This window comes from Phyllobates terribilis, unplaced genomic scaffold (genome assembly GCF_046119375.1).
Source record: "Phyllobates terribilis strain yellow unplaced genomic scaffold, ASM4611937v1 Scaffold_3__8_contigs__length_932513732, whole genome shotgun sequence".
Taxonomy (NCBI): domain Eukaryota; kingdom Metazoa; phylum Chordata; class Amphibia; order Anura; family Dendrobatidae; genus Phyllobates; species Phyllobates terribilis.
In genome coordinates, this window is record NW_027362763.1 from 203,829,252 (window position 1) to 204,113,195 (window position 283,944).

At 43.8% G+C, this 283,944-nt stretch overlaps 2 protein-coding genes across 6 annotated transcripts; one reads left to right on the forward strand and one right to left on the reverse strand.

Annotated features, from left to right (window-relative positions):
• Positions 1-34,569: 34,569 nt before the first annotated feature.
• SNED1 (sushi, nidogen and EGF like domains 1) lies at positions 34,570-234,108 on the forward strand. 4 transcript variants are annotated; one of them, XM_073674536.1, is made up of 41 exons: positions 34,570-35,410; positions 86,891-87,178; positions 87,505-87,645; positions 88,812-88,974; positions 102,934-103,059; positions 103,208-103,321; positions 103,494-103,607; positions 104,746-104,859; positions 109,519-109,632; positions 109,726-109,839; positions 110,561-110,674; positions 122,464-122,577; positions 126,919-127,032; positions 127,166-127,279; positions 128,066-128,179; positions 133,200-133,313; positions 143,717-143,830; positions 145,328-145,441; positions 164,954-165,070; positions 177,991-178,092; positions 193,034-193,150; positions 196,851-196,967; positions 200,656-200,772; positions 201,425-201,541; positions 202,288-202,464; positions 202,558-202,671; positions 203,126-203,239; positions 208,356-208,469; positions 209,380-209,496; positions 215,148-215,435; positions 215,529-215,709; positions 216,857-216,969; positions 217,094-217,372; positions 217,456-217,594; positions 218,754-218,836; positions 218,932-219,030; positions 225,422-225,529; positions 227,176-227,263; positions 231,023-231,110; positions 232,131-232,168; positions 233,052-234,108. In XM_073674536.1, the coding sequence occupies exons 1-39, from the start codon at positions 35,213-35,215 to the stop codon at positions 231,105-231,107; spliced, it is 5,184 nt and encodes a 1,727-aa protein (XP_073530637.1). In that variant the 5' UTR covers positions 34,570-35,212; the 3' UTR covers positions 231,108-231,110; positions 232,131-232,168; positions 233,052-234,108. The 4 variants fall into 4 exon arrangements, with proteins under 4 accessions (XP_073530637.1, XP_073530636.1, XP_073530638.1 ...); XM_073674535.1 differs by having other exon boundaries at positions 34,571-35,410; positions 231,023-231,099; XM_073674537.1 differs by lacking the exon at positions 177,991-178,092 and having other exon boundaries at positions 34,571-35,410; positions 231,023-231,099.
• Positions 234,109-244,821: 10,713 nt separating this feature from the next.
• MTERF4 (mitochondrial transcription termination factor 4) lies at positions 244,822-263,625 on the reverse strand. Of its 2 annotated transcripts, XM_073674540.1 has the most exons (5): positions 263,500-263,625; positions 259,943-260,057; positions 258,911-259,698; positions 257,862-258,224; positions 256,478-256,655 (listed from the first exon to the last, which is right to left on the reverse strand). In XM_073674540.1, exons 3-5 carry the CDS (start codon positions 259,668-259,670, stop codon positions 256,651-256,653), a joined length of 1,128 nt encoding a protein of 375 aa, XP_073530641.1. In that variant the 5' UTR covers positions 259,671-259,698; positions 259,943-260,057; positions 263,500-263,625; the 3' UTR covers positions 256,478-256,650. The 2 variants fall into 2 exon arrangements, with proteins under 2 accessions (XP_073530642.1, XP_073530641.1); XM_073674541.1 differs by lacking the exons at positions 256,478-256,655; positions 257,862-258,224; positions 258,911-259,698; positions 259,943-260,057 and adding exons at positions 244,822-245,314; positions 246,198-246,382; positions 247,906-248,212 and having other exon boundaries at positions 263,500-263,614.
• Between the last annotated feature and the right edge of the window lie 20,319 nt (positions 263,626-283,944).

Genomic DNA, 283,944 nt, shown 5'->3' on the forward strand with positions numbered 1-283,944 from the left:
TCATGAGCCCCCTACATATAATAAACTAGCATCCTTTGTACCTTTCAGATGACACTAAAGAGTGTGTAGCCTTATTTAAAATATTAAATAAATAATTTAAAAAATGGAGTGGGATCCCCCTTATTTTTACTAACTAGCTGAAGGAAAGCAGACAGCTGTGAGTTGGTGTTATTATTGTGGGAAGGGGCCAATATCAATGAATCTTCCCAGCCCATTAATATCAGCTCACAGCTGTCTGCGTAGCCTTTACTGACTATTAAAAAGGGGGGACCCAAAATAAATGATATGAGGTCCGCCTATTACTAATAGGCTGGGAAGGGCCCAGACTAATAACACCAGCCCTCAGCCCCAGAAAATGGCGCATCAACCAGATGCGCCAATTATAGCACTTAGCCTCCGCTCTTCCTAATTGCCCTGGTGCGGTTGTAATGGTTTTGGGGTTGATGTCAGCTGTGTATTGTCCGCTGACATCAATCCCAGGGGTTAGTAATGGAGAGGTGTCTGTCAGACACCCACATTACTAACACCATAGTCAAAAGAAATAAATACACACACATACAAAAGTCCTTTAAAAAGCACTCCCCGACAATTACCCTCTTTTACCCATTTATTAGCAAAAAAAATAATCCACAGGGTCCTCCGTAATCCATAATATGGACATCCAACGACGATCCCCGACTGCTACATCCGGAGGCTTTGATGAGCGGTGACATCAGTAACGTAACCGCTCACCGGGGCCGCCGGAACACACTGAGAGTAGCGTGAGAACCAGCAACAGTGACGAACGGTGACATTATTAAGGTTACCACAGGTCACACCAGACAGCACGCGCATGGCCCGTGTGCCGTTCGATCTTTTCTTGCACCCATTGACTTGCATTGGTGAGTATAATCCGCTTCTCGCAGACAATCACAGCATGCTGCGATTTTTTTTCTCAGTCCGATTCAAGCTGATAAAAAAAGCACAGATGAGCAGGGACTCATTGACTAACATTGGTCAGAGTGCAATGCAATGTTTTCTTGCATCATACTCCTCCGTGTTATACACTAATGTGAGCGCGCTCTTAACAACAGAGAACACCTGTCACGAGTGTGTCAGAGGTGACAGACAGTCACCCTGCAGTTGGTTGCAGGAGATCTCTACGTTTGGCATTACAGACATCTTCCTAGAGGCTGGCTGTCTCTAGGACCCAGCGGCTACCTCCCTCTGGCTAATTAGCACCCTAACCTGGGTGTATAAATACCTGGTGTGTCTGAGAGGGAGGTGCCTGCGATATTTATTACTACTTGTGAGGCTTTAGCAAGAGCAGTACTTCATCCTCTCTGGAGCTTGAGGCCATGTGCGCATTTGTTTGGAGTCGTCTAAAGCTAAGCAGCTACCCCCTGTTTGCCCACCCTTGTTGTCTATAGAGTTTAGTAGAGATTGACTAGGGCTCATCTCCTTCCCTCCCTAGCCTTAGCCATACGCCAGGGAAAGTCAGGGCGAGGCACGTGTGCGGCGATAGGTGAAGAGCCAATATAGGAACGGTAGTTGAGATAGGGTGACACTAGACAAGACTAGGAGGTCTCCACTTCCCCCTTTCCCTAGTGTCTTGTCTCCCTTTCCCTCTTCCCTCTGTGTTGCACTAAGTCTTTCTGGCACCTTGCGTCACAACACCTAAGGAACAGGTGGAAAGTCCATAAACAAACATGAACTGTTGTCCAAGCTAACATGATCAGAATATTAGTTAGTTCACAGCTTATTTCACATTGTATTCAAGTAAAATAAAATTGTATTATCCCTTAGGGACAGCTGAACTCTCAGAGACCTTGTGCCTGGATTACAATGGTCCTTGAAGCTGACAGGTCACCTGCTCATGGTGGATAATAACATTTTATGTTGTTTCCAGTGTAAAAGAAGAGCTCCGTAAAATAAGTTACTGACATGATGCATGAAAACCAGGCCTGGGGAATACCAGCAGAAGAGCTAAAAAGATGAATTGAAAAGATTAATTGAAAACAGATGAACTGACTGGTCACCACAGGAAGAAGGACTTATGCTCACAGCAGATTGCATACAAAGCCTGTATGGTGATGTTCACACAGAACTTTCTGAGGTGGAAAAATATGCAGTGGTTTTAAAAAAATCCACAGTGGTTTTAAAAAAAATCCACATCAGAAATCTATGCATTTTACAACAAGATTTACAGGTGTGACATGGTGTTTGATTGGGATTTTGAAACATTTTTCTCCATGCAGTTTTACTGATTTTTTACTTCAATGTTAAATTTGGTGTGGATTCCAAGAGAAAACCGCATCAAGGAAACGACATGGCACTACTTTTTTTTCTGCAGCACAATTTTGAAAACCTTGCTATATTACCAACAATATGGATTTCCCATATAAATCAACAGGAAGTTTATTCAAAGAGTATTTGAAGTGTTTTTTTGATGTGAATTTATGGCGTATATACCTTAAATTGGCACTATTGGTACTAAATTGGTAAATTAGTGTATCTTGTTTGTCTTTATCATGGAACCACAGGTTCTATATGCACTACCATATGATGCCTCCTTAAGGTGCCATATTCTCCCCTAGCATTGATTCTAGTGGATCCCTGTATTATGGTCGTGTACATCCTGTTAAGTAGCAGTCGGCCAGCAGCTAATCTAGCGGCTCCAGATCGTTCCATGTGTTTTCAAATGAGAGAGCAGAATAAGCCTATGTCAGACAACACATTCCATTGGCTTATCTTCTGCAAGAGAAGGAAATAAAAACATTAAAGGGGTTGTCAACCACTCAGACAACCTCTTCTCAATCAATATGTTAAGAATCATATAATGTTAGAGTTCAAAGCAGGATTAACTAAACCGTCTCTCCAGCCTCTGTATGAAGACGTCCATTGAAGGAGAACTCACCACCTCTCGTGGCCGCCTGTTCCACTCATTGATCATCCTCACTGTCAAAAAGATTTTTCTAATATCTAATCTGTGTCATTCAATTTCTTCTCGTGTTTACACGTGCAAATGAGAATAAGGATGATCCCTCCACACTGTGACATTCCTTCAGATATTTGTAGACTGCTATTAAGTCTCCTCTTAGCCTTCTTTTTTGCAAACTAAACAGTCCCAGATCCTTTAACAGTTCCTCGTAGGACATAGTTTGCAGTCCACTCACCATCCTGGTAGTTCTTCTCTGAATTTGCATCAGTTTTTGATGTTAATGTTTCTCCAAAGCAAAATAATAACAGCTATACTCATCTCTGGTATCGGAGCCGTTCCAGTGGTGTGGGCACTGGCTCTCCCGGGGCTTGCGTGACATTACAATGTCCGATTTCTGTGGCCAATCAGCAGCCACTTTACTGTCCACTCCTCCTAACGTAACTGACATCCGGAGGAAGTGAATGGGCAGACACAGCTCTGATTTCCTCCAGATGCCTGATTTGTCCGAAGGAGGAGACAATGAAGCGGCCGCTGATTGGCCGCAGGGATCGTGTAACATAACACTCCAGAGCACTCCAAATTCATTCAAAATGTTTATTCCCAAGGAATGCCCAGTGAATAAACACTTTGAAAGAAGTTGAGATGCTGCAGTTCTTTTATCTTTTTCAATAATAGAGAACACTATACAAAAATGGACACTATGTAATAAAGGATGGTGCTATACATAAGGGAACACACTAAATAATAAGGGACAGGTCTATACATAATAACAGAATACACTATATAACAATGGAAACTATGTACGCTATTGAGCAAAAGGGTAACAATGCACCATTTCAGCATTTGTCATCCACTCCTGGTTTTGGCTTACAAATGCTGATGTAACATACTGACAAAATACTGAATGTGTGAACGTGGCAAAAATGTGTGAATTCGCAAAATACTACACCAATCTTCTTCAGTGCTGAAAGTGTACAACACATGCTGTGTGGTGTATTTGCCAAATGTTTTATGGTTTTCATTTCTTATCTCTAAAGCTGAGCTGTAAGCTCTGACGTCCTTTTTTAAGATGTATGTAAAAGGATTTTTAAGCTTTTTTTCCCCAAAATATTCTGTAGACTTTTGACTTGACAATGTCAAGCTTGGAGCATATTCCACTACTAAAATGCCTAAAAGAAGTTACACATCACTTCATTTTTCCCTTTGGTGACATTTTCAAAAGCTAATTAGAAAAAAAAAAATTGCAAAAATCTCACAATATGTGAAGCAGAGTGGATTTTACATTTAAAAAAATTGATTTTTATTTAAACGAAATGCTTTTTTAAAATGTTTATGCCCTTAAGTCAGATACCACCCAAAATAATTAATAAATAACATTTCCCAATTTTTACTTCTTAGGAAGTTAGAAGGGTTCAAAGTTGATCAGCAATTTCTAATTTTTCGAACAAAATTAACAAAACCATTTTTTTTAGGGACCACATCACATTTGAAGTGACTTTGGGGGGCCTATATGACAGAAAATACCCAAACGTAACACAATTCTAAAAACTGTACCCCTAAAAGTGCTCAAAACCACATTCAAGAAGTTCATTAACCCTTCAGGTGCTTCACAGGAATGATTGGACTGTGGAAGGAAAAAATTAACATTTAACTTATTTTCACAAAAATTTTACTTTAGCCCCAATTTTTTACTTTCAACAGTAAAGTAACAGAGTAACAGCAGAAAATGGCCCCCAAAATTTGTTGAGCAATTTTTCCTGAGTACGCCTATACCCCATATGTGGGGGAAAAACTGCTATTTGGACACAGAGCATGGCTCGGAAGTAAAGCAGCATCGTTTGACTTTTTAAACACAAAAATAGCTGGAATCGAGAGGGGACGCCATGTCGCATTTGGAGAGCCCCTGATGTGCCTAAACAGTGGAAACCCCCTACGAGTGACCCATTTTGGAGGATACACCCCTCAAGGATTTTATACAGGAGTATAGTGAGCATTTTGAACCCACAGGTACAACACAGAATTTGATAACATAAGGTCGTCATATTGAAAAAGTTTTTTTTTTTTACAAAAATCTTGCTTTAGCCCCAAATTTTTCACTTTTGCAAGAAGTAACACCAAAAAGGGTACCCCACAGTTTTTTTTTTTTTTTTCACTTTCTTATGAGCATGGCGATACCTCACATGTAATCAAAAAGTTCTGTTTGGACAAATGGCAGAGCTCAGAATTGAAGGAGCAAATATATAATTCAAATATTTGAATTTAAAACACAAATTGGCTGAAAAAGATTACGGATGACATGTCACATTTGCAGGGCCCCCTAAGGCACCCAAACAGCAGAAACACCCCACAATTTTGGAAATCACACCACTCAATAATTTTATCCAGGGGTATAGTGAGCATTTTAAACCCAAAGGTACTACACAGAATTTGATAACATTAGGCCGTCATATTGAATATGTTGTCATTAGTGTTGAGCGCAAGCACTCGCTACTCGAGTTTGCATTGGGTACTCAGGTATGCACCATGTATCGCAGGTGCTCTAGACATGCTCCAGTCTCTGCCCGCATATTTTGCGGCTGCTAGGCACCCAAAAAAAACAAGCAAGGATTGCCCATGTATGGCAGGCAATCCATCCATGTTTTTTTGGCTGTCTAACAGCCGCGGAACATGCGAGGCGATACAAGGTGTGTGTCACCCCAGGCCTGGATGCCACAAATATTAAAGGCTGTGTCTGAGAGCAGGAGGGAGGTTCCCTGGTCAGGGACCATTAGCATGCAGCACCTCCTGTCCCAGGCCAGTAGGGGGAGCAGGCTGCCCCTATAAAAGCTGGAACTGGGGCAGGGTTAGAGAGACCAGAACCCACTTCTGAAGTGACCAGAAGGGTTCCTTAGAGAAAGGGACAGGTCAGCAGCAGCTGAGGAGTCCGTGAGGCAGAGGAGAGACTGCAAGCCAGGGACAGAGGCGACGAGAACCGGTCCTGGCTGAGAGAAGTACACAACCGGACATTGGGGTCCGAGGCTGTCAGGGTTGCAAGCCCAGCAGCAGAGAACCAATCCGCGAGGGATTTTAGGTCCCTTGGCCTAAGAAGCCTGGAGGCTCCGCCACACAGAGGGACCAGTACAGCTAGGAGAAGCAAAAGGTACCCAAGGCCCGAGTCGCAAGCCATACAGGCAAAGTACACGGCCAGCTCAGGGACGTGGGCTATTACACCACGAAAAGGGGGATAGTCAGCAAGAGCATAGAGAGAGAACGGTAGCCCTACACACTCACCCTGACCAGTGGGGCTCGCCCAAATGCTCTCAGATACCCAGGCCCGCTCCTAACCGGTACTCCTGTTGGGTCAGTAATAACATCTGCAATAAATACCCTGGACTGTTTGAAGCGGACTCTGAACTCTTACTATTGTGGCCTGCACTATCACCCCCAGCATTCACCTACACTGCCCTGAGGCTACACTCTTCCCGTGGGGAGTTGTCCTACCCCTGTGCTGCACACCAACACCAGCCTCAGTGGTCTGCCTTGCAGCGGCGGTTATCTCTGACCGCAATCCACGGGTGGCGTAGTCGGACATTCCCAAATCTATAAATAGACTGCCACAGCATTCGGTCTGACCACCCTGATCGGGTTGCCACTACTACCCCCAGCATCGCACAGAAGCCCGGTCCCGGGTGCCCCACGGCCCAGGGGGGCGAGTCAGCTTTGGTGTAGTCGGCAGGATTGTGACCAACCCGCCACAAATGGGTATTGCGTGCCTGAAAAAGACTTTATACTTACCTGAGTGAAGTTTCCCGCCATTCGGGGCCATTTCCCGCCAATCGGAGCCGTTTCCCGCCATCGGGCGCCATCTTCGGGATGCCGCGCGGGAAGAAGAGGGGCGTGGACGTCAAAAACGCGCAAAACCTGAAGCCCCGCCCTACGCTGAGACGCTGCGCAAGGTCCTGGTAGGAGATCCAGCGGACGCCGACGTCATCACCGAGCGACGCAAGCTCCTCGTCCAGAGCATCGCGAGCGGAGCCGCGGCCTACAGAAGAGGATCATCGGAAGGTAGGCCACGGTTAACTAGGGGGGAGGAAGATGAAGGACGCGGAGGGACCCTCTACCACCAGCATAGCCGTTGCAGCTGTGATGCCGTTTTCCATGCCCTATATCCCCGGAGCGGCCTGGCTGCCACAGTATGCCGGCGAGTCGCATACCTTGGGCGACTTTAAAGAAAGGCTGTATAGCCTGTTCAAAGTTTACCCCCTGACAGAAGAACAGAAAGTAAGCATACTGATAGGGCAGTTAACTGATGCGGCCCAGGGGGGGGTAAAGTCTTGGACAGCTGAGGAGAAAAGGACTGTAAGGGGGGTTCTGATCCGTCTACAGGACACCTTTGATACCCGTACCTCAGCAGAAATCAAAATGCGGTTCTACGGATGTAAGCAGCGAGCTCAATATAGCATCAGAGACTATGCCCTAAATTTACAGGAAGCCTTGGGGGCAATTAAGCAAGCTGACCCTGGCAGCGTGCAGGATACAGATAAACTGTTGACTGACCAGTTCATAGAAGGTCTGCTGTCCAGCGCCCAGAAAACCCAGCTGCGCCTCATGGCCCTACAGAACCCCGATTTGACTTTTGCACAGTTCAAAGATAGGGCCATCCGGGTGCTCCGAGAACCCGCACCAGGTGGCGCTGTAGTTCCCGGCGCCCTGCCATCACTTACCACCAGGAGGCAGCGCCCTACCCTGCAGACCTTGTGGGGGCTGATGCGCAGGCCCTAAACCCATCCCCGCCTGCAAACCTGCACCATCAGGTCCAAGAATTAACAAAGAGTGTTGCTGCATTGACCAGGACCGTACAGTCGTTACAGATGGACCCATCAAGACCAATCAAGCTGGCTTCCAGTCCGGAGGATGTCCCGTGGCGTCGACGGAGGAGCATCCCGTCGTTCAGAGGGAGGCCCGCCGACCGTTACACTGAGGATGGACAGCCGATTTGCCGCCGTTGCAGCCACCCGGGACACGTAGCCAGGTACTGTACTTTAAATGGGTCCGACCTGGGGCAGAAGGCCAACCCCCAGGCATAAGGTCATCAGGCCTGTCTAATTGGCGTGATAAGTACGTAGGGGGACGCCCGGTTTTACACGTAGTGCTGGATGGTATCCCCATGAGTGCACTGCTGGACACCGGGTTCCAAGTGACTACCATCCCCTATGTACTTTTCCCCGCAGGTGGGGTTCAGAGAGATGACCATCAAGATTGGTAAGGTTGAACTGCCGGCACAGGGAGTGATCATTGTGGACACTGATCGTCGAGAAAGTCACCCTAAAATAACCTTGGGTACTAACGTGATTGAAAATTGTCTTTCAGAAGTGATTGTAATTTTGCAGCAGGTGGCGATGAACGCGAGTTCCAGCCCACAGAGAGTCCTCCAGAAAGAGATAAGAGCTCTGATGAGACGGCAACAGGTAGAACTGTCTGGTGGTGAGATCGGTAGTGTGAGGATGAGCGACCCGTTCCCCATTGCCATGCCTCCCAAAAGTGAAATGATGATCTGGTGTCGGACTGCAATCGGGTTAAGAGGGAGAGAATACCAAGCCATGGTAGAACCCGTGTACTCAGACAGCAGGCCCACCATTTTGACAGCCCAGGGGGTGGTTGATGTCCACCATGGAAGGGTGCCCGTCCGGATCTTAAACATTGGGGAAAGGGAAGTACACTTGCCCCGGTACGCTACACTAGCCAAATTGTTTGCTGTCGAACACAATGCTCTCAGGGTCGTGGAACCCTTGCCTCCATCTCCACCGATGGAGGGTAATGGCTCCCGGAAACACAAGGAGGACTGGTGCCAGAAACTCCATGTGGGTGCTGACTCCACTCCCCTGCACCAAAAACAAGGAGTCTACCGGGTGGTTCAGGAGTACGAGAGAATCTTTAGTAAGCACCCGCTGGACTTCGGCAGAGTGAAAGGGGTAGAACACCACATCCCCACGGGGAGCCACCCACCAATAAAAGAGAGACACAGACCTGTACCCCCTGCACATTATCAGAACGCAAAGGGCATGCTGAGAGAAATGAAAGAAGCTGGGGTCATTAGAGACAGCTGTAGCCCCTGGGCAGCTCCCTTAGTTTTGGTAAAAAAGAAGACGGTACCATGAGAATGTGCGTGGACTATAGACAAATCAATCGTATCACCCATAAAGACGCGTACCCGTTACCTAGGATAGAGGAGTCTTTAGCCGCACTAAAATCAGCTAACTTCTTCTCTACTTTGGATCTTACTAACGGGTACTGGCAGGTTCCTGTGGCAGAGGCTGACAAGGAGAAGACCGCCTTCACCACCCCGATGGGATTAAGTGAATTAAACTGTATGCCATTCGGGCTCTGCAACGCACCCGGGACCTTCCAGAGGCTGATGGAATGCTGTCTAGGGCACCAAAACTTTGGGACGGTCCTACTTTACCTGGACGATGTGATTGTCTATTCGAAGACTTACGAGGACCATCTAAAGCACCTGGCCGAGGTGTTCGAGGCCCTGGCAGGCTTTGGCATGAAAGTGAAACCCTCCAAGTGCCATCTGTTAAAGCCGAAGGTACAGTACCTGGGACACGTGGTGAGTGCAGAAGGAGTAGCCCCCGACCCTTACAAAATCACGGCAATAAAGAACTGCCCAAGCCCCTCTAACATAAAAGAAGTGAGGCAGTTCCTCGGGTTGGTAGGCTACTACCGAAGGTTCATCCCCGGGTTCACCAAGATGGCAGCCCCTATGCAGGACCTCCTTATAGGACAATCTAAGACCAGAAGCCAAAAGCCACCCTTCAAGTGGAACAAGCCGGAAGAGGAGTTCTTCCGCCAGCTGAAGATGGCCCTCACGGGGGATGAGATCCTGGCCTACCCCGATTATGGCCAGCCTTTTATCCTCCACACAGACGCCAGCAATGTGGGGCTGGGAGCCGTACTGTCACAGAACCAACAGGGCAGAGAAAGGGTGATCGCGTACGCCAGCCGGAAGCTGAGGCCCACTGAAAGGAACCCGGAGAATTACAGCTCCTTCAAGCTAGAATTCTTGGCAGTGGTGTGGGCCGTCACAGAACGGTTTAAACATTACCTGGCCTCCGCAAAGTTCACTGTGTACACGGACAACAACCCATTGACACACCTGGACAATGCAAGACTAGGTGCCCTAGAACAGCGGTGGATTGCCCGGCTATCAAATTATGACTTCACAATCAAATACCGGGCAGGCAGAACCAACGCCAACGCAGACGCCCTATCAAGAGTGCCCCACCTACCCGTAGGAGAAGAAGACTCGGAAGAGCTGGAGGAAGTAGAGCTCCCTGCGTTCCACCGGTATGGGGCCACTCAGTATTCTCACCGGGTAAGAGACAAAGACCTAACCACCGTCATGTTCAACCCCTTACTCCACCACGGCTGGGCTGAAACGCAAGATAGTGACCCTGCAGTTCGCCTGGTGAAAGACCTGTTAACCCAGGCAGATGCTAGCCCTGGCCCGGACGCTCCAGAGGAAGCCAAGCAGTTATGGAAGGAGAAAAGCAGGCTATTCCTCTACGAAGGTAAGCTGTGCAGAAGGATTGTCAACCACCGGACACACGAGTTGACCTGGCAGGTAGTGGTCCCGAAACGGGATGCAGCAATGGTCCTGGAGGCCTACCATGACAGAGAGGGACACTTCGGGTGGAAGAAACTGGAGTTCCTACTGAGAGAGCGGTTCTACTGGATCGGTATGAGAGGGGCCATAGAGAAGTGGTGCAGGGACTGCAGCCCATGTCACCTCAGAAGGAAGGACCGTACCAGCCAGAAGACACCCTTGAGGCCCATCGTCACCAGGCAGCCTCTTGAGCTGGTAGCTCTGGACCATGTGAAGTTGGCTCCAAGCCGGTCCGGCTACATCTATGCCCTCACGATTGTGGACCATTACTCCCGGTTCTTGGTGGTGGTCCCGGTTAAAGACTTGACGGCCCAAACGGCGGCCAGAGCCTTCCAACAACAATTCTGCCGTCCACACGGGTATCCGGAACAGGTCTTGACAGATCAAGGTCCAGCGTTTGAGGCGGAAGTCTTCCAGGAGTTCTGCAACCTCTACGGCTGTAGGAAGATTCGGACAACGCCTTACCACCCACAAACCAAGGGGCTGTGTGAGAAAATAAATAATATTGTCATTGATCTCCTCAAGACGTTGCCCCTGGAGGAACGCAGCCTGTGGCCGGAGAAGCTGCCAGACCTGATAGACTTATGCAACCATATCCCGGTGAATGCTACCAACTGCACCCTGGCTTACCTGATGCGAGCAAGACCAGGTAAGCTGCCTATGGACCTGGAGATGGGAGTCCTGACACCCGAGGACACCTCCCCAGATGCGGACTGGGATACGGAACGGCGGCTACAGTACAAGAAGGTACAGGAGAGGGTGGAGAGGAGCCTGGCTCAAGCAAGAGAAAAGCAAGAGAGGCTCTTCAACCAACACGCCCCTGCTGGTCCCCTGGAACCTGGTCCTGAAGCGGAAGAGAAGGCTTCACAAGCTAGATGACCAGTGGGAGAGCGACCCGTACACAGTACTGCAGTCCGACCACAACAACCCGAAGGTATGTGTAATTACCAAGGATGGAGGAGAAACCACTAGCACTGTCTCCAGAGACCACCTAAAAAGGTGCCCCGAGCAACTACAGAGTGCAGGAGAAGATCAAGATGACCTTGAGCCCGCAGTGGACAAGGAAGAAATGGTCAGCACCGTTCTCGGAGAGTTCCCCCGGTCCTGGACTCGGATAAACGACGCAATAGTGGTACCCGTCCTACACTTCCTTCAACCAACCCAGCAGGAGCCTACAGGAGAGCAGGAAGAACAAGAGGAACAAGCAGCCCCGGAGGCAGAAGAACCCATGCCAGCAGCCCAGGAGAGTCAACCCTCTGCTGACAGTGAGCCTGCCATGCCTGCGGTAAGCCAAAGGACCCGCAGACAGCTGCCTGAACTGCCTGTAGACCCAGCTAGTAGCTGTACCCTTAATGCTAGTGGGGAAAACCAGGTTAGACCACCACCAGACAGTGGGTTACGCAGATCAACCCGGAGCACTAGGGGTCAAATACCAGCTCGCTGGAAGATCTGAATACAAAGTATATATATTTACCTGTGTATTGCAAATGTTTTATGTTTATTACCTGGTTATTAATATTGTTTTCCCAGTTTTCCTAGATACAATGGACTGACAGGTCATGGACACTGAATGGCCGGAACTACCATGTAGATAGTTGTACTTGGTGCCCTCTTGTGAAGATGGCCACGGAAGAAAAACCTGTCCGGCGTGGCCCTCTTGTGGTCCAAAGTAGGTAGCTCAGCCTTGCCGCCACAGCCAAGGCCAGGAACTTGGGGTTTATAGGTACAGGTCCCCACACCGTGGAAAACTTCACCTTGTTGGGTGATATGGACACCCGGTCACGGAAGCGCCGTGACCTTAAGGACAAAATGTGCTTGTAAATATGTTATGTTATTGTTTATACCCTGTTTGTTGTTGGCCAAAAAGGCTTAGTCCCGGAGTACTAAATTTTACTAGGGGGGAATGTGTCACCCCAGGCCTGGATGCCACAAATATTAAAGGCTGTGTCTGAGAGCAGGAGGGAGGTTCACTGGTCAGGGACCATTAGCATGCAGCACCTCCTGTCCCAGGCCAGTAGGGGGAGCAGGCTGCCCCTATAAAAGCTGGAACTGGGGCAGGGTTAGAGAGACCAGAACCCACTTCTGAAGTGACCAGAAGGGTTCCTTAGAGAAAGGGACAGGTCAGCAGCAGCTGAGGAGTCCGTGAGGCAGAGGAGAGACTGCAAGCCAGGGACAGAGGCGACGAGAGCCGGTCCCGGCTGAGAGAAGTACACAACCGGACATTGGGGTCCGAGGCTGTCAGGGTTGCAAGCCCAGCAGCAGAGAACCAACCAGCGAGGGATTTAGGTCCCTTGGCCTAAGAAGTCTGGAGGCTCCGCCACACAGAGGGACCAGTACAGCAAGGAGAAGCAAAAGGTACCCAAGGCCCGAGTCGCAAGCCATACAGGCAAAGTACACGGCCAGCTCAGGGACGTGGGCTATTACACCACGAAAAGGGGGATAGTCAGAAAGAGCATAGAGAGAGAACGGTAGGCCTACACACTCACCCTGACCAGTGGGGCTCGCCCGAATGCTCTCAGATACCCAGGCCCGCTCCTAACCGGTACTCCTGTTGGGTCAGTAATAACATCTGCAATAAAGACCCTGGACTGTTTGAAGCGGACTCTGAACTCTTACTATTGCGGCCTGCACTATCACCCCCAGCATTCACCTACACTGCCCTGAGGCTACACTCTTCCCGTGGGGAGTTGTCCTACCCCTGTGCTGCACACCAACACCAGCCTCAGTGGTCTGCCTTGCAGCGGCGGTTATCTCTGACCGCAATCCACGGGTGGCGTAGTCGAACATTCCCAAATCTATAAATAGACTGCCACAGCATTCGGTCTGACCACCCTGAGCCACGGGATCGGGTTGCCACTACTACCCCCAGCATCGCACAGAAGCCCGGTCCCGGGTGCCCCACGGCCCAGGGGGCGAGTCAGGTGCATACCCAAGCATCCAATGCGAACTCGAGTAGCGAGCACTTGCAATCAACACTAGTCATCATATAGTCATAATTTTTTTTTTTAACATTTGAAAAAACCCTAACGCTAAGCCAAACCCTAAACCCAACCCTAATCCTAAGCCCAAACCTGACCCTAACCCTAAACCCAATCCTAACCTCAACCTTAACTGCAAAGAATGAAAGAAATAAAAATGATAAAATAAAAAAAAAATTATCTGAGTAAGGGGTTATCACAGGGGTGACACACTAATTTTTGGCTTTTGATCACTGTGATAGGGTCTATCATAGTGATCAAAATGAACCAATAAGAAAAATCCATGCTGTTGCCGGGTGCTGGCTGGCGGATCTTGGCGGGCGTACTGAGCATGCGCCCGCCATTTTTCATAGAGAGGAGGCAAAGGGCTTGGGGATGGAGTAGGAGGACCCGGGGGATGTCAGGGGTACTGGGGGTGGCTTGGAGGACATAATTTCTCTCTCCTCTGACATGTATATCATGTCAGAAGGGAGAGAAATGGTTTTTAATAGTGGGCACACTTTTTTTTTAAGTGATTGCCATTATTCATTGAATAACAGGAATAATGGCAATCACGTGATCGGGGACAGCAAAATCCAGCCCTGATTGTGTTCTCCAGTGTCTCAGCTACCCCGGTAGCTATAGGCTTAGCGGCCACCATTTTAATGCGTATCAGCGGCCATTAAAAGGTTAAGCAAGAGGCACCACTTACCAAATAACACCATGAAAACCAAGGAGATCTCCAAACAAGTCAGGGACAAAGTTGTTGAGAAGTACAAGTCAGGATTGGGTTGTCAAAAAATATCCCAATCTCTGAGGATCTCCCGAAACACCATCAAATCCATTATCATCAAATGGAAAGAACATGGTACCACAACAAACCGGCCAAGAGAGGGCCGCCCACCAAAACTCTCAGCCCAGGCAAGGAGAGCATTAGTCAGACTTTGGAAGCTCATAACAGAGACCAAAGGTAACCCTGAAGGAGCTGCAACGTTCCCATGCAGAGACTGGAGTATCTGTCCATACGACCACAATAATGTTACACTCACGCCCGGACTGACTGGCGTGAGCGTGGTTAGTGATCCCACTGGACCATGAACCGAGGAGTGCCTGGAGGGGCGTGACTAAGTATCGACTCGGTCTGACCAAGGTCGCACGGTGGCTCAGTCGACTCCATGAACCAGGGAGGAACCGAGCAGAGAGACCAGGTGCTACTCCAGGTCAGACCCCGGTCACAGCTGTTGACCCACACCAGGGAATGTAGGAACAGGCAAGTTAAGCTGGCATACTGACAGGTGGGTACTGGCAGGCAAGGCTGGTATTCAGACAGGTGGGTACTGGCAGGCACGGCTGCTATGCAGACAGGTGGGTACTGGCAGACACGGCTGCTATGCAGACAGGTGGGTACTGGCAGGCACGGCTGGTATACAGACAGGTGGGTACTGGCAGGTAGGAACGCAGGCAAGATAGGGACCAGTACAGACTGGGATACAGGAACAGAGCCGCAAGTGCGGTAGACAAGCAGAGCAGAGTAAAACACGCAGGTGCGGTAGACAAGCAGAGCAGAGCAAAACCCGCAGGAGCGGTAGACAAGCAGAGCAGAGCAAAACCCGCAGGTGCGGTAGACAAGCAGAGCAGAGCAAAACCTGCAAGTGCGGTAGACTAGCAGAGCAGAGCAAACCCGCAGGTGCGGTAGACAAGCAGAGCAGAGCAAAACCTGCAGGTGCGGTAGACAAGCAGAGCAGAGCAAAACCTGCAAGTGCAGTAGACAAGCAAAGCAGAGCAAAACCCGCAGGTGCGGTAGACAAGCAGAGCAGAGCAAAACCTGCAAGTGCGGTAGACAAGCAGAGCAGAGCAAAACCCGCAGGTGTGGTAGACAAGCAGAGCAGAGCAAATCCCGCAGGTGCGGTAGACAAGCAGAGCAGAGCAAAACCCGCAGGTGCGGTAGACAAGCAGAGCAGAGCAAAACCCACAGGTGCGGTAGACAAGCAGAGCAGAGAAAAACCCGCAGGTTCGGTAGACAAGCAGAACAGAGCAAAACCCGCAAGTGCGGTAGACAAGCAGAGCAGAGCAAAACCCGCAAGTGCGGTAGACAAGCAGAGCAGAGCAAAACCCGTAGGTGCGGTAGACAAGCAGAGCAGAGCAAAACCCGCAGGTGCGGTAGACAAGCAGAGCAGAGCAAAACCCGCAGGTGCGGTAGACAAGCAGAGCAGAGCAAAACCCGCAGGTGCGGTAGACAAGCAGAGCAGATACACACAAGGTACTTACAATGAAGTAGCCAGTGGACACTAAACTCACAAACAGAAGTACAGAGACAACGAGTTGGAGTTAGGTGCAGGTTCAGACACTGCAGGAAAACTAAAGATACGAACATAAAGACAAACAAATAACGGGCTAGGACACTGTTCAGACAGGAGCTGAACCAGGAACAAGATACAGGAACGAACCTGAGAACTCAGCCCCCAGGGTGGCGGAAACAGACTAGAAGTCACAGATACAGGCAACGGGCTTGGGTATACAGCCCCCATGGAGGCGGAGCAGACTAGAAGTCACAGATAACAGGCCTGGGTACTCAGCCCCCAGGGTGGCGGAAACAAACAAGATACAGGACAGGACCTGGCAACTCAGTTGCACAGAACATACTGAAAGAAAGTGTTGCTCAGGCACCTCCTACTGGGTGGAGGGGGTTTAAGTATCCAGTGACTCACAACAATAGGCTGGGGACGCATCAGGAGTGCGCACACAGTAACTATAAGAATCAGGCAGTAACCGTGCCGCCGCCCTAAGCAATCAAACAAGAGACATGCACACAGCAGGTACTGGAGCAAAGTGTGCAGCCTGGACTGATAGGTAAGATGGCGGTCTTGCATGGTGGGAGGTGGTAAACCATGCCAGCACGCCGCCATGGATGTTACAAATAAGCCGTACACTCCAAAGGGGTATGTGCACACGTTCAGGAATTGAAGCAGAAATTTCCTGAGCGTTTTTGCCTCTCCCTGGCAGAAAAAACGCACACGGATTTACATGCATTTTTTACACGTTTTTATGTGCGTTTTTTTAAGAGGTTTTTGAAGCGTTTTTGAGCATCAATGAATGATTTTTGGAGCTAAATAAAGTTATTTGGTGGGACATTGCTTAAGCCCTTGGATTACCATAAGAACTGGGGTGAGTATATTGGTTAATTCAAATGATTAAAGAATGGGTCGGTTGTATTTCAAATAAAGTGTTTACACTGTCTGTGTGTTTCCTTACTTTTTTTGGTCATGAAAAGGTCTGATTGACACCTTGACATCACCAAACAAAAGAGCTGGGTGTCAGCTAGTCCCATTCACACAATCTTCATTAGAATTTCTATTCATGTAATTTATGCGACTGCTGTGAGCTGTTTTTTTTTAGCCTGGGAAGGTGCCATTACGCAAACATTTCCCTGGCCATTAAATAACATCTCACAGCTGGTTTGTTAGCCGCTATGCCCCCCCAATCAGCACTCAGCAGCGCTTTGGACACAACGTATTTATGTTGCGTCCAAAATGCGGTGTTCTAATGCCGCATTTTTTTTGTCAGCGCATGTGAATCCACCGCATATAATGACACTTCAATAGGTCAAAATCTGCAGCGGATACTGGCGTGTCCGCTACAGAAATTGATACGCTGCGGGTGAGTTTGCGTACGTGGCCACGATCAGGAACAGCTGCAGGTTTGACGCTGCGTGTATATACAGCGTCAAACCCACAGCAGCCAGATGTTACAGCATAGTGGATGAGATCTCTAGAAATCCCATGTCCGATATGCGTGAATCAGAGGCTGCGAACCACGCGTGGACACTGACATACGGCACGTCTTTCAGGAAAGCAGCATGTCAATTTCTCTTGCAGAGTCGCTAGTCTCTGCAACAGAAATTTGACCACTAGAATGTATAGAATGCGGTAAATCCGCATGGTTCAGTGAACACATGTGGATTTACCTGCGTTCAATAGAATGCAACGTTTTGGATGCAGCAAAAAATTGCATCCAAAGTGCTGCTACGTTTGAATTATGGGAACTGAGCCTAAAATGTAAAAAAAAATGGCGTGGGCTCCCGTGTCATTTTTATAACCAGCAGAGAGAAAGGCGACCGCTCGGGGTTGATATTAGTAGCCGCGGAAGGGGCCATTAGCCAACAATGTTCCATGGCTATTAATATCAGCCCACAGCTGTTTGTTTAGACTTTACTGGCTAGATTACAGGGGGACCCCAGAAAAAAATTGACGTGGGGTCCCCCTATAAAATCTAACCAGCAAAGGCTAACCTAGACAGCTGCGGGGTGATACTAATAGCCACGGAAGGGGCCATGAATATTAGACCCCTCCACGGCTATTAATATCACCCCTCAGCAGTCCCAGAAATGGCGCATACATAAGATGCGCCAAATCTGGCGCTTAGCCTCGGCTCTTCCCACTGCCCTGTAGCAGTGGCGAGTGGGGTAATGGGGTTGGGGTTCACGTCAGCCTTGTATTGGCGGCTGATGTGAAGCCCAGGTTAGTAATGGAGGGCGTCTATAAGACGCCCCCATTACTAATCGCGTGGTAAAATGGTCTCCACTTCTTCAATAAAAGACACGGCCAGATTAAAGTATTTTAATGAAATAAAACACACAGTTCAACCATTTTTTTTATTAAATGCCTCCGCAAAGCCCTCGATCTCTTGAAAAAAACAACAATATTCCTCACCTGTCCGTCATCAACGACGTAGTCCACGTACTGCCAACGAGTGTCCCACAACGATCCGGGTCACTTCTACAGCAGTGACATCAGCCATCACTGACAGGAGTGTAAAATCACCCCGTCAGTACACATGCTGCAGGAGGTCACTGGGGTTCATCAGCTGAAGATCAGCTGATGAGCCCCGGTGAGCTAGAGACTGTGGGAACGCTCTTGTGAATGTCCCCAAGGTGAGCATCAGCTGATCGGTCGTGAGACCGATCAGATTATTACCGGTGTCAGGAATCAGCTGATGGTCACGTGACCATCAGCTGATTGCTGCCGGCACTGATCAGCTGATGGTCGCATGACCATCAGGTGATCGGTGACGTCACCGCAGGTCGTGGCAGTACACTGCAGGGCGCGAGCCCGCGCCCTGCAGTGTACCGCTGGCCGCCGATGAGAGAGAATCGCCGTTGGCGACCAGGAGGACACCACGGGGCGCCGGACAGGTGAGTATAAGACTGCGTGCCCACTATGCGTTTTTCAAGCGTTTTTGCGGCGGAATTTCCGCAGTGAAAACGCTTGGTAATACGTGCTCCATGGTCCCCAATGATTATCATTGCGGAAAAGTACGCAGCATGTCCATTATTTTTGCGGACATGCAGCGTAATTGCGGCCATTGACTTGCATAGAATCACTTAATATCCGCATGACTACATGTGCACATGCGGATATTAAGCGATTCAATGTGCGGATGGTACCCGGGTCTGGAGAAGAGGAGACTCTCCTCCAGACCCGGGTACCATAGTACCTGTTAAAAAAATAATTTAAAATAAAAAATAAACATTATACTCACCTTCTGATGGCCCCCGGTCTCCTGTACGATGCGTCCGGTCTCTTGTACGGCTCACGATGGTCTAAAAGGACCTTCCATTACGTCATTTAGTCATGTGACAGGTCACGCGACCGCTGACGTCGGCGATCGCGTGACCTGTCACATGACTAAATTACGTCATGAAAGGTCCTTTTAGACCATCGCGAGCCGTACAAGAGACCGGACGCATCGCTGAGGAGACCGGGGGCCATCGGAAGGTAAGTATAATGTTTACTTTTTACCATTTTTATTCTTTTTTTTAACTATTAACTTGGTCACACTATATAAATCCATGCCGGTTGCATGAATTTATATAGTGTGACCAAGTTGTCAAGCACTGATGCTAAAATCGCTTGGAAAAGCTCTTGATAACCCGCATGCAGAAATTCTTGCAAAAACGCTTGACAAAAGCTTCTACTTGGCAGGAAAAACACATGTAAAAATCCGCATGCGTTTTTCCTGCCAGGGAGATGCGGAAAAAATCTGCAGTATTTCTACATCGTGGGCACTTAGCCTAAAGGTTTTTTCTTTTCTTTTAACTTTTTAATTCTTTTTTAAACTACCGTGGGCACACAGGCTGGGCAGAGCAGACTGCTGCTCCTCCCATCCACGCTGCTCTCGCTGTTATCAGCCAGAGCAGCGGTCGGATGAAAGGAGTAGCAGTCTCCTCTCCCGACCTGGGTACCAGTAGCAGTGTGATTCCGGCGAGATTTTGCGCCTATTGATTTTCATTGAAACGCAGCAAATCCGCATGTATAGATATTATACATGCGGGTTTGCTGCGATTCAATGCAAGTCAATGGGAGCGAATTCACAGCAGAATCGCGCCTGAATTGGTTATGCTGCGGTTTTTGCAGCAATGATAATCCGAAGCGGAAATTTCCGTATTATGTGCACAGCACATCCGGATTATCATTGCTATACGTGGCAGACCTATTACAAAGCAGTTTTAATGCGTTTCCTCGGCGGACAAACAGCATGCGGAATTGCATTAAAAGCGCATCATGTGCACTCAGCCTTACTTACAAAAATTGTAAAGCTCCTTTTGAGTTTGATAAAAGACATGTGGAAGACTCCTCAAATGTATGGAAGAAGGTGCTGTGGTCAGATGAGACCAAAATTTAACTTTTTGGCCACCAAGGTAAAAGCTATGTCTGGTACTAAACCAACACAGGACTCCATCCCTACAGTGAAACATGGTGGCAGCATCATGCTGTGGGGATGATTTTCGGCAGCAGGGTCAGGGAATATGGTCCGAGTCAAGGGGATGGATGATGCGAAATACAGGGATATTATTGAGCAAAACTTGTTTCAGTCTGTCAGTGATTTGAGACTGGGATGGAGGGAGGTTCACCTTCCAACAAGACAATGACCCAAAGCATACTGGTAAAGCAACACTCAAGTGGTTTAAGGGGAAACATGTAAATGTTTAAGAGTGGCCTAGTCAAAGCCCAGATCTTAATCCAATTGCTTTGAGGAATGGGCAAAAATCCCAAGATTTGGAAAGCTCATAGAGACGTATCCAAAGCGACTTGCAGCTGTAATTGCCGAAAAAGGAGGTTCTACAAAGAATTGACTTTAGAGGGGTGAATAGTTATGCACACTGAAGTTTTCAGTTATTTTCTCTTTACTGTTGTTTGCTTCACAATAAAAAGAAAACCAAATATTCACAGTTGTAGGCATGTTCTTTACATGAACTGATGCAAAACCTCAAAAAAAAACAGTGAAATTCCAAGTTGTGAGGTAGCAAAATACAAAAAATGCCAAGGGAGCTGAATACTTTCGCAAGCCACTCTATACACAGCAATGTCAAAGACTTGCTGTTCATACAGTGGGGAAAATAAGTATTTGATATACTGACGATTTTGCAAGTTTTTCCACCTACAAAGAATGGTCTGTAATTTTTATTGTAGGTACACTTCACCTGTGAGAGACAGAATCTAAAAATAAAAAAAACAAAACAGAAAATCACATTGTAAGATTTTTAAATATTTAAATTGTATTCTATTGGATGAAATAAGTATTTGATAACCTACCAACCAGCAATAATTCTGGCTCTCACAGCCCTGTTAGTTTTTCTTTAAATAGCCCTGCTACCTGTATTAATTGCACCTGTTTGAACTCATTATCTGTATAAAAGACAACTGTCCACACACTCAATCACACGCCAACCTCTCCAGCATGGCCAAGACAAAAGAGCTGTCCAAGGCCGGACTGGGACTGAAAATCAGCCCTGGCACTCCAACCAAAGCAGCTCACATGCAAATCTCTGTTTTTAAATAGAAGTGTATCTTTTCTATGCAGCCTTTTCTGTACAGTATGTGGGTGAGAACGCTAAGGGAGTTCAATAGGTGAAAAATGCCCCATGATCCTGTTGAGAATTTTTGTTTTTGAAAGGGTGAACCAGAATTAGGACTTCTTCTGTGTATGCTCCTAGCTGCAGGAGATGCTAAGATCAGTGTCACGCGCCCCTGGGCCTGTGTCGCGCTGCGTTGCGCACGCGGGAGCTTACCCGGAGCCGGATCTCTTGAGGGTTGTAGTCTCGTGGCGGCGACCCGGTCCGTGCCCAGGGAGTCAAACTGAGCGGCGATGTACTAGCAGTAGATGGTTGGTGACTACGCCACCCGTTGAATGCAGCTATGGAGCTGCCGCTGCAGGGCAGACCGCTGAGGCCGGTGGAAGGATGGTGCAGCGTGGATGGTATAACCCCCAACGGGAGGGGTATGGCCTCAGGGCAGCCGACGTGGATGATGGGGGTAGCAGGAACCACTCAGAGACGGTGCGGTGTAGTTCAGGGTCTTTACTGGTGACAAAGATAGACCCTCCCGGAGTACTTGCTAGTGATAGGGGCCTGGTCAGTCCTTGAGCAGATGGGATTTCCCCTGGCCAGGCGGAGTTGTAGGCCTTCCCAACTAACTGTACTCTTCTGGCTACCTTGCTAGAGGCGGGAATAAGTAGCCCACGTCCCTGAGTGTACCGTGTGGTGCTCACCCGTATGGCCGGTGACTCGGGGCCTTCTAATGGCTTCCGCTCCACGATGGCGGTGCTGGTCCCACGCGTGTGACCGTGCCTTCGGGCTTCTGGGCCAGAGGACCTGAAATCCTCTGCCGGACGGTTTCTGCTGCTGGGTAGGAGTTAGTCCCCACAGCCTCGGACTCCGGGTCCGGTTAGAAATCTTCTCAGTCAGGGCGAGCTCTGCAGCTGCCAGCCCCTGACTCCTTGTAACACTGCTCCCCACAGAGCTCCTGATGTTTCTTGCTATGCTGCTTCTCTTCTCTACTCTTGTTCTGTCTTCTTTCTCACTCACTCTGCCTCAGCCCCGGGTTTATATAGGGGAAGTCCTTCCCCTCCCAAGACTGGGCAGGAGGTGTGGCATGCACAGGATTCCTGACCAAAGGACCTCCCACCTGCTCTCAGACGTAATATCTCTATCACTGTGGCAACCAGACCCCTGGGGTGTCACATTCCCCCCTAGTGAAATTTAGTACTCCGGGACTAAACATATTTTTTAGAAAAACATAACAAGGTATAGCAATAACAATACAATAAGAAAAACACATAAGATGGTTACGGCGTGTCCGCAACCGGGTGCAGTTTTGAAAAGCAAGGTGTCCATTTCACCAAAACAGGGAGACGTAACCAGGTAGGGGCCTGTCCTGCCCCGAGTCCTTAACAGTCTTTAGTCCATCCTGGGTTACGCTCCAACTATGTACAAGGATTCCCGGTAAATCCACCAAGGACTCCTAAAAAGAACTAGAAACACAAAATTATACACAAGCAACTATAAACAAGTAAACATTATAAGATAGCTTAAACATTTAGATCCTCCAACGTGCGGGTAGCTGGCCTCTAGTGGCCCTACGGAGCTGACTGTCTGGCCCTGAACTACAGGGTGTAGGAGCTGTCAAGGGTAAACTGGGCAGCTGTCTATGGGCCCTCTGGCTCACTAGGGGTATGGCAGGCTCACTATAAGCAGAGGGTTGACTTTCCGGGTCTGCTTGTGTAGAGTCTTCCGCCTCCTGGACCGGCTGTTCTTCCAGCTCTACCGGTTGCTCCGTAGATTCTTGGGATGATGGTTGGAGGAAGGTGAGTACGGGTACCACAACTGCACCATTGACTTGAGTCCAAGACCGAGGGAAGTCCCCGAACACGGTACTAACCATATCTTCCCTTTCCTCTACGGGTCGATGGTCTTCTTGTTCCTCTTCAGGGTTCCTCAGTTGTTCGGGACACTTCTTCAGGTGGTCCCGGGATACAATGGCTGTGGTTTCCCCTCCGTCTTTACTGATGGTACAGACCTTCGGGTTTTCGTGGCTTGAGGGCAGTACGGTGTACGGGTCCTTCTCCCACTGGTCGTCCAACTTGTGGAGCCGTCTCTTCCTCTTCAAGACCTGCTCTCCAGGTACCAGGGGAACAGCGGGAGCATACTGGTTATAAGTTTTCTCTTGTCTTTCCCTAGCCTGACAGAGACTTCGCTCCACGCTCTCCTGTACTCTCCGGTACTGCTGCTGCCTCTCTGTGTCCCAGTCTGTTTCTGGTGAAGTGTCCTCGGGTATCAGGACTCCCATTTCCAGGTCAACAGGTAACTTACCAGGTCTTGCCCTCATTAGGTAAGCCGGGGTACAGTTGGTGGAACCTACCGGGATGTGGTTGTATAGGTCCACCAGATCGGGCAACTTTTCAGGCCACAGACTGCGTTCTTCCAGGGGCAACGTTTTTAGAAGATCCATTACCACCTGGTTCATTTTTTCACAAAGTCCATTAGTCTGCGGATGGTAGGGTGTCGTCCTTATCTTCCGGCAGCCATACAGATTGCAGAATTCCTGGAAGACCTCCGCTTCAAAGGCAGGTCCCTGGTCCGTCAGCACTTGGTCCGGGTACCCGTGTGGACGGCAAAAGTGCTGCTGGGAGGCTCTAGCTGCTGTTTGAGCCGTTAAGTCCTTGACGGGGACGACAACCAGAAACCGGGAGTAATGATCCACGATGGTTAACGCGTAGACGTAGCCACTTCTGCTTGGGGTCAGTTTTACATGATCCAAGGCTACCAGTTCCAACGGTTGCCGGGTGACGATGGACTGCAGGGGAGTCTTCTGGCTGGCGCGGTCCTTCCTTCTCAGGTTGCACGGGCCACAGTCTCTGCACCACTTCTCAATGGTTCCCCTCATGCCTACCCAGTGGAATCGCTCGCGCAGCAGGAACTCCAGCTTCTTCCACCCGAAGTGTCCAGCTCCGTCGTGGTATGCCTCCATCACCATGGCTGCGTCTCTTCGTGGCACCACTACTTGCCAGAGTAATTCATGCGTCCGGGAGTTAACCATTCTGCGGCACAACTTCCCTTTGTAAAGGAACAGTCGACTCTTCTCTGCCCATAGTTGTTTGGCTTCCTCCGGAGCGTCTGGTTCAAGGCGAGCCTCCGGCCGAGTCAGCATCTCCTTTACCAGTCGGACGGCAGGGTCGCTGTCTTGCGTTTCCGCCCAGTTGTAGTGAGGTAAGGGGTTCAACGTAGCAGCCTGCTTACTCCTTACCCGGTGGGAATACTGGATAGTCCCATGACGGTGGAACGCAGGGAGTTCAATCTCTTCCAGTCCCTCCGGATCTTCTCCTTCGTCCGGCAGGTTGGGCATCCTGGACAGGGCGTCCGCGTTAGTATTGGAGCGCCCTGCCCGGTATTTGATTATGAACTCGTAGTTGGACAGACGGGCCATCCACCTCTGCTCCAGGGCACCGAGTCTTGCCGTGTCCAGGTGTGTCAACGGGTTGTTATCCGTGTACACGGTGAACCGGGAAGAAGCAAGGTAATGCTTAAAGCGCTCAGTGACTGCCCATACCACGGCCAGGAACTCTAGCTTGAATGAGCTATAATTCTCGGGGTTCCTTTCAGTGGGTCGCAGTTTTCGGCTGGCGTAGGCGATTACTCGTTCTTTCCCCTGCTGGATCTGGGACAGTACGGCTCCTAGCCCGATGTTACTGGCGTCGGTGTAGAGGATGAAGGGCTGGCTATAATCCGGGTACGCCAAGATTTCATCCCCCGTGAGGGCCATCTTCAGCTGGCGGAAGGACTCTTCTTCTAGCTCTTCCCATTTGAAGGGCGGCTTCTGGTTCTTGGCCTTCCGGGACTGGCCTATCAGGAGGTCCTGCATAGGCGCTGCCTTTTTGGTGAAACCGGGAATAAACCTTCGGTAGTAGCCTACCAACCCGAGGAACTGCCGCACTTCTTTTACGCTGGAGGGGCTTGGCCATCCCTTAATTGCGGTGATCTTATCGGGGTCGGGAGCCACTCCGTCAGCGCTCACCACGTGTCCCAGGTATTGCACCTTTGGTTTCAGGAGGTGACACTTGGAGGGTTTCACCTTTAGGCCGTAACTCGCCAGAGCTTCGAACACCTCCGCCAGGTGTTTCAGGTGGTCCTCATAAGTTTTGGAGTATACAATGACATCGTCCAGGTACAACAGGACCGTCTCGAAGTTTCTGTGGCCCAGACAGCACTCCATTAATCGTTGGAAGGTTCCTGGGGCGTTGCAGAGTCCGAACGGCATACAGGTGAACTCGCTAAGTCCCATCGGGGTGGTGAATGCGGTCTTCTCCCGGTCCGCCTCTGCTACAGGAACCTGCCAGTACCCGCTAGTGAGATCCAAGGTAGAGAAGAAGTTAGCAGACCTTAAAGCAGCCAATGACTCCTCTATCCTTGGTAAGGGGTACGCATCCTTGTGTGTGATACGGTTGATTTTCCGGTAATCTACACACATCCTCATGGTGTTGTCTTTCTTTTTGACTAAAACTAGCGGGGCTGCCCAGGGGCTACAGCTATCCCGGATTACCCCAGCCTCCTTCATGTCTCTAAGCATCCCCTTGGCGTGTTGGTAATGTGCAGGGGGTACGGGTCGATACCTCTCTTTTATGGGAGGATGATCTCCCGTGGGGATGCGGTGTTCTACCCCCTTGACTCGCCCGAAGTCTAACGGGTGTTTACTAAACACTCTCTCATACTCTTGAACCACCCGGTAGACTCCCTGTTTCTGGTGGGAGGGAGTGGAGTCAGTTCCCAAGTGTAGTTGCTGACACCAATCCTCCATTACTTTCTTAGAGCCGTTACCTTCCTCCGGGTGAGATGGAGGCAAGGGTTCCACAGACTGTATAGAGTTTTGGTTGATGGTATATAATTTTGCTAGCGTGGCATACCGGGGCAGGTACACTTCCCTCTCCCCGATATTGATTATGCGAACGGGCACCCTCCCATGGCGTACATTGACCACCCCCCGTGCTGTCAAAATGGTGGGCCTACTGTCTGAGTAAACTGGTTCTACCATTGCCTGGTAATCTCTACCTCTCAGACCAATAGCTGCCCGGCACCAAATCATCATTTCACTTTTTGGGGGCATGGCAATAGGGAAAGGGTCACACATTCTTACGCTACCAATCTCACCGCCGGAGAGTTCCACCTGTTGCCGTCGCATCAGTGCCCGGATCTCTTTCTGGAGCACTCGCTGCTCGCCGGAGCTGGCGTTCTTGGCAACCTGCTGTAGAAGGAAAATCACTTCTGCAAGACAATTCTCAATTACATTAGTTCCTAGAGTTATTTTTGGGTGGCTCTCATGTTTGTCAATGTCTACAATGATCAGTCCCTGTGCTGCCAGTTCGACTCTACCGATTTTGATGGTCACCTCTTTAAATCCGATTTGTGGCACGGGCTGGCCATTGCTGGCGATGATACTCAAGTCGTCGTCAGGGTAGCGGGTAATATCCGAGTCATTCCAGTACTGCTTAAAGAGCACGTACGGGATGGTGGTGACCTGTGACCCGGTGTCCAGTAGGGCACTCATGGGAATGCCATCCAGTACCACAGGCAAGACTGGACGTCCTCCCACATATCTGTCGCGCCAGTTCGATGGGCCTGGTGATCTTTTTCCTGGGGGTTGGCCCTCTACCCCAGGTTGTGCCCGTTTAAAGAACAGTACCTTTCCATATGTCCGGGTTGATTGCAGCGGCGGCAGATGGGTCGTCCGTCCTCGCTGTATCGGTCACTGGGTCTTCCTCTGGCCGGTGGGGTCCTCCTTGGTCGACGCCACGGGATGTCCTCCGGTCCGGATGCCAACTGGATCTTCCCTGGGGTGGAAACCTGTAAAGACTGCACAGTTCGGGTTAGCGCAGCAACGCTCTTAGCTAGCTCTTGGACCTGATGGCGTAGGTCTGGAGCCGGGTCATTGTCCAAAGCCTGCGCATCAGCTCCCACAGGCCCTGCCGACAAGGGCGCCGCCTCCTGGTGGTAAGTGATAGCTGGGCGCCTGTGGGTCACAACGCCACCCGGTGCCGGTTCTCGGAGCACCCGGATGGCTCTGTCCTTGAACTGTGCAAAGTCTAGATGGGGATCCTGTAAGGCCATTGCCCGCAACTGGGTTCGGTGGGCATTGCAATATAAACCCTCTATAAATTGTTCAGTCAACAGCCTGTCCTCGTTTCCCACCCCATCAGGGTCGGTCTGCTTTATGGCCCTCAGGGCCTCTTGTAGGTTTAGTGCATAGTCCCTTATACTCTCATGCGCTCGCTGCTTGCACCCGTAGAATCTAAGCTTAATCTCAGCTGAGGTGTGGGTATCAAAGGTGTCCTTCAGCCGGGTTAGTATCCCTGCGACAGTCTTCCTCCCAGGTGGCCAGGATTTTACTTCCCTTTTGGCTGCCCCAGTTAGTTGGGCCACCAGGATGCTCACTTTTTGCTCTTCTGTGAGGGGGTACACCTGGAAGAGGCTATCCAGCTTTTCTCTAAAGTCATGCAGGGTATGTGACTCCCCTGAGTACTGGGGTAGCCAAGCTGCTCCTGGGATATAGGGCATGGTGAAGGGCATAACTGCAGCAGCGGTGGCGCTGGCGGGGGTTGAGGCAGTGAAGCTCTCCTCCGTATCCGACATCTTCCTCCCCCCTAGTGGACAGTGGCCTACCTTGCGATGATCCTGTTCCGTAGGCCGCGGCTCCGCAGTGGATCGTCAGGGTTGAGGACCTTCCGTCGCGCTCCGGTGACGTCGGCGTCTGCTGGGCTCCTTCCAGGACCTTACGCAACGTCCGGACGTGAGGCGGGGCTTCAGTTCTCGCGCGCTTTCGGAGTCCACGCCCCTCTTCTTCCCGCACGGCGTCCTCAAGATGGCGTCCAATGGCGGGAAAACTCCACGGATGGCGGGAAGAAGGTCGAAGATGGCGCCGGATGGCGGGAAAACTTCGCGGATGGCGGGAAGCCTCACCACTGGTAAGTTTGAACAGTCTTTGCTTTTCAGGCACGCAGTACCCGGTGGTTGCGGGCACGAAATCCTGCCGACTACGCCAAAGTTCACGCGCCCCTGGGCCTGTGTCGCGCTGCGTTGCGCACGCGGGAGCTTACCCGGAGCCGGATCTCTTGAGGGTTGTAGTCTCGTGGCGGCGACCCGGTCCGTGCCCAGGGAGTCAAACTGAGCGGCGATGTACTAGCAGTAGATGGTTGGTGACTACGCCACCCGTTGAATGCAGCTATGGAGCTGCCGCTGCAGGGCAGACCGCTGAGGCCGGTGGAAGGATGGTGCAGCGTGGATGGTATAACCCCCAACGGGAGGGGTATGGCCTCAGGGCAGCCGACGTGGATGATGGGGGTAGCAGGAACCACTCAGAGACGGTGCGGTGTAGTTCAGGGTCTTTACTGGTGACAAAGATAGACCCTCCCGGAGTACTTGCTAGTGATAGGGGCCTGGTCAGTCCTTGAGCAGATGGGATTTCCCCTGGCCAGGCGGAGTTGTAGGCCTTCCCAACTAACTGTACTCTTCTGGCTACCTTGCTAGAGGCGGGAATAAGTAGCCCACGTCCCTGAGTGTACCGTGTGGTGCTCACCCGTATGGCCGGTGACTCGGGGCCTTCTAATGGCTTCCGCTCCACGATGGCGGTGCTGGTCCCACGCGTGTGACCGTGCCTTCGGGCTTCTGGGCCAGAGGACCTGAAATCCTCTGCCGGACGGTTTCTGCTGCTGGGTAGGAGTTAGTCCCCACAGCCTCGGACTCCGGGTCCGGTTAGAAATCTTCTCAGTCAGGGCGAGCTCTGCAGCTGCCAGCCCCTGACTCCTTGTAACACTGCTCCCCACAGAGCTCCTGATGTTTCTTGCTATGCTGCTTTTCTTCTCTACTCTTGTTCTGTCTTCTTTCTCACTCACTCTGCCTCAGCCCCGGGTTTATATAGGGGAAGTCCTTCCCCTCCCAAGACTGGGCAGGAGGTGTGGCATGCACAGGATTCCTGACCAAAGGACCTCCCACCTGCTCTCAGACGTAATATCTCTATCACTGTGGCAACCAGACCCCTGGGGTGTCACAAGTGCATATTCTAAGAATTATACATTTATACACTCAGTCCACCCTACCTCCTAGTTATAGGGATTTTTCACCCAGTGCACATTTTTTGTCACCAGTGGAGCTCGCTGACTACTAACAGAGTGTAATGTTGGGATTCGGCTTTATCAGGCGGTTCAGGCAGTTGTCACGTGACCATAAGTAGGTGATCTGCCAAACACATTCTCATCACTTCTCATCCAATTCTCTTACGGGAAGCAGATGAGAATGTGTTTGGCACAGTTCGGATTCGTGTGATTCGAATTCGGATCACAAGTTCAAGTCTATGGGTCGGTGTGAAACATCGGACTGCGCTCAGACGTCATTCAAGTACAGTCTGATGTAAGCAGACACAGACAATGGAGGACATGGAGAAATTCAGCTCTCCGTCTTCTCCGCACCTGAGATTCGATGCTGTTGTGCAAGAATCAGATCACAGTAAACTGACACTGATGAAACTGTGATCGGAGTGTGATCAATGTCATTACCATAATCGATCTGATTATCTGGCAATCATCGATCGTGTAAACGAGCCCTTAATGTTATCACCACATAAAGAAAAAATGAAAGGGGTTGTCCCTCTACTAAAAACAGCCAGTCCTCCAGACAGTTTTGCACCAGGAGCTTATTTGACCAAGAAGATATGATTTATATAGGGACTGATTGTCCAGCACTAATAGAAATCATATGTTCTTGGACAAATAAGTTCCTAGTGCAAAACTGGCTAGAGGACTGGCTGTATTTAGTAGGGAGAAAATGTAACCATCATCAGCCCCAAAAGTCAGCAAGCAACCAGTTCTGGACCAGAGGAGGGAAACATGAATATTTAAAGGGATTGTGCACTACGTTAACACTGATGACCTATCCTTAGGAGAGGTCATCAATGTCTGATCGGTGTTGGTGTAAAACCTGGCCCCACTGGCAGGAACTGCTCGGTTACAGAACTGAACAGCTCTGCCTACTGTAGAGTGGCCACAAGCGGGTACTGCACATCCACCCCTTATTGATTTGATGACGAATGTGCAGTACCCGGCAGCCGCCACTATACAGTAGGCGGAGCTGTGCTGTGCTATACCTGAGCTGTGAGAAAAGCTGATCTGCGGGGGAGCCAGGTGTCACAGCCACACAGATCAGACATTGATGCCCTATCCTAAGGATAAGTCATTAATGTTAAGAGTGGACAACCCCTTTAAATTTACTAAATGTGTCTCTGGGCTGGGAAAGAACACGAACTCCCCAAGTGACCCAGACTGCTGCACATTGGGGCAGGAACGACAACACACTGCGGCTGACTGCTAATCTGGAGCGGATTAGGCGGCCGCCAGGGGCGTACATAGAAATCATGGGGTCCCATAGCAAAAGTCCTAATAGTCCTGCACATAGTATGATGGCCCCACATATAGTCCTGCACATAGTATGATGGTCCCACATACAGTGCTGCACATAGTATGATGGCCCCGCATACAGTCCTGCACATAGTATGATGACCCTGCATACAGTACTGCACATAGTATGATGGCCCCACATACAGTCCTGCACATAGTATGATGGCCTCACATACAGTCCTGCACATAGTATGATGACCCTGCATACAGTACTGCACATAGTATGATGGCCTCACATACAGTTCTGCACATAGTATGATGGCCCTACATACAGTCCTGCACATATTATGATGGCCCCGCATACAGTCCTGCACATAGTATGATGGCCTCGCATATAGTCCTTCACATAGTGTGATGGCCCCGCATACAGTCCTGCACATAGTGTGATGGCCCCGCATACAGTCCTGCGCATAATAAGATGGCCCCACAAACAGTTCTGTACTTAATAAGATGGCCCCACATACAGTTCTGCACGTAATAAGATGGCCCAACAAACAGTTCTGCACGTAATAAGATGGCCCCACATACAGTTCTGCACGTAATAAGATGGCCCCACATACAGTTCTGCACGTAATAAGATGGCCCAACAAACAGTTCTGCACGTAATAAGATGGCCCCACATACAGTTCTGCACGTAATAAGATGGCCCCACATATAGTCCTGCACATAGTATGATGGCCCCACAAACAGTTCTGCACGTAATATGATGGCTCCACGTATAACGGCCCACATAGTATTGCTGGCCCCCACATAGTATGATGGCACCCACATATGATGGCCCCCACAGTATGATGACCCCTATAGTATGATCATGGCCCCCACAGTATGATCATGGCCCCCTCATATGATGGCCCCCCCACAGTATGATGGCCCCACAAAGTACTGATAAAAAAAAAATGCTCATCTACCTTGTTCCCTGCTGATCAGGCTGGGCTGCAGGCGGCTGCTGTGTTGACACATAGCAGCGTCAGCGCGTTCCTGAACTTCCCGGCTCCAGCGCATGTCACATGTGTGTCTCGCAGCGTGTACGCGCCCTGACCCCGGTGATGCCGAGCCACCAGGGCAGGCACCCAGAAAATGAAAGGGACCGGCAGCCGTAAAAACGGGTTGGCCCACCGGGAAGGTGCCTGGAAGGACAGATTAGCAATCCGGGCCTGGAGCTGTCTAAGGACACCAGGGACAAAATTGAGGACCTGCACAAGGCTGGGATGGGCTACAGGACAATAGGCAAGCAGCTTGTTGAGAAGGCAACTATAACCCCTGGCAAAAATTATGGAATCACCGGGCTCGGAGGGTGTTCATTCAGTTGTTTAAAGTTGTTGAAAAAAATCAGATCACAGACATGACACAAAACTAAAGTCATTTCAAATGGCAACTTTAGGGCTTTAAGAAACACTAAAAGAAATCAAGATAAAAAATGTGGTACTCAGTAAGGGTATTTTTTTTCAGACCAAGCAGAGGGAAAAAAATATAGAATCACTCAATTCTGGAGGAAAAAATTATGGAATCATGAAAAACAAACACACAAAAGAACACTCCAATACACCACTAGTATTTTGTTGCACCACCTCTGGCTTTAATAACAGCTTGCAGTCTCTGAGGCATGGACTTAATGAGTGACAAACAGTACTCTTCATCAATCTGGCTCCAACTTTCTCTGATTGCTGTTGCCAGATCAGCTTTGCAGGTTGGGGCCTTGTCATGGACCATTTTCTTCAACTTCCACCAAAGATTTTCAATTGGATTGAGATCCGGACTATTTGCAGGCCATGACATTGACCTTATGTGTCTTCTTTCAAGGAATGTTTTCACAGTTTTTGCTCTATGGCAGGATGCATTATCATCTTGAAAAATGATGTCATCATCCCCAATCATCCTTTCAATTGATGGGATAAGAAAACTGTCCAAAATATCAATGTAAACTTTGGCATTTATTGAAGATGTACTAACAGCCATCTCCCCAGTGCCTTTACCTGACATGCAACCCCATATTATCAATGACTGTGGAAATTTGCATGTTCTCTTCATGCAGTCATCTTTATAAATCTCATTGGAACGGCACCAAACAAAAGTTCCAGCATCATCACCTTGCCCAATGCAGATTTAGGATTCATCACTGAATATGGCTTTCATCCAGTCATCCACAGTCCACGATTGCTTTTCCTTAGCCCATTGTAACCTTGTTTTTTTCTGTTTAGGTGTTAATGATGGCTTATGTTTTTCTTTTCTGTATGTAAATCCCATTTCCTTTAGGCGGTTTCTTACAGTTCGGTCACAGACATTGACTCCAGTTTCCTCCCATTCGTTCCTCATTTGTTTTGTTGTGCATTTCCTGTTTTGGAGACATATTGCTTTAAGCTTCCGGTCTTGACGCTTTCATGTCTTCCTTGGTCTACCAGTATGTTTGCCTTTAACAACCTTCCCATGTTGTTTGTATTTGGTCCAGATTTAGACACAGCTGACTGTGAACAACCAACATCTTTTGCAACATTTCGTGATGATTTACCTTCTTTTAAGTTTGATAATCCTCTCGTTTCAATTGACATCTCTTGTGTTAGAGCCATGATTCATGTCAGTCCACTTGGTGCAACAGCTCTCCAAGGTGTGATCACTCCTTTTTAGATGCAGACTAATGAGCAGATCTAATTTGATGCAGGTGTTAGTTTTGGAAATGAAAATTTACAGGGGGATTCTATAATTTTTTCCTCAGAATTGAGTGATTCCATAATTTTTTCCCTCTGCTTGGTCTGAAAAAAATTACCCTTACTGAGTACCATATTTTTAATCTTGATTTCTTTTAGTGTTTCTTAAAGCCCTAAAGTTGCCATTTTAAATGACTTTAGTTTTGTGCCATGTCTGTGATCTGCTTTTTTTCAACAACATTAAACAACTGAATGAACATCCTCCGAGCCCGGTGATTCCATAACTTTTGCCAGGGGTTGTATTGGCACAATTATTAGAAAATGGAAGAAACAAGATGACTGTCAATCTTCCTCAGTTTGGAGCTCCATGCAAGATCTCTATGTTGCTCAGCAACAGCCCCGAAACCTGAAAGATCTGGAGAAGATCTGTATGGAGGAGTGGGCCAAAATCCCTGCTGCAGTGTGTGCAAACCTGGTCAAGAACTACAGGAAATGTCTGTCCCAATGTGTCAGGCGCAATGTCTTTTTTTCCGGGCATAATCTGCCTGAAAAAGTGCCACAAAACCGCCCCATAAAATGAACGTTTTCTCTTATGTCCCTTCTGTTATGATTTCAGAGTTCGGTTACAAGGTTCATTCCTCCGGCGACTTCTGCTCGGAAGCCGTCTGTTCTCTTTCCCTCACAGACATCGGCGGTAACAGCACTTCAGGTAAAAGAAGCGGCGTGCACCTGCCCTAAAAGGGGATTCCTGAAGTGATTTCTGCTTGAAAACCTTGCTTTTTTTCAGCGCCAGTGTTGGCGGGCAACATTTTACACAGGGGTTGCCCACCAGCTACTGTGGTGCAGAGTGCAGCATGGCAGGTGTGGGCAGTTGTGCAGCCAGCTTTGCAGGTACAGAGCATGTGGCCCCTCCGGAGGCAGACATAGCCCTCTGGGCTTCTGTGGTGACTGATGCGCGGTGTGCACTGCTCAGCCTCTCTAGCTGCAGGGCATGCTGGGACCTGTAGTCCCACACTGCTGATGAAACGGTCTTCGATAAAGTGACCACCATTGTCGTGCACGTATGTAATAACACAGCCCCGGACTACGCGTCCCAGGATGCTTTGCGGAAGGACCGACACATTCCAGAACTCCTGTCCAAAAACTTCTGTCTTTACTTCCCGGGCTCTTTAAGAGACGGCGTCATGACGAGCAGGGCGCCTCCTGATTGGTAGGGGCCCCCACCTCTCATTCCGGGGGGGTGGGGGTTAGTTAGATATTGGGGGAGGGGACAGAACCCCCCAGTCAGTTGTGAACAGAGGGAGAATTCAGTGTCAGTGAGCTGCAGCCTGCACGGGAGAAGCGCGGAGACCGGGAGCCACAGTGCAGGGGCTGCAGCATGGGCTGGCATGCATGGGCATCTCAGCAGTAGGGCAGGCTGGCATACATGGGCATCACTGGCATAGGGAAGTAGTGCAGCAGAGGAGACTTGTAGTGACTGACTGCTGCAGGGCTACTGCCAGGGTAATGCAAAGATGGAGGGGACCTGTACATAGTACAGCTACCACTTATCACCTCCATTCAGCCCTGAGCGCAGGAGCCTGCCACTGACAATAAGCCCCTACCTGCAGAGCACTGGCACAGGCAGTAAGATGAGAAGCCTGTACCCCTAAGACCTCCAGGTCCCAGCTGGTGGGCATCAGGCGAGCTGAGACTGACACCAGGTCACCCATAGTCTTCAGGGCACTGTATAGTGCCACTCTGGGCAGTGCCATATTCACCACATTTGGGGATGGGGTCATTGCTCCAGTTTTTGTTCCTGTGGCATGTGGTTTCTGGTGCCCGTGGTTTGGTACCTTTGTCAGATTTTTACCCATTTGGGCCACAACAAGGAGACTCTGTGACCCGCAGGCAGGACGATGGTGGATCTGGACTACTACCCATCTCCAGAGCCTTCACTTTTTTTGGAGACAAGCACAGCGGGCTTTATGTGAGTATAGCATGGATATTGAGCGTTAAAGCTGATCTGTCTCCAGATTTCACGATACAAACTGCGTACTCTGTTAAATAGACCTGTTAGACCTAATGAGGCTGGTGTACTTACTTTGAAAATCTATGTGAGAATGGCTGTGTAATCCTTTTGTGAAATTTCTCATTTATTAAAATGGGCAACTCATAAAATACTCATTTTCATTTGAGGATTATACAGCCAGGCATTTTCACCATAAGTACACCAGTCTCACCAGGTGTAAGATCTATTTAAAAATGTATTCAGTTTGTATTGTGAAATTTGGCATCAGATCCGCTTTAATGTTATTGTCAAAATCAAAGTCATTGATCAGCAACTGGCGGCTCTCCGGCTTTTCTGAGACTACAACTCCCAGCTGCAGACTGTGAGAGTATTCTGGAAGTTGTAGTTTCCCAACAGCTTGAGAGCGGAGAGACACCAGTCATTGCTGACATGTTTGAAAATATATGAAAAATATGTAATCCACTATAGCGATCTGGTCTTTGTGTTCTTCTGTACTCTGAACTGTATTCACATGACGTAGATCAGATCTATAGAAAGTTTTTCCAATTGAAATGTGTGAACAGGAACCAAACAATTGGATAAAAACAAACCTGCGCATGGCATGTCATACTGAATTAAATGGTTCAAACTAATATATATGTAGCCAATAGTGTCTATCTCAGGCTTTGCCAAATTATCTTGAAAGGTGCAGTAAGATAATAAAGGGGTTCTCTGGGAATTAAGATCACTGGAATGAGAGAGCAATAAAGCATGCTCCAATGGTTTTACATAAGGTTTTATCATGTTTTTTTTTTTTTTTTGCAAAACTTTAGCCAATTATTAGTTGAAATATTAAACGTGCTACAAATAGTCTTTTTTTTGTTTGTACCGTTTGTCTTCATATTTTGGAGTGTTTTGGGGTCCATGGCTAGCATGTTCAGGCTATCTTCTATACGACTTGTAAATAATAATCTTTATAATAATAATCTTTATTTTTATATAGCGCAGCGCTTTACATACATTATCGTCGCTGTCCCCATCAGGGCTCACAATCTAGATTCCCTATCAGGATGTCTTTGGAGTGTGGGAGGAAACCGGAGAACCTGGAGGAAACCCACACAAACACGGGGAGAACATACAAACTCCTTGCAGATGTTGTCCTTGGTTGGATTTGAACCCAGGACCCCAGTGGTGCAAGGCTGCAGTGCTAACCCTTTGCCACCGTGCTGCCCTGTAAATAAAAAAACACACTGCAGCAGTTTCAGACTTTAAAGTGCCACCCCAAAAAAACTTGCAAAAAGTTAATACAAAATTAAACTTTGTGTGAAGGAAACCTTAAAACAAGCATTGCCGCCTTTCCTCTGACAACTATGGCCACTGTTTATATACCAAATTCTACCAGAGGGGAGTCATGTAGACTCCTATAAGCTAGCGGCTACATTTATGAATTCAGAGATATTACAACCTTTTAAGAGGAAGATCAATATTTTCTTTATCCTCTATAAAACATACAGTTGCGCTCAAAAGTTTACATACCCCGGCAGAATTTTTCCTTTCTTGGCCTCGTTTCAGAGAATATGAATGATAACAAAAAAACTTTTTCTCCACTCATGGTTATGGGTGAAGCCATTTATTATCAAACTACTGTGCTTTCTCTTTTTAAATCTTAATGACAACCAAAAACATCCAAATGACCCTGATCAAAAGTTCACATACCCCAGTTCTTAATAATGTGTATTGCCCCCTCTAACATCAATGACAGCTTGAAGTCTTTTGTGGGGGTCGTGGATGAGGTTCTTTATTTTCTCAGATGATAAAGCTGCCCATTCTTCTTGGCAAAAAGCCTCCAGTTCCTGTAAATTCCTGGGTTGTCTATCACTACGCGCTTGAGATCTCCCCAGAGTGGCTCAATGATATTGATGTCAGGAGACTGAGATGGCCACTCCAGAACCTTCACTTTGTTCTGCTGTAGCCAATGACAGGTCGACTTGGCCTTGTGTTTTGGATCGTTGTCATGCTGGAACGTCCAAGTACGTCCCATGAGCAGCTTCCGGGATCATGAGTGCAAAATTGCTTCTAGTATTTGCTTATAACGTGCTGCATTCATCTTTCCTTAAACTTTTACCAAGTTTCCTGTGCCTTTGTAGCTCACACATCCCCAAAACATCAGCGATCCACCTCCGTGCTTTACTGTAGGAATGGTGTTCCTTTCATCATAGGCCTTGTTGACCTCTCTCCAAATGTAATGTTTATGGTTGTGGCCAAAAAGTTGAATTTAGATCTCATCACTCCAAATTACCTTGTACCAGAAGTTTTGAGGCTTGTCTCTGTGCTGTTTGGAGTGTTGTAGGTGAGATACTTTGTGGCATTTGCACAGTAATGGCTTTCTTCTGGCGACTCGAAAATTGCAGCCCATTTTTCTTCAAGTGCCTCCTTATTGTGCATCTTGAAACAGCCACACCGCTAGTTTTCAGAGAGTCCTGAATTTCAGCTGATGTTATTTGTGGGTTTTTCTTTGCATCACGAACAATTTTCCTGGCAGTTGTGGCTGAAATTTTTTTTGGTCTACCTGACCATGGTTTGTTTTTTATAGAGCCCCTGATTTTCCATTTGTTAATCACAGTTTGAACGCTGCTGACTGGCATTATTAATTCCTTGGATATCTTTTTGTATCTCTTTCCTGTGTCATACAGTTCAACTACCTTTTCCCGTAGATCCGTTGACAATTCTTTTGCTTTCCCCATGACTCACAATTCAGAAACGTCAGTGGCTGGATGAAGGATGCAAGAGTCTGTCTGAATCCCAGAAACTCACTCAGCTTTTATGCACACACACTGATTACAAGCAAACAGGTCACAGGTGCGGATGTTACCTTTAGTAGCTATTGAAACCCATTTGTGTCAAATTCTGAGCATGTTATCAGGTCAAAATCACCAGGGTATGTGAACTTTTGATCAGGGTCATTTGGATGTTTTTGGTTGTCATTAAGTTTTAAAAAGAGAAAACACAGTAGTTTGACAATAAATGGCTTCACCCAACCAATAACCATGAGTGGAGAAAAAGTTTTTTGTTATCATTCATTTTCTCTGAAACAAGGCCAAGAAAGGAAAAATTCTGCAGGGGTATGTAAACTTTTGAGCACAACTGTACACTGCATGATTGAATGGAAAGGAAAAAGAAAAATTATTTTACAGCGTAACCTTGAGATTTTGGCTAAGCGCTGTTAAAATGAGATAACCCTGAAAGTGGAGTCAGGTTTGAATTCAGCACTTCTGCCAACATAAAAGTAATATTCTACTTAGTTAGGGATCTACTCTTAGTTTTATTCATATTTCAGCCTACAGGTAATCTACTTCTTTCCCACAAATCACAGAGAATATTCTGACTCTTACATTGAGCTTTTGTCAAACTTGAAAAAGGCTCTAGATGTAAAAGCAAGAGACAGAATATGGACTTTCTATGATGGTATGGTGACCTCTACATTGATTTTTTTTGGTTGCTGAGGGAGGACCAATCTTGTTTTATGGACGTTGCAAAATTCAAGAAGATATTAGTTTAATATTATGGTGCCATTCCAATTGTATGTTTGTGCCATTTGTTGGGTTCTCACTTTGCACCTACAAATAGATAACTTGGCTTAAAGATATGAAGATGAATTAGTAAAGATCCTTGAGACCCTTCTCTTCAGTCTTTTTTACAGATTTCTATAAGTGAATTGTAGACTGAGATCTTCTTTAGAAGTATAGTTTGTGGAAGAAAGGCTGTCAGAAGGACCGATCAGCTGTAATCTCTAACTACTAAACACTTTAGTCCCACTGTTAATTGGTGGTCATACCTCGTGGACCTCAACTATGATACCTTCTGAAATATCTCAGTCATATAGCATCTAAAAGTGAAACCCTTTGTGAAGCATGTTACATAAAAAATGTTGGATGCCAAACATGTTCTTTAGTACCTCCACCCCCCCTCCCCCAAGTCCCATCCAGTAAGTGATACTATTTATTTTGAATACATGAATTCATAAAGTATTGTACAAACATTTTATTTAGGTATCTGAAACTCTAGAAGATGCTGGAATTAATATGAATCAATGGAAAAACAAAAGAGATTGTCTCATTATATATCTTCAGGAGCACACTGCTCCCCAGCTTTTCAGCTTCCTGCTGGCTGGGGCTTTGCGCTTGATGTAAAGCTGCCCACTGTCCCAAACTGAGTTCTGTCCAATGCTGCAACGTTGGAGGATGCAGCGATACTGAAGCTGGACAAATCTGACTAGCTTCAGAGCAATGATTGGCAAGATTTTGTAATCACTGCAGTCCTTATTTAGGAGACGGGCCAATGGATTGTACCGGAAAACATCTGCCTTTTCTAATAATGATTGCCTCTGAATCAAAAGTCACATAGCTGACTGCTTTGTCGACTACTGCAAGCTGTACATACAACCAAATGATCACTGTACTTATTGACGACTTACTCTCATTTGAGAATGTGATAAAAAATCGTCAAATCACTTTATTTAATAATTACAGGTGCATCTCACAAAATTAGAATGTCATCAAAAAGTTAATTTATTTCAGTTCTTCAATACAAAAAGTGAAACTCATATATAGAGTCATTACAAACAGAGTGATCTATTTCAAGTGTTTATTTCTGTTAATGTTGATGATTATGGCTTACAGCCAATGAAAACACAAAAGTCATTATCTCAGTAAATTAGAATACTTTATAACAACAGCTTGAAAAATTATTTTAAAATTCGAAATGTTGGCCTACTGAAATCTATGTTCATTAAATGCACTCAATACTATCCTATCGATAATCCGCCATCTGCTTGCCAGAATGAACTAATAGATCAGGTAGATGAAATAAAAGTTTAAAATGGCAGAATGCCCTTCTGCAAAGTGACGACTGAGTAGCCATTATTGGCTGATTTTGCCATAAATCTTCAGTCATAGAAGGCTAACAGATTTGTGTCACATCACTTTTTTGGTAGTCTACTCTCGGCAATTGTGAACGTTGTATCAATTGTTTTTAATGTAAACAAGGTTTGTTTGAGAATATAGAAAAATCTACACAGTATTATCCAGCGGTATATGTATAGGAGAACAGACATAATGTAACTATGTAGAAAATTGATAGCATGAACTATAGAGAACGATTCTTTCCTGGATGCTGTGGGCCAAGAGTCTGCATCGTACCTTCTCAGTAGCAAAGAAAAACTTTTTTTAGCACGCTTGTCTTCTCAGTCATCCTCATCTAATGTGCCCATATTTCTGTGTATTTTTTAAAGCAATGATCATGGACTCTCATCTTATTTGTTTGCAAAGTGTGATCCAGCCTCTGAATGAGCCAACTAGAAAGTTATGTATTTCTGTTAAATTGTGTTTAAAGGGAATGTTTCATCAGGAAATGACTAATTTTTTTTAAATAGTTTTTGTGTTAAATGTATTTTTTTGGCGATATGGTTTGTTTTCATATCATGATCTTTATTAAAAAGAAAACTTCTAAATATTGCAATTTTCACTATGGCCACTGGGGCATTTTTAGACTCTTACCTTCCTGTTGTTTCAGGAATTAACACATGTACATAGCCACAATGGTCAGGCCTACACCCTATCTTTTGGATCCAGGTATCAAATGAGCGTGTGCAAGAGTTGTTCTGAAGGGAGAGGGAGCACGGTCAGTTGTGACATCCCCTATTGTGAATGGTGGATCATGTGTTATCAGCTGTGTATAGAGGTATTACCTGTCATTGTAATCCTGCCTCTAATGATAAAGAGCCTGCTGAAAACTCTTTCTGAAAGAACATGAAGAATGAGTTTTAAAAAGCCCTAGTGGCCAGTATGAAAACTGCAAGATTACTACTGTTTATTTTTAATGAAAATCTTGTTATGAAAGAGAAAATATTGCCAAAAATTGTTAAATTATACATGTAACACAAAGGCCTGATTTAAACAATTGTGCAAATATTTTAGTTTAATCAGATTAGCGATAAAATGTTTTTCAATTTCACGGTATTATATGAACATTATATGAACATGAATATTATATGCATTTGGAATAATAACGAATATGTACCCGCTCCAACTGCTTCTGAACAGTTGCCTCGGAACACAATCAGCCAATCACTGAGAGTTACCCGTTTAGGACTTCAATTTCCACTTCTCCATGTTGTCGGTCTATTCCTTGAGCGAGTGAACAATTTATATTACACAATTTTTTAGAGATGAATGAGAATTTTTTTTTGTTCTCCTAAACATTTTCATGCATTAAGAACTAACGTTTTTGGACACCTCATTCAGTTGATCAGCATATTTACATTACATAATCATTGTGAAAGATGGATGGGACATCATTAACGTTAGACTCTGGCAGATATCGGCCAGTGTAAATGCACCTGAACTTTGCCTGTGGCATCCATACATATATTCTTTTTATACTTCTAAGGCTATGTGCCCACGTTGCGGAAATGAAGCATATTTTTTACGCTTCTCCCTGGCGGGAAAATCGCATGCGGATTTTACATGCGGTTTTCCCGCCAGGTAGAAGCGTTTGTGAGTAGTGTTGAGCATTCCGATACTGAAATATCGGGTATCGGCCGATATTCACTGTATCGGAATTCCGATACTTAATTCCGATACTTTTATAATATCGAATACCGGAATCGGAAGTTCCCATAATGCCTGCGCTCTGCAGTGTCTGTGAAGGATGACAAGCTGGATGGCAGCGCTCAGCTGCGATCCAGCTTGTCATCAGAATGCCATCCCAGCGTGGGAGAATTCTCCTGATTGTTTAAAAGCCGGCGGGCGGTAAAAAGCCGCCGGCTTTTAAACAATCACACAGCCCCATACTGCTTCCCCGCAGCCTCCCACCCCGATCCTCCGCTCCCCTCGCCACCTCCAATCCCAATCGTAAATTAGGACCGGGCGGGGAGCGCAGCACCAAGGAGCGAAGGACCCGGGCGGGGAAGCCGGCAGTGAAAAGACTTCACCGCCGGCTTTCCCGTTCTGTGCTGCGCTTTCCCGCCGGTTATTTCAAATGAACAGCTGAGGTATCAGGTGATGCCGATCAGCTGTTCATTTGAAGTAGCCGCGGTGCCCTCAGAGGGTTCATGTGAGTTCATGCTTGACTGCATGAACTCACATGAACTTTCCCACGGCCGCACAGGTCAGCCTCACCTCCCAGACCCGTCATGATTAGTGTGTGCGGGGTGTGTGTGTGTGCGGGGTGTGTGTGCGGGGTGTGTGTGTGCGGGGTGTGTGTGTGTGCGGGGTGTGTGTGCGGGGTGTCTGTGCGTGCAGGCAGACATAGGCCGATGTGACACTACTACTCCCATCGGCCTATGTCTGTCCCCCGTCCACTCGTGCCAGCAGGATCAGCTCGATGGGAGCAGTAGTTCCCATCAGCCTGATCCTGCTATATAAATTGCCCTACTGTGTCCCCAATAAATGTTAGATACATGTCATTGGTGGCCAGTGGTTACCTAAAAGAAATTAGTTTATACATTACCTGTCCCCGCCGATCGTCACCTAAAAAAAAAAGTAAAAAATAAAAAACTACACCTATACTCACCTAGACACCTAATTCCCCGAAGCCATCGATCTCCTGTAATAAAATATAAAATAATAAACCACAACCTTATCCTTACCCCTCCGTAGCAGTCCACGAGTGTCCCACGAAGATCTCCAGTTCAGAGCAGCCACATAGAATGTGACCGCTCTGAACCGCTGCCGCCGCTAGAATGACGGGGCCGTAAGGGTTCACCAGAGTTAAGGCAGCGCTGCTCCGGTTAGCTGCTTTACGGCACTGCTGTATCGTGAGAAATTCCCACGGTACAGCACTGCCGTAAAGGAGGTCTCCGGAGCTGCGCTGCCTGAATGCACTCCGGTAACCTCAGTCAGTGGCTCCCGCTGCCGGGAGCGGACGTGTTCCCGGCAGCGTGAGCTTACAGCAGCCATGCACAGCTGTCACCATCTCCAGATGTGACAGCTGTGCATGGGAGATCAGCGCAGGAACGTGGACAGGTAACTATTTTTTTTTAGTAAACTAAGAATTAAATAAAATGGTGTTTTATTTCAAATAAATTATTTTTTTCTGGGTGTAGTGTGTTTTTTCTTTTTAACACTTTGTAGGTTAGTAATGGGGGTGTCTTATAGACACCCATCATTACTAACCTGGGCTTCATGGCAGCTGGCGCTGACATGAACCCCACCACTATTACCCCCTGCCACCGCACCAGGGCAGCGTGGAAGAGCGAGGCTAAGTGCCAGAATTGGCGCATCCTATGGATGCGCCATTTCTGGGGCGGCTGACGGCTGGTGTTTCTAGCCTGGGAGGGGGCCAATATTCATGGCACCCTTCCTGAGCTATTAATATCAGCCCCCAGCTGTCTGCCTAGCCTTTGCTAGCTATTAAAATAGGGGGGACCCCACGTCATTTTTTTTGGGGGGGTCCCCCATTTTAATAGCTAGTAAAGGCTAGGTATTCAGCTGGGGGCTGATATTAGTAGCCTGGGAAGCTCCGTGGGTTTTACCCCCTTCCCAGGCTTCAAACATCTGCCCCAGCCGTCTGCTTAACCTCCGCTAGAGACTAAAATTATGGGGGATCCCACGCCATTTTTTTTTAAAATAAATCCTTTATTTTAACACTAAATGACATTTGAGGACTTAATAAAGATGCAGTCCCTAAATTATTATTTATTTTTTAATAAATTTTTCCCAAAACTTTTGACGTGGGCTTCGCCATATTTTTGTATGCCAGCCAGGTACAGCATCCAGCTTCTATGAACGCGCCATTTTCCGGGGCGGCCGCGGACTGCAATTTTCAGCGGGGGGCAGAAAGCTTGGGCCTCCCTGCGCTGCAGATTCCATCCCCCAGCTGCCTAGTTGTACCTGGCTGGACACAAAAATAGGGAGAAGCCCCACGTTTTTTTTTTTTTAATTATTTCATGAAATTCATGGAATAATTAAGAAAAAAAGGGCTTCCCTATATTGTTGTGTCTGGCCAGGTACAAATAGGCAGCTGGTGGTTGGGGGCAGCCCGTTCCTGCCTGCTGTACCTGGCTGGACACAAATATAGTGTGAAGCCCCACGTCAATTTTTTTTTAATTATTTCAGGAAATTCATGAAATAATTAAAAAAAAATTATGTGGGGCTTCGCCCTATATTTGTGTCCAGTCAGGTACAGCAGGCAGGAACGGGCTGCCCCCAACCACCAGCTGCCTATTTGTACCTGGCCGGACACAACAATATAGGGAAGCCCTTTTTTTCTTAATTATTCCATGAATTTCATGAAATAATTAAAAAAAAATTGACGTGGGGCTTCGCACTATATTTGTGTCCAGCCAGGTACAGCAGGCAGGAACGGGCTGCCCCCAACCACCAGCTGCCTATTTGTACCTGGTTGGACACAACAATATAGGGAAGCCCTTTTTTTCTTAATTATTTCATGAATTTCATGAAATAATTAAAAAAAAAAAATACGTGAAGCTTCTCCCTATTTTTGTGTCCAGCCAGGTACAACTAGGCAGCTGGGGGATGGAATCTGCAGCGCAGGGAGGCCCAAGCTTTCTCCCCCCCCCCCCCCCCCCGCTGAAAATTGCAGTCCGCAGCCACCCCGGAAAATGGCGCGTTCATAGAAGCTGGATGCTGTACCTGGCTGGCATACAAAAATATGGCGAAGCCCACGTCAAAAGTTTTGGGAAAAATTAATTAAAAAATAAATAATAATTTAGGGACTGCATCTTTATTAACTCCTCAAATGTCATTTAGTGTTAAAATAAAGGATTTATTTTAAAAAAAATTGACGTGGGGCTTCGCCCTATATTTGTGTCCAGCCAGGTACAGCAGGCAGGAATGGGCTGCCCCCAACCACCAGCTGCCTATTTGTACCTGGTTGGACACAACAATATAGGGAAGCCCTTTTTTTCTTAATTATTCCATGAATTTCATGAAATAATTAAAAAAAAAAATGCTTGGGGCTTCGCCCTATTTTTGTGTCCAGCCAGATACAACTATGCAGCTGGGGGCTGGAATCCGCAGCGCAGGGAGACCCAAGCTTTCTGGGCCACCCCGCTGCAAATTGCAGTCCGCAGCCGCCCCAGAAAATGGCGCGTTCATTGAAGCGCCATCTTCTGGCGCTGTACCCAACTCATCCAGGGCCCTGGTGCGGTGGCTCACTGGGTAATAAAGGGGTTAAGGCCAGCTTGGTATTATCAGCTGGCCCTAAGCCCAAAATTCATGGGGTCACGCCAATATTAGACATGACCACCATGAATTTCTAGTAAAGTATTTAAAAAAACACAACACCCAGAAAAAAGTCCTTTAATTGAAATAAACACACAATTCTTTATTGTTCTAAATTAAACCATACTTACCATCACGCCCATTCCAGCTGAAGCCAACGATCTCCTGCAATAAAAGTAAAATAATAAAGCAACCTCATCCTTACCTTTCCATGGCTCCCACGACAGCTTCAGCTCTGCTACATCGAGATGACAGGCTGGACCGCAGCAGAACGCTGCCATCCATCCTGTCATCCCGCAGACACTGAGAAGCACAGGCATGCTTGTGCTCCTCAATGTCTGGCTGTGACGGCATAAAGATGAGCCGAGGTCATGTCCAATGAACTCAGCTCACCTCATGTACGTCACTGACAGCGTGGGAAAATTCTCCTGCACTCAGCACTTCAGCGTGAGAATTTTCCCACACTGTCAGTGACGTGCATGAGGTGAGCTGAGTTCATTGGACATGACCTCACCTCATGCACGTCACTGACAGCGTGGGAGAATTCTCACGCTGAAGCGCTGAGTGCAGGAGAACTTTCCCACGCTGTCAGTGACGTGCATGAGGTGAGCTGAGTTCATTGGACATGAACTCGGCTCATCTGGATGACGTCACAGAGAGACACTGAGGAGCGCAAGCATGCCTGCGCTTCTCAGTGTCCGCGGGATGACAGGCTGGATGGCAGCTTTCTGCTGCGGTCCATCCTGTCATCTCGATGTAGCAGAGCTGGAGCTGTCCTGGGAACCATGGAAAGGTAAGGATGAGGTTGCTTTATTATTTTTCTTTTATTGCAGGAGATCGTTGGCTTCAGCTGGAATGGGCGTGATGGTAAGTATGGTTTAATTTAGAACAATAAAGAATTGTGTCTTTATTTCAATTAAAGGACTTTACTCTGGGTGTTTGTGTTTTCTTTTAACTTTGACTATGGGGTTAGTAATGGGGGTGTCTTATAGACGCCTCTCCATTACTAACCTGGGCTTGATGTCAGCTGGCATTATAAGCTGACATCAACCCCAACCCTATTACCCCCTGCCACCGCACCAGGGCAGCGTGGAAGAGCGAGGCTAAGTGCCAGAATTGGCGCATCCTATGGATGCGCCATTTCTGGGGCGGCTGACGGCTGGTGTTTCTAGCCTGGGAGGGGGCCAATATTCATGGCACCCTTCCTGGGCTATTAATATCAGCCCCCAGCTGTCTGCCTAGCCTGTGCTAGCTATTAAATTAGGGGGGACCCCACGTTATTTTTTTGGGGGGGTTCCCCCATTTTAATAGCTAGTAAAGGCTAGGTATTCAGCTGGGGGCTGATATTAGTAGCCTGGGAAGCTCCGTGGGTATTACCCCCTTCCCAGGCTTCAAACATTTGCCCCAGCTGTCTGCTTAACCTCCGCTAGAGCCTAAAATTAAGGGGAACCCCACGCCAATTTTTTTTTAAATAAATCCTTTATTTTAACACTAAATGACAAGTACAGTAATCAACACTGTCACTGTACTTCATATATATGTGACTGACATGTTTCTATCTATCTAATCTGTGTGATGCTCTATCTTTCTGTTCTAAATTGTCGGGTACAGATGCTGAATTGCCGGCCGGCTTTCTTAAAGAGACGGTGCATGAAAACACTATTATTTTTTTAAATAAATCCTTTACACTAAATGACAAGTACAGTAAGCAACACTGTCACTGTACTTCATATATATGTGACTGACATGTTTCTATCTATCTAATCTATGTGTGAAGCTCTATTCTTTCTGTTATAAATTGTCGGGTACCGCTGCTGAATTGCCGGCCGGCTTTCTTAAAGAGACGGTGCACGAAAACACTAATATTTTTTTTAATAAATCCTTTACACTAAATGACAAGTACAGTAAGCAACACTGTCACTGTACTTCATATATATGTGACTGACATGTTTCTATCTATCTAATCTATGTGTGATGCTCTATTCTTTCTGTTGTAAATTGTCGGGTACCGGTGTATGCCGCTGATGAATTGCCGGCTTTTCATGTCATTCTACATTATTCTTAGTTGTTTTACTTCATGTAGAATTAACCTACAAGGAAAGAAAGGGTTTATTTTCATTCCGATATTTGTGTCCCATTGACTTGCATTGGTTTCCGGTATCGGAATCGGCGATATCCGATACTTTTTGGGTATCGGCCCGATCCAATCCGATACGATATTTCCTGATATCGGAAGGTATCGCTCAACACTATTTGTGAGGCGTCTTTGCAGCGTCTTTGCATGCATTTCCGCATGTGGGTTATCAAGCACTTCTCCAAGTGATTTAAGCATCACTTGGAAAAGTGCTTGACAACTTGTTCACACTATATAAATCCATGCAACCGCATGGATTTATATAGTGTGACCAAGTAATAGTTAAAAAAAAAGAATCAGAATGGTAAAAAATAAAAAAATAAAGTTTATACTCACCTACCGATGCATTCTCTGCACCGTCCGGAGTCTTGAGCTGCTCACGCTGTTGTGTGCAGGACCTTCGGTGACGTCATTGAGTCATGTGATGGGTCACATGACTCAATGACGTGGCAGGTCCTTCACACACCTCGCGACGGCGGGAAAACACCGGGAAGACATCAGAAGATAAGTATAAACTTTATTTTTTCTTTTTTTTTACAGGTTCTTTGGTACCCAGGTCTGGATGAGAGTCTCCTCTCCTCCAGACTTGGGTACCATCCGCATGCGGAAACGCAAAATTAATGAACATGCTGCGGATTTTTGACCGCAGCATATACGCAGCATGGGCATTGACATTGCGGAATGCCATTGGGGACCATGGGGTGCGGATATACATGCTTTTTACACGCGTTTACGCTGCGGAAATTCCGCAGCATATACGCTTGTAATACGCAACATGGGCACGCAGCCTTACAGGGTTAAAATTCCTACTGTCCAAAATACAAATGTTTGGTGAACACATCTGAGGCAACTAGACAATCTGTCTATCATTTCCAGAGTTTCCACATTAATGTACTTCACATTGTTTTGCCAAGTTATGTGAGAAATGTAAAAAATAGGGGTATTGTTAGTCTAGAGCAGGGGTGTCCAACCTTTTGGAACCTGTGGGCCCTATTGGAAAAAGAAGAGTTGTCTTGGGCCGCACACTAAAGATATGGTCCACTACAATGTATATGGTGCACATCAATTTGAGCCTTTCAAATAAGTCTTTTAGCAAAAACCTTCTGTTGACATATTTGCCCCTGAGTGGCGCTATTGCTGCTCGCTCAGTCCCGATCACGTGACCCGCAGCTGCCGCTGTAGAAGCTTTCCCTCTCTCCTCTGCTTTCAATGGCAGAGCCCTGCAAGCGCGCGCTGGATACTGGAGTGTGACGTGCGGTGAAACACCGCCCATAGCCCTGTCAATCAGGGGAAGTGAGTGAGACTGGGTCACGCCTCGGTGATGCAAGGTCAACTTCCAGAGTCCGAAAGTTGACATGACATCAACAGATGACAGCGGCGGCTGCAGCCGGGGATCACGTGATCAGGACTGAGCGAGCAGCGATACCGCCTCTTAGAGGAAAATATGTCAACATAAGGTATTTGCAAAAATACTTATTTGAAAAGTTTAAATTGATGTGCACAATAAACATTGTAGTGGACCACCTCTTTAACGTGCGGCCCAAGACAACTCTTCTTGTTGAACAAAAAGCATGTTCAAGCGCGTTTAAAGTTTAGTCAACTATATTTAGACAAGTGTATGATATTGATGACCTATACACTCATCAATATAAGGTCATTGGGGGTCTAACACATGGTGCCCATCATATCCGCATATTTTCCACCAATTTTGGAACACCATTTTGTTTATTCTATTCTTATGTCATCAATTCTGCACATACTCTTTTTAGCAGTTAGAACTCAGTTTTTTGTTTAACATTGAAATAAAACTCCCAACTACTAGTGCATACCACGTATAAATTGAGCACAATGGTAAAACAGTGTGCAGTGAGCTTATCGGCTCCCTGTAGTGGAGGCTGCAATGAGGCAAGTGTTTTTAACTGCACTTGAGGTGTATAAAGTGGATTTGGAGCTCTGACCATTTACAGTGGCTTTCGAAAGTATTTACCACCTTGGCTTTTTACCTATTTTGTTACATTACAAACTGTGTTTAAATATTTTTGTAATAGAATTAGTGTGTGATGCATCAGCACTAAATAGTCTAAATTGGTGAAGTGAGAAAAATATAGGCATAAATTAAATTTATGGGATCAAATAACTAAAAATTGGCATGTGCATATGAATTCACCCATTTTGCTATGAAGCCCCTAAAAATTTCTGGTGCAAGCAATTACCTTCATAAGTCACATTCTTACTGAAAGGAAGTCCACCTGTGTGCAATCTAAGTGTCACATGGTCTGTCAGTATATACACTTTATCTTTTCTGAAAGGCCACAGAGGCTGCAACACCATTAAGTCAGAGGCACCACTAATCGAACAACACCATGAAGACCAATGAGATCTCCAAACAAGTCAGGGACAAAGCTGTTGAGAAGTACATGTCAAGGTTGGGTTATAAAAAAAAAAAATCCCAATCTCTAAAGATCGCCCAAATCCATTATCATCAAATGGAAAGAACATGATACCACAACAGACCTGCCAAGAGAGGACCGCCCACCAAAACTCTGTGGCCCGGCAAGGAGGGCATTAATCAAAGAGGCAGCACAGAGACCAAAGGTAACCTTGAAGGCGCTGCAGAGTTCCCAAACAGAGTTTGGAGTATCTGTCCATATGACCACAATGAGCTGTACACTCCATAGAGGTGGCCTTTATGGAAGAAGGGGCAGAAAAAAGCCTTTACTTACACACACAAATTGTAAGGCTCATTTTGTGGTTGTCAAAAGACATTTGGGAGGCTCCCCAAATGTATGGATGAAAGTGCTGTGGTTAGATGAGGCCAAAATTGAACTTTTTGCCTACCAAGGTAAATGGTGTGTCTGGCGCCAAACTAACACAGCTCATCATCCCAGAAACAACATTCCCACAGTGAAACATGGTGGTGGCAGCATCATGCTGTGGGGATTTTTTTGGCAGCAGGGACAAGGAAAATGTTCCAAGTCGAGGGGAAGATGGATGGTGCAAAATACAGGGATATTCTTGAGCAAAACCTATTTCAGTCTGTCAGTGATCTGAGACTGGGACGGAGGTTCACCTTTACAGCAAGACAATGACCCAAAGCATACTGCTAAAGCAACACTCGAGTGGTTTAAGGTGAAATGTGTAAATATTTTGGAGTGGCCTAGTCAAAGCCCAGACCTTAATCCTTTTGAGATTCTGTGGTCAGACTTGAAGATTGATGCTCTTCAGAGGAAAGCATCTAACTTGAAGGAGCAAGAGCAGTTTTGTCTTCAGGAATGGGCAAAAATCCCAGTGGCAAGATGTGGAAATCTCAAAGAGACTTATCCAAAGTCACTTGCAGCTGTAATTGCAGCAAAAGGAGGCTCTGCAAAGTTCTGACTTTAGTGAATAGTTATGCACACTGAAGTTTTCAGTTATTTTGTCTTATTTGTTTGCTTCACAATAAAAAGAAAACCAAATGTTCAAAGTTGTAGGCATGTTCTTTACATGAACTGATACCAACCCTCAAAACAGTGAAATTCCAGGTTGTGAGGTAGCAAAACACGAAAAATGCGTGGGGGTGAATACTTTTGCAAGCCATTGTATAAGATACATTAAGAAATCATTCAGCACAGGAGCTAAAAAAGCATGATAATACAGGGTGGAGAGACACTTTTAAGTATGTTAGTATCCATAGATACCAAGTATTCATAGACCCTGATCCAAGTGATGTATCACTTAGTTTACTAGGTCCACCAGCTGTGATACAAATACTGTTTTCTCTGCTGTAGATCTAGCAGAGCTCTGAATGCTGAGCTCTGTGTAACCCCGCCCACACCACTGATTGACAGAAAACTGCAAATCATTGGTGGGTCAGGGCCATACAGAACAAGTTGACCTAGAGGCACATGGGCAGCTAGTCCTGTAGTGATAATCTGCTGACAAAACACTGATTTTATTGCATGACCTATAAGTCTCCTTGCACTGGCATGTCAGGCATGTCCTGCTCCACAAGAAGAAATGTTTCTCCATAAACCCAAGTCAGAGGTTTCTCATAAAGCCAAATCAGATCTCATACTTTGCACTAAGGAGGGGCATCACCCCAAAATACATGTCTGCAAATTGAGATTTTGATTTGACTTTTATCCAAAGTCATGTGACAAGGCCTGTTAAAGGGTCGATATTAACTTTTAGGATTGCTGCTTCCTATAGGTGGCACTAGAATTCAAGTCCTCTTCCTCTCTGAAAATACAGTTTGTACACTGATTTTAATGAAACAGTAAAACACAGTCTAGTAAGTGACACATCACTGTAATCGGGGTCTCTGTCCCTACATTATGCTGCTCTCAGATTACATAGCATAAACCTGCTGACAGGTAACTTTTAGAGAGAAAAATTAAAATATATATAAATAAAACAGAAATATGTGAAGGAGTGTTTTTGGCTCACTATACTGGAGATAACTGGAACTTTGAGTATATTGTTCATTTCGTCCTTTCCTCAACAGACCTCCTGTGAACTATATAAAAAAATTTAAATGAAAGGTAATTTGATCATGAATGAATGAATGAATAAAGACGCTGATGAAGTGCCCGACTGTATTCTTATAGAATGTGACTTCAGGATGTGCAGTTGTCTCCCGGACTGTACTCTGGGGACTCTGGACAGAAGTGGTGTCACAATGTACAAGATGTGATTTGGAGGTATGATAACATTCAGGGAATCTTGGACATTATACTTGTACAACAGCTGCTGAGCTAAACATTGAGGATTAGCGGCGAGGAGTGACTTGTAAATTTTCAACAAATCCAAAATCAAGGAGTTTATAGTTTGTTGCAACATCCTGACATGTAGAATTTTTTTTCATTTTATTTCTTGTGTTATGTTCAAATCGTGACTCAAACAACCATGTTCATTTTGTGCACAATGGAGTAATACTCTAGGGAGCTGATGGGTTAAAGCCGCTGTGCCAGAAAAGAGAGGGAGATGGAGGATAGTGGGTGGAGGGGAGCAGGGTCTTCTCCATGTGACCTTGCTGTAAAACAATTTATAAGCTTATGCAACAATGTATAAAACAAACTGGTCTACTGAAAACAATTTGTACTGATTATGCAATTCAAGTCCCTACAGTTTTTCCTTTTACTATTTTTTTCTTTTGAATTTAATTTTTTTATTTTTTTTTTTACAAATTGACTAAGTCCTTGGAGTGGTGGAACTCGATCCAGATGTAAATGACTGGATGTAGAGGATCTTACCAATTCATAGATTAGAAACACATATACATTTTAATCTTCAAAGCCAAATGTTCTCTAGCTGTACACACAGAGAACTTTATGTATACAGAAGCTTTTGTATACATCCCAGAGACTAGGGTTAAATGAACTGTTAGTCTACATTTCTCTACCAATTGTGTATGTAAGATTTATGGAATGTTTTTCTGCAAAAACAATGTTGAAACATGAAGTTATCTGTGGAAATTATTTTTTGTACAGTACAGACCAAAAGTTTGGACATGAAGAGAATGCCAAGAGTGTGCAAAGCAGTCATCAAAGCTAAAGGTGGCTACTTTGAAGAACCTAGAATATAAGACATATTTTCAGATGTTTCACACTTTTTTGTTAAGTATATAATTCCACATGTGTTAATTCATAGTTTTGATGCCTTCAGTGTGAATGTACAATTTTCAAAGTCATGAAAATACAGGAAAATGTTTAAATGAGAAGGTGTGTCCAAACTTTTGGTCTGTACTGTATGTACCTCATACAGTGTAGAAGACATGGCAGTCTTGATGTTGCCATGCACATTATACAAATAACAGCCACTCGCACCGATATTTGTGTATGGGGTGTCCTGATTTCCCTCTGATGGTTGATTCTGTAGAGAAAAAAGGATTAGGCATGTTGATGTCAACCTGCACCCAACATGGTCATAGAAACTCATATCTTTATCCTTCTCTGTGCCAAGTTATGACCAGATGAAAGTTCAGCTGAACTTTTAGTTTAGAAGAAAAAAAAATCCCCAACACCTTTAAAGAGGTTGTCCACTACTTTTATATTGATGGCCTATCTTTAGGATAGGCCATCAATGTCTGATCGGTCGCGGTCCGGCACCCCCGCCGATCAGCTGTTATCGGTGGCGGCGGACGCTGGCCGGGAGTATGTACTTGCCAAGCTTGGCTGTCTACTTGTAGTGTGGGTGCTGGGTGTCGGACCCGGCCAATCAAACATTGATGGCCTATCCTAAGGGTAGAGTATCAATATAAAAGTAGTGGACAACTTCTTTAAGTTGTAATTTTCTGGGCAAGAGTCAAGGTCTTGGAACTTTATTCTGTTTGGCTATGATTCAGTGATTAGTTATACTCTTCCAGTTAGTAAACATTCACCTTTGAATTCCATTTTGTTAAAAACGTATAGCTCCAATATTTTGTTTTGATCAAACACTTAGTAAATTTGAGTAATTAGTTTTTTTTTTATCCAAAGCTTTTAAATTCGTTGCATAGACAAAGATTTATAGAGTTTTCCAGTTCTTTTGAATTGATGCATTCTTTATCATAAGCTATCAATATTAGATTGGCGGTCGTAGCAAGGGTTTTTTAAGTTTTTAAAATGAATGCCTATCCGGGAACTTGTTAGGCGATTCATTCTTCCCAAACCGCAGGCGGCATGAATCACAGCATGACTGCACAATTGCATCCAGCTATATTATGCTCTGAAACTACAGAGATCTGTCCAGGGACCATAGCTGGAGACCAGTCTAGTCCAGCCCCATCCTCAGCTGCTCTCCGATGCTGCTACATGTGATTGACAGGTCTCTTCTTTGTGTGTACATAGCAATAATATAATAATACATTAATATACCTGCCTGCAATTGTGCAGCCAGGCTGCGATTCATGCTGCCCACGGTTTAGGCAGCATGAATCACCTGAGAGGTTCCCTTTAGTACAAGCCTTCAGTATTCGATTGGCATTTCTTGCTTCATGGCAGCTCTGTCAACCAGATGCTTGAAGGGGCCGGATCTTCATGAAGTTTTGGTATTGCAATCAAGTTCTATCCACTAGAATATAACAAGCTGTAATGCCAGGCAGAGCTGCCACAAAATGGCATCATGCTTGATAAATATGGCCCTTTGAAACAGCTGAACATTGGGGTATGCTGAGAATTGGACCTTTGCCAATCTAGTATTGATGGCCTGTTATAACGATAGGCCATTATTTTTAAAAGGAAACTGTCAGGAGCTTGCTTTTCAGCGTTGCTTGATCATAAAAGACAAGTTCAATGCTGAATTCCGGCTAGTGAATCAATGCACTGCTTGGCATTGGTTCCCTGTGTTCATTGACATCTCTTCTATGCGTCTATTCTCCGCTGTCACATATTAAAACGCACAACTAGGCTACTTGATCATAGCTCAACCAGAGCTAGAAATCAAGTAACATACTATGGAGAAGTGCTGTATGTAATAAAAGTATTGCAGATGTCCCCTGACTTTTATGATCAGTTTGGCTGAATTTAGTACTTTGTATTATATGCTGATTCATTAAAGTTATGTGAGTCAATTCATCAAACCGTTTCCACCAGAATTCTGGCATAAAACTGTTTGAAATGTTCCAAAATTTTTGTGCGACTCATCGTTGTGCAAAAATGTTGTGACTTTTAGTGTTTTTACTCCATTCTCAGCCAGGTCTGCCAACGTTTTGAAAAGTGGGTGTAGTTTCACTGTAGGGGCATGGCCAAGCACTTCCAACGAATTCATCATAACTTATCCCACAAAGGTGGCGCGAATTAGGACGGAAATGTACGCCAGTCACTGACTTGTGTACAATTCTTGTGATTGCACACAACAGATGACAGATGCAAAAAATTCATTAAGAGGTGTGCACCGCAGAATGCCAGTTTTGATTAATTGTGGGCCAAAGTCTTACTAGTGAGTTGGTACTCTACTCTGTGCTCTTGCCAGGTAGAAGCTGTGCGCGCCCACCTCCCGAGCTGCACATTTCTTAGTGTTTTTTTGAGCAATCGATGGGGAGAGTCAAGGCCTACCTCCTCAAAGGTCTTCAGACAATTAAAGTGCCTGAAAATATAAAAAAAAATGTTAAAACTTTAGTTATCTGCAGTCTAATGGCACATTCACACAACAGTACTTCTCATCCATGTGCTCTTTGTTTTAAAAATGGACGGCACGCGGATCACAAACTATTCACGCAACCTTTTCTTTAACAGATTTTTATATGAGATAAAAGTCTGTTAAAACTGTATCTCACACGGAAACCATCCATTTTAAGCATATCATTTTTTCTCATGGACACAAAAAATATTAATTGTCACGTGACTGTCCCAAAAACTGGGCTACTGGCCAGAACTATGTGCTCTCCCAATGCTGCCTGCAGAGGCAGTGTGGCGGAGCCACAGGGGCAAAGAAGTTGGCCCGACCCAGTGATCCGCTCTGGTTCAAAGCGATGCTTTCAAGCTGCATACCTAGCAGTTTGCAAGCACTTTCTCATTGCCTAGGACACCAGTCACCTTATGAGGTGGACAGTAACCTTGATAACGAGATATACACAACAGAATTATAAATTTCTAAATTCTTGAGAACAGAGAGGATTTTTAACCAAAGGTAAATTGCAAGTTTACACATTTAATAAGATACAAAAAATCCTGACAATGAAATCACAATGCACAATGATTTTATATACAAATTATTTTTGCACATAAGACTGCGTTCACATGTTTAATATTTGGTCAGTATTTTACATCAGTATTTTTAATCCAAAACCAGGAGTGGGTGATAAATACAGAAGTGGTGACGGGTTTCTATTATACTTTTCCTCTGATTGTTCCACTCCTGGTTTTGGCTTATAAATACTGATGTAAAATGCTTGAACGCATGCACGTGGCCTTACAGCACTGGCAAAATGAATGTGATTTAAATGTCTCATGCACACTCTCTTGTTTTTTTCTTTTCTTTAGTTGCGGTTTTTGAAATATGCATCATGTCTTTTTTCAATGTTTTTACTGCATTTTTCAAGCCTTGTAAGGCCCCCTTCACATGTGCTGATATTTCCGGTACTGGAAAAAACAGTACCGGTGCTATCCAGAATAGAAATGACAGATGTTTATTTGTTAGATGTGCAAATATTGAGATAGATAGATAGATAGATAGATAGGGATAGATAGATATTTGTGAGAGATATAATTAATTAGTGTCGTGCATTATGCTAATAAACAAATGAATGATTGAAAAAATTGACGTGGGCTCCCCCTATTTTTGATAACCAGAAAAGGTAAAGCAGACAGCTGGGGGCTGATATTATGAGGCTTGGAAGGTCCACGGTTATTGGGCCCTTCCCAGCCTGAAAATGCAAGCCTGCAGCTGCCCCAGAATTGGAACATCCCATTAGATGCGCCATTGCACCACATGTACTGGAAACCCTGATATGTGAAAGGGACCTAAAGAATAGGAAAAAAATGCAAGTGAAAAAGCAGCAAAAACATGCTTGTTTTACACAGCATTTTTCCTGCCAACATTCTGGTTTTTGGTGCAGTAAAAACCGCTGCAAAAACACTGCTGGTGAACGTATCCTTACAGACTTAAGTGGAAATTTCTGTGAATTTGGGGTTCGCTTTTCACATTATTAATTTTTTTTTCTGAGTATAATTTACATTTTTACTCATTTAATGTTTGGAAAATGGGAGTATATATAAACGAGTTCTGTGTCAAGGATGGATGTGCATAATTGTACCTTATTGTGCAAGTTCACCTCCAATAACTGAAGTCTTTCTTTTTCAGCAGAAATATTTTCCTCACATAAGTCAGTGTTTTCTTATGTAAATGTATGAGGGCTCTGTTATTTAGCATCGTTGCTATTTCTGTATACTGATACCCCTGTACACAACCTATAAGTCAAACCCTATGATTTTGTTTACATGCAGATTCTTTCCAGGCTAGAATACGTTTTTTTTTCTCACATACCTTTAACATAAACATGTTTACTTAAAGGTGGTCTATCCAAAATCATAATTACGCCTTTCATGTTTAAGATATGGTGAGATACAGAACACATTCCTTGTTATAAAGTGTTTTCTGTTCATTATTTATATGTGAAACAGATTGCCAACACTGTAGAGCATTTTAGCTGCACGTAGTGAATGAGGTTTTAAAAGTTGTTGCAATGTAAGTGTAAAATGACCTTACATGAAAAAGGACTCTGTGTTTGTACACTTTTGTCGTAGAAGAAATATATTCTAAGATATATATCTGTGAAACTGGGGACATTGAAGTTGTTTGTTTAATGATTTCTGTATCACTTTTCATAATTATTTTCTCTTAGATAGCTGCTTGTGAAGCTGCAAGTTCAGAGCTCAGTGGGTGTTCCCTCTCACTTTCTTCTCTTCAGTTATATAGTCTAGTGGCGGACAACAAAGCACAATACCATGAAGAAGTGGTCATACATGGTCACTCTTCAGTATAATCTAGGGGAGAGGGGTAAGCTGCATACTCAGTTTTCTCAGCTACTCCCGTATCTCCTGTTCACTACAGGGAGAGGGCTGATCATGTGCAGCCAGTTCTCTCCTGCTTGTCCAAATGCAGACAAAATGCTTGAAATCTTTATAGTCGGGGAATATTTTTTAGCATTAATAATGCACATATAATAATTTCAGTGTAGAAAACTATAAGAACAATGACTTATGGTATACATTTTATCTGGACTTTGTTTCAACATGTTTCTGGTCTTGGCACACTACTTATGTATATTAGTACTTTATGCAAAAAAACACTAAACCTGAGCTGAAACTGCAATGGCAACCTTATTAGTAGTCCCCTATAAAAAGGTATAACCTGGAAAAGATAAACATCTTAAAGGGTTTGTCCGGGTCCAAATGAAACCCCCCAGAGCACGCCCTGTGTGCTGCGAGGATTCGCCGGTTTCTGAGCTGGGACCAGAGGATATGTATGAGTTATTGTGGCACCCCAAGGGTCTGGTTTCCACAGTAATAGCCATATTACGTCTGTGAGCAGGTGGGAGGTCTCCTGGTCAGGAATCCTAAGCATACCACACCTCCTGCCCAGTCCTGGGAGGGGAAGAACTTCCCCTATATAAAGCTGGGGCTGAGGCAGGGTTAGTGAGTAGAGTAGAGTGAGAGAACACAGACAGAGACACAGTCTGGTCTGTAGTGGAGCAGCTTTAGGGAAAGAAAGATCAGGAGCTCAGTGGGAGCTGTGCTAAAAGAGATCAGGGGCTGGAAGCTGTAGAGCTCGCCCTGATTGAAGAGTTCTGACCGGACCCGGAGTCCGAGGCTGTGGGGACGAATCCTTACCCAGCAGCAGAAACCGACCGGCAGGGGATTTCAGGTCCTCTGGCCAAGAAACCCGAAGGCACGGTCACACGCAAGGGACCAGCACCGCCGTCGTGGAGCGGAAGCTACCAGAAGGCCCCGAGTCACCGGCCATACGGGTGAGCACCACACGGTACACTCAGGGACGTGGGCTACTTTTACCCGCCTCTAGCAAGGTAGCCAGAAGAGTACGATTAGTTGGGGAGGCCTACAACTCCGCCTGGCCAGGGGAGATTCCATCTGCTCACGGACTGACCAGGCCCCGATCGCTAGCCAGTACTCCGGGAGGGTCTACCTTTGCCACCAGTAAAGACCCTGAACGACACCGCACCGTCTCTGAGTGTTTCATCATCCACGTCCGCTGCCCTGAGGCCATACCCCTCCCGTTGGGGGTTATACCATCCACGCTGCACAACCGTACCACCGGCCTCAGCGATCTGCCCTGCAGCGGCGGTCTCATAACCGCATTCAACGGGTGGCGTAGTCGAGCAATATAACATCTTCTGACAAGCACTGCCACTTAGTTTGACTCCCTGGGCACGGACCGGGTCACCGCCACGAAACTACTACCCCTATCAGATCCGGCTCCGGGTAGGCCCCCGCGTGCGCAACACTACTTGGCACAGGTCCAGGGGCGCGTCAACTTTTGGCGTAGTCGGCAGGATTTCGTGCCCGCAACCACCGGGTACTGCGTGCCTGAAAAAGAGACTTTTAAACTTACCTGTGGTGAAGATTCCCGCCATCCGACGCCATCTTCTACCTTCTTCCCGCCATCCGTGGAGTTTTCCCGCCATTGGACGCCATCTTCTGCCTTCTTCCCGCCATCCGTGGAGTTTTCCCGCCGTTGGACGCCATCTTGAAGACGCCGCGCGGGAAGAAGAGGGGCGTGGACTCCGAAAGCGTGCGAGAACTGGAGCTCCGCCTCACGTCCGGACGTTGCGTAAGGTCCTGGAAGGAGCCCAGCAGACGCCGACGTCACAGGAGCGCGACGGAAGGTCCTCGACCCTGACGATCCACTGCGGAGCCGCGGCCTACGGAAGAGGATCATCGCAAGGTAGGCCACGGTCCACTAGGGGGGAGGAGGATGTCGGATACGGAGGAGAGCTTCACTGCCACCGCCAGCGCCACGGCTGCAGCGGTCATGCCTTTCACGATGCCCTATATCCCGGGGGCAGCCTGGCTACCCCAGTACTCAGGGGAGTCACATACCCTGAATGACTTTAGAGAAAAGCTGGATAGCCTCTTCCAGGTGTACCCCCTCACAGAAGAGCAAAAAGTGAGCATCCTGGTGGCCCAACTAACCGGGGCAGCCCAAAGGGAGGTAAAGTCCTGGCCACCTGGGAGGAGGACTGTAGCAGGGATATTAGCCCGGCTGAAGGACACCTTTGATACCCGCACCTCAGCTGAGATTAAGCTTAGATTCTACGGGTGCAAACAGCGAGCACATGAGAATATAAGGGACTATGCACTAAACCTACAAGAGGCCCTGAGAGCCATTAAGCAGGCCGACCCTGACGGCGTGGGAAACGAGGACAGGCTGTTGACCGAACAATTTATAGAGGGACTATATTGCAATGCCCACCGAACCCAGTTGCGGGCAATGGCCTTACAGGATCCTCATCTGGACTTTGCACAGTTCAAGGACAGAGCCATTCGGGTGCTCCGAGAACCGGCACCGGGTGGCGTTGTGGCCCACAGGCGCCCTACTACCGCTTACCACCAGGAGGCGGCGCCCTTGTCGGCAGGGCCTGTGGGAGCTGATGTGCAGGCTTTGAACAATGACCCGGCTCCAGACCTGCACCATCAGGTCCAAGAGGTAGCTAAAAGCGTAGCTGCGCTAACCCGAACTATGCAGTCTTTACAGGTTGCTGCCCCAGGGAAGATCCAGCTGGCATCCGGACCGGAGGACATCCCGTGGCGTCGACCAAGGAGGACCCCACCGGCCAGAGGAAGACCCAGCGACCGATACAACGAGGACGGACAACTCATCTGCCGCCGCTGCAATCAACCCGGACATATGGCAAGGTACTGTCCTTTAAACTGGCACAACCTGGGGTAGAGGGCCAACCCCTAGGAATAAGATCACCAGGCCCATCGAACTGGCGTGACAAATACGTGGGAGGACGTCCAGTTTTGCCTGTAGTACTGGATGGCATTCCTATGAGTGCCCTACTTGACACCGGGTCACAGGTCACCACCATCCCGTACGTGCTCTTTAAGCAGTACTGGAATGACTCGGATATAACTCGCTACCCTGACGACGACTTGAGTATCATCGCCAGCAATGGTCAACCCGTGCCACAGATCGGATTCAAAGAGATGACCATTAAAGTCGGTAGAGTCGAACTGGCAGCACAGGGACTGATCATTGTAGACATTGACAAGCGCGAGAGTCACCCAAAGATAACTCTAGGAACTAATGTGATTGAAAATTGTCTTGCAGAGGTGATTTTCATTTTACAGCAGGTTGCCAAGAACGCCAGCTCCGGCCAACAGCGAGTGCTCCAAAAAGAGATCTGGGCACTGATGCGGCGGCAACAGGTGGAACTCTCTGGTGGTGAGATTGGAAGCGTGAGAATGTGTGACCCTTTCCCTATTGCCATGCCCCCAAAAAGTGAAATGATGATTTGGTGCCGGGCAGCTATTGGTCTGAGAGGTAGAGACTACCAAGCAATGGTAGAACCCGTCTACTCAGACAGTAGGCCCACCATTTTGACAGCACGGGGGGTGGTTGATGTACGCCATGGGAGGGTGCCCGTTCGCATAATAAACATCGGGAAAAGGGAAGTGTACCTGCCCCGGTATGCTACGCTAGCCAAATTGTATACCATCAATCAAAATTCTGTACAGTCCGTGGAACCCTTGCCTCCATCTCATCCAGAGGAAGGTAACGGCTCTAAGAAAACAATAGAGGACTGGTGTCAGCAACTACATTTGGTTACTGACTCCACTCCCTCACACCAGAAACAGGGAGTCTATCGGGTGGTTCAAGAGTACGAGAGAGTGTTTAGTAAACACCCGTTAGACTTCGGGCGAGTAAAGGGGGTAGAACATCATATCCCCACGGGAGACCATCCTCCCATAAAGGAGAGATACCGACCCGTACCCCCTGCACACTACCAACACGCCAAGGGAATGCTTAGAGACATGAAGGAGGCTGGGGTAATCAGGGATAGCTGTAGCCCCTGGGCAGCTCCACTGGTCTTGGTTAAAAAAAAAGACAACACCATGAGAATGTGTGTAGATTACCGGAAAATCAACCGTATCACACACAAAGATGCGTACCCCTTACCAAGGATAGAGGAGTCTTTGGCCGCTTTAAAATCTGCTAACTTCTTCTCTACTTTGGATCTCACTAGCGGGTACTGGCAGGTTCCTGTAGCAGAGGCGGACCGGGAGAAGACCGCATTCACCACCCCGATGGGACTTAGCGAGTTTACCTGCATGCCGTTCGGACTCTGCAACGCACCAGGAACCTTCCAACGGTTGATGGAATGCTGTCTGGGACACCGAAACTTCGAGACGGTCCTGTTATACCTGGACGATGTCATCGTCTACTCCAAGACCTACGAGGACCACCTGAAACACCTGGCAGAAGTGTTCGAAGCCCTGGCAAACTACGGCCTAAAGGTGAAACCCTCCAAGTGTCACCTCCTGAAACCAAGGGTGCAGTACCTGGGACACGTGGTGAGTGCTGACAGAGTGGCTCCCGACCCTGATAAGATCACCGCGATTAAGGAATGGCCAAGACCCTCCAGCGTAAAGGAAGTGCGGCAGTTCCTCGGGTTGGTAGGCTACTACCGAAGGTTCATTCCCGGTTTCACCAAAAAGGCAGCTCCTATGCAGGACCTCCTGATAGGCCAGTCCAGGAAGGCCAAGAACCAGAAGCCGCTCTTCAGATGGGAGAAGTTGGAAGAAGAGTCCTTCCGCCAGCTGAAGATGGCCCTCACGGGGGATGAAATCCTGGCGTACCCTGATTACAGCCAGCCCTTTATCCTCTACACCGACGCAAGTAACATCGGGCTAGGAGCCGTACTGTCCCAGATCCAGCAGGGGAAGGAACGGGTAATTGCTTACGCCAGCCGAAAACTGCGACCCACCGAAAGAAACCTTAAGAATTACAGCTCATTCAAGCTAGAATTCCTGGCAGTGGTGTGGGCAGTCACCGAACGCTTTAAGCACTACCTCGCCTCTTCCCGGTTCATCGTGTACACGGATAACAACCCGTTGACACACCTGGATACGGCAAGACTCGGTGCCCTGGAGCAGAGATGGATGGCCCGCCTGTCCAACTATGAGTTGACGATCAAATACCGGGCAGGACGCTCCAATACCAACGCGGATGCCCTGTCCAGAATCCCAAACCTACCGGACGTAGGGGAAGATCCAGAGGAATTGGAAGAAGTTGAACTCCCCGCGTTCCACCGTCATGGGACTATCCAGTATTCCCACCGTGTAAGGGGTAAGCAATCTGCTACGTTCAACCCCTTACCTCATTACAACTGGGCGGAAACGCAAGACAGTGACCCCGCCGTCCGACTGGTTAAGGAGATGCTGACTCAGCCAGATGCCCGCCTTGACCCAGACGCTCCGGAGGAGACCAAGCAACTGTGGGCTGAGAAGAGTCGACTGTTCCTTTACAAGGGGAAGTTGTGCCGCAGAATGGTTAACTCCCGGACGCATGAACTGATCTGGGAAGTAGTGGTGCCAAGAAGAGACGCGGCTATGGTACTGGAGGCATACCACGACGGAGCTGGGCACTTCGGATGGAAGAAGCTGGAGTTCCTGCTGCGCGGGCGGTTCCACTGGGTAGGCATGAGAGGAACCATCGAGAGGTGGTGCAGAGACTGTGGACCGTGCCACCTAAGAAGGAAGGACCGTGCCAGCCAGAAGACTCCCTTGCAGCCCATCATCACCCGACAGCCACTGGAACTGGTAGCCCTGGACCATGTGAAACTGGCTCCAAGCAGATCTGGGTATGTCTACGCCCTCACAATCGTAGATCATTACTCCCGGTTCCTGGTGGTGGTCCCGGTCAAGGACTTAACGGCTCAAACAGCAGCTAGAGCCTTCCAGCAGCACTTCTGCCGTCCACACGGATACCCAGAACAGGTGCTGACGGACCAAGGACCTGCCTTTGAAGCGGAAGTCTTCCAGGAGTTCTGCACTCTGTATGGCTGCCGGAAGATAAGAACAACACCCTATCATCCGCAAACCAATGGACTCTGTGAGAAAATGAACCAGGTGGTGATAGACCTTCTGAAAACATTGCCCCTGGAAGAACGCAGTCTGTGGCCTGAGAAACTGCCTGATCTGGTGGACCTATACAACCACATCCCGGTAGGTTCTACCAACTGTACCCCGGCTTACCTGATGAGAGCAAGATCTGGTAAGCTGCCTGTTGATCTGGATAAGGGAGTCCTGACACCCGAGGACACTTCACCAGAAGCAGACTGGGACACAGAGAGGCAGCAGCAGTACCGGAAAGTACAGGAGAGCGTTGAGCGAAGTCTCTGTCAAGCTAGAGAAAGACAGGAGAAGACTTACAACCAGTATGCTCCCGCTGTTCCCCTGGTACCTGGAGAGCAGGTCTTGAAGAGGAAGAGACGGCTCCACAAGTTGGACGACCAGTGGGAGAAGGACCCGTACACCGTACTGCCCTCAAGCCATGAGAACCCAAAAGTCTGCACAATCAGTAAGGACGGAGGAGACACAACAGCCATTGTCTCCCGAGATCACCTGAAAAAGTGTCCCGAGCAGCTACGAAACCCTGAAGAAGATCAAGAAAACCATCAACCCGTAGAGGAAAGGGAGGAGATGGTTAGTACTGTACTCGGAGACTTCCCTCGGTCTTGGACTCAAGTAAATGGCGCCGTTGTGGTACCCGTCCTCACCTTCTTCCAGCCAGCATCCCAAGTGCCTACGGAAAAACAGGTAGAGCTGGAAGAGCAGCCGGTCCAGGAGGCAGAAGACCCCACAAAAGCAGACCAGGAGAAGCGATCCTCTGCTTATAGTGAGCCTGCCTTACCCCTAGTGAGCCAAAGAGCCCGTAGACAGCTCCTACATCTTGTAGCTCAGGACCAGTCAGTAAGCTCCGTAGGTCCACTAGAGCCACTAGAGGCCAGTTGCCCGTACGTTGGAGGATCTAAAGTGTTCAAACTGTTTTATTTGTATTTACATGTTTATTGTTGCTTGTAAATAATTATGTATCTCTAGTTATTTCATAGGTGTCTTTAATGGATTATCCGGAATCCTTTGTATATATGTTTGGAGCGTAACCCAGGAAAGGACTAAGACTGTTAAAGACTCGGGGTAGGACAGACCCCTACCTGGTTACGGCTCCCTGTTCCTTGGTGAAATGGACACCCTTGTTTTCTTCAAAAAATGCACCCGGTTGCGGACACGCCGTGACCATCATAATGTGTTTTTCTTTGTTATGCTGTTTCTGTTTATAACTTGTTTTGTTTACAAAAATATGTTTAGTCCCGGAGTACTAAATTTCACTAGGGGGGAATGTGGCACCCCAGGGGTCTGGTTTCCACAGTAATAGCCATATTACGTCTGTGAGCAGGTGGGAGGTCTCCTGGTCAGGAATCCTAAGCATACCACACCTCCTGCTCAGTCCTGGGAGGGGAAGAACTTCCCCTATATAAAGCTGGGGCTGAGGCAGGGTTAGTGAGTAGAGTAGAGTGAGAGAACACAGACAGAGACACAGTCTGGTCTGTAGTGGAGCAGCTTTAGGGAAAGAAAGATCAGGAGCTCTGTGGGAGCTGTGCTAAAAGAGATCAGGGGCTGGAAGCTGTAGAGCTCGCCCTGATTGAAGAGTTCTGACCGGACCCGGAGTCCGAGGCTGTGGGGACGAATCCTTACCCAGCAGCAGAAACCGACCGGCAGGGGATTTCAGGTCCTCTGGCCAAGAAACCCGAAGGCACGGTCACACGCAAGGGACCAGCACCGCCGTCGTGGAGCGGAAGCTACCAGAAGGCCCCGAGTCACCGGCCATACGGGTGAGCACCACACGGTACACTCAGGGACGTGGGCTACTTTTACCCGCCTCTAGCAAGGTAGCCAGAAGAGTACGATTAGTTGGGGAGGCCTACAACTCCGCCTGGCCAGGGGAGATTCCATCTGCTCACGGACTGACCAGGCCCCGATCGCTAGCCAGTACTCCGGGAGGGTCTACCTTTGCCACCAGTAAAGACCCTGAACGACACCGCACCGTCTCTGAGTGTTTCATCATCCACGTCCGCTGCCCTGAGGCCATACCCCTCCCGTTGGGGGTTATACCATCCACGCTGCACAACCGTACCACCGGCCTCAGCGGTCTGCCCTGCAGCGGCGGTCTCATAACCGCATTCAACGGGTGGCGTAGTCGAGCAATATAACATCTTCTGACAAGCACTGCCACTTAGTTTGACTCCCTGGGCACGGACCGGGTCACCGCCACGAAACTACTACCCCTATCAGATCCGGCTCCGGCACAGGTCCAGGGGCGCGTCATTATACATACTCCCGGCCAGAGTCCATCCAGTGGGCTCAGCCTCGTTCCATACACTTGTACAAAGATGGCAGCCATGGGGTCCTACGGCAAGACCCCAACTGCCATAGCAACCCATTGGCATCCCTCACTCATGTAGTGAGGGAAAGGGTTGATGGGTGCATGACACATGGACTATTCCCTGGAATCACGCTCGTCTAATTCATCTAAGAGTTTAGCAGCTGCGATCGGAGGCTAGCTCTGATCGCTGCTGTTAGAGGCGAATGCCAGCTGTATAACAAGGCCAACATCTGCTGTGTGTGTAGTGGATACATATACCAGTCCCTGAAATAAAACATACCAGTAAATCCTGTGTCCGGGAGGGTCTTAAATAACTTTCTAAATAGTCTTCATTAAAAATGTTGTTTTTTTGTTGCAGAGGAGTGTATGTAGTCATTTATCTATCTGCTTGTCTTTGCAAAAATGTTACAGATCTGTCAGAGAACCTGCTTCTATTCTAATGGCTCTTTCTTCTCCACTTCCCTTCTCTCAGCTTTAGAGATAGCAGTAGGGGGAAGGAATGGATTGTGTTCAGATCTGTAGAGCAGAAAGAATAAGGTAAGTTAGGGAGGACAGAGAAAAGAAGCTACAGATAAGGAGGAAAGTTCATGGAGAGCAATATTCACTACTAGAGCTGTTCCAATACGTGAAAGCATGTGAACACAGCCGTACCCTGGATATACATAGAAATCACATCCAGCATGTATTACTGGGAGAGACGCTTCCACAAGAGAAAAATCTGAAATTTGGATTAGGCAGCAAAATGCATATCAGAGATCTGAATGAATGAAGATATAAATATTATAGACTGAAACCTGGTGAAACTAAAGCTGACTAGCATACAATTTTTCCATGTCAAAGGTGTCCATAGTCTTTAAATCGTGAATAGGCATCAGCCTATGAAGTCAGTAAATGGAAGTGAGCTTAAGGTATTTTCAGCCTATGGTGGTTCATCTGTTTAGCATATGTAATAACACCAAACTAGACTATAGTTTGCCAATGTGGCCATATGAAAAAGACAGTCATCGCCAGAAAGCAGGCCAAACAGAATCTAGTCTCAAATTTTGGACTCCATTTGAGTCATCGCAGTCAATAGCTCCATCGGTGGTACTTCTGAATCTCGTTTTTTGGGGATTTAGAAATAAGCCATCAACGAAGTCATGGAGAGGGAGTATAAGGCAATGTGAACCCAGCCTAACAGTAGTTTGTTTTTTAAATAAACAGGCAACACCTGCCCCTCCTAGAAAACTACTACTGCAGCATTTTCTCTCCCTTTTGACTTGGAGAGCTCCCAGCCTATCATCCTGTCATCCTGTCTCATATAACTGACACTGAGCTTTTTCCCAAATCTGTGACCCACCTGGGAAACGTGTGCCGGAAAGATCCAGGTGACAGCTGTCAGCTTGGCAAACCAACAAAATAAACCAAGAATCATATGTATGAACCCAAAACTTTGAAAATATATGAATGTGAAATTTGCACTTATTCTGTGACAAAATCATGGTAATCTAATTTCTATTTGGATACTGCAGAGTCTGATCTTTGAGGGAGATATTTGAAACTGTAGAAGTAAAACTGTCTTGTGTTGCTCTTAGAAAACAAAATCATTGATTTGACTGGTGTAAGGCGGCGGTGTTCACACTGTGCAGTAACTGAGGCAGTGACCCAAGCAAGTCCAACATAAACTGCTTTATTCAGGCACTCACGGGTAAACAGAAAAGTCCTCCGGTTCGCAGCCGGGTTAACCTGAGTCCTTAAACAACGGTTGCTGTGGGCAAGGACCGCGCCAGGCCGCTCAGAGCCTGACGGGTGCAGAGCCTACACAGTCCTGCCAAACTTTCCTACTATGCTTCTAGCAGGACCCAACACTGAACAACACTAATCCTTAATGCAGGGTTTTTAAAGGACCTGTGGCAAGAGCCACTGGAAAACCTGGGTTGGAGGGAGGAGGCCGCCCCACTGCCTTCCTGTAGCCTCCCCCAAGAAATGAAGGCCCTGCCGGGTTTTACTAATCTGCTTTAGCCTGATAGCCTGACCAGGTCAATGCTCACCTTCATTCCTGCATTGCAGCCGCAGGTGAGTTTGTGACTGCAATGCACTTCAATGGATTTAATAGGTCTCTGTACACATTCTGGGGGATATATAACATCCCTCGTATACGATCCCGGTCACTGCCTCACACTGGTTAATTTACACTGCAGATTTTTTCCTACAAAATGTGACCAGGATTGTATGAAAATGTATTTTATTACACAGCAGTTTTTTTTCTACTTCCAAGTACTAGGCAGAAAATCCCCTGCATATTGGCTTATGAGAAAGTACCCTAATGATAAGTTCCCACAAAAAGTTTTTGGTGAGTTTTTGACGTTGTATATTTTCGCTGTGCCACAAATGCAGCGTTTTACAGTTCCAGCAAAGTGGATTTATAGAAATCTTATGCCCACTGTGCTTTTCTTTACGCTGTGTAAACTGACCTGCAGTGCATTTTGAAATCTGCAACATGTCAATTTCTTTTGTGGGTACTCCATAAAATTGCATTCGTTGCTAAAAATCCACGAGCAAAATGTGTTTTTGTTGTATTTCCACTACGGAAACACGGAACAAGGATACATCATTTCCGGTCTGGCGATATCTTAGCTGGTGGATCAGCACAATAAGATCTGTATAATGGAACTGTTGAATGGTAAACTGACAGCTATGGTCTATTATAACACCCTTGAGGGGTTATAAGGATGCAGACGTCTTGTAGTTCTTATGGAGAGGAGTGTCTGATCCGCCCTACAGGAAGTAGGCAATGATGAAGGGGAGGATACTTGATTTGGTCTGCTACAGTGGGGGAAATAAGTATTTGATGCCTTGCTGTTTTTGTAAGTTTGCCCACTGACAAACACATGAACAGTCTATAATTTTAAGGGTAGGTTAATTTTAACATTGAGAGGTAGAATATCCAAAAAAATCAAGAAAATCACATTGTATAAATTATATAAATTTATTTGCATTTTGCAGTGAGAAATAAGTATTTGATCCCCTACAAACCATTATGAGTTCTGGCTCCTACAGACCAGTTAGACGCTCCTTATCAACTCATTACCTGCATTAAAGACAGCTGTCTTACATAGTCACCTGTAGAAAAGACTCCTGTCCACAGACTCAATCAGTCAGACTCTAACCTCTACAACATGGGAAGGACCAAAGAACTTTCTAAGGATGTCAGGGACAAGATCATAGACCTGCACAAAGCTGGAATGGGCTACAAAACCATAAGTAAGACGCTGGGTGAGAAGGGGACAACTGTTGGTGCAGTAGTAAGAAAATGGAAGATATACAAAATGACTGTCAATCGACATCGATCTGGAGCACCATGCAAAATCTCACCACGTGGGGTATCCTTGATCATGAGGAAGGTGAGAGATCAGGCTAAAACTACACGAGGGGAACTTTTTAATGATCTAAAGGCATCTGGGACCACAGTCACCAAGAAAACCATTGGTAACACATTACGCGTTAAAGGTTTAAAATCCTGCAGTGCCCGCAAGGTCCCCCTGCTCAAGAAGGCACATGTGCAGGCCCGTCTGAAGTTTGCCAATGAACACCTGGATGATTCTGTGAGTTATTGGGAGAAGGTGCTGTGGTCAGATGAGACAAATATTGAGCTCTTTGACATTAACTCAACTTGCCGTGTTTGGAAGAAGAAGAAGGATGAGTACAACCCTAAGAACATTGTCCCAAGCGTGAAGCATGGTGGGGGAAACTTTATACTTTGGGGGTGCTTTTCTGCAAAGGGGACCTGACGACTGCACCTTACTGAAGGGAAGATGGATGGGGTCATGTATCGCGAGATTTTGGCCAACAACCTCCTTCCCTCAGTAAGAGCATTGTAGATGGGTCGTGGCTGGATCTTCCAGCAAGACAATGACCCAAAACATACAGCCAAGGCAACAAAGGAGTGGCTCAAAAAGAAGCACAGTAAGGTCAAGGAGTGCCCTAGCCAGTCTCCATACCTTAATCCAATAGAAAACTTATGGAGGGAGTTGAAGCTCTGAGTTGCCAAGCGACAGCCTCAAAATCTTAATGATTTAGAGATGATCTGCAAAGAGGACGGGACCAAAATTCCTCCTGATGTGCGCAAACTTCATCATCAACTACAAATACTTCTAACTGCTGTGCTTGCCAACCAGGGTTTTGCCACCAAGTATTAAGTGTTGTTTGCCAGAGGGATCAAATACTTATTTCTCACTGCAAAATGCAAATAAATTGATCTAATTTATATAATGTGATTTTTTTGGGGGGATATTCTATCTCTCAATGTTAAAATTAACCTACCCTTAAAATTATATACTGTTCATGTCTTTTTCAGTGGGCAAACTTACAAAAGCTGCAAGGGATCAAATAAATAATTCCCCCACTGTATATATAAAGGCATGTGTGGAACATGCCAGACATGCATCCATCATCTATATCCACCTGCCATTTGGCCTTCTGAAGAGCTGGCAGGGCGAAACGCGTAGAGCGGCTATACTGGATCACCCTGACACCCTGATGAGTATAATTTTTATACTGTGCATTTATTTGGTTTATTGAATCATTTTACATGACCCTATACCTACTGGGGGATATAATACCTGCAATGCACATGTATTATCACTATTTTTTTTAATTAAAAGCACTGAGCACTTTAGGATCACATTCTGATATAAACCATGGTATACAGAGGGTGATTACAGGTGCATAGGGGTGAATAATCAGTTGATCCATTAATTAATCTTTTTGATGCTATATCATTGTTTATCATAATCTGTCTGTTAAGTGACCCTTAGTATCATAGGAGTGGTCTCTGTCTAGTTTTTAGGGCTCCCCAAATAGAAAGATAGTAGTATCAAAATAGGGACATCTAGGGCATCTCTAGGGTGAGCCGCCGTGGAGCAGGGGCACCAAAACGTATCCCCATAGGGTGCCAACCTCCGCTGTAAGGCAGGGACAGATTTAGTGATTATCTGAGGGATATCAAGAGAATAAGCAGACAGTGTTTTGATTTTTTATTGCTGTGAGGTGTATCACATTTTTGGAGCTTATGTATGTCTGAAGTCTATATTGGATTTTAAATGTGAGATTAAAGGTTATATTTTAACAATAGGTCCTTTAATATGATTTACTAATTGGTCTGAGACCTTTTTGTAGAGATTTTGTACAATTATTCACTACGGAAACACGCTTAAAATGCATCCACACATGACTGTGTATTAATAAAGCCAAATATCAAGAAGTATTAAAACAAAGCAGCTTTATTTAAAACATGACATATCAAAAAGAGACAAAAACCACAGCGTCAAAAACACATGTAAAAAAATGCACTCAAAAACAAAATGTAAAGAATGTACGGTAACCTAATTTAGCGAATAAGAGTAGAAAATCTAACAACAAAAACTCATCAAATGCTCATTGTGGGAACATGGGATAAGGGTATGTGCACACTACGTCTTAAAATTAAAAAAGTTATAGATCTTGGAAAATAGCGACAAAATTATTGTATATTTTTTTCAAAACCTGTGAATTCATTTTAAACCACTGAGAAACTTTATACGTTTTTATCGCTGTAATTGTACTGACCTGAAGAATCATATTTCCAGGTCATTTTTATTACACGTTGAACGTCGTAAAAAGCAAAACTCCAAAAACCTACCGTATTTTTCGGACTATAAGACGCACCGGACCATAAGACGCACCTAGGTTTTAGAGGAGGAAAATAGAAAAAGAAAATTTAAGCAAAAAATGTGGTCACGATGCACTGTTAAGGGGGAGGGAGTCTGCTGCTGACACTGGTATAGGAGTAATATCCCCCAATACTGATAATATCCCCCATCCAGGTATATATGCCCCCCACCCCCTTCCTATTATACGTGGCCCCCATCCCCATTCTGGTATGCATGGCACCCCTAATCCCTATCCTGGTATGCATGGCACCCCTCATCCCTTTCCTGGTATGCATGGCACCCTTAATCCCTATCCTGGTATGCATGGCACCCCTAATCCCTATCCTGGTATGAATGACATCCCTCATCCTTATCCTGGTATACATGGCCCCTTCATCCTTATCCTGGTTTGCATGCAACCCTCATTCTTATCCTGGTATACATGGTCCCCTCATCATTATCCTGGTGTGCATGGCCCCCTTAACCATATACTGGTATGTATAATCCCCCTCATCCTTATCCTGGTATGTATGGCCCCCTCATCCTTATCCTGGTATGTATGGCCCCCTCATCCCTATCCTGGTATGTATGGCCCCCTCATCCTTATCCTGGTATATATGGCCCCCTCATCCTTATCCTGGTATATATGCCCCCCTCAGCCTTATCCTGGTATGCATGGCACCCCTCATCCCCATCACGCTGCACATAAAAAAAAGAAACACTCCTACTCACCTTTCTTCTCTTTCCTCCAGTGCTGCGTCCTGTCTGCCCGCACTGGTCTATCCATATGAGCCGCGCATGGCGTCACTGCCATGCACGGCTCACAAGGAGAGATCAGCTGCCGAAAGTCACTGCTCCCCACGCCGGGACTGTGTGCGCGGCTCCTGCTGCCGGCCGATCACGTGTGCCCGCTATTAAAGGGCATGAATATTCGCCCATGGGTGTGGAGAGGGGGTGAATATTCATGCTCTTTAACAGAGGGCACACGCGATTGCCTGGCAGCAGGAGCCACGCTGCGAATACACTGTGTGCCGTTATTAAAGTGCATGAATATTCAGTGCTCCCCACGCAGTGAATATTCATTTTCTTTAGCAGCGGGGACAGTGTAAGCTGCAGCAGGCGGCTGCTGCCTCCTGTGCCCCGCTCCTCTGCCTCTACCGCTCCCCCCACACTGTGTATATATATATACCCCTCCCCCCCCCAACATTTGGACTATATGACGAACCCCCCATTTTCCTCCAAAATTTTGGACAAAAAAGTGCGTCTTATAGTCCGAAAAATATGGTAATTTACTTATGATTTCACCCCATTTGGATTTTTTTACCCATTTTTTAGCACATTATATGGTAAAATAAATGGTGTCTTTTAAAACTGTAAAAACGAAAACTATCGCAAAACAATAAACCCTCATACGGCTGTGTTGAAGGAAAAGTAAAAAGTTATGGCTCTTGGAAAAGGAGGAAAAAAATAAAAGTACAAAAACAATAAAAATCACCCGTTCATGAATGGGTTATGGCACTTGCTTTTTTTAAATACATTTTTAAGCAACTTTTGCTTTAAAACAAAAAAAGAACTGGAATAATGATAATAATAACAATAATAATAATAATAATAATAATAATAATAAAAAAGTTAAGCTAAAACTTTTTTTTTTTTTTTTAAAATTTTGGGTGATTATATCTATGCATGAAAGATTATGATTGCAATATGTTGTATCGCATTGGATCCTCTTTATCGTTTATATGAGTACAATTACTGGCTACCTTAATGTGGCTGATTTTGCCCTCCTGTTCACCAATCCCGCTGTGGTAGCGGTGAACTAGATGGGATCATGTCTACTTTCTACCTTCCTAACTATGGAGATATCCTTTCTACTGTTGTAAATCATACTTGTTTTTCCATGTGTGAGTGGGCACTGTGGTTTGCATACAAAGAATTCAGAATGCAGAATTTAAAAGTCTTTGTTCTACATGTAACTTTTTATGTGGGCTGCTAATAAAATTTCATTATCCCACAAAGAATTTAGCATCCCCTGGGGTTTATAATACTTCCAGGGTACCAGCTGTTCACAGACATATAGAAGTTAGAAAACAAAACACTATTCTGCCGTTACTCAACAAAGCAATTGTTTTTTATTAGTATACATACAGTACAGACCAAAAGTTTGGACACACCTTCTCATTTAAAGATTTTTCTGTATTTTCATGACTATGAAAATTGTACATTCACACTGAAGGCCTCAAAACTATGAATTAACACATGTGGAATTATATACTTAACAAACAAGTGTGAAACAACTGAAAATATGTCTTATATTCTAGGTTCTTCAAAGTAGCCTCCTTTTGCTTTGATGACTGCTTTGCACACTCTTGGCATTCTCTTGATGAGCTTCAAGAGGTAGTCACCGGAAATGGTTTTCACTTCACAGGTGTGCCCTGTCAGGTTTAATAAGTGGGATTTCTTGCCTTATAAATGGGGTTGGGACCATCAGTTGTGTTGTGCAGAAGTCTGGTGGATACACAGCTACTGAATAGACTGTTAGAATTTGTATTTTGGCAAGAAAAAAGCAGCTAAGTAAAGAAAAAACGAGTGGCCATCATTACTTTAAGAAATGAAGGTCAGTCAGTCTGAAAAATTGGGAAAACTTTGAAAGTGTCCCCAAGTGCAGTTGCAAAGACCATCAAGCGCTACAAAGAAACTGGCTCACATGAGGACCGCCCCAGGAAAGGAAGACCAAGAGTCACCTCTGCTTCTGAGGATAAGTTTATCCGAGTCACCAGCCTCAGAAATCGCAGGTTAACAGCAGCTCAGATTAGAGACCAGGTCAATGCCACACAGAGTTCTAGCAGCAGACACATCATTTCAACAACTGTTAAGAGGAGACTTTGTGCAGCATTCATGGTAAAATAGCTGCTAGGAAAGCACTGCTAAGGACAGGCAACAAGCAGAAGAGACTTGTTTGGGCTAAAGAACACAAGGAATGGACATTAGACCAGTGGACATCTGTGCTTTGGTCTGAGTTCAAATTTGAGATCTTTGGTTCCAACCACCATGTCTTTGTGCGACGCAGAAAAGGTGAATGGATGGACTCTACATGCCTGGTTCCCACCGTGAAGCATGGAGGAGGAGGTGTGATGGTGTGGGGGTGCTTTGCTGGTGACACTGTTGAGGATTTATTCAAAATTGAAGGCATACTGAACCAGCATGTCTACCACAGCATCTTGCAGCGGCATGCTATTCCATCCCGTTTGCGTTTAGTTGGACCATCATTTATTTTTCAACAGGACAATGACCCAAACACACCTCCAGGCTGTGTAAGGGCTATTTGACCAAGAAGGAGAGTGATGGGGTGCTACGCCAGATGACCTGGCCTCCACAGTCACCAGACCTGAACCCAATCGAGATGGTTTGGGGTGAGCTGGACCGCAGAGTGCTAAGCATCTCTGGGAACTCCTTCAAGATTGTTGGAAGACCATTTCCAGTGACTACCTCTTGAAGCTCATCAAGAGAATGCCAAGAGTGTGCAAAGCAGTCATCAGAGCAAAAGGTGGCTACTTTGAAAAACCTAGAATATAAGACATATTTTCAGTTGTTTCACACTTTTTTGTTAAGTATATAATTCCACATATGTTAATTCATAGTTTTGATGCCTTCAGTGTGAATGTACAATTTTCATAGTCAAGAAAATACAGAAAAATCTTTAAATGAGAAGGTGTGTCCAAACTTTTGGTCTGTACTGTATTTTGTGTGGATTCCACACCAAGAGTACTATAGTAAAATGAACGCGGCTTTTAAACCCTTAAACCCCATTCACATACTGAAGATTTTAGTGCAGGGATTTGTGTGCATGGATTAGAATGTGTCCGATGTGTTGTGGATTTTTTCTGGAAACTCCTCCGATTTTGTCGCACAGTTCAATTGAGGAAATCCACTGAAAACAAAACATAAGTAAATGCAGAATTTTTCAGGGACTCTCTGCGTTCTGCAAAGTCTTCACTTACAGCAAATACTTAGTTTGCGTACTAGACTCATATACTTTGTTGTCCATTGATGAAAAGATAATTCTCTTAGCATGCATTGTCTAGATGTCTCTTAGTATGCATTGTGTTGATGTTTGGACCCGGGGAACTGAGACCACTCCAGCCTTGGTACGAGGTGGGGCAATTACTTTGGTAACACCATTTCATAGCTGTTGGCTGAACAGCTATCTATTCCAATGCCCCCCATGCACATTCTTGCTCAGTTAATCAAGGGTTTGTGTGTTCACGGCAGGAATAGGGGGAGTAAGCTGCTGTTATACACCTTTTAGGAAAGACTTATCTGCCCAAAAAAAAAAGAATTTTGCAGTTAAAATGCAAGCGACCAATTTTTATCTTTTCTGACATTTGCTCCCAAGGGAGAGTTGGGAGATGGTAACGCGAGTGCAGGCCAGCGCTGGGGAGAGCTGAAGACGGCGGTTGGTAAGTATATTTCTAGGGTCAGGGACATGGAAAAGTTTGGCCACCCCTGGTCAAAGTTACTGTTATTGTGAACAGTAAAGCAAGGTGAAGCTGAAATGATTTCTAAAAGGTCTAAAGTTAAAGATTTAATCCATTTAATTAATTAAAAAGAAAATAAAAAAAAATGGGCCAGTTCAAAAGTTTTGACACCGTTTGAGATTTGTGTGCTCAGATAACTTTAACTAAGGTTTTAGACCTTAATTAGCCTGATAGGGGTATGAGTTGGTCACTATCATCATTAGGAAAGGCAAGGTGATGCAAATTCCCCAGCTTTATAAAAAAAACAGCCTCTAACCTTGTGTCAAAAAACAGCAGCCATGGGTTCTTCTAAGCTGCAGCCTAGCACTCTGAAAATGAAAATGATGTAGGCCCACAAAGCAGGAGAACGATTTAGCAGACTCTGGAGTTGTGGTACATTGTTCTACTGTTCAGAGACCCCTACACAAATATTTCCTTCATGGAAGAGACATCAGAAGAAAAGCTCTCCTGCATCCTGACCATAAAATTCAGCATCAGAAGTATGCAAAAGAATATCTAAACAAGCCTGATGCATTTTGGAAACAAGTCCTGTGGACCGATGAGGTTAAAATAGAACTCTGGCCACAATGATCAAAGGTATGTGTGGAAAAAAAAAAAAAAGGGCACAGAATTTCAGAAAAAGAACATCTCGCCAACCATTAAGCATGGGGGTGGATCAATCATGCTTTGGGGTTGTGTTGCAGCCAATGGCACGGGGAACATTTCACAGGTAGAGGGATGAATGGATTCAATGAAATTTCAACAAATTCTTGATGCAAACATAACACCATCTGTAAGAAAGCTGAAGTTGAAAAGAGGATGGCTTCTGCAAATGGATAACGATCCTAAACACACTTCAAAATCCACAATAGACTACCTCAAAAGGAAAGCTGAAGGTTTTACAATGGCCCTCACAGACCCCTCATCTGAACATCATTGAAAATCTGTGACTGGACCTCAAAATAGCAGTGTATGCAAGACGACCCAGGAATCTCACATAACTGTAATAATTTTTCAAGGAAGAATGGATAAAAATCCCTTAAACAAGAATTGAAAGACTCTTGGCGGCTATAAAAATTGTTTACAGGCTGTGATGCTTTCAAAAGGGGGTGCTACTAGGTACTAACCATGCAGAGTGCCCAAACTTTTGCATCCACCCATTTTCCTTTTTGTAAGTTTTAAAATGTGAAAGATGAAAATAAATATATTTTTGACTAAAATACAAAGGAAATGTGTCATCTTTACCTTTAGACCTTTTAGAGATCATTTATCTTCAACTTGCTTAACTGTTCATAATAACAGTAATTTTGACCAGGGGTGCCCAAACTTTTATATGCCACTGTATATCCTCCATCCTGGTTGTCCCTTATCCAGGGCCCCATCCTGGTATATATATAGCCCTCATCCTGGTATATGTCTCCCGTTCTGCCGCTGTTTTTTAATGTATAGAAAAAAACTCAAAACATTATACCCACCTTCCCTTTGCTCCCCTGCCGAGCAACGTTCTCTTCTAAAGCCGGCTGCTGACTTTAGCGTGCAAGTGACGGGAGCGCATGATGTCTCTGCCATTCGCCCCCAGACACGTGCACGCTGACGTCAGCTGCTTGCCTCTGATTGGAGGGCAGCATGTATTGCCACGCACGGACCCAACGGGTCTGTGCACCGCAATGCACTCCAACTGAATGTTCCTCCGGGGATGAACATCCAGCAGAAGTATTTGCTGGTGTCAGCAGGCCACTCACCAGCAGGACCTGGTGACGACCTTTGCGTCCGTGTTAGTTACTCCCATGTTCCATATATTATGTCTACTGTCGAGTAATCGCAGCAATGACAGGGAAGATATCTAATCCACAAAACATTTTTTAGGGGTCAATCTTCCCTATTACCTGAAATAATATCAGGATGCCCAGTTTATAGGACTCTTAGCTATTAGCTAAAGCCAAACTACTTTAGGTGAAAACAAATCGTTCCTTTAAATCAAAGGATACTATGATTCCATTTATTTTAATGGGGTTTTTTAATGCTGAAGTGAATTCAAGCTCTTCAAGTAGGAGAGCTCTCTACATAGCATTTTAGCAGTTTTGAGCAGCAAGACCACCAGCAAATAGTTTGTGTTAGGAGGTCAACCCCTTCAAATAAAGTGTTCATGAACCATCCTTTGTTCAGCCTGAAGATTTTGGGGAAAGTTTCCTAAAAGGAATATTTTATGTGAATCAGTGAGTCACTAGTAATTGGAATAAGCTTTAATCGAGGTGATTTATATTTATAGGTAAATTGTTATTATGATTTCTATTTCAATTTCCTCTTAGTAATACGACATATTAAAAAGAAGTGCAAACAGTGTTCCTTTCCTCATTCACTTACTCTGTAACCCATCTTTAGCCCACATCCTGGAAGCTTTAATAATGAGCCATATATCCCTGATTTTTACAAAATATGGGCTTAGGATCATCCATCATCCTGTAAAATAATAAGACTTCAATACTAAGTTGCTTAAGTTGCTTCCATATGGACATAGTGTAAAGGGCTACTCCTCTCAGCAAGAGAAACATGTCCTTGACATAACTCACGAGAATCCTTTGATGTTTACTAAGAACTGTACTATAGTATGATGACACCCACCGAGAGTAGTTCTTGGAAAACTGTACAGCTCCAGGATATACTGTGTTACATAAATGACCATTACATTTAAAGTGCAATGCCTACTAGCTAGCTATACTAGTGTATAGAAAGAGGCCTGGTAGAGGCTGATAGGCATTATATTTAGTCAGGTTACCCATCTCCATGACAGTGCCATCTACTGCGTGGCTACCTTAAACTAAAGACATATAAAATGAAGCACCACATGTAGATCCCATTGTTAAGGGGGCTGTTCATGGATTATGGCATTTCCACAGGCAGTCTTCGTGCTAACCACTCCATTTAGCAGATCTCAGAGGAACACTTTGATGTTCACTTTTTCACCCCTGTACACAGATTTGGTCTTTGCTACAAAGACCCTTTGATTGCATCCATGGAGTAGCTGCTGACTAGTGAAGTGAGATGGCAGCAGGGTTGTAGACAGGCTGGGTTCAAACCAGAATACCGGTACCAGACAGAACTGGCATGTAGGGATGAGGTCAGAAGGATAGGTGGGGTCAAAACCAGAGAGGTGTAATTAAAGGCAAAATCAGTAGACTAACGAGAGGTTAAGGCAGCTCAGACCTCATCAATGCAAGTCTATGGATGGGTCTGTGAAAAATATCAAGCAGCAACTGAATGCCATCCCTGTGCCTTCTGTCTGCTGTCCACTTTTCATTGGCTGATAGGAGAAGCTTGAGAAACCTCCATTAGTTTTGTTTTGCATTCGAGAACAATGCTGAAACTTTAATAGTAAAAAAAACTGACACACTGACCAAACACTGATGAAAATCAGATCCAAAACATTGACGAAAATCTGTAATTGTTTTGCATTAAATAAAAATCACTGACAGCAGATACCACATGGTGCTGTGTAGCTGGCCTTTTGCCTATTAAAGGTGGCCAATGGCTACATGGCCAAATAACAAAGCTGCATGGTCATTGGCCACAGCAGGTGAGTGAAGTTTTTGGCCATGTGGCCAGCTGTACTGTGTGGTCTCACCTTAACCAATCAGGAATTTTGCACCAGGAGCAAAATTAACATTTCTAACTGGCAAGGGACAGGATGTAAGGGGAAAAATATAAATAGGGTGCTGTGCTCTTCCATTAGTGAAACACTGCCCTGCTAACTGGTTCCAGCCATTGACCGATCAGCAACCTAATTTACATGAACTGAAATACTGAACAGAGTTTAGCAGTAAGGCTGCGTACCCACTATGCGTTTTTCAAGCGTTTTTGCCGCCAAACTTCAGCAGCGAAAACGCTTAAAAACGCTTGGTAATACATTCCCCATGGTCCCCAATGATATTCCACATGTGCTGTGCACATGCTGCAGAAATTTCCGCTGCGGATTATCATTGCATAAAAATCTGCAGCATGTCCATTAATTTTGCAGAAACACGGCGTAATCGCCGCCATTGACTTGCATTGAATCGCATAATATCTGCATGAGTACATGTACACATGCGGGTATTAAGAGATTCGATCCGCGGATGGTAACCGGGTCTGTAGAAGAGGAGACTCTCCTCCAGACCCGGGTACCATAGTACCTGTAGTTAAAAAAGAATTCAAATTAAAAAAAACATTATACTCACTCACCTTCTGATGGGCCCCGGTCTCCTGTACGGTGCGTCCGGTGTCTTGGGCGGCTCGCGGTGGTGTAAAAGGAAAAGGTGTGGAAGGTCCTTTTACACCACCGCGAGCCGCCCAAGACACCGGACGCATCGGAGAAGGAGACCGGGGGCCATTGAAAGGTGAGTATAATGTTTTTTTGTTTTTTTTTTACCATTTTTATTATTTTTTTTAACTATTAACTTGGTCACACTATATAAATCCATGCCGGTTGCATGGATTTATATAGTGTGACCAAGTTGTCAAGCACTTTTCCAAGTGATGCTAAAATCGCTTGGAAAAGCGCTTGATAACCAGCATGCAGAAATGCATGCAAAAACGCATGACAAACGCTTCTACCTGGCGGGAAAAACGCATGTAAAATCCGCATGCGTTTTTCCTGCCAGGGAGATGCAGAAAAAATCCGGAGCATTTCTGCTTCGTGGGCACTTAGCCTAATAACGCTGTCTAGTAGAACTGCAAGCATTGACATCAGCACTACTCAGAGTCAGACCAACTGTGCCTGACACTGTGGGCTGACAACACAGGAGTGGGAGAATCCAACAAAGTGGTGTAAATTATTATAGATACACCCATCTGATAGGGTTGTGAAAGTCACATCTCCTATAGACGCATGTAAAGGCTGCTGCAGGACCACCAATGAGAGATGATATACTGAATGAGGAATTCGGTGGTTCAAAATCCGCGCTGCCCGAGGTTCAAGTGTACGATTGCACACAGCATGAACGCGGTTTATTGTGTCAACGCGTTTCAAGGTTTTCAAACCTCTTCATCAGAACCAAATCATTTGATTTTGAACCACCGCATTCCTCATTCATTATACAAAATAGGCTAGGCATTTTCTTAGAACATCTTTGTCAAAGCCTCCAGCTTTGTCAAGGATGGTCTTCTTGAAAGAGTAGCCATTTAGCAAAGCATTTTTTTTCTTATTTGGTTGCCAAAGAAATAGAACTTCAGGTCTATCTGCATGTCTTGAAAATAATCTGCAATGGATTGGTGAGTTGACATAACAGTCGTTTTTACCTTATTCTGAATGTACACTTTGTGAAACCATGGCATGTCTAGGTTCAAAATTCTGTTTTGATTTGTTTCTTAAAGAGGCTGTAAAATACACTCCTCAACATTGAAATTGCAACACCAACAAGAAAAGTCATGGAATTATGGAAATCACAGGATGGATAAACATGTTAACAATATGGAAATGATGAAAAGCAAAATTTTCAAAACATCTAGATTTATTCAGTTTAGAGTTTGATCACCATACACAGAAATACATACACTTGTACATCTTGGTATTCTGTCACTGAAGTTATTAATGGATGTGTGATAAATGTTTGGGCATGCTGAATGCACTAGGGGCACTCAAATCATCAAGATTCTATTCTGGCAACTCACTTTGCAATTGCTGACCAATGACATCCCAGATATATGCTTGATGGGAGACAAGTCTGGAGACACTGCAGGCCATTGTAGCATGTTTAGCCATGTAGGCTGCTCAGTAGCATTAGCAATATGTGTTTAAAAATGTTGATGTGTTGAAAAACTTCCCCCTGGATACTTTGGAAAAATGGCCATACAACTGATTCCACCACCAAATAAATGTAATGTTGAGCTGTCATACAGTACATTTTGCCATGTAACACCATAATCCCAGAAGTAGGACAGGTGTGACAATCCCTCTTAATGGGCATGTGGTCTTAGTCCTTATCAGACTGTAAGCAAGCAAGTAGAGCAGGACACACTGGAAGCCACAGCGCCAAGAGTGTAGATAAACACTGGAGAGCAGATGAAGGGTTAAATGGAAGGTCTGAATCACAATGTATCATAAAGGTTGTAGAAACCACCGGCGTTTTGCAGAGATGATTACATAATACGAACAGTCGTTAGATTAAAGTTTATAATGCATACAGCAGTCGATGGGAAATGCAAGTTAAAGCAATCCAAACATAAAGCAACTGAAGACAACACCAACTAAATACTCAGACACACAAGTAAATGGCCCTTAAAAGGCCTTAGATTATGTTAGGAGGTATTCTATTCAAGTAGTGAAACTCGACATGGAGCACATCAATGTACGGCAGCCATAGAAGAAGGAAGTGGAGCCTAACCTTTGAGTCGAGATAGGTACTTAATACTGAAACATGTTTTCTTTTTGTTTCACTGCTGTTCTGTTCCAGAGTTATGCCCCAATAACAAAGCACCCAAAATGCAAAATTTCCCCTTAACCAACTGGACATATACCTAAGAACTTTGGTGTGAGCTTTTGCTTTTTCTCCTGTATGACGCTAGCCAATCAAAATATTGAGGCATCATAGAGGTGAAAAAGTAAATGTTCACAGGGAAGTTTACACCCGCAACCTGGCTCAACTTGTTCTCTTGAGATGAGACTTGCCCCACATGAACACTTTAAAAATCTGTAGATGCTGCTTTCTCTCTAACTTTGGAACAGAGCTACACAGTAAATAGAGAAAAACTTTTCCAGAATCAGCAGATCAGCAGCAATTGGAGGACATACTTTTATATTTAAAAAAAAAAATGTATATCCAGTGAAAGGTTTTTAAATGGTAAACACCTTTTCATCCTACAGCAACCACTAGATGTCACTGCATTCTATTTATACATTGATCTCAGGCTCCATCTAGTGATGGACAACCCCTTTAATAAATTTCCCCATTGAGTTGCATGCAGCTTAGTGCACTCCAGGTGTCACTTAGTTAAAATGATAAAAGCTTGCCACAAAATGTCTGTATTTGCCCCAGCTTAAGGGTGAGATCAGATGGTGTGGCCTAACGCATGCTACTCATCCACGGTTGCTAGTAGCCACACTCTTTGCAGTAAATCATATGACCATTGGCCATGATGAGTAGGCGTCGTTTAGCAGCACACGTTCAGGCATACAACCTGATTTTATCCCAGTGGTGTTTTCTCATCTTGACAACCCCTTTTTGAACTAAACCCCCATAATCAGCTGCTGAAGGCCATATGTTCCCCCTGCTGTGGTCAATGAATGAGAAAAGAAGCACTACACTGGCCATTTGCATGAATGGCTGACCATTATAATACATGGATGTAATGGTTTGTTGGAGACTCATAGTGACTTGGTGGTAGGTGGTGATAAATCATAGGAAGTTCTGTCATATCAAGGAGATAACATGGACCGGTTCCACTACAAGAACTTAGGAGACTTGCACTGAGGGTCTAACATTTTCTGCACTCGTGGAATTGCACTTTTCTATTTCTCTGTTTGCCCTTGGATAGAAAGAGCTTGCACTGCATTTAATTTTAGGTTTTATGCTGAGAAAATTGACTGCAGTTTTAATGGTGAGATTGCTCTCCAGTATGTCACTGATAATGTCCCAAAACGCTGACTTTTATTACTGTCAGATGAAAGATTCAGATCTCTCCTAAATACATGCAGCTGTATGGGGGAAGGGGAGCTAAAGGTACTTTTAAACATAAACATGAGCAAATCATCTTGCTGAGTCTGTACCTTTAAAGACCTCTTTCCCACCAATCTGAGTGTGAATAACCAGACTATGCCTAAGGGAAGCACAATGAGTGTACTGGGGCATCATGTAAATATTAATGTTAGCTGTCTGAGGCCGACCTCACGTAACCCCATGGTGTCAGAGCCATGGAAATCTGGGAATGGTTAATCAAGGTCAGAAGGAATGAGTAAAGATTAAATTGTTTACATGATAGAGACGGCATGGTATATAATATTTTGTTTATTCAAATAAAAGGAGGGGGGATCCTGCTGAGTATACAGATCTCTGTGACTTATTAGGCTCTTCCGTTACAAAAAAAAATCTCTGGTCATAAAATTTTTGCAAACAGTGATTGTGATGTGCAAACGAGCATCAAAGTAATGTGTGGTTCGTTATGTTCTAGGGGTACTGTACTCAGGGTAAGTTCTTGGGCTGCCCTGTTTTATAAAGAAGAGTTCCCATGAGTCTAGGGTATGGCTGGATTACATTATCCACGCAGAACTCTCCCAAGAAGGACAACATGTAACCTCACTTAACTGAATACAGAAAACAAGAATCTTTTCTATTTTTAATGATTATACAGTATGTTTCTTATGATTGGGTTATGATGTCCTCATCCCCCACAACAAGCTAAACCTGCTTCTATTGCACATAGACTGCAGACTTGTAGTTTTGGGTCGGACAACCCCTTTAAGGAGAACCGGTACTTCCACCACGTAGACTTAAATCAAATGGCACGGAGCAAGTGTTACTTGCTGTACCATTCTACTACTCCTTGCCATGGTCTTGTGATGTGCCAGGAACAGAAGTACCCTGCTTTACTGATTTGGGGATTCCCAGTGGGCCCACATCAATCTAAGGGTAGAGTCACACGACCATTTTCTACACATCCAAGAAAAATGGTCCGATTTATTCTGATCAGACTTGGATCAAAGTTTGATCAGAGTGGCATCAGTTTTTCTCAGACGTGGAGAGAGAGAAAAAAAAGTTTCTAAACCTTCTCCATTCTATCAGTCCATGAAAATCGGACCGAATTTTTTACGGACCCATAGACTTGCATTGAGATTGTGATTCGACAACTCAGATCAAAATCGGACATGTCACCACTCGGTCCAAGGAAAGGATCGGATGAGTGCTATCCGTGAAAGCTACAGGCAGCATTCCTACAAAAAAAAAATCAGTCCTGTGACCAAGCTCTAATAGTTATCATTTATCTAGTGAATGTGTTTACTAGGTTAGAGGTCTAGGTTAGAGCACTCCTTTATTGCATTACTTTTCCCACGAAAATACGGTACATTTATCTACTAATTCTCAAATGTATGATTCCTGTGGACCCCCAACACAGTTTGATTGGAACGGCGGTTGAGCATCTCCCTGCCACATCACTAAAACGCTATGGGCATCACAGAGACAGCCAAGCATATGTTATAATATGCTATGCCCATAGCAGAATCTGTATAATTATATGATGTATCCAAGAAAATGCTCTCTAGCATCATCATTCCGTTAGCTGATCTAGTGGCCATTTCATTGGGTGGGAAAGATGGAGGATATCATTTCTCGGTCGCTTTATTGGAGAGCACAGGAGACCATGGGTGTACACAGTGTCACCAGGAGGATGACACTAAGAATTACAACTGATAAAAAAGTCAGCTCCTCCCCAGCAGGCTACACCCGCCTACTGGCAACCAAACTATTCAGTTTACCTTAAGGTACCGTCACACTTAGCGACGCTACAGCGATCCCGACAACGATACGACCTGTCAGGGATCGTTGCTGCGTCACTGTGTGGTCGCTGGTGAGATGTCAAACAGTCAGATCTTCCCAACGACGCAGCAACGATACGGCGACCCGTAGCGACCTGTATAATGATGCAACGCAAATGCACGCCTATGTGTCTCAGTTCTGAGTCACCAACGAGGTCGTTGGTAAGATGTCAAACACACCAATGCATGCTACCCAGCGGGACCTCAACGATCAAAAAATGGTCCAGGCCATTTCGACACGACCAGCGATCTCACAGCAGGGGCCTGGTCGCTGCTACCTGTCAAACGTAGCGGGATCGCTGCTGAAGTCGCTGTTGCGTCACAGAACTTGTGACTCAGCAGCGATCTCGCTAGCGATCTCGCTTAGTGTGACGGGGGCTTTAGTGTCACTAGGAGGCAGACACTGGTCCGGAGCTCCAGACCCATTTCCTCCAAAAGTTAAATTGATGCTGATTTCAGAAACATGCACTTTATACAGAGATATATCTAACTGTAACCTGTAATGTTTTTTTTTTTATTTTTTTAGGTAAATAATAATGGGGTTGTGTCTTTCCTTCGTGAGGTGTCTCAGTTTACTCCTGTTGCATTTCCTATATCTGGTGACCGCAGAGTTGTGGCAGCGTTTTGGGCTGATGTCGATAATCGTAGAGGAGGAGATGTATTCTATCAGGAGACTGAGGATCCGAGTGTCTTGAGACGTGCCAACCACGATGTACATACTTACTTTCCTGAATTATCTGATTTCAATGCCACCTGGGTCTTCATTGCAACTTGGTACCGAGTCACTTTTTATGGTGGAGATGCTAATTCACCAGTGAGTTCATTATGTTAATAAATGTTTACTTGTTATAAGTCCCTCTGAAAGATGGTGCTGAGAGAGGGCACTCCTGACAGTTTTAGAAATTTATATTTTTTCGACATTTTAATACCTCATCAATCTAATATATTCATGGACAATTAAATGCATGGATTTGTGTCGGAAAATGTCCATTTGTTCAGCCAGAATGCTGCCTGATTGTCCATATTCTAGAATTAGTCATCTTTGGCATGTAAATAAGATTTATTGCATTATTTTTTTTGCCTTGCAGTTAGTGCCTCAGGTAAGTTATGCGTCTAAACAATGGTATTCTGATTTTACAGGTCAATAGCTTCCAGATTGTCTTGATTACAGATGGACTTCGATCCTTCACTATCTTCAACTATGAGACAATACAATGGACCACAGGTCGACATGCAAGCAGTGGAGGGGACAGTTTGGGTAGAGGTGGCATTGCTGCCCAGGTACGGTACTTTATCAGCATACCCCCTGCACACATGGGGGGAATTTTATCAATGGGTTGGAGATTCTTTTGTGCCATACAAAATGCAATTTTGGTGTAGATCATGATTTCACTAAAATTTGTGAACATTTTCTTACTCTTCTGACCACTTTTGAAAAGTTGGTGGGTTTAGGATGGAGGAGGTGTAGCCACTATTGGTCTAACATCTTTAAATGTGCCAGAAATTGGAGCAAATTGGAGCTGATAGAGCAAGTCTAGATTTTCTTCCTGAAAATTTGCCGCTTATATAGGTGTTTCCATGAACTCTTTTCCAAGGATCTTCCTAACATTTGTAGGTAGGACATTATCCGTATAGCTTTTTTTCTAGATGTGGACAGCAGTGTTTCTATCTTCTGACACCAAAAAGCATGTTGAATGGTTACAAAAGATATTGCAAGTCTGTTTCAGGTATCTTATTTTGTTGGCTTTTCAAACACCAGAAAATAAAACCAGAGAAATGGAAAAAAAAGTTGGTTTAGTGAGAGAAAAGCTTTGTGCATATTGCACTTGAGTCTTTCATCAGTAATATATGTTGGGAAGGGTTTCAATGTATATGACTATACGCCTATTGTCATACATTGGCATACGGCATCCGTAGGATCCCATTATAAGAGAACATTGGGTGACTGGAGCCCTATGTAGACCTTAGACATATACTTTGGAAGCTTTTTCCGTCATACGTTATAGAGGCTTAGGGGCAGTGTGCACGCACCTGAAAGGCTATTAGAAGGGGCACATGGAGGTTTCACAGTGGGAAAATTCTTGATGTTGTAGTCTGAAAAGTTTACTGAGTATTGTACGTTTTTTCATTTTGTGGACAGCAGACTGGGATAGAAAAGTGTTTTATGATTGAGATTTTGCGAGAGGATGAAGTCCTATATGATAGGGAATGTAACTCAACAACCCTAGAAATTTAGTGCAGAAGAGACCAGACAGGTAGTCTGGTAGATACGACCAGGAGGCCAATTTCTAAAGCTTAATATAGCTAATATAATTGTTAGATAGAAACCAGAAATAATCTGGTATTGGCAGAAAGCTTTAATGTGGTGGATTTCCAAGCTGAGATCCTGCTTATTTTTCACTGATTTCTTTATTTTATCTCTTAATTCACACCTCTTTGTCTCCTAGGCAGGCTTCAATGCAGGAGATGGCTGGAGGTACTTTAATATTCCAGGCTCTCGCACAGATGACATTGCAGGGATTGCGAACACCACTAATGTAGGAATTCCTGGACGTTGGGTTTTTCGCATTGACAACAACCACGTGCAGGTTGGGGGATGCAGTAATGCAAGTACGTGGCACCAGAACAAAGGCTTTTAGTCAAGCCTCAGCTTTCTCCATATAACGATTTTGTAATAGTATTGCACATCAGCAGATGTTTGTGCTGGTTTGCTTTTTGTCTGCTTCTGTTACCTGGTGACCAGAACAACTGTGATACATTCCTGCCCTTTTTGTAATCGTGCAATGTTTATTTTGTAATTCTCCTCCATCATTTCACCATGAAAAAAAAGTGGGGTGATTCACCAAGATTGGTGTTTTTACAAAAGTTGCATAGTTTTTGTGCACCTTAGCATTGCACCAAATATTGCAACTTTTATATGCCAGTTTTCTGATGTAAATGTTTTGATGAATTACTCCCTAAGTCACTGAGTTTTCTTTTTTTATGCACTCTACAGTTTTGTTTCTTAGGCTGCGTGCCCACTATGCGTTTTTCAAGCGTTTTTGCCGCGGAATTTCCGTAGCGAAAACGCTTAAGAAATGCTTGGTAATATGTGCCCCATGTTCCCCAATGATAATCCGCATGTGCTGTGCACATGCTGCAGAAATTTCCGCTGCGGATTATCATTGCGAAAAAATCCGCAGCATGTCCATTAATTTTGTGGACACGCAGCGTAATTGCTGCCATTGACTTGCATTGAATTGCATAATATCCGCATGAGTACATGTGCACATGCGAATATTAAGCGATTCAATGTGTGGATGGTACACGGGTCTGGAGAAGAGGAGACTCTGCTCCAGACCCAGGTACCATAGTACCTTTTAAAAAAAGAATTTAAAATAAAAAATAAAGATTATATTTACCTTCTAATGGCCCCCAGTCTCCTCTGCGATCCGTCCAGTCTCTTGTACGGCTCGTGATGGTCTAAAAGGACCTTCCATGACGTCATTTAGTCATGTGACAGGTCACACGACCGCCGACGTCAGCGGTCGCGTGACCTGTCACATGACTAAATGACGTCATGGCAGGTCCTTTCACACCACCGCGAGCCATACAAGAGACCGGACGCAGCGGAAAAAAGAACAGGGGGCCATCAGAAGGTAAGTATAATCTTTATTTTTTACCATTTTTATTCTTTTTTTTAACTATTAACTTGGTCACACTATATAAATCCATGCCGATTGCATGGATTTATATAGTGTGACCAAGTTGTCAAGCACTTTTCCAAGTGATGCTAAAATCGCTTGGAAAAGCGCTTGATAACCTGCATGTAAAAACGCTTTTACCTGGCAGGAAAAACGCATGAGAGTTAGTTGATTACCATTAATAAATTGCATCTTTAATAGATCTTCCTTAAAGCACCATTCCAGCCTATTTTTTTACCCCTTTGTAAGGGATCAGGTATGTAAGTGATATGCATGTAGTTAAATACTCACCAATCGGCGTCTTCATCTGTTTTCAGCCCCACTCTGGTTAATCCGGCACCACATGCTCCGGAAGTCACTTTTCTCAGTACCGGTCTATGGGACTGAGAACGAGACAACGGAGCCTTGTTCTGAATTCCTATAGACTTGCAAAGAGAAGATTTTAAAAAGCGTCCTCCACTTTACACAGCAACCACTGTGTGATTTGGTAGGTCACAACTTCAGTCACGTAGTGTCGGAGTGCAGCTGAAGACGGCTACCGGTGAGCATGAGACTACATGCCTTACGCTCACATATGTGATCACTAACAAAGGGAAAAAATGGTGGGGTGGTGCTTTAATGGTTTGTGTATGGCAAGGAACTTAGAGATCTAGGAATGATGTGTAAGTGAGAAGAGTTGCTCTTTAGTAGTCTGGACAATGCTGAGATACAAGTCCTGGTGGAGTTTTAAAGGGGTTTTCCTGTATTAAAACGTGATGTTATATTGCTAGTATATGCCATTCCTTTATGATTGGTGAGAGTCTTACATCAGAGCCCACCACGACCATCAGTAAAACGAGGACACAGACTAGGATAAGGACTGCATCCTCTTTTATATTTTCCCAGTACAACGCAGCGTTGACTCCACATAATTTTGAGGATCAGAGGATGTCCTACAGGACAGGCTCCCACTGATCATGCTAGCGATATGCCATCACTTTATTAGGTGGGAAAATAGAGATTGCATTGGATATCACTCAACTTTCCCATACAGAGGAAGAACTAAATACCCCTTTTACAATATTAGAGAAATGAAGAACTATAGTTGCTGGTGATTTATTTAATTTGGAAGGGAAATTCTGAGGTTGATTTGAGTTAATAAATAAGTGGGGATTGCCTGCACTCTCCTGGAAGAAATTCTATAATATGTTAAGCTTTGCTTTATTTCATTTTGACATTTATATTTTAAAAACAACATTCATAATGTGGGTCAGTGTAAATGATATTCTCCCACATTAAATAAACCCTTCAGGAAGTGCAACTTCTAGGCAGATTAAAATGGTTGACACGGAACTGAGCTACATTCAAACAATTTATTAGCTGCAAAGTAGAATAGAGGAAGCCTTATACAGCCCCAGAACAGCAGTGTGACATGCCAGGTTAAAACCTTGCTAATCCTTAAAATGCCAACACATCTGGGCAACACATTACTGCCCATTGAAATGGAGTGTTGTGTTCCATTGTTGGGAGACCTGGAATCCACCAATGGATAAATATTGACTCCCGCCCATGCCAAGGAACCGGCTTCTGTATGAAAATATTTGACTTTGAATTCAATGAAATACAAATATACATACAAGAAACAAAGCGCCCTTTCTCTGCTGGCATTGTATAACCCAGAATTAGAAAAATCTAATTTTACAATGATGTATGAATTCTCATTTTTCGACTGATTTTAGCCAAAAAAGTTATGTCTAGCTTGTATATTGAAATGTTCCTGGGAGAACACATAGCAGTTATGGAAGGGACAACTGGCTCTGCAGTGTGGGATTTATCAATAACCCCAATAGTGGTGTAAAAATACAGTAAAAATGGCTAAATAGAAATTTAATTGAATCAAGTCACAGTGAAGTCATCGAATGTTGGCCAATGTGAAAGGCCACCAATATGCAGGTGCATCTCACAAAATTAGAATATCGTCAAAAAGTTAATTTATTTCAGTTCTTCACTACAAAAAGTGAAACTCCTATCTTATATAGAGTCATTACAAACAGTGTGATCAATTTCAAGTGTTTATTTCTGTTAATGTTGATGATTATGGCTTACAGCCAATGAAAACGCTAAAGTCATTATCTCAGTAAATTTGAATAATTAGCAAAAGACACCGGCAAAGACTTCCTAAGTGTTTTAAAAGGTCCCTCAGTCTGTTTCAGTAGGCTCCACAATCATGGGAAAGACTGCTGACTTGACAGATGTCCAGAAGGCAGTCATTGACAGTAAGTAAATGCAAAGTAAATTTTGCATTTCATTTGGAAATCAAGGTCCCAGAGTCTGGAGGAAGAGTGGAGAGGCCACAATCCAAGCTGCTTGAGGTCTAGTGTGAAGTTTCCACAATCAGTGATGGTTTGGGGAGCCATGTCATCTGCTGGTGTAGGTCCACTGTGTTTTATCAAGACCAAAGTCAGCGCAGCAGTCTACCAGGAAATTTTAGAGCACTTCATGCTTCCCTCTGCTGACAAGCTTTTTGGAGATGGAAATTTCATTCTCCAGCAGGACTTGGCACCTGTCCACACTGCCCAAAGTACCAATACCTGGTTTACACACAACAGTATCACTGTGCTTGATTGGCCAGCAAACTCGCCTGACCTTAACCCCATGGAGAATCTATGGGGTATTGTCAAGAGGAAGATGAGACACCAGACCCAACAATGCAGACGAGCTGAAGGCTGCTATCAAAGCAAACTGGGCTTCCATAACACCTCAGCAGTGCCACAGGGTGATCGCCTCCATGCCACGCCACATTGATGCAGAAATTGATGCAAAAGGAGCCCCGACCAAGTATTGAGTGCATTTACTGAACATACATTTCAGTAGGCCAACATTTCAGATTTTAAAAACATTTTTAAAGCTGTTTTTACAAAGTATTCTTATTTACTGAGATAATTACTTTTGTGCTTTCATTGGCTTTAAGCCATAATCATCAACATTAACATAAATAAACACTTGAAATAGATCACTGTTTGTAATGACTCTAGATAATATGAGTTTCACTTTTTGTATTGAAGAACTAAAATAAATTAACTTTTTGATGATATTCTAATTTTGTGAGATGCACCTGTATTTGATTAATAAATAAAGGAATGTTCAAATTGTTTTATTTGTTTTTTTACTACATTCATTGTTTGTAAAAAGTTTCCAGTGTGTTTTCTGATTTTTTTTTCTATATTCTCTCATTTCTCTCATTATCACAGTGTATGCCAATATATTGTCCTTTTGGTATAAAAAGAGCCAGTAGGCAGGGATGTAGCTATAGTGATTTCAAGGTTTGCAGTCACACCTGTTGCCTAGAGGAACGCAAAGGTCCCTTTGGCCATATGTGTCATGCAGGGTATGGGGAGAACCCAGCATATAACGACAGGAAAAGGGAAGGGTGCCCTACAAGTGGGGAAAGGGAGAGTGGAGACCCCTAAACGGCTCAAACGACAAACCCTGACTCTCATATGAACCCTATATAGGTTCTGCACCTATCGCCGAGCAGGAAACGTGGCCCTAGCTGACCCTAAAGCTAGGCCCTAGGTAGGGAGGGGGAGGAGTGAGCACTAGTCAGCTCCACTGCAGACTAAAGTACACACAAGGGAATACACTGAGCTTTAAGATGACACCGGAGAGAACATGACAACAATATCCACAAAGGAACTCCAAGGAAATTCTAGCTGACTACTAGAATTTCAGGCCTGAATAGAAGAATACTCTATCACCAGCAACTCTCTGGAGAAACTGAGTGTATTTAAGGATACAGCAAGGGTGTGGTAATTAGCAGCAGATGGTGAGGATCACCGCTGGTGTTAGAACCCTCCTGTTTGTTTTTTCCATCTTGTGTTTTGCGGTCATGTGACCACCTGCCTTTATATTCCAGCTCCGCCCTTCTGGCTGTGCTGGACTTCAGTGTTTGACTTTTTTTCTAGCCAGGTGCTTTTGTGCCTATCTGTCAGTTCGCTTGGTCCTTCTGGGACCTCTAGTACCTTTTTGTCAGTTTGTATTTTTGTGTTCTGCAACAACTTCTCTGTTTAGGAGGTGTCCCATTTTTGTTCCAGTCCTTAGTTCTTTTATGGACCCCTCCCCTTTTGCTATAGGTCTTCGTTCAGACTAGCCGAGGACTAAGGCGGGTCTGTTCGCTAGGAACAGGCAGCCCGCTACATCGTAGGGATTCAGCTTAGTCTTACTGTAGGGACAGCTTTCCCCTATCTTTCCTTAGTACTTGTTGCAGATCATGACAGTAAGTCCAGTGAGTAGCTGTTCTGGAGTGCATTTTATGGAACCCAAGGTAGGACTGCCTGATGTTTTTATGGTAAACAGCAAGATTTTTTTTCCTTTAAAAATGCTTGTTTGTTATATTTTCGTTTGAGACAAAGGTCCTCTAGGAATGAATCACAGCGCATTGGTTTTATTATGTCACTTTTGCGCAATGAACCACAGGAGTGGGCCTTTTCTCTCCAACCTAATGATTCATGTTTAAGGTCGGTAGAAGAATTTTTTTCAGCTATAGGGCTATTATATGACTATCTTGATCGAATCTCATCCGCTGAGGCAGAACTCAGGCGTTTGAATCAGGGGTCAGGTGATGTTGAAAATTATTGCACACACTTTAGAAGATGGGCTTGAGAAGTCAAATGGAATGATCCTGCTCTGAAATGTCTATTTCTTGCTGGTCTGAGTGAAAGGGTTAAGGATTTGCTAATTGCATTCCCCGCACCTGAGACTCTGCAGGATGCCATGCAGTTAGCTGTTCGTGTGGATAGGAGGCTGAGGTCCAGGGTGAATGAGATAAAGATTCCTGTAATGCCAGGTCCTAGTCCCCAGAAAATCTGCTCCGACGGCGGAGAACTGATGGAGGTTGGGTCGATGTCGCTCCGCTCTCAGGAAAGAGACCGGAGGTTTGCCGAGGGATTGTGTCTTTATTGTGGTAAAGCTGACCATTTGATTAAGTATTGTGAGCTTCGTTTAAGTAAAGGAAAAAAAAAGGTCAAGTACTCCTGTATTGCTTGTTTACGCTCTGCAGGGGTATTTCTTTCAGGGAGTACTACTTTGCAGGAAGATTTGATTGAATTTCAGGTATTTGTGGATTGTGGTTCAACACTTAATGTGATTGATAAAGGGTTTTTGGAAAAACTTAAATTGAAATCCAAACCTTTGTCATCACCTATTTCTGTGATTGCAATTGATAACACTCACTTGAAATGTATTACTCACAAGGTTGCTGCATTTCCCCTCACTACCAATGGAGTTCACCAAGAAATTTTGGACTTGATTGTATTAGATAATTTACCCTCTCCGGTCGTTCTAGGTTTGCCTTGGTTAAAACTGCACAATCCTTTACTGGACTGGTCTACTAATGTGATTAAGTCTTGGAGTCCGAAGTGCTATGATAAATGTTGTAATGGTCGCATTGCGGCTGTGGAAAAAGGGGAATTACCTGTACCTATTCAAGATTTTTGGAGGGTTTTTTCGGAGGAGGAGTCACAAATTTACCTCCTCATAGGGATTATGATTGCTCCATTGAGTTTATTCCGGGAGCTACTCTTCCCAAGAGTCGCTTATTTAATCTAACTATCCCTGAAAGAAAGGCCTTGGAGGAGTACATACAGACTAGCCTGGCTGCTGGTCACATTAGACCTTCTAAGTCGCCTGTGGCAGTTGGATTTTTCTTTGTTAAAAAAAAAGACGGGGGTTTACGTCCATGTCTGGATTTTCGTGAAATTAATAAGATTACCGTATGCAATTCCTACCCATTGCCGTTAATTCCTGACTTGTTTAACCAGTTGGTGGGGGCCAAGTGGTTCTCTAAAATTGATCTCCGGGGGGCATACAATTTGTTACGGGGGGAAGGAGGGTGATGAATGGAAAACTGCTTTTAACACTCCGGTAGGTCATTTTGAGAATCTGGTGATGCCTTTTGGTCTTACCAATGCACCTGCATTTTTTCAGAACATTATTAATGACATCCTGAGACCTTTGATTGGTAAAAATGTGGTTGTGTATTTGGATGACATTTTGATTTATTTACCAGATCTAGAGTCCCATTGGCAGAGTGTACGTGAAGTTTTGCAATTATTGAGTGATAATTCACTCTTTGCTAAGCTGGAGAAATGTGAGTTCGCTGTGCAGAAAATTAGTTTTTTGGGCTACATTGTCTCAAGTGAGGGCTTTGAGATGGACCCGGTGAAGGTTCAGGCTGTGCAGGAATGGCCTAGGCCTATTGGTTTGAAATCTATACAGAGATTTTTGGGTTTTGCCAATTATTACAGGAAATTCATTAAGAATTTTTCTGTAATTGTTAAGCCTCTAACCGATCTCACCAGGAAAGGTGCAAATACAGTCCGGTGGACTACCGAGGCCATTGAAGCGTTTCAGTATCTCAAAGAGAGGTTCAGTTCTGCCCCTATCCTTATGCAGCCTGATGAGACCAAGCCTTTTTTGGTCGAGGTCTATGCTTCATCGGTGGGGGTCGGAGCAGTTTTGTCTCAGGAGAACAGGGATGGAGTACATCCTTGTGCTTTCTTTTTGAAAAAAATTTCGGAAACTGAACTGAATTATGATGTTGGAAATCGGGAGTTGCTGGCTATTAAACTCGCGTTTGAACATTGCCGTCATTTTTTGAAAGACGCTAGATTTCCTATTCAGGTGTTCACAGATCATAAGAATTTGATCTATCTGGATGCTGCCAAGCGCTTGAATGCCCGTCAAGCTAGGTGGGCACTTTTTTTTTCTCAGTTTCATTTGTCTGTTACCTATATCAATGGTACTAAGAATGTTAAAGCCGATGCTTTATCTCGCAGATTCTCTCCTACGGTCGGTGCCGAGGAGGAGGAGAGCATTTTACAGAAAGGAGTTGTGGTGGCGGCATTGGACTCCGTTTTGGAGAATGGGATTCTGAAAGCTCAAGATGATGCTCCATCTAACACTCCCCATGGGAGGTTGTTCGTGCCTAGAGCCTTTAGGAGAGATTTGTTTGTGGAGTGTCATGATTCTCGGTTGGCAGGTCATCCAGAAATTTCGGAGACTAAGAGACTTATCAGTCGCAGTTTTTTGTGGCCTGGATGGCAGAAGCAAGTCATCAAGTGGGTGCGTCAATGTACGGTGTGTGCTAGGTCAAAGGCTTCACATACTCCTGCTGCGGGGTTGCTTTGCCCTCTGGAGTTTCCTAGTGCGCCTTGGACGCATCTCACAATGGATTTTATTACTGATCTTCCTGTGTCCAAGGGTTTTACTGTCATCTGGGTGGTCGTGGACCCTTTTAGTAAGATGTGTCATTTGGTTCCATTCATTAAGTTGCCCTGCTCCAAGACACTCGCTAAGGCGTTTGTTAAGGAGATTGTCAAACTCCATGGCGTTCCCACGGATATTGTTTCTGATAGAGGACCTCAGTTTGTGGCTCGCTTTTGGCGTGCTTTTTGTGACATGTTGGGAGTCCATTTGTCATTTTCGTCTGGGTATCATCCTGAGTCTAATGGACAGACTGAAAGAAAGAACCAGGATGTTGAACAGTTTTTGCATTGTTTTGTGGCGGACAATCAAGAGGTGTGGTCTGAGTTTCTGCCTCTCGCAGAATTTGCTCTTAACAATCATACATCCTCCTCTGCTGGGTGTTCTCCTTTTTTTTGTTGTACTGGAAGACATCCGTCTTTTGGTTCGTTCTCCAAATTGGGGTCGGCGGTGCCGGAGAAGGAGAATTTTTCCGGTGATTTGGAGAGAGTTTGGACTAATGTACGTTGCAACCTTCAAGACGCTAACAAGAAGTCCAAGAAGTATTTTGACAGGAAACGTAAGGAGGTTTTGTTTACTGTGGGTGACATGGTTTGGTTGTCCCCAAAGAACCTGCGGTTGAGGATTCCCTCTAAAAAACTGGGTCCTAAGTTTGTGGGTCCATTTAAAGTGCTTCAGGTTGTTAACCCGTCTGCGGTTAGGTTGGATGTCCCGACTCCCTACTTCCTGGAAGATTAATCCTGTGTTTCATGTTTCCTTGTTGAAAAAGGCTGATGTATCAGATAGGGATTCCACTGTCACAGTTCCTCCTGTGGTGGAAGACGGCGAATATGAAATTTCTCGTATCTTGAATTCTAGATGGCATAGAGGGAGATTACAGTATCTTGTCTCCTGGAAGGGTTTCGGTCCCGAAGATAACTCCTGGGTAAGGGCGGATGATGTCTCTGCTCCTAGGCTTGTTAGAGCTTTCCACAGGAGGTTTCTGGATAGGCCTGGGCCTGGAGGATCCGGAGGATCCTCATAAAAGAGGGGGTACTGTTAGAACCCTCCTGTTTGTTTTTTCCATCTTGTGTTTTGCGGTCACATGACCACCTGCCTTTATATTCCAGCTCCGCCCTTCTGGCTGTGCTGGACTTCAGTGTTTGTCTGTTTTTCTAGCCAGGTGCTTTTGTGCATATCTCTGTCAGTTCGCTTGGTCCTTCTGGGACCTCTAGTACCTTTTTGTCAGTTTGTCTTTTTGTGTTCTGCAACAACGTCTCTGTTTAGGAGGTGTCCCATTTTTTGTTCCAGTCCTTAGTTCTTTTAGGGACCACTCCCCTTTTGCTATAGGTCTTCGTTCAGACTAGCCAAGGACTAAGGCGGGTCTGTTCGCTAGGAACAGGCAGCCCCTACATCGTAGCGATTCAGTTTAGTCTTAAAGGTCCTAAAGGTATAATCCCCAAGCAAGATGAGGATCACAGTTGGTTCCTAGAGAGAGAGGGATCATGGAAGGATCAGGAAGATATTTGCAAGGCCAAATGCAGCGATCTTCTACAGCCGTACCCCGTATGACTGTCTGTTAAACCTGACACACCCATGACAATATGAGAACACCAATACTATTTCAGACCTCTGTTAGTTGGGGGCCCTGTTGGAGATTTTAAGTTACGCCACTGCCAGTATGCTTCGGTATAGCTCTTTTTCGGCTGTGGAGAAATGCATAGTAGACAACGCTATTTCATATAATTTGATATAAAAAAAGGAGTCCAGTGTAAGAACTGTGGCACTTCAAACAATATCATAATCAAAAAATTCTGCATATAAATCTTAATTCAGAGTAAAGAAGAGATCCATAAATGTTAAAACTGTAATTTGTATTGATCAATATATTTGAAACTTAATAAACAAAAAGTAGAAACATAGTGGCCAGTAAGGTGACACCCTCCTATCACTGAATCATTATCTATATTTATTTATTTGTATTTATTTATTTTACTCACTTATATAGCGCAATTAATTCCACAGTGCTGTCCCCATTGAGGCTCACAATCTAAATTCCCTATCAGTATGTCTTTGGGGTGTGGGAGGAAACCGGAGAACCCGCAGAAAACCCATGGGAGAACATACAAACTCCTTGCAGATGTTGTCCTTGGTGGGATTGAACCCAGGACCCTGGCGCTGCAAGGCTGCAGTGCTAACCACTGAGCCACCATGCTGCCCCTATATAAACACAATACTCAAGTATAACACATAGGTGAAATTTTTTCCTTCATAACATTAATCGTTGACACCCCCGGAAGAAGTTAGTGAGCGAAATACGTGTCGGGGTGAGCGGGACAGCGTCCTTATCCTGGATCATCAGTATTCCTGGTTCACCACCTCTTACAAGGTATAGACTATCTCCCAAACACCTTTACATGTTATTGCAATATGGGATGTTATGCACATAATGTATATAATCTTTATGTAGGGCAATTTTACAGCTCAATTTAGGTCATACATACAGCTTCTCACAAAATTTGAATACTATCAAAAAGTTAATTTCTTTCAGTTCTTCAATACAATAAGTGAAACTCATATATTATATAGAGTCATTACAAACAGAGTGATCTATTTCAAGTGTTTATTTCTGTTAATGTTGATGATTATGGCTTACAGCCAATGAAAACACAAAAGTCATTATCTCAGTAAATTAGAATGCTTTATAACAACAGCTTGAAAAATGCTTTTAAAATCCAAAATGTATGTTCAGTAAATGCACTCAATACTTGGCCAGGGCTCCTTTTGCATCAATTACTGCATCAATGCGGCGTGGCATGGAGGTGATCAGCCTGTGGCACTGCTGAGGTGTTATGGAAGCCCAGGTTTGATAGCAGCCTTCAGCTCGTCTGCATTGTTGGGTCTGGTGTCTCTCATCTTCCTCTTGACAATATCCCAAATATTCTCTATGGGGTTAAGGTCAGGCGAGTTTGCTGCCAATCAAGCACAGTGATGCTGTTGTCTTTAAACCAGGTATTGGTACTTTTGGCAGTGTGGACAGGTGCCAAGTCCTGCTGGAGAATGAAATATCCATCTCCAAAAAGCTTGTCAGCAGAGGGAAGCATGAAGTGCTCTAAAATTTCCTGGTAGACGGCTGCGCTGACTTTGGTCTTGATAAAACACAGTGGACCTACACCAGCAGATGACATGGCTCCCCAAACCATCACTGATTGTGGAAACTTCACACTAGACCTCAAGCAGCTTGGATTGTGGCCTCTCCACTCTTCCTCCAGACTCTGGGACCTTGATTTCCAAATGAAATGCAACATTTATCTTTCATCTGAAAGCAACACCTTGGACCACTGAGCAGCAGTCCAGGTCTTTTTCTCCTAGGCCCAGGTAAGACGCTTCTGGCGTTGTCTATTGGTCATGAGTGGCTTGACACAAGGAATGTGACACTTGTAGCCCATGTCCTGGATACGTCTGTGTGTGGTGGCTCTTGAAGCAATGACTCCAGCAGAGGTCCACTCCTTGTGAATCTCCCCCAAATTTTTGAATGGTCTTTTCTTAACAATCCTTTCAAGGCTGCGGTTATCCCGGGTGCTTGTGCATCTTTTTCCACCACACTTTTTCCTGCCACTCAACTTTCCATTAATATGCTTGGATACAGCGCTCTGTGAACAGCCAGCTTCTTTAGCAATGACCTTTTGTGGCTTACCCTCCTTGTGGTGTGTGTCAATGACTGCATTCTGGACATCTGTCAAGTCAGCAGTCTTCCCCATGATTGTGGAGCCTACTGAAACAGACTAAGTGACTTTTTTTAAACGCTTAGGAAGCCTTTGCAGGTGTTTTTTGTTAATTATTCTAATTTACTGAGATAATGACTTTTGTGTTTTCATTGGCTGTAAGCCTTAATCTTCAACGTTAACAGAAATATACACTTGAAATAGATCACTCTGTTTGTAATGACTATATAATATGAGTTTCACTTTTTGTATTCAAGAACTGAAATATATTAACTTTTTGATGATATTCTAATTTTGTGAGAAGCACCTGTATGTTATATCCTATTAGCAGGTTATAATTTTGGGAAGATGCTGCCTGTTCAGTAGATGTTTGATATAGGGTTGTTGGTGTCAGCTATTAATGTTATTAAGGAAAAGGTTTCACCTTTGTGTTATACTTGAGTATTGTATTTATATAGACATTGATTTAGTGATAGGACGGTGTCCCCTTACTGGGCACTCTGTTTCTACTTTTTATTTTTTTATTTATTGAGTTTTAAATATATTGATCAATAAAAATGACAGTTTTAACATTTATGGATCTCTTCTTTACTCTGAATTTAGATTGATATGCAGAGTTTGTGGATTATGATATTTCATATAATTGTATATAGTGAAAAAGCATATACCACATCGTATGTTTTTTTTTTTTTCGTTTTCAATGGAAATCTATAGACAATATTTTCTCCTGTGTACAGAGGGATATTTTCCAATTTTTCAGCCTTCAACCGGAGATTGCTACCCAACTATACTTATGACAAGTCAAAAAGGGGGGAAGGGGAGAAGGGGAAAAAAGGTGTGGCTATATAAAAAAAAGGTGTGGATATATAATCATTTAAAATTCATATGCTTTATTAAATTATTAAAATAGATAATATGTGGGTGCAAATTACTCATGCATCCACAGATGCATATAGGGTAACCATCCTATTATTATTATAGACAGTATCCACTAATAAATTTGGTTAAACTGTGTGTTGGATTCAAATTGGGAATGCCAATCCCTTAATTAGTTGGGCTATAGCTGTATATTGTACATGGAGTTCCCATTGGATAGATATTAGAATTTGTCCCCATTAATAATCATATCATAGCAAGTGATCGCCGCGACATAGCTCATAGGTGAGACACCCAATTGTTAGACTTGAGCCACTGTCAATCCTCACCCCAGGTAAGTTTATTGTGTGATTATAGTTGCAGACGAGGTGCTTAGTGATGTATGTCGATGCGATAGCAGACTGTACAGTGCAAATACGCTGCTGCACATATCATGTGTCAGCCTGCCAAGCCGGCACAGCTGATCCCCGCCGGTGAGAGATGATCACCTTGCTGCTAAGCATCAAGCTGTCAGTGATGTAGTATCGTGGTGAGGGGTAGTCCGTGTAGAGCGGACAACTCCTTGCACCTCTGATCCCGCTGCCTTCACATGCGGTCGGCGTGCCCGTCTCACGCAGCTGATCACTGGAGCTTTTAGCACTCCGGCGGCTCTGCTTAGAGGCACCATGGCTGCGTACACTATCTTAGGGCTATTCCATAATTCCCTCCTAACACTCCCGTTAAAGCACAGAATAGAGTTCCTGACGCGCGTTTTGCCGGTATACCGGCTTTTTCTAAGGGCCAAATACCTATGACAAGGCCTTTAAAGTTTTGTGTCCACAGCTCATTTATAGACCAATCTCTCTTCATGGTAACAGACTGTGGTCGGTTGCTCTAATGTGCGTTGCTTCTTGCTAAATGTATGGAATTAAACTGTACACTGCTTTATAATGAGAAACAAATTGGTCTGTAAAGGAGCTGTAGACACAAAACTGTAGGATCCTTTTAGTTATAACGTTACTATTTATTTTAGATGCTTTTGAGCAATACAAATCAATTGACTTTGATTTGTTTATTTTTTTCAGCCTCTGTTTGCTGGACTTTGCGCCCTTGTCGCAATGGGGGCAGATGCATTGATGACTGTGTCACTGGGAACCCTTCATACACATGTTCCTGTCTAAGCGGCTTCACCGGAAAACACTGCCAGATCGGTAACAGATGTCACCGTCTAGATTTTTTGATAATATTTTGTCATTTATGACGCTCACTACAAGATGAAACATAACTGTATAATAAATCTACAAAAAAGACTGTACATATCTTCCACATTCTTATCGGTATGTCCAATCTGTCTTGCAGATATGGGAAGGTGCTTCTCCCAGCCATGTCAGAATGGTGGCACTTGTGTGGAGAAACCCAGATCCTTCACTTGTATATGTTCCACAGACTTTACTGGACCATTGTGCGAGACCGGTAATTCAGAACTGGTTCTTTAGTTAAAGGCATGTTCCACACTGTATCTTAGAGCTGTTACCTTTCTATATATCCTTTCTATGTTTTACCCTTTGTAGTAGTGATTTCCGTATACTTCTGACATTAAAGGGATTTATGGCAGTTTAGTTCCTGCCTGTTGTTTTTATCCTAGAGGTATCGCCCTGCACTGGCAAACAATGCTGGAATGGAGGAGTCTGCCATGTTTACAATAGGATTGCAGTGTGCCAATGTCACCCAAGATATACAGGCGAACTGTGTGAGACAGGTAAGCAAAGTGAAGCGGTCAGTGAGGAATGATACATTGTTACCATAAAACATGATAGACAGCAACTTGGGAGGGTCCATGTTGGGGTAACTGGCGCTGTTGCATAATGGTTTGCGCTATTCTAATATTTAGCCGTAATGGCTTTATTTTGTATAAATCTTTAAAAGATGCAAAATCCTTCTTGTAGAATGTAACATATCATGTATGTTTAATAAAAAAAGATCTTAGATCAGATTTTCATTAGAATTTGGTCAAAGTGTCACTTTTTACCATCCATGTTTCATAAGTTGTTTTTTTTGGGGGGGGGTACTAAAAGTTTTTTCAATCTTCTATCAAACATGAAACAGATTTTTTTTCAAGCACCCATAGACTTGCATTGGTGAGTTTATTCCATGACTCGGATCAAAAAGGACGTCTCCGTGTTTTATTGCAGACCACTCAATCTACAAAAAAACGTCCTTACAGACTATAAGGCCACGTGCAAACATTCAGTATTTGATCAGTATTTCACCTCAGTATTTGTAGCCAAAACCAGGAGTGGGTGATAAATACAGAAGTGGTGACGGGTTTCTATTATACTTTTCCTCTGATTGTTCCACTCCTGGTTTTGGCTTATAAATACTGATGTAAAATACTGACCAAATACTGAACATGTGTACGTGGTCTCATGGGTAGGAGTTCTATCCTTGCAAAACACAGGTAGAACTGTTATGTGAAAAGCTGATTTCTGAATGAGCCTTAAGGGTATGTGCACATGCAAAAAATGAACATAATACACAGCAAGGCAAGCACGGCTTTTATTACTTCTTTTAACTGCTTCACGGATCAGAAACTGGGAAACGATTAAAAGAAGTAGTTTGTACAATGTCCTGGCGGCTTCTGCTATAATGCTGCTCTCTAGTTATAGTTCAAATTGTAGATTAAAAGACGCCTCAAAAGCGACCAGCAGACCGCCAGTGAGGACGTTTTAATCTAGAAAATATCAGCGGGTCACCAGTGGAAATAAGTAGTGTGCACATACCCTAAAGTTGTGCCCTGTGTATAAATGTCTAATTCTGCCAGAGCAAAATAGACAAATGCCAATATTTGTGAAAGATAAAATCTCATTCATAAACTCCTTCGCTAATGATGTTTTCAGAGATCAGACCCTGCTCTTCTTTTCCTTGTCGAAATGGAGGAATTTGTGAAGATTTTGGGACAACCTACCGCTGTCGATGCAGTTCAGGATTCACAGGGGCGAATTGTGAAAGAGGTAAGCCTGCAGTACTTGGCGTACACGTACAAGTATCATAATTGCCTATGGCAAATCCTGCAAGTATTTACCAGAGGACCGGCAACTGAAATTGAAGGTTTATACACACGTGGTCAGAATTGTTGGTACCCCTCGTTTAATGAAAGAAAAACCCACAATGGTCACAGAAATAACTTGAATCTGACAAAAGTAATAATAAATTGAAAATCTTTGAAAATGAACAAATGAAAGTCAGACATTGCTTTTCAACCCTGCTTCCAGAGAATTTTAAAAAAAATTAAACTCATGAAATAGGCCTGGACAGAAATGATGGTACTCTTAACTTAATATTTTGTTGAACAACCTTTTGAGGCAATCACTGCAATCAAACGATTCCTCTAACTGTCAATGAGACTTCTGCACCTCTCGACAGGTATTTTGGCCCACTCCTCATGAGCAAACTGCTCCAGTTGTCTCGTGTTTGAAGGTTGCCTTTTCCGGGCGGCACGTTCCAGCTCTTTTCAAAGATGCTCAATAGGATTTAGGTCAGGGCTCATAGAAGGCTCCTTCAGAATAGTCCAATGTTTTCCTCTTAGTCATTCTTAGGTGTTTTTAGCTGTGTGTTTTGGGTCATTATCCTGTTGCAAGACCTATGACCTGCGACTGAGACCAAGCTTTCTGACACTGGGCAGCACATTTCTCTCTAGAATCCCTTGATAGTCTTGAGATTTCATTGTACCCTGCACAGATTCAAGACACCCTGTGCCAGATGCAGCAAAGCAGCCCCAGAACATAACAGAGCCTCCTCCATGTTTCACAGTAGGGACAGTGTCCTTTTCTTGATAATGCTTCATTTTTCCGTCTGTGAACATAGAGCTGATGTGCCTTGCCAAAAACTTCAATCTTTGCCTCATCTGTCCATAGGACATTCTCCCAGAAGCTTTGTGACTTGTCAACATGTAGTTTGGCAAATTCCAGTCTGGCTTTTTATGATTTTTTTTCAACAATGGTGTTCTCCTTGGTCGTCTCCCATGAAGTCCACTTTGGATCAAACAACGACGGATGGTGCGATCTGACACTGATGTTCCTTGAGCTTGAAGTTCACCTTTAATCTCTTTAGAAGTTATCCTGGGCTCTTTTGTTACCGTTCGTATTATCCGTCTCTTTGATTTGTCATCAATTTTCCTCCTGCGGCCACGTCCAGGGAAGTTGGCTACAGTCCCATGGATCTTACATTTCTGAATAATATGTTCATCTGTAGTCACAGGATCATCAAGCTGCTTAGAGATGGTCTTATAACCTTTACCTTTAACATGCTTGTCTATAATTTTCTTTCTAATCTCCTGAGACAACTCTTTCCTTTGCTTCCTCTGGTCCATGTTGAGTGTGGTACACACCATGTTACCAAACAGCACAGTGAGTATCTGTAGCCCTATATACAGGCCCACTGACTGATTATAAGATTGTAGACACCTGTGATGCTAATTAGTGGACACAACTTGATTTAACATGTCCCTTTTGCCACATTATTTTCAGGGGTACCATCATTTCTGTCCAGGCCTATGTCATGAGTTTAATTTTTTTTTTAATTCTGTGGAAGCAGGGGTGAAAAGCAATGTCTGACTTTCATTTGTTCATTTTCATAGATTTTAAATGTATTATTACTCTTATCAGATTCAAGCTATTTCTGTGACCATTGTGGGTTTTTCTTTCATTAAACGAGGGGTACCAACAATTTTGACCACGTGTGTACATGGATTTCTGGTGTGGATGTTCATTGCATGAGTCTTACCGATCTACACGAGGATTATTTGCATTCAGTGAGGCTAATGTGCGGATTTTTATTGTGGCTAATTTTATGCTATATATGTAAATTGTTAAGAATAAAAAAAATACCTGTCTATTTAACCCGTTAGATGTCACTGCTGATAGGGGCTGTGGCATCCATGTTGTTAGAGAAAAGGAGGGTGACTTTTTTTGGCATTCATTTTGTTTCCCTGCAATGCGTTTGCAGTGATTATGGTAGTCAGTGGGCCTTATTAGCGCTCTGAGGTCTGACATCTTTGTGGTTCGTTATGCCCTTTCATAGGATAATGCTAATAGGAGAATACACTGCATTACATAAGTATTACCATGTATTGTACAAGCATTCAGTTGATCGTTGTTCAAGTTTTCTAGAGGGACTAAAAAAATTAAAAAAACTATTCAAAAATCTCCAAAGTATGCAAAACATTGAAAGTTGTAAAAAAAAATTTTTTTTTTTCTTTTTATTTCTTAAAAATAGATTCAATAAAAAATAAATAGAATTGATTTTGCCACATATGTAACAATCTGAACTAAAATATCTTGTGATGAATCCAAAGTGCTAAATTCATAAATCAAATAGAAGTTATTTTGTAAAGCAAAGAAAAACTATGTAAAATTGGAATCGCTGTATAAAAAAGTTGAAATGTCATTTTTTTTCACACAGTATATGAAATAAAAATAGAACCCAAAATGCCCAGAGTTGCAGGATTTCATTTTTTCACATGAAAAATGCAGATTATTGATGTGAAATCTGTAGTGTACATCCTGTGAATTTTTATGTTTTTTTTTTCATGCATTTATCTGAATGGGCTAAAACACATCAAAAACACTGAAATAATTGGCATGCTGCAGTTGAAAAAATAAAATACACATCGCAGCTCAAAAGATGCAAGGGAGGAAAAAAAGCATCAAAACCGCTAGATGTGAACAGTATTCTAGCACAAAACTTTTGTGGCAAACAGAGTGAGGCCCCTTCACACGTCCATGTAGTGCTGGTATCGGTAAAACTGGTACCAGTGTCATTAATGTTTTGCATCCGTGTGTCATCAGTGTGTCATCTGTGTGCCATTCATACACCATCCATGTGCAATCAGTGTTTTTCTGGTATGGCTTAAGAAAAATCAATTCCAAAGCTTCTCCTAGACTTTGCAATGTTAAACAGTACAGCACACAGAGGGTACATGGATGACACAATAATGGCATCCGTGTGCTGTTTGTCTTTTACACGGACCCATAGACTTGTATAGGCCCTTGTCATTCGTGCTGCAAGTAAAAAATGGACATGTCTCCGTGTGGCTTACACAGACACATATATATTATAATGGGTACGTGTGTATACATGAAAAAAAGGATGCCACACGTACCTGATACACAGATTAAGGCCTCATTCACACGTCAGTATTTTTGATCAGTATTTCATCAGTATTTGTATGCTAAAACCAGCAGTGTCCACTCTTGGCTTTGGCAATCAAACACTGATGCAAAAATACGGATGTGTGAATGAGGCCTTACCCGGCTGCATGGCATACTTGACCCTTTGGATGTGGTTAAGAACAGTTGTAATTTTTGACAAGTAAATTATTGGCGTGTGCCAGTTTTTGGTGCAAATTAAATGCATAAAGTAAACCAGCTAAGGCCTCATCAAGACGTCCGTTGTTCTCGTACAAGTGTTATCCATGTTTTTCACAGATAGCACTCGTACCTAGCAAAGTCCATGGGGCTGTTCACATGTTCATGATTTTTTACCGACCTAGTGGTCCATGCAAAATTGAGGAGACATGTACAATATTGATCCGAATGTTGGATCAAAATCTGCATTGCAAGTCTATAGGTCTGAGAAAAAATCGGAGAACACTCTGATGTCAATCGAGTGCTGTCCGTTTTTCATGGACTGATAGGAGTAGCTGGAGAAACCTTTTTTTTTTCTCATCCGAGAAAAGCAAATTAAACTTGGACCAAACTCTGTTGACATGTTTCTGAAACTCGTATGAAACTCAAATAAAAAATACCGATGAAACTCGGTCTGTTTTTCTTGATTGATTGTGAAAAAAATTGGTGTCTGAATGAGGCCAAGGAGTTTCCATAGGTGAGAGAAAGTCTCTAGCTTCTAGCAATATGCGCCAAATCAGTGAATATCTCTGTGATACATTTGGCGCATCTTCAGACTGCCTGTACTACTGTTTACACTGTTTAACTATTAGACAGCATTAGTAAATGTGATAGCTGGATGGCGGTACAATGGGATTGTTAGGCTATATTCACACTAGGCGTTTTTTCAGCGTTTTTCTTTTAATGTGTTTTTTTTTTTTGCAAATTTTCAGTTGCCTTTTACAGTACAAGCAAAGTCTGAGATCAGTATTTTGTGCTTTGCATGTTTTTTTGCACAATAGAGCATGTCACTTCTTTCAGCGTTTTTTCAGTGTTTTTGTCACTGCTAATTACTTTCAAGGGGCAAAAAACACTGAAAAAAAACGCTGCAAAAATGCAGGTATCAGATTTTGATGCGTTTTTGTGCCAAAACCTGATGAAGTTGAATAGGTAATCTTTTTTTTCACTGATATCAGCATGCATAAAGAGACAGATGGACATTGAAAAAAACGCAGCTAAAAAACACAGCGAAAACGCCAATCAAAACCTGCTTTTTGGAGGCAGAAACTTTACTGCCAAGAGATTAGGTTTTGCTGCAGAAAAAAAATGGTGAAAAAGCCCCTTATCCTGTTTTCCTGACTCCTAAATGGCAATCCTGATTGGTTATGCAGCATTAAGTCCCCTGCCTCCATATTGGTGCATAAGTAGACAAATATGCTGTTTAGGCCGAGTGATGACCACTATAGGCGTTTTATATATGTGATTCTTGTATTTCTCCCTTCCCAGAAATCAGACCTTGCTCTTCTGGACCCTGTATGAATGGAGGGAGCTGTATAGAGTTGGGGCTGAGTTACACTTGTTTTTGCTCATCAAGGTTTACTGGAAAATTCTGTGAGAATGGTAAGTAGCTATGAATTAACAGTATGTTTGCATTATAGTACAAAAAAAGTATTTCTGCCCCACTAACAATGTTATCAATGCCTCTGTCCCCAGAGATCCGACCGTGCTCTTCATCTCCATGTATGAATGGGGCAACCTGTGAAGATCTAGGGAATACCTACTCTTGCCTCTGTGCAATGGGATTTACTGGTCTGAACTGCGAGACAGGTGAGTAACGGGAGGAAATTTAGCGGTGGTGTGAGATAATGATTCAGTGGTCCTGATCTGCTTTGAATCTCCATTCATTGATGCTAATGTTCTTCTGTTCAATGCAATCTACAATAGTATAGACGTCAGCAGTTAATAAATAATTGCATCTCTAGTACGAGCTCCTTCACACTTCAGTTCTTTTCACGTATGAGAAAAACCAAGAACAGATTTTATCAGTGATTTTCATCAGTTTGGTTTGATTTGTATCAGTTTTTCTTGTATGTGAAAAAGAAAAGTTTCTCCACCTTCTCCTACTAAACAGCGCATTGAAATTAAACCATACTCAGCTGGTATCTGCGTGCTGTCCAGTTTCTTTTTTCACAGACCTAAAGACTTGCATTGCCAAGATCGGACATGTCTTTTCGATTTTGCGTGGAATGACTGTTCTGCAAAAAAAATCCCAGATGTGTGAATGGCCCCATTCACTGTTATAAATATGAATGTTATCCATGAAAATCACTGATAGACCTCTCACAAGAAACGTTGATGTGTGAATGAGACCGAACGTTTTTTTCTATATACACGTCTGTATATACTTTTTTTCTATATATCCGCAAAATGCATTATCCTTGAATCAGGCGTTTTAATTGCGACTACTTATTTATGTTAAGGTTCAGCACTTTGGATAATTTTGTAACTTTTTTACACCATTCTTCTGCTATTTCTTTTCTCCTACCAGAGCTGAAGCCCTGCTCTCCTTCCCCATGTCTTAATGGTGGCCTGTGTGAAAATGTAGGCTCTAGTTACAGCTGCTTGTGTCTGCAGAGATTCACTGGAAGAAGATGTGAGACAGGTGATGCACGCACTGATTAGCTGTCACTGTCACTTAGGCCTAAGGGTGCGACCACACAGTATGATGGGGCAATGACTGCACAATTTTATAATCACATGGCCGTTGGCTGCCACGGGCATGTGAAGTTTCGGTTTTTGGAGAGCAATGCCTCATTCAGACATTCATGTGTTTTGGTTTTTTTGTGTATATAAATGGACTGATTTTCACCACTGTGCTGGATACACTTTAGGTCTCTGTGTCCATTTCTACCATCAGTGTGGCATCCTTTTTTCTTATATACAGAAAAAAAAATACATACGTCTTCCGAGCTTCTCCTACCTATTAAACAGTAAAAAACTGACAGTACTTGAATGACACATCTCAGATGGCATCCAAGTGTTATTCATTTTTCTTCTTGGACCCATTCACTTAAGTGGGAGAGTTTGATCTGCAAAATGGATCAAAACTGGACTTATCTCCATTTTTTTGTAGACAATCAGTGAACAAGTCCATAGACTATAATTAGTCAGGTAAAATGCGAGTGACGTAAGGGTTCCTTATACAATACACTTCAATACTTTAAAAACGTAATACATTGTCTGGTTGCTGACTTCCTTTGAAGCCCAGCTATAGGCAAGGTAGTGGACACTGACATCTAAGTGGTTAAACAGCTGCGATCACAACTAGCTCCAGTTGCTGGTATCAGGGGCTACATTTGTCGTGTATCATACAGGCTTGGTCCTGAGCATAATCCATATACCCCTTACACCGATATGACATATATTTACATTACATGGTTGCATATAAATATGACATGGGTAGCACTCACGCAGTCCCACATAAGGACACTGCCACCACCATGTTTCACTGTAGGCTCCATGCATTTACAAAAATGCATGGTGCCTACAGTGAGACATGGTGGCAATGTCCTTGTGTGGAGCTGCATGAGCGCTGCTGGTGTTGGGCAGCTACATTTCTTTGATGGTATTATGAGCTCACAGATGTACTGCTCTATATTAAAACAGAAGATACTAGAATCACTCCGTGCCATTGGTTGATGTGCACTTTTCTATCATGACAATATTCTGGTGTTCAGTAAGCTATTGAATAACATTTTACTTTTGCAAAGGGGGTTTTGTGTGAAATTTATTTCCAATTTGCCTTTTTTTCCCAGTTTTTTTGTGCTCCAATACACACAAAGGAAATAAACATGTGAAAAACAAAACGTGTAATTGCAATAATTTTCTAGGAGAAATACTTCATTTTCTGGAACAATTTCAAGGGTGCCAACACTTTCCGCCATGATTGTATATATACAGTGCTCAATATAAATCAGTAAACCCCTTTGAAAAGTATGGTTTTTTTTTGTTTAAACTCATTTTATTGAAGATTATTCAACATAACAAGGTTACATCATAGAGCAGAAAAGTAAGATTTTAATTAATATCCCATAGAACACAGGAACAATTTCCAAACTTTTGACAAAACTGAGTTTGATAGAATATTTTTTTTCACCCATAATATGAAAGTAAGGTTAATTGTTTTACTTTCATTGCAAAATCTTCAGTTTTACTCAAATTACTTGCAGACTGTGAGCCTCGCGGGCAGGGTCCTCTCTCCTCCTGTACCAGTCGCCGTTGCGTTTTTGTTCAAGGTTATTGTTCTTGTTTTTGCTATGTATACCCCCTTTTTCACATGTAAAGCGCCATGGAAAAAATGGTGCTATAATAATAATAAATAGTAATAATAAATTACTTGATGCAAAAATAAGTACACTGCAGATCAAAAACCACTACATCTAGTATTTTGTATGACCTCCATGATTTTTAAGGACAGCATCAAGTTTTCTAGGTATGGAATGAACAAGTTGACGGCATATTGCAACATATGTCTTTTTCCATTCTTCAAGAACGACTTCTTTTAGAGCCTGGATGCTGGATGGAGAGTGATGACAACTTGTCTCTTCACAATTCCCTATAGGTGTTCGCTTGAGTTCAGATCAGGAGACACTTGGCCGCTGAATTACTTTCACACTGTTCGTCTTTAGAAATGCAATGGTGGCCTTAGATGTGTGTTTTGGATTATTGTAATGTTGGAAAAGTTAACGATTACCAAGGATACGGAGTGATGGTAACATCTTATCATTCAATATAGAGCAGAACATCTGTGAATTCATGATACCATCAATGAAATGTAGCTCTACAACACAGCCAGCACTCATGCAACCATCATGTTTTGCCATGCATTTTTCTTTGCACTCCTCACTTTTGCGATACCAGGAAAATTTGTTAATAAAATTATCTTTGGAGGTGTACAAAATAATAAATCTTGTTTGCAATCAATGGCTCACATTTTTCAGAGCATTTTGTAATATGGTATCCCATAGACAGTTGTTGATTCTGAAAGTAAACTAAAGGTTTTGTGACCAATCTGTTGGGGTCTTGTGTGTGTTTTAAGATACATTGCTCTCCCTAGAAGGAGCTGTGATATCTCCTGGTCAGGATGGGGAATGTTCAACATGTACATGTAAAGCAACAATATAGAGAAATTTGGAAATCTATTATAACTCCAAATGACTGAAATTACAGCTAAACTGCTAAATCAGAAGTATTAGATATCAATGTTAGAAGCTAGCTGAACTTGGTGTGTTGAGGCCGGTTCAACACTCAATGACCGAGTAGTGCACAATGACAAGTTGCATCTCCTCTCTTTCCTTCTTTTCTATTTCTTATATTTTCTTTCACTGTATCTTTCTCACTCTCCTTTATTTCTTTTTCTTTATTTCTTTTTTCATTCTCTGTTTAGTTTTTTTATTTTCTTTATAAAATAATTTATGAAAGTAAAGTGAGAATGCCACCGACGGGACACACCACCCAATCCCCCTTGTCAGTTGTCATAAGCAGTAAAAATACAGACATAATTGACCTATAGGTGACCCATAATTGACCAATAGTAGATAACACAAAACATTACTCATAATGACAATCAGAGATGACAGTACAAGAGCAATAATGTTTGTCTTGGGAGGATATCCTCCCATCCAGCAGTTGGTCCTGCGCCTTATATTATGATGGACCCTACTAGATGGAGCAAGCTGAAGAAAGAGAGTAGGAAGAGAGAAAGAGAAAAGGGAGGAAGAAGGGGAAATGTGGGGAAAAAGAGAAGAATTAAAAGAAAGAACCTCATGAATTCAGAGCGAGTCCAGAGGAGCTCTCCTGTGAAGATCCTAGTTTAATATCTGAAAGGAGTAACTTCACAAATTCCCGGGAACATTGGAAGTCCAGGTTTTGATGAATTGATCTTGTCTATTGTAGAGACGAAGTTAAGACCTTCCATAAGCATTAGGACATTACCTTCGACATCCAGAGATATACCTGGTGGGTTCACCTTTTTCCAAAGCAGAGGAATCAGAAATTTGTGGAGCTAATACCTGAAATCTCAGGAGCGAGTGTCCTGAGGCCCCACTATCAGTATTCGGTCAGTATTTTTTCTCAGGAGTGGGAGCCCAAACCAGAAGTGGGTGATAAATGCAGAATTGGTGACTTGTTTCTATTATATCTTTTCTCTGATTGTTCCCCACCTGGTTTTGGCTCCTACTACTGAGAAAAAATACTGACCAAATACTGACCAAACACTGATAGTGGGGCCGTGGCCATAGAAGTTTTACAATGATTGATGCCCAACAGCTCCGGATCTACCTACGCCCCTTTCCTTGAAACTTGCCTTGATTAAAATTTTAAAACTTTCCTAGTGTTATTTCTAGCCTACCTGGCAAGCATAAAGCCAGCCTTTTCTGGGTGAATGATAGAGAGCCTATCTGGACACCAGAAATTTTAGTAAAAAGGTTAAGGTCCACATTAAGAAGAGAGAGAGAACAGTAGCTGGAGCATTGGGAAGGACCTTTTTTCGCCCTGTGTCTTTCATTCTTTCTTTGTCTCTTTCTTTCTCTCTTTCATTCTTTCGCTCTTGCTCTCTTTCTTTCATTCCCTCTTTCTCTCCATCTTTCATTCGTTCTCTCTCCTTTCATTCCCTGCTTTATTCTATCTCTCTCTTTTTTCATTCCCTTTTTCTTTCCTTCTTTCTTTCTCTCTTTTTTCCTGCTTCCTTAATTTTTTCTCCTTCCATTTTTCTTTAATTTTTTTTCCTATCCTTCTGTATTTTTTTTTCTTTAATTGGTATTGTTTGAAGTTGGTGAATATTGATATTTTTAATGTGTTAATATATACAGTGTATGTATATATATGTGTGTATGTATGTATGTATGTATGTATGTATGTGTATATATATATATATATATATATATATACATATATACACGGCTCAAAAAAATAAAGGGTACACTTAAACAACAGAATATAACTCCAAGTAAATCAAACTTCTGTGAAATCAAACTGTCCACTTAGGAAGCAACACTGATTGACAATCAATTTCACATGCTGTTGTGCAAATGGAATAGACACTAGATGGAAATTATTGGCAATTATCAAGACACACTCAATAAAGGAGTGGTCCTGCAGGTCAGGACCACAGACTACATCTCAGTACCAATGCTTTCTGGCTGATGTTTTGGTCACTTTTGAATGTTGGTTGTGCTTTCACACTCTTGGTAGCATAAGACGGACTCTACAACCCACAGAAGTTGCTCAGGTAGTGCTGCTCATCCAGGATGGCACATCAATGCGAGCTGTGGCAAGAAGGTTTGCTGTGTCTGTCAGCGTAGTGTCCAGAGGCTGGAGGCGCTACCAGGAGACTGGCCAGTACACCAGGAAACGTGGAGGGGGCCGTTGGAGGGCAACAACCCAGCAGCAGGATCGCTACCTCCGCCTTTGTGCAAGGAGGAACAGGAGGAGCACTGCCAGAGCCCTGCAAAATGACCTCCAGCAGGCCATAAATTTGCATGTGTCTGCACAAACGGTTAGAAACCGACTCCATGAGGGTGGTATAAGGGCCCGACGTCCACAGATGGGGGTTGTGCTCAGAGCACAACACCGTGCAGGACGCTTTGCATTTGCCACAGAACACTGGGATTGGCAAAGTCGCCACTGGCACCCTGTGCTCTTCACAGAGGAAAGCAGGTTCACACTGAGCACATGTGACAGACGTGACAGAGTCTGGAGACGCCGTGGAGAGCGATCTGCTGCCTGCAACATCCTTCAGCATGACCGGTTTGGCAGTGGGTCAGTAATGGTGTGGGGTGGCATTTCTTTGGAGGGCCGAATCGCCCTCCATGTGCTCGCCAGAGATAGTCTGACTGCCATTAGGTACCGAGATGAGATCCTCAGACCCCTTGTGAGACCATATGCTGGTGCGGTTGGCCCTGGTTTCCTCCTAATGCAGGACAATGCCAGACCTCATGTGGCTGGATTGTGTCAGCTGTTCCTGCAAGATGAAAGCATTGAAGCTATGGACTGGCCCGCCCGTTCCCCAGACCTGAATCCGATTGAGCACATCTGAGACATCATGTCTCGCTCCATCCACCAACGTCAAGTTGCACCACAGACTGTCCAGGAGTTGGAGGATGCTTTAGTCCACGTCTGGGAGTAGATCCCATAGGAGACCATCCGCAACCTCATCAGGAGAATGCCCAGGCGTTGTAGGGAGGTCATACAGGCACGTGGAGGCCACACACAATACTGAGCCTCATTTTGACTTGTTTTAAGGACATTACATCAAAGTTGGATAAGCATGTAGTGTGTTTTTCCACTTTAATTTTGGGGGTGACTCCAAATCCAGGCCTCCATTGGTTAATAAAGTTGGATCAGCATGTAGTGTGTTTTTCCACTTTAATTTTGGGGGTGACTCCAAATCCAGGCCTCCATTGGTTAATAAATTTGATTTCCATTGATGATTTTTGTGTGATTTTGTTGTCAGCACATTCAACTTTGTACAGAACAAAGTATTCAAAGAGAATATTTCATTCATTCAGATCTAGGATGTGTTATTTGAGTGTTCCCTTTATTTTTTTGAGCAGTGTATATATATTATTATTATTTATTATTATAGCGCCATTTATTCCATGGCGCTTTACATGTGATAGGGATATACATAACAAAAGCATTTACATAATCTTAACAAAACGAGTCAGCGACTGGTACAGGAGGAGCGAGGACCCTGCCCGCGAGGGCTCACAGTCTACAAGGGATGGGTGAGGATACAGTAGGTGGGGGTAGAGGAGGTCATGCAGTAATGTGGTGGAGCGGTGGTTACTGCAGTTTGTAGGCTTGTCGGAAGAGGTAGGTCTTCTGGTTTCTTTTGAAGGCTTCCATGGTAGGCGAGAGTCTGATGTGTTGGGGTAGAGAGTTCCAGAGTAGGGGGGGATGCACGGGAGAAATCTTGTATGCGATTGTGGGAAGAGGAGATAAGAGGGGAGTAGAGAAGGAGATCTTGTGAGGATCGGAGGTTGCGTGCAGGTAAGTACCGGGAGACTAGGTCACAGATGTATGGAGGAGACAGGTTGTGAATGGCTTTGTATGCCGTGGTTAGGGCTTTGAACTGGAGTCTCTGGGCAATGGGGAGCCAGTGAAGGGATTGACAGAGGGGAGAGGCCGGGGAATAGCGGGGGTACAGGTGGATTAGTCGAGCAGCAGAGTTTAGGATAGATTGGAGCGGCGCAAGAGTGTTGGAAGGGAGGCCACAGAGCAGGAAGTTGCAAGGCAGGAGATGATGAGGGGCATGCACTAGTGTTTTTGCAGAGTCTTTGCTGAGGAATGCACGGATCCGGGAGATGTTTTAGAGTTGGAGTTGGCAGGAAGTGGAAAGGGCTTGGATATGTGGTTTGAAGGAGAGATCAGAGTCCAGGGTTACCCCAAGGCAGCGAGCTTGTGGGACTGAGGAGAGTGAACAGCTATTGACGTTGATGGATAGGTCAGATGGGGGATATGAATGAGAGGGTGGAAAGATGATGAACTATGTTTTATCCATGTTGAGTTTTAGAAATCTGGCAGAGAAGAAGGGTGAGATGGCGGACTGACATTGTGGGATTTTGGTTAGTAGGGAGGAGATATCGGGTCCAGAGAGGTAGATCTGTGTGTCATCAGCATAGAGGTGATGCTGAAAGCCGTGAGACTCTTATGAGCTGTCCCAGGCCAAAGGTGTAGATGGAGAAGAGCAGAGGTCCTAGAACTGAACCTTGGGGGACACCGACAGATAGGAGGCGAGATGAGGAGGTGGTGCGTGAGCGGGAGACGCTGAATGTCTTGTCTGTTAAGTATGAGGAGATCCAAGATAGGGCCAAGTCTGTGATGCCAAGAGATGAGAGAATCTGTAGTAAGAGGGAATGGTCCACTGTGTTGAAGGCAGATGACAGGTCCAGAAGGAGGAGGATGGAGTAGTGTCGCTTGGATTTGGCGGTTAGTAGGTCATTGGTGACTTTGGTCAGGGCAGTTTCAGTCGAGTGATGCGGTCGGAAGCCAGATTGCAGGCGGTCCAAGAGGGAACAGGAGGAGAGGTGGGAGGACAGTTCAAGGTGGACATGTTGTTCTATTAGTTTTGAGGCAAAGGGGAGAAGTGATATGGGGCGGTAGCTAGTCAGAGAGGATGGGTCAAGCGAGGGATTTTTGAGGATGGGTGTGATTGCGGCATGTTTGAAACATGAGGGGAAGACACCGGTTGTTAGTGACAGGTTGAAGAGGTGGGTTAGGGTTGGGATGAAGACTGTGGTAAGGTTAGGGATGAGGTGGGATGGGATTGGGTCAAGTTCGCAGGTGGTGAGGTGTGATTTGGAGAGTAAAGAGGAGACTTGACCTTCTGTAATGGTGGAAAAGTGGGGTTTGGAGGAGGAAGGTTGAGTAGATATGAGGAGGGGTTGTGCGGACTTTAGGCAAAAGCTTTATCTGATGTTGTCAATCTTCTGCTTGAAGAATGAGGCAAAGTCTTCGGCTGAGATGAGAGAAGAGGGAAGAGGTGGTGGGGGACGAAGGAGAAAATTGAAAGTGTTAAATAGCTGTTTAGGGTTGTGAGACAGGGAGGATATGAGAGATGAGAAGTAGGTTTGTTTTGCTGTTGTGACTGCGGACTTGAAAATAGTTAGGGATTGTTTGAATGCGATGAAGTGCTCGATGGAGTGAGACCTTTTCCATCTCCGCTCCGCAACCCTGGAGGCCTGTCGCAGTTCTTTAGTAAGTTTGGTGTGCCAGGGTTGCCTGTTGATTGTGGGAGATTTGGTATGTGTGAGAGGGGCGATCAAGCCGAGAGCTGCAGCTTTTGTGGTGTTATATGAAGCGGCAGCAACATCTGCATTGTGTAAGGAATTTATGTCTGTAAGAGGGAGGAGGGATTCAGAGAGTGAGTGTAGGTCAAGGTGTTTGAGGTTTCTGCGAGCGTGTGTAAGTTTGTGGAGTTGGGATTGTGCACCTGGAGAGGAGAGGGTAGAGAATGTGAGGAGGTTATGGTCAGAGAGAGGGAGAGGTGAGTTAGAGAGGTTAGATAGGGAACAGAGGCGGGTGAAGATGAGGTCCAGTGTGTGGCCATCTTTATGAGTAGCTGCAGAAGACCATTGAGCAAGGCCGAAGGAGGAAGTGAGGGATAGGAACTTAGAGACAGATGAGTGGGAAGTGTCATTGGATATGTTGAAGTCGCCCATTATGATAGTGGGGATGTCAGCGGAAAGGAAGTCAAGCAGCCAGGTGGTGAAGAGGTCTAAGAAAGTGGTGGCTAGCCCTGGGGGTCGGTAAATTACGGCCAGTTGGAGGTCAGAGGGGGAATAGAAGCGCACACAGTGCACCTCAAAAGAGGGGAGTGTAACAGAGGGTGGCAGTGATATTTGGGTGAAAGCGCAGGTATCTGACAGGAGAAAACCTACGCCTCAGCCATGTTTGCCGTTGGTGCGGGGGGTGTGGGAAAGGTGGAATCCGCCATATGAAAGTGCAGCTGGGGTGGCTGTGTCAGAGGGGGTGAGCCAGGTTTCGGTGATGGCGAGGAAGGAAAGTTTGTTAGCAATGAAAAGGTCGTGGATGTAGGAAAGTCTGTTGCAGACGGAGCTAGCGTTCCATAGAGCTCCTGTTAGTGCAACTGAGGAAGTGGGGATTAGTTGAATGGGTATGAGGTTAGAAGGGTTGCGACAGTTTGTGGAAGGTCGTGGATAGGAGGTAGAAGTAACTGTGGGGATATGGCGAGGAGGACCAGGATTTGGAGAGATATCTCCAGCAGTGAGGAGGAGCAGAGAAAGTGTTAGCAGGTGGGAGCAAGAGAGAGCATGAGGTGGCTGTCTGTGTTTGGAGATCCAGGATTGAATGTTGAGGAATAATTCGGAGGAGGAGGTGAGATGAATGGGGAGGATGGAGGGAGAGATGAAGAGTTTCTTACTAGGTGTAGGGATTTGAGGGGTTACTAGAAAGTGGAGGACTATAGAGGAAAAAGTGAGAGCTAACAGAAACATAGTTAAAAGAGAGTAAGTGGTCAAAGTGTTGGTTACCTGACTCCTGCTCTGACTAACGGCCTCTGAAATAACTGCCACTTATCTCCGAAGCCACTTTGCACAAGAAGACGCGTGCACAACCCAGCACGCGTGCACCCCTTAAGGAGCTTCTAAATATATAGGGCACACTAAACCATCAGGTGAGGGGCATTGTGGGAGCTGCTTGTGGCTAAATTAGCAACTGCTCATCTCACCAGGAGATGGCTGGGTGATCAAAGACAGAGCTAGGACTCTGTAGGCTCTGCAGTTTGGCACCACTAACATCAGATAAAATCTACAGTGGGGAAAGGACAGACATATGTGAGTATTGAATGGAATGGGACAGATAAAGCAGAAATATCAAGCAGAGAATTCTACCAGTGAGTTGAATCATGGGAGCAGAGCATTAGATGGCGGCATATACAGCAAGCAGAGGAATTGTGCAGGAGCAGAGCATGTACCAGTGAGTTGAATCAGGGGAGCAGAGCATTAGATGGTGGCATATACAGCAAGCAGAGGAATATATAATATATATCAGGGTTCTCAAACTTGGCTGGGTATATGGGCCACACATGGAAAAAATTTAAATTTGGGGGACCGCATTCCTTGCAGGTCAAAGTGCCATTTTTAGTGATACTATTTTTTTTTGTATACACCGTCTGAACATTTTTGCTGGGTTTATTTTATTTATAGTTTGGGTCGTTACGGATGTGGCGATACTAAACGTGCACTTTTTTGTGTATACTTTAGTTTATATATAAAACAGCATTTTTAGTGGCAAAATATTTTTTCATGCTTTATTTTTAATTTTTTTTTTTAATTTTTACATTTTTGTTTCCTCCAATTGGCCACATACAGTTTATTGTTTTACAATTAGCACCATAAAGTAATTCTGGCAAACATCTAGTAATGTGCCCCATCCTGGTGTTCCCCATCTTGCAGTAATGTGCCCCATCCTAGTGGTCCCCATCTTGCAGTAATGTGCTCCATCCTAGTGGTCCCCATCTTGCAGTAACGTGCTCCATCCTGGTGGTCCCCATCTTGCAGTAATGTGCCCCATCCTAGTGGTCCCCATCTTGCAGTAATGTGCCCCATCCTAGTGGTCCCCATCTTGCAGTAATGTGCCCCATCCTGGTGGTCCGCATCTTGCAGTAATGTGCCCCATCCTGGTGGTCCGCATCTTGCAGTAATGTGCCCCATCCAGGTCCCCATCTTGTAGAATTGTCCCCTGCGCTGTTCTTCACATACACTTAAAAGAGAAAAAAAAGATTATTCTCACCTGTCCTCCATTCCCTCGGCTTCCTTTGTGCACATGCAGCCCGCAGTCACAGACCCCTTGACGATCCCGACCTGGTCCAGGAGGAGCCGCCGACAGTAGCGCTGCATTGCCGCGCAGAGACCGTCTCCCAGCACAGCATGTCCATTGACAGCCGCCGGCCAATCCGAGGCCAGCAGCTGATATCTGCGCATGGCAGTGACGTCATACGCAGCTGCGCTGGGACGCAGATATCAGCTGCTGGCCTCTGATTGGCTGGCGGCTGTCAATGGACATGCTGTGCTGGGAGACGGTCTCTGCGCGGCAATGCAGCGCTACTGTCGGCGGCTCCTCCTGGACCAGGTCGGGATCGTCAAGGGGTCTGTGACTGCGGGCTGCATGTGCACAAAGGAAGCCGAGGGAATGGAGGACAGGTGAGAGTAATCTTTTTTTTCTCTTTTAAGTGTATGTGAAGAACAGCGCAGGGGACAATTCTACAAGATGGGGACCTGGATGGGGCACATTACTGCAAGATGGGGACCACCAGGATGGGACCATCAAGGGGTCTGTGCCTGCGGACCGCATAAAGCAGCCTCAGGGGCCGCGTGCCGGCCACGTGTTTGAGACCTCTGATATATATGTATACAGTCATGGCCGAAAGAGTTGGCACCCTTGAAATTGTTCCAGAAATTGAAGTATTTTTCCCAGAAAATTATTCCTTTGTGTGTTTTGGAACAACACAAAAAAAACTGAGAAAAAAAAGGCAAATTGGACATAAGTTTTTTTAGTTTTTTGTGTTGTTCCAATACACACAAAGGAATAATTTTCTGGGAAAAATACTTCAATTTCCTGAACAATTTCAAGGTTGCCAACTCTTTCGGCCGTGACTGTATACATAATGTTTTTTTTTTATTTAAATAATAAATGCATACAAAGGATAATTTGTGCCATTTTTATATATAATTCTAGTTTTATTTTACATTTAAATATTATGCATGAAATGGTCCCAATTATGTCTTTATAAGTGTTATTTTTACAATAACTAGCAGTGTACTGGACGTGTTATTTTTCCTGATGCATACAGTTAGGAGCAACTAAGATTACCTAGTTTTTTTGCTTGATAAGAGCCTCTATAATTTTCTCTTTTTACTCTTCGCCCAGAGATCAGGCCATGCTTCTCTGATCCGTGTCTCAATAGTGGTACATGTGAAGAGGATGGAAATCACTACGTCTGTTTGTGCAGGCAGGGCTTCATAGGGAAACACTGTGAGACAGGTAACAAGACATTGACGTGTTTTGTGTCTATGTGTTGCTTACGTTTCTTATTTATGTAATGTCTTCACAGTTCTGAGTGTATCTCAGAGAATGTATTTACTTATCACCATTTGCCTTATTTGAAACTCCGGGTTTAACAAAGAGAACCTGTTATATTATGTCATTAGTTTATAGTAAGATGTGTGGGCGACTTGATATAGAGACAGAAGAACTGAACTGATTGATATACACTGTGTGCAGAATTATTAGGCAAGTTGTATTTTAGAGGATTTAGACTCATGAATATCCAAGCTTAATATTTTTGGAAGTTGGAGGTTTTTTTTTTTAGATTTGGCTATCTTAGGAAGATATCTGTTTGTGCAGGTAAATATTACTGTGCAGAATTATTAGGCAACTTAATAAAAACCAAATATAATCCCATCTCACTTGTTTATTTTCACCAGGTAAACCAATATCAGTGCACATCATTTAGAAATAAACATTTCTGACATGCAAAAACAAAAACCAAAAAAATTAGTGATCAATATAGCCACCTTTCTTTATGATGACACTCAACAGCCTTCCATCCATAGATTCTGTCAGTTGCTTGATCTGTTTTCAATCAACATTGCGTGCAGCAGTCACCACAGCCTCCCAGACACTGTTCCGAGAGGTGTACTGTTTTGCCTCCCTGTAGATCTCACATTTTATGATGGACCACAGGTTCTCTATGGGGTTCAGATCAGGTGAACAAGGGGGCCATGTCATTATTTTTTCTTCTTTTAGACCTTTACTGGCCAGCCACGCTGTGGAGTAGTTGGATGCATGTGATGGAGCATTGTCCTGCATGAAAATCATGTTTTTCTTGAACGATACCGACTTCTTCCTGTACCAATGCTTGAAGAAGTTGTCTTCCAGAAACTGTCAGTAGGTCTGGGAGTTGAGCTTCACTCCATCCTCAACCCGAAAAGGTCCCACAAGTTCATCTTTGATGATACCAGCCCATACCAGTATCCCACCTCCACCTTGCTGGTGTCTGAGTTGGAGTGGAGCTCTCTGCCCTTTACTGATCCAGCCTCTAGCCCATCTATCTGGCCCATCAAGAGTCACACTCATTTCATCAGTCCATAAAACCTTTGAAAAACAGTCTTAAGATATTTCTTGACCCATTCTTGACGTTTTATCTTATGTTTCTTGTTCAAAGGGGGTCGTTTTTCAGCCTTCCTTACCTTGGCCATGTCCCTGAGTATCGCACACCTTGTGCTTTTTGATACTCCAGTAACGTTGCAGCTCTGAAATATGGCAAAACTGGTGGCGAATGGCATCTTGGCAGCTTCACGCTTGATTTTCCTCAATTCTTTGGCAGTTATTTTGCGCCTTTTTTGTCCAACACGCTTCTTGTGACCCTCTTGGCTATTTGCCATGAAACGTTTGACTGTTCGGTGATCACGCTTCAAAAGTTTGGAAATTTCAAGACTGCTGCATCCCTCTGCAAGACATCTCACAATTTTGGACTTTTCAGAGCCCGTTAAATCTCTCTTCTGACCCATTTTGCCAAAGGAAAGGAAGTTGCCTAATAATTAAGCACACCTTATATAGGGTGTTGATGTCATTAGTCAACACCCCTCCTCATTACAGAGATGCACATCACCAGATTTACTTAATTGGTAGTTGGCTCTCAAGCCTATGCAGCTTGGAGTAGGACAATATCTATAAAAAGTATCAAAGTGATCAAAATACGCATTTGCCTAATAATTCTGCACGCAGTGTATATACGGTAGGTTTGTGAAAAAAGATTGTCATTTTTTTCATTGCATTTCTTGCTCATTCTGGGCTTAGCAGTCCAGAGGACTGTCCTAATCACTGGACGTATATATTAGGAAGGCTGTCAGTCAGTAATAACACTGCCCACTGGACTCTTAAGTCCAAAATGATTAGCCATTTGAATGAAATTTTCCACATAGTGATATAACTCCGGCCAGCTTCTCTTCTGCAAGTAGATTGGACAGAATGTTCATCATCACAGGTTCCCTTTCATTCTTCTGTCTTGGTCATGCACGCACATTCATTAGACAGTTTCATAAGAAGCCAAGTAATCTAAAACCAGAGCTCTGGTCTAAATCTGCTTTAATAAGTACTTCCCTTAGGGAAGTTTCTAAGTTCCTCTCAGCTGATTCATGACTACAAAGTTCAGCTCAACTTTGGTGTGGTCAGTGGTCATAACTCAGTTGAGTAGAGTTCAATAAAAGACAGATAAAAAAAGATCTCCCATCAGAAAGAGCTCAGTGACGGATTCTCAGATAACTCATTCTGCAGCCAACAATCCTTTTATATAGCTCTATTTCCGTGTTTGTTTTTTTCAGAAATTAGACCCTGCTACTCAGTGCCTTGCTTGAATGGTGGGACCTGTACAGACCTAGCGGCTGGTTACAATTGTCTGTGTAGTTAGTGGTTTACAGGCAGAAACTGCGAAACAGGGGCTTATTTAAATAGTTTTTAAACATTGAGGAAGAATTACTAAGATGACTGTGCCAGAAGTCTGGCTCAGTTTTGCACCAAAACAAAGTTGGCTTACATGTCATGTGCACTGCCACTTCATAAATCTTTCTTTTTAGGTCACATTGTTAGAAATGGCCGTGTTTAAAAATGGTTTAATAGTTAAATAGACTTCATAGGGCCCAAAGGATGCCCAGTTTCCAGAGAGTAAGGGTATGTTCACACACTGCATTTTTTGCAGCATTTTTCTCAACATGAAAAATGCAGTGTGTTGGCAGGCAATATGCTGCATATACATCATTAATTTTTGATACAGGTTTTCTCATGCATTCCATTGAGTGGATAAAAAATACAACAAAAGCATTGGAAGAATTCTAAAAAATACACTGCAGCTCAAAAAAATGCAAGGAGAAAAAATCATTGTGGGAATGAGATTTTAGAAATCTTATTTATTCTGCTACTACTATAAAATGCTGTGTTTTTTCAACACGGAAAAACCCAAGGAAAAAAAAGTAGCAAAAACGCTGTGTGTGAACAACTCTAAGACACTTGCATTGCTCGTGTGACTTTTCACGTTTGTTAGTGTTTTTCTGGCAGGCTTGCATAGACAAATATAAGTTATTGCCATCTTTCTCCACAATAAGAAAAGAAGCTGGCACCAACCCTCGTTGCTTCAGGATAGAATAGTCCTTAACCAGAATACAGTCGTGAGTGGCGTTTGGTCCGCGGGTCTACACCAAGGATTACATTATAGTTCAAATAAGAAGTAGAAGAAAGGTGGCACTCCCCATAAGCTTTCACAAACGACAATCTTTATTTGGATAAAGACATCAGGGAGTGCGGGGGGAGCATGAAGCTGGACTATGGCCGTTTTGCACTGGAATGTGATTCTTCGTGTCCACGACGCTCCTCCGCTTACCGCCGCTCCCTGATGTCTTTATCCAAATAAAGATTGTCGTTTGTGCAAGTTTATGGTGAGTGACACCTTCTTCTACTTCTTATTTGAACTATTGCCATCTTTCTGAATGTTACTAGTTTGAATATATCAGATACATTAAGGCTCTTATGGCTCCTGTACAGACAAAGGTAATGATGCCTATTGGCAAAGAGTCCCATTAGGTCATTCTTATAGAACAAACATCTTGACGGTGCTCTAGAAAGATTGCCAAAATGTGACAGAAGACATTTAGTGCAGCCACCCATCCGCCATCATGGTATAAGAAATATAAATAGTCCTATACCATTTTAGTCTGACATCAGAGATAGATTTTCAAACCTGCAGGGATAAGAATATCTTAAAAAGAAAATTCTACTTCAAATGGAAGAATTGGTCTTGGATGGTCAGATTGTTTAGCAATTTGACAGAGGAGAACAAAACATGGATTCTCATTAACTGGTGATCATTTTTTGTCAAAAAACATGTTAATCTGTTACCAGATTTTTGTTATTTAATCTGAGAGCAGAATATAGAGCAAATGAGCCTGATTCCAGGGATGTATCACTTAATAGGCTGGGTGCTGTAGTTTCAATACAATCAGTATTTTATCAGCAGGAAATTATCACTGTCTGACTAGGTCTCACATGCACAGTAGTCCAGCTAATCTGTGTAATTCCGCCCCCACCACTGATTGGCAGCTTGATCATAGTGTACACATGGTGTGGGCGGGGTTATACATGCACAGCTTGGCATTCTAAGCACTGTTACATCTACAAAAGAGAAAACGGGGATCCTATCAAAACTGCACCAAGCAGTAAGTGACACATCGTTGGAGTCGGGCTCTCTGCCCCTATATAATGCTGCATTCAGATTACATAGCAAATATCTGCTGACAGATTCCCTTTAAAAATAGTTTTACTTTTTTCTAGAGGTCCGACCCTGTTGGTCAACTCCATGTCTTAATGGGGCATTGTGCAAAGACCTGGTTGATGGATATAGCTGTATTTGTACGAGGGGGTTCACTGGTGACCGATGTGAAATAGGTGAGAAGACATTTGCTAAACTACAGACAGATATTGTTATTCAGTGTATGTCTACAAACCAGCAGTAAATAACAATACTTCTGAAGTGTTATCATCTATTTCCCTTGATTTATTCTCTGCCTTATGCTTTTAGAGATCAGGCCATGTTCTTCTTCTCCTTGCCTGAATGGAGGATTGTGTAAAGACCTCGGCGCTGAGTATAGTTGTTTGTGTCCAAGAGGATTCACTGGAGAACGTTGTGAAACAGGTGATAGGATTAATGCTTGCCTGTATTGGTGTACTAGTAATGGGGTGGGAGATGTTGAAGGAGTGTTGGGAAAATACATATAATGTAATCATCAGTCTCATAAAATAGCCATCTTTTTACCGTTGTGCTGGCACTGAGCACACTGCAGTATCTGCAGAAATGTTGAACAGCCTTTCTGTCTAGTACAAAACATGATTTATTATAATCCAATTCATATTCCTCTTGGCGGCATACAACATGGACACTTCTCCGCTGTTTTTTCAATGAGAGGTAGAATTCAAAAGTGGATGAGATGCCTGTACAAGCAAAATGATGATTCTGGTAAAATTTAGAAAATAAAAAAGGAGAATAATTTTTGGAATGGTCTGTTCTTCCTATACTATAGAGGATAGGTCCATTCCATATCTCCTTTCTTGAACAGGAATTCATAAAGGGGCTTTCGACTACTGATATTGAGCCATAGAGTTGGTCATCAGTATGATATCGGTTAGGATCACCTGGCACCCCCATCGATCTTCTGTTACCAGTTCTGATCGTGGAGATGTTTGGAGCGGAAAACCACTAATCCGTACAATGTGTACTGGCTGCTCCCAGATACTGCAGATTCATACCAGCCGATCTGTAGTATCCGACCTTCTAAATAGGAATTATGGCTGCGAGCAAGAATTGGTCCATCGACTATTTAGATATCAGGACAACAGGAACAGAAATGTCTCTAAGAGTCTCTTTAAAAAACTGCCTGGGCTCAATCACAAAGTCCCTAAATCTTTCATTTCCTGCTTCTAGAAATTAGTCCCTGCTCATCTTTTCCATGTCTGAATGGAGGCATCTGTGAGGATACAGCTGAAGGATACATCTGTGTGTGTAAACAGGGATTCACTGGAAACCACTGCCAGACAGGTAAGTCCGTATCGCTCTCATCCAGGTAACTTGTAACTAGGCCAGAGCTTTATTACAGAACCTTTACAACAAATATTGTGTCATAATATATAGATGTGATATAACCACACACTGTATAGATTATTATAAGGCAGGTCACATTTTCACACTTTACAAAAGTATTATTTATCTACAAGAAACTAGATCCCATTACACCAAAGCGCCATTAATTCCATAATGCTGTACATGAAAAGGGGTTACCGTATATTCCGGCGTATAAGACGACTTTTGAAGACTGAAAAATCTTCTGTCTAGTCTGGGGTCGTCTTATACGCCGGTAATGCTTTTGAACTTTCAGAAATTGACATGCGGGGATACTCTGGGGGTGTTAATAAGCTGCCGTGGCCGTATCCCTGCCATGTCGGAGTTAATATAAGGTGGAGGGAGTTAAAATACGGCAGCGGTAGGTCCAGACAGTCAGCGCTTCTGTGCTGAAACTGACACATCGCTGCGTATTCCCAGCTCCGGACACAGCGCAGGGCTTCTGTGCCGACAGCTTTCACTTGTCACAGAAGCGCTGCGCTGTGTCCGGAGCAGGGAAGTTCGCATCGCTTCTGTGACAATATATGAAAAGCCGGCAATTCAGCAGCGGCATAAGCCGGCACCCGACAATTTAGAATAGAAAGAATAGAGCATCACACATAGATTAGATAGATAGAAACATGTCAGTCACATATATATGAAGTACAGTGACAGTATTGCTTACTGTACTTGTCATTTAGTGTAAAGGATTTATTAAAACAAATATTAGTGTTTTCATGCACCGTCTCTTTAAAAAAGCCGGCCGGCATTTCAGCATCTGTACCCGACAATTTATAACAGAAAGAATAGAGCATCACACATAGATTAGATAGATAGAAACATGTCAGTCACATATATATGAAGTACAGTGACAGTGCTGGTTACTGTACTTGTCATCTAGTGTTAAAATAACGGATTTATTTAAAAAAAAATTGGCGTGGGGTTCCCCTTAATTTTAGTCTCTAGCGGAGGTTAAGCAGACGGCTGGGGCAGATGTTTGAAGCCTGGGAAGGGGGTAATACCCACGGAGCTTCTCAGACTACTAATATCAGCCCCCAGCTGAATACCTAGCCTTTACTAGCTATTAAAATGGGGGATCCCAAAAAAATGACGTGGGGTCCCCCCTATTTTAATAGCTAGCAAAGGCTAGGCAGACAGCTGGAGGCTGATATTAATAGCCCAGGAAGGGTGCCATGAATATTGGCCCCCTCCCAGGCTAGAAACACCAGCCGTCAGCCGCCCCAGAAATGGCGCATCCATAGGATGCGCCAATTCTGGCACTTAGCCTCGCTCTTCCCACTGCCCTGTAGCGGTGGCAGTGGGGTAATAGGGTTGGGGTTGATGTCAGCTTATAATGCCAGCTGACATCAAGCCCAGGTTAGTAATGGAGAGGCGTCTATAAGACACCCCCATTACTAACCCCATAGTAAAAGTTAAAAAAACCACAAACACCCAGAATAAAGTCCTTTAATTGAAATAAACACACAATTCTTTATTGTTCTAAATTAAACCATACTTACCATCACGCCCATTCCAGCTGAAGCCAACGATCTCCTGCAATAAAAGTAAAATAATAAAGCAACCTCATCCTTACCTTTCCATGGTTCCCAGGACAGCTTCAGCTCTGCTACATCGAGATGACAGGCTGGACCGCAGCAGAACGCTGCCATCCAGCCTGTCATCCCGCAGACACTGAGAAGCGCAGGCATGCTTGCGCTCCTCAGTGTCTCGCTGTGACGGCATCCAGATGAGCCGACAATGAACTCAGCTCACCTCCTGGACGTCCGTCACTGACAGCGTGGGAAACTTCTACTGCGCATGCGGGGAGCAGGAGAATTTTCCCACGCTGTCAGTGACGTGCATGAGGTGAGCCGAGTTCATTGGACATGATCTCGGCTCATCTGGATGCCGTCACAGTCAGACACTGAGGAGCACAAGCATGCCTGCGCTTCTCAGTGTCTGCCGCATGGCAAGCTGAACGGCAGCGTTCTGCTGCGGTGCAGCCTGTCATGTGAATGTAGCAGAGCTGGACCGGTCCTGGGAACCATGGAGAGGTAAGGATGAGGTTGCTTTATTATTTTTCTTTTATTGCAGGAGATCGTTGGCTTCAGCTGGAATGGGCGTGATGGTAAGTATGGTTTAATTTAGAACATTAAAAAATTGTGTCTTTATTTCAATTAAAGGACTTTATTCTGGGTGTTTGTGTTTTTTTTAATTACTTTACTAGAAATTCATGGCGGTCATGTCTAATATTGGCGTGACCCCATGAATTTTGGGCTTAGGGCCAGCTGATAATGCCAAGCTGGCCCTAACCCCTTTATTACCCAGTGAGCCACCGCACCAGGGCCCTGGATGAGTTGGGTACAGCGCCAGAAGATGGCGCTTTTATGAACACGCCATTTTCCGGGGTGGCTGCGGACTGCAATTTGCAGCGGGGGGGGGCCAGAAAGCTTGGGCCTCCCTGCGCTGCGGATTCCAGCCCCCAGCTGCCTAGTTGTACCTGGCTGGACACAAAAATAGGGCGAAGCCCCACGTCTTTTTTTTTTTTAATTATTTCATGAAATAATTAAAAAAAAAGGGCTTCCCTATATTGTTGTGTCCGGCCAGGTACAAATAGGCAGCTGGTGGTTGGGGGCAGCCCGTTCCTGCCTGCTGTACCTGGCTGGACACAAAAATATGGCGAAGCCCACGTCAACATTTTTGGGAAAAATTAATTACAAAATTAATAATAATTTAGGGACTGCATCTTTATTAACCCCTCAATTGTCATTTAGTGTTAAAATAAAGGATTTTTTAAAAAGAAAATTGGCGTGGGATCCACCATCATTATAGTCTCTAGCGGAGGTTAAGCAGACGGCTGGGGCAGATGTTTGAAGTCTGGGAAGGGGGTAATACCCACGGAGCTTCCCAGGCTACTAATATCAGCCCCCAGCTGAATACCTAGCCTTTACTAGCTATTAGAATGGGGGACCCCCCCAAAAAATGACGTGGGGTCCCCCCTATTTTAATATGTTTATGAGTGACAGTTTTCCTGCTATATACCTGCATGTCATAAGAATTTAAATTAAAAAAGGACCATGTTAAATTCAAATCTGTTTTTTTTTATTTTTTCCGGTGTTTGGTATGCGTTGGAAAAGGGGTAGTCTTATACGGTGAATATATCCTAAACTCTATATTTTAACAGGAAAGTAGGGAGGTCGTCTTATACACCAGGTCGTCTTATACGCCGGAATATACGGTACATACAACATACAGATATCACTTACAGTAAACAAACTAACAATGATAGACTGGTACAGGGGGAAGAGGACCCTGCCCTCGAGGGCTTACATTCTACAGGAACGGGGAAGGAGACAGTAGGTTGGGGGGTTGCAGCAGCTCTGATGGTGGTGAGGAGGCAGCATGATCATTGCAGGATGTAAGCTTTCTTGAAGAGATGGGTTTTCAGGTTCCGTCTGAAGGATCTGAATATGGTGGCTAATCAGATGTGTAGGGGCACAGAATTACAGAGGATGGAGAATATTTGGGAGAAGTCTTGGAGGAGGTCTTGGGAGGACTGGAGATTACGTGAGTGAAGATATCGGGATATTAGTTCGGAGATGTATGGAGGAGAAAGGTTATGGATGGCTTTATAGTTCAATGTTAGTAATTTGAACTGGATACGCTGGGGAATTGAGAGCCAGTGAAGGGATTTGCAGAGGGGGGAAGCAGAGGAGTAGTGAGGAAAGAGATGAACTAGTCAGGGAGCAGAGTTAAGGACAGACTGGAGAGGTACAAGAGTGTTAGCAGGCAGGCCACAGAAGAGAATGTTGCAGTAGTCTAGGCGGGAGATGATGAGGGCATGCGCACAAGCATTTTAGTAGATTGAGGATTTAGGAAGGGACAGATTCTGGAAATATTTTCGAGCTGGAGGCGACAGGAGGTGGTGAGAGTTTGGATATGAGGTATGAAGGACAGAGCAGAGTCAAGGGTTACTCCGAGGCAATGGATTTCCAGTATAGGTGAAAGCGTGATGTTGTTTATTGTTATAGATTGATCAGGTGGGGAAGATACGTGAGAGGGAGGAAACATAATGAGATATAACACTAATCTGTAATAGTCTAATAGATGGAATATTTTAAATTCGTAATAGTTGTAGACAATAGGTGGAGCAATGGCGCATATGTTTGTCTCTCTTGCTGTTCAGACGGGAAACTTCAGCATCCTAATATGGCTATAAGTGGGGGCTCTCATGGTCAGACTCCCAGTAATCTGTAACTGATCACACATCCAGTAGATAGGTGCTAAGTTGTCATGGTGGACTGTTGTCATGGTGGACTGTCTGTGGCGGTCTTCTAGAGAATGAGTAGAGCGATGGCGTGCTTTGTTCAACCTCCACTCCATTCAGATGAGACTCGGTTGAACCCCAAGTAATTAGTAAGGTTGAGGAATAATTTGAAAACTTGGCACAAACCCTTTAATTTTTACTCACACTTTATGCACTTTTTACACTTTGGGAGCATTTTTCTGACACATTGGCCGAACAAAGACTTCTGTTTGTCAAAGGTAGCACTCGAAAACAGACAACTGTTCTTCTGATATTTGCTTTGCCAGTATATTTTGATATACCTTGTATTTTAATGCTATTGAACAGCATATTGGACTAAACTGTTTAATTCAACTGAGACCCACATACCCGTATATTTTAGTTTATTTTTTTTACCATAGGAGTCAATGTCAAATGTGCGTAACTGCAATAATGAATAGAGTTTGTGACCTCCGAGTACATTACCATTACAAGGAACAAATTATTCCATATGTATATGTATTTAAAACCTCGCACCTTTCTCTGCTCTAGGTGTAATATGACTGTCTAATAGTTATTATTGATCGATGACCAGCATTGATATGTTGTGCTACTCATACAGTAAAAGTATTATTCCAGTAAGAATGTGATTTATTTTATCATTTATCTTTATAGAAATCAGACCTTGTTCTTCATCCCCTTGTCTTAACGGGGGTGTGTGTAGAGACGTGGGGACCACTTATACATGTGTTTGTACTCAAGGGTTCGCTGGGACCAACTGTGAAAGAGGTAAAGTTCAATTTAACTATAATTTGGGTGGTATGTATACACCTATTATTTTAAAGGTAGTCTGTCATCCCTAAAACTCAATTTAAACTATTAATATAGTCATATAGAGGAATAAGCCCCTATCAAAATCATCCCATTGTTTTAGCTGTTACTTCCATAGTTTTTCAGAAATAGCGTTTTATTACACATACAAATGATGGAGCTCCGATGCACTGCTCCGTTGCATCAGTCACCATGCCGCGCATCTCGCCTTATGTTGACTGATAGCACTTGCTTGCCCAAAGTGATTGTTGCCTGAACTGAATCCCCGGTTCTGTAGTTGCACACCGATACTTCAGGAGCACAGCAAGCATGGGCATACAGTGTCAGGCCTCATTCAGATGTTGGCCTTCTTTCTCATACGCAACAATGGTCTGAGTTTCATCAGTGTTTTTTGAACATTAAAGATCCTTTAGAAATTCTGTTTGATCTGTGGTAGATATCTATACTAGAATATTTGCCATTTAGAATTACCTATGTCTCCCTTTATGTCTCAATAGTCTGCTCCGCCATGCAAAGTGTGCTCCTCTCTATGCTTATTCCAAACCCAATTAGATAGATTATCCCCTAGAAGATATCTGCTGGTTGACGCAATGTATGAGGAGGAATATTCTTGCTGAAGGCAAAGTTCACCCTTCCATTCAAACTTTCTGTTTGTTCAGTTTTGTGGAACAAACAAATGTCCAAATTTCATTATTTTAAAAATTGATGCAAATGGAAACAGAGGGTCGTATGGATTAGTATGGGGTGTGTCAGAACTTTTTGTTCCATTCTAAAAACGGATACGTAACGGAAACCATAAACAGATATGTCATTTTGATTACAATGAGACCACATATTCTTTGTCTTCCAAATCTTGTGCAAGTGTTCAACTTAAGTACTGTTTTAAAGTGGGTGGTTCCAGATCAAGCATTGTTTGAATACTGATATGATATGCCATTAATTTCTGATTTTTGAACAAAAGCATACAGCAGCACTCTGCGCTAAGATGTATGCAAACATTGAATATATGGACTGCATTGCTGCTATATAGAATATACTTATAAAATGAAGGTACTTGGAGCATAAATTGGCCAATTCATGAGAGCCCATTAGCCATGACGAGGTGTACCTTTCTTTGATGGGACTTTGATGGGACCCTAATATTTATCAAACGTGCCTCTCCTGGGCTAAAAGCCCACAAATTTAGGCTACGTTCCTACGATGAGCTTTTGGTGAGTGTTTGACGCTCATTGCGTTTTTGAGTGCATTTTTATCGCGTTTTAGACACTGTATTTTTCGTCTCTTCTTGCAGTGTCATGTTTTAAATAAAACTGCTCTGTTTTTGTTATTTCCTGGTATGCGACTTTGACAAAACTTTACTGATATAGTCATGTGCGGATTACATGTGTTTATTTTATGCATTTCTGCCACGGAAACTCACTAAAACACGTGCGTTTTTACTTGCGGATTTTCAACATCTAATGTAAGTCTATGGGGAAAATCCGCACATAAAACTCAGCGTATCTGCAAGAGAAATTGACATGTTGCGGATTTGAAACACGCACCGCAGGTCAGTTTACGATGAGTAAAAAAGAAGCAAATGGGCATGAGATTTCTGTAAATCCCATCCACTTTGGTGGGACTGTAAGACGCTGCGTTTTTGATGCAGTGAAAATATGGAGCATCAAAAACTCAGCAAACAATACTACTCTAAATAAATGCTGTTTATAAAGTCAGCGTAGGGTAAATACACTCAATTACAAATTGCCAAAAGGCAAATAGACCCTAACGAAAGACTCTTAAAATATAACTTTTAATTAATTATTAAAGAACAATATTAAAATTGGCATTAGTCAGTTCATATATTGGGACCGACAACTCATATATCATTCCTTTATCCTATTCCATCATATTTCAACATTCCATTACTTGTCCCAATAATAGTGTCTTTATACTGCTGGTGTTAGGATATGTTCGGTGCGGCTGCAACCTACACTATCCTATATGATATATCACCATATGTTACTGACTGGCGCATTTAAAAACAACCCTAAGCCTCCCCAACATGTCTTTAGTTAAAGTCTATTTGCCTTTTGGCAATTTGTAATTGAGTGAAAAACTCACCAAAAGCTCATCATGGGAACGCTGCCCCTTTCTAACATGTGCCATACACGTACGGCACATGTCGTGTCTCTCCCTTTGGCGCGTGCTCCGGCGATGAGCCCACACTTTTCCGGGGACAAGATCGGATCTGCTCATCTGTCATATGCTCCTTACAGCCACGGGTGGAATCTCGATCCGCCCGCAGCTGTTACCATGTTAAATGCCGTTGTCAATCTCTGACCGCGGCATTTAACATGGCCGCGGCGAAGGGACATCATAAATCCCGCCCATCAGCGCCCGTGTCACATGACAGCAGGTCGCCGATGGGTTGGCATGACAACCTGGGGTCTGCATGAGACCCCTGAGGTTGTCATTCCCGTGATGCTATGAGCGCTGCCCAACGGTCAATGCTCATAGCAAGTGAGCATTTCTGCTACATACAGGCGATCTGATGATAAGATAATCGCAGCTTCTAGTCTCCCATGGAGACTATTGAAGCAAGTGAAAAGTTTAAAAAAAAAGTGGTTTTTGAAAAATGGAAAAAATATAAAAGTTTAAATCGCCTCCCTTTCGCCCCATTCAAAATAAAACAATAAAAGAAAAATCAAATATACACACATTTGGTATCGCAGCATTCAGAAACACCCGATCTACCAGTATATAAAAAGAATTAATCCAATCGGTAAACGATGTAATGAGAGAAAAAAATCAAAACGCCAAAATTAAGTTTTTTTGGTGGCCGCAACATTGCAATAAAATGCAATAACGGGTGATCAAAACATGGTATCTACCCCAAAATTGTATCAATAAAAATGTCAGCTTGGCGCGCAAAAATAAGCCCTCACTCTGCCCCAGATCCCGAAAAATGGAGACTCTACGGGTCTCGGAAAATTTTATTTTTTAACAAATTTTGTATTTTTTTATACATGTTTGGTATCTACAGACTTATAATGACCTGGAGAATCATAATGGCAGGTCAGTTTTACCATATAGTGAACTTGTTAAAAAAAAAAAACAACTGTGGAATTGCACTTTTTTTGCAATTTCACTGCACTTGGAATTTTTTTTCCCGTTTTCCAGTACACTACGTATATGGTAAAACCAGTGGCGTCGTTCAAAAGTACAACTTGTTCCACAAAAAATAAGTCCTCACATGGCCATATTGACAGAAAAATAAAAAAGTTATGGCTCTGGGAAGAAGGAGACCAAAAAACAAAAGCACAAAAATGGAAAATGGCCTGGGGATGAAGGGGTTAAAGAACAGGTAGGATCCAGCACTAATTAAAAACAGCTTCAGGCCTCCTTCACATGTCTGTGTTTACAGGACTTGTGGTATACTTTTTTTCACGGATACCACACATACAGTGGTGGCCAAAAGTATTGGCACCCCTGCAATTCTGTCAGATAATACTCAGTTTCTTCCTGAAAATGATTGCAATCACAAATTCTTTGGTATTATTCTCTTCATTTAATTTGCTGGCAAGGAAAAAACACAAAAGAGAATGAAGTAAAAATCAAATCATTGATCATTTCACACAAAACTCCAAAAATGGGCCAGACAAAAGTATTGGCACCCTCAGCCTAATACTTGGTTGCACAACCTTTAGCCAAAATAACTGCGAACAACCGCTTCCGGTAACCATCAATGAGTTTCTTACAATGCTCTGCTGGAATTGTAGACCATTCTTCTTTGGCAAACTGCTCCAGGTCCCTGATGTTAGAACCTTGCTCTTAGTTTTTTTTCCTTTGCTGGTCACATGACCTTGTTGGCCTATTTAATCCTGCTCCGCCCTTCTGGCTTTGCTGGACTTCATTGTATATCTACTTTCTAGCTAGCCTGTGCTCTGTGTCTTGCTCTGTTAGTTTGCTTGGTCTACTGACCTCTATGTTCTATATATTTTGTTTGTTCGTCTGTCTGCTACTATTTCTGTTAGGAGGTGTCCCATATTCCTCCCAGTCCTTAGTACTTGCAGGGATTCCTTCCTCACATCTATAGGTCTCCGTACAGACTAGCTTAGGACTTTAGCAGGTCTGATCGCAGGATCAGGTTCCCTGTTACATCGTAGGGATTAAGCTGAGTTCTATCGTAGGGACAGATCTCCTCTTTTTCCTTAGCTCTGGTAGCAGAACATAACAGTAAGTCCAGCCAGCAAATTCTCTAAGGAAAGATTTTTCTGTTCCATCATGGTGTCGGTTCAGGATTTGGTTCATCGCCTGCAGGGACTCTCTCTGGAGGTGGCCGAGCTCTGTCAGCACGTGAGTAACTGTCCTGGAGCACATTTCTTGGAGCCTAAGGTATGTTTGCCGGATTTATTTTTTGGTGAACACCGAGATTTTTTTTCATTCAAAAATGCTTGCTTATTGTATTTTCGTTTGAGACCTAAGTCCTCTGGGGATGAATCCCAGCGCGTAGGGTTCATAATGTCACTTTTGCGCAAAGAGCCTCAGGAGTGGGCCTTTTCTTTGCAACCTAGTGATACATGCTTCAGATCAGTGGATAGTTTTTTTTCTGCTTTGGGACTATTATATGATGATCCAGACCGTGTCGCATCAGCTGAGACTGAGTTGAGACGTTTAAAACAAGGATCAGGTAATGTGGAAAAATATTGTACTCATTTCCGTCGTTGGTCTACTCAAACAGGGTGGAACGATTCTGCTCTGAAAAGTCTATTTCTTGCTGGGCTCAGTGAAAGGGTTAAAGACCTGCTAATTGCTTATCCTACACCTGAAGATTTGCAACAGGCTATGCAATTAGCTATACGGGTGGATAGAAGACTGCGTGCAAGGGTTAATGAGAGCAAATCCTCTGCTATGTCAGTTTCTGGTTATGAGAATGTGTGTACTAACAGTGGTGAACCGATGGAGATTGGATCGGTGGCACCTCGCTCTCAAGAAAAAGACCGTCGATTTTTTGAAGGCTTGTGTTTCTATTGCGGAAAATCTGGTCATTTGATTAAAGGCTGTGAGCTTCGTATGAAGAAAGAAAAAAAAATGGTCAGTCATGCCCGTATTGCCTGTTTAAATTCCAAGGGTGTATTTTTAGCTGCTTCCACGATTGCTCAGGAAAAATTAATGGAATTTCGGGTGTTTGTCGATTGTGGGTCTACTCTGAATGTTATTGATGGGGGATTCGTGGAAAGACTCAATTTAAAACCTGAACCTTTATCATCCCCCATTGCTGTGGTTTCTGTGGATGGTTCCCCTTTGAAGAATATTACTCTCAAGGTCTGTGAATTTCCTCTCACTATTAATGGTGTTCACCATGAGAAATTGGATTTGGTAGTGTTGAATAACTTGCCTTCTCCAGTAATATTGGGATTGCCCTGGTTAAAATTTCACAATCCTGTACTGGATTGGTCTACCAGTGAAATTAAATCCTGGAGCCATAAATGTTATGACAAGTGTTGTAATGGGCGTATTGCAGCTTTGGATAGGGGAGAATTGCCTGTTCCTATTCAGGATTTTTGGAGAGTTTTTTCTGAGAAGGAATCGCAGGTTTTGCCTCCCCATAGAGACTATGATTGTTCTATTGAATTTGTCCCTGGAGCGACTCTTCCTAAAGTCGTTTATTTAACCTTACTATTCCTGAGAGGAAGGCTTTGGAGGAATACATACAGACAAGTTTGGCCGCCGGTCACATTAGGCCCTCTAAGTCTCCTGTGGCGGTTGGATTTTTTTTTGTAAAAAAAAAAGGACGGCGGTTTACGTCCTTGTCTGGATTTTCGTGAGATTAACAAAATTACTGTACGCAATCCTTACCCACTGCCATTGATTCCTGATCTGTTTAACCAGTTAATGGGGGCCAAGTGGTTCTCTAAAATTGACCTTAAGGGGGCATACAATCTGTTGCGCATGAAGGAGGGTGACGAATGGAAGACTGCTTTTAACACTCCTGTGGGTCATTTTGAGAATCTGGTTATGCCTTTTGGTCTTACTAATGCTCCTGCATTTTTTCAGAATCTGATTAATGACATCCTTAGACCTTTGATCGGTAAAAATGTGGTTGTGTATTTGGATGACATTTTGATTTATTCGCCGGATCTGGAGTCTTATTGGCGGAGCGTGCGTGAGGTATTACAGTTATTAATGGACAATTCGCTTTTTGCTAAGCTGGAGAAATGTGAGTTCGCTGTACAGAGAATTAGTTTTTTGGGCTACATTATCTCCAGCAAAGGTTTTGAGATGGATCCGGTTAAGGTTCAGGCTGTGCAGGAATGGCCTAGGCCTATTGGTTTGAAATCGATACAGAGGTTTTTGGGTTTCGCCAATTACTATAGAAAATTCATAAAAAAATTTTCTAGTATTGTCAAACCTCTGACTGATCTCACCAGGAAAGGTGCTGATGCGGTTCAGTGGTCTTCTGAGGCCATTGAAGCTTTTGTGTATCTCAAGGAGAGGTTCACCTCTGCTCCCATCCTTATGCAGCCTGATGTTACTAGGCCGTTTTTGGTTGAGGTTGATGCTTCCTCTGTGGGGGTTGGCGCAGTATTGTCTCAGGATAACGGGGATGGATTACATCCCTGTGCCTTTTTTTCAAAAAAATTTTCGGAGACTGAACTGAATTACGATATTGGTAATCGGGAATTATTGGCTATTAAACTCGCATTTGAACACTGGCGCCACTTCTTGGAAGGTGCGGAATTTCCCGTTCAGGTTCTTACGGATCATAAAAATCTGATATATCTTGATGCTGCCAAGCGCCTGAATGCCCGTCAGGCTAGGTGGGCACTGTTTTTCTCGCGGTTTAATTTCTCCGTTACTTACATCCCTGGTACTAAGAATGTTAAGGCGGATGCCTTGTCTCGCAGTTTTTCTCCCATAGTCGGTGCTGAGAAAGAGGAGAACATTTTACAAGAAGGTGTTGTGATAGCTGCTTTGGACTCCGTTTTGGAAAATGAGATTCTTAAAGCACAGGAGAATGCCCCTTCTAACACTCCTCATGGGAGGTTGTTTGTGCCTGGGACCTTTAGGAGAGATTTGTTTGAGTGTCACGAATCTCGGTTGGCAGGTCATCCCGGAATCTCTGAGACCAAGAGACTGGTGGGTCGCAGTTTTTGGTGGCCTGGATGGCAGAAGGAAGTCATTAAGTGGGTGCGTCAATGTACTATATGTGCTAGATCTAAGTCCTCACATACTCCTGCTGCGGGGTTGCTTTGTCCTTTGGAGGTTCCCAGTGCTCCTTGGACACATTTGGCTATGGACTTTATAACTGACCTTCCCCCCCTCTGAGGGTTTTACTGTCATCTGGGTGGTCGTGGACCGTTTTAGCAAGATGTGTCACTTGGTTCCTTTCGTCAAACTGCCCTGCGCTAAAACTCTCGCTAAGGCCTTTGTCAAGGAAATTGTCAGACTTCATGGCGTTCCTACTGACATTGTTTCTGATAGGGGTCCTCAGTTCGTGGCTCGTTTTTGGCGTGCCTTTTGTGATAGGTTGGGAGTTCATTTGTCGTTCTCGTCCGGATATCATCCTGAATCTAATGGCCAGACAGAAAGGAAAAACCAGGATGTTGAGCAGTTCTTGCGTTGTTTTGTGGCAGACAATCAAGAGGGGTGGTCTGAGTTTCTGCCACTTGCTGAATTTGCTCTGAACAATCATACATCTTCTTCTGCTGGTTGTTCACCTTTTTTTTGTTGTTCTGGGAGACATCCGTCGTTTGGGTCGTTCTCCAAGTTGGGATCTGCCGTGCCTGAGGAGGAGAATTTTTCCGGTGATTTGGAGAGAGTTTGGACGGATGTGCGTGGTAATCTTCAGGAGGCCAACAGAAAATCTAAAGACTACTTTGATAGGAAACGACAGGAGGTTTTGTTCGCTGTTGGTGACATGGTTTGGTTGTCCTCTAGGAATCTGCGGTTGAGGATTCCTTCAAAGAAATTGGGTCCCAAGTTTGTAGGGCCCTTTAAGGTGCTTCAGGTTGTCAACCAATCTGCTGTTAGGTTGGAGGTTCCTACCTCCTGGAGAATTAATCCGGTATTTCATGTCTCTCTGTTGAAAAAAGCTGTTGTATCGGATTGTGACGCCTCTGCCTCTGTTCCTCCGGTGGTGGAGGACGGGGAATATGAAATTTCTCGCATCCTTAACTCTAGACGGTATAGAGGTAGTTTGCAGTATCTTGTGGCCTGGAAAGGTTTCGGTCCCGAGGATAACTCTTGGGTGAGGTCGGATGATGTTTCCGCGTCCAGACTTATCAGAGCGTTTCACAGGAGATTTCCTGATAAGCCTGGTCCTAGGGGATCCGGAGGATCCTCTTAGAAGGGGGGGTACTGTTAGAACCTTGCTCTTAGTTTTTTTTCCTTTGCTGGTCACATGACCTTGTTGGCCTATTTAATCCTGCTCCGCCCTTCTGGCTTTGCTGGACTTCATTGTATATCTACTTTCTAGCTAGCCTGTGCTCTGTGTCTTGCTCTATTAGTTTGCTTGGTCTACTGACCTCTATGTTCTATATATTTTGTTTGTTCGTCTGTCTGCTACTATTTCTGTTAGGAGGTGTCCCATATTCCTCCCAGTCCTTAGTACTTGTAGGGATTCCTTCCTCACATCTATAGGTCTCCGTACAGACTAGCTTAGGACTTTAGCAGGTCTGATCGCAGGATCAGGTTCCCTGTTACATCGTAGGGATTAAGCGGAGTTCTATCGTAGGGACAGATCTCCTCTCTTTCCTTAGCTCTGGTAGCAGAACATAACACCTGATATTTGAAGGGTGCCTTCTCCAAACTGCCATTTTGAGATCTCTCCACAGGTGTTCTATGGGATTCAGGTCTGGACTCATTGCTGGCCACCTTTTGGAAGTGTGTTTTGGGTCATTGTCCTGCTGGAAGACCCATGACCTCTGAGGGAGGGAGATCCAGCTTTCTCACACTGGGCCCTACATTATGCTGCAAAATTTGTTGGTAGTCTTCAGACTTCATAATGCCATGCACACGGTCAAGCAGTCCAGTGCCAGAGGCAGCAAAGCAACCCCAAAACATCAGGGAACCTCCGCCATGTTTGACTGTAGGGACCGTGTTCTTTTCTTTGAATGCCTCTTTTTTTTCCTGTACACTCTATGTTGATGCTTTTTCCCAAAAAGCTCTACTTTTGTCTCATCTGACCAGAGAACATTCTTCCAAAACGTTTTAGGATTTCTCAGGTAAGTTTTGGCAAACTCCAGCCTGGCTTTTTTTATGTCTCGGGGTAAGAAGTGGGGTCTTCCTCGGTATCCTACCATACAGTCCCTTTTCATTCAGACGCCGACGGATAGTACGGGTTGACACTGTTGTACCCTCGGACTGCAGGGCAGCTTGAATTTGTTTGGATGTTAGTCGAGGTTCTTTATCCACCATCCGCACAATCTTGCGTTGAAATCTCTCGTCAATTTTTCTTTTCCGTCCACATCTAGGGAGGTTAGCCACAGTGCCATGGGCTTTAAACTTCTTGATGACACTGCGCACAGAAGACACAGGAACATTCAGGTCTTTGGAGATGGACTTGTAGCCTTGAGATTGCTCATGCTTCCTCACAATTTGGTTTCTCAAGTCCTCAGACAGTTCTTTGGTCTTCTTTCTTTTCTCCATGCTCAATGTGGTACACACAAGGACACAGGACAGAGGTTGAGTCAACTTTAATCCATGTTAACTGGCTGCAAGTGTGATTTAGTTATTGCCAACACCTGTTAGGTGCCACAGGTAAGTTACAGGTGCTGTTAATTACACGAATTAGAGAAGCATCACATGATTTTTCAAACAGTGCCAATACTTTTGTCCACCCCCTTTTTTAGTTTTGGTGTGGAATTATATCCAATTGGCTTTAGGACAATTCTTTTTGTGTTTTTTCATTGAAGACAAATTAAATGAAGATAATAATACCAAAGAATTTGTGATTGCAATCATTTTCAGGAAGAAACTGAGTATTATCGGACAGAATTGCAGGGGTGCCAATACTTTTGGCCACCACTGTATCCATTATAACCAATGGTGCTATACAAATGTCCGGGTTTTTACAAAGACCGATTTTTTCCGGCAGCACGGATGACAGGTCTATGGGTCCGTGAAAAACATGTACAGCACACTGATGGCATCCATGAATGTATGCCGTCCAAGTTTTTTTTTTTAGAACTGAATTTTTATTGAGTTTTCATAAAGTATTGCAGAAGTAAAAGAAAAGATTAAGTGCCGTCCGTGTTTAACATCGCAAAGTAAAGGAGAAGGTTTGAATTAATTTATATTTTTTATCCAAATATGCAAAACACTGATGACTGATTATAAACAATCCTTGTTAATCTTTTTCCTCCATGTATTTCTAGAAGTCAGACTGTGCTCCTCATCTCCATGTCTGAATGGTGGATTGTGCAAGGACAAAGATGACAGTTACACTTGTCTGTGTACGTGGGGATTCACCGGGAAACACTGCGAGACCGGTGAGCGAAAGCGGTTTTCTTTTTTCCTTTTATTTACTTTGTAGCAAAACAATAATAGTGGAAGATGATTAGTTTACCGCAATTAGATTTAAAAAAAAAAAAAAAAAAAAATCAGTTTTTTTTTAATGTTATATTTTTATTAGTAGTAATATAATACAAAAAAATATTATTTCATAATTGTTTCAACCATCTGTAGAGAGAAATTAAAAATATGTATGATGGATGAACGAGTACGTCCTATGTTGGATTTAAGTGTATTTTAATCACCCCTTTTTCCACAAAATAAAAAATAAAGAATTTAAAGAAAAAATATTTAGCATCGCGAGGTCCACAAAAGTCAAATCTATGAAAATAGAAAAGATTTTATCCATAACACCATAAGGTAAAAACTTAAACTACCTCCTTCCCAAAAAATGTAATAAAAAACATATGTACCCCAATATGATAGCGATATAAACTACACAAAAAAAAAAACTTTCAGGCAGCTCCATGACCAGAAAAATAAACGTTACTGATCTCTTACTAAGTTCTGAAAAAAAATTTCACTGCTTAAATTAAAGAAAAATCTACACAAGTTTGGAATCGCTGCAATCATACTGACTCATTTTTACTGCACAATGAACACCATTAAAGAAGCACTCCCATCAAAACATTATCCTCTTAATATATAGCCATCATCATATTATACAACACTGTGTACTTACAATTGCTCATTTTGCATTTCTACCCAGCTAATTCCTCTCTTTCCCATTAGGTCCATGACATCATGTGATTAAAATCTGACTAAGCTGAATCCTTCTAAGCTCTATGTAGAAACAGGAGGTCAATTTTCTGTAGAAACAAAAGGTCAATTTTCTCTGCACAAGTCATGAGTCACTGCAAAAGTCTATTGCAGGGGGGAGGAGGGAGCAGGTGGGTCAGGACTGGAAGAGGGGAATGAGACATGCAGGGGCAAGAGACTGTTTCTACATAGAGCAGAGAAAAAATAATAATTAACTGGGTAGAAAGGCAAAATGAGCAATTGTAAGTGCAAAGTGCCATATAATATGATTATTGCAATATATTAAGAGGATAAAAACTTTAATGGGAGGAGTGCTTCTTTAAAACCGAACCCAAAAAAAAACAATGGCGGATTTGCGTTATTATTCCACAATGATTACCCCTTTTGAAACTTTTTTTTCCATTTTTTAGTACAGTTTATGATACCATGAATGTTATCATTCAAAATGATAACACGTCACGCAAAAAAACCACAAGCCCTCATGCGGCTATGTCAACAGAAAAAGAAAAAAACTTATGTCTATTGCAAGAAGGGGAGATAAAAACAAAACAGCAAAAACAAAAATTTGGCCGATAAGGAAGGGGTTAACTACATGTGTAGCAAAAAGTTTGTGTCACTAGTTACTGAGTAAGTAATGGTATCATGATTTTACCCACCAGACTTCTGTTATTGGATTGTTATGAGCTGTTTTGTGTTTTTTCCCCCTCTATACCCAGAGTTCAGACCATGCTTATCATCACCTTGTGTCAATGGTGGTACCTGCGAGGATATGGGTGATGGTTATATCTGTGTGTGCACCCCTGACTTCACTGGAGTGCATTGTGAGACAGGTGAGAATCTACTAGTTCTGTATATCATTGCCTTTGTACCTGTTTTTTGTCTAGTTTTGTGAGTTTTGAACCCTTTTTTTCCACATAATTCATTATTCCATTTGCGCTTTCGGCTGATTCATCAATTGCTACGTTTTAACCCTTTTACCCTGTGGCCAATTTCAGTTTTTTCATTTTCGTTTCTTCCTTTCCTTCTTCCAAGAGCCAAAACTTTTGTATTTTTCCGTCCTCATAGCCGTATAAAAGGCTTGGTTTTTTTTGCAGAACGAATTGTACTTTTGATTGACACCATTTATTTTATCATGCAGTGAAAAAAAAATTCTGGAATTTGTAAAATAAATTAGCTTTTGTTGCCATTTTCCAAGCCCCTTAACTTTTTCAATTTTCAGAATATAGTGCTGTGTGAGGGCTTATTTTTTGCGCCCTGAGCTAATATTTTTACTGATACCATTATCGGATAGATATGATGTTTTGATCAGATCACCCGTTATTGCATTTTATTGCAATGTTGCCATGGCCAAAAATACATAATTCTTGCTTTTCGATTATTTTTCTCGTTATGCTGTTTACCGATTGGATTAATTCATTTTTCATTTTCATAGATCGGACTTTTACAAATGTAGTGATACTAAATATGTGTATTTTTTTTGCTTTAATTTTAATGGGGCAAAAGGGGGATGACTTTAATTTTTTTTTATTAACTTTAAAAACTTTTTTTCACTTTTTACTGTATTTCTTAGTGCTTCTAGGGGACTTGACAGTCTCCTATAGACGCCAGGCTCGCTTTCACAGGTGCTCTGTAATGACAGACCCAGGGTCTTCAGCAGACCCCTCCCTAGCTGTCATGGGAACCCATCGGCACCCTGCGATCACGTTTTTAGGCGCGCAAATGGGCGCATAGAATGACGCGTCCCCCTGTGGGAGCCTGTTAAATGCTGCAGTCAGTGATTGAAAGCTGCGTTTAATAGATTTATCAGCCGTTGTTGGAGCTCCGCCTCCGGCTATTAGAGGCAAATGATGGTTGAATAATTTAGCCATCATCTGCAGGGAAAAATGCAGGCTTGGATTGCGAGCCTTTAGCAAGTCAGGGACGATACATATGATGCAACTGAACGTCATGTTGGGAAGGAGTTAAAAAGTCACAAAATTTGGCAGCAGCTCCACACCAGTCCTCATCCTCCCCATGTGTTCTTGAGTATGCCAGCATTTTTGTGACATTTAGGTCAAAGCAAAAAAAAAATAAATTTGACTTTATGCTGAATTAATTAATTGCTGGCGCCATTTTGAAGCATTTGGCACAAAAAAGGCAATTCCACAAGACAATAAAAGAAAGTGACTTAAAAAAAAACATGAATGATGAATCAGGGTTGAAGTGTCTGTAATAGGATGAGGTGATGTTGTGGATGCCATTCTGATGGTTGTACTGTGCGATCTATGCCGGGGTGTAACATCATATCATAAACTAAACTCCATCTATTGAAAAATATAAATACAACTAAATGATTATAAATTGTTACAGGTAAATGAATGCTTATGTTGTCACTTTGGGACTAACACAGCCTCATTTGTATTAATAGAGCAATCATCATAGAAAAATGGCAAAACACTCAAGGAAAAAAATAAATAAAAGCTCAATTGCTAAACCTTGGCTGTTACTGTATCTTCTGATTTATGGCATATGCTCCTTTCTCATTTGTGTGGAAATACCCTTTAATGAGTTAAGGTTTAATGAGTGACTAATGACACATTGGCAAAATGTGAACAGTTACTTCAATGCGCAGTAATTTATAATATACTTTACTTATTTTTTTTTTAGTTTTGAAATGTATTGGAAGTTATTTATTCTTGGCTGAGAGTTTAGTTTTTGTTACAACATGCTGGTATTGTCACTTCACACTATATAAATGCCAGCGTATTAAATAGATGTTGTCATCATTTTGCACTTTTAACTTTTTTTTTTTATTATTTTATAGCTTTTTTTAATATAAGTGGAAAAAAATCAGAATGGAAATATATATTGTTCAAAACATTTATCTTTTTATTTGTTAGATGGTTATATATTTAATGTTTCTTATTTTTATGTGATCCTGGAAAAAAGGTGAAAATCATATCGCAATTATCACAGTATATTCCTTTAACGGCGCAGTCAGATGGACACGGATGACGATCGCATCGCAGTGCACGGACTGGCCAACGGCTCTCCTGATCCGAAATACATGGAAATACCTGCTGTCACACTCGGGTCAGGAGAGCTGACGGCCAGTCCGAGCATTGCAATGCAATCGTCATCTGTGTCATACGGCTGTCTGACTGCACCCTCAAGAGGTTATTCATCTTTGGGGATAATTTTCTTTTCTTACTTAAGAATGCAGAATCAATTAACTGATGGTCAGACACGAAAGTTTGTAACTCTTATCTTTTTTTCTGAGCCACCCTCAGTTGATTTATTAACACAGATTACATCAATGTTGAGCGTGCCGAGAAACAAAGAGCCTATAAAAGTCAAAAAATGTAAAATAAAGAAACTCTCCTCCCACAACATTAAAAATGTTACATGGGTCTGTAGCATTTAAGAACTGATTTTCTAACTAGTAGATGACCCTTTTAAATGCCAAGCCAGTTTTCTTTTTATTACAGAGGTTTTTTTTTTTTTTTTGCTTTGTTTTTTTTTCACATTTTAGAAGCCCCAAGGTATTTATATTTTTCGACAACATAGTCGTATGAGAGCTTTTTTTTTTTCGGGATTAGTTGTATCTGTCAGTGGAATCATTTTGGTGTACCTATAACTTATTAGCAAACTTTTATTAACTCTTTATGGGAAGGAATATAAACAAAACAGCAATTTTAACACTTATTTAGCATTTTAAAATTGTGCTGGAGAAATAAAGTGTTAACTTTATCTTGTAAGTCAGTATTAATATGACCATACCAAATTTAAAAATAGTTTTATGTATGTTTTATTATTTTCTAAAGTAAATGCACACTTGGAAAAAAATCACTAAATTTTTGTATCGCCCTATTCTGAGAGCCTTAAAGGGGTATTCGCAACTCCAAGATCCTATTCCAATATGTAGTAGGTGTAATAATAATAATAACAGCAACAATAATATTAGCAAATCCCTCGTATTAGAAACATAGTATGATTTTTTGATTTGCGATGTCTCTTTCCTCATGTGCAGGCATTGTAGGACCTTAAGTATCCATGGTTACGACCACTATCAACTAGCTAGCTAACTGTCACTAGATCAGTGGTCGTAACCATGGATACCTAAGGTCCTACAATGCCTGCACATGAGGAAAGAGACATCGCAAATCAAAAAAACCATACTACGTTTCTAATACGAGGGATTTGCTAATATTATTGTTATTATTATTACAAAGGTTCTGCACTTCTGCTTGCACAGGAGGAAAGAGACATACAGAATTCGAAAAACTATACTACATTTGTAATTGGAGATATTTGCTAATATTATTATTACACCTACTACATATTGGGATGGGATCTTGGAGATACCTCTTTAAGTTTCACAACTTTCCGTCAGGGCTTGTTTTTTGGATGACAAACTAGTTTTTATTTATATAATTTTGTGTACAATCATTATTTATTGACATAATTTTTATAACACTGTTTGGAAGGGAAAATTAATTACAAAAATTTAATTCTGAATTTATTTTATTTAAGCGCTGTTTACAGTTAGTTTAATTACATACTTTATTAACAAAAATAATGGTAAAAACATTACACAAAATTCACATAATGTGAAGAAAAAGAAAACCAAAGTGGCAGCGTTAAAGACCCCAAGATATGGTTATATGTACATATGAGTAAAAATTATATATGTATATAGTAAACGTATAAACGTATGCATGTGCATATGGTGCGATAAACATGTATAAGTGGCACCAGGGACAAAAAGACATGTATGCCTATTGCCTATGCAAAATATAAAATGTGCAAGGTGTCAGACAGTACCATAAAATATCAGTCGGTAATGAAACACATAATATACTGACACACAAAGGTAATAATTCAGAATGCCATCAGAAATAATTATTCGTGGTGGCAGTCATGATGATGAAAGATGCATCAAGTGAACAACATATGCACATGCAATACATAATTTATACCATAATACCAATGAAAAAATTAGGGGAGATCATGATGCTCAGCCAACCCCACTTGCGTTTCGCAAAACGTGCTTCATCAGCGAAATTCTACCACTTAGTGAATAATGATATCTATTCTGCCACCGATGCACGTGGGTGAGATGTGTCTGAGGGATGTGAGCACGGATGTATGTACATGCAATGGCAGGTAGTATTACTTGCTTACCTCTGCTCCTATTCTTGACCAGCTGCATGTGGTTAGTCCGGAAGGACGATGCAGTGATGAATTTTAACAGGTTTTATTGATAGTACCTTGGCGAGATGAGGTAAGATGTCAGGGAAGATGAAGAGATGCAGATGAGGTAGAACATGGAGGGTAGAGGTTGAGGTTAGAGGTAACTGGAGAATCCTCTTTCAGAAGCAGAAGGGAAGGAAGGGAGACACAGATCCATTACTAGTGGGTAGGCGGAGCCCCATAGGATAGTTCACCTCAGATTTATAAAAAGTGACGACCGGCCCCTCCAGTTTAGGCTCCTCCTACTCCCATGTTCCTCAGTTTTAAATTTGAGGTCACAGAGGATAGTCGCTGCCTTTGCAGCTCCTCAGAAGATTTTATTATTTTTATCCGGAGACCTGGCCCCCCGTGGTCTAGAGGTCTCAGGGGGACTCAGCGCTGCTGGGACCCCTGACCCCTGACCCTCCCCTGGCGGATCTGCGTACCCCCTAAGGAGGTCCCCGCAGAACCCTGCTGGCCCCGGGGGATACAGGGCGCTCCCTGGCGGAGACGCACACCGCTCTTGTGGGGTCCCTGCACGCTCCGCCATGGGGGAGAGCAAGGGCCACGGCGCCACACATCCCTGGGGGTCCCTGTGGCGCTCAGCTGGGTAAGTGCTCTTATGGAGTGCCCCCAGCGGCCGCTGGACAGAAGGACGGAGTCAGCGGCAAAGTCCATCTATGAGGCTGCGGGTCACGGATTCCGAGCGGCCTTGGGGGCCATGTGGGCTGGTGAGGCTTCACTGCGGTGGTTGGATCAGCTGCGGTCGGCATGGCAAGATGGAACTCCACTGTCTGAAGTGGAAAGGCCTTTCCAGCTCTTGGAAGAAGCGGCCCGATATGGCAGGGACGCAGTGCTGGTACTACTGCGGTGATGTCCAGGGCTCAATCCTCGGCCGTCTCTGTCAGGAGAGCACTGTGGCTTAAACAGTGGACCGGTACACAGTATCCAAACAGGGTTTGCTGAATCTGGCGTACAAGGGAGGTCAGCTGTTTGGTTCGGACCTCACGGAGCTGATTGCTAAAGCTAAGGCCAAAGATACGGCCTTGCCGCAGCGAAAGGCAGCGGTTACTACGTCCGGCAGGTCAAGTGCCGGTAGTGGTCGTCGGTCCTTTCGGCCCCGGGGTTGGTTCGGTCAGCCTTCTTGGAGATCGGATCGTCCCTCGTCTTCCGGAAAGAAGTCCTCCCAGAAATCCCTTACTCCCTGGAAACAACATTTCCGTCAGGACAAGCGGGAGGTTGACAAAAAGCCCGCTAAAGCGGACTGACACCAGGAACCCTCTCGAGGGCTCTCGGGTGGGAGGTCGTCTTCTACAATTCGGGTCTATTTGGGCGTCACACGTATCGGACGCCTGGGTGACGCAGGTTATGTCGGAAGGTTATTTCATAGAGTTTCATTCTCGACCCCCGAACAGGTTTCGTCAGTCACGCATCCCATCCGAGCCCAAGCTAGCTGCCGCTCTGCTGCAGGAGGTCGACTCTCTTCTGCAGCAGGGTGTGGTGATTCCGGTTCTGCCGGAGGACCAGGGAAGGGGGTTTTACTCCAACCTTTTTGTGGTTCCCAAAAAGGAGGACAAGTTTCGCCCTATTCTGGACCTCAAAGATTTGAATTTGCATGTCTGGACCCGAAAATTCCGTATGGAGTCTCTTCGCTCTGTCGTGGCGGTCCTATCGCAGCACGATTTTTTGGTGTTGATGGACATCCGCGACGCCTATTTACATGTCCCTATCGGCAGGGCTCACCAGCGCTTCCTGCTGTTCGCCATAGGCCAGGCCCATTACCAGTTTGTGGCCCTACCATTCGGGTTGGCCTCGGCGCCCAGGGTTTTTACAAAGATTCTGGCGCCGCTCATGGCGCTCCTTCGAAAGCAAGGAGTTACGATTCTCCCTACCTGGACGACCTGTTGATTGTGTCATCCACAGCGGAGGAGGCGGTAACGGCTCGCGATCTCTCCCTTCAGCACCTGGAGGTCTTCGGGTGGCTGGTCAATTGGAAGAAGTCGTCTTTGGAGCTGTCGCAGTCAATCCTGTTCTTGGGGATGCATTTCGACACGGTCCGAGCGGTGGTGTCCCTGCCTCCGGACAAACAAGCGAACCTTCGACACCATGTACAGGTTATGAGGTCAGCAATGGCAATGCCCCTTCGGAAGTGTATGCGCCTTCTGGGTCTGACGGTGGCAGCAATGGAAGCGGTACCTTTTGCACAATTTCATTCCCGGGGTCTCCAAAATCTTATTCTGACCCGTTGAGACCGATCGCCGGCTTCGCTAGATCGCTGTGTCGGTATCTCCCGCAGGGTGCGAGAGTCTCTTGGATGGTGGTTACGTTCGGAGGCTTTATCCCTGGGAAAATCCTTCCTCCTCCCACGGTGGTCGGTCATTACCACCGATGCCAGCCTGACTGGCTGGGGGGGGGGTTTGGAACGATCTCTGGGTTCAGGGGGTCTGGTCGTCAGAGGAGTCGTCTCTGCCGATCAACAACCTGGAGTTGAGGACGATTTTTCTCTGCCTCCGACATTGGACGATCCCCTTGAGCGGTCTGCCGGTCCAGATTCAAACGGACAATGCGACAGCGGTCGCGTATATCAACCATCAGGGCGGGACAAGGAGTTCCAGACTCATGATGGAGGTCTCTCGGATCCTGGTATGGGCCGAGTCCAGGGTCCCAGCCATCTCCGCGATTCACATCCCAGGAGTGCTGAATATCACGGCGGACTTCCTCAGTCGCGAGCAGGTGGATCCCGGAGAATGGAGTCTTCATCCGGAAGTTTTTACACTGCTGTGCTCCCGTTGGGGGACTCCCCAGGTGGACTTGATGGCATCCAGGCTAAACGCCAGGATTCCGACGTTTATGTCAAGGGACCCGGAGGCTGTGGCGGTAGATGCTCTGGTGGCCCCGTGGGACCAGTTTGAGCTGATCTACGTGTTTCCGCCGGTATCCTTGCTTCCTCTGGTCATCCGGTGGATCAAACTCGAACGGATTCCGGCAATTTTGGTGGCGCCGGATTGGCCGTGGAGGGCGTGGTATTCAACGCTGGTGTCTCTTCTTGCGGCGCCTCCGTTTCCACTGCCTCTTCGCCCGGACCTGTTATCCCAAGGGCCCATTCGTCATCCGGACCTGAAGTCGCTTCGTTTGACGGCGTGGCACTTGAGACCGAGATCTTGACCCATCGTGGGTTTTCGGCCGAGGTCATTGCCACCTTACGGGCGGCCAGAGGTCCAGCTACGACCAGGATTTATCACAGAATTTTGGAGGCCTTCTATTCATGGTGTTCTGAATCGTCAAGGAACCCGAGGGTTTTTTCCATCCCCAACTTCTTGGCTTTTCTGCAATGTGGTTTGTCCAAGGGTCTGGCGGTTGGTACCTTGCGGGGTCAGGTATCTGCACTATCTGTGCTTTTTCGGAAGGCTATTGCCTCGCGCAGGGATGTGCGCTCATTTTTTCGCGGGGTTGCACGTCAGTTTCCGCCTCGGAGGGCGTTTGTGGCTCCTTGGCGGCTCAATCTAGTCTTGGAGGCTCTTCAGCATGGACCGTTTGAGCCTATGGATTCAACTACGCTTTACTTACTTTCTTGGAAGGTGGCCTTCCTGGTGCCGGTCACCTCCTTGAGACGGGTTTCTGAGTTGGCGGCACTGTCTTGCTCGCCCCCTTTTCTGGAGTTCCACCCGGATCAAGTGGTGCTTCGTACCCGTGGCGATTTTTTGCCTAAAGTGGTGTCGTGTTTCCACGTCAATCAGGACATCGTGTTGCCCTCCCTCTGTCCGAATCCGAAAAGTCCAAAGGAGCGAGCCTTGCACTCGTTGGATTTGGTGCGGGCTTTGAAGTTCTATCTGTCAATCACGCAAGGGTTTCGGAAGTCGGACTCTCTTTTTGTGATTCCTGCTGGTCGTCGGCATGGTCAGCGGGCCTCCAAGGATACTATAGCTCGGTGGATACGTTCGGCTATCCTGGAAGCGTACCGGCTCAAGGGCGAGCCTTGTCCGGTTAAGGTTCGAGCTCATTCCACGAGAGCTGTTAGTTCGTCGTGGGCTTTTCAGCAGGGGGCCTCGGCAGCGCAGCTCTGCCGGGCGGCTACCTGGCGCTCCGTTCACACTTTTACTAAATTTTATAAAGTGGACGTGAGTGCTTCCGCCGATGCTGCCTTGGGACGCAGGGTCCTGCAGGCGGCGGTGGTTTAGGTTATCTCTTTATCTAGTTTCAACGCTTGTTGTGCGCTTCACTAAGTTGTTGGGGTATTGGCGATTCTGCCACTGTTTCCCACCCTTGAGTTCTGGACTGCTTTGGTACGTCCCACTAGTAATGGATCTGCGTCTCCCTTCCTTCCCTTCTGCTGCTGAAAGACGGATTTTGGTAAGACCTTACCTGTAAAATCCTTTTCTGCGAAGGAAGGAAGGGAGACACAGCACCCTCCCAGGGCAGAAGTGCATTATTGTTTTTCCAGATGCGGCGCGACTCCTCTCTGATGGCGGTCATCGGGACTGGGGTCGGCACGCTAGGGCTCTGTTCCAGCATTGCCAGCTCATCGCAGTTGTCAGGTCCAGTGAGTAGTGCCTGGGACTGTGTGTTCTTTCTGTTATATGTATAACCTGTTCTCTCACATTTCTGATTTTTCAGAAGGGGTTGTGTTGTTCCGCTGGTGTTATCTGCTCTTCCTTAGCTTGTGTACGAACTGAGGAACATGGGAGTAGGAGGAGCCTAAGCTGGAGGGGCCGGTCGTCACTTTTTATAAATCTGAGGTGAACTATCCTATGGGGCTCCGCCTACCCACTAGTAATGGATCCGTGTCTCCCTTCCTTCCTTCGCTGAAAAGGATTTTACAGGTAAGGTCTTACCAAAATCCGTCTTTTCAGTCCTGATGCACGTGTTGCCCTAGATGGCACTGACCACAAGAAAGGATGTGAGCAAACAAGATAGGAGGAGTTGTAGAAAGAGGTATTATGGGAAATCACAATCATAATACATGAAAAACATTTTATCACAACGGCCAGTAGATGGCAGCAAAGTACAACAAATAACATAACCCTATCTCTATATAATAGGTGGTAGAAGTAAACCATATAACATTACGCAAATTTCCCTGTAATGGCTGAAAGTCCTTGCAAACTATTAGCTAACAGCACAATATCAGCTGGTTCAACTGATGGCCTATAAAAGTGTCTCAAAATCACACCTGAGCAATGCATGCGACTAGTTTCTCCATACAGGTGGTGTCTTGAAGCTGTCATCATCAACAAATGCTTTTGTACGAAGTGTTAAATACATTTCAGTAAGTGAGTTCAATACTTTTTCCCTGTGTCATTTCTCATTATTACACATAACTTAATTTATGGATATCTATGGTTTGATTTATTTGCCTGTGTGGATTGGATGGGTTGTTACTGACATCTGGTGTGAATTTCACATCAATGACACCTTTAGAAACACCATATTTACTTAGAAAATTGGTGACGTGTTCAATACTTATTTCACCCACTGTATAAATATATGCATGAGTCCTGTACTAGGATTTTTTTTCTGGACTTTATTGGTATTACTAGTTAAGTATTTTCATGTTCTTTTTATTCTACAGGTTGATAAGATCACAGCAATGGCAAATTTATATAGGTTTTTTATGCTTTGCTACTTTAAAGCAAAAAAAAACCTTTTTTTTTAAAGTTTTTGAAGTTATGATGCACATAACATTTTCATTTTTCTGTAGACGAAATTCTGTAAGGGGTTGTTTTTCTGCAGGACAAGCTGTAGTTTTTGCTGATTTATATTTTTGGGTATATATGGCTTTTTGAACACTTTAATTCATTTTTTTCTAAGAGGCATGAAAAGAATGTGAAATAGTTTTATTCATTTTATTTATTTATGGATTTCACCATGCCATATAATTGACATGTACGATCTATAATAGATTGTACGGTGTGTATCGGCTGCCATTGTTTACACAGGATGATGCCCTGCCAAGAACGTTATCTTTCTTTATCGCTTCATTGGGGGACATTGATTCCCGGTAGCCAGTCCTTGCCTATTCCCCACCCCAGCCCCCTCCTCGGAGCGGCCTGGGAGGGAGACGGTGGTCACTGCGGTGACCTTCCCCCAGATTCTGGGGTCGACACAGTCTCCTGCACTGTCCAGTACCGGTCAGTGCGGGAAGGAGGAAGAGCCAGGATCCCCCCTATCCACGGAGGACCTCCTGTGACCATCCTCAGAAGGGGAGAGGAAGAAGAGGCATCGGGACCTCTAACAAAGGTAATCCCTCCCACTCCTGCTGCCTTACAACCTCAGCCCCCCAGGTCCCTCAGAACACTGGATATGGCACAGAGTTGCCTGCCAGCGGGTCCTATAAATCCCGTGGATTATTAATGGGGGCATCACACCTCCACCGACGCTCACTTACAGCAGCGCTTCCCTGGCCACGCCCTCTCTCCTCGCATCTTCATGGCATCTCCCGCAGCATGGCATCCCACACAACCCCCCCTTTTTCCTTTTTGCACAGCAAATCTGCCCGCGCTTTCTCCGTCGGGGGGCGTCTCGGGTGGGACGTTCCTCTTACCGGCGGGTATACGCTCCCTCCGGCAATCGGCCAATCAGGACCGAGGAGCAATGTGATGCTTCCGCCACGCCCACAGTTCTCCCGGGGACCTATCAGCGGCTGGGTTCTTAAGCCCGCCTCCATTCCTTCTGCCTATCAGAGCCTCGGCTCCCCTAGGTTACTCAGGGCAGCACGCTCTGCTCCTGCCCCGCCCCTCTACGCTGCTCTCTGATCTGGCTCCGGCAGCATCACTCTGTCTGACTGTCTAATCACCGCAGCCCTGCTCCTGTCTCCGCAGCTCCGGAGTTTCCGACGGGGGGATACGGGACCGTGGACATTCCAGACCGGGTAGGCCCTGCTCTGTCACCTACACACACCCTTTCCTGTCCACAGGCTCCCTCCTCTGCAGTATTCCTGGTTAGGCACATATGCCCAAACCCAGGGAGCTTTCTGTCCGTCCCGCTCACACAGTCACATACTACGTCTCTGCTCTTTGCAGTACTAAGTGGCCCGCAGGTCTGACAACGGCTTTCTGCTCGACCTGCAAGCCTCCCACCATGCTGGCACCCCAAGATCCCCCTGCCGCCCAGGACGAAGTAACTCTCCCTCCTCCGGAGTGGGCTGTTGCTATGTCCCAGTCTGTCTCTGACCTCACCAAGGTATCTCAATCTCAGGTGCAGGTCCTAGAACGCTTGCCCATGCTATCCACAGCCACCAGTGCTCCGAACGTTCCCACGGACGATTCACAGGCACCCCTGCCCTCTCCTCCTAAGGGCAGACCGAGGGCACGTTCTCAGAAACGGACTCACACAAGTTCATCTTCCAGCTCTCCAAACTCCAAATTGCTCCCTGCATCTCACACCTCCGGGTCGCTCCGGGATCAGACACGGCATCAGAGTCTGACTCTGGATCCGACACGGACCAATATTCTAGAATCCAGGACATGGTTGACAGCCTTATATCGGCCGTCAATCAGACTCTGCATGTTAAACAGGACGAGAGCCCTTCTCAGGACTACTCCGTTTCCTTCAAGAGAATCAAGCGCCCGGCACGCACCTTTTCTAACCATTCAGAATTTCATGGTGTCTTTCAGAAACAGTGGGAGCATCCAGAAAAGCGCTTCACTGGAAAGAAACAGTTAGACATGCTATACCCCTTTAACCACGACCTCGTCAGCAGATGAACGGAGTCCCCTTCTGTGGATCCTCCTGTCTCTCGTCTCTCGGCTAAGACGGTACTGTCTCTTCCAGACGGTTCCTCCCTCAAGGACACTACGGATAGACAGGTTGAGGCCTTGGCTAAGTCAGCCTTTGAGGCTGCTGGCACCTCCCTGAGTCCTTCCTTCGCCTCAACTTGGGTATCAAAAGCAGTCTCCGCATGGGCCGAACAGCTTAGGCTGGGCATCCTCACGCGGGCTTCCCCAGATGATCTGGCTGACCTAGCGGATCAGATCGCCCACGCAGGGAAATATCTGCTCACGGCGTCCCTTGACGCCGCTACCTGTTCAGCCCACGTCTAACAATATCATCGCTATACGTAGGATTCTTTGGCTGAAGGCTTGGAACGCTGACCCGGCCTCCAAAAAATCACTAACAAATCTCCCTTTTCAGGGCTCCAGGCTGTTTGGGTCTAAGTTAGACCAGATCATCTCTGATGCCACTGGGGGCAAGAGCACTTCCCTTCCCCAGCCGAGACCTAATCGCCCTTTTCCTAGGAAACGTTCCCTTCAGTTCCGGTCCTTTCATCGGTTCGCTCAACCGGGACCCTCCTCTCAACAGGACCGTACCCCAGCACAGCAAGAGAGACGTAATCCTACCTTTAGGCCCACTCCCAACTGGCGCGCAAAGGGTCGCTCTTCCAAGCCCTCTGGATCCCGATCACGATCCAACAGATTTTCCTCAGCACGACGGGTCACTCCCACCTGGGATTTCTCCCAGGGTGGGCGGCCGTCTACTTCTGTTCCGAGACCATTGGGTCTTGGCAATAGAGGATGCCTGGGTCAAGGAGATTGTGACCTCCGGCTACAAGATAGAGTTCAACGCCATACCAGGAACACGATTTCTCAGGTCCCGCCCCCCGCATCCATCTCTGCTTCCCGGTTTCCTTCAGGCCATTGCCTCCCTTCTGCGCTCAGGAGTCTTAGTTCCAGTCCCCCTTCAGGAAAGGTTTTCAGGTTTTTACTCCAATCTTTTCGTCGTTCCAAAAAAGTACGTCTCACTACGTCCGATCCTAGACCTCAAACAACTAAACCGACAGGTACGCGTACGGCACTTCAGAATGGAGTCCCTCAGGTCGGTAATCGCCTCGATGGAGGCCGGGGAATATCTATGTTCAGTGGACATTCAGGATGCGTGTCTTCATATCCCAATCTGCGCACCACATCAGAAGTTCCTTCGATTTGCCTTCCAGAACGCACATTACCAGTTCACCTCTCTCCCCTTCGGGCTTGCCTCTGCCCCGAGGGTTTTCACAAAGGTAATGGCGACGGTCATGGCCATTCTACGAGCCAGGGGGGTTGTAATTATCCCGTACCTCGACGACCTAATGATCAAGGGTCCCACGTTCAGGGACTGTCTCCACAGTCTCCAGATCACCCTGAACGTGCTCTCTCGGTTAGGCTGGCTGATCAACACAGACAAATCCTCCCTGGTCCCATCTCAACGCTTAACCTTTCTAGGGATGCAGTTCGACACGACCCATGCCCGGGTCCTTCTCCCGAGGGAAAAGAAACTCTCTCCGTCGGGGGATTCACCTTCTCTCCGACCCAAGTCCACACCGTCTTCGCCTGTGCATGAGTGTCTTGGGAAAAATGGTGGCAGATATGGAAGCAGTGCCGTTTGCCCAGTTTCATACCCGGCCTCTTCAACTGGCCCTTCTGTCGGCTTGGGACAAGATACCGTCGTCTCTAGATCGACGCATCAGGTTACCTCTTCATGTGAGAAGGTCATTAATATGGTGGACTCGCCCTTCTTCCTTCGGACCCGGGAGCTCCTTCCTACCGCTTCGCTGGCAGGTGGTCACGACCGATGCCAGCCTCATTGATTGTGGGGCAGTCTTCCTTCACCACACGGTGCAGGGCCGTTGGAGTCCCCACAAAGTCTCCCTACCGATCAATATATTGGAGATAAAGGCGATCTACCTGGCGTTGCGTCACTGGCAGGATATTCTTGCAGGGCTCCCAGTCCGCATACAATCGGACAACGCCACGGCTGTGGCGTACATAAACCGTCAGGGAGGAACGCGCAGCAAGTCAGTCTTGAAAGAGGTGGCAAGAGTGCTAGTTTGGGCCGAGAACACAGTTCTGGCAATCTCAGCAGTCTACATTCCGGGGGTCGACAATTGGGCAGCCGACTTTCTCAGTCGGCAGGGCCTTGCCTCAGGAGAATGGTCTCTCCATCCCGAGGTGTTCCATCAGATTTGCTTACGATGGGGCACCCCGGACGTCGACCTCATGGCATCTCGGTTAAACCACAAGGTTCCATCCTTTGTAGCCCGGTCCCGCGATCCCCTTGCGATCGCTCAGGACGCGCTAGTCATTTCATGGTCTCAGTTCCAGCTGCCCTATCTTTTTCCCCCTCTACCATTGATCCCTCGGGTCGTCAAAAAGATCAAGACAGAAGGAGTACCGGTAATTCTAGTAGCCCTGGATTGGCCCAGACGCGTCTGGTACGCAGATCTAGTAAACCTGCTCGTCGACTCCCCCTGGAGACTACCGGACCGTCCGGACCTCCTCTCTCAGGGGTCTATTCTTCATCAGAGTTCTCGTTCTCTGAATTTAATGGCATGGCCGTTGAGGCCGCAGTGTTGAAGAAGGCGGGTTTTGCGGACAACGTCATCTAGACCCTAATTAGTGCCAGGAAACCCGCAACCTCGCGCATATACCACAGAACCTGGAGAGCCTTTTTTCGTCACTGCAAGAAGGATCAGCTAGCTCCCATGTCCTTTTCGCTACCTGTCATTTTGGCCTTTCTTCAGTCTGGCCTGGAAGCGGGACTCTCTCTAAGCACTCTCAAAGGCCAAGTTTCGGCCTTGTCCATTCTATTCCAACGTAACTTGGCTTTTCGTCCTCAGGTCAAGACGTTTCTACAAGGGGTGGCTCACCTGGCGCCGCCTTATTGCCCCCCGGTGGATCCATGGGACCTTAGTATGGTCCTGAGCGTCCTTCAGCTGCCCCCGTTTGAACCCATTCAGGACATCTCAGCCTCTCTTCTCTCCTGGCAGGTGGCTTTTCTGGTGGCTGTTACCTCTATTAGGAGGGTTGCAGAGCTCGCAGCCCTCTCTTGTCGGTCGCCTTTTCTGGTCTTCCATCAAGACAAGGTAGTGCTCAGGCCAGTGCCTTCCTTTTTGCCAAAAGTAGTCTCCTGTTTCCACATCAATGAGGACATTGTTTTGCCTTTCTTCTGCCCGGCCCCAGTGCACCCACGGGAGAAATGTGTCACCCCAGGCCTGGATGCCACAAACTTGTAAGGCTGGGTCTGAGAGCAGGAGGGAGGTTCTCTGGTCATGGACCTTTTGCATGCCGCACCTCCTGTCCCAGGCCAGTAGGGGGAGCAGGCTGCCCCTATAAAAACTGGTACTGAGGGCAGGGTTAGAGAGACCAGGACCCACTTCTGAAGTATCCAGAAGGGTTCCCAGAAGAGAGGGACAGGTCAGCCGCAGCTGAGGAGTCCAGGAGGCAAAGTAGGAGCAGAAAGCCAGGACAGAGGCGACGAGAGAAACTACATACCGGACACTGGGGTCCGAGGCTGTCAGGATTGCAAGTCCTGCAGCAGATCATCTACCCGCGAGGGATTTTAGGTCCCTTGGCCTAAGAAGCCTGGAGGTTCCGCCACACAGAGGGACCAGTACAGCACGGAGAAGCTACAGGTACCTAAGGCCCGAGTCGCAAGCCATACAGGCGTAGTACACGGCAAGCTCAGGGACGTGGGCTATCATACCACTAAAGGGGGAGATAGTCAGCAAGGGCAGAAAGAGAATGGTAGGCCTACCCACTCACCCTGACTAGCAGAGCTCGCCCGAATTCCCTCAGACACCCAGATCCATTCCTACCCTGTACTCCTGTTGGATCTATGATAAGATCAGTAAAAGACCCTGGACTGCATTATTGGACTCTGTGTGGTTACTGCTGCGCCTGCACCATCACCCCCAGCGTCCTATCACACTGCCCTGAGGCTACACTCCTCCCGTGGGGAATTGTACTATTCCCTGCTGCATCCCCAACACCAGCCTCAGCTGTCTGCCTTGCAGCGGCGGTCCTCCCTGACCGCAATCCACGGGTGACGTAGTCGGGCATTACCTAAAACACATCATTGACTACCACTGGTCTGACCACCCTGAGCCACGGGACCGGGTCGCCACTACTACTCCCAGCATTGCCCTGAAGTCTGGTCTCGAGTGCCCCACGGCCCAGGGGGCGAGTCAGAAATACCTGCACAAACTGGATCTGGTCAGAGCTTTACGTGTGTACCTTTCTAGAACTGCTTCCCTTCGGCGTCCGGACGCCCTGTTTGTCATCCCTGAGGGGCGTCGCAAGGGTCTTCCTGCTTCCAAGTCAACCATCGCCCGTTGGATACGTTCGACCATTTTGGAGGCATATCGTGTCTCAGACAAATCTCCCCCTCGGGGGGTAAGGGCTCACTCCACCCGGGCGGTGGGGGCCTCTTGGGCTGTAAACCATCAGGCTTCATTGGGGGACACAGCACCCTCCCTGATTTTGGGCATAGGTACAGTTGGCCCTGTTGGGCATCTAATTTAGTTTTCACGGTTGTGCCCCTTTGGGCATTGCATAGTTAATTGTTTTATGTTCCTCCTACTGCTTTAGCCACTAACTGGTGAGCTTGGTGCCTGTAGGCGGGTGTATACTGCGGAGGAGGAGCTTATTCTTTTTTTGCCTAGTGTCAACCTCCTAGCGACAACAGCATACACCCCATGGTCCTGTGTCCCCCAATGAAGGCTCCAAGAAAGAGATTTTACGGTGAGTACCAAAAATCCCTCTTTTGTACTATACAAAAGGTTCTCTTTAAGACCAAAATTGGCTAGGTCCTTAAGGGGTTAAACCTTTCCACAAATAAGATACTACAGACATGAAATAGACTTTAATCTTAGTTTCATGGATCTCAATGAAAAGATTTCCTGAAATAACATTTCTAAACTGCCTGGAGTCGTGGCCCATGAATTGTGACTGGACATGACCTTTACAGTTTTGGTTGTTCTATGACTCACCAGATCAAGAACTATTTACTCATCTTGAACTTCCAGTAAATACTAAGATTTAGCGTTTTTATTCCAATATATTTCACTGGTGTAATATGATAGATGTGTTTATTGGATTGTTGCATTCTTCCTAACAACTCTATAAGATTGTGGGGTTCTGTTCCATAGATTATAGAAATCTTTATTCTCCATTCCTTTGCTAGTCTTTCCCTTTGATTTTTTAAAGAGTAACTAAACTTTTATTGATTTTATATAATTGTGTCCAGCATGGAAAATTTTGCAAATCACTTTAATAGGGAATTTGTCTTCATTACTGTAAAAAATTGTATGTGAATGGCTTGAAAAAAAACCCCTGCTGTTCTTGTCTATTCGACTGCCTTGAGCTGCAATGATATTAGAATGTAGAAAACAAGAGAGATCGGGACAACCAATTGTAATGATTCTGTGCAATAAACCAAGAAAGAGAAAAAAATACTCCGCACTAAAAGATTATTCTTGGCAAAGACATGCACCGGTACCCATATAATGGACTAAGCAACCTGAATACTAAAAGTGTGAAACGTTATTAAATAGGACAAATAAATATGCAAACATCAATAAAATTAATTAAAAAGCAGAAACAAATATTTGTTTATGCACAAAACACCAAATCTTCAAACTAGAAAATAAATAGATGTGGAGAGAAAGGAACAACCCCTCCAAAGTACAGGGTGGTCCATTTATATGAATACACCTAAATTAAATGGGAATGGTTGGTGATATCAACTTCCTGTTTGTGGCACATTAGTATATGGGAGGGGGAAAACTTTTCCAGATGGGTGGTGACCATGGTGGCCATTTTGAAGTAGGCCATTTTGGATCCAACTTTATTCTTTTCAATGGGAAGAGGGTCATGTGACATCAAACTTATTGAGAATTTCATAAGAAAAACAATGGTGTGCTTGGTTTTAACGTAATTTTATTCTTTCATGAGTTTTTTACAAGTTTATAAGTAAACACTGGTGCAGCGGTCTCAGGGAGCGCCAAAGGAATACTGGACAATTTAATAGATGGCAACCGACTTTTATTCTTCCTCCAATACCACTGCCACAACGCGTTTCAACGGTCTAAGCCGTCTTCATCAGGTGTGACCACTTGAGGAGCACTGAGTTGCGAGGCAAACACCGACAGGACGGTACTACAAATAGAGGTGACCCGGAGCCTCATTAATCACACGCTTAATCTTGGTTGTGTAGACGTACACAACCATCACAGGTGAGTGTACTGGCACTTTTTAAATTATTTAAATAGCCCTGTGAGTCTACACATGCGCCCTTTCTTTTCTTTTCGCATTTTACAAGTTTATGACCACTTATAAAATGTGTTCAAAGTGCTGCCCATTGTGTTGGATTGTCAATGCAACCCTCTTCTCCCACTCTTGACACACTGATAGCAACACCACAGAAGAAATGCTAGCACAGGCTTCCAGTATCCGTTGTTTCAGATGCTGCACTGTGTATCTGCAGCCATTGTTTACACAAGATGATGTGCCGCCAAGAATGATTATCTTTTGTACTACACAAAAGATAATTCCACCAGAAGAACAAGCTTTTGCTTGTAATTAGCAGCCTGTTTAAACTATACTGCAGGATTATCGTGATCCAGCTTCATGGAACGCTCATTCACGATAATCTTTCATTGTTTGTGCACCTTAACCAAGGTGATAATCCTTGCTGCATGAGATTGGTCTGATAAGCACAACACTCATTTTGAGTACGGCCAGCATCAGTGCTCCAATTGAGTATAATCTGATATCAATGCATCTGACGCAGCCAAACAGACTTGGGAAAAGCAGGGGTGTGGATGCTACTTGCATGCAGTTTTTTTTTTTTTTTTACACCAATGAAGACAAATCCCCTAATAAAGTGATTTGCAAAGTTTCCATGATGGACTAAATGATTGAAAAAAAAAGACCAAAACAGAAAATGACTCTTTAAGGAAAACTGTCAGGGTCACAAAGTCTCTCTAACTGCCACCATTTTGGTATATAGCCCTATTCCTGCTTTTGTGTTACGTCCTTTTAGTCCAAACAGATCTTCACTTCTGCAATAAAACAACTTTTAATGTATTGCTCGTAATATGCTAACTAGGTAAGACTAGTCCAGATGAGCATCACTCACCCATTATAATCCAATTCTGATGCTGTAATTACTTCCCTCTGAGCGGGATTTCATCGCCACTCAGGAACAGTATCACCATGCCTTACAGAGCAAGCGCAGTGGAGCCAGGCTTACTATCCCCAGCGTCATCAGTGCACTGCACACTAAAGGATACTATTATATGTTTTATCCAATTTAATTTTGTGCTAATATAGTATCAGGTTGATTCTATTCATTATCTTCTGTCCTTTATGTTCTAGAGATCTTGGGACCGTGCTCCTCTTCTCCATGTCAGAACAATGGAGTATGCAGAGAATCAGACAATACATATGTATGTGACTGTCCGGCTGCGTATACTGGGATCCATTGTGAGAACCGTGAGTATCCTATAGATTGTTATACATCTATTCACAGAAAAAAAAATTAGACAGGACTCATTACTCCAATTAAAACTTTTTGGTGGTAAATTTTTCTAAGCTGCCAATCTAATCGCTATTGTACCTGAATACATTCCAGCTATTCTACCAAAGCAGAGTTTCCATTTACTATGCTTTATTCGTAGCCCTTAAAATGACCAGATATTTTGGACACAATTTATTTTTTTTTTTAATCAAAAGTTTTACTTTAGAAACATGAATACCATGAAGGTAAAAATGAAATAAGCAATGTAAGGAGCGTCTGCAAAAATATATAAAAAAACAAGGCCAAACCTTATCCAGTTAATAATACACCACTCCCCAAACTGATGTCGCTTCTCAACCTGTCATCTTGTCGGTTTTTGGCTACGTTCACATGATGAGTATTTGGTGAGTCTTTGATGTTGCACATTTTCTGAAGCATTTCTGCACCTATTGGCTAAATTAGATTACTTTTTACATGCGTTTTTTAGCATGATTTTGACGCTGCATTTTTTGTCTCTTTTTGGTGTGACATGTTTTAAATAAAGCTGCTTTGTTTTTGATACTTTCTGGTATTTGGCTTTGACAAATATTTACTGATATAGTCATGTGCAGATTACATTCGTTTTTAGTGCGTTTCTGCAGCGGAAACAAACAAAAAATGCACATTCATTTTTTACCTGTGGATTTTCCACTTCTAGTGCAAGTCTATGGGACAAATCTGCACATAAAACTCAGTGTATCCGCAAGAGAGATTAACATGTTGCGAATTTCAAACACGCACCTCAGTAAGTCTACGTTGCGTAGAAAAAGCACAGTGGGCGTGAGATTTCTATGAATCCCACCCACTTTGCTGGAAGTGTAAGATACTGTGTTTTTGTGCAGCGTCAAAAGGTCAAGTTCCCAGGATGAGTTTAAGGGAAGAAAAAAAAAAGCGATGGGTATCAAGATTCCTAAAAAAATGTTGCTCAATCAGGAATTTTGGGTAATGGAAGAAGCAAGGTTCCAGTTCCTAGGTGTTGTAAATCTTCTGTGCAAACTTGGGTATGTTTACCATAATTTGAGTTTTGTGTTGGATGGATGGATGCATCAGCTTAGGGGTTGTCCACTACTAGAACAACCCCTTCTCATTCCCCATGTTTGGCCAATTAAAAAGAAAAACACATATGCTGACCTCCGGAGCCAGTGCTGTTCTAGCGATTGTCAGGACTCGCCTTCACGGGGCTCACGTGTTGGTTGTTATGACATGTGAGCGCTGCGCCCAATCAGCGCCAGCATCACTTTCTCTGCCTTCGGACAAATCGAACATCAAGAGGAAGTCAGAACAGCCATGGCTTCCTGTTGATGTTCAATACCTCAGAAAGTGGGAACAGTGAAGCCGGCTCTGATATGGTCGTAAGACTCGTGTGACGTAACAGCCTCACATGAACCCCAGGAACGCGATTGTCAACACTGCTGGAACGGCGCTGGCACTGGAGCTGAGTATAGGTGTTTTTATTTTAATGGGACCTAAAGGGATTGTCCTAGTTGTGGACAACCCCTTTAAAGATATTTTAAAACACCATATTTCCAGTAAGGGTTGACATTCCCACCAAACTGCTTTGGTTTGAGCAGTGAGCACTGACTATAGTCTGAACATCTGTATGGCATTAAATATCAATGCTGATTGAGCCGAAGTGCAGTGTAATGTTAGTGTGATTGTGGTACCAATGAAGAATAAAGTTAAAGCGGTTTTCTCAGAAAGACAATCCTTTTTTAACATGAATCCTGTGCGGCAATAAGCTGATTGCCAGGGTCCAGCCTCTCTCCCTCCTAGTGATTAGCTATTATCGCTGCTGCTACAGATTTTGGCTATTTAGCAATACCTGTCACCCTACATTACACAGCAGGTCGTGTGCACAAAGCACAGAAATAAACCAATACAAATACAGTGGGGAAAATAAGTATTTGATACACTGCTGATTTTGTAAGTTTTCCCACCTACAAAGAATCATATCATAGGTACACTTCACCTGTGAGACACACAACCTTAACAAAAATCCAGAAAATCGATTTTATTGCATGAAATAAGTATTTGATACAATAGAAAAACAGAACTTAATATTTGGTACAGAAACCTTTGTTTGCAATTACAGAGATCAGACGTTTCCTGTAGTTCTTGACCAAGTTTGCACACACTGCAGCAGGGATTTTGGCCCACTCCTCCCTACAGATCGTCTCCAGATCTTTCAGGTTTCGGGGCTGTCGCTTGGCAACATTTAGTTTCAGCTGCCTCCAAATATTTTCTATTGGGTTCGGGTCTGGAGACTGGCTAGGCCACTCCAGGACCTTGAAATGCTTCTTAGGGAGCCACTCCTTAGTTTCCCTGTCTGTGTGTTTCGGGACATTGTCATGCTGGAAGACCCAGCCACGACACATCTTTAATGCTCTTACTGAGGGAAGGGGGTTGTAAGCCAAAATCTCGCGATACATGACTCCATTTATCCTCTCTTCAATACGGTGCAGTCGTCCTGTCCCCTTTGCAAAAAAGCACCCCCAAAGTATGATGTTTCCCCCACCATACTTCACGGTTAGGACGGTGTTCGTGGGGTTGTACACATCCTTCTTCCTCCAAACATGGCGAGTGAAGTTGATACCAAAAAAGTTCTATTTTGGTGTCATCTGACCACATGACCTCCTCTGTGAGAGACAGAATTCTTGCTGGTTGGTAGGTGATCAAATACTTATTTCATGCAATAAAATGCAATTTAATTATTTAAAAATCATACAATGTGATTTTCTGTTTTTTTTTTTTTTAGATTCTGTCTCTCACAGGTGAAGTGTACCTATGATAAAGATTACAGACTTCTCCATGCTTTGTAGGTGGGAAATCTTGCAAAATCGGCAGTGTATCAAATACTTATTTTCCCCACTGTATAGACCGGGTGTACATTAGACTTAATAGAGAAGCATTCATAAATCCAATGAGTGTTGTCTCCAGACTTAGTTTTTGAATTTAATTTGAGCGCCCCTCTGGTGGTAGACCAAGTGCATAAATACTAAAGCTGATACATTTTTAATAGCAATTATTTTTGCACAATCTCTGTAGTCCTGTAGATGGTCACCTGAGAACTACCACTTGTGGAAATGTAGATCAGACATATTTTCCACTTTCTGTCTTAATTTTTGTTTCCCTAGTAGGTCACCAGGCAGAAGTGCCCAGATCATTAAAAAATATGTCTGCCTGTTACATGAGACAAATGGCCATGTACACAAAGGAGAAATAATGTGTGTGTGGACTATAATAACCCTGCTTAGACCCAGACTCACGTGACCAGTGTCTGCTATAATGCCACTGATGCCGCTCAGGGATATACAGGTGCATCTCACAAAATTAGAATATCATCAAAAAGTTAATTTATTTCAGTTCTTCAATACAAAAACTGAAACTCATAGGCTGTGTGCCCACTATGCATTTTTTGAGCGTTTCTGCAGCGGCAATTCTGCTGCAGAAACGCTTAAAAAACGCTTGGTAGAAGGTCTGCCATGTTCATTGGGGAAAAAGCGCAGCACTACCAATTATTTTGCGGAAGCGCTGCGTTTTCGCCACCACTGACTTGCATTGGAACGCATGGAATCCACATCACTGGATCTGTAGATGCGCATTCCATGCGTTTCAATGTGCGGATGGTACCTGGGTCTGGAGGAGAGGAGACTCTCCTCCAGACCCTTGTACCATAGTACCTGTAAAAAAAAAGAATAAAATAAAAAATAAATACTATACTTACCTTCTGATGGCCCCCGGTGCTCTTGTCTTCACTTGCCGGCAGATCGCGGTGGACTGAAGGAACTGCGCTGACGTCATTTAGTCATGTGATGGCAGGTCCTTCAGTGTACCGCGAGCTGCCGGCAAGCCAGGACGGAGCGAAGCTAGACTCCGGGGGCCATCAAAAGGTAAGTATAGATTTATTTTTTAACATTCTTTCGGTCACACTATATAAATACATGCTGGTTGCATGGATTTGTATAGTGTGACCAAGTTGTCAAGCACTTTCCAAGTGATGCTAAAATCGCTTGGAAAGCGGTTGTCAACCCGCATGCGGAAATGCATGTGAAGAATGCTTCACATCCGCTTGTCCATGGCAGGAAAAACACATGTACAATCTGCATGTGTTTTTTCTGCCAGGGAGATGCAGAAACACTCAGGAAAAAATCCGGAGCATTTCTGCATCGTGGGCACATAGCCATATATTATATATAGTCATTACAAATGGAGTGATCTATTTCAAGTGTTTATTTCTGTTAATGTTGATGATTATGGCTTACAGACAATGAAAACACAAAAGTCATTATCTCAGTAAATTAGAATAATTAACAAAAAACACCTGCAAAGGCTTCCTAAGCGTTTACAAAGGTCTCTCAGTCTGTTTCAGTAGGCTCCACAATCATGGGGAAGACTGCTGACTTGACAGATGTCCAGAAGGCAGTCATTGACACACTCCACAAGGTCCCAGAGTTCCAATTTTCATTTGGAAATCAAGGTCCTAGAGTCTGGAGGAAGAGTAGAGATGCACACAATCCAAGCTGCTTGAGGTCTAGTGTGAAGTTTCCACAATCAGTGATAGTTTGGGGAGCCATGTCATCTGCTGGTGTAGGTCCACTGCGTTTTATCAAGACCAAATTCATCGCAGCCGTCTACCAGGAAATTTTAGAGCACTTCATGCTTCCCTCTGCCGACAACCTCTTTGGAGATGGAAATTTCATTCTATGGGGTATTGTCAAGAGGAAGATGAGACACCAGACCCAACAATGCAGACGAGCTGAAGGCTGCTATCAAAGCAACCTGGGCTTCCATAACACCTCAGCAGTGCCACAGGCTGATCGCCTGCATGCCACGCCGCATTGATGCAGTAATTGATGCAAAAGGAGACCCGACCAAGTATTGAGTGAATTTACTGAACATACATTTCAGTAGGTTATCATTTCGGATTTTAAAATAATTTTTCAAGCTGTTGTTATAAAGTATTCTAACTTACTGAGATAATGACTTTTGTGTTTTCATTGGCTGTAAGCCATAATAATCAACATTAACAGAAATAAACACTTGAAATAGATCACTCTGTTTGTACTGACTCTATATAATATACGAGTTTCACTTTTTGGATTGAAGAACTGAAATAAATTAACTTTTTGATGATATTCTAATTTTGTGAGATGTACCTGTATTTGCTGGAACTGTAAGACCTCATTCAGATGTCCATGTTGCACGTATGTGCCCTATCTGTGTTTTTCAAAGATACAATTCTTACCCATTATAATCTATGGTGCTATTCACATGTCTGTGTTTTTTCATGGACCGTGTGTCCATGCAAAACTCATAAAGACATGTCCGTTTTTACCAGTATCACAGAAATCTCCATTATCTCCTAATCTTTGCAGAGATTAGGAGAAGCTTTGCAATATATTTATTTATTTGTCCATCCATTAAAAATAGTGATCAACCACTGACAAAACACGGATAACACACAGATCCAAAACACTGACGATACCCTTTTTTGGCTAAAAATACTGACGTCTGAATGAGGCCTGAAGCAAAGTACTTTCCTGTCTTTAATCCTCTTGAACCCTCTAAAGGAGTGATACAAATCAATGTACATTGCAAATGTACCAGTATTTAATGCCAAGGCATTGAAACAATCCAGGGGGCAAATTGATCATTACTGGGCATTGCTCTGATGTAAAATTAATATCTGGTTTGCAGTGCACCTATTGAAAAACACTGTAATAGGCCACATTGAGGACAGACAGGAGAGTCCCATGATCAGCTCGGCTACTAAACTGGTAGCCATTAAAATCATTGGGTGTCATGTAATACTTTTATTTTTCATGTTGCAATTTTCCTGTCAATAATCACCGATCACTTGGGTTTCACTAGATAATGTCCAAGTAAAAAAGTTTTTATTTATATCTGTAATGCTAGGTTCACATTTAAACATTGCTCTTCGCCGAGTGCTACATTGGGGTCTCTATCGGAATCCCCGAAAAACCATATTCCGACTGGAATTTCATCGGAGCCATTGACTTAATGAAGCTGATGGAGTTACTGTGGAGACTGTGTGGCCTCCGTCCTGGAAGTAATTGTCTTTTTCAGATATGCACAAAAACGTTGTTTCTTGTGTTTTTGTGCATGTCTGAAAAAGATGAATACTGCCAGGACGGCTTGATTCAAGTGAGTTGGGTTCCCGACAGAATACAGTTTTTCGGGAGCACTGTATAAATGTGAACTTAGCCTTAACATACTGTTCATTTCAAAGTGAAGCAAATGTGAAATCTTGTAATTTTGTAATATATCCTTAGTATCTTTTTTTCTGTTTTCTTTTAATATGATTGATGATAAATCAGTTTTTCCTATTACCCTTTTAGGTTTCATGATGTTTTGCCATTTATTGATTGTGGGTCTTATTGGCAGTGCTGGGACTAAATCACAAACCTGTGTGCCAAAATTGCAGAACTTAGTTGACCAAAGTAAACCAACTAGTAGATGGTGTAAACAAACTAGTCAGTCTAGAGATGCGCCAAATTTATCAAACAGCATGAGTCGCTTTAATTGCGGGTTCTAAATGTTAGACCGCTTTAGTATTTCAGCCCCTTTTGTGTCTGAGCAGATGATAATGTATGCCGCAACCATACATGCGTCCGTATGTAAGTAGATGTTACACAGCCATAACAAAATGTGGACCAAATGTGCATCTCAGGGTCGTTTTTCATCTGCGTGGCACAAATAATGACTATTTTGTTTGGAAAATTAGCTCTAAATGCAGCATCATATTTCCTGTCAAAATAACCATGAATCAGATGGACCTCACTATACGTCATTGGGGTCCATCAGTCACCACTGATCTCTATGGGTGTGACAAATCCAGCACTGAGTTGAGGCTTCTCTTTAGAATGGATTGATGTTAACAGTGACTAAAGGCTAATAAATGTCTTCGATTGTTCACCAGACACTTATTAAGCTGAACCTCTGGCATGAAAGGGGTTATCTGTTTACAGGAAAAACTAGGGCAAATGTATGTTTCATCATTTTAAGGTTGAAAGAAGACACAAGTCCATTGAGTTTAACCTATAACCTAACATGTTAATTCAGAGGAAGGAAAAAATCCCATGAGGCAGATGTAATTGATCCAAATTAAGAGACAAATTCGTCAATTTATGGCAATTAGACTAGTTCCCTGGCTCAATGTCCCATCACGAAATCTTGTACCCATAACTTGCATTATTAGATTGAACGGCATTCAGGCCTTCCTTGAACTTTAGTGACTCAACTATTACAACACAATGTGTCAGAGAGCTCCATAGTCTCACTGCTCTTACAGTAAAGAATCGCCGTCTGTGATTACCATTAAACCTTCTTTCCACTAGAGCAGCAGTGAGGAACCTTTTTTCTGCCAAGGGACATTTGGATATTTTACCATCCTTCAGGGGCCGTACAATGAAGCACTAACTCCGCTCACAAAGTACGTCCTGATGCTGGCACTGCTGTCAGGACGTAATCTTTTATTGCACGTGCCTCAACATTCAGTAGTGAACACTACGTGTGCTCACAGAGCAAGAAGGGATTGAAAGGTTGGTGGCTGTCAAAACACAGCTGTCAGCCAAAGCACTGTTGTCCTTGGGAATCTGCCCAAGGGCCGGAGAAAAGGTAATTGAGTGCCGTAAATGGTCCACGGGCCTAAGGTTCCCTACCCCTGCTCTAGATGAAGAGAATGCCCCCTTGTTCCTGTCACAGTCCTAGGTGTAAAAAGATCATTAGAAAGATATCTGTACTGTCCTTTCATATACTTGTACATTATAATAAGATTGCCCCAAGACCTTTAGTTTTTTCAAATTGAGTGACTTCAAGTTGTCTTGGTTTAGCAGTGCACCCATTCCCTTAATAACCTTGGTCGCTCTTCTCTGCACCCACTCCAGTTCAGTTATGTCCTTGTTATACACCGGAGACCAGAACTGTACACAGTATTCGACATGTGGCCGCCCCAGTAACTTGTAAAGAGGCAAAACAATGTTCCTGTCATAAGCATCTACGCCTCTTTTAATGTATCCCATTATTTTATTTGCCTGGGCAGAAGTTGCATGACACTGGTCACTATAGTTCAGTTTGCCATCCACCCAAGTGTTTTCATACATCTAAGTCTTTTTCAGTAAGTTTTACCCAATGTTTTACCATTTAGTACATAAACTAATCCTACAAAGCAGTTAACCAGCAAGATATTAGGTCTTAAGGCATTGACATATATATTTAACAGAAAAAGAAAAATATACCAGACAGAGAATATAAAAACAATTAATCTTTATTGTGAACATTTATTAAATATAAATACAGGTACATCTCACAAAATTTGAATATCATCAAAAAGTTACATTTATTTCAGGTCTTCAATACAAAAAGTGAACCTCATATATTATACAGAGTCATTACAAACAGAGTGATCTATTTCAAGTGTTTATTTCTGTTAATGTTGATGATTATGGCTTACAGCCAATGAAAACACACAAGTCATTATCTCAGTAAATTAGAATACTTTATAACAGCTTGAAAAATGATTTTAAAATCCGAAATGTTGTCCTACTGAAATGCATGTTCAGTAAATGCCCTCAATACTTGGTCAGGGCTCCTTTTGCATCAATTACTGCATCAATGCGGCGTGGCATGGAGGCGATCAGCCTGTGGCGCTGCTGAGGTGTTATGGAAGCCCAGGTTGCTTTGATAGCAGCCTTCAGCTCGTCTGCATTGTTGGGTCTGGTGTCTCTCATCTTCCTCTTGACAATACCCCATAGATTCTCTGTGGGGTTAAGGTCAGGCGAGTTTGCTGGCCAATCAAGCACCGTGATACTGTTGTTTTTAAACCAGGTATTGGTACTTTTGGCAGTGTGGACAGGGGCCAAGTCCTGCTGGACAATGAAATTTCCATCCTCAAAAAGCTTGTCGGCAGAGGGAAGCATGAAGTGCTCTAAAATTTCCCGGCTGCGTGGACTTTGGTCTTGATAAAACACAGTGGACCTACACCAGCAGATGACTTGACTCCCCAAACCATCACTGATTGTGGAAACTTCACACTAGACCTCAAGCAGCTTGGATTGTGGCCTCTCCACTCTTCCTCCAGACTCTGGAACCTTGATTTCCAAATGAAAGTTGGAACTCTGGGACCTTGTGGAGTGTGTCAATAACTGCCTTCTGGACATCTGTCAAGTCAGCAGTCTTCCCCATGATTATGAAGCCTACTGAAACAGATTTAGGTACCTTTTTAAACGCTTAGCAAGCCTTTGCAGGTGTTTTTTGTTAATTATTTTAATCTGCTGAGATAATGACTCTTGTGTTTTCATTGTCTGTAAGCCATAATACTCAATATTAACCCTTTCACAACCCTGGGATTTTCCGTTTTTGCATTTTCGTTTTTTGCTCCCCTTGTTCCCAGAGCCATAGCATTTTTATTTTTTGGTCAATATGGCCGTGTGAGGGCTTATTTTTTGCGGGACGAGTTGTACTTTTAAACGCCATTACTAGTTTTACCATATCGTGTACGGGAAAACGGGAAAAAAATTCCAAGTGTGGTGAAATTGCTAAAAAAGTGCAATACCACAGTGTTTTTTTTTTTTTACCACGTTCACTGAATGCTAAAACTGACCTGCCATTATTATTCTCCAGGTCATTATGAGTTCGTAGACACCAAACATGTATAGGTTCTTTTTTATTTAAGGTGAAAAAAAATTCCAAAGTTTGGTAAAAAAAAATAAAAAATAGCGTCATTTTCTAAGACCTGTAGCGTCTCCATTTTTCGGGATCTGGGGCCGGATGAGGGCTTATTTTTTGCACACCTAGCTGAAGGTTTTATTGATACCATTTTGGGGTACATCTAATGTTTTGATCGCCCATTATTGCATTTTATTGCAATATTGCGGCGACCAAAAAACGTAATTCTGGCGTTTAGAATTTTTTTCTCGTTACGCCGTTTACCGATCGGATTAATTCTTTTTTATATTGATAGATCGGGCAATTCTGAACGCGGCGATACCAAATATGTGTATGTAGGTTTTTTTTTTATTATTTTATTTTGAATGGGGCGAAAGGGACGTGATTTAAACTTTTATATTTTTTAATTTTTTTTTATATTTTTAAAAACTTTTTTTTTCACTTTTTGCTTGCTTCTATAGTCTCCATAGGAGACTAGAAGCAGTACTTGTCCGATTGCCTCTGCTACATACAGATGATCAGCAGATCACCTCTATGCAGCAGAAATGGTCCTGTGCTATGAGCGCCGACCACTAGGTGGCGCTCATACCGACCAGCTCATGACAACCACTGGAGTCTGCTGCAGACCCAGAGTTGTCATGACCACGCATCGGTGACCCGCGATCACAATGGGCGGGGTAAGTGACGCGCTTAAATGCCGCTGTCAGAGATTGACAGCGGCATTTAACATGTTAACAGCCGCGGGTGGATCGCGATTCCACCCGCGGCTGTTGCGGGCACATGTCAGCTGTAATAATCAGCTGACATGTGCCCGGTTCAGTGCGGGCTCAGCGCCGGAGCCCTTACTGAATCGGGGGATTACAGCCTGTGCGTACTAATACGTCACAGGCTGTAAAGGGGTTAACAGAAATAAACACTTGAAATAGATCACTCTGTTTGTAATGACTCTATATAATATATGAGTTTCACTTTTTGGATTGAAGAACTGAAATAAATTAACTTTTTGATGATATTCTAATTTAGTGAGATGCACCTGTAACTATCAGTTAAAAAGGAGATCCAAACCGACATAGGATGACATACGAAAAGGTGGGTAAGGATGCAATTAGTGGCTACAATAGATACATTGTATTTAAGGCCACGGCCCAACTATCAGTATTTGGTAAGTATTTTTTCTCAGGAGTGGGAGCCAAAACCAGGAGAGGGTGATAAATGCAGAATTGGTGACTTGTTTCTATTATACCTTTTCTCTGATTGTTCCTCACCTGGTTTTGGCTCTGTAGTGATTACCATTGCAGAGTTTAGTATCATCTGCAAATATTGATATTTTACTCGGAATAAGTAGGGGCATGCATAGAAATTATGGGACCACATTGCAAAAGTCCTTATTTCGCCCTCCCCCCCCCCCTTCCTCTCTTTCTCCCACAAAAATCGTCGGGGGTCACATCACATGCACACAGTCACAGGAGGGCATACCTCCCACCTTTTATAGACCGGGAGAGGGACACGTGATGCAGCACATACACATAATTGTTCCACTGTGGAAGTCCCTTAGCATTTTCCCCTACTACGATATCCCTTTCATGGCCATCATAGTATGATGCTCCCCATAATCCCCCCATATACAGTATGGTACCACCAATGGGGTCATGACCCCACTATCAGTATCTAGTCAGTATTCGGTCAGTATTTTTTTTCAGGAGTGAGAGCCAAAACCAGATGAGGAACAATCAGAGAAAAGGTATAATAGAAACAAGTCACCAATTCTGCATTTATCACCCACTCCTGGTTTTAGCTCAAACTCCTGAGAAAAAATACTGATCGAATACTGACCAAATACTGCTAGTGGGGCTGTGGCATAACCCATGTGATCAGAAGATCGCAGCTTCTAGTCTCCCATGGAGACTATTGAAGCAAATGAAAAAAAAAAGTTTTTAAAAATATTAAAAAATATACTGTAAATCAAACCCCCCTTTTGCCACATTTAAAATAAAACAATTAAAAATCAATCAAAAATGCATGAATTTTTTTACCGTTTTCCAGTACATGATATGGTAAAACCTATGGCACCATTCAAAAGTACAACACTTCCCTCAAAAAACAAGCCCTCACATGGCCATATTGATGGAAAAATAAAAAAGTTATGGGTCTTGGAAGAAGGGAACAGAAAACGAAAACGTAAAAACAGAAAAACCCAAGGTGGTAAAGGGGTTACATGTGATGGCCCCACTGCTCCTCTGTACACAGCATGGTGGCCCCACAGTCCCCTTAGACACAGTAGGATGAACCACACAGCTCTACTACACACAGTATGATGGCCCTGTAGCTCCACATACACATTATAAGGCCTCTACAAGTATTGACTGACAAAATAATAGTTAAAACAAACAATAAAAAAAAACGACTCACTTCGCTGCATTCCCTTAATGCACTGCTCCGCTTTGTGCAGCGTACGGTCTTAGACTACACACAGCAGGCTCAATCTATTGACGTCATTGTTTCTGATGTGTTGATCCTCAGATCGGATGAATGGCGAAAGAGGAAGCCATCGGCTCTTCTCCACCATTGTTTTCAACTGTTGTTGTTCAGCTATTGTGTTTGACCAAACTGGGACTAGCTCAGCGGTGTAGCCTATGTCTGTTTTTGGTTATTTAGCGCCTGGACAAGGCTAGGGACTTTGTGTTTATGGCTTTGTTTTGGTACTGTGCCACCAGTGGAAATAAATGTCACATTGTTTGATCCAAGAATCCAGTGCCTGTGTGAACGCTCCCTTCTGCCTACGTGAATCCCTACAGCAATCCCTACAGCACACATATACCCTAGTCATGAGCACACGTATACCCCTTCTCATAGTCTCACATATACCACTACTTGTAATCACATGTATACTCCTATAAAAAAAACAATTCGAAAAGCTATTCAATTCATGAACTGCAGCCAGCTTACTTGTTGATGGTCTCCTTAGAGTAACACATTTTTTTTCTTTTCAGCGCAACGCAAAAATGAGCAAGAAAATTAATGAAAACAGAAAAAAAGTAGTAGTAAAGTTATATTACGATATTAGATTTTACATATTCTCTTTGTATAGCCACTGTTAATGAAAAGTGACGCTTCACTTTGTCTATGATGACACTCTAGTGATCTGCCCTCTCTCATGAGTTTGCCCCAGATTTGTCCGATGGCTGTGCCTGTAGGAATGGGGGGCGCTGTGCTGATGGAAACAACACCTGTCATTGCCTGCCGGGGTTCTTCGGTCTTCATTGTGAATACGGTAAAATTGATGTGCATGTTGAACTTATTTTGATATTATTTTTGTTTTGAGTATGAAACAACTTGTTATATTACTTGTGATCTATTTAAATTGCTCTTGTTTGATCGGTTTATTATAAATGGTAGAAAGTTTGATCACAATCAATTTAATTTAATATGAGGTTGTTTGACAGGTTCAAAGATTTTTGCTTTAAAGGGGTTTTTCTCTTTTAGAAAAGTGGATGCCAATTAATCAGATAACTAGTAAAAACACAAACAGAGTTAGTACTTACCCTCCCTCTGTCCAGCATCGGCTCCCGTCACTGCTCCGGTGTCTCTGTTCTGGCTGCAGTGGTGATATTATAACTTCAGCACGCAGCCATTCACTGAGCTCAGTGACTCTGCTGTTGTCGGTGGCTCGAACTTCTAAGCTCAGTGATGGGCTGCAGCAGCGATGCAGGCTATAGTCATGACGTCACCACTGCACTCAAAACACAGAGAGACCAAGAGAGGGTGAGTACAGTCTCTATTTGCTTTCTTTACTACTATCTGATCTGGTGGAGTCCACTTTTGTCAAAGTGGAAAATCCCTTTAAGTTGTTTGCATGTATTTTTTTATTTTGATTGACTGCATGGTCTGCTTTCTTCAGTTTCCTGTAGCTCTACATAGACTTAAGGTCCATTTGCACAGGTTGTTTGCAGCCAATAAGCAAGCAGCGTTCGACTATATACAAGTTGAACGGCTCCCATTAATGGCTTGCTCACATGGCCGGTACAAGTAGTATGATGGAGCGAAAACTACCTTTGTTACTATCGTTCTATCCCAGTGCAGCATGCATGTTCTCGGCAGCACATCCTGGATACGCAGGGTGATGTGTTGCCTACAACACTGAATTTCATGAAGGCATAAACGATCTAATCAGTCATCGAACGAGCAATTCGATCATTCATAGGGCAGGGGCACACGGCTGTAGATTCTCTCATTTGAGAGAATTGGGTCTATTATCCAAATGAGTGTCAGCATAGTGTGATGCAATACTCTCGGATGAGAGAAACGGAGCACACTCTGAGGAAAATGTGGAGAACAAAATTTCTCCATTCTGTCACTGCACGGAAATCTGACTCCACTCATATGTCATTCGAGTGCAAGCAAATGATTTCCATGGACTCTTTGACTTGCATGGCCGAGTGTGATCCAAATATCAGATCAAACTTGGACAAGCAGCGATTTTTTTTTTGTTTTCCTCGGAGGAAAAAATCAGACATGTGCTCGGCCCCATAGACTAACATTGGTCCCAGTGCAGTCTGATGTTTTGTTGGATCGCACTTGGACCGATAAAACGGTGTTGTGAGCAAGCCCATTGGCTGAATTTGTGCACCAGCTAATGATCGTAAATGACCGTTCTTAAAAACATCTTCACCAATTACACAGGTTTGCAAGGGTAAAATTGTTTGAAAAGTAAGATGTGATATTTATGTATATTTTCAATCGAAAAAATTCCATCACAAACACTGACTCCATAGGCTTTTTCTTGCACCATACTTTGACCCCTTTGCATGACCTTTGGTGGATGATTTTGGTGTCATTAGATTGCTACAGCTTTTTTCACAGCTCAAATTAAATGATTTAGTCAGGGTCTTGGACCTTCTGAATCATTCTGCCGAACTTTTAGGCTCTAGACTAAAGGAAAAGAACCTGCTAGCTCCTGGTACCTTTTTTCATGGTACAGAAGCAGAAAAAAGTAATTCCTTCCATGCTTTTCTCAAGACTGTTCTCTAGTGTATTGCTGTGATGTTCCTGGGCTGATGGAAAAATTTTACATTGAGTACAATGTGAGCAAGTGGAGACTCTTTATTGATTCATCCAAAAAAAGTCTGAAAGCTGTGCTACTGCACAATGGCAGCAAGTATGCTTCATTGCCTGTAGCGCATTCTGTGCAGTTGAAGGAAAGCTATGAGAATTTACACTTTATTCTCAAGAAACTTAACTACGAGGATCAAGGGTGGTCAATATGTGGTGATCTGAAAGTTCTCTCTTTGCTCCTTGGGCAGCAAGGAGGATACACAAAGTACCCATGCTTTTTGTGTGAATGGGACAGCCGGGATAGGACTCATCACTGGAGCCAAAAAAGTTGTCCAACGAGAATATCTTTACAACCTGGACTCAAGAACATAGTTGCAGAAAGTTTAGTTGATCCCACTAAAGTTTTCCTGCCACCACTCCACGTTAAGCTTGGACTGATGAGGCAGTTTGTAAAAGCTCTACCGAAAGAAGGAAAAACTTTTAAGTACCTGTACTAAGTTTCAGGGACTCTCCGAAGCAAAACTGAAATAAAGTATTTTTGTGGATCCGGATATTCGGAAACTCATGGAGGGCGATGTGTTTGAAACAAAAATAAAAGCTGTTGAGAAAAGGACTTGGGATTCTTTCAGAGAAGTTGTGAAGAAATTTCTAGGTAACAACAAAGAACCAAAATTTAAGTCCATTGTGGAGAACATGCTGAAACGTTTCAAAGCCTAGGGTTGTCTGATGAATTTGAAGTTACATTTTTTACATTCCCATTTGAGCTATTTTCCTGAAAACCTTGGTGCTATTAGCGAAGAGCAAGAAGAAGGATTTCATCAGGATATCAGGGAGATGGATCGACGATACCAAGGTACCAAGGATGCTTCACAGAGAAGAACCTCAGGCCTTCTATAAGAGAAAAGGTATCAAGAGAAGCTTTGAAGAGAAAAGAAAAAGGGGCAAGAATTTCCAATAAAGTTGCAGAATGAATGTTCAATACATTTTTATATGTAATATTGTGTACATTTTTGGCTACAATAAAGCTTTTTCTTGTTCATCTCGCTTGCACATAAATTCACACGCGTTTTGTGCAAAATCCATATGTGATGGGTAAAAATAATATATTTTTTTAAAATCAGGTCTTAAGAAAACATAAGAATCAGTCATTGGATTTTAAACAATTTTCATAAACCCAAGTTTTGCATACTGGTGTTATCAGCCCATGTGAGTGGACCAGTAGGACTATTTCAGGAAATCCATGTTAATTTATTTCAGTTCTTCAGTGCAAAAAGTGAAACTCATATATTATATAGTCATTACAAACAGAGTGATCTATTTCAAGTCTTTATTTCTGTTAATGTTGATGATTATGGCTTACAGACAATGAAAACACAAAAGTCATTATCTCAGTAAATTAAAATAAATTAACAAAAAACACCTGCAAAGGCTTCCTAAGTGTTTAAAAAGGTCCCTTAGTCTGTTTCAGTAGGCTCCACAATCATGGGGAAGACTGCTGACTTGACAGATGTCCAGAAGGCAGTTATTGACACACTCCACAAGGTCCCAGAGTTCCAATTTTCATTTGGAAATCAAGGTCCCAGAGTCTGGAGGAAGAGTGGAGAGGTCACAATCCAAGCTGCTTGAGGTCTAGTGTGAAGTTTCCACAATCAGTGATGGTTTGGAGAGCCATGTCATCTGCTGGTGTAGGTCCACTGTGTTTTATCAAGACCAAAGTCAGCACAGTCATCTACCAGGAAATTTTAGAGCACTTCATGCTTCCCTCTGCCGACAAGCTTTTTGGAGATGGATATTTCATTCTCCAGCAGGACTTGGCACCTGTCCACACTGCCAAAAGTACCAATACCTGGTTTAAAAACAACAGTATCACTGTGCTTGATTGGCCAGCAAACTCGCCTGACCTTAACCCCATAGAGAATCTATGGGGTATTGTCAAGAGGAAGATGAGAGACACCAGACCCAACAATGCAGATGAGGTGAAGGCTGGTATCAAAGCAACCTGGGCTTCCATAACACCTCAGCAGTGCCACAGGCTGATCGCCTCCATGCCACACCGCATTGATGCCGTAATTGATGCAAAAGGAGCCCCGACCATCTATTGAGTGCATTTACTGAACATACATTTCGGATTTTAAAATCATTTTTCAAGCTGTTGTTATAAAGTATTTTCATTTACTAAGATAATGACTTTTGTGTTTTCATTGGCTGTAAGCCATAATCATCAACATTAACAGAAATGAACACTTGAAATAGATCACTCTGTTTGTATTGACTATTTAATATATGAGTTTCACTTTTTGTATTGAAGAACTAAAATAAATTAACTTTTTGATGATATTCTAATTTAGTGAGATGCACCTGTAATTTAAAAACTGCACCCCTAAGCTAGATGAGTTTCAGAAAATTCTAAATAGCATGTCCTCATAGGATACAGAGAAGCCGGCACTCCACACTGAAACCATGCCTACATATGGTGGCCAATGGCACATGGCTTAGCAGCTATTATCTCAATTTCACCAGTGAAATTGTGCGACTGTTGGCCACTGCATTCATTTCATATGTGAAATATTGGGTCACTTTTAAAGGAGAAGTAAGTTAAAGATGACATCTCTTGCCAATACTTCCGCCATCACTGCTGGATATTTAATCCATGCCCCTCACAGTTTTCCAAATTTCGCAGTGGCCCCCCCCCCTTTTGATCTGTACCTTTTTTTTTTTTTTTATCAGAATGGTCGTATTTAAACATCTCACAATTTTCCAAATTTCGCAGTTCTTGTCAACCAGTGTATGGCTATGGTCGTTCTGTAATGATACAGTATTATGTCTACAGCCAGTTGTAGTGGGGATAAATTTCCAATGTCTCCCACGTAGCCCAACACACACTTTAGGGCTGAGAAATATTTGAATTTTAAAGACCTCGAGAATCAATCTACCCACCTCCTCTCACAGCCCAGTCTGCACCATCTTCCGTACAATGTGGGCAACAATCATCTGTCCTAAGACCCATCCTGTATAACACTTTTTTGGAGTTCTATATACTCTGTGTATGAGAAATATAGTGGGGAAAAAAAGTATTTAGTCAGCCACCAATTCTACGAGTTCTCCCACTTAAAAAGATGAGAGAGGCCTGTAATTGACATCATAGGTAGACCTCAACTATGAGAGACAAAATGAGAAAACAAATCCTGAAAATCACATTGTCTGATTTGGAAAGAAATTTTTTTCAAATTTTGGTGGAAAATAAGTATTTGGTCAATTACAAAAGTTCATCTCAATACTTTGTTATATATCCTTTGTTATATATCCTTTGTTGGCAATGACAGAGGTCAAACGTTTTCTGTGAGTCTTCACAAGGTGGCACACACTGTTACTGGTGTGTTGGCCCATTCCTCCATGCTGATCTCCTCTAGAGCAGTGATGTTTTGGGGCTGTCTCTGGGCAACACGGACTTTCAACTCCCTCCAAAGGTTTTCTATAGGGTTTAGATCTGGAGACTGGCTAGGCCACTCCAGGACCTTGAAATGCTTCTTACGAAGCCACTCCTTCGTTGCCCTGGTGGTGTGCTTGGGATCATTGTCATGCTGAAAGACCCAGCCATGTTTCTTCTTCAATGCCCTTGCTGATGGAAGGAGGTTTGCACTCAAAATCTCACGATTCATGGCCCCATTCATTCTTTCATGTACATGGATCAGTCGTCCTGGTCCCTTGGCAGAGAAAAGCATGATGTTACCACCCCCATGCTTCACAGTAGGTATGGTGTTCTTTGGATGCAACTCAGCATGCTTTCTCCTCCAAACACGACGAGTTGTGTTTCTACCAAACAGTTCTATTTTGGTTTCATCTGACCATATAACATTCTCCCAATACTCTTCTGGATCATCCAAATGCTCTCTAGCAAACTTCAGATGGGCCTGGACATGTAATGGCTTAAGCAGAGGGACACGTCTGGCACTGCAGGATCTGAGTCTCTGGCGACGTAGTGGGTTTCTGATGGTAGCCTGTGTAATGTTGGTCACAGCTCTCTGCAGGTCATTCACTAGGTCCCTCCTTGTGGTTCTGGGATTTTTGCTCACCGTTCTTGAGATCATTTTGACCTCACGGTGTGAGATCTTGTGTGGAGCCCCAGATCGAGGGAGATTATCAGTTGTCTTCTATGTCTTCCATTTTCTAATTATTGCTGCCACAGTTGATTTTTTCCCACCAAGCTGCTTGCCTATTACAGATTCAGTCTTCCCAGCCTGGTGCAGGGCTACAATTTTGTTTCTGGTGTCCTTCGACAGCTCTTTGGTCTTCACCATAGTGGAGTTTGGAGTGTGAACTTGTTATCCAGTATAAAAGACACCTGTCCGCAACCTCAAACAGTCAAACAGGTGCCAGTACTACAGGTAATGAATGGAGGACAGAGGAGCCTCTTAAAGAAGAAGTTACAGGTCTGTGAGAGCCAGAAATCTTGCTTGTTTGTAATTGACCAAATACTTATTTTCCACCAAAATTTGAAACAAATTTCTTTCCTAATCAGACAATGTGATTTTCAGGATTTGTTTTCTCATTTTGTCTCTCATAGTTGAGGTCTACCTATGATGTTAATTACAGGCCTCTCTCTTTTTAAGTGGGAGAACTTGCACAATTGGTGACTGACTAAATACTTTTTTCCCCACTGTACATGGTATCTTCTTTGGGCCTTAATTGATACTTTCTCTGGTGACTCTAAAATATCATCCCACTCCTCTGAAGTAATTTGTCTCATATCCCACTTCCATCTGGATTTAACTACAGCCATAAGGGCACTCAGGATTTTTAGTAATAAGGAGTTATACATGAAGGATATATGGCCTTAAGTAATTTTTGCATTTGCCACAGAGTCCAACACCCCATTCAAGGAGATGGACAGATTGGAGATTGACTACTGCATGCCATAATTGTAGATACTTGAAGAAGTCCGAGTTACACAAATTAAAAGTCTGTTTTAAATACTCAAATGCGCAAAAATAACCCTCCTTATAAAATTGATGTAAGTATCTCAATTCTCTCCTTTTCCATTCCCCAAAACCTTCCAAATGTTTCAATTCCCTCAAACAGGGGTTATTCCAGATATGGGTGTACTTGGAATATTCTCCCATTCCCAACCATTTCTTACATGCCTACCAGATTTTATGGACAATATTTAAAGTCTGGAAGCATCCGGGCTTGCACCTAAGCGTGCATGACTCTAGTAGTTCAACTAAATTACCTTCCTCCCCACCCCCCAAGAAATGAAGAAATGCACTGAGGTACCTGCCCCCTGCACTCCCTCTAAAATCCATCCTCTAAAATGTTGAAATTGGGAGGCCAGAAAATATTCCTAAGTGTTTGGCAGGCCAAACCACCCATATTTTTGGGCAGCTGTAGCTTCTCCAACTTTATCCTGGGTATACCTCTTTTCCAAACCAAGTCCCTAAAAATGTTATGCATCTTCCTATACCAATATTTGTGAATCCAAATGGGAGAATTATGCAGTACATAAAGGATGCTAGGCATAAGGCACATTTTAATAAAATTTGTCCTTCCCAAGGCTGAGAGCAGCAATTTTCCCTATGCTTCAACTTCATTTCTGGACCTAATTACCAATGGACTCAGGTTTAGAGGGATATAATCTTTTGTCTCTCTTGTAATATACAGTTGTGCTCAAAAGTTTACATATCCCAGCAGAATTTTTCCTTTCTTGGCCTAGTTTCAGAGAATATGAATGATAACCAAAAAACACTCATGGTTATTGGTTGGGTGAAGCCATTTATTGTCAAACTACTGTGTTTTCTCTTTTTAAATCTTAATGACAACCAAAAACATCCAAATGACCTTGATCAAAAGTTCACATATCCTGGTGATTTTGGCCTGATAGCATGCACAGAATTTGACACAAATGGGTTTGATTGGCTACTAAAGGTAACATCCTCACCTGTGACCTGTTTGCTTGTAATCAGTTTGTGTTCATAAAAGCTGAGTGAGTTTCTGGGATTCAGACAGACTCTTGCATCTTTCATCCAGCCACTGACGTTTCTGCATTGTGAGTCATGGGGAAAGCCAAAGAATTGTCAACGGATCTACGGGAAAAGATAGTTGAACTGTATAACACAGGAAAGGGATACAAAAAAATATCCAATAATTTTATAATGCCAATCAGCAGCATTCAAACTGTGATTAACAAATGGAAAATCAGGGGCTCTGTAAAAACCAAACCACGTGAAGAAAAATGGGCTGCATGGTCGAGTTGCCAGAAGAAAGCCATTACTGCGCAAAAGCCACAAAGTATCTCGCCTACAATAAGCCAAACAGCACAGAGACAAGCCTCAAATCTTCTTGAGCAATGTAATTTGGAGTGATGAGACCAAAATTGAACTTTTTGGCCACAACCATAAACATGGTTTGGAGAGAGCTTAAAAAGGCATATGATGAAAGGAACACCATTCCTACAGTAAAGCACGGAGGTGGATCGCTGATGTTTTGGGGATGTGTGAGCTACAAAGGCACAGGAAACTTGGTAAAAGTTTAAGGAAAGATGAATGCAGCACGTTATCAGCAAATACTGGAGGCAAATTTGCACTCATCAGCCCGGAAGCAGCGCATGGGACGTACTTGGACGTTCCAACATGACAACAGTCCAAAACACAAGGCCAAGTCAACCTGTCATTGGCTACAGCAGAACAAAGTGAAGGTTCTGGAGTGGCCATCTCAGTCTCCTGACATCAATATCATTGAGCCACTCTGGGGAGATCTCAAGCGCAAAGTTCATGCTAGACAGCCCAGGAATTTACAGGAATTGGATGCCTTTTGCCAAGAAGAATGGGCAGCTTTACCATCTGAGAAAATAAAGAACCTCATGCACAACTACCACAAAAGACTTCAAGCTGTTATTGATGTTAGAGGGGACAATACACGGTATTAAGAACTTGAACTTTTGATCAGGGTCATTTGGATGTTTTTGGTTGTCATTAAGATTTAAAAAGAGAAAACACAGTAGTTTGACAATAAATGGCTTCACCCAACCAATAACCATGAGTGGAGAAAAAGGTTTTTGGTTATCATTCATATTCTCTGAAACAAGGCCAAGAAAGGAAAAATTCTGCCAGGGTATGTAAACTTTTGAGCACAACCGTATATGCCGAGAATTTTAAATTTTGAGACTACTGGGACCATGAAAGAATGTCCTGAAAAATCTTTATCATCTAAGGGAAGCAGCGCAGACTTTGACCAATTTATGGTCAATCCCGAGAAGGTCCCAAATATCTCTATAGATCCCATTATAATTGGAAGCGAAATGTTTATATTATTGACAAATAATAAGAGATCATTTGCATGTAGAGCAATCTTTTCTTCCTGATTCCCATATTTAAAACCCTCTATCCCATTATGTTGTCTAATAATACAAGCTAATGGCTCAATTGCTATAGCAAAATGTAAGGGCGACAGTGGGCCGCCCTGTCTCGTACCCTTGTCAAGGTTTCCAGAAACATCTCCATTTTCTCTTATTTTAGCAGTTGGAGCTTTATATATACATATCAGCATAACCTATTTTATAAAGATAGGGCCAAACCCCATTTTCTTTAGCATAGCCCAAATATAACCCCCTTCAGTACTATCTAATGCTTTGGTGGCATCCAAGGATAAGACTCCCTTCCGAATAGCAAATTCAAAAAAAGCCTACATAGGTTTACCTACAAACCTCCCTTCATTATCGCTGAAGGTGCTTATGCATGTAAAGGGAATACTGTTATGCACTATAAGGCCTGGGTCCCACTAGCGTATGGCATCCGATGTGAGAGCATCAGATGCAATATGCTAATGACACTCAGCTGCTGCGAGGGTGAGCCGAATGTCTGTGCTTGCACAGAGAGGATCGCAGCACAGCTGTGGAGGGGACAGAGAAAGTAATTTCTCCATCTCCTCTCTTGCTGGCGTCGGCAGGAATCTCACTGCACTCGGGTGATATCCGAGTGCAGTGCAATGTTTCACACGAATCCATAGGCTTATTTGCGTGCGTGCGATCCGAATGCAGCATGCAATCGCAGCATGCTGCAATTTTTTTTCAGTCCGATCGCGATCCGATCGGAGCTGGAAAAATAAACGCCACTGAGCACACCATCATAGAATTAAATTGGTTCGAATGCAATCCGATTTTTTTAACGGATTGCATTCATCCGATTTAATCACAAGTGGGAGCGAGCCCTCACACTGACTCCCCTTGAGTAGTTGGAATAGAAAGAGTGCAGCCAAACCCCATCCAGGACCTGTGCATTAAATTAATAAGATTTTTTGTCACATGTGTCTCCTGTATCCCTATTGTTGCTAGGTTGATCTTTTTCACATATTCAAATATTGCGTGTTTTTTGGAATTGTCCCTCAAACCTTTTATATTCCAAGATATAAAATTAATAAAAATAACTGTTAAACCTATTTACTAAAGTAGTGAATAAATGCAACCATCCTTATCAATGACATCCATTCCAGATATTTTCCCTCCATATAATCCGGACTTCAGCAGGTTTGCACAGAAGATAGGCTCCCCCCGCTAACCCAGCTAACAAACACCCCCCTTCCCTTCCCTCAAACAGTATTTACTTACCCTTACCAGTAAGGGTTGGGGCCAGAAGCAGCTCACAACCATTTGACCATTCGGTCATTGTCTCCTACATAGAGCTTGCCACACTAAAGATAAACCATATAACTTGCATATGCGTCATTAACCAAAACACAGTATTACTCACAACTTCAACATTGAACCTGTCATGGAGAAAGCATATGTGACATAGACTTTAATCACCCCACATTATAGTGACCAAACCACCAGTGCTCTCAAGAATTTTAACAATTTCAGCCCCTTTTAGCTTGCGGGACCTCCTGTTGGATCTGCTGCTCGTTAGAGTCCAGCCATCTCTTTAGGGCGTCTTTAGGGGATTCAAAGAAAAAGGTGTTGCCCAGCCCAATCACTCTCAGATTCGCTGGGTAAACCATGGAATTTTGGAGCCCAAGTGACCTCATTTTTCTTGTAATGTCTATGTACAGGGATCTTTTACGCTGGGCTTCCACAGAGAAGTGTGGAAAAAAGGATACTCTCTGCCCTCCAAGTGATAAGTCCCATTTCTCACTTGCCTTCCTCAGTATGATATCTGGTCTTTATAAGGCCTCCTTTATTAGGTCCGTTTGCGGTTTTTAAGGACACAATGTATTCACTGGTGGGGCGAACATGTCAGGTTTTTCACACTGACCCGCAGACATGTCCTTTTTTTTTACCGGCAGCACAGAGGAAATGTGTGCCGCACACGTGCACACTGATGACACACAAAATGACATCCGTGTGACATCTGTGTGGCACGCACAGGAATGAAAAGCTCCGGCAGCAGGGAAAAGCAGTACAGTTAGCACTTTTCCCAGGTGTTGGGTGCTGAATACAACTATCATCATCGTGCCTGGTCTCCCTGCAATCAGCGAGACTAGGCAACGTGCATTAAATAAATAATGTAATTAAAAAAACAGTGTGGGGTCCCCCCTGTATTTTAAAACCAGCGCAGATAAATCAGACAGCTGCATGCTTCCATTTTCAGGCTGGGACGGTCCATGTTTATTGGCCCGTCCTGAGTCAAAAAAATAGAAGCCTGCAGCCACCCCAGAATTGGCATATCACATTAGATGTGCCAATTCTCGCGCTTTACACGGCTCATCCCGATGCCCTGGTGCGTTGGCAAGCAGGATAATATATGGGTTTGATGACAGCTGTGATTTTTCAAAAATCACACCTGCCATCAATCACTGGTTTTAGTAATGGAGAGGTGTCAGTCAGACACCCCCAATTACTAATCCGTAGTCAAAAGTAATAAACAAAGAGAAAAGTCCTTTGTTAAAATTACTCCCTGACAATTACCCTCATTTACCCATTTATTACCATAAAAATAAAAGTAATCCACAAGGGTCCGCCGTAAATCCATGATAAGGCGGTCCCACGACGATCCCCAACTCTGCTACATGCTGAGGCAGCGATGAGCGGTGACATCAGTGACCGCTCATCACGGCTGCCGGAACACACAGAGTATCGTGAGAACCAGTGGCAGTGACGAGTGGTGACATCATTAAGGTTACCGCAGGTCACAGACGGCGGTTCTCACTTTAACCTCTGTGTGATCCACCAGCTGTGAATTGCTTTAACCTTACTGAAGTCACCGCTCGCAGCGTAAGAAAGTTCTCACGCTGTGAGAGGTGATGAGAGTAAGGTTACCACAGGTCACATATGGCCGGCTCACACAGAGGTTACCGTGAGAACCGCCGCCTGTGACCTGCGGTCATTACACAGCTGACATCAACCCCAAAACCATTACCCCGATTTCCAACACACTAGGACAATCGGAAGAGCTGAGGCTAAACGCCAGAATTTGCGCATCCAATGGATGCACCATTTCTGGGGCGGCTGAGGGCTGGTGTTATTAGTCTGGGAGGGGGCATATATCCATGGCCCCTTCCCAGCCTATTAAGATCAGCCTGCAGCTGTCTGTTTAGCCTTTGCTGGGTCTTAAAAATAGGGGAGACCCCGCATCATTTTTTGGGGGTCCCCCCTTTTTAATAACCAGTAAAAGCTACGCAGACAGCTGGGAGCTGATATTAACAGCCTGGGAAGCTCAATGGATATTGGTCCCTTTCCAGAATAATAACACCAGTCCCCATCTGTCTGCTTTCCCTCAACTGGTTATTAAAAATAAGAGGGAACTCACGCCATTTTTTTCATTTATTTAATTATTAGATAAATACAAGTACAGAAAAGTGCACACACAAATCACTAGTTATCTATCTATCTATCTCACTGACATATGTCTATCTATCTATCTAGAGAACACTTAGAAGAAGGAAGCTTCTTAATAAGGGGCTAAAAACATCTTTTTTCATCAATCATAAAAACTAAATAAATTATGCAGAAAAAAATGTCACAAAACATCAGCACAAATGGGGGATAAAGATGAAAAAAAGGTGGGTACACCTGGATAGTAAAGTGTATGGCACACTCTATATACCACATAAGGTCAATGACATGATACACATTCCAATAGATAAAGACATAGTGTCAGGCATCATAAGGTGAAATAAGCAGATCACACGTGATAGAAGGATAATGAATACCATTCAATTATATAGCAGTCACAGCATGACCTGCATAAAATAAACTAAAATATAGGAGGACTATACATATGAAACAAAAAGGAGTAACTACAGGTAACGTTACCTGTAGTGCACCAGACCAGGGACCCACCACACTCGACGCGCGTTTTGCAATAAAATGCTTCGTCCAGGGGTAAAGGGTAGCTGGTAGAGGGAGGTTTTTAACGTGTCAATGGCCAATGATATAAAAGCAGAAGGTCACAAATTAAACTTTACTGGTACATATCCTGAGAGCTACTTCCAGGTGTCATGGCGTCCGTGACCCCACATGACTCAATCACATGAACCAGTGAAGACTCAGGGTGCCATAGCAACTGTGACCACAGCATCATGTGATGCGGTCACATGCCCTAACAGCATCAAGAAGCGGTTCAATCTGTAAAGGTCGGTTTATCTATCTTTCTCTATCTTTGCACATCTAACACCTAAACATCTGTCATTTTATTCTTCATTCCATTCCAGTACTTGTCACACTGATGTCACACGGACGGCACACACGGACATGAACACACGTACATACGTATGCCGCACAGATGGTCACAATGACACACGCATGGCACACGGACACGGACCTCACCCTTACTGTTTTTTCCTGTACTGGAATCACTAGAACATGTGAAAGGGGTTTATGTAGAGCCCGATACCAGCACCAGCCTGATATTATTATGCCACAGGCGGTTTTCCAGATCTTCAGTCTTGGCCATTAAAGCGACAACTTTCTGCTTGTGACTCTGAATGTCCCTATGGACAGGAGAAGGGCGTCCTCCAGCTCACCGACTCTCCTCTCCACAGCAGTTGTGCGCTTCCTCATTTTTTGCGCTCCCTCATTTTTTGTGCATCGCGCGTCGATTGTCAGAATGGTCTCCTGTATATAGCCTACCTGGCCTGTTAGTGTGGCCAGTGTGGAATTACATTTGTTAAATGTTCAAAACATTCATTAAAGATGGGGGTCCCCCTTAGGATTTTACAACAGGGGTGATCTCTGCATGCTTGGAAATCAGGTCTACATTATTGATACTGTGTCATGAGGGACATCCACCCCCTCCTTCTCCACTTCCTCCTCATGAACTAATGCAGCAAATCTAGATCCTTTTGGGGACATTATGTTGTTCCCCTATGTGCCAGTCACTGACCTCCATTTCTGTGGGCTGTGGGTGAATGCTATATGAGCGTAGTGCTCTAGTCTGGCCGCTGCCTCTCCTCCTACCTCTTTGCCACAGGATGGGCAGGCGCCATCTTGGATGTCTGATGGCGCCGCTCCGTCCTCCCTGCTGATCTTTCTTCTTTGGGTCATTTTCACCACAGCAGCCTGGAAAAAACACCTTCAGCCTCCAGGAAGGAGTCTTTTATCCCCGAAATTGCACCCTTACAGGATGAGTGCAGCGGAATCTCTCCGGAGACACATCCTCAGCGCATGCACGCTAGGCCAGGTTCCCAGGTGTGGTTTTAGAGAATCAGCCAATACAAAATCTATATTATAGTGGCCATTAGTAATGAGCGAGTATGCTTGTTTAACCCTTCGGTGTGCTCGTATATTAAGTTCGAGCCCCTGCATCTGCATGATTTATGACTGTTAGTCAGCCTCAACACATGTGAGGATTCCCTAACAAACAGGCAATCTCTGCATGTGTTGAGGCTAACAGCCATAAATCACATAGACGCAGGGATTCAAACTTATCGCTCTCTCTCATCACTAGTGGCCACTCATAAGAACTATGGAAATACAAACATAAATTATCCTTATGTCTGACATTTACAGCAACTTAAAAGGTTTTCTCACCCATGGAAAACAGCTATTACTGAGATTGTTTTATTTTTTACTTGTTTTTTATTGCAGGTATATTTGCTTTTCTACTGCATGTTGTCATCGCTTGTCTTTATTTTTGTCACCGAATGAAAAAATATATTATGCAAATTAAGAAAAGTCCTGTGACCATCCTATAATAATTTATTGTATTTAATGTTCTTTTTCTTCTTTTCAGAGGTCACATCGCTGCCCTGCAGTATGGGCTCTAAGTGCCCAGATGGAGGCTCCTGCATGGAATATGGGGGCAGCTACCGGTGTGTGTGTCACACAGATTATATCATCAGCAACCTCTGTAAGCGATGCTGCATATATATTATTTCAGTGATAATTAGAGATCAGCGGGTTGACTCACTGTCTAGTTGTCTCTGGCTGTGGAGTCCTGCGAATCTACCCACCCATCTCTAATGATAACGCTTTTTTGCTCTAAAAAAGCAGAGATGCTCTTATCTATATGTGTGTGTCTGGTATTGCTACCAGAATATTCACATATGACCACATACATCACTGATATTCTAAGTGCCTCTTGCTGTTATACAAGAATCAGAAATATGAAGCGTTGTTTAGTGGGGTCCTCAAATACCGGCTGTTAAAAACAGATTTTAGCCTGCAGAAACATTCTTGTGTCACGTTCAATATAGAGTTACCTAAGCTACTTTATAGGTAAAAGATTTCATCCATCTCGGATTTCTGGACAATTTTGAGTTTGAAAACGTAAAGCTTCTGTAACCTGAGTGTTATTGCTCTGACACTTACAAGTCCTGACTCCGATACGTGTACACATGTCGCTAAATAACTCTGGTAGTGACCTGTGTCCCTAATGAATAAAAAGATTGGGCATGTGGAAATGAAACAACCCAATCTTTCAAACATAACCCCACTACTGTAGTCACCACTGCGCTGTCCGGTTTAGATACGCTTTTTTTTCTAAATTACCATATAAATATAAATATATATATATATATATATGTACACTATATGGACAAAAGTATTAGGACACACCTGTTAATCACTGAATTCAGGTTTGTTATTCAGTCCCATTACCACAGGTTTATAAAATTCAGTCCCTCGACACGCTGTCTGCCTGTACTAACACTTGTGAAAGAATGACTCTCTAGAAGGAGTTTACTGATATCAGCGCAGTCCAGTAATAGGACATCACTAGAGTAATAAGTCAGTTTGTGAAATATCTTCACCCCTAAATATTCCATGATAAAGAGTGAGTGGAATCAATGAATAGTGGAAGTGTTTAGGAATCACAGCAACTCAGCCACAAAGTGGAAACCACATAGTTACAGATCAGGGACACCGAGGACTGGAGCATAGGGCATAAAAGTCCCCAACGCTTTGCTGACTCCATAACTGCAGAATCCAAACCTTCCTTGGCGCTTGGGTTTCCATGGCCAAACAACTGCATACAAACCTTATCTCACCAAGCCCAATGCCAAGCATCAGATGGAGTGGTATAAAGAGTCCCAGCACTGGACGTGGTTAAAAGAAGTTCAAAAAGACTGAACATGTGAACAGCAAGTAGTTTTTATATTGCTATGCACATGTTCATTCTGTTTTACTTTTTTTAGCGCTTTTTCAAGCAGGTTCCAGGTGGAATCCACCTGAAAAGGGCAGATGCACATACCCTAACAATACCAACAAAACCAACTTGACAGATGATAACGACAGTACCAACAATACAGACAATATTCCAAGAGCTTTTTTGCTGGAGAGAATACCAGCAACATTAACGGTGCTCTTTATTAGGGTTTTCTGGAAGTTCTAAAAATTGGCATAACAGGGAATGTGAATAAAAAATAACCATTACTCACCTGTTAAATTCACCGCCACTCCAGCACCGATTCTCTGGTGATCCCTTAGTTCTTTATGTGGCACAAAACAGTTGAGGCTAGTGGTTGTCAGCAGCTGTCACGACAGAAGTACACAGAACCAAAGATTGTTGAGGACTACTAGAGCATCAGTAGTGGAATTTGAATTCTAACAGGAGAGTAAGGCAATGTTCAGTGGGGGGACCATGCAAAGCACAAAATACTGATGACACAAAAACCAATGTGTGTGTATGAGATTTCTGAAATCTCATAGACTTTGCTGGTACTGTAAAACGCAGCTGAAAATTTGCATAAAAAAACGCTGAAAAAATGCCTAGTGTGAACATTGCGTAATGGTAATTCTCTTCAATGATCACATTTTACATTGTTATCCTGGCCTGGAAAACCCCTAGAAAGAGGGTGGTCCCTTTAAAAAAAAAAAAAAACTGTCCGCAGGCTCGATTACCTGTAAACAAACAAACAAACAAACTGAGCTTTACTCAACAGTTTTACAGCCAATCACTGAGCTCAGCAGCTCTCCCCATGTAAAACAACAGGAGCCACTGAGCTCAGTGATTGTCTACAGCACTGTTGATTTAACGTCACCGCTAGAGCCAAAAAAAAAAAAAGAAATTAGGGCAGCAGCAGGGACACAGCACTGAACCCATGAAGGGTAAGTAAAGCTCAGTTTGTTTTTTGACACCTAACTGAGCCTGCAGACAGAAGATTTTTTTGAAAGGGTAAACATATTTAACCCTAGAACGCATACCTGGGGCCTCGCAGGCCCGTCCTGTTAATTGTTTTCTATTTTCTGCAAGATTTCTTTAGTTAGAATTTTGAAACTCTAGGTATTCTTCAGGTATATAGTTGTTTGTCATTTCCAGTTGGTCATTTATTTATTATTTGCACACGGGCCGAAAAGGCCCCAGGTATGTGAAAGTGTAGATTTTTATGGTCATGAGTTCTAGGGTTAACAATAGCCAAGGACTCAGGGAAATCTACAGCCCCATAGGTTAGCATGCTGCACATGATCACACAGTAGTCGGCGGCACCTTAGTTCCAGTAAAAATAAATCATAATACTTCAACATAGCAGGACAATTTGGACAATTGTGGCTTCCAATCTTGTGGGAAAAGTTTGGAGAAGGCACTTTTTTGTTTCAGCATAACTTGACTTGGCCACACATAGCCCTGACCACAACACAATTGAATACCTTTGGGTTGAACTTGAATAGAGATTACAATCTAGATCAGTGTTTCCCAAACCCCGTCCTCACGGACCCCAACGCATCGTGTTTTCAGGATTTCCTTAGTATTGCCCAGGTGATGGAATTATTATGAAGGCATCAGAAACTGACACAAGTTCTCTCACCTGTGCAATACTAAGGAGATCCTGAAAACACGATGCGTTGGGGTCCGTGAGGACGGGGTTTGGGAAACACTGATCTAGACCCTCTCATCCAACATAAGTGTCTGACCTCATAAATGCTCTTCTGGGTGACTGGGCACAAATTCCCACAGACGCACTCCAAAAAATCCTTCCCGACACACTCCAAAAAATCCTTCCCAGAGGAGTGTAAGGCTATGTTCACATGTCCAGTGATCATCTGTTAGAACGGATCCAGCAGCAATCTGTTGACAAAAAAATTTCAAACGGATCAGGTGAGCAAAAAACAGATCCTTCTCCATGAAAGAAAAACGGATCCGTTGTCCATAGTCTTCATTGTTCAAAAAAAAAAACAGATTCAGCTGAAATCAGTTTTGTAAAAACAGACCAAAAAGTTATGTCTTCAAAACTTTTTTGCCAACAAATTTCTGCTGGATCCGTTCTATCGGATCATTACTGGAAATGTGAACAAAGTTGTTGTAGCTACAAAGTGGAACCAGCTCCATGTTGATGCCTATGGATTTAGAATAGAAGTTCATAACCCCTGTACGTTTAATGTGCAAGTGTCCCAATGCTTTTGTCCATATAATGTTTACTCATATATAGAGTCTTCCTTTCTCTTAAATGTATTATCCTATAAATTGTATTATTTGAAATAGGCCAATGCTCCATTCTGGTGGGTTGTTTCATAGCCCTGTTCTCAGTATTGATGGGGGGTCCCTGTAGATAGGTGACATCTTTCAATGTTGGTAAGAAACCTTAATCGTCCATCCTGCTGTGTTTTACTAGCACTGCCATCTCCTTGTGACTCTGACCCCTGCTTGAATGGAGGAAGTTGTGAATCGCAGGATGATAACTATTCCTGTGTGTGTCCCCGTGGATTCACTGGAAAAATGTGTGAAGGGGGTAAGAAAACATTTGTAACGTATGTTTTCCTGCAGATAATAAAATGCAGAACAAAATATCATTATCAATATCATTTTTTTTTTTGTAAATTTAGACTTTTACTTAGTGTTTGAAAATCGAGTCAACAATCATTTTCTGTATAATTATTGTGGCTTTTCTTATGGGAAAAATGGATGTGTATGTATTGTCTATTGATGATACAGAAAACCAAAGAATTAGCACACTTTGATTTTAGACTGCTTTTCCACAATGCTATACATATGAAAAAGGTGCAAACAGTAATCCATACAGTTGCAATCATAATTATTCAACCCCCTTTGCAAAGAAGCATTATTAGTAAAATTTAGATACAGGGAAAATATATATTTTTGTACCGTGTTAGCCAGTAGATAGCAAAATATATTTAGATTTGAGAGTCCTCAGTGGTTGATACCTTTTAATGGCTAACTGAACAGAACTTGTTACCATCTGTTCAGTTAGCTATTAAAAGGTATCAACCACTGAGGACTCTCAAATCTAAATATATTTAGCAAAATTTACAAACTCACTGCTGTTTGCAATAAAACATGTGGTTTCTCCAAATTCAACACAAAGGCTCTGATTCATCAAAGTGTTTTTGCCAGAAATTTGATAAGTCGCAAAATTTTTGTGCAAGTTGAGGTTGAGCAAAAATTTTGCGACTTTTGTTGTTTTAATGCCAGTTTTGCCCAGCTGCGGCAAAATGCACCGAGCTGGGGCGTAACTGTGGCATGGCGCCACAGCTCCTCTGATTCATGATGAGCTGCGGCGTGCCTTACACCAGAAATCTTACTCCAGTCCCTGACTGGAGTACGATTTGTAGTGAGGTGAACGTCACTTCTCAGACATACCAGAACCATTAAGAATCAGACACGCCAGATCCATTAGGAGGCATGCACCTCTTAATGTACCAGACTCGTCTGTCTCCAGCACGCTGCCTTATCACGACCGGCATGAACTATGCTGGTCTTGATGAATCAGGGCCAAAATGCCATGTTTAATGACTACTGCAGTCTCAGAATTATTCAACCCTCTGAATAAAATCTGATAAGAGCACTGCTTTGTCTCAAAGTCACCTGATGCAACTTACCAAGGGCTTAATTGATTGTGTCAAGTATACTTGTGCTAAAACACATCAAATACCTGGGCTGGCTAGGAGTTTGTAGGCTGTGAAGATTGATTGCATGTTAGATAAGTCAAGAGAGTTTGACCAAAAAAGTTAAGAGAAGAGATCATTGCCTTGTGCTAACAAGAAAAAGGACACAAAATAAAAGCAAGGGCATTGAATATTTCTGAAGACATACTTGAAAGCAGAGTTCACTAGTTCAAAAGTTCGAAAATGTACACCTCTACTGACCCAAAAGCACAAGACAAGTTGTCTCCAATATCTTCAAAACCATATAAATAAGCCACAGATGTTTGGGGATTATGTTCTGTGGGGTGATGAAATAAAACTGGAACTTTTCAAGCCTGTGTCTGGAGGAGGAAGAATAAAGCATACACTGAAAAGCTGTAACCCTGGCCTATATTGTAGAATGGCGGTGGCGTGGTAATGCTCTGGGGCTGCTTTTCTGGATTCGGCACTGGAAAGTTGCAGCTTATGGAGATCAAGATGGCTTCAATCAAATATCTGGAAATTTTAGTAGAAAACATCATGCCTTCTTTATGGAAAATCTTGTGCATCATTACACCTCCAACAATGATCCCAAGCTTTCCTCAAAGTATACCAAGGCTTGATTTTGGAAGAAATCCTGGCAGACTCTGGAGTGGCCATCAAAGTCACCTGACTTGAACCCCCTGGAAAATCTTTGCTTGGATTTGAAGAAGGCATTAGCAACATGCGAACCCAAGAATATTAATGAAGTGGAGGCCATTACCCCTGAGAAATGGGCTAAGATTCCTCAGGAATGCTGTCAGAAGCTGGAGTCTGGTTATGCATCCCTTTTGTAGCAGGTCAAAACAGCCAAAGGGCTCTACTAAATACTAAAAATTACTTTAATGAAGAATTTGATTAAGGCTGGAGTCACACGATCGTATAAAAAATTGCTACAATGTTGATCCAGAAAAGTATGACTAGTGTCATGCGAGTACAATGCTATTTTTTTCACCTAGCATCCAAATGACATCTGTATAACATGAGTTTTTGCAATGCATTTTTTAACATAGCATTGACACAGGCAGTGTGTAGCGCTGAAATGTTGTGAGAGAGTTCACAGGAGTTCATAAGTTGATGAGCCCGGTGACCTCACTTACGGCATCGGCGCTGCATGAGAACTTTCTCACGCAGTGGTGCTGCCATAAGTGAGATCACCGGAGCTCATCAGCTGATGAACTCCTGTGAACGCTCTCATGGCAGCTCAGTGCTATACACTGCGGGAGCGATTACGCTCCTGTCAGTGTGTAGCCAGCTGCCGGGTAGAACAGTTACTTCTGCTAATGTGACTGCTCTATAAGTGATCTTATCGTCGTGGGACAGTATGGTTTACATGGATTACGGCGGATAGGTGAGGGATATGGTGGTTTATTATTTTTCTCTTTTACAGGTGACATGGGCTTCGGGGATTAGGATTAGGTGTTAGGTGAGTATATGGTGTTTTTTTATTTTTGATTTTTTACAGGGGACAAGGCCTTCAGGTATTTGGTGCTAAGGTGAGTATAGTGTTTTTGTATTTTTATTTCAATATTTATTTTAACTTTTTTTCTTTACTTTGAGCACAGGTGCCGGCTGATGACTCCTCCCATCAGTGATGCCTGCTCTCGCAGTTATCAGCGACAGCAGGTGTAGGCTGATGAGAGTAGTAGTCTGTCATCAGCCGACGCCTGTGACCGGCATTCAATTCTTTGTGCATTTTTGCCTCGTTTTTCACCCATTGACTTACATTTAGTCAATCAAATATACAGCAAAAATCCGCAGCAAATCCGCAAACATTTTTATACCTACGTTTTTGCTGCATATTTGACTGACCCAATTGAAGCCAATGGGTGAAAACGCGGCAAAAATGCAAGAATAATTAACATTAAAAACGCACCGTGTGCGCACAGCCTATCTCTTCTTAATTAATCTAGACCATTCCAAAGTCATCACAATACAATCTTATTATTCCGCTCCATCTCCTGGTAATAATATATGTTGGTTTTATGAAACCAAATTTGTATTATTATATCTACTCCTACTCAAAATAATGAGACGTACTCTAAAGTTTGTTACTTTTCTTGTTTATTGTTAATATTTTTTATGGCAATTCTCAATAAACACATTTATGAACAAAAACAAAACAACTTGTGCCGAATATGGAGAAACTGCTTATTATATTACTTGTTGAGCTGTTTGTTCTTGTTTCATTATTTTATTGCAAATAAAAGAAAGTTTGTACATTTTTCTAGTAAAACTAATTTGCAATTTGGGTTGAATAAGTTAGTTTGCAATTGTAACACAAGTGATATTCCATAATAATACATTGCATAGGTACATAGCATAAGCCAAATATCAAATACTTGAACTAAGTGAGTGACTTGTACAGTTGAACTTACGGCCGTGCCCGCAATGGTTTACTATTTACAAGATCTACTAGTGACTATAATATGCAGTGACCACACATGTGTATAAGAAGGTTTGCTCACTGGTAATTTAATATTTTCTTTCCTCTCTACCTACTTCTTTCTCTCTCAGTAAAGCCGGCGCTGTGCAGTTTGCTACCTTGTCGAAATGGAGGAATGTGTAAGGAGTCGCATGATGATTATTACTGTCTGTGCCCATATCCTTTCACTGGAAAACACTGTGAGACGGGTGAGATTATTTATTTTTTATTTTTATTGGGTTGATATTTTTCTTGATTGCATTGTCTCTCTCCTTAAAGGGAACTTGCCTGGTTTGATAATGCTTTTAACCTGCAGATACTGTATAAGGTTAATCTGCCGATTAATAACGTTATGAAGGTGCCTGGCCACAGGACTGAAAGTGCAGCACCCGGGAGAAAAGGAATTTTATTTCTCCTGGCAGGCGCCGGCTTTCAGTCATACAGTGCTGTGAGTGGTGACTGTAATTGCTCCGGGCACGCCTGCTTGAAGAAAAGTATGGTGATCGGGCACCTTCATAACACTATTAACCTGCAGAATAACCCTTCATCTGCACGTTAATAGCGTTATCAGACATGACAGGTTCCCTTTAATGATTTTCAGGACAAAGGATGTCCTGTAACCACTGATACCAATGCCTGTTATAACAATGCAGGGTAATTAGAAAAGATGATCCAGAATTGTTATTTTATGGCAAATACAAGTAATTACTAAAATAGGCCTGGGGAGTGGTCAGATCTTATGGAGGTGTCTGTAGAGGCTGCAGTGTACCCCATGCCTCATCATATTCTGTTATCTTTTATTTGGATAGACAAATGAGAGAGATGTACGTAATTAACAGAGATCTATGTATTTCAACCCAGGAATGAGAGGCCCTTGCTCATCTGGTCCATGTCACAACGCAGGCACATGTTTTCACTATCTCGGGAAATACAAATGTGATTGTCTACCGCACTTCTCTGGACGACACTGTGAGAAAGGTAAGTGACAGTCATGATCATTTTATTTCTCATTATCTTTTTTAATATTTTTAGTTTAGGTCATCACCAGCAAAGTATAAAATATTTTACCTCTGATCGTAGTCTTTGTTTGCCCACATAAGGCTTCTTTGCCAATTCGCCCAGTGTCTGCATTCTCTCGACTTTCTTAAGAGGCCACGTAGATGGCCGACTGGACAGATACTTGATAATTGGACATTGGTGGCAAATCCTAGCAATAGGACACCGTTGCTGTCCTGAAATAACCCTTTTGATACTCACATAGAATTTTAATTAAGATCATCAGATTCCTGTTTGATAAAGGGACAGATAAAAAATCACAGGTGATTCTTTCTGTGAGGTAAAACATTTCCCTGCCTGTTTTTAAGCCATGATTTACTTCACAGAGAGAATCATTTGGATCCCGTGCTGTCCTGTCTGTATACTCTCTTTTGCTTCCTTCCCTGCCCAGGAGCTGTGGTATGATCAGACCATGTTCCTGTACAGTCAGACACAACCATTACACAGTACACAGCAGGGGCACATTTATAAGATTATCTCAGCACAGGAACATTTTATTTAAACACATCCAATTGTGGAAGTTATTATTATTCCAAGATCTATTAATTCAAATCAACTTTTGTTCGTGGGAAAACACCTTTAATTTGTTTTAGTTGTCTTGGGTACATTTTAATAATAACAATTTTATGTGGAGCGGACCCTCTTTCATTGCATTAACCATTTTATAGCTGAATTGGACTGTGGACCTCCAGAACATGTAAAATATGCAAAAGTAATTGTAACATCAACATGGCCTGGTGGAAAAGCAGAATACCATTGTAACGAGGGATACGTGATGAGTAGCCCGAACAGTACCCGCATATGCAGCGAGGAGGGCATGTGGACTGAAGCACCACAGTGCGAGGGTACGTCTTTTCCTCTACTGTCATAGGATGGAGGCTAAGGAGTCTGATAACGTAAAGATTTGTTCATTTAAAGATTTTCTCTTGTGACTGTAGAAATCGATGAGTGTCAGTCACAGCCATGCCAAAATGGTGCAGTGTGTAAGGATCGAGTGTCTCACTTTCTATGTGATTGTCAAGAAGGATACAGTGGAAAACATTGTGAATTGGGTAAGACCACTTTTCAGAGGTATGCATGTTGTGTGGTGTATGGTGGCAAATAATTTGATGAATGGGTTAACGGTTATTATTGTGCATCAGGACTTGGACATGCTTCTCATTTTTGTACTATTGGGGCAGGCGCACAAAGCTATTACACTGTTCTATATGACCTGCATATGAAATCATATAAATCTGCACCAGTTCATCAAATAAAAAAATGTGTCCCAATTCTACGTGCTAGAAGGATTGTTTCTAGAGAATACCACTGTATGTATAATCTACTGACTCAATGCGCACTGCCCAGTGCGTGTAACAGCGTGGAACTGGGATTGCTATACCCTCACTTATTCATAGTGGATTGTAGCATTACAGAGGCAGATCCTGGGAGCCTATGCTTTCCAAAAAATATGTCAAGTCATGTTTATGCACTTTGCTTAACTGCTGTTTTATTGTTAATTTGCAGACGTTAATGAGTGCTCCTCGGATCCATGTAAAAATGGAGGAACCTGCCAAAATTTACCTGGCGCCTACCTTTGTACCTGTCCTGAGGGCTTTGTTGGTACCCACTGTGAGACTGGTAAAAAAAATAAACATTGCAATATGGTATTACTTACCTGCATGAGATTAGAAAAAGATGTAACTGACCAGATGTTATAAATTATAGTGATGTACTGTACCCTGTATGATCATCAAAGAAGTGGACCACATAGAAAAGTAACAGAAGTATGTTTCCTATCATTTCCCGGAAAGGAACAAGAGAATATTTAGTTTTCTAAATAAAATTATCTGTGAATATGATCAGAAACTTGGTTGACTTTCTATGACAACTAGAGTTAGTACATGGTAGATATCCAAAGTTTAATACTTCGAAGATAAGCCTATGCAGTCATTGTACTTGCACGGCCATCTTCCCAGGAATGTGCCAGCACTGGCAGCTCTTGAAGAAGTTTGGTTTTCTCTTTTGTGGTGATACATTACAGCGCAGATCTACAATGGTACTGACATTTGGAAACTCATTGCACATAAGTATGTCCTGATAAATATCTCATAAAAATATTGGACCGCTGTAGTATTCACCAAAACACCCATGTTTTCTACCCTTATAAATATAATAATGACGTTTGTGAATGGAAATTTACATTATTAATGATAATCAATAATTTTCACAATATTCCAAATCACTTTATATGCAGGACCTACATTTTTTTAACTTGATCATTTGGGTTTGGATTAAATTAATGACATATGCCAAAAAAAACACTTGTACATGAATTTTAGACCTGCACCACTATTGTGGGCCCTGCACCTGAGAGGGGCTTCTTAAGTAGCACTCCCATTATTTTTTTACTCCCTAACCCTGTGTAGATGTTAGTGTAGTGTAAGTGTGATAATATAGTCACTGATTGCCGTCTTCCCTGATTTCCGGCACTGCTCCCATCATCTTCTGAGTCACGTGAAAGCTATTATGACTCTCACACTGGGGTCTATGTGTGAGCCCGAAGTCTCTTTTATAATGTAAGTCTACGGAGCATCAGAACAAGACTTCTCAGACTTACATTGTTTTAGTTATTACACCGTGGTAACCCTGATCTGACAATTGCTATAACTTTTCTTTTCCCTTTCCGCTTATTTCCCTCTTCCACCTTTTACTCAAGTTACTTAGTGCTTACCCATAGTTACAACCCCTTTCTGTATACCCCATAAGAGTGTATGAATGAATATCATAGACAGCACAGCGTACCTCATTTGAGACTCATTGCAAACTGAATGTCTTGCTTTTGTAGACCCAGCCTGTCCATATATGACCCATATTATTGGATTTTGCACTGATGGAGGGAAAATGTATCATCTCTTTAGTATTCTCATCCGTTGGACAGAGTGTAGAGTGGTTACAATGAGCTTCTCTGATTCTGAAGGACTTGTCCTGTCCTACATTATGCAGACCAACCATTGTTTTGAATGGACACTGGGTAATGCCTAATTTCTCCAGCGGTGGCACTGTAGGGTGTTTGTACATTTGCTGGCAGGTTTACCCTCAGATTACAGCTGATCACTGGATGCCCAGCAGGTTACACTTTATGATTTGCCTATTTTCAAAGAACCTTTCTGAACATAAAAATAAAGATATTGATGGACAGATTCGTCAAGTTGTTTTTGCCAGTTTTCTGGCATAAAGCACCTTAAAATGTTGCAAAATTTTTACGCAACTCAAAATTTTGCCAGAATTACACAACGTTTGGTGTTTTTATGTTATTTCCACCAAAGTGGCCATAGCATGGTGAAGCCCGCCCATCTAATTAATCAAAATTGACTCCACTAATATTGTAAATTACACCAGAAATGTACTCCAGTCCCTGTTGTAAAATGCAACTAATTCAGGTTTGAGATGAAAGTTTGCAGTTACCCTTTGTAGCTGCAGACTTCTGAATCCTCACAGCGTTCACATTGTACTCCGTCAGGATTCTCCGGTGAGAGTGGGTGGTCACGTGACCCCATGTATTAGCATATATTCAGTCACACGCCGACTAGATGTGCTTGGCCTCACTCAATTCACTTGTACTGAGAGAGGCTGCACATGTCTAGTTGGAATGTGGCTGGAATTATGCATATTACATACAGTACAGACCAAAAGTTTGGACACACCTTCTCATTTAAAGATTTTTATGTATTTTCATGAATATGAAAATTGTACATTCACACTAAAGGCATCAAAACTATGAATTAACACATGTGGAACTATATACTTAACAAAAAAGTGTGAAACAACTGAAAATATGTCTTATATTCTAGGTTCTTCAAAGTAGCCACCTTTTGCTTTGATGACTGCTTTGCACACTCTTGGCATTCTCTTGATGAGCTTAAAGAGGTAGTCACCGGAAATGGTCTTCCAACAATCTTGAAGGAGTTCCCAGAGATGCTTAGCACTTGTTGGCCCTTTTGCCTTCACTCTGCGGTCCAGCTCACCCCAAACCATCTCGATTGGGTTCAGGTCTGGTGACTGTGGAGGCCAGGTCATCTGGCGTAGCACCCCATCACTCTCCCTCTTGGTCAAATAGCCCTTACACAGCCTGGAGGTGTGTTTGGGGTCATTGTTCTGTTGAAAAATAAATGATGGTCCAACTAAACGCAAACCGGATGGAATAGCATGCCGCTGCAAGATGCTGTGGTAGCCATGCTGGTTCAGTATGACTTCAATTTTGAAAAAATCCCCAACAGTGTCACCAGCAAAGCACCCCCACACCATCACATCTCCTCCTCCATGCTTCACGGTGGGAACCAGGCATGTAGAGTCCATCCGTTCACCTTTTCTGCGTCGCACAAAGACAAGGTGGTTGGAACCAAAGATCTCAAATTTGGACTCATCAGACCAAAGCACAGATTTCCACTGGTCTAATGTCCATTCCTTGTGTTCTTTAGCCAAAACAAGTCTCTTCTGCTTGTTACCTGTCCTTAGCAGTGGTTTCCTAGCAGCTATTTTACCATGAAGGCCTGCTGCACAAAGTCTCCTCTTAACAGTTGTTGAAGAGATGTGTCTGCTGCTAGAACTCTGTGTGGCATTGACCTGGTCTCTAATCTGAGCTGCTGTTAACCTGCGATTTCTGAGGCTGGTGACTCGGATAAACTTATCCTCAGAAGCAGAGGTGACTCTTGGTCTTCCTTTCCTGGGGCTGTCTTCATGTGAGCCAGTTTCTTTGTAGCGCTTGATGGTTTTTGCAACTACACTTGGGGACACTTTCAAAGTTTGCCCAATTTTTTGGACTGACTGAACTTCATTTCTTAAAGTAATGATGGCCACTCGTTTTTCTTTACTTACCTGCTTTTTCCTTGCCATAATACAAATTCTAACAGTCTATTCAGTAGGACAGGGCAGCACGGTGGCACAGTGGTTAGCTCTGCAGCCTTGCAGCGCTGGGGTCCTGGGTTCAAATCCCACCAAGGACAACATCTGCAAGGAGTTTGTATGTTCTCCCCGTGGTTGCGTGGGTTTCCTCCGGGTTCTCCGGTTTCCTCCCACACTCCAAAGACATACTGATAGGAAATCTAGATTGTGAGCCCCAATGGGGACAGCAACTATAATGTATGTAAAGCGCTGCGGAATATGTTAGCGCTATATAAAAATAAAGATTATTATTATAGGACTATCAGCTGTGTATCCACCTGACTTCTGCACAACACAACTGATGGTCCCAACCCCATTTATAAGGCAAGAAATCCCACTTATTAAACCTGACAGGGCACACCTGTGAAGTGAAAACCATTTCCGGTGACTACCTCTAGAAACTCATCAAGAGAATGCCAAGAGTGTGCAAAGCAGTCATCAAAGCAAAAGGTGGCTACTTTGAAGAACCTAGAATATAAGACATATTTTCAGTTGTTTCACACTTTTTTGTTAAGTATATAATTCCACATGTGTTAATTCATAGTTTTGATGCCTTCAGTGTGAATGTACAATTTTCATATTCATGAAAATACAGAAAAATCTTGAAATGAGAAGGTGTGTCCAAACTTTTGGTCTGTACTGTACTTGTACTCATGTAACTGCCAGCACTGGTGAGTGACTGCAGACATTCATCCCAAACCTGGATTGCCCCTTTAAAAGGCATGCTCCTCTTAATGAATTAGGCGCATCTTAATTTAGTGGTGCATCCATACGGGTGCTTTCCTTAAGAATGGCATACACAACCCCTTAGTTATTTGCTTTGGTTAGTAAATCTGTACTTTCAATTCTTGTTGCCACCTTGGGTATTAATGATTTAATTAATACTGCAGATGAGTCTTGCACATCAGCTTGGAAGATGTCTGGTCTGTTCCTCCTCAAAGATCTGCTTTAAAGGAGTTGTCAATCTATTTTTTATTTCTAATAACAGGCCCTGTGTGGTCTAAAAATAAAAACCTGTGTCCATGTGGTGATGCCCCACCATTTCTTCTTGGTGCTGCCCAGGTCTTTCAGAATCTTATTTTCCTCTTCCAGCAAGGGGATGGGCATATGACTGATACGACCAGTTAATGGCTGCAGTGATGACCAATGCGTCACATGTCCTTATAACCAGAAGAGAACGTACAGACACCAGTCCCAAAATTCCACCAAAATTAATTTGCAGATTTATGTTTTTAGTATGCTAATGGTTTCTAAAGGGAATCTGTCAGTAGATTTTTGCTATGTAATCTGACAGTAGCATGATACAGGGACAGACCCTGATTCCAGCGATGTGTCACTTAGTTTACTGGGTGCAGCAGTTGTGATAGAATCACAGTTTTCTCTGCTGCAGATCTAGCAGAGCTCAAAATGCTGAGCTGTGTATAACCCCGCTCACCTCACTGATTGGCAGCTTTCTGTGTACACTGTATATTGACAGTAAGCTGCCAATCAGTGCTGGGGGTGGGGTTGGACCAGGAGGCACAAGACACCTAGTCCTCTAGTGATAATCTCCTGCTGATTTTATTAAAACCGCAAAACACAATCTAGTAAGTGACACATCACTGGAATCAGGGTCTCTGCCCCTACATCATGCTGCTCTCAGATAACATAGCAAAACCTACTGACAGATTCCCTTTAAAAGCTCAAATTGGACTTGGTGTCTGTGCCAGACTGCCTTAGATATAATTTGAATTTGGAAAAAGAGAGCCTTTAAATAGTGTGTATATTGAACCTTTCTAAGTTTTAATTCACTTTTCATTCCATTCGTTTTCAGAGCTGGATGGTTGTCAGTCTTCTCCATGTCAGAATGGGGGAAAGTGTGAGAATCTTGCAGGTTCTTATCTGTGTGTGTGTCCTAGAGGTTTCTATGGCTATCATTGTCAGACAGGTGAGTGGCGATAATGTACCTGAAATAAGGTTACAGTGGAGTACCAATATCAGGGGTTGTCTACGATTAGTAAAAATGTAGAAACAGCTCTACTCTTGTCTATGGGAAGTGTCTGGTATTGCAGGCTGCAGCTCAGCTCCGTTACAGCTGTTTGTGAATTTAAAAAAAATAAACAGATAATTTTTTTCTAGTCCCGGACAATAGCATTAATGGCCAGGAATGTCACCTACACATATGCCCAGCTAGTTCCTGATTTTATGTAATGATGTGCTGTTTAGAATATATTAACACATCAGTCGAAACCCCTTTTACACTTAATAGGTGAAGATTTAGGGGTAGATTCATTAAAACTGGCGTTGTACACACAAATCTTAATGAAGGGGCATGGTGGGGTATTGAGCCGCAAATTCATTAAGAGGTACGTTGTGTAAAGATTTTGCAACTTTTCAAAGTAGATAAAACGCTTTGATGAATTGGCTCCTTAGTTCTAAATGGATAATTATCAATTTAGTGGTATAATGTTACTTTATAATGTTACAATTGCTAATAGGCTTCATTCACATGGATCAGTCATGCTGCGGCTTTTAACCCCAGCAGTCCTTTTCCACTGCAGTTGTTTCTCTGCACAATCACTTAATCTTGCAGGAAGATAGCAAGAGAGTCATCAGAAAAGCGAGCAATATGTTCAACCGTGTGGTCCTGCAAGTGATTGTGCAGGGAAACCGTAAAAAGACCACAGAGGCAAATAGCTGTTGTAATTAAAATCTGCAGCATTACTGCTGCGTGTGAACACAGGCTTAAAATTATTTGTAGGTAACCCAAATGGTGCAGTCTATATACAGTTCTGTTTTTGGTTGGCATTTATATTCAAAGGTATTATCTGATTCTTTGCATTAATTGTGTTTTGTAGTAAGTGACTTATGCCTGCTTAATCCATGTGGCAGCCGTGGTGTCTGTGTGTCCAGTGCAGAGGGTGCAGTTAGCTGTAATTGCCGAACTGGCTATACCGGCATCACTTGTGAAAGAGGTAACATTAGTTTGTAGAGCGTGTTCAGTGTGTCCACAGCACATCAGGCCAAATCTTAGCCAAGTCTAAAGGCCTCTATATCCCCTATACTACACCATGTAGTAAATTATTATGCAAAAGCTATTTTTCTCTGATTTTACTAAATGGTCAATGCAAATGAGTCAGTATAATGATCAAATCTCAACCATTAGAGTATAAATCACATTTTATTGGACAAACCTCCCAATGATGACAGTATTTCATTCAAAACTTAAAAAAAGCTCAAAATGCACTGTTCCAAATCATTATGCACAACAGAGTTTCCAAACATTTTATAGGTTGTAAAGAACTGAAAATGATCAGTTGTTGAATTTGCAGCATTTAGAGGTCACATTTACTGAAGTTAAAAGCTTTTTAATTAAAAAACATCTTAACAGGCCAAGTTACATGTTAACATAGGACCTCTGCTTTGATATCACCTTTACAATTCTTGCATCCATTGAACTTGAGTTTTTGGATGGTTTCTGCTTGAATTTCTTTGCAGGATGTCAGAATAGCCTCGAGAGCTGCTGTTCTGATGTGACCTGCCTCCTACCCTCATAGGTCTTTTGTGGAGGATGCTCCAAAAGTTCTAAATACGGTTGAGGTCAGGGGAGGATGGTGGCCACACCACGAGTTTCTCTTTTATGCCCCAGAAGTCAATGACTCGGAGGTATTCTCTGCAGCATGAGGCATTGCCATGCATGAAGATGATTTTGCCATGGATGATACGGTTCTTCTTTTTGTATCATGGAAGAAAGTGGTCAGTCAGAAACTATATACTTTGCCAAGGTAATTTTCACATCTTCAGGGACTCTAAAGGAGCATACCAGCTCTCCCCATGATTCCGATGCAAAACATGACTCTGCCACGTCCGTGGCTGACATTGCAGTCTTCTAGGGACATGGTGGCCATCCACCAACCACCTACTACTTCCTCTATCTGGACTATCCAGGGTTGCCCGGCACTTATCAGTTAACAAGACTGTTTTAAAATTAGTCTTCATGTATGCCTGGGCCCACTGCAACAATTTCTTCTTGTGAGCACTGTATTGGGGGGGGGGGCTGAATAGTGGGTTTATACACAACTGCAAGCTTCTGGAGGATCCTACACTTTGAGGTTCGCAGGACTCCAGATGCATCGGCAGCTTCAAATACCTGTTTGCTGCTTTGTAATGGTATTTTAGAAGCTGCTCTCTTAATCTGATGAATTTGTCTGGCAGAAACCTTCTTCATTATGCCTTTATCTGCACGAAACCGTGTGTGCTCTGTATCAACCACAAATCTCTTCATAGTACGATATCACGCTTAAGTTTTCATGAAATACCTAATGTTTTCATACCATTGCACTATTTGACACTTTTTGGCAGCAGAGAGATAATTTTTCTTTCCCATATTGCTTGAAACCTGTGGCCTGCTTAATAATGTGGAACGCTCTTCTTAAATAGTTTTTCTTTAAGTGGTCTCACCTTGCAAACTAATTATCACAGGTGTTTGAGATTGATTTCAGTTATCGAAATACCCTGAGACACAATATCATCCATGAGGTTATTTGAAAAACAAAACATTACATCTTTTTGATACTTTAAATCCAATTTTTATAATAATTTGGAACACAATGTAAAGTTGGTCAAACCTGCCCATACTGACAGGATTGGCCAACAATCTATTATGTATGGGGGCCTCCCAACTGTCACCCGATATCATCTTGTCAGGCAGTTTAAATGTTAGCACCTGATCCTTTTGTTAGTTAGGAGATGATAAGGCACTGCCAGAGCGGTCTGGCAGTGGCTTTCTCCATCCGGTGTATAGGGGAGTCTCCCCTTTGGAGAGCCAAACTCTCCTGTGTATGGGTGAATTAGCTGTCCACCAAATGCCGAATATTTATACCTGAAAACATATATAGATCATATTTAGCTTTGTTAGACAGTGTTAACCCCTTTCTGATATTTGCGGTAATAGTACGTCTTTGTGCCCTGGGCCTATTGGACCAGGGACGTACTATTTTGCGCAATGTGATCGCGCACGCACATAAGCTGTTTGTCACAGCTGACACCCGTTACTATGTGCAAGGAACAGTTCCGCATCGCTCCCTGCACATTAACCCCCGAAATGCTGCGATTGAAGTCAATCGCCGCATTCAGGGAGCAAGGGGAGATAAGCGTAATACTTACTTCCTCTCCGGCGTCCCGATCTGTCTCTGCCGGGTCCCGGTGGTTGTCATGGTGAGCCGATGTCATCATGACGGCATACGGGTCACCAGACAGCAGGAAGTTACTTTGATCATGCACAGTGCGTGACCAAAGTAACTTCTCACTGTGCAGCACTGACAGGCTGTATAGCACAGGGATGCTGCTGCATCTCTATGCTATATAGCCGATTAGACTGCAAAAAGTGAAAGTCCCATAGTGAGACAAAGTGTAAAAGTTCAAAAAGTATCAGAAAGTGAAAAAAAAAAGTAAAAAACAATTGTAAAAATATTTTTAAAAAAATAATCCCAAAAAATTAAAATATACTGTACCAATAAATAAATATTATTATGAAAAAAAACAACAATAAAAGTACACATATATGGTATTGCAGCATCCGGAACGACTTGATCTTTAAAATTGTCCTTCTGGTTAACCCCTTTAGTGAACACGGTAAAAAAAAAAACGAAGCAAAAAACGATGCTTTATCATCATACCGCCAAACAAAAAATGGAATAAAACGCGATCAAAAAGATGAATGTAAATAAAAATGGTACTGCTGAAAACGTCATCTTGTCCCGCAAAAAAACAAGCCGCCATACAGCTCAATCAATCGAAAAATTTTAAAAGTTATAACTCACAAAATAAAGACAAAATACAAAAAAAATATTTTTTCTTTAAAATATTGTGTAAAAGCGCCAAAACATAAAAAAAACAATATAAATGTGGTACCGCTGTAAACGTACTGACCCAAAGAATAAAGCTGCTTTTTAAATTTTACCACACGCAGAACGTAATTAAAAAACAAACAAAAAATAATTCCTGAATTATTGTTTTTTGTTTATTCTGCCTCCCAAAAATTGGAATAGAAAGCGATCAAAAAATATCACGTGCCCGAAAATGGTATCAGTAAAAACATCAACTTGTCTTGCAAAAAACAAGCCATCACATGACTCTGTCGGCCAAAATATGGAAAAATTCTAGCTCTCAAAATATGGCGATGCAAAAGCTAGTCTTTGCAAAAAAAAAATTTTTTTAGTGTGTGTGACAGCTGTCAATCATTAAAACCCAATATGAATCTGGTATCGCTGTAATTGCACCAACCCGAAGAATAAAGTCGTCTAATCACTTATACCGCACGAGGAACGGCGTAAAAAATAAACTCTAGGGCTAGGGTTGTGCTTGGGTTAGGGTTGTGCTTGGGTTAGGGTTGTGCTTGGGTTAGGGTTGTGCTAGGGTTAGGGTTGTGCTAGGGTTAGCGTTAGGGTTGTGCTGGGGTTAGGGTTGTGTTAGGGTTAGGATTGTGCCAGGATTTAGTTACGGGCTAGGGTTAGGGTTGGGCAGGGGTTAGGGTTGTGCTACGGCTAGGGTTAGGGTTGTACTACGGCTAGGGTAAGGGTTGAGCTAGGGTAAGGGTTGTGCTGGGGTTAGGATTGTTCTAGGGTTAGTGTTGTGCTAGGGTTAGGGATGGGGTTATGCTAGGGTTAGGGTTGTGTTGGGGCTGGGATTTTTTCAAAAGTAAAGAAAAAAAAGTGACGACAATATGGCTGCTAGTGTTGAGTGCAAGTGCTCGCTACTTAAGTTTGCATCTGGTGCTCGGGTATGCACCATGTATCGCAGGTGCTCGAGTGACATGCTCGAGTCTCTGCACCACATGTTTTGCAGCTGTTATACAGCCAAAAAAACCTCACTGGGATTGCCTGCCATGTACGATCGATCCAGGCATGTATTCTTTTTGGATGTCTAACAACCATGAAACATGCGGGCGGGGACTCGAGCATGTCACTTGAGCGATACTTGGTGCATACCCTAGTACGATACAAACTCAAGTAGGGAGCCCTTGCACTCAAGACTAATGACCACTTATTCAATATGATGACCTAATGTTATCAAATTCTGTGTCGTACCTCTGGGTTAAAAATGTTCACTATACCCCTTGATAAAATCCTTGAGGGTGTGGTTTCCAAAATGGTGTCACTTGTGGGGGGTTTCCACTGTTTAGACACATCAGGGGCTCCCCAAACGCGACATGGCGTCCGCTAATTATTCAAGCAAATTTTACATTCAAAAAGTCAAATAGCGCTCCTTCCCTTCCGAACCCTGCCGTTCGCCCAAATAGTGGTTTCCCCCACATATGGGGTATCGGCGTACTCAGGAGAAATTGCACAACAATTTGCATGGTGCAATTTCTCCTGTTACCCTTATGAAAATGCAAAATTGGGAGCTGAAAAACATATTTGTGGGAAAAATGTGAAAATTTTATTTTTACGGCTCAATTTTATAAACTTCTGTGAAGCACCTGGGGGTTCAGGGTGCTCACCACACATCTAAATAAGTTCCCTGAGGGGTCTAGTTTCCAAAATGGTGTCACTTGTGGGGGGTTTCCTCTGTTTAGGCACATCAGGGGCTCCCCAAACGCAACATGGCGTCCTCTAAGCAAATTTTACATTCAAAAAGTCAAATGGTACTCCTTCCTTTCCGAACCCTGCCGTGTGCCCAAACAGTGTTTTTCTCCCACATATGGGGTATTTGCGTGCTCATGAGAAATTGCGCAACAAATTTTGGGGTCCATTTTTTCCTGATACCCTTGCAAAAATAAAAAAAAATGGTGTCTAAAGTAACATTTTTGTGAAAAAAGTTAAATGATCATTTTTTTCTTCCACGTTCCAAAAATTCCTGTGAAGCACCTGAAGGGTTAATAAACTTCTTGAATGTGGTTTTGAGCACCTTGAGGGGTGCAGTTTTTAGAATGGTGTCACTTTTGGGCATTTTCTGTCATAAAGGCCCCTCAAAGTCACTTCAAATGTGATGTGGTACCAAAAAAAATTATTTTGTTGGAAAAATTTGAAATTGCTGGTCAACTTTTAACTCTTATAAACTTGCTAACAAAAAAAAATTTTAGTCCTAAAATTGTGCTGGTGTAAAGTAGACATGTGGGAAATGTAATTTATTTTGTGTGACATATCTCTGTGATTTAAGGGCATGAAAATTCAAATTTTGAAAATTGCATAATTTTCAACATTTTCTCCAAATTTCCAATTTTTCACAAATAAACACAAGTGATATCAAAGAAATTTTTACCACTATCATGAAGTACAATATGTCACGAAAAAACAGTCTCAGAATTAGTGGGGTCCGTTGAAGCGTTCCAGAGTTATTACCTCATAAAGTGACAGTGGTCAGAATTGTAAAATTTGGCTTGGTCATTAACGTGCAAACCACCCTCGGGGGTAAAGGGGTTAAAGGGCTTGTCCAGGATTAAAATTGCATGGCTGCTTTATTTCAGAAACAGCGCCACTCCTGTCCATTGATTGTATCGTGTTTTTTACTTCAGCTCTACTAGTGAATAAGGAAAATCTTCAATATCACACACAGCCTGTGGACAGGTTTGTGGCCTGTTCTTGGAACATAGTTGAGACCTATTTCTTTCTCCTTCCTCGAACAGAGCTGCTGCCTCCTCTGTCTTTGTCGCTGGGTGCAGTAGGAGAGAACAGCGTGTGGATCTTCTGGACACCACCTGAGGAAGAGGCTGGACTCTCATCAGATGGTTTTGCTGTGAGCTACACGGCTCCTGATGGCTCCTCAAGGACAGACTTTGTGGAGAGAGGTCAAACTGAGCACGAGTTACGAGGCCTCAGTCCAGGACGCTCTTATAACGTCACGATTGTCACTGTGAAACGCAACCTACGTCACAATGATATAAGCCGCCCACTTACGCTCTCTGCCCGCACAAGTGAGACATCGTCAATTCATATGCATGCCAAAATCATTATGTATGTGTATCAGAGACTCTTGCATACTTGCTAAAGTAAAATGTTTGTTTCAGGACCACCTACAGTGGACAGACCGCGGGTCAGTTCTGTGACAGAGTCTTCTGTTACAGTTTCTTGGTCACTCAACCCACACAGACACTTGCCTGTGGCGCATGTTAGACTGTCCTTGCAGCACCCGAATGAGAGGATTCAGCAGGCAGAGCAGGAGCCTTCAGCAGGAGAATATACTTTCAGGTGAGTATAGGGAGTACATATAAGCTTACACCTGGTTTAAGTGGTGTGTGTGTCGAATTGGAAATAAATATTAATCTTTATTTATATAGCGCCATCATATACCACAGCACTTAGACGCGTTTCACACATTGTGTATTTTGTGCAGATTTTCTGCAAGGGTTTGCATGCACAAAATCCACAGTGTAATACAGTTCTAGCAAAATAAATGAGATTTCAACAAATCTCATCTCCACGTTGCTGAAAATTCATGCAGATAATACCTACAGCATGTCAATTGTTTGTGCAGATCTAGGGCGGATCTCACCCTAAATTTACAAAGGGAAGGGTGAAATCTGAAAAAATAGTAACAGATATGCTGCTGAAAAATCTGCAACATGCGCGCAGACTTAACGTATATCTAAAAGAAGACAACTCCAGGTGAAATGTAACCATCAAAACCTATGGTTAGCAGTCTTACAAGCGCACAGCATTGCCATGTCTCATGATGCCAGGTGATGTTTAGTCACCTTTTGAGATAAATGGTGCCTGCCTGTTTCTACAACTCATTGATGGCAATGTGTAACACTTAGTGAAGTAAGATTTTTTTTTTCACTTCTTGATAAGTATAGTGAGTTTATTATGGTGAAAAGTCAAGGTCATACCCACTGGTAACTGGTATCAGCACTTTGCCCTACGTCATACGTCTAAAACCTTTTACAACGTATTTTGCCGTTTCCAATAGCACATACCAACCATATGTGTCTCTTTCTGCCCACGTGATCTACAGGTGCAGGTCACAAAATCAGAATATCATCAAAAAGTATCACTTTTTGTATTGAAGAACTGAAATAAATTAACTTTTTGATGATATTCTAATTTTGTGAGCTGCACCTGTACATGTTCGCCTTGACTACAGTGGTCACATATTCTATGTTAATTCCAGTAGCGTAAAAGCGTTGGCCCACAGCCCCAATATGGTCTCCACTTTTTACGATAAAGAAGTAAAACATCTGGAACAATCTGTCGATAGACAAGGATGACATTAGCTAGGTTTTGGACCAGTATGACAACTTTACATTATGTATGCATTATGCAAGTTATTTATTTTTAGCTTTATAGCAAGAATTTATATCAGAATAAAATGTATAACTTAATCTCCTCTCCACAGAGATTTACTGCCTGGCGAAAAATATTCCATTCAAATCAGTACATTAAGCACTTCTGACCCTAGCAACCCATCTTCAGAGAGCCTGCCCAGCGTACCCCTGACAGCTTGGACACGTAAGACAATGATAGCGTTTACTAATATTACAATACTATAGAATATGAACAAATACAAACATAAATTATTATGCTTTCCAAATATCCGCCATGTCTGTAACAATGTCCCCCTCCTACTCGCCAGGACCACTTCCTCCTAGTAACTTCTCAGCTGTACTGGTCACTACAAGCACTGTGCACTTAAACTGGGATTTGCCCCCTGACGGCTCCGTGGATGGATACATATTCAACGTAACACACAACCACAGCACGAAAAGTCGATATATGCCTAACGGAAAGCTGACATCATATACTGTACGAGACCTACAGCCCGGCCAGAGGTACCGTATTACTGCGACTGCTCTGCGTAACACTCCACAAGGCCCTGTGAATAGTGAGCCAAAGACTCTAAGGATACAGACACGTAAGCATGACATGATGGGAGGGAGCAATAATGATTTGCTAATACGGAGCTCTTGCACATATTATTTACTATATTTTCTGCAGTGCAGAGGGAGGGACCTCAGGAGCCCAGGTGGACACCTCCTAGGATTTTACGGAACAGACACCCACCACAGACTCCTCCAGAAATACGTATGCTAACAGAAAGGGGTCCTCCTCCAGCCGAGACTCCACAAGCCCACAGGTAAACAATAGAATGAGTAAAGGTCCACCAACACATTAACGTTTTCCAAGAGAATAACGGCAGAATCGGACAAACCTCAATTCTCCCCAGACAGATTATGCGCGATTTTAAACAACCATGTTGTTCTACCTAGAGATGAGGTGTCTCTCAGTGTCTTAAATCAGCCAAATCCGTCAATATTGTTGGGTTCAGCCGACAGTCTATGTATGGGGGCACCTGACATTTGATCATCAGAGGAGTCAATGATCTAGCATGTCTGATTTTGGACTGCCAATCCCTTTGTTCTCCTTGAGATAAGCCATCTCCAGAGATGCCCAGCAGCAGCTCTCTCATAGAAGACACAGGAGCGCCTGACTGAAGAAGACTTTCTGTGTATAGGATCTAAGGGGTAAGGTTTCTCCTTGTGGAGAGTGACATGCCAAGTCTGGCACACCAATATGAGGAGACTTAAAGGCCTTGCATGCTCCTCTGGGAAATTAAATATGCAAATTGTCTCTTCAGAGAGGAAGAGGACTTGTAGGATTGCCACTTCCAATAAGTGGCACTAGAGAACAGGTCATTATCAACCCTTTAACGAAACTGAAATATGACTTGGGATAAAAGCCAAATCAGAATCTCAATTTGTAGACACTGTTTCGGGGTATTACCCCCTCGTTAGTACAAAGTATGAGATCTGATTCGGCTAGGTGAGAGCCTAAGACTGGAATCTAAGGGGTAAGGTTTCTGCTTGGGGAGAGTGACATGCCAGGTCTGGCATGCCAGTATGAAGAGACTTAGGGGCAATATCCCGAAACACCATATCTACAAATTGATATTCTTATTTGGCTTTTATCCTAACCCCTCTTTCAAGGCTCATTAAAGGGTCGATAATGACTTGTAGCATTGCTACTTCCAATAGGTGGCGCTATAGTGTTCAAGTCCTCTTCCTCTCTGAAAAGACAATTTGCATAATTATGGGAGAGATGGCCGAGGTCATTTGACCGACAGCTGTGTATGCTGGGCTTTACTCTCCTCTCCCCATACGAAACACGTGCACGCTCTGCCAGGCTGAACCTTCATGTCGATTAGGGGATCAGGAGAGATAGCTGTTCATCTGATATTTGATGTGAATGGCCACCTTTAAGGTCTATGACATATTCCTCATTTCTTCCCATTATAGGTTCACAGAACTGACAGATGGACGAAAACGTATCACTGCCAGATTTAGTCATCAAGGCAATAGGTCCATCAACATCACTAAAGGTGATTAGAATTTTACCCAGAACCAGTCACATATCCAATGTACATACGAAAGAAAATTATTTTTTTTGTTCTTTTAATGATTTTTTTTTTTTAAGAACCTGAAGCTCCTATCAGAGTAGAAAATACTGATGAATCCTCCATCCCCATTAGACAAGCACTTCAACTGCAAGACCCTGAGCAAACTAGTAGAGATGGTATGTAACAGGCTGGCCAAGCCCAAGTGACCAGTAAAAGTATTTGTCTGATGTCGCAAATGCATCCTGCTAGTCCTCCATTTTTCTTCTAATGACTCCAATGTGAAAAAGTTTGGAGCAATACATTATTTCTGGGTGGGATGCAGCCTTACTTTTCTTCTGATTATCTGCTTACACTATTGATTTGATGTTGCACCAAATTTGGTCATTTAAAGGGAATCCATCAGCAGTTCTTTTTGCTATGTAATCCTAGCTGCATGATGTCAGGGCAGAGACTCTGATTCCAGCTATGTGTCACTAACTGAGCTATTTGTTTCAGTTTCAATAGAAAAAATCAGTGTTTTGTCCACAGAAGATTATAAACTAGAGACTATTTGTCTCATGCCATGTAGTCTTCCTGCTCTGTATAACCCCACCCCACCAATGATTGGCAACCTTCTGCCTATGCACAGTGTACACAGAAAACTGCCAATCAGTGATGTGGGCGGGGTTATACAGAGGTCAGCATTAAGAGAACTGATAGATCTGCAGCAGAGAAAAACAGTGATTGTATCAAAATGATAGCAAGCAGCCCAGTAGGCACTACAGTGCGAGAATCAGGGTCTCAGCTCCTCCATTCTTAAATTATGCTGCTCTTGATTACATAACAAGAACCTTGTAACAGATTTCCTTTAAGGCTGCGTGCCCACGTTGCGTATTACAAGCGTATATGCTGCGGAATTTCCGCAGCGTAAACGCTTGTAAAACGCATGTATATCCGCACCCCATGGTCCCCAATGGCATTCCGCAATGTCAATGCCCATGCTGTGGATTTTTCCGCAGCGTATATGCTGCGGTCAAAAATCCGCAGCATGTTCATTAATTTTGCGTTTCCGCATGCGGAATCAATGTGCGGATGGTACCCAAGTCTGGATGAGAGGAGACTCTCATCCAGACCTGGGTACCAAAGAACCCGTAAAAAAAAGAAAAAATAAAGTTTATACTTATCTTCTGATGTCTTCCCGGTGTTTTCCAGCCGTTGTGCTGTTGTGTGAAGGACCTGCCACGTCATTGAGTCATGTGACCCATCACATGACTCAATGACGTCACCGCAGGTCCTGCACACAACAGCGTGAGCCGCTCAAGACTCCGGACGGGGCAGAGAATGCATCGGAAGGTGAGTATAAACTTTATTTTTTTATTTTTTACCATTCTGATTCTTTTTTTTTAACTATTACTTGGTCACACTATATAAATCCATGCCGGTTGCATGGATTTATATAGCGTGAACAAGTTGTCAAGCACTTTTCCAAGTGATGCTTAAAGCAAATGGCAGCATGCTGTGATTTTTTTCCACAGACAGATACAGTGTGTGGAAGGAAACCCAGATCTGCACTTCCCCATTATATAACATAGGTCCAAGTGCTATCTGATGCAACAGCGGATAGCGCTAGTCCGAGTTATACGCTCCTGTGGGCGAGCCCTAAGGGTGTTGTCTGCTTTGGAAAATTCCTGCTTCATAGAAAGGTCTCTTAACAAAAGAGCTGATGAAAATGTGTCCTTGTGATTCTATGGACATCACTGAAACCTGTAGAGAAACCTTGTAACAGGTGTTATATTTCCCTGCAGCATCACCACAGGAGAAATAAATCATTATAGAGTACTCACTTTTTTTAAATGCATGTTTTTATTAAAGTTGTTTTAAAAATAGTTTTACAACACATATAGCAAATATAATATTACTGAACATAACACAAAAAAGCGAAACAAAATGTGTCACTTTATTAGATAAGTGCAGAAAGCAAACCTCACAGAATACTTCATTAACCCCTTTCTGACCCAAGGCGTACTAATACCTGTGTCCTGGGCCGTATGGGCCAGCTACTTTCTATTACGCATAATGCAATCGCGCCCGCACACAAACTGGCACAATCACCGCCGGGTGTCAACTGATTGTCTCAGCTGACACCCTGTACTATGTGCAAGGAGCGGTGCCACAATGCTCCCAGTACATTAACCCCCGAAATGCTGTGGTCCCGGTGGTTGTCATGGTGACCCGATGTTGTCATGCACAGTGCGCGACCAAACTAACTTCTGCATGCAGCGCTGACAGGCTGTATATAGCGTAGAGATGCTGCTGCAGCATTTCTATGCTATATAAGCGATCAGGCAGCAAAAAGTGAAAGTGCTATAGTGGGACATAGTGTACAAGTAAAAAAGTGCCAGAAAGTGGAAAAAAAAAATGTAAAAAAAATTTAAAAAATAATCCCCCAAAAAATAAAAATATACTATACCCATAAATACATATTATTATGAAAAAAACAAACAATAAAAGTACACATATTTGGTATCGCCGCGTCCGGAACGACCTGATGTATAAAAATGTCCCACTGTTTAACCCCTTTAGTGAACACAGTAAAAAATAAAAATAAAAAACGAAGCAAAAAATGATGCTTTATAATCATATCACCAAACAAAAAATGGAATAAAACGCAATAAAAAAGATGAATATAAATAAAAATGGTATCGCTGAAAACGTCATCTTGTACCGCAAAAAACAAGCCGCCATACAGCTCCATCACCTGAAAAATAAAAAAGTTATATCTCTCAGAATAAAGCGATACAAAAAAATTATTTTTTCTATAAAATAGTTTTTGTGTAAAAGCGCCAAAACATAAAAAAAACAATATAAATGTGGTACCGCTGCAAACGTACTGACCCGAAGAATAAAGCTGCCTTATCAACTTCACCACATGCAGAACGGCATAAAAAAAACAATTCTGAATTGTTGGTTTTTGTTTATTCTGCCTCCCAAAAATTGGAATAGAAAGCGATCAAAAAATGTCATGTGCCCGAAAATGGTACCAATAAAAACGTCAACTTGTCCCGCAAAAAACAAGCCGTCACATGAATCTGTTGGCCGAAATATGGAAAAATTCTAGCTATCAAAATATGGCAATGCAAAAACTAGTCTGCAAAAAAAGTGTCTTTTAGTGTGTGACAACTGTCGATCATAAAAACCCGATATGAATCTGGTATCGCTGTAATCGCACCGAACTGAAGAATAAAGTCATCTAATCACTTATACCGCACGAGGAACGGCATAAAAAATAAACTCTAGGGTTAGGGTTGTGCAAGGATTAGGGTTGGACTAGAGTTGTGCGAGGGTTAGGGTTAGGATTGGGCTAGGGTTAGGGTTGTGCTAGGAATAGGGTTGGGTTAGGGCTAGGGTTGGGCTAGGGTTGTGCTAGGGTTAGGGTTGTGCTAGGGTTAAGGTTGTGCTAGGGTTAGAGTTGGGCTAGTGTTAGGGTTGGGCTAGTGTTAGGGTTGGGCTAGGGTTAGGGTTGGGCTAGGGTTAGGGTTGGGCTAGGGTTAGGGTTGGGCTAGGGTTAGGGTTGTGCTAGGGTTAGGGTTGTGCTAGGGTTAGGGTTGTGCTAGGGTTAGGCTAGGGTTAGAGTTGGGCTACGGTTGGGGTTGGGCTAGGGTTGGGCTAGGGTTAGGGTTGGGCTAGGGTTAGGATTTTTCAAAAGTAAAGAAAAAAAAATGACGCTATGGCGACCAGTGTTGAGCGCATGTGCTCGCTACTTGAGTTTTGGGTATGCACAGAGTATCAAGGGTGCTCGAGTGACATGCTCGAGTCTCCGCCCCTTATGTTTTGCAGCTGTTATACAGTCAAAAAAACCTCATGGAGATTGCCTGCCATGTACGAGCAATCCCCACGTTTTTTTTTTGGGTGTCTAATAATCGTGAAACATGCGGGCGGGGACTCGAGCATGTCACTCGAGCACCCGCGATACATGATGCATACCCGAGTACCCGATACAAACTCAAGTAACGAGCACTTGCGCTCAAGACTAATGACAACTTATTCAATATGATGACCTAATGTTATCAGATTCTGTGTTGTACCTCTGGGTTCAAAATGTTCACTATACCCCTTGATAAAATCTTTGAGGGGTGCAGTTTCCAAAATCGTGTCACTTGTGGGGGTTTCCACTGTTTAGGCACATCAGGGGCTCTCCAAACGCAACATGGCGTCCGCTCCCTCTTCCAACCAATTTTGCGTTCAAAAAGTCACACAGTGCTCCTTCACTTCTGAACCCTGCCGAGTGCCCAAACAGTGTATTTTCCCCACATATGGGGTATCGCCGTACTCAGGAGAAATTGCACAACAGTTTTTGGGATCCATTTTCTCCTGTTACACTTGTGAAAATAAAAAATTTGGGGCTAAGGCTGTGTGCCCACTATGCGTTTTTCAAGTGTTTTTGATGCGGAATTTTCGCAGCGTAAACGCTTGCTAAACGCTTGGTAATCCGTGCCCCATGATCCCCAATGAAAATCTGCATGTTCTGTGCCCATGCTGCGGAATTTTCCGCAGCAGATTTTCCTTGCGGAAAAATCCGCAGCATGTCCATTATTTGTGTGTTTCTGCATGCAGATTTGAGGCCCCAATGCATTTGAAAGACGCAAGTCAAATCTGCATGTAAAAACACTGCAAAAACGCGTGTAAAATCCGCAAGCGTTTTTGACTGCCAAGAACATGCAGAAACGCTGCAGAAATTTTCGGGGGCTGATAAACATTTTTGTGGGAAAAATGTGAAAATGTTATTTTTAGGGCTCAATGTTATAAACTTCTGTGAAGCACCTGGGGGTTCAAGGTGTTACTACACATCTACATGAGTTCCCTGAACGGTTTAGTTTCCAAAATGGTGTCACTTGTGGGGTTTTCCACTGTTTAGGCACATCAGGGGCTTCCCAAACGCGACATGGCGTCCGCTAATTATTCAAGCAAAATTTTACATTCAAAAAGTCAAATGGCGCTCCTTCCCTTTCGAGCCCTGCTATGTGCCCAAACAGTGTTTTTTGCCCACATATGGGGTATCTGCGTGCTCAGTAGAAATTGCACAACAAATTTTGGGGTCCTTTTTTTCCTGCTACCATTGCGAAAATAAAAAATTGGGGTCTAAAATAACATTTTTATGAAAAAAATAAATGTTCATTTTTTCCTTCCACATTCCAAAAATTTCTGTGAAGCACCTGAAGGGTTAATAAACTTCTTGAATGTGGTTTTGAATGGTGTCACTTTTGGGTATTTTCTCTCATAAAGACCCCTCAAAGTCACTTCAAATATGATGTCCCTAAAAAAAAGGTTTTATAAATTTTGTTGGAAAAATGAGAAATCACTGGTCAACTTTTAACCCTTTTAACCTCCTAATAAAAAAAAATTTGGTTCCAAAATTGTGCTGATGTAAAGTAGACATGTGGGAAATGTTATTTATTAACTATTTTGTGTGACATATCTCTCTGATTTAAGGGTATGAAAATTCAAAGTTTGAAAATTGCAAAATTTTCAACATTTTTTTCACAAATAAACACAAGTGATATCGAAGAAATTTTACCACTATCATGAAGTACAATATGTCATGAAAAAAACAATCTCAGAATCAGGGGGATCCGTTGAAGCGTTCCAGAGTAATTACCTCATAAAGTGACAGTGGTCAGAATTGTAAAAATTGGCCTGGTCATTAACATGCAAACCACCTTGGGGGGTAAAGGGGTTAAAGAGGTTGTCCACTACTTTATCATTGATGACCTATCCTTAGGATAGGTCATCAATGTCTGACCGGCACCCTCGCCGATCAGCTGTTCTCGGTGTCGGTGGCCACCGGCCGGAACTGCTCAATTGCGGAACTGCTCTGTCTTCTGATAGTGGCCGTGGTTGGGTACTGCACATGCACCTCCTATTCAAATCAGTAGGAGGCAGATGTGCAGTACCCTGCCGTGGCCACGATCAGAAGACTGAGCAGCTCCGCAATTGAGCAATGGCGACCGCCATCGTCGACTCCGAGACTAGCTGGTTGGCAGTGGTGCCGGTTTCGGACCCCAACTGATCAGACATCTAAGGATAGGTCATCTATGATAAAGTAGTGGACAACATCTTTAAAGGAAACCCTTTTCCCTGGCTGAAATTTGTTTTTTAAAAATAAACTGAGCTGTACTCACCCTCCTTGGGTCCAGCGCTGAGTCTTCATCGCTGCCCCCGGTGTCCGTTATTTTCTGGAGCTCTGACGTCATGTCGACAGCACAGCAGCCAATAACTGAGCTCAGTGGGGAAGAACGGAGAAAAGCTGCAATCGGGAGGTAGGTGTTTTCCAAAACTGGAAAGCCCCTTTAAATCCATAGTCTGTGTAATACAGCGATAGACACACTTTGTAGCCCAGAGTTACATATTCTCAAAGCAAGAGCCCCTCTATTAGCTCAGAATTCCTGATAGGGTATATAAAATAGGTTTTCTACACTGGAGATCCCCTTTAATGTTTGGGTTTAAGGAAGAGATGTGTGATGTTATGGCCGCATGATAAAATAAAACACTCGCTAACACTTACACTTACATGTGATTCTTGTCTCACAGGTACACGAAGAGGCTGCTTGGAAACGCCGTGTAGTAATGGAGGAACCTGTGTGAATGGAGAAATGTGTGACTGTCCGCCAGGATACAAAGGGCAGCAGTGCCAGCTAGGTATGTACTTATGTATGTACAGAAACAGCCATGTCTGAGGCTTCTGATCTAATTTCAGTAAGTCCTGCAGATACTACTGCTATATGGTTGAATAATGGTTGGATAACCAACTTATGATTTGTGATTGTGGTACAGAACCAACAAGATGGTGCTTATCATTATAGATGTATTAGTAGCAGTCACAGGAACCAGCATGAACATTGTTAACCCTCAACTGGTGAGGTGGGGTTTGCCGCACCCCAGGGAATTTTTGTTCGGCTGCCATTCATTGAAAAATGCTGGTATGAGGATACGTGTCTCACTAGCTTCCATCCATTTGTGGGTGTCAAAAATTTGTTATACTCATGTGTAATCAATCGCCAATAAGAAAACGATTAAAACAAACGTGATCTTTGCATTTTCTGTAAAAATAAAAGATTTCTAAACACTGGGGTATAGGAAACCCCACATCACCAGTTGCGTGACAAAAACCCCACCTCACCAGTTGAGGGTTAGAGTTATTATAAAGATAGTAAGTTAGCCCCTATTCATATGATTGTCTATGGGACTGCTGTTAATAGTGGCGCGTTGTGCTTGGTTTTCTCCAGTGGTACCATAAACAATGAATGGAGAAGAGGACAATACATTCCCTTTATATGGAATCTGTCAAAAGGTTTAATCTGAGAGCAGCGTAATGTGAGGTCAGAGACCCTGATTCCAGCGATGTGTCACTTGCTCATCAGTTTTGATGTAGTTTCAATTCAATCCATATTTTATCAGCAGGACTAGGTGTCACATGCCAGGAAGACCAGCTAATCTGTGTAACCCTGTCTTCACCACTGCAGCTTGCTGACAAGGAATAGTGTACACAGGAAGCTGCCTATCAGTGGTGGGGGCGGGGTTATACTGAGCTCAACATTCATAGCACTGCTACATCTACAACAGAGAACAGGGATTCTATCAAAACGCAACAAGTAACCAAGTAAGTGATACATCACTAGAATCAGGCTGTCAGCCCCTACATCATGCTGCTCTCAGATTTTATAGCAAAAATAAAAACACACAAATACTGGGAGAACATACAAACTCCTTGCAGATGTTGCTAACCACTGAGCCACCATGCTACCCTATTCACTGTATATGTGCCCCATCTGCATGTACCTTAAAAATGTTGTATGACTTTATAAAGCACAAGAAGAGACAGTGTAGATAGAGTGCAAATGCGAGTATATAGGATGTATCATACCTATTGTATACGTGGCAAGAATCCCTAACCTCTACCGCTGATTCTCCCTGTATCTGGAGTTTCTCACAGCACTGTCCGTGTATAGCGTGACTGTCTATCGCATCTGCAACTGCATGAATAAATGACTTCAAACGACTTTTATTGAGAATATTCCGATGATTGACTTCAATCCCCCAGTATAAATCTCCAGGCTGCTGCATATAATTAAATCAGTCATCCCCTCTGGCGAGGTCCAGCGTGAGGGCAGTGATGTTACACAATGTGAATAGTACTGTTCAAGGCTCAGCTCCTAGGGGTCACTGGAGACGTTGTGAGTCACTTGGCTGCTAGGGCCGTAGTGTGATTGTGGGGGCCGCAGCTTCGTGTATTGGAACATATAAGTGTGCGAGCTGTTACAGGGGCTGACATCTTTACTCTCCAGCCTGCAGGAAAGAATCGTTTGCCTGCACCAGACTCTACTCGGAAACGCTGTCACATCCGGTGTGGGAGGGTGGAGTGTGTCACCACCTGTAAGTAATTAACCCCCCACTACATCATTGCACCCTCCTGTCATCACATGTAAGGTGTGGAACGGACTGTTCCATTAAAAGTACAGCGCGGGGAGTGTGGATTCTCTCCAGAGCCTTTTTCTAAATTGGCAGGAGACGCTGCGCACTACATGAATAGCTAACAAATGTGACTGTTTGTGAGATCAAAGAGATTTATCATGCCAGTATTTACTCGGCTCCAGCTCTTCAAACTAAAAACCTAAACTAACTGCTTTGTTTCGTTTCAAACAGATTTTATTTGCAGGCGTCAGAAACTATCACAACAGTATAAACTGGAGTGGTCCGTAGAGACGGGGGCTACATACATAGTACCGTACTATAGCTTATATTATCAAACCAACATAAAGAGGATGAGCAGAAAGACAAAAAAGAAGCCAAAGCCTCCATACACAATAGATTTCTGTCAGAGGAAGCATTGCTCAGCCGGCAGCCATGTTAATCAACTCTGCTGTACACAGGAGCGGCTTATCTCCTAGAGAACAGCAGGATGGGCAGTCTGAAATGGGACATGCCTGCTCCTTGGGGGCTTGTCTGACGTCATGTCCTAGACCCGCATACACATTAGACTGTCGGCTGAACCCCTCGTCATCGGCGGGTTTGGCTGATGTCTAATATTAGCTAATAGTCTAATATGTATGGGAGTCTTCATTTTAATACGCCAATACGATGGTTCTGCCCCCATATTTAGTGCTTGGTATCGGCAGCACATCACCTACTTACACTGCCGATGTGCTGCTGACAACAATGACTTTAAGCCGGCATTACAATCAAGTCATCTGATGAACGAGCGTTTTGCTAATTCCTTGGGTGATTGACAGAATGTTTACACAGGGCAACCACCAGGAACAAGCGTGCCATAAAATGAGATGGAGAGGGCACTCTGGGGTGCATTATTGTCCAGATTAGTTTTCCAAAGTTGCCAAACAGTATTGTTTTCCAGAGTGGCTTCCAGATTTTTCAGAAATCATTACATTTACAGCCTTAAAAAGCTCTCGATTCTGGGGGGGCATGCTGGAGTTAGACGCTCTTGATTCATGAAGAGATACCCTCTGTCGAGTGGAGCCCCTGTTGTCGAGTGGAGCCCCTGTTGTCGAGTGGAGCCCCTGTTGTCGAGTGGAGCCCCTGTTGTCGAGTGGCTTCTGCCTCCATGAGATTTCTGGAGTACAGAATGCCACAGCTCTTCATGAATTAGAAGGGCTGAGATATCCCGCCACCGTCGCGCCTTATCCCCACCCATTTTGGCAGAGCTAGCAGATAATGACATGAAGACGCCAAATCGCAAAATGTAGGCGCAACTTTGCCTTTTTAAAGCTTTCATACCAGAATTCTGGCGTGAAAGCTTGAAGAATCGATCCCACAGTCTATCTCCATTGCGCAGTAATGTGTAATGTGGATATTGGTTGCCATGGCAGTATGTTGTGCCAGTTTTTGCATTCTGAAATCACCCAACAATATGGCAGTGGGGGATGAAGGTTTGTGAGATATGATGGTGATCTTGACTTGTTTCTATAGTGTATTCACCTCAAGCCATGCCATCATATGGGGAGGTGATACCCCGTATTAGAGAGTCCCCCCAATTAGAAAGTAGAAGTAATGGGTTAAAATGAGTTAAATGTATATGGCATTATGCGTGAACAGATTACTTTCCAAAATAGGAAATCAGCCAAACTAGTTCCCTGTTTATCTAATGTATATAATTGTCTTATCCCATCTGTCTGTCCTTCTGTCCAGGAAATGCAAAAAAAAAAGGAGCATGGACCGCACCTCCAAAAATCATACATTTGATCTAATGCCTCTCGGCAAAAATATATATACTGTAACTGAACATGAGGTTCTTAGTTTAATTAGCAGGAGACTGCAAAGAGGGTCTAGCCTGTTTTTGCTATCACTTGAGGAAGGTGAGTCACAATGCTCCCTTCATGTGGTGTTGGTGCAGTGTGTCGGCCATTGTTGCTGTGGTTTTGTGCTTGTGGGGCGGCGTGGCCTGGTGTCATGGGGACTCTGTCTTGCAGCATGGGTGCTGTGAGGCACCAGGCCGCCCGCCCTGCTGGTGCATTGTCGCTGTGGCGGTGGTTGGCGCACGGCTCCGCTCCCGTTCAGGTAGGAAATGTTAGGACCCACTACGAGGTTTGCCGTGACGTAGCAGTGGGCTTCATACAGTCTGATCAGAATGTTAAACTAAGAACCTCATGTTCAGTTATATATATTTTTGCCGAGAGGCATTAGATCAAATGTATGATTTTTGGAGGTGCGGTCCATGCTTCTACTTTTTTTTGCATTGCATATTCTGTCCAGGAAATCCCACGTCGCTGATTGGTCCGGCGCGGCCAATCAGCGATGCGGGATTTCAGAACAAGATGGCGGCCGTTAGCGGCTCATCTGCCACATGGAGGTCAGCGGTGATGCCACCAGCCGCGACCAATCAGCGATATTGGCGCGATATTTCCACTCTCGCCCTCACACGCTCACCCTCACCCGCTCACACACAGATGCTCACACTCTCACCCTCATCCACTCACGCTCACCCTCACGCGCTCACCCCCACACACTCACCCTCACCCTCAGACGCTCCCACGCTCACCCTCAGACGCCCCCCCTCAGACGCTCCCACGCCCCCCCTCAGACGCTCCCCTCTCAGACGCTCACCCTCAGAAGCGCCCACGCTCACCCTCAGACGCTCCCATGCTCACCCTCAGACGTTCCCACACACACCCTCAGATGCTCCCACGCTCACCCTCAGACGCTCACCCTCAGACGTTCCCACGCTCACCCTCAGACGCTCCCACGCTCACCCTCAGACGCTCCCACGCTCACCCTCAGACGCTCCCACGCTCACCCTCAGACGCTCCCACGCTCACCCTCAGACGCTCCCACGCTCACCCTCACACGCTCACCCTCAGGCGCTCACCCTCAGGCGCTCCCACGCTCACCCTCAGACGCTCACCCTCAGACGCTCACCCTTAGACGCTCACGCTCAGACGCTCCCACGCTCACCCGTAGACGCTCACCCTCAGACGCTCCCACGCTCACCCTCAGACGCTCCCACGCTCACCCTGACCCACAGACGCTCCCACGCTCACCCGCACACGCTCACCTTCAGACGCTCCCCCTCCGACGCTCCCACGCTCACCCTAAGACGCTCCCACGCTCACCCTCAGACGCTCCCACGCTCACCCTCAGACGCTCCCACGCTCACCCTCAGACGCTCCCACGCTCACCCTCAGGCGCTCACGCTCAGACGCTCCCACGCTCACCCTAAGACACTCACCCTCAGACGCTCCCACACTCACCCTCAGACGCTCCCACACTCACCCTCAGACGCTGACCCTCAGACGCACACCCTCAGACACTCCCACGCTCACCCTAAGACGCTCACCCTCAGACGCTCCCACGCTCACCCTCAGACGCTCACCCGCTCCCACGCTCACCCTCAGACTCTCCCACGCTCACCCTGTGCTAGCCGGTCATCTCCCGGCTGCTTGCAGCAAAAGTACCCAGACCGGCGGCCTCGCTCCCCGGTCCTCCTAAATTCATTAGGGGCCCCGGGGGGATAAATTGGGGGGTTAATTTAAAGTAGTGCACAACCCATTTAAATACTGCTTCGCTGATTAATCACGCCCGGTCGGCCGCATACATATTCTAGAATACCCGATGCGTTAGAATCGGGCCACCATCTAGTACTCTTATATGATTCAAGATCTGTTTTACTTTGTTTTGCAGGTACAGGCGGGTGTATAAGGTTCAACATGATGTATGCTCCAGAGAGATCTGTGAAGGCACCGCCAGAGGTCGACCAAGTGGGTAAAATGTAAACTGTAGTTGCTGCTAAATACTCATCAATGCTCTGTTTTTTGTAATTTTTTACTGCTGTAGGTTATATGTTTGAATAACACTATGTATAGACCACGAATGTATTGCGGGTGAGGAAAACAAAGAATTGAGCATATTTTAACATGTCATTTTTAGATTTAAGATTCTGGCCTCGGTTCATCAAAGCTTTTATGCTAAAGTGGCGTAAAAGCTTTGAAAAGTGGCAAAATTTCGTCGCAACTCTGAGTTGCACCAATACTTTTCACTTTAGGTTCTCCCAGTTCGGCCAAAATGGGCGTAGCTGGGGCGTGGCACCTCAGCTCATGTGTGTAATTCCTGACAAGCTGTAGCATTTCATACACCAGAAATCTCACTGGTGAGGTGTACGCTACTTATCAGAAGTACCTCTTCATCAATCAAAAGTGTCTGATTCCACTACACCCCTTCATCAAGATCAGCGAGGAAATTGGCGATCTTGATGAATCGGAGCTTATGTGTTGATTATATTTTCATATATCTTCGTCAACGTGCTTAGAGATGCATTTACCTATTACAAAGCTGCAAATCTCCTGCATAGAGTAAAATGATAAACACTTTCCAGCAGCCACCAGTAGAGCTGGGTGGGTTCACATGTAAAAACCAGTGTGTTTTATGACCCAATTTCAGGAAGCAGTAAGCTCCCTCTAGTGGCTGCTGGTAACAAGGCTTTCTTCACTGTGTGCAGGAGATATGGAACTCCGGGTCCGATTCAATAATACAGGTGTTATGCAAGCCAGTTTTAATGAAGGGGGGTTTTGGAGTAGGATGCATATCTTCTCAGTGGCATTAACCTCCCTGCTCCTCGCAAAAAATATTACTCTTGTACTTTACTGTAGTAGCGTTTCTGGCATTAAAAATGCTGCCGTTATGGATGAATTTTTCACGTTGCGCAAGTTTCGACTTTTCAAAGTGTTTTATGTCCGTTTTCTGGCTTAGAGTTCAGGAGACCAACTCAAATTCAATCTTTATTTCTTCCTAGAAAAGAGAGTCCCAAGTAAACCTTGAAGATCAGATCTGGTAAGTTATTGGGGATCTACAGCCATTACTTAAACTATGTCAAGAAGTTCTGCACCTAGTGTCTAGTGTTGAACTCCGAATATGGACTTCTCACGGAAGTCCGTTTTAGTGTTTGGCGTTCCGGGCGAAGTCCAGAGAGAGAGAGGCCAACCTAGCACTTACTACGACCATTTTACAACACCAAAGTTCGGGTCCCCATTCACTTCTATGGGGTTCTGGTTAAAGTTTGGGTAGCGTTCTGGTATCCGAACTTTGGACTAAAGTTCGGTCAAACCCGAACTTCCACGGGCCCGCTCATCCCTACTCAGGACATAATCTCACACTTGATGCAGTCTAGCCAATCACTGCACAAGAATCAGTTTTTTAAACTGAGCTCTGTATGTAAGTTTTTGTCATATCGCATATTCACACATATTGGTAGTAGTGCGTCCCATTCCCATTTGTCAGAAAATACCACCACAGATAAAAAGTGGGAAAAAACGGACGTAAAGCTGGCTGAATCCATCCAGCCTCAGTCCCATCCTGCAGAGGCAAAGTTACCTCTGCAAGCTGCATTGGAGAGCGCGGTTAGGGCCAGTGGCACGACTATTCAAAAAGGCACTGTCCCCCTATAAAAAATGAAGCAGGAAGTGGTGTGCTCCTGTATAAAACATGAAAACAACCTTTTTAATATGGCTGCAGTTTATTGGCTATATGGCAGTCACAATGGCTGTTCACTAGCCAACTGTTGCTGGTTGGTCTCAGGCTAGAATGCTTTAATCTTATGCCCAAATCACACATTGCATATGCATTACAGATTCTCAATTACTATGACAAGAAAGAATTAGAAATAAAAGCTATATATGATAAAATCCCTTTATGACCGTTCTTCATCCTTTCACAGACACAGAAGCACTAGCCACTGCTTGGGGATGGATTCATAAATCACATGGCCCCATGTGAGGCACTGAGCTTGTCTGCCCCTCTCCCTAACTTCATGGGACCCTGCAACTTCTGTCCGCGTGCAAAGGCACAGCCAGCATCGGCCATGTAATTCCGTCACCAAGTGACCAAAGGAGAGACTCTCCTCGTGGCCTCTTCTACTGGGGTCCATTGGGGTGGCATTCCTTTTTCTCTTAAGCCAAAGATCTGCAAGACCATTATTCCCTCTGCCTACAGGCCTGGCAACATTTGCACTGTCTAATCCGAGAGACAGGCAGATCACCAGATTGCCGCCTCTGCTACCAAACTCCGAGAAATTTCTCAGATCATCTCCTCACATCTCAAACTGGCCCAGTGCTGGCCCCAATATTGGAAAATGTAGCACAAGTCTCCTCCTATCCATGTCAGTTTTATTAGCTCCAATCCTGGAATGACATGCAGATTTTTTACGCTGTCATGCTCCTATGAACTGGCACAGGCAAAATGGATTAGTACGTGGGAGATAGAAGCCTCTCTACTTTGATGACCACAGATACGTACGTCTCTGCTGCTGTTTCGTCACTGCATCTGCAAGAACAGTTTGAAATGGTAAAAATTTATCAATTATTATGTAGCTTAGAGATTGATAGACAGCGCCAGACAAATCAAAAAGCTCATTAAGCAATTTCTCAGTCTTTTTTTTTTTTGAGACTCTAAAGCATTTTGTGTATGTGGGATGTCCCATCAGTCTATGTGCCACAAGAAGATGTGTGCAGAATTGTTTACTTCAGGATTGTAGAGCCTTACCTGGAAATGACCGCGTCCCACATACGCCGTAGCAGCAGCAGTTATCAGAGCGTCGTGTACAGGACATTTTCCCAGCTCAGGTGGCAGCAGTCAGGCTGGACCTCCAGGTGAGGGATCGACAGCTCTCAGCGCTGCACCTAAGATTGGGCTCTAACTGTGTGTTACGTTTTGCCGTCAGACCAGGCGCTGTGTGTTTTTATTTTGTTTTTATAATAAAACATTTTATAAAATAAGTGCACACGTTCTCTTATTAATAAAGGTGAGCGTATTCACCTTGTAGATTACATATAAGCAATTGCTGGCTAGCACAAAGGCCTGTTTCACACCACAATTTTGTGGTTTATTTGACAAATCAGCTTATACTGTAAAAAAAAAATACATACAGGGTGGTCCAAAAGTAGGTGGACAGAAAGTGTAATAAGGTTATGAAGGGGGAGATTTATCAAACATGGTGTAAATTATGTATGTAGCCTCTTTGGAATTGGGAATTTCACGAGCTTCTATCATGCGAACCCTGAAATCTATTGGGTGGAAAGCTTATCGTCCACGTCTAATTCATGGTTTATTGGAGGATGATCCAGACAGGCGGCTGCAATTTAGTGAGATTATGCTTAACAAAATTGAAGAAAATCCAGTAATTTTAGATAACATTATGTGGAGTGATGAAGCTTCTTTCAAATTATCCGGCCATATTAAGACATAATTGTATTTACTGGTATAATGAGAACATGCATTTAACATTAGAGGAAAGAATATGCAATGCAAAAAAAAGGAGTATGGACCGCACCTCCAAAAATCATACATTTGATCTAATGCCTCTCGGAAAAAATATATATAACTGAACATGAGGTTCTTAGTTTAACATTCTGATCAGACTGTATGAAGCCCACTGCCACGTCACGGCAAACCTCATAGTGGGTCCTAACATTCCTACCTGAACGGGAGCGGAGCCGTGCGCCAACCACCGCCACAGCGACAATGCACCAGCAGGGCGGGCGGCCTGGTGCCTCACAGCACCCATGCTGCAAGACCGAGTCCCCATGACTCCAGGCCACGCCGCCCCACAAGCACAAAACCACAGCAACAATGGCCGACACACTGCACCAACACCACAAGAAAGGAGCATTGTGACTCATCTTCCTCAAGCTCTCAAATGAGAGCAAAAATAGGCTAGACCCTCTTTGCAGTCTCCTGCTAATTAAAATCACCTGTGCCAAATGGGAGTAGTGCTGGTCCAAGAAAGGGGAAAGAATATACAATGCAAAAAAAGGAGCATGGACCGCACCTCCAAAAATCATACATTTGATCTAATGCCTCTCAGCAAAAATATATATAACTGAACATGAGGTTCTTAGTTTAACATTCTGATCAGACTGTATGAAGCCCACTGCCACGTCACGGCAAACCTCGTAGTGGGTCCTAACATTTCCTACCTGAACGGGAGCGGAGGCGGAGGCATTAGATCAAATGTATGATTTTTGGAGGTGCGGTCCATGCTCCTTTTTTTGCAACAACTAAATGAGTCTGGTGTCAATGTTTGGGGTGGTATTTCAAGTTTTGGTGTTTTAGGACCAATATTTTTTGATGGAACAGTCACAGGAGATAAGTATCTCGAAATTCTAATGGATCAAGTTGTTCCCCAGGTACAGCAACAGCCTAATTCACATGACCTTTATTTCCAACAAGATGGGGCCCCTCCACATTATTCAAGAGTAGTCCGCGAGTATCTTGATGAAACATTTCCTAATAAATGGATTGGCCGAAGAGGCCCACTTGATTGGCCGGCACGTTCACCAGACTTGACCCCAATGGATTTTTTCTTTTGGGGAGTACTCAAGGACAAAGTTTATAGTTGAAAACCAAAAAATGTCAGTGATTTGAAAAATTACATAAGAGATGCATCTCAAGAAATTAATACCCAAAGAGACTTGTGCAAAAAAGTTTGTCGAAGCGCAAGAGGCGACTTCAAAGCTGTGCAAATTGTAATGGAAAACAGTTTGAGCACCTGCGTTGATGAAATTTAAGGGCTTTTGTATTATTGTTCAGAATAAAATTTATTTGTCAATGTTATGCTTGTGTTAGCAAATATAATTTTATATATAAATCAAAATAAATGTTATTATTTCTGTCCACCTACTTTTGGACCACCCTGTATTTAGTATAATCTCTTTTTATTGAAATAATAAAAGACATAAACATACAAAATCAACATCAGTAGGAGCCAGTGCTCAGTCTCGACGATCAAAATATTATATATTCACATATCTACTATTTTTCTTATAAGACTGAGGCACCTTTATCCAGCAATATAATCTTACTTTTGTCTGTTCCAACAATGGAACCAAGAGCATATATCAAATATCAACAATGCCAAAACGAGAGAAAAGAAGAAAGAAAGAGAGAGAAAAAAAAAAGGGGGGGGGGAGGGGGGAGAGCAGGAGAAGAAGTAATAAGAAAGTGAAAATAGGAAAGGAGAGAAGGATTTAAGGAATGGGAACGGGGCAGGGGAATCTGAGCTAAGGTTCTGTTTTAATTTCACTAATCATCTCCAGCACCAATCCGGATCCAATTCGCCTATTCATCAGTTTTTACCCAAATAGCCCGTGGAACTCCGACGAGTCTTGAAACAAGATCCAAACACTCCAGATCTTCATGAATTTATCCGCACAATCATTGAAATCAGCAGAAAGCTCCTCCATTCTGCAGATATTAGCCATTTCATTATACCACTCTGAGATTGGGGGGATTTGAGGTGACCTCCAATAACGTGGAATCACCGCACGAGCTGCCGTTAAACAAAATCTTAAAATATCTTTTTTTTGGGATCTAATCGATGAAGGCAGAATGGAAAGTAAGGCTATCTCAGGGCAGTTCTCAACCCTATTTCCAGTAATTAGGTTATAGTTAGAGAATATTTTATCCCACAGAGGTTTGATCCGACTACATTCCCACCAGATGTGGAGCATAGATCCCCTTTCCACTCCACATCGCCAACACATGTCTGAAGTTGCCGGAAACATGGAGTGGAGTTTCACAGGATACCGATACCATCTTGCCATAATTTTGAAATTTTTCTCCTGCGCATAATTTGCACCCGACATTTTGTGTGTAAACAAGAAACTTTTTTCCCAGTCTGATGAGGGTATGACATGTCCCAATTCCTGTTCCCACTTATGTTGAAAATTAAGCTTTCCTGAGATATTTACCCCCATCAGACAATTATAAAGCATGGATATTACATGGTTGGGAGGAGCTTCCTGCAAAAACAGTCTCTCAAAGGAAGATGGTGTACACTGGAACAGGGGCACTGCCCCCCTGGACGATAAAAACGATTGTAACTGTAGATATTCCAACCACTGGAGTTTTCTAGACGGATATCTGTCTTGTATTGTATTAAATGACGGAAATCTACCATTTTCGAATATCTGCAGAAGGCGAACATCCTCCCTAGCTCTCCATCCCATAAAAGAATCCCTCAAATATCCAGGAGGGAAGGAGGGATTGGAGAATAATGGCATAAGAGGGCTGATTGTACTAGAGGAAAAGTATTTTTTCATAATTGCATGCCAAATTTTGATTGTACCCCTAGTCAATTCAGACAAACCTCCAATTGAGGAAACATCTGAGGCGAAGAGCCAGGGAAGGTGCTTCAAAGGAACAACTACTCCCTCCTGCTCAACAGTGACCCATTGCTTTGTCAAAGAATTATAGTGCCAGTCTAGAAGGCGACCCAAAGCAGAGGCTTGAAAGTATGTTTTAAAATTCGGAAATCCAGCTCCACCAGCTGCCTTAGGGCGGTTCAAAGTCTGCATACTTATCCTAGGTCTACCTTTACCCCACACAAACCTAGTTAATACTGTACGTAATCTGCTGAAAAAGCTGCATGGGGGAGAGATAGGGACAGTTTGAAAAATATATAAAAAGTGGGGAAGTATATCCATTTTTACGGCATTCATTTTGCCAAACCAGGACATTCTCAGTTTACTGTAATTTAGTAAATCTTTACATGTACGGTCCAAGAGAGACTGGTAGTTTAGCGCATACATTTTTGACAAGTCAGAAGAAACGAGCACTCCCAAGTATTTTATCGCCTCCGATTTCCACTTAAAAGGGAAGTTGTCCATCACCTGTCTAACCTCTCTCTGCGGCAACGATACGTTTAATGCCTCCGATTTTGAGTAATTAACTTTGAAATTACTCAGGAACCCAAATCTGTCAAACTCCTTCATTAACGAAGGAAGAGATGTCTGAGGTTGAGATACATAGAGGAGGAGATCATCTGCATATAGTGCTGTCTTATAAGTCCTTGTGCCTATTTTAACCCCTTGAATACTACTATTTTTCCTTATAGCGTTGGCCAGGTGTTCCATCACTATCACGTACAGAAGGGGGGACAGAGGGCACCCCTGTCTAGTCCCATTTTGTATCTTAAAGGGTGAGGACAGGGCTCCATTAACTCTAACTCTGGCAGTAGGACCTGAATACAAGGAGAAAATCAACTGTAAAAATCGTGGTCCAATGCCTATTTGGTTTAGTGCTTCCTTCATAAATTGCCAATGAACCCTATCAAAAGCCTTCTCTGCATCAACAGATAGAAGGCCCATAGATACGGAATTGCTTTTAGCTTTGGAGATTAGCAACATAGTCTTAATGGTGTTATCTCTTGCCTCTCGGCCCTGAATAAATCCTACTTGATCTGTGTTTATAAGGGAGGGTAACAATGGGGCCAGTCTCTCTGCTAGAATTTTGGAGAGTATTTTAATGTCTACGTTTATTAATGATATGGGTCTATAATTAGCCGTGTTTGTAAGATCTTTACCCTGTTTAGGAAGGATACTAATATGGGCTTCCAATGATTGGGGGACGAAACACGTCTTATCATTTAGTGAGTTGAATGTTTTATGCATAATAGGGGATAGTTGAGTTTTAAGGGACTTATAGAATGCTGGGGTAAATCCGTCTGGACCAGGACTTTTACCAGATGGTGTAGATTGAATAGCAAGATTGACCTCCTCCTCCGTAATGTCTTTTTCCAGTTCCCCAGAGACCTGGCTATCTAAGGATGGTAAAGAAGTATCCTGTATATACTCTTTAATTCGGGCAGTTAGGTCACAGGGAGAGAGATCAGAATATTGCCCTTTAATATTATATAATTTCTCATAGTATGAGCGAAATATCTCGATAATTTCTGAAGGGTTATGGGCATCCTCCCCATTCTGTTTCTTGATATATGGAATGTATGTTGCCACAGAACGAGGATGAAGCAATCTTGAGAGTGCCCGTCCACATTTATCTGACGATTCATAAAAAAAACTTTTAGTTTGCTCCCTATGTCTTAGATACTTTTGCTCAAGCAAGATCTTAAGATCATTCCTTTTTTTTGATAGTTCTGCAAGTGTATTAGGTGACAATGTATGTTTGTGCGATGTCTCCAATATGTGTATCTGTCTCAACAGGTCACTCACCCTCTGTGTTCTTTCTTTTTTGAGTCTTGAACCATGTTTGATCAACACGCCTCTCATGACACATTTTAGAGTTTCCCATTGCAGAGGAGTTGAGGTCTGATCTGTTTTGTGAATTTGCATAAAAGAATCAACAGAATCTTTTAATTCCGTCATGCAGGTACTATCCTTGAGAAGGTGATCATTCATTTTCCATGTCCACGAGCGTCGGACAGAGGAAGGAATAGATAGGGATAGAAAAATTGGAGCATGATCAGACCACAACATGTCGCCTATTGTGGCAGATGGGTTTAAGGAAAGAGCGTGATGACTCAACAGGAAGAAATCAATGCGACTATATGAACCATGTGCAGGAGAAAAATATGTGTAATCCTTACCCTGAGGATTTAAGATTCGCCAAACGTCTGTCAATCTGAGGGCGTGGATGGCCCGCTTCAGTGATCGGAGCCTTCTTGAAGGGACAACACCCCTTCCTGAGGATGAATCTAGCCCGGGATTCCATGTGAAGTTAAAGTCTCCACCTGCAATCAGAATACCTTCTGCGAATTCAGAGAGGGATGTTAGAAAGGACCTACACATGGGGATCTGGTCTTTGTTAGGGAGGTACCAATTTGCTATTGTATATATTGATTCCGCTATTTTAAGTTTTAAAAACACATATCTGCCTTTATCATCAATGAGGGAATCTATGAAGGTGTAAGCCAACGATTTGTGTATGGCTATGGATACACCCTTAGAGCGTGAATCCGGATTAGTGCTGTGAAACCATCGAGAATAATACCTATCACCAAGAACAGGCACATGCCCCATTTTAAAATGCGTTTCTTGTAACATAAGAACCTGAACTTTTTGTTTGTGCATAGAGTATAAAATTTGAGAACGTTTCTGTGGGACATTAAAGCCTCTTACATTCAATGAACCTACTTTAATAGATGACATGATTACCAATGGTGAGGAAGGGGGTGGGGTAAGATGGGAGACGGAAATATAAAGAAAGGGACGAGAAAGTGAAAGGGGAACAAAAAATAAAATTAGAATAAAGAAAACAGTCTGATGAGGGGAGATGAGTCTATTTTACACCTGCCAGCAGTGTGTAAACCCCTTGAGAGAATGGGCTTTCTACCGAGGAGCTGTCCCCCCCAAGCCCAAGCAACAGGCCAAACCTTTTGTACTAGAACTTTGATATAAAGGCAGCCAAAAACTGACATAGATTAACATCTGCTTATCGCTATATTAAATCTCAAATCAATATATCACATAACCTTGTGAGAAGATATCTGCACCTCCCAAGAACTGAATACCATTGACACAGTATAATTAGTTTTGTCACTGATATCCAGTCACATATGTGAGGTATTTAAAATATCAACTACGTTGAGAACATTTTAGAGGAACATAACATTCTAATTTCTTTCACCAGCTTGACTAGCACTGAGGGCTAGAGAATTGACCACAGATCCTTTTTGTGAGAGATGTTTCAATCTGGGGGATACGAGACGTGTTTCCTATTGATCTCTCTTCTAGATTCTTCTCTGGCTTTGTTTCTTGTCACTTTTTGTGATTGTGGGTTGAGATCCGACTTGGGGCCTCCTGGGAGACCTGGCCAATCCTCGGATGATATAGATACGTGGGGGATCCCCAAGCCCTTAACAAAAGCCGGGATGTCTCCAGGGCAGCGTACCACATGTAAAACCCCAGAATGGCGGACTTGTAGGCGGAAAGGGAAACCCCAAGAATATAATATGTTCTGCTGTCTCAAAACCTCTAATAGAGGTCTTAAAGTCCTCCTCTTCTGAAGTGTGTGACGTGATAAATCAGACATGAGTTGTACAGAATGATCTTGATAAAGAATAGAATCCATTTTTCTGGCCCTTATTAAGATGCTTTCTTTGATTTTGTATTTATGAACCCGGCAAATCACATCTCGATGTTTTGACATGTCAGAGGGTCTGGGACCCAGGGATCTATGGGCCCTGTCTAATTCCAACTCACTCTCTAAGGGCCGACCCAGAATAGAGTTGAACAAATTGCGCAGTGTCTCATCCAATTTATTGTGCTCAATTGTCTCTGGAAGTCCTCTAATCCTAATATTATTGCGCCTTTCTCTGTTCTCAATATCATCTATCAAATCTGTTAGGTATTCCAATTGGTATGAGTGGGAGGACAAAGTTTGTTCATGAGATTTAACTTGTTGGGCGATGGATGCTGTGTGTGACTCAGCAGCGGACACTTTTTCTGTTAACTCTTGCATGTCCCCTCTAATGGCAGCGGTTTCAGCTCTGTAGGAGGACTCCAGTCTAGACATATAAGACTCCATGTCCTCCCTGGTTGGAATAGCTCGTATTCGAGCTTTGAGATCTCTCCACACTGCTTCATGCTGAGATATATCATCCTGTTGGCTCTCCTCTGAGCAGCCAGGAGAGGGGGAGCGCAACAGTGTGTGAAAGGGGCCCCTCTCAGGGGATCTCTGGTCATCGGTGGACCAATGGGGTCTCTGCAAGTCCGGACCCGCAGCAGAGGTAAGCTCTGCCGAGTCTGAAGTGCCTGGGGGTTGGAGCACAGAGCTATCCCCCACCACGCATCTGAATCCCGGAGGCGCGAAACCAGGGTCCGCCATCTTGGACTGGGGGGGGGGTCCTCCGTAGCTGCGACGGTGAGGTCTCCTGTATTCCCCCACATCCGAGAGTCCTCCGCCGACGAAGGCATCGTCCGGTCTATTGATCTTGATGGGGAGCGTTTACCACGTGGGCTCAGAGCCTCCGATGCAGGAGCCGAGGAGCGCTGTGCAGGGCCCGCCGACGCCATCTTAGATCCCGCTTGTGCAGGGGAAGCAGGTGCAGTGCTTCTCAGATAGCGTGTAATGTTCGTTGGAGATGCCCGCTGGGTACTCACACTGGTCTGTGTTATGTTCCGTTTCTTTTTTGCTGGCATTGGCAGTATTTTGGCTCGATTTGATGGGATAGGCATGCCCCGAAGCTGGGCCAGGGACGGGAGCAAACAACCCTGCGACTTCACTCCTCCATAGCCAGGCCACGCCCCCCTGGACCACCCTGTATTTAAATGGATACGTTTGTATCATACATTTACACCCATATTTAAAGACATTTGTTTCATATTTTTTCCCCTAGAAAATAAGTCACATGATCTCCTGACATTGCTTTCTAAAGGTCCGTTCACACAGACTGACCAGCGGCACAATAAGACGGCCGATCGGTAAACTTTTACCAATCAGCAGTTGCTTGCCTGTTTACACAGGCAGACCAAAGCTAACTATGCGCACTGAGCGATCTATACTAGATCACTCAGTGCATATAGGCTACAATAGTTTTCAGCAGTGCCTGTCCTGTTTACACCGGGCGATGCACCACAGAGAACGATAATATTTTACACTGTGCAAAAGATCATTTCACACAATGAACCCTTCCACCGGGTGATCGGCAGCCTGTTAACACTGCAAGATAATTGTGAAATTAGTATTTTTAATAATACTTTTTCACGATTATCTTGCAGTGTAAATATCCTTTAAAGACATTGTCGAGCCTTAGGCTACAAGTCTGCAGTCATTTTATGTGACTGCAGACTTGTGACTCCTCATATCGTGATTCACATGTCTGCAGTCACATAAAGTAACTGCAGACATGCAGTCTAAGGCTGAACAGCCCCTTTTTTTTTAAATTATGTTTAATAAAAAATTTATCTAACAAAACTTAGAACAGATATTACATGACAATACTCGTTTTACAATATTACAGTAAGTTTCCCCCCCCACACACACACACGGAGACCTTTCTTTCTCTTTTTTTTCCCCTTCTTTCCTTTTCTTCCCTACTTTACTCCTTTTCTTTCCTTCCCCTACTCCCTTTCCTTCTTTTTTTAAACAAATGTAAACAGTTACAATGTATGTTAAAAAACAGCTACTTGCTTTAAAATGCATTCATTTACATGTTTTACAACAGTTCATTTTTTTCTGTTTACAATATAGAAATGTGTAGCTTTCAAAAGTGATAAAATCATGGTGTGAAACAGGCCTTACAAACTGGGAGCAGAGCTCTTCCTCAGTGCCGTAACTTGATGCTCATGGGCCCAATAGCAACATTTCCGACAGTGCCCCTCTATCACAGGTCTTTAATAGTATTGGTATTCTTATATGGTCCAAATGGTTCTTTTGGGTCCATTATTATAAGTTAGGCCCCTTCCTTCTTACATAACATCACTTTATACTTTTCAATGTATGGGCTAAGAACCAGACACCAGTCATCACTTCTCCTCTAACATGATCTGTACAATAACCACAACAGGGTAGTGGAGCTGCTCCCTCATAGTCAGTCTATAATGTCTTGAGTAGGAGAACACCCCGAAACTGTTGCGAGTATAAGGCACATCCTGATAATGTGAGCGATTTCCAAGTTTCATTCAAGTGCCATGCTCAGACTGGGTAACGGAGAAGGAGTGATATCTGATTTATGGAAACATCTGATGAATTTGTCAGCTTAGTCCCTTTTCCGGTACGACATCTCACCCTTATCAATAAGTAGGTGGAGTTGACCAGGACTTGCATAAAAATGCCAAAAGTCGTAAAATGTTTGTGCAGCCACAAAATGAGCAAAAATGAATGAATGAGGAACTAGGAATCGTTATTTTAGTTCCAAATACCTGACTAGTGGTTTAGTAGTGCATGTTTTATCATTATGCCCCTGCTGTAATAAAAATCAGCTCTCTAGAAACAATGCAGTATCTAACTACCCAAAGTTGTAGGCAGGGCTGTGGAGTCAGTGAGCCAAACCTCCGACTCCTCAGCCCTGCCTCACTACTGAGCATGTACATAAAGTGCAGAGCAGATTCATCTCCGCTAAAAGCTGAGATCTTAGATCAGGAATAGAACAGACATTTATAGGACATTTCATAACTTTCCCAAATTGTTATGAAAAAATTTACAGCACATCCTGCATTGTACTACTGTACCCAATTTATTATATATTTTAGGAGTCTGTCCATTTTATATTGACTCCACAGTCCTGGTTGCAGGGTTAAGAGAGAGAGAGGCAGCCTGAACATATAATGAGACTGGAGGTGTGTGTCAGACTACCACAGACTCCCTGTAGACACTGTAGAGAAGCTGTAGTCACAGATCACAGCACTGCTGCATAAAGCAGATCTATTGCAGAAAATCTGAGGGGTTGTTTCTGCAGCATGTCCTTGGATTTTTGCAAGCCCAGTTATGAAGCAGAAATTATTGTAAAATAAAAATAAAAATATTTGCAACTTACATTAATTTCTGAGTATATGACAGGGCATTTGCTTCAAAATTTAAATGATCCAACAGTATCTGCATTTGCCAACTTTAAGGTATAACTTCACCACCATGACCACAACCACATACCAAATCTTCTTTATGAGCAGGATTATGGGAGACAACATGCAACCTTCTATTAGTAGAACTTTATGGAATTTATTTAATAAACAATGCTTTCTTTAAAGTTCTGTAAGGAACAGCATAGAAAATATTTAGCATCATGAATACAAATCATAGCAATAAGAACAGCCATTATTTTATTTTTTTCTTATGGTGGTACTTTGTTTTTTCATCATGAACATTCTCCTTGTGGTCTTCATCCTCAGAGTCATCTTCACTATCAGAATTTGTCTCATCATCGTCCTCATCATTACTTAGCTCATCTTCAATATCCTCCTTGTCCTGTTCACTTTCCTGCTCCTCTCGTTCCAAAATTTTACGGAAAGTGTTGAATTCTTCAATTGAGGAACGTGCTATTTGGGATAGGAAGTCCTCCTCTGAGAGCTGAAGGATTTCCTTCAGCTTAGGGTTGGAAGGAGGACACTCTCTCTTCTTATTAGGTGGCTGGAATCTACCAAGACGTTCTAAGAACTGGTGACGAACTTTGATCTCATCTAATGATGTTTGGAAAACTTGAAAAGAAATTATCTCTCTGTGGTTTCCACCCATGCGAAAATATACGTACTATAGGTGGAAAAAATATATATATTTAGATTACTAAGTGAAGATGATAATATACTGCCCTATCATTAGTGCTAAGTTAGCAGAAAAGCCTTATATTTATTTAATCATTGTCTCAAATCCATTTTATATGTAACAATACTGCACAGACAGCAGGATTTAAGGGGCAAAATATAAGCAGTTCACCCCTTCCTGGGATCAGGAGATGAGCCCACTCCATACATGGCGAGTGGTGGCTGTATTGCCTCTAACAGCGATATGAGCTACCTCCCGATCGCTGCTGTTTAATCACTGTAAATGCCGCTCCCAATTTCTTAGAGGCATTTAAGCGAAGCAATCGTGTCATGTGACTGTTCCCGCTCAAAAATGCAAAACCCAAAAAAATTCTGGTCAGGATGGGATAACTAAGAGAGATAAGCAAGCAGGTACTATTGCACCCATTGATCTGTGTCACCAACTTGGGCCAAAAAAATGTAGTCTCTCTTAGCCTCAGGCCACTGGCTGAAAACAGAACATGTGGCTACATTAAAGGTATAGTTGCAGAGATGAGTCCGTCATGGGGACTTATGTTCTGCTCATAGCCAATAGGGTAAAATATTTGTGCTAAAAAGGGACACTGATCAGCGTTTTAACTTGTATCCACTTCCATGTTTCTCCCAAGAGTATTTTTTAATGGATGCTTTTAGCTCATCTTCAGCTATCACCAGGACATTGCCCTTTACAGTAAATGGGTAAAATCACAATACCATACTGCCAGGCTAAGAAGTAGCGCACTACACAGGGTTTGTTAACAATGAGACTATAAAAACATACATTGCAAAGATAAATATAATCTTAAAAATATGTTCTGAATAATAATAATAATTCATCAGATACGTTCACGCACCTGAAACACGTCTTCTATATGGCTGGGATCTTGGGTCAGGATTTCAGGAGCAGAGTGTAAGATATTCAGTACCTGCTGTGATGTAAAATGACATCGGCTCTTAAGACACTGTGTTGCAGCCGTTAGATGGGAGCGTGACACCGACAAAAGAGCCGGGCATCTTGAAAGAGTGTTCTGCATAGAACCTGTATGGAAAGACATCAGAAAATAGAAGAAAAATATTGGTTTAGAAAATACCAGTCAGATTCAGGATTTTATGATGTTTGGCCTTACATAAAAATAAATAAGTGGTGGGTCATGGCCTAGCGTGCATGCGGTGAGGATGTGTCTCCGGAGAGCTTCTGCTGCACTCATTCTGTAAGAGACATCATGAGGCGCAATTTCGGGGAGAAGAGACTCCTACACGGTGGCTGACTGTTCTTGGAGGCCGGAGTTGCTTTTCCCTGGCTGCAGTGATGAAAATGACCAGAAGAAGAAAGCTCTGGGATCAGGGAGGATGGAGCGGCGCCATCAGACATCCAAGATGGCACCTGCGTATCCTGTGGCCAGAGGCAGAGATGTAGGAGGAGATGCAGCGGCCAGACAGGAGCAATACGCTCACAGAGGATTTACCCACAACAACGAAGGTCAGTGACTAGCACAAAGGGGAACAACATAATGTCCCCAAAAGGACCTAGATTAACTGCGTTAATTCATGAGGAGAAAGATGTCCCTCATAACACAGCATCAAGTCCCAGGTGCACAATAATGTAGAGCTGATTTCCAAGCACACAGAGAACAACCCTGATATAAAATCCTTAGGGCATGGATATCAAACTCAAACACACAGAGGGCCAAAATGAAAAGCTTGGACAAAGTCGCAGGCCAACCAGTTTACAGAATAATGGGCCCCACAAAGCCCTCCATATAGTATTATGGGCCCCACATAGTGTTCCATACAGAATAATGGGCCCCACATAGGGGTGGTGGTTCTGCTGTCGTGGGCCAAATAAAATCACCCTGCGGGCCAGATTTGGCCCACGGGCCAGAGTTTGACATGTATACCTTAGGGTAAACCCCATCTTTATTGGATGCTTTGAACGCTGTTCCACACTGGGCACACTAACAGGTCAGGTAGGCTATATAAAGGAGACCGTTCTGACAGTTCGGCAGGATGCGCAAAAAATGTCGGAGCGCACAAACGCTGTGGAGAGGAGAGTCAACCAGCTGGAGGACGCCCTGTCCACAGAGACATTCAGAGTCACAAGCAAGCAGTTGTCATGACTAGGACAACACCTTCTCAATCTGAATGTTTGCCCACATTAAAATAAAAACACTTAATACTCAACTCCCCTGCTGGCTCCGTTCCAGTGGTGACAGCACTTGCATTGCTGGCGCTCACGTGAGTTTGTTATGACACCTAAGCCCTGTGCCCAATCAGCACTGGCAGTACTGTCTCCGCCTTCAGACAAATCAAACATCAAGAGGAAGTCAGAGAGTAGTTGCAGCCCCGGCTTTCAGTTGATGTTCAATTTGTCCAAAGGTGGGAACAGTGAAACAATTGATGACTGGGCGCAGGGCTCAGATGACCTAACCACCTCACGTGAGCCCCGGGAACACGAGTGCCGACACTGGAGGTGAGTATAAGTGTTTTTATTTTAATGAGCAAACATTCAGATTGAGAAGGGTTTGTCCTAGTAGTGGACAACCTCTTTAAAATTTATCTTACCTTCTCCCAGGCCAAGGCCCCTCAGTGCATCTACCCTGTCTCTCAGAGCCTTGTCTGTAGTCTTTAGAAGCTCTGGACTTTCTTCGAGCATTCTCAGTACTGTCTTGTGACTCAGTCCAATGAGACATAGTTCCTTGATGTTGGGTGTCTTGTGTGGAGGGCATCTCATACTCTGGATCTTTTGAGCTTGCTCCTCAGAGAAACCAAGGTCAAGAAGTGCCTGTCTAGTATCAGGAATATTGGACACACTCCTCAAAAACAGACTGGTCCGACCGAAAGCAAAAATGTGTCTGAGACACAGGGACACCTACGAAGGCCATAAGAGAAGAGTCAGATCATGTATAAAACACCTGAAATCCTGCAAATGGTACAATACTGGGAAACTTAGCAAAGCTACTATAGGTGACTATCTGCCCAGTGAAAGGCATATTACCGTATATTCCGGCGTATAAGACGACTTTTGAAGACTGAAAAATCTTCTGTCTAGTCTGGGGTCGTCTTATACGCCGGTAATGCTTTTGAACTTTCAGAAATTGACATGCGGGGATACTCTGGGGGTGTTAATAAGCTGCCGTGGCCGTATCCCTGCCATGTCGGAGTTAATATAAGGTGGAGGGAGTTAAAATACGGCGGCGGTAGGTCCAGACAGTCAGCGCTTCTGTGCTGAAACTGACACATCGCTGCGTATTCCCAGCTCCGGACACAGCGCAGGGCTTCTGTGCCGACAGCTTTCACTTGTCACAGAAGCGCTGCGCTGTGTCCGGAGCAGGGAAGTTCGCATCGCTTCTGTGACAATATATGAAAAGCCGGCAATTCAGCAGCGGCATAAGCCGGCACCCGACAATTTAGAATAGAAAGAATAGAGCTTCACACATAGATTAGATAGATAGAAACATGTCAGTCACATATATATGAAGTACAGTGACAGTATTGCTTACTGTACTTGTCATTTAGTGTAAAGGATTTATTAAAACAAATATTAGTGTTTTCATGCACCGTCTCTTTAAAAAAGCCGGCCGGCAATTCAGCATCTGTACCCGACAATTTATAACAGAAAGATAGAGCATCACACATAGATTAGATAGATAGAAACATGTCAGTCACATATATATGAAGTACAGTGATAGTGTTGGTTACTGTACTTGTCATCTAGTGTTAAAATAAAGGATTTATTTTAAAAAAAATTGGCGTGGGGTTCCCCTTAATTTTAGTCTCTAGCGGAGGTTAAGCAGACAGCTGGGGCAGATGTTTGAAGCCTGGGAAGGGGGTAATACCCACGGAGCTTCCCAGGCTACTAATATCAGCCCCCAGCTGAATACTTAGCCTTTACTAGCTATTAAAATGGGGGACCCCCCCAAAAAAATGACGTGGGGTCCCCCCTAATTTAATAGCTAGCAAAGGCTAGGCAGACAGCTGGGGGCTGATATTAATAGCCCAGGAAGGGAGCCATGAATATTGGCCCCCTCCCAGGCTAGAAACACCAGCCGTCAGCCGCCCCAGAAATGGCGCATCCATAGGATGCGCCAATTCTGGCACTTAGCCTCGCTCTTCCACGCTGCCCTGGTGCGGTGGCAGGGGGTAATAGGGCTGGGGTTGATGTCAGCTTATAATGCCAGCTGACATCAAGCCCAGGTTAGTAATGGAGAGGCGTCTATAAGACACCCCCATTACTAACCCCATAGTCAAAGTTAAAAAAAACACAAACACCCAGAATAAAGTCCTTTAATTGAAATAAAGACACAATCCTTTATTGTTCTAAATTAAACCATACTTACCATCACGCCCATTCCAGCTGAAGCCAACGATCTCCTGCAATAAAAGAAAAATAATAAAGCAACCTCATCCTTACCTCTCCATGGTTCCCACGACAGCTTCAGCTCTGCTACATCGAGATGACAGGCTGGACCGCAGCAGAACGCTGCCATCCAGCCTGTCATCCCGCAGACACTGAGAAGCGCAGGCATGCTTGCGCTCTGCAGTGTCTGGCTGTGACGGCATCCAGATGAGCCGACAATGAACTCAGCTCACCTCCTGGACGTCCGTCACTGACAGCGTGGGAAACTTCTACTGCGCATGCGGGGAGCAGGAGAATTTTCCCACGCTGTCAGTGACGTGCATGAGGTGAGCCGAGTTCATTGGACATGATCTCGGCTCATCTGGATGCCGTCACAGTCAGACACTGAGGAGCACAAGCATGCCTGCGCTTCTCAGTGTCTGCCGCATGGCAAGCTGAACGGCAGCGTTCTGCTGCGGTGCAGCCTGTCATGTGAATGTAGCAGAGCTGGACCGGTCCTGGGAACCATGGAGAGGTAAGGATGAGGTTGCTTTATTATTTTACTTTTATTGCAGGAGATCGTTGGCTTCAGCTGGAATGGGCGTGATGGTAAGTATGGTTTAATTTAGAACATTAAAAAATTGTGTCTTTATTTCAATTAAAGGACTTTATTCTGGGTGTTTGTGCTTTTTTTAATTACTTTACTAGAAATTCATGGCGGTCATGTCTAATATTGGCGTGACCCCATGAATTTCGGGCTTAGGGCCAGCTGATAATGCCAAGCTGGCCTTAACCCCTTTATTACCCAGTGAGCCACCGCACCAGGGCCCTGGATGAGTTGGGTACAGCGCCAGAAGATGGCGCTTCTATGAACGCGCCATTTTCCGGGGTGGCTGCGGACTGCAATTTGCAGCGGGGGGGGGCCAGAAAGCTTGGGCCTCCCTGCGCTGCAGATTCCAGTCCCCAGCTGCCTAGTTGTACCTGGCTGGACACAAAAATAGGGCGAAGCCCCACGTCTTTTTTTTTTTAATTATTTCATGAAATAATTAAAAAAAAAAGGGCTTCCCTATATTGTTGTGTCCGGCCAGGTACAAATAGGCAGCTGGTGGTTGGGGGCAGCCCGTTCCTGCCTGCTGTACCTGGCTGGACACAAAAATATGGCGAAGCCCACGTCAACATTTTGGGAAAAATTAATTACAAAATTAATAATAATTTAGGGACTGCATCTTTATTAACCCCTCAATTGTCATTTAGTGTTAAAATAAAGGATTTTTTAAAAAGAAAATTGGCGTGGGATCCACCATCATTATAGTCTCTAGCGGAGGTTAAGCAGACAGCTGGGGCAGATGTTTGAAGCCTGGGAAGGGGGTAATACCCACGGAGCTTCCCAGGCTACTAATATCAGCCCCCAGCTGAATACCTAGCCTTTACTAGCTATTAGAATGGGGGACCCCCCCAAAAAATGACGTGGGGTCCCCCCTATTTTAATATGTTTATGAGTGACAGTTTTCCTGCTATATACCTGCATGTCATAAGAATTTAAATTAAAAAAAGGACCATGTTAAATTCAAATCTGTTTTTTTAAAATTTTTACCGGTGTTTGGTATGCGTTGGAAAAGGGGTAGTCTTATACGGTGAATATATCCTAAACTCTATATTTTAACAGGAAAGTAGGGGGGTCGTCTTATACACCAGGTCGTCTTATACGCCGGAATATACGGTAATCTGTAAATGGACTAGAGGACATGTTGGAATTTAAGGCCGACCTATCTGATGCCAGTCTAAGAAAGGAGACAGTTGGTTTGTGCCTATGTTTTTCAAAGGCACACACCTCAAAATTTATCACATTTGGGATGATCTGAAAATGAAATCTATGACTGCTAGAATTGGTTAGGGGAATTATGCTTTATTCAGATTTGAAACTTAATTTGTATTAAAATTCAGAGACCATGCCACTTTTAATATAATGTGCTAATTTTGTCAGCTACAACATAAAAACCTAAATTTTGATTGTGACGTTTGATACAGTTTACACACGAAGCTGGAACAAACTGTTGATTAAATGTTGGCCCATATAACACATAGTGGAGCCAAACCTGCAAGAGCCGCCCTTACAAAACAGCTCTAAACCAGGGGTGCACAACATGTGGCCCCCAGGCATCTCTGACTACTCTGTGCTTAGTAATTCTCAAACTATGAGGATAGCTGTGCTCATTGTATGGTCATCCTGACTCCTTTTTTCTGGACTGCTAAATAGGGGAGCAGAGGACCCTCTTTGTCTAGAATTAAGATGGTTCCTGAAATAGAACCCTAATTTTTAGATTATGGCATATATATTACTGTTGACATTTCCCTCGGATCAGAATAACCATTCAAATTTTATGCTGCCTTTGGGAGTAGTACGATCACAAAATTTGATTACCACTATATAGGGTCGTCCCATAAAAAAAAAATACTGGGAACACCCCCTGCACCACAATCTAAGGAAGCACAGTAAAATGTAAATTGGTTATTGCCCTCTCACACAGCGTTTTCCCCCACGTTCAGTGGCCTCATCGGGGTTTATGTCCGAACCACCCACAAAACAGGATTCGGGTGTATGCGCAGACGGGAGCATTTACTATAGGGGTGCAGATGGAGTCACTGTGAGCTCTGTCATGCATAGTTTTCGGACATATAAGCCTATTGGTGGTGGAGAGCAAGCTAGCTAACGGTCCAGTTGATGCATACCACTGAATCCCGTTTTGTGGGGGCGTTTGGACGTAAGCCTCAATGGGGCAACTGAATGCAGGAGAAAACGCTGTGTGAACATAGTAACATATGTTGAATAAAGACCTAGGTCCATAAAGTTCAACCTTCCTTCCCCAATTGTACTCCCTACACTAACACTACACTAACTTTCTAACTAACTGGGACTAGGGCCTCACCAATGTATTATTATCATCATTTTTATTATTGCTGCTCTTTTATAATTAAAAATGAACCCGTTTATAACTTTTTAATTCGTTTTATATTTTGCATTACTCTTGTGATTCTAATAAAGGTATTACTAAAATCCCTATACTTAAATCTGTTGATCCAGAAAAAGGCAAAAACCCCAGGACACATTCAGCCAATTTGCGTCACGGGGGAAAATTTCTTCTTGACCACAAGAAAAGGCGATCAGCCCTAGAACTCTGGATCAAATCTAATTATAATACTAGTTATGTAATTACTATTACCGTACTAAATGTACTACTATAGGTGTAACATTTTGTCTAATTTAACTGTAACCCATAATGTCATGTGTATTGAGGAAATCATCCAGCTCTTCTTTGAAAGCTATGCCTTTATACAATAGTTTACTTATCTGCCATGTCATCATGCATACTATAGGGCACACACAAGTAAGGGTCCAAGTATTAGTGCCCTAGTAACGTCCAGTATGAACTAATTATAGAGGGTTGACTTTGCCAGCTTTCAAGAAAACATGAAGTGACTTTACAAGGTAAAAAGGGAAAAAAAAAAAAAGTTTCCCCTTCATCATTTTCCAGCAATCCGCAAAATTCCAATGAGACGACTGCAGTCTATTATGGCTCCTTATAAGTGCGGCCACTATGGGAATCCATCTTATAATAAAGTATATGTGTCGAGTGCAAGTTATTGTGGATCATTAGAGGAGCTGACGCCAGATACAATCCTATTATATATGTGTGTCTGCTGTACAGAGCACGGAGCGAGAAGTCTGTCGGTCTGGAGAAATACCAATACAATTACTACATGACAACGGTTCACCAGCCGGGATGGCAGCCATGTACCCATATGCTTGGCATGTTTAGATGAATTATCAGTATTTGCATTTGGAGTCTTGTCCAGAACCTTTTTGTAAAATCTATTTTTGTTTTGTTCTTTTTGCTACAAACATAATGGTTTCTTGGACACAGCAAAGCAAGCAGAGGGTGAGCTTATAGCTGCGATTCACAGCCGGCTGATAACGAGCCTCAGAATACTGGCATTAGGGCAGCTCACAAAAATGGTCCAACAGTGAACATAAAGGGTCCACTTAAAGGGGCATAGTCTGTACATGTGGTGCTCCATAAAGTGCTTCGGAAAAGTTGTAAACAATTCTGTTCTTCTGCGTTTATTCACTTTCAGTTGCTATTTTAGCTCCTGTGTGGCAGCTATGAGAAGTGTTTCTCATTTCTGGCTCATATAAACCAGTCTGAGCAGAGAACTCCCATCAAGATGTCCATATGCCTAAGGCCATAGACCGTTTTTTTCTCTCATGCGTCATTCCTATTGCCTCCATTTTTTTCTTACCCGTTTTTAAAATTGAAGCAGGTAGACTGAATTTTTATTTATCCATTGACCTTTAAAAGGGAACCTGTCATGTCCTAGCTACTATCGGCACTTCACTGCCCCCATAGCATTTTTAGTGATGCAATGAGCATCACTAACAAGCTTTTTTCATTAAAATTGTTGGTATCATAATGATTTTATAACCTTTGATATACTTTGTCCTACCTGCTCATTTTCAGTCATAGGGGTGTGATTCTCACATTCAGTCGAGGTCAGGCGCAGCATACAATCAGTTCACTCTCCCCAGTCCCTCAAGCTCGCTGCCTTGGGGTAACTCTGGACTCTGATCTCTCCTTCAAACCACATATCCAAGCCCTTTACAATACTGTCAATCTTCAGAAGCGCACAACCCTCACAAAGCAGAAAGTCAAGAGGCAGAGGAGCAGTGAAGACAAGACAAAGTCCTTTAAAAGATACAGCAAGTTTCACAAGAAATATACAACTTTCAAATTGTAAGTATTATTGTATTTAGTTTTTAGTGTTTGTGTTTTGATAGGTTTTGGAAAATGGAAAATGTAATGCAGTTTTTTCAATAAAAATGATGAGTTCAAAAAAAGATACAGCAAGTACAGCCTGCAGAAGTAATTTTGAATGACAGGGTTATTCCCACCATTGGTGATAATGTGCTGAACAGCGGGGGTCCTACTCTGGAGCGCTCGGCTTTCTCCATCAGTCTCAGACAATGAATGGAGGGATGCAACGCATTTGTGGCCACCACCTAATTCCAATGGGACATTTCATAGCCTTGGAATATCGCCTATTCGCCCCATTGATAGGTGATAACTTTCATTGTTGGAAATAACCTTTTCACGAGTTTTAAAGGAAATGTAGAATTTTTTTTTTTTTTATAAATTATGGTCAAAGAAAATAACTGAGAAAAGCAATGTAAAATCTCATAACCCTTCAGAACAAGGTTGCTCCAAGGGCTCGTCAAGTCAACCAACTCGGGTGCACCATGGTATGGACCGCTGGTTTGTGAAGAAGGAGCTAGCTTAGTAAAGTAAGGACTAACATCTTCACATCTACAGGTGCATCTCACTAAATTAGAATATCATGAAAAAGTTAATTTATTTCAGTTCTTCAATACAAAAAGTGAAACTCATTATATAGAGTCATTACAAACAGAGTGATTTATTTCAAGTGTTTATTTCTGTTAATGTTGATGATTATGGCTTACAGCCAATGAAAACACAAAAGTCATTATCTCAGTGAATTAGAATATTTTATAACAACAGCTTGAAAAATGTTTTTAAAATCCGAAATGTATGTTCAGTAAATGCACTCAATACTTGGTCGGGGCTCCTTTTGCATCAATTACTGCATCAATGCGGCAATGTGGCATGGAGGCGATCAGCCTGTGGCACTGCTGAGGTGTTATGGAAGCCCAGGTTGCTTTGATAGCAGCCTTCAGCTCGTCTGCATTGTTGGGTCTGGTGTCTCTCATCTTCCTCTTGACAATATCCCATAGATTCTCCATGGGGTAAGGTCAGGCGAGTTTGCTGGCCAATCAAGCACAGTGATACTGTTGTTTGTAAACCAGTTATTGGTACTTTTGGCAGTGTGGACAGGTGCCAAGTCCTGCTGGAGAATAAAATTTCCATCTGCAAAAAGCTTGTCGGCAGAGGGAAGCATGAAGTGCTCTAAAATTTCCTATTAGACGGCTGCGCTGACTTTTGTCTTGATAAAACACAATAGACCTACTCCAGCAGATGACATGGCTCCCCAAACCATCACTGATTGTGGAAACTTCACACTAGACTTCAAGCAGCTTGGATTGTGGCCTCTCCACTCTTCCTCCAGACTCTGGGACCTTGATTTCCAAATGAAAATTGGAACTCTGGGACCTTGTGGAGTGTGTCAATGACTGCCTTCTGGACATCTGTCAAGTCAGCAGTCTTCCTCATGATTGTGGAGCCTACTGAAACAGACTAAGCGACCTTTTTAAACGCTTAGCAAGCCTTTGCAGGTGTATTTTGTTAATTATTTTAATTTACTGAGATAATGACTTTTGTGTTTTCATTGGCTGTAAGCCATAATTATCAACATTAACAGAAATAAAACACTTGAAATAGATCAGTTTGTAATGACTCGATATAATATACTGTATGAGTTTCACTTTCTGTATTGAAGAACTGAAATAAATTAACTTTTTGATGATACTCTAATTTAGTGAGATGCATCTGTAGCTCTTGCAAATCAGAAGTGTTAAGTCCTACAAACACAGTCAAATTCATACCTATTACATGAATGTAATTTGCCAAAATTGTAGGGTAGCAGCATGCTTAAAAAGGTATGTCCACAGCGGATGGAAATTTTGTGGATATTCCCTGAAGATGTGTCCAGAAAATCTGCAGTGGATTACAGTACCAGCCAGGACTATAAATCACACATGGCATATAAATGCTCCTTTACTGGGACAATAACACTTTGTTTTGTAATAATATGGCACAAACATTCAGGTTCTAGAAAAAAAAACACATTTATTTACATCAATAGTTACACAATAGTAACAGATAACAATACAAAATGTGACAACTGCTTCAACAATACATAAGAGATGACCACAGGTTACAGGAGGAGAGCACGTATGATGTAGGTGATGGAGTGGAGATCTGTGCGGAATTCTTATCAGTTTAAACTGGAACACAAGAAAAGAACAACATCGTTACACAAAGTACAACAGTCGCTCCACAACTAGAACATCTGTTCTCAATGCGATTTTTTTCTACAATCTTTTCCAAAAGCACATTGTGTTCACACTGCAGGAACTGTACAGCTACAGGAAACTTTATACGATGGATTCACTCTACAATATACTGAACATTTTTTTTTTAAAAAGCCAACAAACACAAAGCTATTACATTTTGTGCGGCATTTTAGGCCAGTTTTGTTTATTTATTCATTTTATTTTTACTTCTGGTATTTTTCATTCCCTAGGGCAATACATTTCTCAAGAATACAATACCAATCAGTACCATGACAGGTGAAGGTCGGCCAAAGAGGCCTCAGAGGGTGATCCTGTGTGGTGGACCATCTATAGGTCATGACAACACCCCCTTCAAAAGTGACACAATCGGGCAGCAACATCATTTATACATCGCCCTTTGTTGTATACTGCAGGGACCGATGCCACAATACGTAATGCCGCCATTCAGAGAGGAAGGCCAGGTCTTGATTTTTTTAGCTCCAAAACCACAGTGTAATATGGGTTTCCTGGGGATTTATTTTGGGTGTTCCCCACTTTGCTACATTGAAAGGGGTGAAATCAGAAAATGGTATGCTGCATTTTCTAAAAGCTGCATCGCATGTAATCTTTTCATTCAGAAAACTTCTGCAGCGTGAGTATGGAATTTGTTACAATCTCAACCACTTGCCTGCTACTAAAATCCACAGGGTGTTTTCTATGTTGCGTATTGGCCCACCAATAAAATATTACATCAACTGTAAGGATTGCAAATAAAAAAAATATTTTTTTTTGCAATTTACATAATGTAAAAAAAACAATGATCCAATGAAGAGTTCTGACATTTTCTTACATAGAATGGCGCCATCTGGTGTTCAAAGTGTAGATCAATGTACATGTCAAATGAGCCGAGTGCTGGTGGACACACAAGCTTGGTCCCTCTCCCCACAGGAATCCTCTGTTCACTGCTATTTCTACTGGGTGTTCTGCAGTGAACAGAGGAGCAAAATGCATAGACCTGGCTGTGGGGAGAGTGACCGAGCATGTGTGTCCCCAGCATTAGTTAATTAGCTTTACATAGGGACAGCACTGATTATCCACAGTAAAGGCTTCAGTGGAGGTAACATGGCCCACTATAGGTTACCGCAGGTGTAGCCTTACCTGAGAAGTATTCTGCCACCACTGCATCCCTCTGCACAGTGCCCTCCATTGTGTCATCCTCCATCGATTCATCTTTGATTGGAGTTCTGAGATCCAGCGCGAGGTCAACATCAATATTTTTTATCACCGCAATGTTGTGTATTATAGAGCAGACAAGAATAATTTTACTGACTTTCTCGGGGTTATAGAGGAGAACCCCATTGGGATTGTCCAAACAGCGGAAGCGGCTTTTCAGCACATCAATAGTTCGCTCCACCGCAGAATACGTCGCATTATGAGATAAGTTGTATCGCACTTCACACTCAGTAGCCGGGTTCTCAAAAGGTGTGAGAAGCCATGGTTTAACGCCATATCCTGCATCCCCTGAAAGACAGGCGATATCATGGTATCATACCAAACTCTTCTCGACAGCACACAAAACTTTTCGTTTTTTTCTAAATTAAAAATGTAAATTTGCAAGAGACATGCATAATAACCCACGTTCACATATAAAAGATTGATTGCTCTACAATCCATGAACTACAGTGCTACATAAGTGAATGACGTTTTTAAAACCTATTCAGACAAGGAAAAAAAAAAAAAAAGTTTCCCAGCTTTTAGGTTAGTGCACACGCAACAGACTTACTTTGTACAGCTGCAGATTTTGTGTTGCAGACTTGCACAGAATGATCCTATTTTGATTTGGGAAATTATGGTAAGATCTGCAAAAGTATGTTGCAGATTTCTTTTCGGATTTGCCATTTCCGCCAATAATCCATGTCACATCGAGGAATCTCACATGCGAGAAGGGAGAATTTAGCGAGTGGTTGTTGAGTGAAAGTTTTGACAAAGAACACAGGACTGTGTTTCGAAACATGTTGCTTATTCCATCATGTGAGACTCCCTGATGTGACATGAAATTTTTTTAACTGCGTGGATTGATTTTCTCAATAAATTTTGATCCTTTTGGAAGCTGCTTTTTCCCTTTCTTGCATTTTTTAAGTGTATGAGCCCATACAATCTGTATCAGCTACAGAGCTTTTCTTACACTGGAGCTCCATAATACTCACCCAACAACCACCCGCTAAATTCTCCCTTCTCAAATCTTTCGGGAATCCCAGATTGCTTCAGGACTGAAGAGTCATGTGTTGATCCAGGACACTGTGAAACCACATCCAAGATCCTCATGTCCGAGTCACATATGATCTGCACGTTGATGGAGTGATAGTGCTTCTTGTTCCGATACATCTGTTCCATCTCGGAGGGTGGAGATATGGCTATATGTGTGCAACCCACCGCACCCAAGACATCTGGGAATCCGTCGATGCTCTGAAAGCCTTGCTTTATGAGATGTAAGCCGCTAGAGTCACTGGGGAACTTGATGAACTGGTCGGCGAGTTTTAGAATAGCGGATATGACCTCGGACAGAGCGCGGCTGAAGGTGCTCTGGGTTATGCCACCAGCTTCAGCCACAGTGCTCTGTAATGACCCACTGGTGAAATAATGAAGGGCGCAGAGTAACTTTACAATCCCGGGAACGGCATTACTTCTCTTTGTAGTGGAGATTAAGTCCTTCTTAATGAGTTCATACAGAGACATTATAGCATCGGAATTAAGGCGGTAACGTTCTTTAATGTCATGCTCATCAATCTCAGATAGATCAATTCTCACAGGGAATATTCTCCTCCGTCGTCGCCGTCTTAAGAACTGCCTTCTATTAATATTGCTTCCTCTGTACTGACGTGGCGGGGGCTCATAGCGAACTTCTTCATTTAATTCATGCCTGGCTCTCAATCTTCTCAGGATCAGATATGGCACTGTCAGAAACATGATGAACCAAGAAGTGGATACTGCGGAGCTGGGGAAGACAAATACAATATGATGAACCCAAGCAGAAATACAACAAAAGGTATATAGTGCAGGAGTTCTCCAGTATTCAGCTCACGGATACATCCTACCTTCCTGGCAGTACAGAGGATACACATTGGTCCATGGCTGCATAGAACATATCCACCATGAAACGCTGAAGTACCGGACAAGTCTCTATGTTTTCATTGCACTATGATACATGCACCATTTAATATACGTGTAAAATTACTTACTATTTATGTAAGTGATGAGATTCTTAATGGTCGCAAAGAGCGAACATCGAAGTAGAGTGTCTGGATTGAAGACAGTGGGTCCACGCGGAGTCCTTCATCCACAAGTGCTGCCGTCCTAAGGAAAGAGAGACACTTCCGGGAGTAACACCCTGGTGTGTATCCATATGGAATAAAGACGCAATGACACAACTGCAATTCTTTTATTTTCTTACTAATGTAATACGGTCAAAATGAGTATTCAAAGTATGTACACCCATAAAGGTCAAAAATATTCTAATTCAGTTGGTTATACACGGTAAGGAGTCCAAGCTGGGATACAAATACATATCCAGATTTTATCAGTTATACAGGAGACGGTGTATAAAACACACATGACTTCTGATACACCAAACTAATCACAATGTCCCTTGGTTTGCATAATCTACCCTCGTTAAAGTGTCGCCCGGTCCATTTATAGCCACAAAGGGAACAAGTGACAGGAGACATTAGTCCTACTGCGGACACACTAGATTCCTTGGCGCCTGCACATGTCCTGGATGGACACACATTTGGAAATAGTATGTATACCTTATGATGGGGCTACAAGACGACATATGTTGCACGACAGAAAGTCTGTAACAAGTCATGAAGACCAAAAACATCTGTGCAAGTGATCTGTAACTTGCTGTTGTGCGAAAAATTTAGAGCTGTGATTTTGCAGTAGAAAAAAAATGGCCAATTCAGTCACAGCTGCCTTGCATGGAAGTCTATGAGCAGTGAGCCGCGAAACCAGTAACAGAAAATCCAACACATTTGGAAGCAATTGCAACTCAGTCTTACAGTCGTAGGTCGCAGGTCGCAGTGCGATTTGACTCTTTCATGACGCATGTCACCAAGTAATCTTAGCACAAAAGTCACCCACCAACACAACAGGCTCATTTACATATGGGCATCAATGCCATTTTCTACCAAAACATAACTTTTGCAATTGTCTAAACGGTCTCTGAAGTGCCAATTTGGACCAAAAGAACCCAGCCTCTTAACTTGATTGTAAGGCAATGTTCACACATGGCTTCTATTTCTTTTGCAGTGTTTTATTTTTTTTTTCTGTGACAAATACGCTGCTTTTTCCAGTACTAGCAAAATGAATGAGATTTCAAAGATATCATGTACATTGAAGTTTTCCTCTACCTGGGGCAAAGAGTCAATTTGTCATCCTACCCTGTACCCTATGGGTTCAGTCACCCATTTTTTTGATGTTTTAATACTTTTGCACAAGAAAAAAAAAAACACTTTTTTTTTTTTTTTTTTCTTTCAGTCAACATATTTTGAGATCTAGAACGTTTCATTTTTTCCTTTACAGGGCTCCATAATGGCTTATTTTTTCGGGAATGTCCTGTAGTTCTTACTGTTACCATTTTGGGGTACATGCAGCTCACTTCTTAATTTCATTTTATATGAGGGCTGAACAAAAAAAAAAAAGTATCCTAAAAGAGTTTCTTTTTTATGACATTCACCTTGCAACATAAATAATTGAATCATTTTATACTATGTGTCATTATGGATACGGTGATACAAAATATGCTGGTTTTTATTTTAGGTTGTTACTTTATTTTTACAATATTTATTAGTCATGCATGGTTAAACATGCAATCCTTAGATAATATATCGAATTACTAATGTAAAAAAAACCCCGAAATGTCAGTGTTAGGGCTCATGCCAATGTCCGTGGACCTTGGTCCTATTAAAGACCACCTATGCAAGGACTGGCTGCGGGTCTCCCGACTGGAGCATGACAGTTTCCTATATTTCTAGGAGGCTGTCACGCTCGGGTCGGGAGACCCACGACCAGTCTGTGCACAGGCAGTCTGCGATCTGACCAAGATCCACGGACGTCTCCATGAGCCCTTATACGAATACTACTATTTGATCTTACTTATTTCAGGATCTAATAGGCTTCCACACTTAGCAACAGGGAGGTCTTAGTTACATAGCAGCCCATTGAGACGCTACAGGGGCCGACCGGATGACAGAGAAGTCATTCTCCCAAAGTCAGACTCCTTACTGGCATCTAAGGAAACAGCTGGCTCCCGATGAGAATGGCCGTGCACCATTGTGCAAAACAAACGTAAAGTACAGATTTATAGTGTTGCTAGAAAAGATGACATTTTTCAATTCCGTCCCCAATAAAGACATGGCAAGTGACACAACAATGGCAGTGCAAGTCTGAGGTGAAGGCCAAAGGGAGTGGACTTTATTTTACATGAGAACAGGTGTTTACGCACAAAACCACGTTGCTGACTGTAATGGTCAAGCAGTTTTGACGGGATGAAACACCTGTTCCCCTGAAAATGGAAGTCAATCATTATTTTGAAAACCATAGCTGGTGTCGGCTGCTCTGTTTTTCGGATGCAGCAAGCCCATACCTCGCCACCCTTACAACTTTATTCACACAGCAGTGGTTATTGTATGTGCGTTGCCATCATGTCCTGCATAAAATAAACAGAGACTTTTACTCTGATCTGTTGATCCGAACTCTCCCGTGTAAGTTGTATGGTCAGCACAAAAGAAACGAGCAGCACAGACGAGACATACGGAAGGTAAAGTACAGACATGCAGATGAAATTGGCTGATTTTTTACTGACCTGAAGAAAAGTCAATGGTGTGTTGCTTTATAAACAGGGCATTAACATGGGACTGTCTTGACTGCATGTAAATCTGTGGGGGCGGCTGGTAATAGACTACAGTTATTGCTGGTGTTATGGTACTGGAAAGCACTGATAATGGGGGAGGGGGTACAGTGACTGCTGGTGTTCGGTATTAGGGGGCACTATGACTGCTGGTGTTAGGTATTGGGGGGCACTATGACTGCCAGGGCTGTATAAAATGGACCAACTCCGACTCCTAAAATATATAATAAATTGGGTACAGTAGTTCAATGCACTTTGTGGGGAATATTTTTTGATAAGAATTTGGGAAAGTTATGAAATGTCCTATAAATGTCTGTCCTATTCCTAATCTAAGGGTCTAGACTTTTAGCTGAGATGAATCTGTGCTACAGTAAATTTATCACTTAAACATGAGCCGTGTATGAGGGAGTCGGAGTCGTGGAGTCATGGAAATTGAGAAGTCGGAGGTTTGGCTTACCAACTCCACAGCCCTGATGACTGCTTGTGTTAGGTATTGGGGGGCACTATGACTGCTGGTGGTAGATATTGGGGGCACTATGACTGCTGGTGGTAGATATTGGGGCACTATGACTGCTTGTGTTAGGTATTGGGGGCACTATGACTGCTTGTGTTAGGTATTGGGGGCACTATGACTGCTGGTGGTAGGTATTGGGGGGGCACTATGACTTCTGGTGTTATGGCATTGGGGGCACTGTGGTAGCTGAAGACTTTCCCCTTTATAAAGCTGGAGGTGAGACTATGTATAACCAGCAAACTGCGCATCACTAATGACACAATAGTCTGACCTTTACACAGGAGAGCGGCCATGTGGTTTCTCCTCGATATACAGTGAATAGATTAGTCTGCCCAGTGAGGAACTACAAATCCCAGCACCTGCCTACCACTCACCATTATCAAAGCGCTGCTGCCGTCCTCAGCGTCTTTATATTCCACACAGAGCACAGAGAACACGACAGGACCTGTGATGACGTCAGACCATGTGGTCAGTCACGTGTCTGGGAGGAGTCAGCCTTCGGGTTGTGCTGTATTGAGGGACGTACTAAAAAGAAGGAAGAAAAGGAACAAATAAAAAGAATGAAAATAATAACTTGTTCCAAAACCAGGAAGAGGTGAAATAGGTTCTTGTGCATCTTAAACATGGAATATACAAAGATAATAGGGGAATGAACACATATCCCATATAAACAGGTGTATAGTATATCCCCTGTGCTTGTGAGGTGGGGAAGGAACATGGAATATATGTAGATAATAGTGGACTGAACACATCCCATGTTTATTCCCCCACCTACCAAGCACAGGGAATATAATATACACCTGTTTATATAGAGTATGTTCATCCCCCTATTATCTACATATATTCCATGTTCCTTCCCCACCTCACAAGCACAGAAAATATAATATACACCGGTTTATATGGAATATGTGTTTATTCCTCTATTATCTTTGTATATTCCAAGTCTAAGGTGCCCAAGAACCTATTATACCGCTTCCTAGTTTTGGACCAATACGTTATTATGTTCATTCTTTGTATTCATTGCTTTTCTTCATTCTTTTTAGAACGTCCCTTGTGTCATTGCTAGAAAACTGTTCCACCTCTGAACATGTGAGGGGTTTCTTTTAGGTTATACAGATCCAAGCACCGGCCATATAAAGACTTGCTGTCGGAAACTTGAGCCATTGACTCCCATTGTAATAAAGAATGACATACGTTGCATAACTGAGGCAAATAGAAGCAGTGAGGGCCCCATTAGTTTTTATGATGTCCATCTGGATTCCATCATGTGTCTGGTTTTAGTTATAAGAAGTTCTGCATGAAGCACAATCTCCCATTTTAAATACTGGCACATAACGGATTTGACTCGCCCCCTGGGCCGTGGGGCACTCGGAACCGGGCAATAGGGAGACGATGGGGGTAGTAGTGGCGACCCAGTCCCGTGGCTCAGGGTGGTCAGACCAGTGGCAGTCTTTTAGATGTTTTAAGTGATGTCCAACTACGCCACCCGTGGATTGCGGTTATTAGGAACCGCCGCTGCAAGACAGTCCCCTGAGGTTGATGGTGTGTGCAGCTGAGATTATATAACTCCCCACGGGAAGAGTGTAACCCCAGGGCAGTGCGGTGGATGGTGGGGGTGATGGTGCAGAGAGTCCCCGTGCCAATAGTGCTGGAGGAGCGAAAGAGTACACAGACAACGTACTGCAGTCCAATGTCTTTTACTCACAGTTCAGGTGCTCCGGGTCACTTCTGCGCAAGCAGTGACCACCCAAGCCGTGCAGTGTCCACCAGGTGAGGGGCTCGGTCAACCCCCAGGCAGTCCAGGAGCATGGCACAGGACCCCCTTCAATCCTTTCTATGGCCTGTCTCACCAGTGACCCACTTTTGTCCAGCTGCCGCGGATCTGCGCGGGTAAATGTGGGCCCCGTCCCCCGCTGTCCTATATGGTGCCTTCCTAGCAGGTTTGATGAGGTGTCGCACCAATAAATGATCACGACCTCCGGTCTTTGGCTGAGGGTAGTTTCTCCTCCACCAACTTGGGATCCGGTACCCTTAATCTGCCTGACCCTTCACCCTGTATTCTCGTGGGTTCTTAGGGTCCCTTCTACCTTCTTGTTCCTGAGCCCTTCTGTTTCTTCCTCTCTTTCTTTGCTGTTCCTTTCTGTTTCTGTTCCTTTCTGTTCTTGTTCCTTTCTGTTCCTGGCCCTCTCCCCAGTCCTGCCTCATGGAGCTGGGCCCAGACTGAGCCACAGCTCCCTGTCAGCACTCTCTGGCCGAACTCCTTCTCTCTCTTCTCCTCCTGCTTGAACTGACTGACCCAGAACTAAGATGGTGCCCACCTTTTATACCTCCCTCTAGAAACATGAGCCCAGGTGACCAGCAACTAATGGGCTCCTATCTACGCTCAGGAACCAACCCCTATCTGCCCTACATCACTGGGTATTCTTCCCCCCTCCCCACTCCAGCCAGGGACATGGTCTGTCGTGCCTGCATTTCTGTCTAATGGGAGCACCGTTGAACTGTCCCTCGGAAATGGGGTGAGTGTGCTGTATGCAGCTAACTGAGCCCTGGTCCATACTCCATCCTTACCCGGGAGTGGAATATCACACCTCTGGCAGAGGTGCAATACCCCTGTAGCGGCCGAACCCTCGGGGCGCTACATTCCCCCCTGGTAAGCCACAGCACGTCCTCGGGCTGGAAAAGAGCAAAAACAATTAAGTGCAGGACATGCAAAACTTTTCAAAACTTTTCACATTTGAAAACAGATGGCATAGTTCAATTCCCTTTATGGGAAACACTTTTCTTTTGTCAAAACATTATAACACACTTTCATACTACCGGAACTCTTTTGTATAAAACAGCATATAAAACATTTGCATTATTACCTAGCAGCATATAAAACTTTTCATATAAAACATTTTTAAGTAAGACATATTCTTGTGTACTGGCCGCGGTGCAACTTGCGACCAGGTGTTCTTTCTTCTTAAAGGTGCAACAGTCCATCAAATATGTCTTGAGGTAGACGTTGCAGTCTTTTTATAAAACCAGTAGGGGGCGCTTTAAGAAGCGCAACTATATACAGGGAATTGGCCGCTCCCAGTCCTCGGCCAGGTAGGGAAGGGGATGGCTGTTCTCAGTCCCCAGCCAGTTTAGGATAAAGGGATGGCTGCTCTCAGTCCTCAGCCAGGTAACTTAGGAAAGGGGCAACTTCTTACAGTTTCACATCAGTCCCAACGCGGACCACACTCTCCGTGGAAACAGTCCCACAACAGCTCTCTGTACCCAGACGGGTAACTATGTACACTGGTATGCCACTGTTCACTGGTAGCGATACCCTCCAGCTGCTCCTTGCTCCTCATAATCTTCAGGCCCGTCTGGGCCCTCTCGGTACTCGGGGTCCGAGTGGTACTGCTCCTCCTCTTCTACCACTCTGTGGACGTGGAGGGCGTACCATCCCTTCACGCCTTGGTGTCGGATGTAAGACACCACGTCCCCTGGATATAGATCCCGCCCTCGATGACCTTCTGGCAGGTGGCTCTCTACATCCCTCCGGGTCACGAATACATCACTGATGGTATCTGGATCTTTGATGAAGCCCCAGCCATGCTCCATCTGAAATTTTACGACAGTCCCGGTGACTCGGGGACCGCGGGCAGTTCGGGGATCTCGCCGGGCCTTCATTTTCTGCTCCGCACTTCGGGCCTGCAACTTCTCCTGTTTCACGCGCCGCTCTCGCTGCTCCCTCTCGAACATCTCTAGCTGTTGGCGGCAGGCCTCCCGTCGGCTGGCTGCGTCCGCCCGTGTTTCCTGCGTGAACCCCATCAGGTCCTCTCCGGTCGGATCCCACTCGTACTGAGCATCCTCCAACGGAAGCTGGGAGACTTCCAGAGGCTCCGGAGCGGGTATGAGGGGCTCAGATGGTACTCCAGCCTCCGCGGATGGGCTTCTCCGAAGGCGGGGGTTAACATACTGGGGGGGCCAGCTGAAAGGGAGCCCATCCGGACCGGTATGTTGGGCAAAGAGATCCGCGCCCAGAGGTGGTATTGCAGGAGCAGGGGGAGCGAGCGGGTCGGCGGCGCCCTGGGGGACTAGGCCTTGCGACCAGGCCCGCAGTGGTCGTCTCCTTGTTGCACCCGGGGGTGGCACAGCGGAAGCAGGGGGCTCTGGCGGAGCAGCGGCGCCCGAGGGCGCTGGGCCTTGTGACCAGGCCTGCGATGGTGGTCTCTTGATCACGCCCGGGGTCAGAGGGCACTGCGTGGGGCGGAGCACGCTGGCGGCGTCGACAGCCTGGGAACCGGTTGGTAGCGGTGGAGACACGGCGTCTGCAGCGGTTTCAGGTATGCTGGGCTCCGCAACGGGGCACAGGGGCAGGTCGGCGGCCCTAGGGCTCGGGGTAAGGGCGTCTCCGTTACCTGCCTCTGCTGTCGCGGCCTCCTCCGCGGCGTCGTCCTCAGCCTCCGCTCTGTTCTCACTGCCCTCGGAGGCAGGCGTGCTGCTGGGTGCCGGCGGCGCCTCCTGCTGCGGGACCACGGCCCGCCGGGCCATCTCCTCCTTCCACCCGGCAATCACGTCCCGCTGCGCCCGGACCATCCTCCGGTCCAGCTCCTCCAGCGCAGCGCGCGCATACTCGGGGTCTTCCTTGGGGAGGTGTTCTAGCAGCTCCGTGAAGCTGCATGGTGGTTCGGCCTGCAGCGGGCCCCTCCCCAAGGTGTTGGCGCTGGCTCCTCTCTCCATCTCCGAGTGTGGTCTGGCCAGACTGATCCGGACCACCCCCTGCCCCACAGTTTTCTTCTCTTTCCGCCCCCATGGGGGGTGGTCCTGGGGCATTCTGCTGACAATCACTCTCAGGGGCAGCCCCCCCACGTTGACGGACATTTCCACAGCCATACTCATGGCTGTTGGGGGTGGACTCCTTCTTTGGCGCCATTCTGGGACCTGGCCCACGATGGGAGGTGGCTTCCTGTTGTCTTTCGGCATGCACATTATGGCGCTCGTTCTTCTCAGTCCCCTGAGGTTGATGGTGTGTGCAGCTGAGATTATATAACTCCCCACAGGAAGAGTGTAACCCCAGGGCAGTGCGGTGGATGGTGGGGGTGATGGTGCAGAGAGTCCCCGTGCCAATAGTGCTGGAGGAGCGAAAGAGTACACAGACAACGTACTGCAGTCCAATGTCTTTTACTCACAGTTCAGGTGCTCCGGGTCACTTCTGCGCAAGCAGTGACCACCCAAGCCGTGCAGTGTCCACCAGGTGAGGGGCTCGGTCAACCCCCAGGCAGTTCAGGAGCATGGCACAGGACCCCCTTCAATCCTTTTTCTGGCCTGCCTCACCAGTGACCCACTTTTGTCCAGCTGCCGCGGATCTGCGCGGGTAAATGTGGGCCCTGTCCCCCGCTGTCCTATATGGTGCCTTCCTAGCAGGTTTGATGAGGTGTCGCACCAATAAATGATCACGACCTCCGGTCTTTGGCTGAGGGTAGTTTCTCCTCCACCAACTTGGGATCCGGTACCCTTAATCTGCCTGACCCTTCACCCTGTATTCTCGTGGGTTCTTAGGGTCCCTTCTACCTTCTTGTTCCTGAGCCCTTCTGTTTCTTCCTCTCTTTCTTTGCTGTTCCTTTCTGTTTCTGTTCCTTTCTGTTCTTGTTCCTTTCTGTTCCTGGCCCTCTCCCCAGGCCTGCCTCATGGAGCTGGGCCCAGACTGAGCCACAGCTCCCTGTCAGCTCTCTCTGGCCGAACTCCTTCTCTCTCTTCTCCTCCTGCTTGAACTGACTGACCCAGAACTAAGATGGTGCCCACCTTTTATACCTCCCTCTAGAAACATGAGCCCAGGTGACCAGCAACCAATGGGCTCCTATCTACGCTCAGGAACCAACCCCTATCTGCTCCTACATCACTGGGTATTCCTCCCCCCTCCCCACTCCAGCCAGGGACATGGTCGGTCGTGCCTGCACTTCTGTCTAGTGGGAGCACCGTTGAACTGTCCCTCGGAAATGGGGTGAGTGTGCTGTATGCAGCTAACTGAGCCCTGGTCCATTCTCCATCCTTACCTGGGAGTGGAATATCACACCTCTGGCAGAGGTGCAATACCCCTGTAGCGGCCGAACCCTCGGGGCGCTACAGATTCATCCTGACATTAAATGATTGTCTAAAACTTAATACTATTATAATACTAATATCAGATTCTAAAAACCAAGCACTTCTGTAATTTACTGCAATTAAACATTTCCTCCTGTTCCCTCTCTGCACCCAATGACATTTTGTTGGAGTCTCCCAGCATGCACTGTGAGACCTCAAACAGAATGTTATCAAGAGGCTGCGATCACACCAAATCTGCGTTTTCCTCCATGAAACAAGATGTCATCAGTAACATTCCTTTCCAGGGCTGGTCTGCTCACTGTTGTACTGAGCATGTGCTGGTTGTCTTTTCAGACACATGCCCAATATGCTCCACCTGTTTGCCGCGTCTTTCCCGTTCAATGCATACAGGCAGCCTTGCTGGCTCGTCACTTCCCTTTAGAACTTGGACAAAATTCTTATCAAGGCTCCCAATTACTCTGAAAACCTAGAGTCTACAGATTATCCTGGATGCACTCTCTCGCTTTGGGTGGATTGTCAACAAACTGAAGTCCTCTCTCATTCCTGTTCAGAGTCTCATCTTTCTGGGGGTGCTGCTCCACACAGTCTGAGCAAAGGTTTTCTCCCAGATGACAAGATACTTGCTCTCCAGACTGGCATCCACTCTGAGGCTTCCCTCTTCATTCCCCCTCCACTTCTGCAAGAGCATCCTGGGCAAGATGGTGGATGCCATCGAGGCTATTTCATTTGCTCAGTTCTATAACAAGCCCCTACTCTCTTGTTGCGACAAGACTGGATTCTCTCAGTCTCCCCCATCCCTCCCACCCACCATGTCAAGCAATTTCTGGTTTGGTGGAGAAACTCTTCACTCTTTTGGCTACTCTTCTCTTCTAAACCATTGGCAGATTGTAATGATGGATGCTAGCATTCTCAGTTGGGAGGCAGTCTTCTGGAAGTTTACCTTCTTGGGACACTGGAGGAATAGAGAAGCCCTTCTTTCAATCACCATTCTGGAGCTCAGAGCCATTCGTCTGTCCCTTCTCCATTGGCAGGACCAGCTATCGGGTATCCTTTTCCAGATCCAGTCCGACAATGCCACCACTGTGTCATATATCATCTATCAAGGAAGAACCTAAAGTCATCTAGCCTTGGCAGAGGTCTCACAGACGCTTGTAAAAAATGAAAAATTCCGGCACTCTCAAAAGTTCACATACCCAAAATTTGACAACTAGTCTGCAGATTTCCTAAGCCACGACAGGCTAATCACAGAAGAATGGTCCCTTCATCCAGTCTTCAACCACATATGACTATGGTGGGGCACTCCAGTCATCGATATGATGGCATCCAGACTGAACCACAAGGTCCCTTGGTTTGTATCTAGGTCTTACAATCCTCTAGTGATTGTAGCGATTGGCTCTGATGCTCTGGCAACTCCATGATCCAAATTCTTCCCACCTTCCCTTATCTGTTTTCTCCTATGCCCATTCTATCAAATTTGCTCAAGAAAATCAAATCAGATGGGGTTCTCATGAGCCTTGTCGCTTAGGCTGATGAGAACCCCATCGCTCAGAAGTTCCTGGTATGCAAAAGTAGTCAGCCTCCTCACAAACGTTCTTTGGAGGTGTGACGACACAGCTTGTAACCTTAATTAGTCAATTAGTCAGACATCTAGATTTGTTAGGCCAATAGAATTACACTATTTTGTTTGTGTTGACTTGTGAATGTATGTGTTTTTCTTTGGCTGGTCAAGAAGGACATACTAGTATTTGTATAAACCTGAATTGACTTCTCTTGGTCTGGAAACAATAATGATTGTTAATATGCTAATTACATATTGTACAAAACCAGCTAATTGTTGATTTAAAGAGTAGTGGGATACCAACTAAGTAAATTAATTAAATGCTGAAACAATGAGACCTGAGCCCTGCACCTTTCCCAATGACCTGTGAATGATGACCTGAGCCACAGAAAAATATAAAAAGGGATTTCTATTATGCTGCAAAGAGAATCTAAAGAGTGAGAGACACTCTTCAGGAGAGTAGCTTGGTAGCATGGCTCCATCCAGAGAGACACAGATTTGGATTCTACAGTATTCCAGCCTAAGGGTACGTCCCTGACTGGAAGGATACAGACCTGCTCCATTGAGCATCAGAGAACCCATGGATACATTTTGGGAAACCAGGTTGGGACAATGAGGTCACCTGGCCCCATGGATAAGTTGTTTGGGGTTGCCAGGTGGGACCCACCGGTCGTCTGGAACCCATGGAAACATTCAGAGAAGCCAGATTGGGACCAGCCGGTCATCTGTACCCATGGAAACTCTCAGAGAAGCCAGGGTGGGACCCTCGGGTCTCCTAGCATTGTACCTCGACGGACTGTCAGCTTCCTAAGCTTGCCGCTACCTCCTCTCTGTGGGGGCCCACCAAAAGCGGGGGGGGGGGCCACTGGTTGAGGTAGTTGGCCATGGAAGTCTCAAAGTCGCAGCTGTTCTAGTCCCAGCGGGCCAACGGAAGAGTGAGACTGTATAATGTTGTACCATCTTGGGGATTAGATGGCACTGTTCTATGTGTTTATTTTACGTTTGGTGGTTCAATAAAGTATTGCTACACTGATTTACCCTCACCCTGTGTTGTCTGAGTAGTTTTGTGTCCATGGATGACGCTGTACCTTCGCAGGAGGCTTTTGTATTTTGCAGATCTGCTTTCACAGGGTCCCCTCTTCCACCCAAACTCACCATTGTTCAGTTTAATGGCATTGCTATTGACGCCACAATTCCGAAAGCTTCAGGCTACTACAATTAGTTAGTTCGGCTTATGATTAATGCACTAAAGCACTCCTTACCATGTGTCTACCTTTGTACTTGGAAGTCCTTTGGGTTTGTGTGAATCCACCAATGTTGCTATGTCTTTCTGTCTGCCGATTCTCATCGCCCTTGCAGTCGGGTCTTAAGTGCAATTTGTCTCTCAGTTCCCTCAAGGGCCATGTTTCTTCCCTCTCTATCCTTTTTCAGAAGATTCTAGCTTCCAGGCCTCACATTAGAACTATCTGTACCTCCTTATTGGCCTCCCTTGGACTTATGCTTATGGTATCTCAACCTGTGCTAGGTGCTTACAGCATTTCTTTTTTAACAGATTCGGGACATCTCCCCACTTTTGATCTCCTGTAAGGTGGCCTTTCTTGTATTGATCACTTCCATCTGGCGAATATCCGGGCTGGCGAGTTTCTTTTGTCACTATCCTTTCCTTGTCCTTCACCTGGACAAGGTGGTCTTGAGTCTGCTACTCTCTTTATCTTCCTTAAGTGGTTTCTTCCTTCGACCTTAAAGGGTATATCCAGGACTTTGTGAAAAAAAAAAAAATGTGCCTGAGCACTAACAGGCAGGTAGTTGCTACTTACCTGCCTGTTGTGCCCGGTGCCATTCTTTGCCGGCACAGACCGCTCTTTCCGGCAATTTAGTTGCCGCTGCTGACGTCACTTGGACAGGGTGGGCGGCTTCATTTCCGCCTTGCTCTGTCGACGGGGCGTGACTACCAACGTCATTCTAATTGACAGTTATTGAATACCATATTACCCCAAACGGGGCAACTAAACCCAATTTTAGGGATGTATTAAAACATGACTTTTATTTAATATTTACTAAAATATAACGGTAATAAATGTTAAAAACACAATAATGAGTCAGTATTTTTGCTAGATTGCTCGATCCCACTGATCCACACACACAGCACTAGTACAGATACTAATTATGTTTCATTATGACTGCAGCTCATGATCTGTACTAAACTTCAACTAGTTCACTAGTGCTTAATATTCACTGGCACATGTCGTGCTACCTAAAATAATCACATAGCCTCCCCAACAATTTTGGCCACAAGGGGTTCCTCAGGGGGCTAGGGCTATAATGAGTATACAGACGTCAGATCTGGCCTTTTAAGGCCTTGGCTCATACACCATAGGACAGCCAAGGGCCAATCAAATGTACACATCACATAACCAATCATCTACATAGGTCATAGGCCAAAACGCTTAATTTGCCAATCAAAACTACTACCTATATCACACCCTTTTCTCCTTAAACCAACAAGCCAATAGACGACCGCGGTGTCAGATGCTGACATACCACTTACCTATAAGGGTAGATATAATAGGTTCTCATCCCACCGTTCTCCGATCTTTCACTGCTCATGCGCAGTAGATGTACCTCTATTTAAAAACTCTATCATTGGCTTTATGCATTGGCCAACCTAGTTCTCCGACGTGTCACTTACCGATAGGGCCGCATCCAATGATGCTACTTCGCTCAGCTATCCGCATCAGACGCTGACGTCAGATCGCATGGGCAGTCCCGACGCTTCAGCACTTAGTCTCCAGCGCATATGTACAGCGATCTGTGCATGTCGGTACTTCTAATGCAGTGCATTAAAGCATCCATCACAAAAATCCTAACTGTTGGCTGCATATTTAATTAGCCTATCCTTTTCAATAGACAGGGGGCACAGTTTACATAAAATCATCAGGGAAACAACTCATCCAAATTCTTACAGTGTCAATTTACATTAAACACTCAGCAAAATAAATTACTTGCTGATAATACATTGCACAGCATGAATGGCTAAGGACAAACAGTTTAATTCGACAATAATAACATTACCCATAAAGGTCACAGGTCAAAAAAACGTAAATACATATATACTGTGGGTCTCCTATACTGTTATTGCGTATGCAGTGAGTGGAAGGGCTGCCCAAAATTTGGACGCACCCCAATACACCTTTGAAGAGACTTAGAGGAGGGCCTCCTGAAAACAATGTTCCCATTATTAGGAAGTGGGTCTCCCATACTGTTTGCCTATGCAGTGAATGCAAGGGCTGCCAAAAATTTGGACCTACTCCAATGCCCCTTGGAAGAGACGTAGAGGAGGGCCTCATAAAAAAAATGTTCCCACTATTAGAAAGCGGGTCTCCCATTGTGTTTGCCTATGCAGTGAATTCAAGGGTTGCCAAAAATTTGAAGGCACTCCAATGCCCCTTGGAAGAGACGTGGAGGTCAGAGGGCCTCCTGAAAACAATGTTCCCATTATTAGGAAGTGGGTCTCCCATTGTGTTTGCCTATGCAGTGAATGCAAGGGCTGCCAAAAATTTGGAGGCACTCCAATGCCCCTTGGAAGAGACGTGGAGGTCAGAGGGCCTCCTGGAAACAATGTTCCCATTATTAGGAAGTGGGTCTCCCATAATGTTGGCCTATGCAGTGAATGCAAAGGCTGCCAAAAATTGGGATGCATTCCAATCCCCATGGAAGAGACGTAGAGGGCCTCATGAAAAAATGTTCCCATTATTAAGAAGTGGGTCTCTCATAGTGTTGGCCTATGCAGTGAATGCAAGGCCTGCCAAAAATTGGGAGGCAGTCCAATGCCCCTTGGAAAAGAGGTGGAGGAGGGCCTCATAAAAAAATGTTCCCATTAGAAAGGAGCTGGTCTCCTATACTTGTAATGCCCATGCACTAAGTGTATGGGCTGACAAACATTTACCCCTGGTGGGTATACATGAACATATTGTGTAACAATTTTTTTTTTACGGGCATCATAAACACCCTTTAAAAAAAATTATGTGGGTGTTGCATCACGGACCACGGTCACCCTGGTGATATGATGGTGGAGGAAGAGGATGAGGAGAAGGAGGAGGACAAGAGCAAATAGCCAAAATCAGGAAGTGTATACCCATGTGTGGATATGAAGAGGTGCATGGGAATACACCTCCCAAAAAAAGACACTGGATTTATTTGAGTTTATGTTACGCTGCTATCATTCGGTGGTGTTGAGAAGTCTGGCCCAATCCAGCCCTTGTTAATTCTTATAAGAGCCAGACTATCAGCATTTTCAGCTGACAGGCGGATGTGCTTATCAGTTATAATTCCACCAGGGGCACTAAAGACCCGCTCTGATAAAACGCTAGCGGCAGGGCAGGCCAGGACCTCCAAGGCGTAGGGAGACAGTTCATGCCACGTGTCCAGCTTGGATACCCAATAATTATAAGGCACAGAGGAATCACGGAGGATGTTGGTACAGTCGGCAAGGTACTACCTCAGCATCTTCCCAAACTTTGCACTCCTTGTGAGAGTGCCCCGCGCCTCAGGGCCTGTGTGATGGGATGGTCTGAGAAAATTCTCCCAGAACTTTGACAGTGTTCCCCTGCCTCTGCTGGATTGGAGTTGTGTCTCTCTCGCCTGTACTCCTTGGTTGTCCAACGAACTGTGACCTCTGCCTCCAGCATTTTCAGATGGGAATTTTTTTAAAGTTCCGCAACAAGGTCCTTCTGGTACTGCCCCATTTTTGTAGACCTGTCCGCCTCAGAAATAAGAGATAGAAAGTTCTCGTTGCAGCGTGGGTCTAGAAGTGTCACCAACCAGTAATGACTGTCACTCAAAATTTTGAGAATGCGAGGATCACGGAAAAGGCAGCATAACATAAACTCAGCCATGCACGCCAGACTGCTAACAGGCAAGACTTCCGTGTCCTCACCAAGAAGATGACTGACCATGCTCTCCTCCTCCTCCTCCCAGTCCTCAGGCCATCCGCGCTGAACAGACGGTATAACAGTTGTGCAGGTAGTACCGTCTATAGTGCATGAAATTAGCTCCTGTTCTTCCACCTCCTCCTCCTTTTCTTCCTCATTGTCACCCAATCCACGTTAGGATGAGATGAGGCTGGGTTGTGTGAAATCACCCTGTATGGTTCCTTGCTCCATCTCATCGTGCTCCGCCTGCAATGCATTCTCTTTGATTGTGAGCAGAGAGTGTTTCAGAAGACAGAGAAGCGGGATGGTGAAGCTAAATATGGCGTCATCGCCGCTCACCATCTTGGTGGAGTCCTCAAAGTTTTGAAGGATGGTACATATGTCTGACATTCATATCCACTCCTGAGTTCTTATGTGTGGAGTCTGAACTGAATACCGACGGCCTTGTTGATGCTGGTAGTCAACACCTGCCCTCTTCTGCTCACAAATCCTTCCCAACATCTGCAGTGTAGAGTTCCAATGCATGGGGACATCACACACCAGTCGGTGAGCCGGAAGCTGCAAACGCTGCTGAAGCACGGCAAGGGCGGCGGAAGCTGTAGCTGACTTCCTAAAATGGGCAGACAGGCGATGTACTTTGACAAACAGATCCAGCAGCTCCGGGTAGGATTTGAGAAACCGCTGAACCACGATGTTAAGCACATGGGCAAGGCATGGTACATGTGTGAGCTCGCCTCGCCTCAGAGCTGCCACCAGGTTCCGGCCATTGTCACACACGACCATGCCTGGCTGTAGGTTCAGCGGTGTCAGACACAGATCTGCCTGCTCTTTCAGAGCTGTCCACAACTCTTCAGCATTGTGCGGTTTGTCACCTAAGCATATTAGCTTCAGTACAGCCTGTTGCCGCTTGGCTGAGGCAGTGCTGCAGTGCTTCTGGCTTGTGACTGATGTGGTCATTTCGGAGATAGAGGCTGAAGAGGAGGAGGAGGCTGAGGAGGAGGAGGTGCAGGAGTTGTAGACTGTGGGGGCAACCCTGATTGACCTAGGGCCTGCAATCCTCGGCGTCGGGAGGATGTGCTCTGTCCCAAGATCCGACTGGGTCCCGGCTTTCACTATGTTAACCCAGTGTGCCATCAGCGAGATGTACCATCCCTGCCCGCAAGCACTTGTCCACGTGTCCGTGGTTAGGTGGACTTTCCCAGTAACTGAATTGTTGAGGGCACTGCTAATGTTGTGGGACACGTGCTTGTGTAATGCGGGGATGGCAAACCAGGAGAAATAGTGGCGGCTGGGGACCGAGTACCGAGGGACGGCCGCCGCCATCAGGTTGCGGAAAGCTTCGTCTCCATGAGCCTAAAAGGCAACATTTCTAGCGCAAGCAGTCGCGAAATGTGTGACTTTAGTAGTGTGGCCTGTGGGGCGTTGGCTGGGTATTTGCGCTTGCATTCCAAGGACTGGGGTATGGACAATTGAAGGCTGCGCTGGGACATGGACGTGTTTGCTGATGGTGCTAGATGAGAGTGTGCAACGACAGGTGCAGGGCAGGAGGCATCTTTGCATGCTCTATGGACAGGGGATTGGCTTGCATGCACAACAGTGGAAGAAGCAGTGGTGTCACCCGCAGACACTGTTCCTGGACCCTGGGGTTGGCCCCACAAAGTCAGGTGCTTTGCTGCCTTGTGCCTGATCATGCTGGTGGTGGTCAGGCTGATAGTTTTGCCACCCCTGCTGATGCTGGCCTGGCAGATGGTGCAAATGGCCTTTTTGGAGTTATCAGCAGAGTATTTAAAAAAGAACGAGACTCGGGAAGACCTAACAGTTGCTTCTTCCTGCCTGTTGGGGTGCTCTGCCTCCCTCCCCCTGTGTGCTGCTGTCCTCGCTCTGAACGTCCTCCAGCCAGGTTGGGTCAGTTACTATATCAGCCACCATCTCGTCTTCCACTTCCGCACCATGGTCCTCCGCCTGACTTTCTGCCAATTGTGTCTCATCATCGTCCACCTCTTGTGACACTTTCCCACCATTGCCTTCGTATGACTGTGGCTGCTCAAATATTTGGGCATCGCTACATGCGATCTCCTCTTGTCCCGCTTCAAGTGGACCAGGCGAGAGGCCAGAATCTATAAATGGAAAAGTGAATAGCTCTTCGGAGTGTCCAAGTGTGGGATCAGTTGTCTCCAGGCACTTGGCATGGTGGGAGGAAGGAGGATCAGGGTGAGGAATTTGCAGTCCAGACTAACGGCTACTGAGACTTGACCGTGTGGAAGACAGGGTGGTGGTGGTGGTGGCAAAGTGACTACAAATGGCTGAATTTGGAGGGAACTTATATGTGAGCCATGTGACGGGCAAACCACAGTTTTAAATAGCTGACCTGTAGGTAACTATTTTTAACAGCAAACTGGTATCAATAACTTTGCTGACACACTGAAACCAATTTTAATGGAGGCCAGAAATGGCAGAATTTTCAGCGAACTTATATGTGATCCGTTTGACGGACAAACCACAGTTTTAAATAGCTGGCCTATAGGTAACTATTTTTAACAGCGACATCGTGTCAATAACTTCGCTGACAGACTGCAACAAAATTTCAATGGATGCCAGAAATGGCAGAATTTTTGGCACAATTATATGTGATCCGTGTGACGGACAAACCACAGTTTTAAATAGCTGGATTTTTAGCGCTGTAATATGGAAAAGACCTGGCTGTATTCTGCAGTGCCAACAAGCAAATGGCGCAGAAAAACGGTGTTCTCTGGATTGCTTTTTAAGCAAATAATCAGGATTAAGATAAAAAAAAATATTCCTGGCCCCTGATACCTGGGGCTATTTCTACAAATATCTGTAAAAGCACCAGCAGACAGAACGGTAATGGACCCTCTTGCTATATGCACTGCAGTCTGCTATATACCATGCCTGCCTGCCCAGCACTGATATCTCTGCAGCTGAATTAGTCCTCAAAAGGACTGTTAGTTGAGATGGATATGTAGAGAATATTGTGGAATACCTACACTAACTAAAAAACAACCAAATCTCTCCCTAGCTCAGCAGCACCTCTCCCTACACTGCCAGATTGCGGAGTAGACTGTGACGAGCACGGTGGCGCCAGGTTTGATATAGACCTGATGACGCTGTGCGGCCAGACAATCACTGAAATGCCACAACCAACATGTCTACAGCTTTACAGTGTGTGGCAGGCAATCCCTGCATGTTGATTGGCTCTCTAAGGAGCGCCAAACATGCAGGAAGGGGACCCGAGCATCCGCCCGAGCATCTCGGAAATACTCGGCGAGCTCCGAGCATCTCGAGTACTGAGATGCTCGGGCAAGTACTTGCGAGTATGCTCGCTTATCAATAATACCAAAATTGCCACATTCCATCAATTTCTTCCAATAATATTGGGTTATAAGAATGCACTATAACTGAACCCCTCATTCAAACCCATCGGGCTCTGTGAATTTAATTTATAAATTCATCTTTCTTCCTCTCTTAATGTCAACTGATCCAAATTGCCTTTTCTTGAGCCCAAGCTCATTTTACGGATACCTGTGAACATCAAATCAACAGGTCTTTCAGGATGTTGGCCTCTCATATGTCTTAAAAGGAGGGTATCAGTCCCTGTATTAATAGAACTTATGTGCTTAGAAATCCTTCTCCGAAATTCCTGGATAGTCTTCCCTACATGTAATTTTGAACACGGACATTTCGCCACATACACCACTCCCTTAGACTCACAGTCTATCCGATCCTTTATTTGATATTCACATCCATCCAAGGGATTCGTAAAGGCCGTACCTTGAACCACATACTTACAAAAGGAACACCCACCACATGGGCCAGAGCCACCCTGATGCACAAAATGCTTCTCCAGACCTCTCACCACCCCTTCTTTTCTGAAGTGGCTATGGGTAAGGTGGTCTCTTAGCTTTTTCCCTCTCCGGAAAGTGATCTCAGGACGTCCACCAACAATCTCCTTCAAATCGGGATCTGCCAAAAGGATCGGCCAGTATTTATACATTATCTTACATATCATACTTGTCTGATTATCGTAAGTCCCAATGCAGCGGACCCTATTATTCTGTACTTTAGTCATCTTCGTACTCAACAGATGATACCTGTTAGTCACCTTAGCTCTGTTAAAGGCATTATGTAAAACTTGTGTAGGGTAACCCCTCGCTGTAAATCTATTGAATATATTCCTACTCTTGTTGATAAAGGTAACGTCATCCGAACAGTTACGTCTAGCATGTAAATATTGGCCTACTGGTATCCTGGCCTTTAACGCCCTTGGATGCCAACTGTTCCAATGAAGGAGATTGTTGGTGGAGGTTGGTTTCCGAAAAACCTCAGTGAGTACATTGCCCGTGTCATCAATTTGAATTTTCAAATCCAGAAAATGAATCTGCTTTACACCAATCTCATATGTAAAAAAACATCCCAATTTTATTGTTATTCAGAGTAGAAACAAAATCCAGAAAAATATCAGTGTCTAAATCCAACAAAATCAAAACATCATCAATAAACCTACCCAAAATAATACGTGACTGGTGTAAAAAATCAAATCCTCATTGAAAACGTGCTGATCCCACCCACCCCAAAAATAAATTTGCAAAAATGGGTGCACAAGTCATACCCATTGCGGTCCCTATCGTTTGATGATAAAAGGTGTCGTCAAAAATAAAGGAATTGTGTGTTAACACTAATCTTATATGCAAATTGCCTCTTCAGTGAAAAAGAGGACTTGTACTCTATAGCGCCACCTATTGGAAGCAGCAATCCTACAAGTCACAATCAACCTTTTAACGAGTCGTGCAATATGACTTAGGATAAAAGCCAAATCAGAATCTCAATTTGTAGACACAGTGTTTCGGGCTGTTGGCCCTCGTCAGTGCAAAGTATGAGATCTGATTTGGCTAGGTGAGAGGCTCTGGACTGAGGTCTAAGGGGTAACGTTTCTCCTTATGGAGAGTGACACACCAGCTCTGGCATGTCAAGGTAAGGAGGCTTATTTTCCATGCAATGCTCCTCTGGGAAATTTAATATGCAAATTGCCTCTTCAGAGAAAAAGAGGACTTGTACTCTAAATCGCCACCTATTGGAAGTAGCAATCCTAAAAGTCACAATCAACCCTTTAACGAGTCGTGCAATATGACATAGGATAAAAGCCAAATCAGAATCTCAATTTGCAGACACGGTGTTTCGGGCTGTTGACCCTCGTCAGTGCAAAGTATGAGATCTGATTTGGCTAGATGAGAGGCTCTGGACTGAGGTCTAAGGGGTAACGTTTCACCTTATGGAGAGTGACACTAATCTTAAAAGTGATAGAACAAATTGGTTATGTGGTTCAAGTTGTCTACTTTTTGTGTTAAAAAAATATGTTATTGCTGCAATACCCAGCTCATTGTCACTATTGCTGTATAAAGCCTTGACATCCAGGCTTTGCAAGATGGTAGCATTAGATACATTAATTCCCCTTCATTTTGAAACTAAATCCTTTGTCTCACGGATGAACGACGGTAGGGTATGCACAAATGGGGCCAAAATCTCATCGAGGTATTTGCTTGCACCCTCGGTCAAGTTGTTATTCCCAGACACTATTGGGCGACCAGGAATAAGAGTAACATTTTTATGCACCTTGGGGAGTGTGTAAAAGGTTTCAATCACTGGTTGAGGGTTAAAAAGAATCTTAAATTCGTCCTCAATAATCAACTTATCCTCCAATGCCTTTTTCAGTAAAACTCGCAATTCACCCAAGTACATGTCTGTTGGATCTCCCTTTAATGTGGGATAGCTTCTAACATCCCCTAGCAGATCTCTTACCATTCGAACATAGTCCTCAGCGTCCATGAGGACTGTGTTCTCTCCCTTGTCAGAAGGCTTTATAGTCAAACGCTCCCTAGACATCAGTTCATTCAAGGCCCTTTGTTCATTCCAAGTGATATTAGTCACCTTATTTTTATTCTTATTAACTTTTATGTCTTTCAAATCATTTTTCACCATTTTCACGAATGTCTCGACATTATGGTATCGAGAAAAGGGTGGTGTATTACTGCTCTTAGATTTCAAAGACGAGAACGATGGTTGAATCCCCTGACATTTCAAATCCCCATCCTCCAGTTGCTGAAGGATCTCTATAGCCGCTTCCTCCCTTCTCCTTAGCAGTACCCCATCTTTTTCTTTATTCTTATGATACTTATGGAGGGCTAGTTTCCTTGCAAATAACTTTATGTCCTTTGTCCATATGAAGGGATCAAAAGACGGTGTTGGAGTAAAGGACAAACCCTTTTTCAGCTATCTTCAAACAAATCGGACTTGGTCAGCGCCGTGCATTATTATCCAACGGTGATGGCCTTTTTCAGATCTCTTGCTTGTCATCCCAAAAGTCCATTGTAGAGGTCTCTAGTCTGTACTCCTTTAACCCCTTAATGACTTTGCGATTTTCTTTTTTTTATCTCTCCTTCTTCCAAGAGCCATAACTTTTTTATTTTTCCATCCACATGAGCCGTATGAGGGCTTGCTTTTTGTTGCGGGATGAGTTGCACTTTTGAATGACATAATTAATTTTACCATGTGATGCACTGGAAATCAGGAAAAAAATTCCAAGTCCATTTTAATTGCAAAAAGAAGTGCAATTCCACAATTGTTTTTTTTTTTTTTTTAATTTACCATGTTCACTATATGGTAAAACTGACTTGGCAATATGATTCTCCAGATCAGTATGAGTGCACATATACTACATTTGGAAATTTGTAAGAATTTTTTTTTTTGCTCGTGTCGTCATTTTCCAAGATCTGTAATGTTTTCATTTTTTAAGATCTGGGGCTTTGTGAGGGGCTTATATTTTGCACCCTGAGCTCACATTTTTACAGATACCATTTTGGGTTAGATATGATGTTTTGATAACCTCTTATTGCAATGTTGCTGCGGCCAATAAAACGTAATTCTGGCGTTTCGATTTAATTTCTCGTTATGCCATTTACTAATCGGATTCATTTATTTTAGATTTCGATATAAGACATATACGACCACAGCAATACCAAATATGTGAATTTATTGTATTATTTTTAATGAGGAAAAAGTGAGGTGATTTGAACTGGTTATTTTCATTCATTTTTTTTTTACTTTTTATCGTATTCAATAGTCCCTTTAGGGTACTTCAAGCTGCGATCGTCTGATCGCTTGTGCTATACATAGCTGTGCAACAGCACTGCTATGTATAGCTAAAATTACGATCGCCTATGAATGCTGAACACAGGCTGGCATTCACAGGAGGATCGTTATGACAGGTATGGGGGTCATCTCCAGACGCCCGGCTGTCATGACAGCCCATAGGTGCCCCATGATCACATCACAGGTGCCCCCCTGCCGGCATGTGTTAAATGGTGCTGTCAGAGATTGACAGCGGGATTTAATAGGTTAACAGCCGCGGTCAGAGCTCCTCTCCACCCGTAGCTGTTAGAAGCACATGAAAACTAATTAAATCAGCCATCATGTGCAGAGAAAGATGCAGGCTCAGACTGCGAGCCTGCATCAAAGGCAGGGTCACGACTTTTGACGTACAAGTACATCAAAGGTTGTGAAGGGGTTAAAGCTACCATCGCTCTCTGTATTCATTCTGCCATTGTGAAAGCGTATCTGGCAATGGACATCATTATGGCTAACTCCACCCAGGCGATGGAGGCTTCCTGGGTTGTTCACCTTCTGTTCTGCAGCTCTGCTAACTGGTCCTCTTTCCGCACTTTCTCAAAATTTTAGAGTTCACACCTTTGTTAGCGGATGCAAACCTTGGTAGAAAGGTGCTATGGAAATTGCCTTACCAATTTTTATCTTTTGTTTTCCAACCACTTGAGACTTCTTTGAATAGTCCCATGGTTTTCTTATGCCCCCAATTAAACGTTCAAAAAAAAGGGGATTTTCGGTACTTGACGTAAAATCTCTTTTTCATTGCCTTCTTTGGGGAACATAGCGCCCACCCTTTTTTTTTGCTCATTCGGCCGTGTGCTAGTGGTTAATTTCCATTGTGGTTTTATTTGTTCCTGTAACTTCTCCTAATACTTTCTCACCAAGTAACTTTGTGCCAGTAAGTGGGTATAGCCTGTTTTTTTTCGAACACGTTGGAGAACTTTTTTTTCTTAGTATCAGCCTCCTGGTGGCCGCAGCATACACTTCTGGTTTTCCTTTGTTTCCTAAAGTAGGCTATGAGAAAGAGATTTTACATTAAGTTCCAAAAATCATCTTTTCTTTTCCTAAAATTGGAAAAG

What these genes read in the sequence shown, in the direction of transcription:
- SNED1 (XM_073674535.1), top strand. Translation starts at nt 35,213, where the DNA reads ATGGGGTCATTGCTCCAGTTTTTGTTCCTGTGGCATGTGGTTTCTGGT. An exon ending in ACAAGCACAGCGGGCTTTAT is followed by an intron (nt 35,411 to 86,890) that starts GTGAGTATAGCA and finishes TTATTTTTTTAG; the next exon opens with GTAAATAATAATGGGGTTGT. An exon ending in TGAAGCACCACAGTGCGAGG is followed by an intron (nt 202,465 to 202,557) that starts GTACGTCTTTTC and finishes TTGTGACTGTAG; the next exon opens with AAATCGATGAGTGTCAGTCA.
- MTERF4 (XM_073674540.1), bottom strand. Translation starts at nt 259,670, where the DNA reads ATGTTTCTGACAGTGCCATATCTGATCCTGAGAAGATTGAGAGCCAGG. An exon ending in ATTTAGCGGGTGGTTGTTGG is followed by an intron (nt 258,225 to 258,910) that starts GTGAGTATTATG and finishes CCTGTCTTTCAG; the next exon opens with GGGATGCAGGATATGGCGTT.